The sequence below is a fragment of the Taudactylus pleione genome, unplaced genomic scaffold (assembly GCF_031769625.1).
Source record: "Taudactylus pleione unplaced genomic scaffold, aTauple2 ptg000848l, whole genome shotgun sequence".
Lineage (NCBI taxonomy): Eukaryota > Metazoa > Chordata > Amphibia > Anura > Myobatrachidae > Taudactylus > Taudactylus pleione.
Window position 1 is genome coordinate 962,929 of NW_028285250.1, and position 244,291 is coordinate 1,207,219.

Below are 244,291 nucleotides of genomic sequence, written 5' to 3' on the forward strand. Positions count from 1 at the left end.
AGTGGACAGATCAGGAACTGTAGGGCTGCCATATACTGTATCCCAGATTTACCATGACAGCCCAGGTTTATGCCACTGGAAATGTTCAGATAACAAATGTATATTTACTGGATACTAATGGAGTAATATCTGAAAATATAATGTATGGAATAGCTTTTATGACCTTTTCAGAGTATATATATATTGTTTGTTTTCGCAATACAAAAACTTTTTTTATTTTTTATTAACCTGTTTGGAAAATAAAATTGATTAAAAATCTCGGTTATACGGTCTGTTTTATTTATAAATAATGGTACAAAGCTTGTCAGCTGGAGTGAAAGTTGGGCTCAATACAAAATAAGGACTCTTATACAGGATATTAAAATATGATGAAACAAATGCTTCTCCTTATTACTTATAAGACCATCATTCCAAATACAGAACCTTTCTTAATGAATCATTGTTCCACAAGCATGGGCGGAGGAAAGAGAAGGAGGTGGACAAATATAAAGAGAGTGAAAGTGGAAGGAGATCAAGTACCAACCAATCAGCTCCACACTGTCATTTTTCAAACACAGCTTAGTACATAGACCCCAGAAGATGATACTTTTGTTTGCTGCTCTATATGTTGGCACAGCCCCTGATAGTTATGGCAGTATTTCTACATTCTTCCATGTGGAGACTTCAAACAGTAAATATAAGAGTATATAAAAAGGTATGAACTATTAATGCAACATTTTTGTTCAAGCCAATTAGTCAGCAATAACGTAATCTGTTAGTGAAGGAGGAGGAAAGATAGGAGAAGGGGAACATGTTCTGAAACTGGAGGGAGATAGGTTCAGGGGAAATTTGAGGAAAAATTACTTCACAGAAAGGGTAGTGGACAAGTGGAATAGCCTCCCATCAGAGGTGGTAGAGGCTAAGACAGTAGAGCAATTTACAGATACCTGATACACGTCAGAAACATTGGCATGTGCTAAAACTTGAGGAAGGTCTCCCAGCTGTCTTGGGCTCCAACATTACTCTTAGGGGTATATTTACTAAAGTGTGGGTTTTTAGAAGTGGAGATGTTGCTCATAGCAACCAATCAGATTCTACTTATTATTTATCTATCACATTGATTTTCAACTCGAGGTACACTACGCAAGATGTTTAAATTGCCAAGGCACACTATCCGGCGATGTGGCGTGCACAACCTATGACAAAAACATACACATTGGCTCCCACATAATAAAAACACACACACATTGGCCTCCACAGGCATAAAACACACATACATTGGTCTCCGCAGGAATAATACACACATACATTGGCCTACACAGACATAAAACACACACATTGACCTCCACAGGAATAAAACACACATACATTGTCCTCCACAAGAATAAAACACACACACATTGGGCACGATTCTATTCTATGCGATGTGAATAGCGCCGGGAATCAGCTCCTGGAGCTATTCAATACACTGCGCAGCTAACCCCGACTAAGGATTTCTTCTCGCATCCTTCCGTGGATGCGAGCAGAAATCCGACCAAAAGTCCCGGCGCTAGGCTGTTTTCTGTCCTTCACGCCTGGAAAACAGCATCGCGCCAGGAAGTAAGGTCGAGGAATGCCCGTTCTCGCGCCTAAAAACCCTGTTTAAGGCGCAAGTACGAGCCTTCCACGACCTAACATCGCGATAGATTGAATAGCTCCGGGAGCTATCTCCCGGCGCTATTTACATCGCGCTCAATTAAATCGAGCCCATTGTCCTCCACAGGAATAAAACACACACACGTTGGCCTCCACAGGAATAAAACACACAAACACGTTGGCCTCCACAGGAATAAAACACACACACGTTGGCCTCCACAGGAATAAAACACACACACGTTGGCCTCCACAGGAATAAAGCAAAAACACGTTGGCCTCCACAGTAATAAAACACACACACGTTGGCCTCCACAGGAATAAAGCACTACACTGGCCTCCACAGGAATAAAACACACATACATTGGCCTCCACAGGAATAAAACACACATACATTGGCCCCCACAGATATTAAACACACACACATTGGCCTCCACATGAATAAAACACATACATTGTCCTCCACAGGAATGAAACACGCATACATTTGCCTCCACATGAATAAAACACACTACATTAGCCCCAGTGAAATTAAACACATACATTGACCCCCACAGGAATAAAATGCACTACATTGGCCCCAAAGAAATAAAACACACATACATTGGCCCCCACAGGAATAAAACACACTACATTGGCCTCCACAGGAAAAAAAACACATACATTGGCCTCCACAGGAATAAAACACACATATATTGGCCCCCACATGAATAAAACACACTACATTAGCCCCAGTGAAATCAAACACATACATTGACCCCCACAGGAATAAAACACACACACACATTGGCCTCCACAGGAATAAAACACACACACATTGGTCTCCACAGGAATAAAACACACACACATTGGCCTCCACAGGAATAAAACACACATACATTGGCCTCCACAGGAATAAAATGACCATACATTGGCCCCCACAGGAATAAAATTCACATACATTGGCCCCCACAGAAAAAAAATAACATTGGCTGGCTCCCACAGAAACAAAAAAAAAACCAACACATTGCTCCCCACATGAAAAGCAATCACATTGGCTGGCCACACAGAAAAATATAATCACATTTCCCTCCATAAAAAAAACCCCAAAACATTGGATGGCCCCCCACAGAAAAATATAAACCATATTGCCCCCCACAAATATATTAACTGCCCTCACAGAAAAATATCAACCACATTGATCCCCGCCAAAAACAAAACTTTACACTGGCTCCCACATGCCTACCTGTCCCTCACACACAGTGCAGAGCTGTCAGCAGCGTGCGAGGGTGCGTGCATGCAGGCGGGAGGGAGAGCGGGCTGGCTGGCAGGGCTGTATGGCTGGCTGGAAATGAGGAGTGCGTGACCTGTGATGTCACGTTGCCGCATCTAGGCATGTCACGGCCCGGGTGCATCTGAGCCTGCCAGAGGAACTCAGTGGCAGTGCTGCCTGATCCACAGTTCTATAATGTGACTGGCATGACCGCCGCTTCTGACCGCGCTGCGGCACACTTCACAACCGCCCGCGGCACTGCGGTTGAAAAAAGCTGATCTTGCACCTTCTAGAAGATAATGGCTACAATCTGATTGGTTACTAAAAACCCACACTTTAGTAAATATACCCCTTAATTGGAGAAATATAAAAAACTAAAAATATAAAAGACCATTTGACACATAGCTACTTTATGAAGCGAGAAAACAAAGGTGAAAGGCTCAAATAAATGTGGGACACTGTATAGGGCCAAACATGACCGATTTACAGATAAACATGGAACAAAATGGGAAATTAAAGATTTCATAATCTGTTGTACTCAACGTGTCATCTAGTGAATAACGTGACCATGTGCCAAACTTCTCTTGGGCATGACCAAACGTCATCTGCAAAGCAGGATAATGGAACATGTATAATTTATTAAAAATGCACAAAAAGATGTAGACATAATGAAGTTTCTTCTTACCAATGTAGTGAAACACTTCCTGAGTCATCACAACGGGGAGAGTATTGGATTATCTGCATTTGGTATGGAAAAAGTACACATACAGTAGGCCTAAAAGAGAAACCAGATTGATCTTCCTTATGAACAGAGTGACACCCATTTGCCTTAAAGAAAATATTAATTATGATATGGTTCTTGACTCTGATAATATATATGTCTGCGCTTAGGATCACTAAAGCATAAAAAGCAGAATGGAGCAATAAGTTTACCAGATGTTTAATAATGAAATACACATAAAAAAGAACTGCAGTTCCTGAATATTAAATGAACAATCAGCAGGTGCAAATGTGCATCAATATTAGGGGTGAGCGGGTTCGGATTTCTGAAATCCGAGCCCCCCCGATCCGAGGCCGATCCGAGTCAGGCTCGACTTTTCCCGCCTGACTCGGATCTGAAGTCGAGGCAAAACGTCATCATCCCGCCTTCCGGGTCTCGCGGGTTTTGGATTCTATATAAGGTACCCGCGTCGGCGCCATTTTCTCACTCGGCTGTGGACAGTGAAGAGGGAGGGTGGGAGTTAGGGCTGGCTGGGCTGTGTAGTATAGTGCAGAGTAGTGTTGTGCTGTGCTGTGCTGTGCTGCGCTGTGCTGCGCTGTGCTGCTGTTGTCCATAGGGGCTGTGTCCACTACTTCAAAGTCCATAGGGGCTGGCTGGCTGTGTTGTGCTGTGCTGCTGTTGTCCATAGGGGCTGTGTCCACTACTTCAAAGTCCATAGGGGCTGGCTGGACTGTGTTGTGCAGTCAGTTGTCCATAGGGGCTGTGTCCACTCCAAAGTCCTGTGCAGTGTTCCAGTCCTAAAGGGGTGCTGTAGTGTTGTCCAGGGGGTGCTCTGTCCGTCAGGGGTGCTCCCCCCAAGTTCTAAAAAAATATATATTTTTTCTGTGTTTGTGAATTGTGTGCACTGGGGCTGCACGTGCATCAACAAAGGAGCAGCGCCAAGCGTGCGCCTGTGTCCCATTAGTAAAGGGCCGGCTGGCTTGTCCGTTAAAGGGTGCTGTAACCCCCAAAGTACACTCCAAACAAAAAAATATATATATTTTCTGTGTTTGTGAATTGTGTGCGCAAAAGCCGCACGTGCATCAACAAAGTAGTGCCAAGCGTGCGCCTGTGTCATAAGTAAAGGGCCGGCTGGCTTGACCATTAAAGGATGCTGTAACCCCCAAAGTACACTCCAAACTAGGGATGTGCAGGCTCGGTTTTACTCGGTTCTTATCGCCACTTTACCGCAAATTCGGATTGATTATATTGGCTATCCAAAACACATGATAGGCGATAGCCAATAAAAAAATCTGAGTAAATCCGAGTAAAACCGAACCCGCTCACCCCTACTCCAAACCAAATAAAAAAATATTTTCTGTGTTTGTGAATTGTGTGCGCAGTAGCCGCACGTGCATCAACATAGTAGTGCCAAGCGTGCGCCTGTGTCATAAGTAAAGGGCCGGCTGGCTTGACCATTAAAGGATGCTGTAACCCCCAAAGTACACTCCAAACTAGGGATGTGCAGGCTCGGTTTTACTCGGTTCTTATCGCCACTTTACCGCAAATTCGGATTGATTATATTGGCTATCCAAAACACATGATAGGCGATAGCCAATAAAAAAATCTGAGTAAATCCGAGTAAAACCGAACCCGCTCATCCCTACTCCAAACCAAATAAAAAAATATTTTCTGTGTTTGTGAATTGTGTGCGCAGTAGCCGCACGTGCATCAACATAGTAGTGCCAAGCGTGCGCCTGTGTCATAAGTAAAGGGCCGGCTGGCTTGACCGTTAAAGGGTGCTGTAACCCCCAAAGTACACTCCAAACCAAATAAAAAAATATTTTCTGTGTTTGTGAATTGTGTGCGCAGTAGCCGCACGTGCATCAACAAAGTAGTGCCAAGCATGAGCCTGTGTCATAAGTAAAGGGCCGGCTGGCTTGACCATTAAAGGATGCTGTAACCCCCAAAGTACACTCCCAAACGAAATAAAAAAATATTTTCTGTGTTTGAGAATTGTGTGCACTGTGGCTGCACGTGTATCAACAAAGGAGCAGCGCCAAGCGTGCGCCTGTGTCCCATAAGTAAAGAGTCGGCTGGCTCATTTCTTAAAGGGTGGTGTAACCCACAAAGTGCACTACTCTCCAGCAAAAATAAAAAAATATTTTCTGTGTTTGTGTGCGCCTTAGCCGCACGTATATATCAAATCGATATAACATAAATGGAGGACCAAACTTTCTCCGATAAAAATAAAATAGGGAAAGATCAAGAACCACTTCCTCCTAGTGCTGAAGCTGCTGCCACTAGTCATGACATAGACGGTGACATGCCATCAACGTCGTCTGCCAAGGCCGATGCCCAATGTCATAGTAGAGGCCACATACAATCCCAAATGACAAAGTTCAGGAAAATGACCTTAAAAAAAACATTTAAATCATCTGAAGAGAAATGTAAACTTGCCAATATGCCATTTATGACACGAAGTGGCAAGGAACGGCTAAGGTCTTTCCCTATGACTAGTGTGTGTCATACTAGTATGACTAGTATGTTCATGACTAGTGGTTCAGCTTCACATGACGATGGAAGCCCTCCTCCCACTAAAAAAATCAAACGAGTTAAGCTGGCAAAAGCACAGCAAAGAACTGTGCGTTCTAAGAAGACATCACAAATCCCCAAGGAAAGTCCAAGTGTGGTGGCGGTTGCGATGCCTGACCTTCCCAGCACTGGACGGGAAGAGGTGGCTCTTTCCACCATTTGCACGACCCTGCAAGTGCTGAAAGGAGCACCCACAATCCACTTGCTGATATGCAAATTGAAGATGTCACTGTTGAAGTACAACAGGATGAGGATACTGGTGTAGCTGGCGCTGAGGAGGAAGTTGGCGAGGAGGATTCTGATGGTGATGTGGTTTGTTTAAATCAGGCTCCGGGGGAGACAGTTGTTGTCCGTGGGATGAAAAAGCCCATCACGGTCATGCCTGGGCAGAAGACCAAACATTCCACCTCTTTGGTCTGGCAATATTTCTATCCAAATCCGGACAACAACTGTCTTGCCATATGTACCATATGTAAAGGTGAAATAAGTAGGGGTAGGGACATTAACCACCTAGGAACATCCTCCCTTATACGGCACCTGCAGCGCGTTCATAAAAAGTTACTGTCAAGTTCAGAAACTTTGGCTAAGACCGTAAGCAGTACAGGGACACCTAAATCCCTTTTTCCTGTTTTATCCAAGGAATCGGTGGATGATTAGGATCAGGACGACATCTTGCCTCCGTAGAGCCAGTTTGTGCAGGGACACATTAATTGCCAGCTTGTTTTGTGGGGGCCCAAACGAACCAATCATTTCAGCCACAGTCGTGTGGCAGACCCTGGCGCTGAAATGATTGGTTTGTTAAAGTGTGCATGTCCTATTTATACTACATAAGGGTGGGTGGGAGGGCCCAAGGACAATTCCATCTTGCACCTCTTTTTTTTCTTTGCAGTTTGTACTGTTTGGGGCCTAGTTTTTCAAACTGCCATCCTGTCTGCCACTGCAGTGTCACTCCTAGATGGGCCACGTGTTTGTGCCGCCCACTCGTGTCGCTTAGCATAGTCATCCAGCTACCTCGGTGCAATCTTTTGGCCATAAAAACAATATTGTGAGGTGTTCAGAATAGACTGGAAATGAAGGTTATTGAGGTTAATAATTGCATAGGAGCCGAAAAACCCACAAATTCTGTGATTTAAGCTGTTTTTATGCTTTTTTTAAAAAAAATACAGATCCAAAACACAAAACCCAGAACCCAAAACACGGAAGGGTGGTTTTGGCAAAACCAATCCAGATCCAAAACACGAAGAAAGATCCAGATCCAAAACCAAAACACAAAACACGAAAAGTGGCCGGTGCACACCCCTAGGGGTGAGCGGGTTCGGATTTCTGAAATCCGAACCCCCCCGAGCCCCCCCGATCCGAGTCTGATCCGAGTCAGGCTCGACTTTTCCCGCCTGACTCGGATCTGAAATCGAGGCAAAACGTCATCATCTGAGTCTCGCGGGTTTTGGATCCTATATAAGGTACCCGCGTCGGCGCCATTTTCTCACTCGGCTGTGGACAGTGAAGAGGGAGGGTGGGAGTTAGGGCTGTGTAGTGTAGTGTAGTGTAGTGCTGCTGTTGTCCACTACTTCAAAGTCCATAGGGGCTGGCTGTGTTGTGCTGTGCTGCTGTTGTTAATAGGGGCTGTGTCCACTACTTCAAAGTCCATAGGGGCTGGCTGGACTGTGTTGTGCAGTCAGTTCTCCATAGGGGCTGTGTCCACTCCAAAGTCCTGTGCAGTGTCCCAGTCCTAAAGGAGTGCTGTAGTGTTGTCCAGGGGGTGCTCTGTCCATCAGGGGTGCTCCCCCCAAGTACTAAAAAAATAATATATTTTCTGTGTTTGTGAATTGTGTGCGCAGTAGCCGCACGTGCATCAACAAAGTAGTGCCAAGCGTGCGCCTGTGTCATAAGTAAAGGGCCGGCTGGCTTGACCGTTAAAGGGTGCTGTAACCCCCGAAAGTACACTCCAGTCCAAACTTTAAAAAAATTATTTTCTGTGTTTGTGAATTGTGTGCGCAGTAGCCGCACGTGCATCAACAAAGTAGTGCCAAGCGTGCGCCTGTGTCATAAGTAAAGGGCCGGCTGGCTTGACCGTTAAGGGTGCAGTAACCCCCGAAAGTACACTCCAGTCCAAACCAAAAAAAAAATTATTTTCTGTGTTTGTGAATTGTGTGCGCAGTAGCCGCACGTGCATCAACAAAGTAGTGCCAAGCGTGCGCCTGTGTCATAAGTAAAGGGCCGGCTGGCTTGACCGTTAAAGGGTGCTGTAACCCCCGAAAGTACACTCCAGTCCAAACCAAAAAAAAAATTATTTTCTGTGTTTGTGAATTGTGTGCGCAGTAGCCGCACGTGCATCAACAAAGTAGTGCCAAGCGTGCACCTGTGTCATAAGTAAAGGGCCGGCTGGCTTGACCGTTAAGGGTGCTGTAACCCCCGAAAGTAGACTCCAGTCCAAACCAAAAAAAAAATTATTTTCTGTGTTTGTGAATTGTGTGCGCAGTAGCCGCACGTGCATCAACAAAGTAGTGCCAAGCGTGCGCCTGTGTCATAAGTAAAGGGTCGGCTGGCTTGACCGTTAAGGGTGCTGTAACCCCCGAAAGTACACTCCAGTCCAAACCAAAAAAAAAATTATTTTCTGTGTTTGTGAATTGTGTGCGCAGTAGCCGCACGTGCATCAACAAAGTAGTGCCAAGCGTGCGCCTGTGTCATAAGTAAAGGGCCGGCTGGCTTGACCGTTAAGGGTGCTGTAACCCCCGAAAGTACACTCCAGTCCAAACCAAAAAAAAAATTATTTTCTGTGTTTGTGAATTGTGTGCGCAGTAGCCGCACGTGCATCAACAAAGTAGTGCCAAGCGTGCACCTGTGTCATAAGTAAAGGGCCGGCTGGCTTGACCGTTAAGGGTGCTGTAACCCCCGAAAGTAGACTCCAGTCCAAACCAAAAAAAAAATTATTTTCTGTGTTTGTGAATTGTGTGCGCAGTAGCCGCACGTGCATCAACAAAGTAGTGCCAAGCGTGCGCCTGTGTCATAAGTAAAGGGTCGGCTGGCTTGACCGTTAAGGGTGCTGTAACCCCCGAAAGTACACTCCAGTCCAAACCAAAAAAAAAATTATTTTCTGTGTTTGTGAATTGTGTGCGCAGTAGCCGCACGTGCATCAACAAAGTAGTGCCAAGCGTGCGCCTGTGTCATAAGTAAAGGGCCGGCTGGCTTGACCGTTAAGGGTGCTGTAACCCCCGAAAGTACACTCCAGTCCAAACCAAAAAAAAAATTATTTTCTGTGTTTGTGAATTGTGTGCGCAGTAGCCGCACGTGCATCAACAAAGTAGTGCCAAGCGTGCGCCTGTGTCATAAGTAAAGGGCCGGCTGGCTTGACCATTAAAGGGTGCTGTAACCCCCAAAGTACACTCCAGTCCAAACCAAAAAAAAAATAATTTTCTGTGTTTGTGAATTGTGTGCGCAGTAGCCGCACGTGCATCAACAAAGTAGTGCCAAGCGTGCGCCTGTGTCATAAGTAAAGGGCCGGCTGGCTTGACCGTTAAAGGGTGCTGTAACCCCCAAAAGTACACTCCAGTCCAAACCAAAAAAAAATTATTTTCTGTGTTTGTGAATTGTGTGCGCAGTAGCCGCACGTGCATCAACAAAGTAGTGCCAAGCGTGCGCCTGTGTCATAAGTAAAGGGCCGGCTGGCTTGACCGTTAAAGGGTGCTGTAACCCCCAAAGTACACTCCAGTCCAAACCAAAAAAAAATTTATTTTCTGTGTTTGTGAATTGTGTGCGCAGTAGCCGCACGTGCATCAACAAAGTAGTGCCAAGCGTGCGCCTGTGTCATAAGTAAAGGGCCGGCTGGCTTGACCGTTAAAGGGTGCTGTAACCCCCGAAAGTACACTCCAGTCCAAACCAAAAAAAAAATTATTTTCTGTGTTTGTGAATTGTGTGCGCAGTAGCCGCACGTGCATCAACAAAGTAGTGCCAAGCGTGCGCCTGTGTCATAAGTAAAGGGCCGGCTGGCTTGACCGTTAAGGGTGCTGTAACCCCCGAAAGTACACTCCAGTCCAAACCAAAAAAAAAATTATTTTCTGTGTTTGTGAATTGTGTGCGCAGTAGCCGCACGTGCATCAACAAAGTAGTGCCAAGCGTGCGCCTGTGTCATAAGTAAAGGGCCGGCTGGCTTGACCGTTAAGGGTGCTGTAACCCCCGAAAGTACACTCCAGTCCAAACCAAAAAAAAAATTATTTTCTGTGTTTGTGAATTGTGTGCGCAGTAGCCGCACGTGCATCAACAAAGTAGTGCCAAGCGTGCGCCTGTATCATAAGTAAAGGACCAGCTGGCTTGACCATTAAGGGTGCTGTAACCCCCGAAAGTACACTCCAGTCCAAACCAAAAAAAAAAATATTTTCTGTGTTTGTGAATTGTGTGCGCAGTAGCCGCACGTGCATCAACAAAGTAGTGCCAAGCGTGCGCCTGTGTCATAAGTAAAGGGCCGGCTGGCTTGAACGTTAAGGGTGCTGTAACCCCCGAAAGTACACTCCAGTCCAAACCAAAAAAAAAATTATTTTCTGTGTTTGTGAATTGTGTGCGCAGTAGCCGCACGTGCATCAACAAAGTAGTGCCAAGCGTGCGCCTGTGTCATAAGTAAAGGGCCGGCTGGCTTGACCGTTAAAGGGTGCTGTAACCCCCGAAAGTACACTCCAGTCCAAACCAAAAAAAAAATTATTTTCTGTGTTTGTGAATTGTGTGCGCAGTAGCCGCACGTGCATCAACAAAGTAGTGCCAAGCGTGCGCCTGTGTCATAAGTAAAGGGCCGGCTGGCTTGACCGTTAAGGGTGCTGTAACCCCCGAAAGTACACTCCAGTCCAAACCAAAAAAAAAATTATTTTCTGTGTTTGTGAATTGTGTGCGCAGTAGCCGCACGTGCATCAACAAAGTAGTGCCAAGCGTGCGCCTGTGTCATAAGTAAAGGGCCGGCTGGCTTGACCGTTAAAGGGTGCTGTAACCCCCGAAAGTACACTCCAGTCCAAACCAAAAAAAAAATTATTTTCTGTGTTTGTGAATTGTGTGCGCAGTAGCCGCACGTGCATCAACAAAGTAGTGCCAAGAGTGCGCCTGTGTCATAAGTAAAGGGCCGGCTGGCTTGACCGTTAAAGGGTGCTGTAACCCCCAAAGTACACTCCAGTCCAAACCAAAAAAAAAATTATTTTCTGTGTTTAGCCGCACGTATATATCAAATCGATATAACATAAATGGAGGACCAAACTTTCTCCGATAAAAATAAAATAGAGAAAGATCAAGAACCACTTCCTCCTAGTGCTGAAGCTGCTGCCACTAGTCATGACATAGACGATAACATGCCATCAACGTCGTCTGCCAAGGCCGATGCCCAATGTCATAGTAGAGGGCACATACAATCCCAAATGGCAAAGTTCAGGAAAATGACCTTGAAAAAGACATTTAAATCAGCTGAAGAGAAACGTAAACTTGCCAATATGCCATTTACGACACGGAGTGGCAAGGAACGGCTAAGGTCGATCCCTAGTATGTTCATGACTAGTGGTTCAGCTTCACATGACGATGGAAGCCCTCCTCCCACTAAAAAAATCAAAAGAGTTAAGCTGGCAAAAGCACAGCGAAGAACTGTGCTTTCTAAGAAGATATCACAAATCCCCAAGGAGAGTCCAAGTGTGGTGGTGGTTGCGATGCCTGACCTTCCCAGCACTGGACGGGAAGAGGTGGCTCTTTCCACCATTTGCATGCCCCCTGCAAGTGCTGAAAGGAGCACCCACAGTCCACTTGCTGATATGCAAATTGAAGATGTCACTTTTGAAGTACAACAGGATGAGGATACTGGTGTAGCTGGCGCTGAGGAGGAAGTTGGCGAGGAGGATTCTGATGGTGATGTGGTTTGTTTAAATCAGGCTCCGGGGGAGACAGTTGTTGTCCGTGGGATGAAAAAGCCCATCACGGTCATGCCTGGGCAGAAGACCAAACATTCCACCTCTTTGGTCTGGCAATATTTCTATCCAAATCCGGACAACAACTGTCTAGCCATATGTACCATATGTAAAGGTGAAATAAGTAGGGGTAGGGACGTCAACCACCTAGGAACATCCTCCCTTATACGGCACCTGCAGCGCGTTCATAAAAAGTTACTGTCAAGTTCAGAAACTTTGGCTAAGACCGTAAGCAGTCCAGGGACACCTAAATCCCGTTGTCCTGTTGTATCCAAGCGCCTGCAAACCACACCGTCAACTCCCTCCTCGTCAATTTCCTCCTTAGTCAGGATCGGAAGTAGTCCTGCAGGCCATGTCACTGGCATGACTGACTCTCCTATCCGGGATTCCTCTGGAGGATCCTGCATTGCTACGCCTACTGCTGCCGCTGCTGCTGTTGCTGCTGCTGGGAGTCGTTCATCATCCCAGAGAGGAAGTAGGAACACCACTACTTTTACTAAACAATTGACCCTCCAACAGTCCTTAGCGAGGAGGATGAAGTACGACAGCAGTCATCCTGAAGCAAAACGTATAACTGAGGCCTTGACTGCTATGTTGGTGTTAGACGTGCGTCCGGTATCCGCCATTAGTGCAGTGGGATTTAGACAATTGATGGAGGTAGTGTGTCCCCGGTTCCAAATCCCGTCTAGATTCCACTTCACTAGGCAGGCGATACCGAGACTGTACAGAAACGTCAGAAAAAGTGTCCTCAGTGTCCTGAAAAATGCCGTTGTACACAATGTCCACTTAACCATGGACATGTGGACAAGTGGAACAGGGCAGACTAAGGACTATATGACTGTGACAGCCCACTGGGTAGATGTATCACCTTACGCAGCAACAGCAGCAGCGTCACCAGTAGCAGCATCTCAGAAACGCCAGCTCGTTACAAGGCAGGCTACGCTGTGTATCACCGGTTTCAGTAAGAGGCACACCGCTGACAACCTCTTAGAGAAACTGAGGGAAATCATCGCCCAGTGGCTTACCCCACTTAGACTCTCCTGGGGATTTGTGATATCTGACAACGCCACCAATATTGTGCGGGCATTACATCTGGGCAAATTCCAGCACGTCCCATGTTTTGCTCACACAATAAACTTGGTGGTGCAGAATTTTCTGAAAAGCGACAGGGGCGTGCAGGAGACGCTTTGGGTGGCCCGAAAAATTTCTGGCCACTTTCGCCATTCAGCGACTGCGTGCCGAAGACTGGAGCACCAGCAAACACTCTTGAACCTGCCCCGCCATCACCTGAAGCAAGAGGTTGTGACGCGGTGGAACTCAACCCTCTATATGCTTCAGAGGATGGAGGAGCAGCAAAAGGCCATACAAGCCTATACATCCACCTATGACATAGGCAAAGGAGGGGGTATGCACCTGACTCAAGCGCAGTGGAGAATGATTTCCGTGTTGTGCAAGGTTCTCCAGCCCTTCGAACTTGCCACACGTGAAGTCAGTTCAGACACAGCCAGCTTGAGTCAGGTCATTCCCCTCATCAGGCTTTTGCAGAAGCAGCTGGAGAAAGTGAAGGAGGAGCTAAGACGGAGCGATTCCGCTCGGCATGTGGGACTTGTGGATGAAGCCCTTCATTCGCTTTGCCAGGATTCCAGGGTGGTCAATCTGTTGAAATCAGACCACTACATTTTGGCCAACGTGCTTGATCCTAGGTTTAAAGCCTATGTGGTGTCTCTCTTTCCGGCCGACACAAGCCTGCAGAGGTGCAAAGACCTGCTGGTGAACACATTGTCAGCTGAAGCGGAACGTGACACGTCAACGGCTCCTTCTTCATTTTCTCCCGCAACTGGGGCTGCCAGGAAAAAACTTAGGTATCCTAAGCAACCCGCTGGCGGTGATGCAGGGCAGGCAGGACCAAGTTTGGACATCTGGTCCGGACTGAAGGACCTGGCAACAATTTCTGACATGTCTACTGTCACTGCATATGATACTGTCACCATTGACAGAATGGTGGAGGATTACATCGGTGACAGCATCCAAGTAGGCATGTCAGACAGTCCATACCTGTACTGGCAGGAAAAAGAGGCAATTTGGAGGCCCCTGTACAAGCTGGCTCTATTTTACCTGAGTTGCCCCCCCTCCAGTGTGTACTCCGAAAGAGTGTTTAGTGCAGCCGGGAACCTTGTCAGCGAAAGGCGTAGGAGGTTGCTTCCACAGAATGTGGAGAAGATGATGTTCATCAAAATGAATTATCAGCTCTTCCAGGGAGACCAGCCTCCAGAAGGTACAGAGGGACCTGTGGTGGTGGATTCAAGTGGGGACGAGTTAATACTTTGTGAGGATGAGGATGTACACGCTGAAGAGGGTGAGGAATCGGTGGATGAGGAGGATGAGGATGACATCTTGCCTCCGTAGAGCCAGTTTGTGCAGGGACACATTAATTGCCAGCTTGTTTTGTGGGGGCCCAAACGAACCAATCATTTCAGCCACAGTTGTGTGGCAGACCCTGGCGCTGAAATGATTGATTTGTTAAAGTGTGCATGTCCTGTTTATACAACATAAGGGTGGGTGGGAGGGCCCAAGGACAATTCCATCTTGCACTTCTTTTTTTTCTTTGCATTATGTACAGTTTGGGGCCTAGTTTTTCTAACTGCCATCCTGTCTGCCACTGCAGTGTCACTCCTAGATGGGTCACGTGTTTGTGCCGCCCACTCGTGTCGCTTAGCATAGTCATCCAGCTACCTCGGTGCAACCTTTTGGACATGAAAACACTATTGTGAGGTGTGAGGTGTTCAGAATAGACTGGAAATGAGTGGAAATTAAGGTTATTGAGGTTAATAATAGCATAGGAGCAGAGAAACCAACAAATTCTGTGATTTTAGCTGTTTTTATGCTTTTTTTAAAAAAAATACAGATCCAAAACACAAAACCCAGAACCCAAAACGCGGAAGGGTGGTTTTGGCAAAACCAATCCAGATCCAAAACACGAAGAAAGATCCAGATCCAAAACCAAAACACAAAACACGAAAAGTGGCCGGTGCACACCCCTAATATATATATATATATATATATATATATATATATATATATATATATGTGCTCTCAATAGTACCCCCTATGCAGTGCCCTTTATATAGTGCCCCCAGTAGTGGTCCCCCCCCTTGTAGTGCCCCTAGTAGTAGTCCCCCCTCTTGTAGTGCCCCCAGTAGTGATCCACCTCCCCCCCCGCCCGCAGTAGAGACATAATAAAAAATTTTTAAAAACCCACTTACCTGAAACCCGCTCCTGCTCCTAGTCCCGCCGCCGATATCAGCTCCTCCGTTCGCCGCTTTGCATTATGGGAGTGACGACACGTGATGACGTCACTCTCATTACCCACTGCTGGAGCCGGAAGATGCCCGGCTCTGGCTGTGGGAGCAGCAGCCGATGAGAGTCTGTCTGACTCTCATCAGCTGCTAAAGCAAACACACAGCTGCCGGAGAAGGCGGCTGTGTGTTTGTGCTGTCACTGTGTAGCGCTGACCGAACTCCGTCCGGTCAGCGCTACACACGCGGTGCAGCTGTGTGTCACAGAGACACAGTCTGCCCGCGGCCCACATGGTACGCAGTTGAAGCGCCCTTCACTATGTGGCACCTTACGCAGCTGCGTACCATGCATTACGGGAGAACCGGCCCTGACCGCAGTGAGTAGCGGTCTGCACTACACAGTTTACAAACACACAGCCGACGGCGGCGGCTGTGTGTTTGTTATAGCAGCCAATGAGAGTCAGACAGACTCTCATTGGCTGCTGCATCATCCACGGAGGGAACCGGCTGGAGCTCACTCATGAGCTCCACCTTTCGGCCCCCCTAGCAGCGGGTGATGGGAGAGACGTCATGATAACATCTCTCACATCCCATAGTGCAGAGCGAGAGTGGGCCTGGAGGAGTGGACAGTGGTGGTCATCGGCAGGAGCGTTTGTGTGTGTGTGTACGGGGGCACGGAGACTGGAACAGCATAGAGGGGTGCTACTGGGGGCACTTTATGGGGGAGGCACTGTAAGGAGATGGTGGCCACTGCTGGGGGCACTGTATAGGGGGAGGCGCTACTGGGGCACTGTATAGGGCGGGCCGCTACTGGGGGGCACTGTATGGAGAGTGTGGCTGCTACTGGAGGCCAGGGGCGCCAAGAAGTGGGGGAGCGGGCCCGGGCTTGCTGGAGGGCCCCGGGCCCGGCACCGCTCCCCCCCCTCTTACATCACAACAGCCCAACACACGCTACTGTGTGCTGGGCTGAACTGGGAGACTGCTCACGGCTGCTGAGAAGCAGCCACAACAGTCTTCAATGCCTTTGGGGAGAGCGATCAAGGTGATCGCGTCCCCCACTAGTTATGCGCCGGGCTGAGGGGGCTCACTGCGCCCCCATCGCCAGGGTGCAGCGCCGCTGCAAATCTTTTCTTGTTTTGTAGAAAATAGCTGTGTGTTACTAATCCAGATATATGAGACGCTGAACATCAGAAAGTCAGCTGACTTAATATATCAAATAAAGGGACACTGGGCCTTATTCAGACCAGGACGGTATCTGCAGTGCGTTTGCTATTGCCGATGGTTGGTAATCTGTGCGATCACAGATCCCTCGCTCGCCCAGCAAAACTAGCCCAGCAGAATGAGTGACAGGAGACGCCGTTTGTGGGTGTTGACAGGTGCAGTCCAATAAAAATGGGGGGTTGGAGATGTGAACGTAGGCGTGCCCGAGTGTTTCAACGCCATTTTAGAGGCGTGCATAACTAACAGGCAGCGTCATAGTACACGTCACCAGCCATTTTTTTCCTCTGTTTTCCTCGCAATGCTTTCGGTAAAAAAAAAAGCGATGCGTTCACATCCGATAGTGGTTGATGTACCAATGTTTCAGAAACTTCCAGGAGATGACGTGGGGCAGTGGGCGTCTCTGCATTCGCTAAGGGGAGTCTGCATACACAAAGTGAACGCTCGTACAGGTACGATGGGCGTGCTTATGCCTTGGCGAGCGATCGCTCCCCGCCGGGTCACTTTCAAATATTTGCATACGCATCATGCGAGCGTACGCTCCTAGAGACCGGGTCTGAATCAGGCCCACAAGCCAATATATATTACTAAGTGACAATAAAAGTAAAAATTAGATATGTAGATAATAAAGAGATAAAATATTTGAATTATAGCAGTGAAATAAGTATATGTGTAATATATATATACACACACATACCTGTGTGTGTGTGTATATATATATATATATATACACATGTAATAAATAAAATAAAAATGATAAAGATAGAGTAATAAGACTAGGGCCCTATTAGCACAAATTGATAAAAAAAAAGTGCAAAAGTGCAGAATAATACCCCTTTAACACCGGAGCTAAAACCCGGGTTATTGCAGGGTTAACCTGGGCAGCTCCCTGGTGTAAAAGGGGAGAGGGTTGGATCGCCGGGTCGAGTGACCCGGCAATCCAACCCAGGTAACTAGCAGGGTTTAACACGGGCCCAGCCCGTGAAACCCTGCTGTGGGAACAGCGCACTCCGGGTCACGATGACCTGGAGTGCGCTGCTAGCCAGCAGATTGGTCCAGCTTCAGTGGCGCTTGGAGATGATGTCATCTCCAGGCGTCCACTTTCACGCCGGGAAAGCCGGGTCTATGCAGACCCGACTCCGGTGTGAGCGGCGCCGACTCGGGAATATCCTGAGTCGGCGCCGGCTAAATTCCGGGTCTGATCCGTATAGGAACTCTGGCCCTCATTCAGAGCCGGACGCTCTGAGCAGAGCGCACGCTCTGAATGAGGGCCGTCCTCCATAATTATGGAGCGTCCTCCTGGACGCTCGTATAGCTGTGGGTCACCACCCACAGCCTATACGAGCGTGCAGGTTGATGGCCGCGATGGTCTTGACCATCGCGACCATCGCCACTGCTAGCCGGAGCCTGCGGTTGAGTTTCTCAACCGCAAGGCCCGGAGTGATTTTGGCTCTATCAGAGACAAAATCACTCCCACTGACATCACTAGTGATCAGTGGGCCGGCTTCTGATGGTAGGCGTTCCCTTGGGAACGCCCCCGTCTGGGAGGCACACCCCCGGCACGCCCACCAAAGGGGGCATGCTGTCAATCAACATCGACAGCACGCCCCCTTTGATCAGACCCAACGAGCGAAGGAAAGTCCTTCGCTCGTCGCGTCTGGCGCATGCGCACGACGGAGCTCCCGCCGTCGTTCGCATGCGCAGTGCATACCATCGACCCACTTGCGAGCGGACAGCCACTTGCGAGTGGGTCTGAATCAGGCCCTCTGTTCCAACTCCGGGTCAGACCCGGAATTTTGGTGGAAAAGGGGTATTACAATACTGAATAAAATTAAGTTAAAAATATATAATGCCTGATATAATTATATATAATATATAAAAAAATATTTATAATAGTTGAGATAGGTGTGAATTGATATATGCAGTGCAGAGATGGAAATATCAGTGGGTGATCGTCTGGTGCCAGTGTGGCATAATATACTGTAAAGGTGTTGAATAATAGGGAGATGCCAGTAAGGGTGTGAGAGTGTGAAAATACATGTGAAGAAGTGTGATATGATGTAGAGTGACAACGGAATGCCAGTGTACTGTAATATAAGTATGTATGTATATCTACACACAAGAGAAGTGTGTCTGCTAGCAAAACTAGTGTAGTACAATTCTGATTGTGAGAAATCAAAATGAAAGTGGTAAATGAACATGTGCAATATAGTGAATGAATATGATAAGTTATTATGTGCCAATAAATAAATAGTTAAGCTATAATCAGAATCATTATTAATAGTAAGTAGAAAATTGTAAAATTAGTGATAATCTACAATAAATGTAACAGTAACCAGAGTGCTAAGTAAAACATCTGTAGTTTTAGATTGATAAAAAAGAGAGATAGAGGTCATGCTTATAAATATTAGTGTAAAAGTATATATGAAGATAATATTAGAGCGTATATTGGGCCTGATTCAGACCCACTCGTGAGCGGCTGTCCGCTCGCAAGTGGGTCGATGGTGTGCACTGAGCATGCGCACGACGGAGGGAGCTCCGTCGTGCGCATGCGCGAGACGCGACGAGCGAAGGACTTTCCTTCGCTCGTTGTGTCTGATCAAAGGGGGCGTGCTGTCGATGTTGATTGACAGCACGCCCCCTTTGGTGGGCGTGCCCGGGGGAACGCCTGCCGTCAGAAGCCGGCCCACTGACATCACTAGTGATGTCAATGGGAGTGATTTTGGCTCTGATAGAGCCAAAATCACTCCGGGCCTTGCGGTTGAGAAACTCTTCCGCAGGCTCCGGCTCGCAGTGGCGATGGTCGCGATGGTCTTGACCATCAACCTGCACGCTCGTATAGGCTGTGGGTGGTGACCCACAGCTATACGAGCATCCAGGAGGACGCTCCATAATTATGGAGGTGGGCCCTGATTCAGAGCGAGCGCTCTGGTCAGAGCGTCCGGCTCTGAATCAGGGCCATTATGCATACCACAAAAAGTACCACCTAAAACAAAATACCTAGTCAATGACAATCAATACATGTAATACTACTAACCACATGGTGTAATGGCCAAGAGGTAGCAAAATTATATAATTTGCAAGTTAGCATATTCGCCAGCATGGAGAACACACCATGCTGATCTAATATAACGCATGTCAGGATAGAACAAGGAAAGGAAATAGAGAATGATATTATTCAGAAGACATAATCAGAGAAAAGCTGTATAGTTAATATATTAGTTGAGAACAAAAGGGTTCACAGTTTTTAGTCTGAAAGTCCACTGACTTTCCTTTTGAAGGAGCATTTTCATTAGGTCTCCTCCTCTGATGCCTAGTTTCACATGTTCCAGACCAAATGCTTTAAAGTACTGAGGTGAGCCTTCATGTTTTTCCAAAAAGTGTTTTGCCACTGATGTCAGTTTCTTCAACTTACCAACATCAGTAGAGGCATTTCTTATGTTGCCCACATGTTCTAAAGTGGTCATGCCCACATATCTTTTGTTACAGGGGCATTCCAGACAGTATACCATCCCAATGGCATTACAGTTGAAAAATTGTCTGATTTCTATGGTTTTGTTGAATCTATCCAATACTGAGTCCCTTTTAGTCATGTATTTACAAGCTTTGCAGCTCCCACATGAGAAAGTATCTCTGATTTTGGGGTTGAGATTGAAATGACTCCTGGTTAGGTTGTCTCAAAGATTATTGGATCTTTGCCAACTGAAGGCTGCTTTCTGATCCAATGAGTTCTTCAGATCTGAGTCCAATAATAGAATGTGCCAATGTTTATTCACTATTTCTTGCAATTGGCACCATTCTTGGCAGAAGTTCCCAACAAAACAGATCTTGTTCTTACTGGGATCACTCCTTTTGTCTGAGAAAATGAGAGTATCCCTCTCCATTGTTGATACTTGATATTGAGTATGCTTGGTAGATCGTCTGCTGTAAACTCTATTCCTGAGTCTGTGAGAGAGTTCCACACTCTTCTCTTTATAGGTTTAATTTTCGGAACAATTCCTTCGTAGTCTTAAAAATTCCCCTTTGGGAATATTTTTGACAGTTAGGGGGAAATGCGAGCTACTCTGGTGAAGGATGCTGTTGGTAGCTGTTTCTTTTCTGTATAGTTCGGTTACAATCATACCTCCTTTGCCAATGGAGATATTTAGGTCTAAGACATTGACCATTTATTTACTTACAGTATATTTTGTGTCAGTTTCAAATTTAGGACATTATGGTTGAGAGAATTAATGAATTGTTGTAATTCTATTTCCATCCATGCCGGACCATGAAGATGTCATCAATATATTGTTGCCATGTGGACTTCTATACTTATTGGTACCAGTGCTTAGGGTATCCCATTTCCCCCTTCCCTAAGCATTATTTTTTGCAAGGTCAATGTGCGCTCTACTCGGCCTGATCAGAGATGTACGCTACTGCAGCCGCGGCTGTGTCTGTGTACGCAGCTACTGTTGGAAAATATGCAAATGTCGCAGGCGCCGGGGAACGTAGAGACACCCACCTGCGGCTTTGTATAAAGACTCAGCATCGGTCACAGATCATTCGATTATCGCAGTTCTGGGTAAACCTATGGCTACTCAGAATGTCTGTTTTCTTGTGTATAGGATCACAGATGCAGGATTTGACACGACCCAAAAATGATTGCGACACGCCTGTGTTCTTTTTCGCCACTCCCCATTACTTTCCCCAAACACTCCCTGACTGTCAATCACACAGCGAGTAATAAGTCTCAGAGAGAGACTACGGTAATGTACCTTGATGCATACACAGTACGACATAGACGCATGCGCAGTTTATTGATAATCGCTCAACGGCATAAATATCGGCATAGTGTACAACTCTGAATCAGGCCTACTTATCTACGACTGACGTCACTTACCAGTGTAAATATCTGTAACATCGACCAGCCATGCAGCCCCTGCGGCAGGCCTGACACGCAAAGAGCTCTCATGCTGCGTATGAGATCTCAATGGCTAATTTATGCACTCCCATGTAACGGCGTTTAGACACGCCTGTGGTTTTCTAACCACCCCCTCTTTCCCTCCCCCAAACGCTAACTACCTGTCATCCACTTTGGGAATGGGTTCTCTGTCAGTGGAGAATCGCAAGACAATTGCAGTGCAACTTTGACACATGCGTAATAGCAGAAAATTGATTGTTCTGCGTAAATATCACCATTGCGTACATCTTTGAACCAGGCTCCTAGTCTCAACCTCACCACATCTTTTATTATACTTTGTGTGGCTCTATCCTACACTCTGCGCTCTGTGCTGTCTATGCAACGTCAACCACACTTCTCATTTGTACCTATATTTGTCTGCGTTATTAATTAAGTGCCAGAGATCTTCAGCTCACTTAAGCAGATCCCCATCAGTCCGTCTTCAAATTGCCTGAAGAAGTGGATATAGGGGCCTGATTCAGAGATATATACGCAAAGCCAATATTTTCACAGATTGAGCGATCGTTTGCAAATGCGCAAAAGCCACACTGCGCACATGCAGCGATTGCATTGCGGTTACTCTCATACAAAGGAACCACTTGCTAAGTGAATGACAGGTAGTCAGCATTAGGGGGGGTAACGGGGGTGAAACACGCCGGCGTGTCTGGCCATTTATAACACAGGGGCTGATTCAGCCATGCAATGCTGAATGCAGAAACCTGATTTTTGCCTGCAGAGGCATTTAAGGGGTGGTGCGGGGGTGGAGACAGCCAGCGTTCCCGGAAACTAGGGCTTGTTGCCCCGTTTTCCATCCGTGGCAAGGTTAGGATCTGCGTGCACGGACGCAGTTTCCTGGCCTCGCAAGCCGGACAGTCTGCTTAACCTGAGGCTTATTCAGCTGGCAGGTGCCGTCCACCATCGCGACTGATGGCCTCCCAGCTTACTGCTCGGCCGAGATACTGAGAGACAGGGGCAAGCATTGATGCCACACCCCGTGCAATGAGACCACGCCCCATGCAATGAGGCCTTGCCCCGTACAATGAGGTCACACCCCCTTTGCTCGAGCGCCTATAGCGCGAGCACAGAGATTAATGCCAGGGCTGGTCTGGAGCCCCAGTCCTTCCCTGTGTACAGTAATCTATGTTAAAAATAACTGTCCCCTAGCAGCCAAAAGCTAAAGACAAAAAAGCAATGGGAGTAATGGGGCTAGGAGACAGGAATAATCAATCAAAATATAAAATATTGATCATATACACAAAAGAGAAACACAGGAAGTAATAAAAAATATATATAAACAAATTTGTAATATATTAATATAGACAATACAATGTGAGCGATAGCCGCCCATACCAAAAGATAATGCTAAACAAATATAACACATGTAAATCAAATAACGATAAATAGGGTGGGCTAAATAACTCCCTTTGAACAAGAAAGTGCAATTTGCATAAATACACATATTTTCGTCAGAAGAGATTAACCAGTGTAACGAAACGCGTTAGAAAAACGTTAATTGTGGTGGCATAGACACTGCTTTACTTACCAAAAATGGACTCCCAGGAATGCCCATGACAATTGCACCAGCTCCAGCTGTCCACATCGGCACTTTGCCCCGAGGGCCGTAGCTAGGGTAGTGCAGCCGGTGCCATCGCACAGGGCACCACAGGTCAGGGGGCACTGTTTGGGCCTGTCAAATTTCTGTTTATTATCATTCTTGCTTGTAGCTTCCTCTTATTTCATCCCCAGCATCTCCTGGCCTCTCCTATATCTTCCCTGGCCCTTCCCCATGAAGCCATGGCCCTTTTTTGGGTGCATTATGGGCCTGATTCAGAGCCGGACGCAATTAGCGCTCGCTCGTCCAGAAAATAGGGGTGGCTATTCAAATCAACCGTTCGCTCTTTGCGGTCTGTTCACGCCTCTAGGTCTGAACGAGCAAACAAAACTTGCGGTCGTTTTTTTAAAAAATACGCCCCCTGGCCGCTCGCATCCTACGTCATGTCCGCTTTTTATTAGATTAATCGAGTACATCGACCAGTGTATGAGCTGCTCGCTATTCTTGGGGTTGGTTTTTGCTACCACAATTTTGTGAGCAGTTCTGGCTATAAAATAACCCAGTGACGTGGTCAATGACGCTGCTGTTTTAATTATGCACACCCATAAAACGCCCGTTTTGACCTTTAAGCACGCCTGCGTTCGGATCTCCACTCCCCGTTTTCAAGCACCTTCCCCCGTTACCACCCACATACGCCTACTCCTGTCACTCAAATTATCAGGCATTCGCTATTTTGCGAGCACATGAATTTCGACCGCACTGACTGGTTCGTGCATGCGTATAACGATCCGTACGCATGCGCAGTTGGGCAAACATCGCTCGGAACGAACGAGCGGCCGCTTACGAGCGGCTCTGAATCAGGCCCTATGTCCTTTTGAAAAATGAGGGGGGCGCCAATGCTCTTTCTGGCACAGGGCACCAAAAACTCTAGTTACGGCTCTGTTTGCCCCATCTTCTGCTCTTTTTCAGAGATGGATGGAATTGCTGAGCCACACACAAGCGGGTGTCCAATTCCGTCCATATAAAATGCTAATGTAGCAGGTGTCTGTCAGAAACAGACACTTCCTCGCTGCGCTTGCGATCCCAGCACTGTGATCACAGTCGCAGCCTGGGATCACCATTGCAACCATCGCGACCATCGGTCGTGATGGTTGCTCCTGCGCCCAGGCCGCGGAAGCTGAAACTTACCGCAGCCTGACTGGGACCTGGTCAATTGCAAACCAGGAAATCTGCATCCACCGATGCAGACCCTGGCCTCGTGCCTCCCACAAAACAGGGGCGACACACCCTCGTTTCCGAGAACGGTGGCCAGCCATGCCCCTGCTCCGCTCCCCCGAACCCAGCAGCATGTCAATCATGCTGTGGCTTGCGGGGGTCTACGAGCGAGATGGCAGGACCCGTTCTGTACAGACCCCAAAACATCGCTAACCATTGTGGGCACTGTGGAATAGGTGAACTGAGGTTTCTGTGGGACATAATGTGAACTGGGGGCACTGAAGTGTGTTTATCACATTTGTGGTGCTGGAAGTATTTACACATTACACTTTTTATTAACATTGCCAGCATAAAACCCCCAAAACCTTGATCAAGCTAACAGGGAACTTACCTTCCCAGGATTCTACCCTGACAGTTCTGACCAGACCATCATGCGGCATCCTGCCACGGACAACCACAGCTCATACCTGGTAATTGTATCAGCTCCAATGAATATTGTATGTTTAATAGAGGACTTAGTAGGGCCTGATTCAGCAAGGAACGTAGTTGCTAATACGCACACAATCGGACGATTGTTGCGTACTGCGTATGCATCGCAGTGCGCAAACTGGCAACTGCGATCAGGACTGCGATCGCAGAGGCTACGCAGACCCCTCACATTGATTAACAGGAAGCACCATTTGTGGGTGGTGACGGGGTGTGGTCGGGGAAACGCAGGCATGCCGTTCACACGCCGTTGCAGGGGCGTGCATAAATTAGCCACTGCGATGCCATACGCAGTCTGAGGTCTCATAGCGTGCATGGTTGTTAGTAATTCCTGAGTAAGGTCAGAGCTTATGCAAGTGTGCGTGAGACTGCGATGGTACTCGATTGTACCGATGGTTTCGTAGTCTTGCTAAACATTACTGATGTGTGGTAAGTAAAGTGGGCATCCTTGTGTAGTGCTGGGATGGCATAGTGATCGCAATGGATTAGCATACTATCGCAGTTGAACTGCGTGCGTAATCGCTATTGCATAGGCAGTTGCGTACGGTAGTGAATCAGGACCATATTTGGCTACAAAGACTTACGACATTTCAGCTGGTGTTAATTATTTATTGGAACATACAAGGCATTTACCATTATACCATCACATTTTTATTGCAAATGTTTTTTTAACTTCATTTCAGATTAAATTGTTTATTTATATTTTTCCACTTTCTTTCCTATTTTTTCAGCCATATATATGTCAGGTGTACTCATGGTGTTTGCATCCTTTTGTAAATAAAGAATATCAGTGACTATCCAGTCCACTCAGTTAGCATAATCTCTTTATTGACACGGCTAAATTAGGATATTTGCTAAAATTCTTCCATCTATCTTGTCTATAGTATAACGCATCCATTTGTGGTGGCTTGCTCCCATCTAGTGGCCACTTTATAGGCTCCATTTACTAACGAGTCAGTAGAATAGTGATAATTATCTTTATCTTTTTCCCTCTCTGTGGTAATTTTAATTTCACATTGGCTATTTAATAATCATCCTCCGGGTTGAAGAAGTCATGTCAGTGCTATTTTTCAGATGTATATAGCGCTCACGATATATATTTCTTTAAACTAGAGTCTGGCACATACGCAGTGACACCGTACATTTTTTTTTTTGTGGTGGGGCAGGTTGTGAGCTTCAGTGCTGAATTGCAGCTGCGATTGGATTGGCGTCCGCTGCTGAGGCCCTCAGTCTCCACCCTAATATGCCCTTGTAGCCATGTTGTACACAATTGCCTGCACCATCGCACACCTCAGTTAGTGCGTGCACAGTCAGGGTCTCCTAGACGTTTTGTGCATGCGCATTAGCAAAAAGCGTTCAATTGCGTAAACATTGGCACTGCGTCCGCCTCTGAATCAGGCCCATAGTGCACAGAGGGGGCCTTTCAAATATAATGTTGTACTCAGGGTTATTTTTGACATTACAAGCAAAAGGTTTTTTATACTATTATCTAGACTTTGCCTTATGTGTAAATAGACTGTATATAGGGAACTAGGGCCAATACCTAGGGGTACACTTCAGCCAGTAGCACTGATAAAGAGCTGCCTAGCGCGTCCTTTGGAGCATCCCATGGGAGTCGTGGCGGCACATTGCGCAGTGTTGCCCTGCTCCAATACTGGCCGAGGGATCCGCTGGCCCAGACTAATGCTGGCCATACACTGGTACGACCAGCATAAGATAAGATTCATCAAACGATTTCCCTTGAACTCCCCAACAGCTCCCTGGCAGTCCCGAAACGCACTTTGGACACAAGATGTACATACAATCTCACATTACGATCGATCGTGTGGCTACTGAAAAACTGATCATCATTCTTCAAAATGTCACTGAAATGACAGCGGTCGGACGCACGATGCATCGCATGGTGAAAAACACGACACGATCAGCATACAAATACGACGGGTCATATGGGCTGCACATCTGATCATACGATACGTTTTAGGAGCTGCGGAAGCGCGCATCGGATCGTAGATTTCTACACGATTCATCTTACGACGTGTTGGAAATCGGGCAATCGGCCCAAAATCGTGCTAGTGTATGCATCGTGCATACACTAAAATCGTGCATAAGGAAGCACCCAGCTTTCAGTTTCCTGATCCTCACCCCCTCTTTGTGGCTTCACAGGTGGTGGGGGGCACAGTATAGTGTGCAATAACGCCCTGCTGCAGCAATGGGGAATAGGTACATGCACCAGGTGTGAAGGATCATTCAGGCATCATGTCTGCCAATGAGACCGTTTCAGGTCAATAATTCCTAAAACCTGGGATTGTCGCTGCTAATTAAATGCTGTTGATTCATTTGCATCTCTAGCTCTTCCACAGCAATAGCTATAACATGTGATGCTAAACTATTTATTTATATATTGTGGGGTGAGTGTGAAAGCCCAAGGCCCCCAAGTGCAGGCTGTCCATTCATCATGGCTCAGGTGCCGGATAACCAGCTGCACAGATTTTTTTGGTTTGTAATAAACAGCCTGAAGGAAGATTTTCATACAGCATTAGAAAATCTTAATTTCAAAGGGGTCTTAATAAATAGACCTGTATGTGGCCGTCGTACAGTATCCAAACTTCCACAGAGCACGGGTGGAGATGTCGCCCTTATAAATAATATTCTAGTGATCATTTTATAGAAAGAACAAAATAAATGAAAGCTAACAGCTGATTGGTTGCTATAGGCTTCTTCACTTGTCCTCTTTGGAAGCTTTGTTACGTCTGATCTCCCCCTATGTTCCGCTTGTCACCAGCCTGGAAGACAGACTGGCAGCCCGGCGATTGCTCGCTATTTGCGGCTCGTCTACGTCAGGCACAGGTGCACACTATAGGGATGGCCATCGACCATCGATGATTCATAATCAATGGTTTATGGCAGATGTTGAATGTTTTTACCATCGAATGGGGAGAACCAGATGGTATCCCTAAGTGCCGAAACCCCCCCATTTTTTAAATAGGGATATAAGATAATGCACCTGATAAATGGCCATGGTCTCATGGGAAAGGGCCAGGAAAGAGATAGGGGAGGCCAGGAGATGCTGGGGATAAAAAAAGACAAACCTACAAGTGAGAATGATAATAAACAGGAAAACTGACTAACCCAAACAGCGCGCCCTGCCCTGTGGTGCCCTGTGCCATGGCACTGGTCACACTACCCTAGTTACGGCCCTGGTTTCCCTCCATCGTTGTAACAGCACAACCAAATATATATATTTTTTTCTATCCTTTAACTAGATGCTGGACATGGAGCATAGCTCCACCCCTGACCCACGCGAAGCCCCCGCCCCCGATTCTGATTGGCCCACAGGCCTGTCAGTTAAAGAATGGCGAATGCTTATCTACTGGTGAAACCATCGATGGTCATCTGTTGCATAGTTGGTTACCATCGATGGTCACTTGCTATTTTACCATCGATGGTAACCACACCGGTGGCTATTCCTAGCACACGTTACTAGCGCCGCTCAACAGAGCCGAGCCGATGAATATATGACAATCCAGTCTGACAGCATCCAATCAACCATGGGGTGGGGCGTGTCTATAATTAGTATCTGCTTGGCGGAGTTCCGTGTGCGCCCAGCAGCAGCCAGTGACTGTATACAATAGCACTAGGGAGGGAGGAGCAGCCGCGAGGATACCGGAAGTGCACAGCATGTTGCTGCTGCTGCTGCTTCCCGGACTCGGTGTCACCATAGCAGCAGCGGCGGCTCTGTAACTGGGCGCAGGGTGATGCTCTCTGCGAGCAGGGGCTGGAGCGGATTAGTGTCCCGGGCAGTGTATGGCTGGGTGACAGCAGGACGACCCCAGGTTGGCAGCAGCAGTATGGCAGACAGCATGGAGCAGCGTATGGTGTGGGTGGACCTGGAGGTGAGAGAGCAGCAGGGGACGGGGCACTGTAGCTGGGGGCCCGCTGGCTCGGTTACAGGATGCTGGTCTGGGGAATGTCACAGGCTGCTACACATTATACAGCTTTGGTTAACATAATAGATAGTGGAATAAGGGGATTTATCAAATGTATTGGTCCACTCAATTAGGGGCGCCTCAGGGGCGTAGCCAGAACTTTGTGGGTGCCTTGGCATTATTATGAAGAGCCTCCGCCTCCCCAATGCTTTTAGAGACCCCTCTCGCCATAGTGATCGTTCACTTTGTGCCCCATAAAATGCACCATACAGTAGTAGTGCCCTAGCTTGTTTTATGCACAGTAGTAGCAGGGCTGCCATCAGAAGATGTGGGGCCCAGTACAGCTGAAACAGGCAGGGTCCCCAGACAGCCCACCTGGTGGATCAGAGAGCGCTGGTGCCCAGAGTAAGCACACGCTATGACGACCCCCAACAGTACTGACATGCGCCTCATAGCAGGGCTATAGACAACCCTTTAAATGGAGAAAGTCAAAGTGATAAATGATTATGATTTTAGGTTTATGTGGTTATGAACACAGTCTTACCTCTGTTTGTCCATGCTACTTCCAGCCATGGGGAGGGACTAAAGACATATTTGGGAATGGGAGTGACGCCAGGGTCAGAGGAGCACACGGGGAGGGATAGAGCAGATGTAGTGTTCATTCTAGCACACTTCCCCTGTAACAAGCCGAGCAGTTCTTTTTTCATGTCTGGGGTATCGCTCTCTATTCTGGTGCTTCTAACACACTCTGGTCTGTAACTCAGTTTGTTGCATCAGCTGAGTGTACTAGAAGCACCAGAGCAGAGAGCAATACACCAGGCAGGAAAGAGGAAGTGCATAGGTTGTGACAAGGTGTAGGGTGCTAGAATGAACAGTGCAGAGGTATACTTGGGGTAGGTGGCAGAGGCACTATGTAGGAGCACCATGTCGGGTTGTGAGTAGCTATGTAGGAGCGCCATGTTAGGTAGTGGGGAGCTGAGTAGAAGCGTCATGTCAGCCAGGTAGTGAGTAGCTACTGTATATGTAGGCACCATGTCAGGTTGGTTTCACCAACCAATGTGTAGAAGTGACGTGTCAGGTAGTGGGGAGCTGTGCACCTTGTCAGGTACGGAGGAGCTGTGTAGAAGTGCCATGTCGGTTAGTGGGGAGCTGTGCACCATGTCAGGTAGTGGGGAGCTGTGTAGATGTGCCATATCGGGTAGTGGGGAGCTGGGTAGAAGTGCCATGTCGGGTAGTGGGGAGCTGTACACCATGTCAGGTACGGAGGAGCTGTGTAGAAGTGCCATGTCAGGTAGTGGGGAGCTGTGTAGAAGTACCATGTCGGGTAGTGGGGAGCTGTGCAGAAGTGCCATGTCGGGTAGTGGGGAGCTGTGTAGAAGTGAGATGTCAGCCAGGTCGTTGGCTGCTGTATAGAGGCACTATGTGGAATCGCCTCATTACAATAAGCGGTCTCCATTTACCACTGGGCACAGGAACTGAATCGGAAAATAGCCTTTAGGGGCTCCGCTAGTAAGGGTGATATCCTGTTTCCCGTTTATTACAGCATCTGTGACCAGCTGTCCAGTGACTGATGCTATTATATAGAGCCTTGCCACTTCAATGTACAGTGTAGTAGTATATAGAGTCCCCTCCCCGCCATGTTATAGTAATGAGCTCTGTATACAGGCTCAGTCAGTGTCAATGACCGGGAGCACCTGGTGCCTGATAGCTGCAGGTCTGTCCCTGGAGTCCCCCTCACCTTCCATGTCCCTGGCTAGAAAGAGCTGCAGACGTGGAAACATCCCCGCTCCTTTCTATCGTCTGTTCATTAATGGGCGAGAAGGGGGTGTGTGCTGGTAACGGGACACTGACACCGGAGACCCCAAGTTTCCCCCAGAGCAGGGGGAGGAGGAGAGTTGGGGGCGGGGAACAGGAGGAGTCCGTCTGAACGTTAGCCGAGATAATAGCCTATAGGTGGTAACAGAGAGGGTGGCTGGGGGCACACAACGCCCGTGCTCCCACCTAAGCCGGGTTATCCTTTTCTGCCCCGAGTGTATGATTCTGGCAGCAAATTGCTTCTTACAGACAGACATTGGGAACGTATAAACGTGTACGCCCATAGTGTTTGGAGATTTCCCAGTAAAAGAAATCTACATCACATTCTGTACAGTGGACCATGAATACCACTAGAAATCCCCTTTCACTACTTTGGTGTGCTCATCAGTAACCCATATGTACATAGTAAACACATATCCAATATTAAAGTAACTGGAGTACAATACATAACTACAAACTCTTTGGTAACTTTTTACAATTGTTATTTAAATTCACAAAAAAATACATTATGTATTCTCTAATAAATCACTGTGTATTGATGTATAAATGTGAAAAGGAGCACAGTGGAAACAGTAATCATTCTACTACTTTGAGGCCTTTCATCATATAAACGGGATGTAGTCGGCATCCGGCGTGCAGGATGCCGACGGTCGAAATACCGGCGCCGTAATCTCAACAGCATCGAGATCCCGACTCCAGAAATGCGACTGCCGGCATCCCGAAGGTAAGTATCGGGGGTGGGTTAGGTTTAGGGTTAGGCACTAGGGGGATGGTTATGGTTAGGTACTAAGGTGGGGAGGTTTAGGGTGAGGGGAGGGGGAGGGGGAGGTTAGATTTAGGTATCGGGGAGGATGGTTTAGGGTAGTTACCTTAAGGGAGTCGGGATTCTCACTGTTGGGATGCCGCTGTCTGTATTCTGACCGGCGGCATCCTGACCGCCGGGATCCATCTCCTTATCTTTATATAATCCAATGTCCAGAAGTGAAATATCGATTTGTACTTCAGTGCAAAGTGATCTCACTTGTAGGCCTATTCCAAGGCTGTTAGAGAGGGTATAACCACATCCCGTTATAGAACCCCCTACACCTGCTTAACTCTCCCTTTCTACTTCAGGGTCCATAGGGGGTCCACAGGGTTGACCTTGGGGTATAGCTGGATCTGGATCCATGGGCAGCACGCAGTTAAAGCTTTAGCTGCTCCCAGGATGCACTTGGGTCCGTCCTCCTCTATACCCCGCCCCCGAGCCACAGGCACCTCAGTTTGAGTTGGTGCCCGGCCGGAGTCAGATCACCTGCGCAGGGGGGCTGCAGGAGCAGCCCCCAAAAGCTTTTTATTTAAAAAAAAAAAAAAAAGAGCCTGTTAGATTTTTTAAACAGAGGCTCTCTAGTGTGGCAGCAACGGGCTGTCTATGCAGACGCCCACGCTGCCGCTCCCCTTCCCCGCTGGCGCCGTGATGCCAGTACTGCACTGGGGATCGCGGCGGGAGGCCAGAGTCCGTACTAGCCGGACTCTGGGTACCTCCCTGGACTGCTGCCGGAGTCGCCGGGGATAAGGTAAGCCGCGAGTCGCCGATTAGCGGCGGCTCGCGGGTATTGCCTGCAAATGCAGTCCTTTGCCCCGGTCCTAGGGGACAGACCAGGGGCTGCTAGCGGTGGTGGCGGGCTCCCCCTCTGAGGAGGAATACCCCGTGGGACCACTAGACCACCAGGGATATATTGGCAAGCGGGAAGCCGGCAAGCCCTGGGGTTAATAGGCTAGCCAGGGGAGGAAGCCTTCCCTGTCTTGCGGCTCCTCCCCTAAGCTCAGCGCGCCTTTCAGCACGTAGTCTGGCGTCGCTGAACTGCAGACTCTTCGGCCACTCCTCCTCTGAGGTCTCTGGTGGCTATTTTCTCTGTGGCAACGCAGATCTCAGGGAGCAAGCGGACCGGTCCCCCTTTGTACCTCTCCCCCGATTTAAGGACAGCGTACACAGCACTATAGCCCTCCCAGACACTGAATCTGGGCAGGTTGATTGTAGTGGAAAGGTGCAGTGAGTGTATCTTCTCTGCATGGTATGTGACTTTTGCTAGTGCTGCCTGTCTGTGCTTATTTTCCGCTTACTGTCAGCATATACCTATCCCTTTACTTCTCCTACAAGCCCTACAGGTGTGTGGGGGAGGGGCGTTTCTACAGACCTCACTTATATAAATCAGGTATTTGTGAAGTTCGTCACATACAGTTGTGTGCTACACAGTGCCATATTGTGGGCTGTTGTTCAGCACACCGGTGAGTGCGTTTACTTCTGCCCTGTTGCCAGATATATTTTTGTCTATATAATATATTCTGTCATGTCAGACGAGGAGGTTGAGCGCTTAGTGGCTCTGGTGTTTGCCTCCTGCTGACGCTGTTCTGCAGGAGTGGATAGGGAGGATTTGTCACAGGATGGCCTGTGTAGTCGGTGCCAGGTTGCTCCTGGCCCATCAAGACCTTCTCTGACGCAAGAACCACCGTGGGCGATGTTTTCTCAAGTGCTGTTGTCTATTGCGGACCGTCTGTCGTCCCGACTGCTCTCCCTACTAGGGCGTTACCCCAGCCGACCATCCCCCATTCCCCGGGTGTCCCGCAGTTATTGCGGAGTCCTCCTGGGTCTCAGTCTGTGGGGCCATATACGGGGTTGCCTATGTATATACAGGCTTCCCCTGTGCCGCAGCAGCCTGTGGTACCTTTTCAGGCCCCTATGGCGACTCCTCCACCCTTGGTGGATGTGCTCTCCAACTCCGTGCAAAATTTGGCGGCTGCATCCTCGGCTTTTCAGTCAATGTTGCAGACTGACATGCCTTCTAGGGTTGCAAAACGCCCACTCATGGTGCGGGTGGCTCAGGTATCGGACTCAGAGGGATCCTCAGATGATGGGGAGGTCCCTGATGACACTGACTCGGACTCCTCTGTCCAGGAAATGGATACCAAGTCGTCCATTAATGTGCGAGCACTGGTTAGGGCGGTGCGAGCCATTCTTCTTATAGAGGATGAGGCACCAGCTCCTAAGTCGAAGTATCCTTGTTTAAAAAAAACTAAGGTGGCTTCTGCGGTGTTACCCCTGTCAGATCAGTTGACGGATCATATGGCGGTAGCTTGGCAGGCGCCCAGTAAGAGATTCCTTCCTCAGAAGCGGTTGGCTTCTAATTATCCCTTCCCTGAGGCACATTGTAAAAAATGGGAAACTCCACCGGCGGTGGATTCCCATGTCACCCGTTTAACTCGGGGCGCTACCTTACCATTACCGTCTATATCCTCGCTGAAGGATCCCACGGACAGGAAAGTTGAGACTTGCTTAAAGTCTATTTACTCCCTCTCCGGGGCGGTGGCCCGACCGTCCATGGCCATCTCCTGGGTGGCCAAGGCCATTGAGGGGTGGGCCAATGCATTGGAAGATACCCTCCCGGACGACGCTCCGGATGTCCAGAGGGCGTTGTTGGGACAGATGAGGGACGCTGCTTCTTACATTGGGGAAGCCTCTTTAGATGCTAGTCTGCTGACTTCGTGGGTATCGGCTGCAGCGGTGTCTGCCCGCCGATCCTTATGGTTGCGGTCCTGGAGAGCGGACTCTGATTCAAAGAAAGGCCTGGAGGCCTTACCTTTCAATGGGGAATTACTTTTTGGTCCGGACTTGGACAAAATAGTGGATACCCTGGCTAAATCCAAGTCTGCTTTCCTCCCTTCGGTGGCACTGCCTGCTAAGGTACGGAGTTCGGCTTTGCGTTTCTTTCGGGTTCAGGGTAAGGCAAAAGGTCAGTCCTTCCCGAGACAGTCGGCGAGTAAGACTGCCTCTAAACCCAAGAAGCAAGCCTGGAGTGCTCGGCGCCCTTCTTCCAAGCAGGAAGATAAACCTGCGGCCTGATGGGACGGGTCTCCCTCTGGGGGACCTCAGAGTGGGAGGCCGACTTCTTCTATTTGCCCAGTGCTGGCACAATACCACCACGGATGCCTGGGTTCGAGAAGTTGTCTCCCAGGGGTACGCCCTGTCTTTTCGGCACAGACCACCCCACCAGTTTTTCTGCACGAGTCCTTCTCAGGACAAGACCAAGGCGTTACAGATTCAGGAGGCTATAGAGTCCTTGCTGAAAGCAGGGGTCATTGTTCCCGTTCCTCAATCACAACGAGGGACGGGGTATTATTCGTCTCCGTTTCTGGTGCAGAAACCCAATGGTTCTCATCGCCCTATCCTCAACTTGAAGTCTCTGAACAAATTCCTCAGAGTTCCCAAGTTCAGGATGGAAATGTTACGTTCCATCATTCTGGCGATGGAACCGCGGGATTACATGGTGTCCCTGGATATCCAGGACGCCTACCTCCATGTTCCGATAGCACCTTCGCACCAGCGGTATCTGAGGTTCGCTATCCTTCAACACCACTATCAGTTCCGGGCGCTACCCTTTGGTCTCTCCACGGCACCGAGGGTGTTCACAAAGATTATGGCGGTCATGGGCGCACATCTTCGGAACCAGAATGTACGGCTGCTGCCGTATCTGGACGACCTCCTGTTGCTGGCGAGCTCCCCGGAGGTACTGCTTCAACATCTCCACCTGACGATCGCTTGCCTGCAAGCACACGGGTGGTTGATAAATTGGAAAAAGTCCTCCCTGATTCCATCACAGCGGATGGTCCATTTGGGAGCCCTGCTGGATTCGCGTCAGCAAAGGATCTTCCTGACTCCAGAGAAGATCGCCTCCCTACAGCTGCGGATACACATTTGCCTGAGCAGTTGCCGCGTGTCGGTCCATTCGGCTATGAGAGTTCTGGGGTCCATGGTATCGTCATTTGACATGGTGGAATTTGCCCAGTTCCATTCCCGGCCCCTGCAGTGGCTGATTCTATCGGAATGGAACGGGTTACCTCACCGGATCCGCTCTCAGGTGCTGGTGTTGTCCCCGGAGGTTCGGCAATCTTTGGCTTGGTGGCTTCAGACAGCTCATCTGGTCGAGGGGCGCCCCTTTTGGATCCCGGACTGGGTCCTGCTCACGACTGATGCCAGTCTCCGGGGTTGGGGGGCAGTGACTGGCTCATTGTAACTTCAGGGTCGTTGGTCTGCGGAAGAAGCACTTCTCCCCATCAACATCCTGGAACTGCGGGCAGTATACAGGGCCCTGCAGTCGTCCGGTCCCGCTCTTCACGGGAGGGCGGTACAGGTGCAGTCCGACAACGCCACCACGGTGGCGTATATCAACCACCAAGGAGGAACTCGCAGTCGGGCAGCGATGTCGGAGGTGTCTCGCATCCTGACTTGGGCGGAGTGTCACATTCCAGCGATCTCGGCGGTCTTCATCCCCGGAGTCCTCAATTGGGAAGCGGACTTCCTCAGCCGTCATGACGTGCATCCCAGGGAATGGTCGCTTCACCCAGAGGCGTTTCAGCTACTCGTGGACAGGTGGGGACTGCCGGAGCTGGACTTGATGGCCTCCCGTCACAATCACAAGTTGCCCGTTTACGGGTCAAGGACGAGACGCAGGCGCAAGTCTGGTGGACGCGCTATCGGTAAAATGGGCGTTTCACCTGGCGTATCTGTTTCCTCCGATATCCCTGCTTCCTCGGGTTCTGCGGAAATTCAAGCAGGACGGCGGCATGCTCGTGCTGGTGGCTCCGGCGTGGCCCAGACGTCCTTGGTACTCCGATCTCAGGAGCCTCTCCATCGACGCTCCGTACCTTCTTTCTCAGCATCGGGACCTGTGGTCTCAAGGGCCCTGCCTTTACCCGGATCTGGGTCGGCCGTTTTTGACGGCGTGGCTCTTGAGACAGCCGTCTTGAGGTCTCGGGGCTTCTCCAGTTCGATTATTGGTAACATGCTCAGGACACGCAAGCCTGCTTCAGCACGGATTTATCACAGGGTGTGGCACACTTACTTTCAGTGGCGTGAGTCCAGACATTATGATCCTCAGGTGTTCCGAGTTTCTAGGATCTTAGAATTTCTTCAATCAGGATTGGACCTCGGCTTACGCCTTGCATCTCTGAAGGTTCATGTGTCCGCCTTGTCCGTGTGGTTTCAACGGCGGATTGCTATACTGCCGGATGTTCACACCTTTTTCCAGGGTGTTCTCAGGATCCAGCCTCCCTTCGTGCCTCCTGTGGCTCCTTGGGACTTGGCGGTGGTTCTACGGGTCCTTCAGGGTCCTCCGTTTGAGCCTCTTGAGTCGGTGGAACTCAAGTGGCTGACGTTTAAGACTGTTTTTCTCCTGGCAATTGCTTCGGCCAGGAGGGTGTCTGAATTGGGGGCACTTTCCTGTCGCCCTCCTTTCCTGATTTTTCACCAGGACAGAGCAGTGCTCCGCACTCGTCCTGAGTTTTTGCCCAAAGTGGTCTCGAAGTTCCACATTAATCAGGAACTTGTTGTGCCAGCTTTTCAGTCCCCTGATCTTTCAGCTGGTGAGACTTCCTTAGATGTGGTCCGGGCGCTTAGAATCTATGTGGACCGGACTGCTTCGGTTAGGAAGTCTGATTCCTTGTTTATCCTCTTCGGTTTTCACAAGAGGGGTTGGCCTGCCAACAAACAAACGTTAGCCCGTTGGCTTCGTTCCGTTATTTGTGAGGCTTATGCACAGGAGGGTTTACCTGTGCCAGCCTCTGTTAAGACTCATTCCACTCGTTCTGTGGGTCCCTCTTGGGCTGCTAGACGTGGCGCCTCCGCTGTTCAGCTGTGTAAGGCGGCCACTTGGTCTTCAATTCAAACGTTTTTGAGGTTCTATGCGTTTGACACCTTTGCCTCTCAGGATGCATCCTTTGGGCGCCGGGTGCTCCTTTCAGCACAGGAGCGTCCCCACCCTTAGTTGAACTGCTTTGGGACATCCCCATGGTCAACCCTGTGGACCCCCTATGGACCCTGAAGTAGAAAACAAGAGATATGGTAAGAACTTACCTTTTGTTATCTCTGTTTCTACGAAGTCCATAGGGTCCACAGGGCGCCGGCCCTGACGCACCTGGCTTCAAATGGGCTGTGTGGCTGGTCACCGGTTTTCCGTCTCCCATTTCTGTGAGTATGGTTTCTTGTGTGTTCCAGTCTTCCTTCTCTCTGTTTAGTCTCCTCCTCCGGCCTGGGCTGCTTACCAACTGAGGTGCCTGTGGCTCGGGGGCGGGGTATAGAGGAGGACGGACCCAAGTGCATCCTGGGAGCAGCTAAAGCTTTAACTGCGTGGTGCCCATGGATCCAGATCCAGCTATACCCCAAGGTCAACCCTGTGGACCCTATGGACTTCGTAGAAACAGAGATAACAAAGGTAAGTTCTTACCATATCTCTTGTTTTTTAGCAATTTGTAGTGCAGATGCGCGTAGTTCCCCGCTAAAGCTGGGTACATACCTTATGGTGCATACACACGGTCAGATGAATGATTGAACGTTTTCTGACTGCATTAAAATGAATGGAATCATCCAAACCTAACTGCAAACACATCAGATGTCAGATATCGTTATCTGACAAGCGGGAACGCTCATCGTTCATCTGACAGATATGTCGGATTTTCGTTCAGATATGAACGATTTTTAAAATCGTGATTGTACAGATCTGAAGGAAAATCTGACTGTGTGTACGCACCACAACAGATATATCTGCAGATGATGGTTATTCAGTGTGTAAGAACAACCATCATCTGTCTTCTGGCCGCGGGTGCTGCTGGCTGGGGGCGTGTTGCGCCCTCCCTCTTTGCCGCCTCTGCTGCAAGTGTATGGGCGGTCATCTGACCGGTATGTAGTCAGCAAGTCGGCGGTCGGCTTCCCGACTGTAAAATCCCGGCATGGGACTAATGATAGGCTTCGAAATCCTGATGCCTATCATTATCCACCTGGCATACCGAACGAAGGTAAGCGTGGCGTTGGGACCTCTTAGCCGCGGTAGGAAGGGGGGGGGGGAACTCCCGGGGGTACTTAGGGTTAGGCACCCCCCCTGGAGGGTCAGGCATGGGGAAGGGGGGGGGAGTTAGGCATCCCGCCTACCCCCCCCCCTGGGAGGGTTAGGTTTAAGCTGCGGGGAGGGGAGTGTCAGGTTTAGGCACCTCTGGGGGTAGGTTAGGAACTAGGGGGAGAAGTGAGGGTTAGGCACCCCTAAGGAAGGATTAGGAAGGGGGGAAAGGGGTAGGTATAGCCTACTTACCTCTGCTGTTGGGATCTTCACCCATCGGGCTGCAGGCGTCTGGATTTAAACTGCTGGCATCACCTCCGGCAGTCATACATACCGATTCCGTCTGACGCCCGTACACACAGCATGATGCTCCAATATATGGGCATCGGCTGAGTGACATCGTTCACAGACATATCGTCTGTACACACTGGCCGACGGCCAGATGATATATTGGCCGATCAATTGATTAGCCAATCTACCAGTGTGTACCCAGCAGTAGCGACATGACTGCACACATTGTTCTGTGCTTTTTTACGTCGTTCTGTGCTAATACATTTATGGGTTTTGAGAAACTCAAGGAAACCAATCAAAGAGGGACTTGACCCATAACTAAAATAAAAAAAAATAAGTTTGTGATTTGGTGAGATGAACCAAATATTGTTGTACTTCCCTGCTACGGGCTGTTTTCCAGGTCTGCCTGTATCCCTGATGGCTGTAGCGGCCTTATGCTGCTGTAATCTGTACTAGATGTCCATTCCTCTCCATCAGTACATCCAATGCTATTGTTGTACAGGTTAAGTCTCCCATATCCAAATATTCCGAAATACGGAATTAGTTTGGCATGACTAAGATAATGAGACCTTACATTTTTGATGGCTCAATGTACACAAACTTTGTTTAAGACACAAATTATTAAAAATATAGTATAAAATTACCTACAGGCTGTGTGTATAAGGTGTATATAACACATAAATGCATTCTGTCTGTATATTTGGGTCCCATTCCCAAGATATTTCATTATGATATGCAATTATTCCAAAATACGGAATATTCCGTTATCCAAAATACCCCTGGTCCCAAGCATTTTGGATATGGGAGACTCAACCTGTATTTTGAGATATCATTTAATATATTATATATCTAAATAAATATTAGCACTCGTACTGTAAACTATTAATCCTGTAAATAAAGCATTAAGTGCGTCGGCTTGCTGAGCCCTGTTCTCTGTAGTCTTGTGTAATTAGAATGCAGTGAGCATAAAATCACAAATTACAGCCCTAGAAGGTTCCCAGTGTCCTCTACACTAATGCAGGTTCCTGTGCAAACAGAAACAAGTAATGCGCGGCAGGCTATTGCTAATAGAGAAATGTTCTGGTTCATGTGCTGTTATTACAAGCAGTCACAGTTCTGCACAGGAAGACAGAATAAACATGTTTCTACATTTGCCTTTAGGAGAGGGCTGTATGGGTGGTCAGGTGATTGTCACATAGAGCAGAGGTAGGCAACGTGTGGCAGGTTTAGCACACCCAAAACTGGCGCACTCCAGCAAAACTGTGGCAGGGCATTTTTGGATATGTAGTTCCAAATCAGGGTACCCTGCTCCTAGGAGCTTACAATCTAGGGAACAATCAATAGGTCGACACCAGATGGCCGAGATGCAAATTGTTGACAGTTAAAAGGTCAACACATGGTTTTTCATGATTGTTTAGGTACTCGGAGGAGGGTTAGGCTGTGGAAGGGAGCAATTAGGGTAAAGGTGCGTATCCACTACACAAGGAAAATGAGGGATTGAACGATTACGACATCGTTATCGTTCAATCGTTCATTAATAGTGCAGTGAATATGCCAGCAACGACCAGTGATGCGCGCTCCCGCTGGTTGTTGTTGGCATCTGCCATCACCAGAACATACTGCCTAACCTGCCGATATCAACAGGATGTGCATGTTCGGGGATGAGGGAGGGTGCCTGCACTGATGTACATATCGTTCAGTGTGTCCACATTATCCACTGCACAGGATGATGAACGATTACAATGTTGTAATTGTACAGTCTTTCCACTCTCGTGTAGAGGATACGCACCTTTAGGCACTAGGGGGAGGGTTAAGAACCAGGGAGAGGGTAAGGATTAGGGTTAAAATTAAAAAAACTGTTGACCTTTTTGATTATATCGACCATTTGACACTGTGGACCTTAGGACCTGATTCAGAGACGGACGCTCTGAATCAGGGCGTTTTTTTTTTTTTTTTTGTGCGGCCTCCTGGCTGCTCACATAGCTCTGGGTGACCACCCACAGCTATTGCGAGCGGCCAGGATGATGGTCGTGATGGTCAAGACCATCACGACTATCAGGGCTTGCGACGAGACCCTTGTGGTAGGGTCTCGTGGCCGCAAGCCCCAGAGAGCTACCGGCTCTAATAGAGCCGGAAGCTCTCCCACTGACATCGCTGATGTCAGTGGGGCCGCCCACAAACGGCAGGCGTTGTTTGTGAAGCCAGCCCCCCCCCCCCCGCCACGCCTCCAAAACTATGCGAGCTGTTGATAAAAATCGACAGCCGCCCCCTTTTGGTGCGAGACCCGGAGCGACGGAGCACCTGTCGCTAGCCGAGTCACGCACATGCGCACGTCGGCTCCGGCGTGCGCATGCGCAGTGGCCAAACATTGACCCGCTCGCGAGTGCATAGCGCTTGCGAGCGGGTCTGAATCAGGCCCTTAGTCCATGTTGACCATTTAACAGTCAACCTTTTGACCCTTTGGCCCTGTCGGACTATTGCCTGTCCAGCATATGGTGTCGATCTTTTGACTGTCTATCTAAATAGTGTAGATCTTTCAATCCACACCCGAGTGCCACAGGTTGCCTACCCTTGATATAGAGAAAGAGGGACTAACATAGAACATGTGCAGCTACTCTCTCCTGCTGTGTCTGACCCATCCAAAACCTCAGCACTATATACAAGGGATCTATGAAAATGACTTCTCCAACCTAGACTAGAGTGCCTTCGTGCTTCCTCAGTATGAGAGTTCTCACAGTTGTGGGGGGGGAGGGCACTGTCTTTCTTTTTTTATTATTTTTTATAAAATATTTGAAAGAAAATAATAATAATTAGGAATGTTGTTTTTGCTTATCCCTTACCGTTCGGCCATGTTTGTGTGTGTTACAGATGACTGGGTTGAACATTAAGAAGGACGAAATCATTGAGATGGCTTGTTTAATTACAGACTCTGATCTCAACATCCTTGCTGAGGTAAGCGTGGGCAATAACTAGGAAATAAATTGTTATTTTCATATTTGAAGCAATATAGACATTTTCTTCAAAGTGTTTTCTCATTAGTAAAGAATGAGCCTTTCCACTGCTGCTTTGCTAAAACCGTTTTTGCTCCAGTTGTTGGGTAACACACAAGTTATTTTCAAGGACATTTCTGTCAGACCCCCAGTTTGCCAATCCGACACCAGAGAGAGAATAGGAAAAGAATTTGCACTCAATGGAAAATAGAAAGATTACATTTGTGAGGCCTACCGAATGTAACTCTACCGGAGATAACTGGGAGGCCGCCCTGAACTGATAGCATGGACTGTGATACATTAATGCTAAATATTAGATCATCTTCATTACAAGTATATAATGTTATGGCAGAGCACAGGCAGATCATACAGTATTTTCTGGTTATCATGCCAAATACAGTTTGGAAGCAGTGGCTGTGACTGCATTGTATAGCAGAAGGATCTTTACATAAGTGTAAATCTAAGAATGTAAAGGGCACATCCTATGGACACCATAAATCTGTGCATTTAATACACCATTAAAAGCAAATTTCGAATCGATTCAAAATATTTTTGGATTTCTCACCCTCCAAATCACTGGGTATTACAACTGGCTTCCGTTAAAGTGGACCCATCATCTTTGCAAAAGAACTACATATGCCCATATTCAATTTGAGGCGAAATGTCGGAATCGGCGATAATTTATCGCCAATGACTTTATTTTCGCCTATTTCAATTATCCCCGTATTCAATGCGAAAAGTCTTTGAAAAAAAACGGGGATAACTTTTCACTACTGACGTGGCCATTTATATTGGCCAAAAGTAGTTCAGTATGGCCAACTTTATGTATGATGGCTGACTGCTTTATTAATACACGTCTCCTGTTAGTTCTATTCTTTACCGAAGTGAAACAGGTAGCAGTAACATTTCGTGTGCTGGAGTGGGGGAGTGAACACTCCCCCCTCCGGTGATCCCTGCCAGACCCCACAGCGCATCAGCACTAGTGCTGTTGCGCTATCTGTCTCCTCCCGCCCGTCTCCAGTGGGCACGCGCGCGATCTCGCAAGCATCGCGGGAACGTCCGTGCACAGCCCGAAGCCCAGCAGCCAGGGACAGTGCTGTGATGGGGGGCAATGACAGCCGCAGCTGTCAAAATCTATAGCTGCAGCTGTCGGAATGGTCAGTGCCCCGGACCGTTCATACATTGCCCTGCACATCGGCAAGACAGCAGTGGCGATAATGAAAGGGATGCAGGATGCCCCTGTCATTTAACACCCCACATTAATACATGGGGGAGAAGCGGTATGAGCGAACATAACATACGTTTATACCACTAAACACCATAGCGCCCCTTCATACATCTCCCACTTTTGTTCTCAATCACGCATGCAGGTCTCGATTATACATTACAAACTAGAAAGTATTTCAAATATAAAAGCTATGATCAATGTCATTTTTTTTTCCTGCACTGTGATAAATCTGTTTATTTTTAATTGTATTAATTTCCTAAGCAGACTTCAATGGTAAACGGTTCAAATACATATTTTTTTTTTATTGGCAGGGCCCCAATTTGATTATTAAACAGCCGGATGAGTTACTGGATGGCATGTCTGAGTGGTGCAAAGAGCATCACGGAAAGGTGAGATTTATATACAGGATTTTTAGATCTTCTGCGTTTTGTGCAACAAAACTTCTTGTGGAAGAAAACTCTGCTGTTATTTTGTCACATGTCAGACACTTTCTATGTCCTCTGCAGCAAATGTCTGTATAAACCAGCCGGCTAGACAAAGAGATAATGAAATGTTGTTTCGTTTATATAATATATATGTATCACTATAGTTCCTGTACTATTCACGAGGTTTCCCTATACTGCCTTGTCCTTCATTCTAGACTTAATATGTGACTATGGGCTTACGTTCACGGTTCCATAGTTGTCTAGTGAAGAGTACAAGCTGCCTCATTGCTTGTGTCACATCTGTGTTTGGATATCCCCGTGTTAATATGAAATTGAAGGGTTTTTTTTTTTTCTGGGCAAATAATAGTTGTTGTAGTAATAACATAGCTGTAATCTAAATACAGTATAGTAATCCTGGCAATATGTAGGGAACTCCTGTCTCTCTGATAAAGCGGCAGGATCTGTTTCCTTATGGCCTAGTGTGAGTGACCCGATTATACAGTAGGGGCCGTATGGTGTCTAGATCACAGGAATGTAAACACAACGGAGATCGCCGCTGATGGTTTGATGGGAGCATGATGGAGCAGTGGTTAGTATCGCTGTCTCAGCGCTGGGGTCAAGGGTTTTGATTCTGTCTGCAGCTTGTATGTTCTCCCCTTGTTTTTGTGGGTGTCCTGTGGGTGCTCCAGTTTCCTCCCACAGTCCAGACAAAACTTACTGCTAGGTTCATTGGCTGCTGCTAAACTGGGTCCTAGACTGTGTGCGTATTTGTGTGGTATAGAATATAAACTATGTAAATAATAGCCATGAGGACCAGTTTGTAAATGTCTATATCGCTGCATAAGGCCAAAGATTTTACAGAAAGGTCTTTAGACCATGGTATAGCCTGACGGCAGTTGTGAGTGGGACTAAAGGTGCGTACACACTAGACGATTCGCTCTATCGTTCAGTGCCGGGCACCCTCCATTATTCCCGAACGGGCAACAACCTGACAATATCGCCATGAACGACAATGACCAATGAACTGCGGGAGTGCACATCGTTGGTCGTTGGTCGTTCATCGTTTTAGCGTACACACTGGCTGATATAGTGAACGATAACTATATCGTTCAGTCGTTTTTAAAATATTGGCAAGTGTGTGCGCACCTTAGCACAGATGAATAGGTTGTATACAGCTTCCCGACAGTCAAAATCATGATGCTCACTGTACCGCCTGCGGGGTCCTGATGGGTCAAAATGCAGACAACTTCAAACTGTAAGTATTTTGAGGAGGGTTAGGCAGCGGGAGGTGTGGGGGTTAGGGTAGCTAACGGTTAGGGTTAGGCTGCGGAAGGGGTGGGTTGAGGTCAGGGTTAGCCTTAGAATACTTACTGAAAATCGCCAGCATTTTCACTGTTGGGATTCCGCTGCCGAAATTCTGACCGTCAGGGATACCGTACCCAACCCCAGATGAATAACTTTGGACAAATATTAGGCCATTGTTGACATTTCGATGCACTACATGGTTGTTAATGTTATAAAACACAATGGGCCTCATTCATTACCGATTGTAACTGCAATTACGCACGCAACCGGCCGATTGTTGCGTTATGCGATCGCAGTGACTACGCAGACCCATCGCAGAGTGATTGGCAAGGAGCACCGTCTGGGGGTGGTGACGGGGAGGGGAGTGGCCGGGGAAGCGCAGGCGTACCAGTGCATTTGAACGTCGTTTGCAGGGGCGTGCATAAATTAGTCACTGTGATGCCATACCCAGCTTGGGCTTTCACTGCGTGCGATGAGGTTAGAAATTCCTGAGTAAGGTCAGAACTTGTGCAGGTGTGTGTGAGGCTGCGATTGTACTCTGTTACCAATGGTTTTGCAGTCTTGCTAAGTATTACTGATGTGTGTGTAAGGCAAAGAGGGAGCCCTTATGTTAGGCTGCGTATGGCATTGCGTTTGCAATCATTAGCATATTTTCACAGTGAGACTGCGTACGTAATCATTATTGCGATTGTAATAGCGATGCTTGCTGAATCAGGCCCTATGTCTGGTGTATCCCTACTTTAGTAGACATTGTAGTCCACAATAAATACATATTAGGCTTATGTGGGGTACACACTTGGCAATATATTGCTCTTTCTATCAACGAACATCATATCGTGAGTGCATCTGCGGTTGAGTACAACCGATATGTGTCTGACCGATGTTGTTCAGACATATCGGGTCGGCCCTGCAGCACAACTGATGTGTGGCTGACCCGCCGACCGCCGTACACCTGCTGCAGGAACTGCCGACACTGACATCTCAACAGGCCAGGCATTTAAATTTGAATGCCCGCCCGGTTGTGATGTCAGCCAAGACACATCGAGCAGCCGATTGGTAAGCTATATACACTTACCAATCAACCACTCTGACGGTGGATTGGTCTGCTGACCGATTCGTCATCAAAGTGTGTACCCAGCAATAGACCACAATAGCTAAGCATTCTGCTTATTAGCTGTTTGTTATAATATGTTACCAACTGCATAGGATTCGTTCTTATTTCTTCTTCAGGGTCCATAGGGATCCACAGGGACACCATGGGGATTTTCTAGCTCGGTGGTCCAGACTATTTTCAGAGCGCGTAAGCCGATCTCTGCCCTGATCTATCACAGTGTGTGGCAAACATACTTCCAGTGGAGTGCTACCAGAAGTTTTGACCCTCAAGTTTTTAGGTTCTCTAGAGCCCTGACCCTCCTTCAAGCAGGATTGGACCTTGGACTCTGCCTGGCCTCACTGAAAGTGCATGTCTCTGCTCTGTCCATTTGGTTCCAGCGCAGAATGGCTCCAATGCCGGATATTCACACCTTCCTTCAGGGTGCCCTCCCTTCGTCCCTCCAGTGGTGCCGTGGGATTTTCCAGTGGTTCTCCAGGCCCTTCAGGGTCCTCCGTTTGAACCCCTGGAATCTGTGGAACTGAAGTGGCTCACAGCGAAGATTCTCTTCTGGCTCTTGCGTCCGCTCATAGTGTTAGGGACTGCTAGAGACAGAGAAGCCGTGACGTGGCCTAGCAGCTTCCCATGTATTTGCAAATGCATGCAACTAATATCTCTGATTTCTATGACCATATAGTCTTCATATATTGTTGCAGGTACTATTCAGTGTGCTGAGGAACAATAGAGGGTTAAACCCACCTCCTTTTTCTACTTAGTATGACCCCTCCCTTTCATGCACCTGATTAGTGCTGCTAGATTGATTGAGCAGCTGCCATTTTTTGTTTGTTTGGTATGAGTGGCATGAAGGAGCCTGCATTAGTAGGGCATGCTGGTTCTAGTAGTGCTAGTTGGAGTTCCCAGGGGTGACTCCCAGGTAAGCTGGCTCTCAATGTGGATGCATTTATGTATGTGCCTTTATCAGGAGGCCTTACATTTGACAAAATTTATATGTGCCTTTATCATGAGGCCTTATAATTGGTATAATTTACATTTGGGGTGAGCGTTCAGGCGTAAGACCCCCGGGGCTGTTCTGGCTGGGCCCCCTCATGGCATCACCACTTAATACACATAGTTACTTTTTACATCACATATTATGTTTGTATTTTTTTCATGTAATAATTCACATATATTTTAACCCCTTTTTTAAAACACACATTAATTAGTCTTACACAGCTATACTTTACACTGCACTGTCACTCTTTTTCCATTTTTCGTGTGATGCCCTGGGGGGGTCCAGGGCTGGACGTTTTTCGGGGTGCACTGCGCCCCGGATGTGAACCCCTTAGTGTTAGGGACTGCTAGAGACAGAGAAGCCGTGACGTGGCCTAGCAGCTTCCCATGTATTTGCAAATGCATGCAACTAATATCTCTGATTTCTATGACCATATAGTCCTCATATATTGTTGCAGGTACTATTCAGTGTGCTGAGGAACAATAGGGGGTTAAACCCCCCTCCTTTTTCTACTTGTCCGCTCGTAGGGTGTCAGATTTAGGGGCGCTTTCCTGTCGCTCCCCATTTCTGGTCTTTCATCAGGACAGGGCTGTTCTTCGAACTCGTTCTGACTTCATTTCCAAGGTTTTCTCATTTCCATATTAATGAGGAAATCGTAGTCCCGGCCTTCCAATCACCAGACCTCTCGGCAGGTGATGCCTCCTTGGATGTGGTCTGTGCTCTCAGGATCTACGTGGACCGAACAAGTTTTCTTTGGAAAACAGATTCCCTATTTGGTTTTATGCCTTCGATACCTTTGCCTCTCAGTATGCTTCATTTGGACGGAGGATATTCCTCAGCTCAGGAGCGTCCCTATCCTTGAATACTGCTATGGGTCATTCCCATGGTATCCCTGTGGATCCCTATGGACTGTGAAGAAGAGAATGAGAGTTATGGTAAAACTCACCTTTATTAACTTTCTTCGAAGTCCATAGGGGGCCCGCCCTGGCGCCCCTGGCTTCTCTGGGTTGGGTTTCCTGGTCACCGGTTTCCCGTCTCTTTGATGTGAGAGTGTACCAGTCTTCCTTCTCTCCTGTCCTCCTCCTGCCTTGGGCTTGTTAAGAAACTGATTTGCCTCAGGGGCGGGGTTTAGGGGGGAGGGACCGTTGCATCCTGGCAGTTGAAAGCTTAACTGTTTGGTGTAGGTGGTGGATAAGGACCGGACACCAATCAGGGCAGAGGTCGGCTTACGCGCTCTGAGCATAGTCTGGACCACCGAGCTAGAAAATCCCCATGGTATCCCTGTGGATCCTATGGATTTCGAAGAAAGAGAGTTAACAAAGGTAAGTTTTACCATAACACTCATTTTTGTTTCCCCTTCATTGTACCAATGTCTGCTGTATCTACATATAGTTGTGTACATTGTTGTCCTTGCATCCAGTATGGCAACAAGAGCTAAAGCCCCATAGGGTATACTGTTATTCATTAAACTCCTATAAATATAAAGTGTCCATGATGTCTGTACTCTGTAACTTGTTGTTTTACAAATATCCTTGCCACGTCCTAAGTGAGTATCATTATGTGTATCTACATTATATTACCCAACAAATTGTAGTTTACCGAATTTGCCATTTTTCTCTCTCTGGTGATTTAGTACAAGCAAGCCAAATGTGCTCTTGTTTTTGTGATACTTTGGTCTATGTACTAAGCCCTGAAGAGAGAGAAAGTACCAACCAGTCAGCTCCTGTCATGTTACAGGCTTTGAGAACTGACAGGAGCTGATTGGTTGGTACTCTATCTCCGTCGCGTCTCTCTATCTCGCTCTCTATCTCGCTCTCTCTCTACACCCCCAACGGTAAAATGTACTTTTTTTTTTTTTTACCTCCCATTTGTATGTTATAACGGTTTGAGCTCTGTTTTAGTTGCATGGCCTAATATGTGTTTTAGATAGTAGTGATAAACCAGTATGTAGCCCTATGTTAAAGCATCATCTTCCCCTTTCTCCCTATGTTACTGTAGATAATTATAGTACATTCACTGATAAATGTGAGACTCCTTATATTGGATGACAGATCAGTTTCATCAGCTCCTATATTTGTTTTCTCATTGCAGTCCGGCCTTACCCAGGCTGTGCGGGACAGTAAAATCTCATTAGCACAAGCAGAGTATGAGTTTCTCTCTTTCATCAGACAACATACACCACCTGGCCTATGCCCCCTGGCTGGTGAGTATTCTGTGCCACGCTGCTGTTTTTTTGTTCAGATGTGTCCACATCCATCTATCCTTAAAGCTTTCCCCGTCCCAGGTGTGTCAGGGCCGTTTCTCGGGGCAGGTCACAGCCAGCATCCGCCATCCCATAAGCAATAAAAGTGGCTCTGGCGTCTCAGAACACCAACTGTTCTGCACGACCCTAGAGTTACTCAGAAGGCCGATTATCAAAGGATCTGCCACCCATGCTGCATCTTCATGTGCAGACACTTGGATTTGCGAAGCCCCCAGTGGGCGTCTCAATACATATCGAGGCAGCTGCGGCATTTGCGTATCTTAGCACAGATGCTGCATACAAATTTGCAGCTGCGACAGCATTACCACATATCTCTGTATCCGGCCTAAGACACAAAACTGAGGAAAGTATGTAATTTGTGTTGATAGGCAGCTGACCGGTGAGATACCAGTGACCCGCACTATTCATCATTGAGCTTTATCTGCCACTTTACACTGTACAAGAAAGCAAATCCTAAGTACCTAGTACACTACTTGCAGACGAAGGTGCAAAACTGAGGAAAGTGCGCAGAACGGGAATCACACCAGGCATCTGCTGTCATATGGCACAAGAAGGACAGGTGTATGAGCACACATCTGTAAGTGATAGATAGAGGAAACAATACACTTCTGTTCATTCACAAGCTCTTACCAGCAAATGATCAGCTGCAGGTCTCATTTATTTATTTATTACCAGTTATTTATATAGCGCACACATATTCCGCAGCGCTTTACAAAGAATATTCAGTCTCATGCAGGAGAACCGCAATTTGCAACATCCTGCTCCCTCCTAGTAGTCTCCAAGCCACCACTGCATCCCATGCATGAGAGACTGTCATGGTGCAGCCTTTTGTCCAACACTGTCTTAAGGGTCCCATACGTCTACAGGGCCAATCGGACCTGAACGGCGCCAGTCAGAAATGCCGCCCACCATCGATGACCGCTCATCTGTCGGGAGATCTGTTAAAAGTCCCCGATTTGTTAATTACGATCATGTATTGATCGTGATCAAGTTAGGAAGTCGATGGCCACTTAATCAACCGTGACAAGATTGACAGCAGAATGCCGGAGGCAGTATAATCACACAGTAAAGATGTTACTTATAGCATTTGTACCGTGCACGCTTTGTAATGTCAAACATGCGGTTTTCGATGCACCCTTACATTTATAATGCCCGCACTGTAAGCATGCTTTCAGTATCATTTCTACCATGTTGGCATACTGCCGTCAATGTGACCTTTGGTGCAGTTCGGCATGAGTGCAGCTTGAACACACAAAATTCTAGGGCTAGTCAATGCCTTTGTCATTTTCCGTACATACAAGCATTCATAAAGAACACCATCTGAGATGTTTCCACAGGTCATTGTGCCATGGGTGGATAATAATTGTACATACAAGCCCTGAATAAATCACAGGTGCCAGGTAGCCAATATGCTTTAAAAAAAAAAAAAAACTTCTGGAAATTATTTTAATTGATATTGATGTACAGTGTGATCTCCTCTCTGACTCCTTAATAGATTCTGCTGGGTCAAACCTTAAACCGTGCCTGTTGCAGAGAAACGCAAGTTTATAAGGGTATAACTACCCAACTACATGCTATTAAAAAGGTGACATACCTCCTTGTAAAAGCTGGCATCATGTGCCCATGTGAGTGGTTTCTTAGCAGAGTTATATGGGGGCCACTGGGGGGAGGTTAGGTTTAGGGTGCGGGGAGGGGTGTTAGGTTTAGGCACCCCTGGGGAGAGGTTAGGGTTAGGCACTAGGGGGAGAGATTTAGGGTTAGGCACCCCTAAGGGAGGGTTAGGGGGGGGAGAGGGGAGGGTTAGGTTACTTACCTGCTGCTGTGGGGAATTCCTCCGGGCAGCCGCTGTCGGGATGTGAATCGCCACCGGCGTTTCAATCCTGTTCCGTGTTTGATATATTAATATAAAATTAAGTCATTAGATTATTGCTATACGTTTCTAAGCACTAACTGATGTCTGCAGTCATTGGGGGGATATGGTCAAAATCCCGACAGTCGGGATGCTGGCGCTTAGAATGCCGGCTCCGGAATCCCGACACCGGCATCCCGACGGTAAGTAGCGGGGTTAGGGGGAGGGTTAGCGTTCGGATTAGGCACTAGATGAAAGGTTAGGTTCAGGCACCTGGGAGGGAGGGGGAGGGTTAGAATATTGACCGACAAGTGTCTGTTTTCTAACCCTGTCGAGATGTCTGTGTCGGGATTCTGACCGCTGGCATCTCGTACCCAACCCGTCATCGGTGTTTATTTGGTTCTGTGATTTTTTTTTTTTTTTTTTTAATAATGTATATAAATGTGGTTCTGTATTGTATTTGCTAAAAGTCAGTGCTGCGCCATATTCTCTTGTCTGACTCCTATAGTTTAATGTCTGGCTGGCTTGTTTTTGTATCAACTTTACGTAATAACCGTTAAACATTTAAGAATATAACGTATCCCATACGGTCAGTACAATACACATGACGTCTTTTTTTCTGCAGGGAACTCTGTGCACGTGGATAAAGTGTTTCTGAACAAATATATGCCTCAGTTTATGAGACACCTGCATTACAGGATCATTGATGTCAGCACGGTGAAAGAATTGTGCAGGTAATGTTTTTACGTAGCCTCTGTTTTTCTTACATTAATAGGAATGTACTTTTTATAATCCTATCTAAAGCAGATTTATTGGCTCATTCACGTAACTATTAGCCGCTGGCGGCTTTGCGGGATGTGTCTCTAGCTGCTTTCTGCCTATAGAGTTGTGACCAGAAATCACCGTTGCGCTTAGTGCTGCATGAAATTACTATGGAACAAAACTGTTACTCTGTACTTCTCATGGAGATTAAGAACTTAGAGCTGCTCTGCAGCAATGAGTAAGAGACTTGCCTGGACCACGAAGCACCGCCAACGGGCTACTGAAGACTGGAAGAAGGTCTTATTGGCGGATTAATCAAAATTTGAAATCTTTGGTTCGTCACACACAGTTTTCGTTCCATATTGAGTAGGCAAAAGGATGGGTTCCTCAATGTGTGGGGTTTATTTCCTATGTGGCAGCTTGTAATAGCCACTCCTTCAGGGCATGTTATAGCCCAAACATTTAAAAGACCAATGATTTTAATAGCAAAACCCCCCATATGTTGCTATTAAAAGCATTGCCCTTTTTTAAATTTAGGCCCATTGGTGACCTTTGTTCAAAATTAGAATCCAGTATGATTGGTAATCCCATTGGTAGTAATTATATAAGGTAGACCGTCTTCTATAGTAACTATTGCAATGTAGAGCCGTGTTCAGTCACGCTTCCCTTTCCACAAGAGTGAAGGAACAGTAGGGGACTTTAATTAAACATTCCTTCTCCCAGCTTCCCTGTTGGAGCTTGTCGGTCAGTATCCTAACCATGCCTCTCTCCCTACCCCTCCCTCCCCGGTGTCCTCCTTAGTGCCTAACCCTCCCCTAACCCCAGTACTTGCGGTCGGGATGCCAGTCCGGGATTCTGACAGGTGTCGGGATTCCCTCGCCGGCATTCTAAGCGCTGGCATCCCGATTGTCGGGATATTGATCGCATCCCCAATTTACATAGTAAAAATCACAGATGTAAAATGTTCATAGCACCTTGCTTATTTAACAAATGGACAGAATGTTGAAATGCAGAGACATCTGGCTGGTATATATCTAACCTCCAACACATGAATTTTTATATTTTATACATTTTAAATGATAAGAAAACAAATAGAAGAATATATATATAGTAATGATACAAATAATAGCACTGCATACTGTATATAGTAAAATATACAGGCATAAAAGGGGACTAAATTATCGCAGGTCTCCCATCCATTTGCCATCAGACCTCCTACTCTCTAATAGAGATTACAAATGAGGTCTGAGAGTTTAATCTTAAATATTTTCCTGGATACATTTTCACCACTGGACACAGATTTTCCACCCAAGACCATTAGTAACCTACAGATAAAATACATGTCTTCTCAAAATTACGTTCTTATTTCAGGCGCTGGTACCCAGTGGATTATGAGCGAGCACCGAAGAAAGCAGCCTCTCATAGGTATGTCATTTTCTTTCATTCTAAATATTCAAAAGGGATTTAGACCTGCTTAGAATTGTTTTTTTAAACCTATTCTTTGTGTTGAACCGGAATCCCGTCCGCTGGCATCCCGATGGTAAATATTAGGGTTAGGTTTTGGCTGCGGTGGGAAGGGGTTAGGGTTAGGCTGCGGGAAAGGTGGGTTAGGGGAAAGCTGCGGGAAAGGCGGGTTAGGGTTAGGCTGCAGGAAAGGTGGGTTAGGGGAAGGCTAGGGTAGGAATACTTTACCTGCATACTTACCCGAGATTCTGACTATCGGTATGTTGCTGTCAGTAATCTGGCCACCTGCATCCCGTATAGTGGAAGGACTTTCACATAAAAATAAATGTAATGAGCTGTAGAATGGATGCTCACACAAAGTATTAAAAAGTGAAAGTTAGATTTAGGATTGTTTAGTTTGTCCCATTACTTTTGGCCCCTTAAAAAGTGGGAGGCACATATAGAAACCGTTGTAATTCCTACACCGTTCACCTGATTTGGATGTAATTACCCTCAAATTAAATCTGAAAGTCTGCAGTTAAAGCACATCTTGTTTGTTTCATTTCAAAGCCATTGCGGTGGTGAATAGAGGCCAAAATATGAAAATTCTGTCAATGTCCCAATATTTATGCACCTGACTGTATGTAAGAATATAATGTGAGCAGAATCTTGTCTCTTTTTGCATGAGAACACTGGGTGTGGTTTCACGGTTTCCCCATCTAAGACACTGGTGACATATACACGGCCCTATTTAGTTGTGTTTTTAGTTTTGACCATCCTACTCATACAACCTTTATATTTGTTTCCTTATTCCATACTATTGAGACATTTCCCTGTTGGAAAGAAGACGCAAAGACCAGAAAACTTCCATATCACAGTTGGACAATATTGGCGCAGGAGAGCATTACCTTTATTTTTATATTGATACTTCAAGCAGAAGACCCGTTCCATTGTGTGTATGCAGATTAAACCGATAATGGGGGCAACAAATTATATGTGCCTGAATATTGTATGGTAGTGTTCACCAGTGTATCAGGAGCAACAACGCTGTATGTGTTTATTGAGAATTGTCCTCCAGCAAATATCACCTACTGTAGCCAATGCTGGTTCTGTGATCGGAAACAGACTTTAATGAGAGGGGCGAAGTCTATATTCAGTCAGCTAAGTATAGGCAAGGTGCACATTAGAATTGATCATACCTTGTTACTCATGGGGCATTAACAGCTTTACATCCCCAGCAAGTTACACTCCCATCTGCACAATACAGGAGGGTGTGCTTGCAGTGGGCGTAGGAACAACACTGGATGACTGGAAAAACATTGCTAGGTCTGAGTGATTCTGACCAGGTACCTAATGTACGGCTAAATCATGCACAATCTGAGAGTGCACAGATCTGCTTATGAACCTATTTTCTATAGCATCCATGAAAAATGTAAGATACATTATAACAATATTTGCAGAAATGCATTACCCCAAAAAAACAGAGAGAAAAGACTGAAATGTCCAAAGGGTGGTGCACTCAAAGTACATTATATTAAAACATAATTTTTGCTATTTTTTTGAATTATAATAAAAGTTAAGTTAAAAATATAAAAAGAGAGTGAAAAAGTGTGAAATACGTGTTTATAATAAAACTAATACAGCGTCCTTGCTGTACTCCCAAATATTATATTGTTTTATGAGGTTGACAACTAGACAGAAATAGATTTATTAATATTAATAATAGCAATAAATATTCATATATCCTGTATGGTTCTTAGTAACTAATGACAGAAATCTGTTATTCAATATACAAAAATTCGCCACTGATTAGATCATAAACTTGTCAATTATTTATAAATGATTCTCCCAAAGGGATTATTAATCCCTTTGGGAGAATAATTTATAAATCATTTATAAATAATTGACAAGTTTATGATCTAATCAGTGGCGAATGTTTGTATATTGAATAACAGATTTCTGTCATTAGTTAGTAAGAACCATACAGGATATATGAATATTTATTGCTATTATTATTAATATTAATAAATCTATTTCTGTCTAGTTGTCAACCTCATAAAACAATATAATATTTGGGAGTACAGAAAGGACGCTGTAATAGTTTTTATAAACACGTATTTCACACTTTTTCACTCTCATATATTTTTAACTTAATTTTCACTATTTGTTTATATTATTTGAATTATAATAAAAGTTATGTTTTAATATAATGTACTTTGAGTGCACCACCCTTTGGACATTTCAGTCTTTTCTCTGTTTTTTTGGATATTCCTATTAATATGTCCGTGGTAGCACCCCCCTCTCTTGGATCACAATAACAGATACTGTGGGGAACTTGAAGAATATATACAATACCCTATAATTCCTGTGCGACTAGGTTACACTCATTTCTCTTAAATGCATTACCCAAGACAAACAGTAGATGTCAGCAGTATAACAGAATATCGCAGAACATACTAAATGAGTCCACTACAAGCTCGATCACTTTACTTTGAGGAGCAAACAGCGGTATGCTATGGAATTGAATATGACTCTACATATTTGGCTGTATCTGTGCTCTAAACCAGTGGCCCTAGATAGTTTGCCTACAGAGACATATGAGCAAGGATTTGCATCTATCATCCCACAATTCTTGATGGCTGTGTTACTGTATATAGCAGCTATTTGCCCTACCTTCTACAAAATCAACATTTGTGAATACAGTGGGAAATTACAGGTTGATCCCTTGCGTGTCCCCCAGCAAGCCTCCCTCCTGCAGCCTAACCCTAACCGTCCCCTCCCGTAGCGTGTGCCTAACCCTGTTGCTCACATCAGGACTCTGGAGCTGGGATTCTGACTGCTGTCAGGATTCCGACCACGGGATTCTGTCTGCCGGCATTATCTGCAGCGGGATAAGTGACTACTTCCCGTGAGAGGATATTACGGCAGCAGTCCTTGGCCGTATGCGCCTATCCAATATAAATCTTGTTTGTATTCATTTTACCACTTGGTTATTATCATTTCTCTTTCAGGGCTCTAGATGACATCAACGAGAGCATCAAAGAACTGCAGTTTTACAGGGAGAACATTTTTAAGAATATGATGGATGAGAAGAAAAGAAATGTAGATGGGGGAAAAGATCAGCAAATCTGAACTTAATGTTACCCAGTCTGTACATTGTTCAGATGCCATCCTCCTGACGAGCCAGGGCAGTTGGTGATCATTTCTGTTGGTGGTCTTTACAGCGGTACGGGACACCTCCTGGCAGAATTGGCTGCTGTGTAAGCAGGGGTGGATTGCAAACAAGTTTTACACAGTTGGCGGAGTTTCTTATATTTTATTTGTTGTTGCCAATAAAATACTAATTTTAAGGTTACCATACAGGACTAGTCTCCATCTGTTTTCTGTTAATGGCTTTGAGTCTGTGTGTCTACATACACCTATCCTCAAATCGTGCCCTGTTTGGGTACAAAGCAGGTAACTTTGCCTTGGCAGGCCGTGCTGCACTGCAGGTGAGGCATATGTAATGTGCAGGGAGATTTACACTAGTCAGGGGAGTGTTCTAGCTCAAATCTAAACTGTGTAAATATAAAGCTGTCCAGCATTTATGGGCTACATGCAATAGCAGCCAGTATATGCATGCAAAAATAATAAATGTATTAGCACCCCTTACATTGCAGCCCTTGCGGACGGTCTGACACGTGTCTGTCTCAAATACAGCAGCCCTCCTGACACGTAGAGAGCTCTCATGCTGCGTATGAGATCGCTGTGGCTGATTTATGCACGCCCATGTAACTGTTTAAACGGTCAGACACACCTGCGTTTTTGTTTTTTTTTAACCACCCCCATGTAACTTCTCCCCCCCCAAACGCTGATTACTCTCACTTTGCAAATGGGTTTTCGGTGTGTGCGGAATCGCAAGACAATTGCAGCGCTTGTGCAGTGCGACTTTGATGCATGCGCAAAAGCAAAAAAAAGTGCTTGTAACGCGTAAAAATCGCCATTGCGTACATTGCTCCGTGTTCTATTGTGTTTTGAAACACTATTCCTAGTAAATCCGTGAGTTGTATTCCTGTCTATTGAAAGTACTTACAGGTTGGCTCGATGGTATAGTAACTTCTATTTGCATGTTCCTACTATAGGACCCATAGGGCTCCACAGGAGACCTTTGGGTATATGTTGATGACGTCAGTCGTCGAGCACCTCAATAGTTACATTTGTGATCCCAGGATGCAACGGGCTCCTCTCCTATACCCCGCCCCCAGGCTAAGGCACCTCAATTTCGTAGGTGCTCGGCACGGAGTCGGGTCACTTCAAGAGGGACTGCGTTGACAGCCCAGAAAATAGTTGTTTTGTACTGCAGAGTGGTCAGCATGGGCTGTCCAGCGGACACCCATGCTGCCACTCCGACACCACGCCGGCGCCGAGACGCTGGCACTGCGCTAGGGATCGCGGTGGGTGTCTGGGGGTTTCGGCTAGCAAAAGCCCCCAGACGCACAGGACTGTGGCAGGATGTCACAGGGGGACATTCAGGTAAGCAGCGGGCGTCCGCTGATAACACATTTCATTTACTTCCCAGGCCACACGCAGCCTCTTCCCTGGGAAGAGGCTGCGTGTGGCACCAGACCACCAGGGATTAGGGGGCCACAACATGCGGCCGTTGTGGCATCCCAGGGGTTAATAGCACACCAGGGGAGCGGGCCTTCCCTGTATGGCACAGCCAGCCCCTCCCCCGCTGCACTGCGCACCTCTCCACAGTGGTTTGGCGGTTGCAGGCAGCTCTCCTTCAGGCACGCCCCCTGTGAGTCCTCCGGCGGTCATTTTGGTGTGCATAAAATGCTAGTCTCACAGGGACCTGCGGAGCCTGGGTCCTCCTATATACCACTCATCCAAGCAGGTCGGTAGCGCTGTCTGACTGTAAAACTATTTCTCTGGCAGCCATTTTAGCTATCCCTGTACTGTCTCTGTCACTAGCCCTTGCGGTGACTGTGCTGCTGAGGGATCAAATTACTTCACAGTTCAGTGGTGAAGGCGGAGCCTAAGTTGAGCTGAGGAGTTTGACACATACATTCATTCTGGCATGATTCTGCTCAGGCTGATATCCCCCTTACACAGTCTTGCAACAGGTGCTTTGCTGGACAAAAGGAGGGAGAGATTGTGTACCAGAAATGCAGGATTACCTGCTGGGCCCAGCTCTTCTCAAGAGCCGCCATGGGCTTGTTTTGCGCAAGCACTAACTACCCTGACGGGTCTGCTTGCTGCACCTCCAGTGGCCCCACAATTGGGGTACGCTCCGCAGGTTGCTATGCCATCTACGTCACAGGATTCCCCGACAGTTGGTTGTGGCTCATAATATGCCCTTACAACCTACTCCCTGCCAGACTGAACCTGTTTGGGTTAATACTCTCTCTAATACGGTGCAAAACCTGACGGAGGTTTTACAGGGGGAGTCTTCCAGCGCCCTGCGCGTATTATCAAGATGATGTGTCGACTGATGATGGGGAAATTCAGGACTTATCTGATACAGAGCTCTCTCAAAAGGAGGCGGAGCCTAAGTCCAAAATTTATGTACACGGCCTCATTCGTGCAGTCCATGTGGCTATGGATATTGGGGATGAGGATACCCCAGCAACCAAATCCAAACATGCTTTCTTTAAGGAAGTGAAAAGTTCAGCAACCGCTTTTCCCCTGTCGGATCAGCTAGTTGAACATCTGGAAGAAGCCTGGAAACCTCCAGGCAGGAGGTTTCAACCGCAGAAACAGTTGGAAGCCCCTTATCCATTCGAGGAGAAGTATTTCTCTAAATGGAAAACTCCTCCTCAGGTGGATTCTCATATTACACGCCTTGTCAAAAGTGCGACACTTCCTATGCCGTCCATGTCATCATTAAAGGATGTTATGGACAGAAAAGTTGAAGGTGTGTCTAAACTCCATTTATTCCCCCTCGGGAAGGGGGGGGGGGACTCGCTAGGCCAGCTATGGCTATATGCTGGGTGGCCAGGGCCATGGAACGTTGGGCAAATGCCTTGGAAGCATCCTTGCCTGTAGAGGCTACCAGTGAACAAATTGAACTGGTAGGTTACCTCAGAGACTCGGCTACATGTGTGCAGTGTCGGCTAGACGCTCTCTTTGGTTGCAATCTTGGAGAGAGGATGCTGATTCCAAGAAAGGGTTAGAAGGTTTACCCTTTAATGGCCAGGTCTTATTTGGGCCAGATTTGGACAAAATCGTGGACACTTTGGCTGCTGCCAAGTCTTCATGTTTACCCTTTGGCCCCAATGCCATCAGGATCTGGAACTCAATCCTTTCCGACTTTCCATCCTCAGGGTAAGGCCAAGGTTCAGTCCTTTCCCAGACCGTCAGGAGCTAAGAAGGTCACAAAGCCCAAGAAGCAGGCTTGGAGTACCAGGCGTCCAGCTGCCAAGCCCGACACTAAACCCTCAGCCTGGCGGGGCGGGCCTCTCCTTGGGGGGGGCCCCAAGGTGGGAGGCTGACTTCTTCAGTTCGCCCAGTGTTGGTGGCATACCACAACAGACAGTTGGGTAAGGGAAGTGTTCTCTCAAGGGTACGCCCTTTCCTTCAAGTACAGACCTCCTCAATTCTTCCCTATGGGACTTCAGATGGATCAGGAAAAGGCATTGGAACTGCAGAAAGTTATACGTCATGATGTACACCCAGGGGAATGGTCACTTCACCAGGAAGTATTTCAGCTTCTGGTGAACAAGTGGGGAGTTCCCGAAGTAGATCTAATGGCATCTCGGCACAACCACAAGTTGCCAAGGTACGGCTCAAGAACAAGAGATCTCACGTCTCCTGGTAGACGCTCTGTCGGTCAAATGGACCTTCCAGTTTGCGTACCTGTTTCCTCCATTCTCCCTTCTGCCTCGGGTGATTCGGAAGTTCAAGTAAGAAGGAGGTATGCTACTGCTGGTAGCTCCAGCGTGGCCCAGACGTCACTGGGTACGCAGATCTTCTGAGTCTATCCATAGACACTCCGTTGCTGTTGCCTCAGCGTCCGGACCTGTTGTCCCAAGGTCCTTGCCTCTACCTGGACTTGAGTCGTCTGTCTTTGACGGCCTGGCTCTTGAGACTGCCCTCTTGAGTTCCAGGGGTTTTTCCAGCTCGGTGGTGAGCACCATGCTCAGAGCTCGCAAGCCTGCTTCTGCGAGAATTTATCACAGAGTGTGGCACACCTTCTTTGAATGGTGTCACCCCAGAGGTTATAATCCTCAAACATATGGATTATCCAGGATTTTGGCATTCCTTCAGGCGGGTTTAGATCATGGTCTTCGCCTTGCTTCTCTGAAGGTGCAGGTTTCTGCCCTGTCAGTACTGTTTCACCGTAGGATTGCTACTTTTCCGGATGTGTACACCTTTATGCAAGGTGCTTCGCATCCAACCTCCCTTTATCCCACCGGTGGCTCCTTGGGTTTTGACTGTGGTCCTTAGGGCTCTACAAGGACCTCCATTTGAACCACTGGGCTCAGTGGATTTAAAATGGATCACAATTAAAACTGTTTTTTCTAGCCATTGCTTCGGCCAGAAGGGTGTCAGATTTGGGGTACTCTTTCATGTCGCCCTCCCTTTCTGATTTTTCATAGGGACAGGGCGGTTCTTCGTACTCGCCCTGGTTTCCTACCTAAAGTGGTATCCAGCTTCCATATTAATGAGGAAATTGTAGTACCAGCTTTTAACTCCCCAGATCTTTCAGCTGGTGAGGCCTCTTTGGATGTGGTACGTGCTCTACAAACTTATGTGGACCGCACCAACTCATTTCGGAAGTTGGACTCGTTTGTCCTTTTTGGTTTCCGAAAGAAAGGATGGCCTGCCACTAAGCAGACTTTGGCAGGCTGGATTCGCCTGGCAATTTCAGAGCCTTACCTTCATGAGGGCCTTCCTGTACCGTCCTCTGTTAAGGCTCATTCTACTCGGTCTGTGGGTCCTTCGTGGGCAGCTCGTCGTGGCGCCTCTGCTGTTCAGCTGTACAAGGCAGCCACGTGATCTACTGTTCATACATTCTTAATGGTATGCATTTGATACCTTTGCCTCTCAGGATGTTTCCTTCGGGCGGCGGATTATCCTTTCTGCACAGGAGTGTCCCCACCCTTAAGAAGACTGCTTTGGGACATCCCCAAGGTCTCATGTGGAGCCCTATCGACCCTGTAGTACAAAATAAGAGATATGGTAAGACCTTACCTTTGTTATCTCTATATCTACGAAGTCCACCAGCTGTGCTGCAGATGAGCTGTGTTCTAGTCACCGGTTTTCCGTCTCCTTCTGTATGTGAAAGTGTGATACTTGAGTGTTCCAGAATTTCTTCCTTCTCCTCCTCTGGCCATTGGCTTGTTACGAAACTGAGGTGCCTTGGCCTGGGGTATAGGTGAGGAGCCCGGTGCATCCTGGGAGCACAAATGTAACTATTGAGTTGCTCGACGACTGACGTCATGAACCTATACCCAAAGGTCTCCTGTGGATCCCTATAGAAATAGAGATAAGGTAAGGTCTTACCACATCTCTTATTTTTTGCCGTCCTATATCTCTGCGGGATCGTGTCTTTGCACGTGGGTTTGCCTTTAGTGAATCTGAGTTGCAAATTTAGAGGAAACTTGCACGGGAATGCAAACTCGGCCAGTCACGATTCTTAGTAAATTCACCCCCTGGGGTAGATGAGGAGCCCAAGATCAGCGCCTGGGTAAGCAGAGGCACTTTGGTGGGGTGACCAACAGGGCGAGGCCTCTGCTCATTGGTGCACGTACGCTACACACATTAGCTGCCGAAATTACGTGACTTTTATCAATCCAGAGAACTGTAGTATAGATTTACAAATACAGCTTCATAGTAGTTTTGCCAAAGAAACGTCCTGTTTTATATCAGCATTTTAAAAACAACCATCTGGCATTCCTGAAATGCTTGTTATGGCTTGAAATACTCCAGCAGTGTATGGAGCAGGGGGGCAGGGACATATTGCATAATACACTGAGCTGCTCCAAGGTTATTCTGTTTAATGTACTGCAGATAATTGCACGGCAGTCAGTGCCGCCATCCAGGTAGTAGACCGCATGAACCTTAAATGCCCCTGATGTTAGTAAGCAAATAGACAGAAAAAAAAAAAGGGTCAGGAAAAGGAAATTTACACAATTAAATAAAACTGTCTGGTAAACATGTAGCACATGATGCAATGAACTGAATACCAGAAAAAAACATAGCATAGCCAAAGAAATACACTAAATTAAATTAAGTGATACAAGGTCCACAAGCTAGTTATATAAACAAATTATAATGAGTGTTAATGTTCCCATAGAAAATGGTCAATGCCCCTTCTCAGGACCGAGCGACCGCAAATGAGGTGGAGCAGTATATTTACTAAAATGGGGGTTTTTGGAAGTGGAGTTGTTGTCCATAGCAACCAATCAGGTTCTGCTTATCAGACACCGTCTAGAGAATAGCTAGAATCTGGTTGCTATGGGCAACATCTAAAAACCTGCACTCTAGTAAATATACCCCGGAGACTTTTTACTAAGCCTTTTTGTGGGACAGGCAAAGGTAGGCCAGGTATGGTATAGGCTTGTTCACATAAATGCAACTCAGACATGGATATAGATACAGATACCCCTTTTAGAAGGAGGGCAGGTGCATGATTTCATTGGCTCACTGAGTATTAGCCCCTCCAGCTGATAGTTCATTTGGTATTGTTGTGGACCTATTTTATTTCTGTTTATCCTCATTTCTCATTTATAATTTCTATATGCATTGCAGGAAACAAGATTCCTATAAAGCGACAAGTGTTAGGGGATGTTCGTTATGAACAATAATTTAAATGTTAAGTGTAACTGACAAAGTTTTGCCATAATGCTGAAAAGACACAGTCACGGAATTTGGTATGTGGTAATAATATTCGGTATGTGTTGGGTACTGTGATTGCAGCATTTGTCACCACACTGAAAACACATATCAAATAAGTAATTTTCCCAACTCTTTTAACCCAGCGTTTTCTTTTAGAAATGGGTCATTATTCGCTGCGCTGCCTCAGGTAAGATATTTCCTGCTGTCCATTGTAGCGGAACAGATTGTAGCTGAGAATTTAGATTGATTATTATATTTAGTTTTAATTTACTTTAATTGGAAAGAAAAAAGCAAGCTTACTACAAGCCAGTGCCATAGCAGGGCATTAATGTACCCTGCACCGGCCCCGTGCACCCCCCATCACCACCACCACCAGGTCATGTAAAGATGTCACAGGCGAGACCAGGAAACAGAGCTGGGGACACACTGGGAAGCTCTCCAAGCTACAGGATGCCATTCCAGGCACCCTGCAAGTCAAATACAGGTGCCACCAAGGCAGCGAAGATGCTTACCCTTTGCCTTGCGACCTGGGTTACCTGCTGTAGATAGATTTTGTTTGCAGCCTATGGAGATGTCAACAGAATCTGTCTACGTAAAAAATTTTTTAGACCGCAAAAAAGTATTTAGTATTTTTAGATATGAACTCAAATCAACTGTTATTTAATATTCTGACAAATCAGATGTTAATTTTTTGCACATTTTTAAAGTATTTATTCTTAACTAACTTCCTTAGCTTCTTACCACTTAGGTTCATTTATAAGAGAGTAGGACATAATTAAGTAACCCAATGCTCTTTCAATTTTAGGCATACCTTCCTACTCTCCCGGAAGTTGCATGGGACTTTCAATTTTGGGGGAGAGCCTCCCGGCTCCCGGTAAAGTGGACAAAACCACCACATCCTGCATGCTGAAGTGGGTGGGATGCGAGTGATGGGTTCCAGACTATGGACAGACCGTAATTAGACAATGTCTAGCTAGACACCAGATGTTAGACAGTTTAGAGTTAGACAAGGATAAAAGTTTGACACAGACAAAAGTCAGACACATTAAAGTTAGACATGTAAAAAGATCTACAGGGTCAAAAGTTCGACACAAAAATGGTCGACACTTTTTTTTTTGTAGGGTTATGGTAACGGTTAGGTGCTTACTTAGAGGGTTAGGCACATACCCAGACGGTTAGGGTTAGGCACCAAGGAGAGGGTTAGGGTAAAGATTAGGGAAAAAAAAAAAAAAAAAAGTCGACCATTTTTGTGTCGATCTTTTTCATGTCGAGCTTTTGACCCTGTCGATCTTTTGTACCTGTCGAACTTTTAACACGTCTAATTTTAATGTGTCTGATTTTTATTTGTGGCTAACTTTTTTCCCTGCCTAACTATTAACTGTCTTAACATCTGGTGTCTATCTAGACATTGTCTAACTAATTAATGTCTATCTCTTATACCACACCCGCGAGTGATGATGGCGAGTCTCGCTAGCAATCGTGTCATCGTGAACCAGTCCCTGCGTTGAAAGGACATTAATCATGGCACACCATCACAGGGGGCGTAGCTGTGATTAGTGTTGCTCCACCCCCTGTTCTGCCCACACAAATGCGGGAATACCGGCAAACCATCAAGGGGATGGGCTGCGATGATGCGTACTGCAGTGCTCCGCCTCCTTCCCACCCACCTGCCGCCTCCTCTCACGGGCTCAGACTTGGAAAAGTTGGCAAGTATGATTTTAGGTAGAGGCTTTTCAATTTAGAAGTATCCTGTGCAATAAATGCATTAAAGCTTGTATCACACCCTAACTGCTGGCATGTTTACACCTGGAAACCCAGCCGGTGCGGAATAAAATGGAAATTCGAGTGAGCACTGCTACATAAAATGATGTACTTTGCATTTTCTAGTTATAGGAGGCAATTATATAATCACATATCAGATGCCCTACTGTGGGGCCTGTGCAGTTAATATACCATTTTGTCAGCCCTTTATTCGGTCACAGACGGTATCTGTGCAGTGTTCGTGCTGCCTTTGCCTTCCATCCAGTATGCACTGTTTAGTAAATGTGTTTATGTTAGACTGCATTCCTTTATTAATATATCGTTCTCCTCTGTGCTTCAGTTGGCAGCTTTTTAAATTACATACAGTAGGTTAGAAGTGAACTATTTAAAAATGTATTGTTTACTCAAAATATATACGGTTGGAATATGTGTACAGATTGGTGGGGCAGAGATTGTATACACATCAGCCGATGCCCTCATACAGCAAACAACCCGGATTGCCATACTCACAATTATCCACATTGGTTATGGAGTGGAGCTTCAGCGGAGAGTGGTGTCATACAGCAGAATATTGGGTGAGTGCATGGCGGGTAGCAGTGCAGCTGGAACCAGACTTCTCCATGGTTTGTATAAGGCAATAATCGTAGTTCTTACTGAAGCTAGGAGGAAGATTTGTCTCCCACTGTGGCACTGGGCATGCGCTGTACTAGGTTTGGTGGCCATCTTGGTAAGGGATTGAAGCCTCTCAGGAGGATTCGATATGGAGTCTGTGCAGGAGCGCTCTCCATCTTAATCACCCTCCCCTCATTACAAGCTCCTCCATGTTACACAAACATTTACTGAAATATTCTCTAGGAACCTATAAAAAAAATATAGAGTTAGTCAAATTAGAAAACCTCAAAATATCAAGTGACTTTAGTCCACATCTCTTGGTAGACATATCAGTAAGATTCCTCTCACTGACAGCATGGATCACATCAACAGTCTCTGATGTTGGCTCTGACTGACAGAACCCAGTTTATTTATATTATTGGTGTCCCGCAGCCCAGTTCAGGGCCTGATTCAGAGATGTACGCTAATGCCACCGCAGCTGCAAATGTTTACGCAGCAACTGTGCAAAAATATGCAAATGTTGCAGTTACCTACTAGCGTTTTCGCAAATCCAAGAGACTGCGTACAAGATACAGTTTGGTCACAGATCAGACGATTTTCACACTTCTGAGTAACTATATGGTCACGCAGAATGGCCATGGGAACTGCGCTATATACAGTGCCTTGCAAAAGTATTCCCCAACCCCATTTGCATTTTTCATGTTTTGTTGCCTCACAACCTGGAATTAAAATGGATTGTGTGTAGGTGTGCATCATTTCATTCACAGAACATGCCTACAACTGTGAAGTTGTGTTTTCTTTATATTGTGAATCAAACAACATTTTGGACAACATAACAGAAAACTTCAGCGTGCATAACTATTCATCCCCCTAAAGTCAGTACTTTGTCGAGCTATGTTTTGCGGCATTTACAGCTGCAAGTCGCTTTGGATAAGTCTATGAGCTTGCCCCATCTTGCTCTTGGGATTTTTGCCCATTCCTCAAGGCAAAACTGCTCCAGCTCCTTCTTATTTTTATCACTAATACCCCTTTTACACCGGAGCTAAAACCCGGGTTTTTGAAGGGTTAACCCGGGCAGCTCCCTGGTGTAAAAGGGGAGAGAGTTGGATCGCCGGGTCGAGTGACCCGGCAATCCAACCCAGGTAACTAGCAGGGTTTAACACGGACGTAGCCCGTGAAACCCTGCTGTGAGAACAGCGCACTCCGGGTCACGATGACCTGGAGTGCGCTGCTAGCCGGCCGATTGGTCCGGCTTCAGTGGCGCTTGGAGATGACGTCATCTCCAAGCGACCACTTTCACTCCGTAAAAGCCGGGTCTATGCAGACCCGACTGCGGTGTGAGCGGCGCTGACTCGGGAATATCCCGACTCGGCGCCGGCAAAATTCCGGGTCTGATCCGGATAGGAACTTTGTTCCAACTCCGGGTCAGACCCGGAATTTAGGTGGAAAAGGGGTATCAGTAATGGCTTTTTTCTGGCCACTCTTCCATAAAGCCCAGCTCTGGAGTGTACGCCTTATTGTGGTCACATGCATAGATACACCAGTCTCTGCTGTGGAACTCTGCAGCTCCTTCGGGGTTACCTTTGGTCTCTGTGCTGCCTCTCTGATTAATGCCCTCCTTGCTCGGTCTGTGAGTTTTGGTGGGCAGCCCTTTCTTGGCAAGTTTGTTGTGGTACCATGTTCTTTCCTTTTGATGATGCATTTGATGGTGCTTCGGGGGATCATCAAAGATTTGGATATTTTTTTATAGCCCAACCTAGAATTGTACTTCTCAACAACTGCTCCTGACTTGTTTGGAGAGCTCCATGGTGTGATGCCTCTTGCTTATGCTGGGCATACACGGCAAGATAAAACGTCTGTCAGACCGACAGACATTTTATCTGGCCGGCTGCCAGCCGCAGATGTCCGCGGCATACATTGTGAGAGAAATCTCACAGTGTATAGCCCGACATCAGCGCTCCGCCCCCGGGGGAGGAGACATTTCCCTGTTCTTTCCGTAGGAAGGAACACAGGAAATGTCTGTCTGTCGGCCGCGCTGGGCATACACTGCCCGATGCGGCCGACAGTTACCGGGTAAATATCGCATCAGACGGGCTTGCTGGACAATCCAGCATGCCCGACCTCGGTCGCCCCCCCCCCCACGCTACAATTATTGCGGCGATCCGCCGATATCGAGCGGATCGTCCCGATAATTGCAGCGTGTATGGCCAGCATTAGTGGTGTTGCAGCCTCTGGGGCCTTTCGGAAAAGGTGTGATTATACTGACGGATCATGTGACACTTAGATTTCACACAGGTGGACTTCATTTCACTAATTATGTGACTTCTGAAAGTAATTGGTTGCACCAGACCTTTGAGGGGCTTCATAGCAAGGGGGTGATTACATATGCACATGCCAATTTTCAGAAATGTATTTATAAAGATTATTTTTTATATATATTTTTCTCATTTCACTTCACCAAATTAGACTATTATGTGCCGATCTATCCCATAAAATTAAAATAAAAAATAAATAAATAAATTACAGGTTGTAATGTAACAAAAAAGGTAAAAATCAAAGGGGGGTGAATACTTTTGCAAGGCACTGTAAGTAACTGGTAATACATATCAGCTGGATGACTGTAAAAGTAGTGTGCTCCATTTAAAGCCAAGAGAATAAATGTTTTTACACAGTCACATGAAGTACATTCATGCATAAACTCTGGCATTGGACCGGCCAGCATTCCACAAGTTCCCCTCCCAGGAACGTCCGTGCCCTCTTTAACAGCACCCAATAATTTAGACTTTTATCTTGTTTCAATTAAGTTATTGATTCATTTTGTTTAAGTTGCATAAACTCTGGCAAAGATCCCACCAGCATTCCGCAAGGTCTCATGTCAGCTGCAGACCCCGCCCCTACTAACAGTACTTTGGAGTCTGGGCATAACGAGCAGAAGCAGCTTAGCTAGTACACAGGCAGACAAGATACTCAGTGCTTCTCCCAGAGCGCAGAAGAAATATGTCTGATTTCACCGATGCAAAAGAATACGAGGAGCAGTTTGATCCAAGGCTTTATCTGGAAACCTATTTCCATTTGGGATCAGGCAGCCTGGCAGATAACTTCTTGAAGTTTACTCTTGAAAATCTGCATGAGACTCTCAAATCAGGTATGTACAGTCCCATAGGCAAATGCAGGGGGGTTCATCACTGCTGATTGGACTCTACTTTGCCGATGGAGTATTGTATGTGATATTATTAAATAGCACTCGGGGCAACATTTACTAAGCACAAAGGCAAAAAATTATCAGCTTGGCGCTAATTAGGACTAAAAAATATGTTTGTATAAAAGAAACCGCCTCATACACCTATGGGTCTGTGTGAATCCAAAAAAGTAGATTACCTATAGAAATTGCAAACAAAAGACTAGTGTTGGTGTTGTGCTAATAATAATAATGTCCTAGACCAGGGGTTCCCAAACTCCACCATTACAGTCCAGGTTTTAAGGATAATCCTGCTTGAGCACAGGTGGTTAAATCAAATTGACTGAGGTACTAATTAAGTCACCTGTACTCAGCCATGGATATCTCTGAAACCTGGACTGTTGGGGAGCCTTGAGGACCACGTTTGGGAACCTCTGGCATAGTGTACAATGCTGAATCGGGCCCTTGTTAATATATAAAACTTGTGCTTTTCCACTAATATACTGAATCTCAGCATGTAGAATAGATCGGTGCTGCCAATTGTAGTTTCACAATAGTCAAAAAGTGATTGCACTCATTATAGGGCCAATGTATCATTATAGCTTGAAAACAATCTCTATCCCCAAAGTCCAGAGGTTCCCAAACTCTGTCCTCAAGGCACTTTAGCAGTCCAGGTCTTTTAAAGGATATCTAGTTGAGCACAGATGCTTAAATCAAGGTGACTGAGGTACTAGTGAAGTCACATGTGACCAAGCATCGGTATCCTTAAAACATGGACCGTTGGGGTGCCTTGAGGACCGAGTTTGGGAACCTCTGCTAGTCAGTTACTTACGGGCTACATAAACAGGCAGCTATATTATAGCCTGACATAAGAAACAAAGATGATTACATTTATAAGTGTGAGTTAGAGGTAAATTTACTAAGCAGCGGCTTTTGCAAGCTACCGCTCCCTTTGAAACAGCAATATTTTGCATTTAATAACATTAATGTTTAAAATTCTGCACTTACATACTCCGAGAAGCAGTGTCTTACAAAAGCTGACGCTTAGTAAATGTTAAGACTAGTGTTGGTGTTGCGCTAATAATAATGTCCTAGACCAGTGGTTCTCAAACTCGGTCCTCAGGACCCCATACATTTGTTTTGCAGGTCACCCAGCAGGTGCACAGGTGTATTCATTACTCACTGACACATTTTAAAGATCCACAGGTAAAGCTAATTATTTCAATTGTGATTCTGTCAGGAGACCTGGAAAACATGCACTGTTTGGGGTCCCTGAGGACCGAGTTTGAGAACCTGTCCCCTAGACATTAGCAGTTACTGGACATGGCAGAAAATTGATTCAAGACACCAAATATATATGCTAAGAAATCGTTCTTTATAAAGTATATGTCAAGTACAACAATGTTACAATAAAACATATACTGCTATCTACAGAAGTCTATATAGACTAGTCTAATTAATATGCACAGGAAACCCCTTGATTTCTATTAAATGACTTCTTATAATAAAAAAAATAATAATTTTCTGCAATGTCCAGTAACTGCTAATGTCTAGGACAGAGGTTCCCAAACTCCGCCATTACAGTCCAGGTTTTCAGGATATCTATACCTGAGCACTGGTGACTTAATTGGTACCTCAGCCAATTTGATTTACCATCTAGACTCAAGCATGGTTATCCTTAAAACCTGGACTGTAATGGTGGAGTTTGGGGACCTCTGGTCTAGGACATTATTATTAGCACAACACCAACACTAGTCTTTTTGTTTGTGATTACTATATCTCTAAACCTGAGCTGATGGGGAGCCTTGTGGACAGCGTTTGGGAACCTCTGCGCTATGCTGATGTTTTTGCAAATGGAGCAATTTTTTGACAATGCACATGCATCTGAGTCACCCTGTACATGCACCAAGCTACATTACCGTAGTCGCACGCTGCAAGCATTTATTCATAGTGTGATTAACAAGCAGGGAGCGTTTGGCAGAGCCGGATTTAGACATCATGGGGCCCTAGGCAAGATACTGGTTTGGGGCCCCACTCCTACGAACAATCCATATCACTATATACATATTCCTTTCATACATAGTTGGCTTATAGTACATATTCATAACATGAGAAATATATATATATATATATATATATATATATATATTTATTGTGATCTAGTGACACCTAATGTAATAACATAATACAGTAGGTGTTTCTGGAGAAAGATCTATCTGTCTTGCTTCAGAAACACCTACTGTAATATAGGCACAGTTATTACAGTAGGTGTCACCAGATCACAAATATATATTGTCCCTCCTGCCAAACCCCGCAGTGTCCCTCCTGCCAAACCCCGCAGTGTCCCTCCTGCCAAACCCCGCAGTGTCCCTCCTGCCAAACCCCGCAGTATCCCTGCAGTATTGTCTGCACTCACAGGACTCTCTTCTTATATAAAGAAATACGCTCCCAAGAATTTAAACCAACATTTCAATTCTTTTTCTATCACTAACGAAAATTCTTATAAAGGGTTTATACTATGCGTGTGAGAGATTGTTTCTTTATATGACAGATCTGGAGACTATACATACATGATACATATGTGGAGGGTACCTAGGCACATTATCTAATCTTGCTAATTGCTTGTCGATTTGGGACTAGATAGGTAGATAGAAACAGGATAGATACATAAAAGAGAGATTGATTAAGATGGGATGGGGTCAATATCCCAGCAAAAGGGGATGTCAGCACTTAGAATACCGGCGCCGGAATCCCGACACCTTTCAGAACACAAGCGCCAGTATCCTGAAGGTAAGTAGCGTGGTTAGGCACTACGGAGGGAGGGTTAGGTTTAGGGAGGGTTAGGTTTAGGGAGGTTAGGTTTAGGGACTGGGGAGGGTTAGGATACCTACCGACAGGTGTCGGCATCCTAACCCTGTCGGGATCCCGTACCCAATCTATCTAGATATATAGTGTGTGTCTCTCTCTCTCTCTCTGTCTGTCTGTCTGTCTGTCTCTCTCTCTGTCTCTCTCTCTCATATATCATGACGTTGCTCGGTGCTCTGCTGAGAGATGGATTTGCAAAGGATCAGGACCTGATTCATACCCGTTCGCTGGATGCATATGCAATTTCGGCTAAGTGACAGCAAGGTAGGCGATCGCAAGGCATAAGCACGCCCACTATGTCTTGGCGTGCGATCACTCTGTGTAGACAGACGTTCCCCAGCCTGTCTTAAGACGCGCACTTGCAGAAAGTGTATGCAACCATCGGTACATCAGGTACCATCGGAAGCAAACGCAGCGTTTGTGGTTGACTATAACCTACCGCGAGCACTTCACTGTAAAAACCAGCCAGGTGACGTGTACTATGACGCTGCCTGATAATTATGCACACCTCTGAAACGGCGTTAAGACGCTCAGGCACGCCTGCGTTCACACCTCCACTCCCCCATTGTTAATGGGCAGCCCCACAAACGGCTTCTCCTGTCACTCACTCTGCTGGGCAGTCTATCCGCGACGAGTGTACGCTTCCTGATCTCTCACACTGGTTTGCGCACATGCACTGCGATGCATGCGCACATTGCGAAAATAGGCCAGCTACGAGCGTATGCATCCTAGTGAGCGGGTCTGAATCAGGTCCTCAGTACAAAGCCCAGCTCAGCGCCAGTATTGCCAACTGATGCCTGGCTTTGTAATTGTCAGGGATGGGCAAATCCCGCCCTGGCGTTTGGGGGAGGCAACGAGGAGTGTCGGCTAAAAACGTTGGCAAGATTCCACTGTTTCGGGGGCGTGTCACATCCTGCAACTGCATTCCCGTATGTTGGAAACATGTCTACAGCATCTCGAATACAGCGGCCATTCTGAGTGACCATAGACCCGCTCATGAAGTTGATTTTTTCCCTGTTCTGCATCCAATGCTGCGTATGTATACACAGTTGCATACAGCTGCGAGGGCTCCGGTGGGTGTCTCAGTACAAGTCCTGGCCACTGTGCATTAGCATATTGTCACACATCCACAGCTGCGCCAGGAATAGCGTACAACTCTGAATGAGGCCCACGTTCCAATAGTGGATGGGAACAGTAAAGCAAGTCAGATCCAGAACTCAACTGATGGTTTTTAAAGAGTTAAATTACTTTGGGCCACTGCTTTCACAGGGGGTATGTATATACACACACATTGTATTGCACTGCATAGCAAACAATGGGATGTAGGGGCCTATTTAGTAAGCATGTTTTTCCATTAAATGATGTACACCTGCAGTTTCTGCATACTTGTATGAGCTGTTGTGATGTGCTAACAGCCCAATATAGAATATTTTATAGAAAACTCCTGCAGAAGACTAATTAGGGCTGACGATTGCAGTCTAAAGTCCCATGGGCTGCACCCAGGATCTCCTCGGCACTGTATAGATGCCCTGCGCATGACAGCAGCGGTGTCAATGCCCCGGAACTTCTCGACCCCCCCCCCCCCCAAGTTCTCCCTTGTGGGACAGACCCCGAAAGGTGGGACAGTTGGTAGGTATGCTACCACTGTCCCTGCGTGTTAGGGATATTTTCATTCAAAATTATCCATCGCAATACATACTGCCGCGATCATATATATGGAAAAGTGCTTCAAGGCTATAGACAATTTGCTTCCAAACGCCGAAAAATGAACAAAAATGTCCATCTTAACTTTACGCCCTTGCAAAGTCATGTTGCACGGCAGGTGGGGTCAAGGACAGACTGTGAGCTCCACCCCCTCTTATATCAGGTTCCAGACTGTGCACTCCAATTATACACTGTTACCAGGGCTGGATTATAGGGGGGGGTGAACGTGGTGGTCATCCAGGGACCCCCACACTGCCGCACATATTGCCCCAACCTGGCCAGCTCCTGGGGAAGCCAGTCAGGGTAAAGTGCAACATTAGTGAAGGCCCCTCAGCGCCCCTCTCTCTCTTGGCTAGCTGCAGTGCAAGGTTTCGCATTGACCACGGACAGGCTCCTGCAACCTGGCCACACCTCCCGTCAAGGCCACACCACCGATCATCGCGTGGGCCCAGCAACGCACTAAATCAAACAGCTGCGGGCAGCATGTGGTCTGGGCCTAGGACATCAGCCACAGCAGGAGCAAGTTTGCGGGGGGAACTCATGAACAGAGCTCCCGGCTTTTCAAGGTAAGTAAGGGGCATACTAGTAGAGGGGGTGGGGAGGCTGTAAATTTTATTGGTTGGAGCCCCCACATCTCAGTTGCCCCAGGGCCCCCACAAACCTTAATCCGGCCCTGATTGTTACTCTACTGGAGTAGGGAGTGCCAGTTCTCACTGAGTTTTAGATACTGATTGGTGTATAGGGGTCCCCTATCATATGTAGAGGTCAGTGATGTGGTGTATATATAGACGGGTCACCAATATGTACTTTGTTATATTTACTGTATGTTACATTATTCTGCATTCCCAGGACTATAGTGCATTCACTACGCCTACGGTGCATAATCTTGTAGATTATAAAGCAGGAACTATTATTATTTACTATATATGTTTATAAAGGGGCCCAGACCATGCACTGTAGTAGCCACGTTGTCTGCATGCTATGTCCTCTAATGTTTAGCCAAGACCCTGTGGTGGCTGGCCACCCCCCCTATGTTGACTGGCCACCCCCCCTATGTTGACTGGCCACCCCCCCTATGTTGACTGGCCACCCCCCCTATGTTGACTGGCCACACCCCTTATGTTGGCTGGCCACACCCCTTATGTTGGCTGGCCACATCCCTTAAACTCCATCACTGTGTAGGATAGATTTAAAATGTGCAGACAGATTTAGATGTGATGTATGTGTCCATTCTGAAAGCTGAATTGCAGTGTAAAAATAAAGCTGCCCAGCTTTTGTGGGCTACATTCAAAAGAACTTAGTATTTACCCCATACTTGCTGATATTTTAATTTTATATCTCCTCTCTGCATACTTACCTACTCTCCCGGAATGGCTGGGAGGCTCCAGCACCCACTCACTCGCAACACCAGCCTCCTCGAATCCTTCCCCCCCCCCCCCCCCCGTGCCGCCTTAGATTCACAGAGCAAAAGTGGGTGGGCAGGGTGTTGACTTGATTCACTTTGGATTGCGTCATTGTAGCCTTGCCCCCGCTAAGCAATGCCTGTGACATCAGCAATGTATAGCAGGGGGGTGGGGTCATGATGATGTGATCATGCCACTATGCCCCCCGGCATGGCCCACCTTTTTGGCCACCACTCCCCCTCTGTGCCAACACGGCCACCCTCCAGCTACCCCCAGGAAGGTAGGAAGCAGCTGACCATTTAGGAGGCAAGGCACTTTATGTTATTAGGCCCTGCGGTCGCCTTTTTTTAGCCCCTCCCCTTCCCTATGGACTCACACTTCCTAGTAATTATCTCCCCATCCTGCCTACTTCACCAGCATGCAGGAGATCTGGCCACTTTTACCAGGTTTGGGGAGCAACCTGAAAAATTGGGAAATTCCTGGTGAGTAGGTAAATATGATTTACCCTGCATGAAAAATAAATAAATAAATAAAATACATGTATTTGTACCCCTTGTATTGCATCTGTAAATTAGTCCCACTATGTATGTAGTTAAGTTCTTTGAGCCAGAAATAGACTGGTAGTGTTAGCTCATCTACTCCATACATTATATTACATAGCAATGTTTTGTGTTTATAAAACCTATATTATATCCTTATAGAAAACACTGTCAGCCTCCTTCCTAGGTTAACTTGTAAACAACAATCTTCCTGTAAGAGACTATAACTAACCTTATATTCAAGTACTGCACTTACAGCGCTGTGGATGATGATCTCTCTCTTTTACTCCATGACCCAGAATTATCTCTGACAAAAAAAAGTTAATTATACAATAATGTAATAACCTACATATAAGCTCCCTATTTATCAAGGTTTTTATAACTAAAATTACTGTATGTAGAAACACAAATCCACCGGCAGCAGGGGAGGTGGGGGGGGGGGGGAGATGATGCGACTTGCGCACAATCCAGCCCTTACTGTCTTGTAATATCCCCGGCCATCCCTCCTATGCCTGGGGACAGCCAGAATGCTGGCAAACTGTAGCTATGGGGGTGTCGGCCGCACTGGGTGTCACCCTCGGAGGGGTGTTAGGCCACACCCCTTTTCCTCTGCTGCGCGAGGGGGATTACGTACCGGGTACGTACCGGGTTTCACAAGACCTCTGCCCACCCCTACTGCAAAATCATGTGATTCCATTCCAGGACAGCAGGCAAGTGTGATGGCATGTTTTACTACAGGGTCATGCAAGAGGTAAAGTACAGTCTATGGGCCTGATTCCAGGTGGACGCAAATGCCGTCACCGCTGTGATACTGTATGCAGCAGCTGTGTTAGAATATGCGCAGCGCCCGGGGTTTTGTATTGAGACGCCAACTTGCTTCGGCTCAATACAAATGGGGTTTGGACGCGCTAGTGATTACAGGTGGGGTGGAAAAAAAGGGGTATTGTAATAAACAAAACAGATATGTGCAGATGTTACAATGATCAATAGTTAATGAGACCGGCAATTGCTAAGTAAACAGAGGACTGAAAATAGACACATAAAGACAAAAGGATGTTTGTAGCTCTTTCTTAGAAAAAATGTGTGTGTGCTGGAGGAAAGTGAATCTGTTGTGGCAGTTCCGTGTCTTGCACGCTGAGAGTGGAGCAGCGGTTGAAAGCTTACCCTATCTTACCCTATTGACGGCGCAGACTGGAATCCGCTGACGACTTGTGGGAACGGGTAGTATCGGCTATAAGCTCTGTGCTGTTGCCGTCTTGCTTGAGTCTTCCCGGGCTGTGTTGTTTCGGGCTCTGTGGAGCCAGTCGAAGTCCGGGGTTCCTGCTGCCGCTTGCGCTCCTGTTGTCTCTCCGTGCTCTTACTGCCGCCTTTCCTAACACCAACGTGTTTCGTCATTCAATGACTTTTTCAAGGTGTCTGTCAAAAGGATTCCAGCCTTCTTAAATACCCATTGGAGTGTTCTCATTGGTCCTTTCTTAATTAGCGACTGGATTCTCTTATTGCTATGTGGCCTTGCTGTTTGTAATAAATATGTGAATAAACATGATAAATGCAACAATCTTTAATGATTAAAATATGTGGGGGTTAGAATGTTTTAAAAATTATTATATAAAAATATAATTATATAACATTTTTTATAAAAAAGGGGCTACATATATTCCTTCGTTAATGGTACTAATTCAGTACATCAATGTTACTTAGGTGATTGCCAGGTACTCAAATATGTTATTTCATTAAAATTGGATGTTAAAAAGTTGTATAAAATAATGTGTAAAATGTACTTGTTCAAAAAAGCGCCTAAATCAAAATCGATGTTCAGACTCTTAGGTTGGAGAGTGCCCATTTTATAAATCCATTCCGTTATAAAAAATATATATAAAAAATTGCTTCGGCTCAAGTCCGCTGCTTGCATACAGAGACGCAAACATCGGATGCTCATCGGTTGAACATCAAACTTCTGAGTAACTCTATGGTCGATGCGTGCTGTCTGCATTTGAGTCGTCGCCCCTTGCAAATATATCCTCTCTGCGTCTGCCATCCCTAGACCATCACAGGGCATGCGGAGTGCGACTCCCATCGCCCATTTGTGAAAACATTGGCTTTTCGTCCATCTCTGAATCAGCCCCTATGTCCAGGTTATTTGACAGTACAAATGAAAGGTGGTATCCACGCAAAATAACAATTTAACAATATACAAGCAGTGGGCCTGATTCAGTACTGATCACAATAGTGATTACACGGACTCGCTGCAAAGATATGCTAATGTCTGCCATCACTATGCCATACGCGTCCTAACATAAGGATGCCCACCTTACCCTACATACATCCGTAATCCTTAGCATGACTGCGAAAACATCGGTAACATCGAGTACAATCGCAGCCTCATGCTCAGTTGCAAAAGCTCTGACCTTATTCAGGGATTGCTAACCTCATCACACTCAGGGCCTGATTCAGAGCCGGACGCTCTGACCAGAGCGCTCGCTTTGAATCAGGGCCCTGCTACCTAAAAATGGAGCGGCCTCCTGGCCGCTCACATAGCTGTGGGTGACCACCCACAGCTTATGCGAGCGGCCAAAAAGATGGTCGCGATGGTCAAGACCATCGCAACCATCGGGCTTGCGACGAGACCCTGTGGTAGGGTCTCGCTGCCGCAAGCCCAGGAGTACTTTTGGCTCTATCAGAGCCAAAAGCACTCCCACTGACATCACTAGTGATGTCAGTGGGGCCGGCCCCAGACGGTAGGCGTTCCCATGGTAGCCACGCCCACCAAAGGGGGCGTGCTGTCACTCACCATTGACAGCACGCCCCCTTTGGTGCGAGACCCATAGTGACAGCTTGGCTGTCGCTATGCAGGTATCGCGCATGCGCACGATGGAGCTCCCTCCATCGTGCGCATGCGCATTAGGGCACCATCGACCCACTTGCGAGTGCTCAGCGCTCGCAAGCGGGTCTGAATTAGGCCCTCGGTGAGTATGCAGGCTGCGTATGGCATCGCAGTGGCATGCCTGCGTCTCGCTGACCACCCCCCCCTGTCACCACCCTCAAACGGCACTTCCTGTCAATCACTCTGCAATGGGTCTGCATAGTCACTGTGATGCATGCGCAGAATGAAACAATCGGCCATCTGCGTGCGTAATCTAAGTTGCGATCGCGGCTGAATCAGGCCCAGTATTTTTTTGTTACTGGACAAATACATTTATACACTGCATAGTACATTGATGCCATTAGAAACTATGATAAATGTAAATATTTTGCTTTATTTGCAGGTAATTTGTCATTTACTGTATTCCCACTAGTTGTTTGTTAATATACATCATAATAAAATCAGTTTTTGTATTAATTAGGTGCTGTTACAGGAACCACACTCATTGACATTGGCACAGCCCCATCTATTTACCAACTTCTCTCTGTCTGTGAACACTTTAATGAAATTACAATAACCTGGCATACGAAGCGAGAGCTAGAAGAGCTTCAGAAATGGCTGAATAATGAACCCGACGCATTTGACTGGTCTTCTATAGTGAAGCATGTCTGCCAAATAGAAGGAAACAGGTTTGTATCAAACAATATAGTTCTCTAATCTGGTTGTGGACAAGTAAACTGTGTGTATGTGTGTATATAAAATGCAAAAACGGCGGACGTTAAACAAACTAAATTGTAATCTAAAAAGAAATGTATATGAAAAAATGTATCTGGAGAAAAAAAGTTCAAAGTTTTGTTGGAGAAAAGCTCCATTTAAATAAAATTATTATCATTCGGTTCCTATTTCATACATCCCTACTTTCCTGATCATCTTGTTGGAGATCAGGGTAAAACCATATGGGATGGGTGGGTGGCACTATAGAACGCCTTATTGGATATCGAAATGCGTCTTCAAGCCCCTTGCCCACTTCACTGTACAATTGCAAAGTTGAGCCCCAAACCCACTATGTGATGCAGGGTTGCACAGTGGATGGTGGTGATTAATGATGTCAATCACATTACCATTCCCCCGTATCGTCCCACTTGGACCTCCCCTACAAAGATCTCTTGGATGGGAGGCATATGTTCTCTGCGTCTGTCCTTACTGTTCCTATATTTAGTTGCATGAATTGAGATAAAAGAGTCAGTAACTCTTGCAGGAAGGAAAGAAATACTCTTCGATAGTATAGAAGAGATGTATTATTGGTGTGAACAAATCCAGACAAAGAAACCATTCCACACATCCCTGACTTTCTGTATTAAAGCTTGAGCCTTACCCATGCTCAAAGTGCAATCATTAGCACTGTGTGCTTTATTGGAGACCAAATTGGCCTCAGAAGAGTTAATCATTTGCTTCTTCCAAGTTGTAAAAAAAAAAAAAAAAAAGATTTTCCTCTCTATTAGGTCCTTTTGTGATTCCATGGGACCTTCATTGTTCTACTTTATCCTTCCTTGTGCTACTTTATCCTTCCTTGTGCTACTTTATCCTTCCTTGTGCTACTTTATCCTTCCTTGTGTTTCTTTATCCTTCCTTGTGCTACTTTATCCTTCTTTGTGTTTCTCTATCCTTCCTTGTGCTACTTTTTTGCTCAATTTTGTATCCTAGTTCCAGAAATAATGTACTAGGGGCGTGAGACAGCAAGGATCGCGGCTGCAATCGTGCACGCAGTTCTGCTGCGAAAGTATGCTAATAATTGCAAATGCATGGCGCACGCACGGACAACATGCGGACGCCTACTTCCCCTCTCGCACATAGAGAATACCTTTCAGTCCAGCCAAAACATCAGTAACATCTAAGTACATCGGAGCCTCTCGCACCATTACGGCAGGTCTGACCCTACCACTAAATTGCTAACTTTCCTGCACGCAGTGAGAGCTCATGTTGCGTATGTCATCACAGTGGCTAATTTATGCACGCCCCTGCAACGGCGTTCAAGCGCTCTGGCACGCCTGCGTTTCTCCGACCACCCCCCATCACCACCCCAAAACTGTACACTGTCCCGATCGCAGTGAGGCATTTGCGCACTTCAATGCATGCGCAGAATGCAACAATCACCCATCTACCTACACTTTCGCAGTTGCGATCCTTGTTGAATCAGGCCCTAGGTACTTAATAATTTTTTTGGCCGCAAAGCAATTGGTATAAAGTCAATAACTAAGCATAACTATGTATGGTGAAGGTCACTCGTATCCGACCAGTCTTTTACCTGTTTAACCTGGATTGTGTACATTATCCTCAATTATGCATCTTAGTTCGCTTATTGGGCCTGATTCAGAGACGCACGCTAATTCAGTCGCAGCTGTGATTTCGTACGCATTGCAGCTGCAAAGATATGCCAATGGTTGCAAAGTTTACCCGAGCATAAGGAAGCCCACTGCCACCTTCTCATATGCAGAGAATAGTCTAGGCGCTAGATGGTACTATTTTTCACAAGTACATAATATTAGTTGCTGCTTCCCTGAAAAGAGGAGATGCCAATCCTCAATATAGACACAAAATTAAGAAAAAACAGGTAAATCAAAACATAACCTAGAGAAATATATAAATTTAATAAAATAAGTTCCACAACATATATACTCCCGGGAGTGGATGAGTTAAATAAAATTGAAATAAATATATACACCAATCACCATATCTAGGTAAAATAGATAATATAGTTGTTACAAAATTAGACCATTAAATGTATCTAAATTATCAACCAGATCTCTAAATCCGATACACAGTATATGATATATGTTGCATATCAAATGTACTAGTGGTAGACGAACAGCTCTCAAACAAATGTCAATCAATGTGTAGATGAATCCAGTAATGCTGGCTTAGGAATTGGAAGTCTATGCATGTATAAGCACAAAATATGGCATAATACAGAAACAAAGTGCCGTGGAGACTCTCGATGTATCCTCGTCAGTCTCTACACGATTCACTGTGTATCCAATGCTCATATACCATCCCAGTGCTCAAGCGGTGTCTGAGCGGGGTTATATCACAGAGCGGTGGCCCATCGTGGCTGGTGAACCGGGCGTCTATCGTCCACCTCTGCTGGAAATTGTTCAGGAACAAATGCCTCCAGGCGTCCTGTAGTGCGGCGCCAGCCGCAATGACTGGTAGTAGGTGAACAACTGGCCAGTGTAACTCACGATCCGGAGCCATTGCTGGAACAAGCGAGTGTCCGCTGAAGTATCAGATGGAACAGGTGACGTAGAGCAACCATCTTGCCCTTGCGGCAGGTCTGACCTGCCGCAGCCTTAGGAGCTCTTCTGGCATGCTGAGCTGTGTGTGCACTTGCAGTTTGCCCTTATGCTCCACGGGAGGTTTCTGTCCTCCCTGAGCTCGCCTTAGGACACCTGCGTTACGGTTTGAGAGGTGTACCTTTTATGCACGGCCATGTAAAGGCGTTCTTACAGACAGACACGCCTGCGTTTTACAGACATCCCCCGTCAGCATCCCCCAAACGCTGACAACCTGTTACTCACTCTGGGATGGGTTCCTCTGTGCGTCCGTAGTCGCAATGCAATCACTGCGCACGTGCAGCATAGCTTATATGTATGCGTGATGGCAAACAATCGCTTGATCTGCGTGCGTTATCGGCTTTGCATCCAGCTCTGAATCAGACCCATAGTCTACTAGGTACTTAGGATTAGTGTTTTGGTGCAGTCAAGTAGCAAAGTCTGTGGAATGCTAAACAGGCCTATTTGGTGCGATTTTAGGTTAGATGTATGCAAGGGTGCCGAGAGAGAGGGTGTGGGGGGGGGGGGTACTAATTACCCAGGCCTGGGATTGTTTTTTATTAACAACGGCCCAGCACATGCTGCTGTGTGCTGGGCTATAGTGGGAGACAGCCGCAGCAGTCTCCTATGCCTGTGGGGGGAGCGATCACACTGATCGCGCCCCCCCCTTGACTTTGCGCCAGGCTGTGGGGCTCACAGCACCCCCCTCCCCAGCGTGCCGCTGCAAAATTGATTTTTTTGTTTTGTTTTAGCCTACGGGGGCATGTCCACGCCTCCCACGATTAGGTCACGATCCCTTTACTCGGGCCCGGCATGGCTCTTGATGCCCTTGGATGTATGTGGACATATCTGTAGTAACAACCAAGAATAAAAAAAGACAAGGCTCTAGGACCATATGCTTTTTCCAATCCTTTTTAAAGATCTCCTGAAGTTCATCCTTTTTTGTTATTAAACACTGGGCCTGATTCAGAGTCGGAGGCATTGCTGATATTTATGCAGATTGAGCGATTGTTTGCCATCGCGCATGTGTTAAAGTCGCACTGTGCACTACGGAGGATTAATTTGCAAAGTGATTGACAGGTTGTCAGCTTTTGTGGGAGGTAACAGGGGTGTGGCTAAGCAAACGCAGTCATGTCTGACCATTTAAATGCCGTTTCATGGGCGTGCCTAAATTAGCCTTCACAGCATGAGAGCTCCCTGCTCTCAGGTGAGATGCTGTGTGTGGGACAGGGCAGACTTGACTCAGAAGCTGCTTAGCTGCCTGATTTGTGTCAATGTTCCCGATGTTAATGCTGGTGTACGTCATCGGAGGGATAAGAGAAGGCAGCAGTGGGCGTCCCTATGCTCGGGTAAGCTTTGGAAGACATTAGCATATTTTCATAATTGCGTTCCGAGAGCATTTTGCAGCTGTGAATCCGATAGCATCCATCCATCTATCTATCTCTGAATCAGGCCCCTTGTCTCTATAATTTGACTCTATCTTCTTAAAAAGATGCTTGAGGCCACAATTATCACAACACCGATACTTGACACAGTCTCATCACATGACTATAGATCTGAAGATTTCTATGAACACCATCGGCCTAAATGAATCTGGCTTTATCTCAGGAAGGCAAGTTCCAGCTAATACATGTATGTTTTAGTATAGTATCAAACATCAAGGTAAAATTTTATTTTAAATTCTCTATTCTAGCGCGAGTCTGAAAGAGAAGGAGGAGAAGCTGAAAGGAAAAATCAAGCAGTGTTTGAAGTGTGACGTCAGTAAGAGTAATCCGCTGGCTCCCCTTGAAGCTCCCACGGTAGACTGCCTTACTGCGACCGTTTGTCTAGAAGCCGCCTGCAAGAGCTATGACGCCTACGGTTTGGCTCTAAGGAATCTCGCCAATCTCCTTAAGCCAAAGGGGCACCTGCTTATGGGGGGAGACCTTGGAGCCAATTACTATGAAGTGGGAGCCAACAAAGTCTTCTCACTTCCCGTGAATGAGATGTTTCTGAAAAAAGTCTTCAGTGAAAATGGCTACACTATCAAAAGATTGGCGTCTTTTGGGAAGCCGGAAGACGCAGGGTCAGATGCCTCTGATTATGAGGGCTTTTATTTTGTTCATGCACAGAAAGTGTAAATAGAGCTTATACATGATTTCCCTGTCTTGTCAATTGCTCTATCCAACAAGGGCTGTATTAATAAAATAAAACTATATAGGTTGCTTTAGTGCTTATTGTATCAAGAATGTAAAAAGAAAAAGGTTTCATACTGACCATGTACTAATCACCTATTCAGATGTCAGCCTACAAATTGGCAGAAAGTATAACTCTTATAATATCTTGTTTATTAATAAGAAACCACCAATCTGTAACAACCATTTACCCTAATAAGGGTTTCATGAATTTTTGCCCAGTGTTAGTGACAGCGGCAGCTCTAATGTCCGCTACTGCTTCAGTGACCTTTTGGTTGGCTTGCAGGTTCCTGGCTGGTCATCATAGAGACATCAGTCAGCGTCAGGGATTGTCCTGCTTTCTCCGGTGCCATGACTCATATTGAGAGGGTTGGGTTTGCCTACAGCCTGTTGGCTAGAGTTAGGTTAAATGGAATCCGTATGTATTACCGCCGGCTACATGGTTCAAATCCCGACACTGGAAGCCCGGCAGGGGGAAGATCCCGACAGCGGATTTAGGTAAGTAATGCTAACCCTACCCCCCTCCAACCCTAACCCTCCCTTAGGGGTGAGTAACCCTAACCCCCCCCCCTGGTGCCTAACCCTAACCCCCTGTTAAGTGCCTAAATCTAACCCACCTCCGTCCCCGCAGCCTAAACCTAAGTCTCTGGGGGGGTGCCTAACCCTAACCTCCCCCAGGGGTGCCTAACCCTATCACCCCCTTTCCCTAGCCTAATCCTAACCCTCCCTGGGGGGGGTGCCTAACCCTAATACATTCGGTATGCCGGGCTCCCAGCATAGGTCTAATGACAGGCGTCTGGATTTCGACGCCTGCCATTAGTACCCTGCTGGGATTTGACAGTCGGGAAGCCGGCGGTCGGCATTTCGACCGTCGGCTTCCTGACTGCATCCCGATTAAATATCTACTCTGTAGTACCTCCAATGCAAGTGATAGTTTCTATTGCTGTAATCTGAACCTGCAGTATATGTATTGTGGATTTCTTGTGTCTGACCTGTATCCAGGATTAACCTAATCTCCTGACCTTGGCTTCTCTCAGGAGTATAGTTAGTACTGGTTGCAGACAATACATAATCCAGTCTTCCGCCAGTCTGTTTTATATTTTTGTCTGTTTATCTGCCTGCTCTAGCCACTTACCATCTCTGCCTGCCCTTCCTCTTGTATGCAGCCATTGGGCATCTTGTCCATCCTAGCCTAGACAATATCTTATTGTGATAAGACATGAGTACTGGTGAGCATGTTTTGCTTTATGGAAATTGCAGCTTGCTATAGGTAAAGACTTCTAAAGTGCTAATAGGGGTCTTATTAATAATCTACTGGTATTGCCCTTTATCAACGTACCTAAATTCCAGCAGCATATTTAATTTAATATTGCAGTGATGCTAACAAATATGTCATTGCTCACCTTCAAGCGAGGTCCAGTGATGATCCCCCTCCTCAGCTTTCTGGCTAGCGGCTTATCGCTGTCAGCAATGTGTTTCTGTGCCATATCGAGTGCTAAAGGGGTTATGTATCGTTGATAAATGGGGTCCTGAGTTTGAAATTAAGTTGATAAAATTGTACATATTGTTGAAACATAGGAGGGTATCTGATTTTTCTTTTTCTCCATATCCTATTATTTCGGACAAGAAAATAGGATATTTCAGATGAAAACACATAGGTCTGTGAGTTTATAACAGATCCTATCTGTTTTCGCCATTGTGGGGTTGAAAAAATTGCATTTTTGTGGATTATTTTTCGGGACACATCAGGTCCCGAAAAAACCCCACGATAAATGTCGGCATCGGGCAGCACTTCGAGGCTAGTTGGATAGTCTTGCTACAGTCCATTAGCAGTACCACTTTAGAGCTACTAATTTGATACCCCCCTAGTTTATTAATAAACTTCAAGTTTCACAAATCGAGATTCACCTGAGCCTGCATGACATGGAAAAGACTCAGTCAAATAAAACAACAAGTTTGACTAAAAATGATATAAATCCCAGTTAACTCACACCCTCGTGTTTTGGTTCTAATTCATTGTCGTGTTTTGGTTTTGCCAAAACCACCCTCACATGTTTTGGTTTGGGATCTGAAGTTTTTAAAAATGTGATAGAATCAGCTACAATCTTGTAATTTGGGCCTCTTTTTGTTCTTACGTTATTATTAACCTCAATGCCATTCATTTCCATTCAGTTTTGACCACCTCACAGCTCACAATATTGTTCACTAGTATTGGCCAAAGGGTGGCAGACTACACTAAGCAACAGAGCAGTGGCATAAACACACTACACTTAAAAGAATATAGCACATTTATGAAACATTGCAGAACAGCAGTGACAGACAGGATGGCAGTTTAATAAACTATACTGTTTTCTTTAATCAAGAACTAGATCAGACAGAGGCCCAAGGGCATAATAGGGAAATTGAGGTGAAGTATGTGGTGGAAGGCAGGTAAAGTATTGATTAATACAATTACATTTGAGACGTGGCCTTGTGAGAGCTGTTTTGCAGCAACTGCAAGGATAAAAGGCCGTAAAAGAATACAATGTTAATAGCTAAGGATTCCTGACAAAGTTGCAAGAGAAGCTGGCCATATTAAACACACACACCTCCCTCCTTCCTAATTGGGTACCACATTAATTAGGTGCATCAAAGAGTCTGAGTATATGGGGAACCAGCTCAGAAGCCCTATGGCAGTACAGGGAAGGTGGAGCATGTAGTGGAAGGCAGGTGTGAGGCACCATATAATTTTTGTTTAAAAATGCGCTGCAAATTAGTTATATGTTAGAGAAATAACCAATAAAAATGTTTGTCTATGCAAAAAATACCGTCACCAATGCCCCTCAAAAATACAGCCATAATGAAAAGAAAAGTGGTCCACAAAGGAATTGACCATGCGCCCTCCCACCCACTCTTATGTTGTATATTAAAAAGGACATGCACAGTTTTCCAAACCAAGCAGTTCAGCGACAGGGACTGACACTTTTGTGGCTGAAGTGCTTGGTTTGTTTGGGCCCCCTCAAACAAGCTACCAAAGGGCTTAATGTGGCTAACAGTGTTGTTAATTACATCTTCCCAGTGTAGAGATGACTATCATTCTCTTCATCCTCACCCTCATCGGTGTTTACATCATCATTACACAATATTAGCTCATTCCCACTGGAACCATCTGTTACAAAAGTATCCTGTACTTTGTAATTGGTGGCAAAGGTCTTCCTCAGAGATTTTGAAGTTCATTTTTATGAACATGAGTTTTCACACATTTTGAGGAAGTAGCCTTCTATGCTGATCGTTCACAAGGTTCCTGGCTGTGCTAAACACTCTTTGTACAAGGTGCTCCAAATTGCCTTTTTTTCCTCCCAGTATTTAAAAGAACAGTGTGACATGCTTATTTGTACATTGTCATTTATATAATCCTCCACCATTGTATTGATACTTAGTGTATCAGATTGAATCACAGTAGATGTGTCTATAATAGTGAGCAATTCTTTTAAGCCTGACCAGATGTCAAAATGGGTTTCAATTTGGTGTGCTCAGTTCACTCATCATCCACACCCCCAGAGGGTCTCTTGGAATACATCAGTTTTTTCCTGACAGCAGCATTTGCAGGAGAAACTGAAAGAGGAGATGTCGTGTCATGTGCCAATTGAGCCGACAACTTGCTGGTAAGGAGCTCTTTGCATCTCTTAAAATTTGTGTCAGTTGGAAAGAGAGACATTTTGAATTACTTAAACCTGGGATCAAGCATGGTTGACAAAATGTAGTGATCCATTTGCAAGATCTTGACACCCCTTTGGTCCTGGCAAAGCATATAAAGAAGTTGATCTACAAGTCCAACACAGTTAGTGGAATCATTTTGTTTCATACCGCCTTCAGTTTCTCTAGATGCTTTTCAAGTAGTTTTATTAAAGGAATCGCCTGACTCAAGCTGGCAGTGTCTGAACTCACTTCATTAGTTACTACTTCAAATGGTTTCAGTATCTTGTATTTAACCGAGTATTCTCCAGTGTGCTGGACTAAGGTACATTCCCTCTCCTCTCTCTAATGTATGTCATGACTTGTTGTGTAGGTTTGGATGGCTTGTTGCTGTTCCTCCATTTGCTGAAGCATATAAAGGGTGGAATTCCACCTGTTCACTACCTCTTGCTTTAGTTGGTGGCATGGCAATTTAACTATTCTTGCAGCCGCTGCAATCTTTTTCATGCGGTTTCTGAATGCCAAAAGTTTTCTGAACTTTTTCGGGCCACAGACAGTCCTTTTAATTTTTTTTTTTTTTTAAATTTTGAACCACCAAGTTTATTGTGTGGGCCAAACATGGAACATGTTCAAATTCACCCAGCTGTAATGCTCTCAGTATTTTTCATGCGTTATCGGAAATGACAAATCTGAGGAGAGTCCTAGCGGGGAAAGCCATTTTGCTATGACATATCTGAATTTTCTATCTGGTTGATAGTAGTATGCCTCTTGGTGAAGCGAGTGATGCAGAGACTAGCCTGCCGCTGCTGCTTAAGGTGCAATAACCACCCAGTGGGCTGTCATAGTCATGTAATCTTAAATTTGACCAGTGCTGCATGTTCACATATCGGTGGATAGTGGGCAGAGGCGTCTTAAGAGCGGAAGGGGCCCATGTGCATTCCCCATCCGGGGCCCCCTCCTCTCTCCCTGTCAGCCAGCCGTGTCACTGCAGCAGTAAACTCTGGGAACTAGTCTGTGCCCAGAGTCTACTGCGCATACGCAGGTCACCGGGAGAATGGCGTCACTGCCAGTTTCCTGGCTATTTCCCTAATGCGCAAGCGCACAATGCTGGATAAATGGCCGTGACGGCCATTTTTCATGCGTTTTGTCCAGCTTCACAGCCTGACGCAGGACTTCGGAGTGGTAAGTGTTAAAACATATGGGTGCAGGGTGTGCGGTGTGGGCCCCCCCAGGCCCACGAGCTCGGGTGCTCCCTACATCCTGCACCCATTATAAATACGCCCGGATAGTGGGGACAATGGCATTTTCTAGGCTAGTACTAGTTTTTTTTTTTTTTCCCTTCTGGTACAGAGGAGGAATTGCTGTTCTTGTATAATGGAATCTAAATGGAATTTGGTAGCGAGGACACAGGACCTCAATTAACTGTCTAAAACCACATGCATTGATGGCGGATATTGAATGCAGATCTAATGCTAGCATAGTCGTCCTGGCTTCAGTGATCCGCTGTGCAACTGGATGGTTGCTTTCATGCTTGCTTCCTCTTGCAAAGGATTGTTTCACAGTCAGTTGTTTAAAACTTGGCTGAAGATTCCCCCCCAGCAGCAGCAGTTCTAGCGTGCAAAGACTACCACCGAACATTGAGGAGAATGATGATGAAGCTATTGGTAGTGGAGATTGCATGTGCTGAGATCTAGGTGATGCTGGACTGCTAGTTATTTATTTACCAGATATTTCCAAAAACTTTGCAAGAACTTGCTGCAAATGACGTACCAGGGAGTAGATTCCCAGACGGTTATCGTCCCTATCTCTACTTACATTGGCTTCACCTATGGTACAGATGGCTTGACAATTGTTGTCAGGATTCGGATAAAAATAATTCCACGCAAAAGTGGTGGCTTTTTGATCTTTTACCCAGGCATGACAATGGCCTTCTTTTTATCATGGGCAAGAACTGCAGCCACTGGTGGCTGACTTTACTCTGACACAAACAACATCATTATTATCAACATCTTTGTCAGTATTAGATACACAAATATCTCCCTCACTCTTTTGCACTTGCACAGTAGCATCCTTAATTTCTATGTCACCATCTTTACTTGTGCTGCTCATCCCCACATTTGCAGAGGTGCATAAATGGTGGAAGGAGGCTTCTCTAAGAGTGTCAGAAATGTAAGAATCGCACAACACTTGTAGACAAATGTAGGGTATATTTACTAAAGTGAGGGTTTATAGAAGTGGAGGTGTTGCCCATAGTAACCAATCAGATTGTAGCTATTATCTTCTAGACAGTGCTAGATAAATGATAAGTAGAATCTGATTGGTTACTATGGGCAACACCTCCACTTCTATAAAACCCCACTTTAATAAATATACCCCTAAAGCTAGCTACATCCTGTCAAATTCTTTTTTATCAGGATGACAAACGGGGCGATTTTCAGCAAATTGTGCTACACATGCAATTTTTCCATAGACGCCTGCGATTTTTCACCACACCACACTGATTTTGCATATGGCCACCCACAAAGATGATGACAGGAGAACATAGGAAACATCAGCAAATTATTGAAAATACACACACGGTGCTTGATATTGGGAATTTGAGGCCGAGATTTTCGTTTTTGATTGACAGATCGGATAAATGAAGGAGTGTGTTTGTGGCTGTCTTCTTACCGTTTTATCGGTGAAACGCTGAAATGATCGTTCATACACACTATACAATAAAACAGGCCGATCACCTGATTATTCGCAAAACGGCCCAACAATTGTATAGTGTGTAGGTAGCTTTAAGCTGGCGATCCACTACACAATTTTCTGTCAGATATCTGTCCAATCTGACTGGTTGGAATGAAAACCTGGTAATGTACGGGAGCAAATGACAGTCGATCATATGGTTTTAAACACTGAAAAAAGGACAACCAATTTGTCTGAACAACCATTTCTGCCTATTTTCCAGTGTTTGTGAGCAAAAGGATGATTGTCATTTGCTCCCATACATTACCAGGTTTTCTTTCCAACCAGCCAGATGGGACAGATATCTGACAGATAATTGTATAGTGTAGACTCTGCTCAGGGATTTGTGAACACACAGGGTCTGATTCAGCAATGATCGCTATTCTGCTAGAACGCACGCACCGCAGTTGCTAATATTAGCGGTGAAATGCAAATATTTGCAATCGCATTGCGATCACAGCTTACCATAAGGTTGCCCACTTCCCCTTACACACAAACATCGAGTAACATCGGATCCATATGCACAGTTAAGACAGGTCAGACCTCACTCAGGAATTGCTAACTTCAGCACACGCTATGAGGCCTCATGCTGCATATGGCACTGCAGTGGATAATTGATGCACGCTCCTGCAATGGTGTTGCAACGCACTGGCATGCCTGCGTTCGCCCGACCAACCCCCCCATCAAGACCCACAAGCGGCACTTCCTGTCAATCAATGTGCTCTGGGTCTGTGTAATGCAGAGCGCATTCTCTTCTGCCTGTGGGGAGGAGCAATCATCCTGATTGCGCCACCCCCCGGATATGCACTGGGCTGAGGGGGCTCACAGTGCCCCCTCCCCAGCGCAAACTGCAATAGTATTTTTCTTTTTTTTTTCTTAAGGGGCGTGGCCACATCTCCCGTGATTAAATTATAAATCATGTCAATGTTCTACAATGTTCTATATTGTATGTTACTTTCATTCATGTTTTTTGTTCATACTGTTTCTGTTTTGTAGTTTGTAAGGCGCAGCGGACCGCTTGTGGCACCATATAAAAAAAAGGATAATAATAAATAATATCATTTCTTTGGGTAATCCCACCACCTGCAAACCCCCCTCCCCACATACTCTATACAATCGCCTATAGTTCCAGCAGTTCAGGAAATGATTATGCTTCATGTTATATGTAATAAAACATGTCACTTTGCTTTTCACTCCTAGAAAGTTTGTGCACAGCAAAAAGTTTAGATACATGCATAGTTTGTTAAAAGAAATCCATACCCAAAAAATTGTTTTTGCTTTCTTTTTATTAATTTAATACTTTAAATCGGGATTATGGCATTTTTGCATCATACTTTCTTTAGTCGTAAGCATCAACTTGCGGTGTTAAGAGGGATGTTTGCCAGAATAAAGAAACTGCACACATTAGCAATAAATATCAGGTGTAATATTGATATTTACACATTATGGCACAATATACAGGTCCGGTGCCTAGATATAATACTTTAACATTTTTCCCATTATTGAGAAAGTTAATTTGCAAAACCCCTCTGCAGTAAGGGTGTAATTCTAACACAAAGGCCTAAATCAAATGTAGCTTACAGTAGACCTGTCTCTATAAACATTTTATTCAATAGTACGCTCTTGCTAATTAATAAGTTCTTACTTGTTATACCGTAATCACCTATTCACCCATTCCTCCGCTGGCAGCATTTGGTAAAAGGTTTATTGTGTTGCCTGTAGAGTAGAATAATGCCTGTTGTGGCAGTTTACAAGACAATACATTATGTCATGTTTTAAATATATCAGTGTGTCAAGGTTATCAAGGTTAATGGCGGTGTAATAAGTCTGTTTTAAACAAAGCTATACACTATTCATTCATTGAAGGAAAATGGTGGTTTAAAAAAATTACTTTAAAGAGGATCTTGTACCATTCTCAAACATAGGTATAAAAGTAGGCAAAGATTATAAATAGAAATCATTATTAATATTATTATGCATCATCTAGCTCAAAGATAGGGAAATCCCAATATTCCCTACCAACCACACACTTGTAGCACATAGGACTTATAATACCACGGTAAACTGGATCTAGAGTAAAGGTGCATTACACACGGAGCGATTTAAATGAGCGATTTGAACGATAACGATATCGTTTAAATTGTTCATTTGTAGGACCCTACAAACTCACCAACGACCTGCGATGCGTGGGCACATATGCTCGATATCGATATCAACCACCGCCCGTGCATGCAGGTCAACTTGCTCGTTATCGAGCAAGTTACTATAGGGACCCGCAATCGTTGATCGCGGGTCGTTCTAGTCGTTGGTAGGTACATGGTGTGCTGGATGATCGATAGTCCAGCACACCCGGGAGATCGAACAACAATATCGTTGTCGATCGTCCCGTGTGTACGCACTATAACACACATTCTTCCATACCCTGTAAAGATTGCAAATATTACATGTAAAGAATGGAGATTATGGAGAACTGGAACTAAGGGTCTCTGACAGTTGATGCACAAGAAAAGATTTTGGGAAGAGAAAGTAGCTCCTGTCCATAATGGATGTGCCACATTATTATTATTAATTATTATTAGGTACTAGTGTTTTGTCCCTTTATTTCCTTCTTATTCCCTGCCTTACTGACATACCACCCAGGCTGGGCACTGTAACAGAGGCTCTTCATGCCAGTACTGCTACAGTAATGCTACAGAATAACATCCACATGACTGCATCATCGGTAACTATTGCTATCCTGTCATATAGTATCTGTAGCTGGCTGTGACCTCTTAGTCTGTGTTCCAAGTTGTAGGTAACAACTAGAGAGTGTAAAGGGGAATTTGAACATGATCTCTGTGGCTATTAAGGGTGCTACACAATTGGGGTGATGTGGTTGGAGTGCACTGTGGACAACGGATGGAGACTGGTTGGGCTAATTGTGGACAGTTGGAAGGGAGTATTAGTATATGGTGGATAACGTCAGGGCTGTATATAGCCGACAGTTGGGTAATGGCATACATAGTGGACATTTGTATAGACTGCCATTAGAGATGGTGATATACATTTTGCGACTGTGTACCGGAGCAATTACGCATTAAAAATATTGCCTGTCATGGGAATATATACTGGAGCTGTGGGTGTATATTGGCTGTATTCGCTCTGTGCATGCTCCGGAGCCAAGTGCAAGAAAGTACAGGTAATGCTGAGTTGTGCACATCTCAGACGGATATTAACTTGCAGCTAAATGGGACATAACTGGGTGGGAAGTAACTCTTTGCACCTAGGCTATGTTTAGTGAGGGTGTGTAGAGTGCGTTGACAGAATTGAGGGCTATGCATATGCAAAAGGATGCGTTGTTTGCACCAAGGATATGGCTGGCGTATAAGGCGCAGTATATATACACATGCAATGTAGGAGCAATTACGCATGACCTGCAATGTTATCTTTGTGTTCTGGATTTCTAGACTAATCGGAGCTACTTCTTTTACAAAATGTGAACATAATCACAATGCAACACATGATTACCAGTATGAAGGGCAGAAAGTCATTAATGCAAAAGAAAATTAATTGCCTTGCTCAGAAACTACTTTATACAAAAATGTTCCGTGTAATCTTCCAAAACAATGTAATCTCTCACCCAGTGCTTGTAGCAGTTATCGTCCTGTTCTCTCCTTTATGCTAAAATTGCTTTGGGACATTTATTAACAGCCCTTCAGTAAAAAAAAACATGAATTGATGTTCTTCATATAGGTGTTGCTGTGGGACCTCTTCCATAATTATTTTATGTGCCTCTTGTCATGGCTAAATGATGTCAGTTCATGCTTTTCCTGAGAGTTATAGTTACAAGCAATATGTTTGTGAAAGCAACTTTGGACTCTTTCTTGCCTTTTATTTCTAAGTTTTCATTAACCACCAAACACACACCTCATCGCTCAGTTCTATGTACATCTGAATTTGCCAATATATTCCATACTTTGCAGGTGAAAATAATATGGTATTTGGTACAGTAGTCTGTTTAACATGAACACACACATAAGAGATGCATAAAACATGTTTACACGCCATGAACTATTCCACAAAGTTATTCTACAATTCTGTACATCTTAGATAACTAAAAGGTTTACATGCACCACTTCATTAACAAATAGGAGATGGCTAAGGCAGAATAGGATTTAATTGTACATAACAGTAAAGGTGCGTACACACTTAACGATTTTTTGAACGATTTAACATAACGACGTCGTTATCGTTCAATTGTTTCAAAAATCTTTCAGTTTCTGAGTTATAACGATGAACGATAATCGATCATTCGTGTTCCCGTTTGTAGTTTATCGTCCATTTCTGACTGACCAATTAACGATCTTCATTAAGGGAAGGAACATTTTTCGTTCATCGTTGAAAAAATCGTTAAAAAAAAAAACCGTTCATTACACTTCAAAAAATCGTTCACTTTTTCAAAGGAAAAACTGAACGAAAATCGTTCACTAACAAAATCGTTACGTGTGTATGCAACTTAAGTAAGAATAAAAAGTAAAGTTATGTGAGGTCTTGAATGAAAAGTGTAAATATTTAGTTGGTCCTCAAATTGTACCAGAGCAACCAGAAACATCCGAGTTGGCCAAATTCCCCTTATTTTTGTTAAACGTGTTAAACATACAGTCAATTATGCTTGAAAGATCACACAAACTGCATTTAATTAAATATCTGAGCATACATTTACAGAATGTCTTTTTGTTCTCACTTTCATCTTGCGAAATGTTGTTCCCAAGGCTACAGATTCCCAAAGTCTTGGATTATTTCATTAAAAAAAAAAATAATAATATAAAAAAAAAATCTTGAGAAGCTTTTTTCTTATTGTTCAGTTTTATAAAAAAAGCACAATCACAGACATCTGATGTATAAGCATACAGAACAGCCAGACGTGATTTCCTGGTGAAGAACTTGATACTGAAACAAAATAAAGAAGTATCTGTAAATAGATGGTAGATTATTAAGTGAAGGTCATTGATTACGAATTATAACTAGGGATGTGCGCCGACCCCCGTGTTTTGGTTTTGGATCTGTATATCCTTCAAGGTTTTGGATCTGAATTTGGATTGGCAAACCACCCTCAAGTGTTTTGGTTTTGGATCTGGATTTTTAAAATTATAAATAGATAAAACTCGAATTCGGATTTAAAATCCGAATTCCGAACCACAAAAAGATCGGAACCGCAACCCCGATTTACCCAGATCTCCTCAGGAGATTAGAACTGTGACTCGGATTTATCCAGATTCACAAAATTCGGGTGGATTCGGATTTCTGGAGATCCGAAATGCACATCTCTAATAATACAAGACAAAAAAAAACAACAATGTGACAGAAAGTGCTGCAAATTGGTTACATTAATCACACATTTGGTTCAGATAATTCTAAGATGTTTAATAAGATTTAAAAAAAAAAATGGCCATAGATTCTCCAAAATAGACAATATATTGGGATATACTCCTAAAAACTACAAATACAGCTCACATACTGTACATACAGCGATGGCTCAATCTAGTTGGTAATATATTTGAACTGCTATTAGTTCTTATAACCACACCATCAATATAATAACTGCAAAATTGCTATATAACAGCTCCACACTTCTTATGCAATCTTATATCTCAGCCTTGATAAAGCTGTTTACACAGTGAAACGTGCATGTTAGCGTTTCAAGTGGGTCCGCCACATGGTCCCATGAAAATGTATATATCATGCTTGTACTAGTTTAGAAATGATGACACTATAAATATATGATGTGGTAATAATGCTACTTGAGTAGGGATGATGTTAACATTGCAGTAACATTTATTGGTAGCACAGCTTAAAGTGATTTCTGAGCTTCATATGAATCGATCAGTCAGAATAAAACTGATATTATACAGCAGTATTAGTGTGACGCTATTCTATACTGACAAACCAATGTGTATTATATTAAGTGAATACATTTTGGCACATGAGACAGCAAAAGATAATAAGTATTGTGATGTGATTGTCTGACCTTTAAAGGATTGAACCAGCAGTTATGTCTTGTATTAAAGGAGGACATTATTGCTGAAGTTTTCACAAGCCACTCAAGTAGATGTGATATCATTACCACCGATATTAATGAATTCCTTTATTAATTTAGCTTAATGACCAATGAGGAGCATTTATATGTAGGTTATTAGATATATTGAATATACATATTTCATATCATTTTGCTCCAGTTCAACATAGTACATTGCTTTCATAATACTGGGAAATTGAAATGGTGGACCCTGCTTTTTTATACACTATTTGTTCACATTTTTCTATCTTTATACACTAATCTATATGTATGCTTATCAATTCAATAAATTAATTTTTTACCTCTATTTTTCACTGTATCATTCCCAGTGAATGGAATTTTTAGTATAATAACTAATAAACGTCAAGTTTTAATGTATTGATTTTGTGCATGTGCGCCCATCTCTAACAACCCCCTAGCCTCTTTTGTTTAATATAGTCTAACTTTGAAATGTCTATCAGAGAGATTGGAAAGGAGGAATGTTTATTTAAATAATAGATATCCATCGCAATCTGTTGATACTGAAATTGAGACTTTAGAAGACATGCATGGTCTTTTTAACCGATTAGAAAATTTGTGCATTAATAATACTAAACATTGGTGGGATCAGATTCTGTTACAAAAATATTTGGACCAGGATCTTATCCCAAGAGGTTTGAAATCACCTACTTTTTATGATAATAAATAATTTGTAGAGGAATGGAATAATACCCTTGATACCTGTTCTAAAAAATTGATGAAACTGTTAATAAAATATAGAGAATCAAAGGTTAAAAGTATACAAGATGAAATTGAAAAAACCACAAGAACTACTTAAAGGATTCTCAGAAGATCCAGCATTTGTAGTAAGGGATGCTAAGGTTAATAAAAAGATTGAAGAATTTGAAAAATCAATCATAATAAGGAAAAATGGAAGATTAAATAGGGACAGGCAGGACTATAAAAAGGGAGAAGTATGTTTCTATAATAGAAGAAAAAGGACAGGATCCGTTACAGAATACGAGAATGAACCAAAAAATTCTTGGAGACCCCAAAGGAAACAAGGTCTAACCAACTATAGTAGAAATAACTATGGGAGAGACATTTATTTTGATGAGAGAAATCGTAAAAGACAACCCTTTAGCACAGTGAATAAACCATCAACACCCCTATCATTGAGAAACAGATTTGAGGTATTTAATGATCATGCTTCTTCAGGAAGGAGGTCAAATATAGATACAAGGAAAGAAAGAGGTGATGCTAGGCAGAGGAGAATAACTAGCGAAGAATCAACAGAATATGGTAAAGAGGAGCAACATTTTTTGGGGGAAGGACACAGGTGCCAAAGAAATCCGGGCCGGAAGTTCAACTGAGTCATTAATACCTCCTGGAAACAGTGTTTTCAAACTATAAATCCAGAAGGCCTCTCTTCTACATAATACATTGTACCTATCTCCACCCCTTTTCGTGATTTTAATCCGTTCTATTGCCTTAATCTTAATATTGGCTATGTTCCCCTTTTGGCAATCTGTCATATGTCTATAAAGGAATTTAGACCCTGATTCAGAGCCGGACGCTCTTTCAGAGACCTCGCTCTGAATCAGGGAGTTTTTTTTTAAATAGAGCCGGCCTCCTGGCCGCTCGCTAAGCTGTGGGTGATCATCGGGGCTTGCGATGAGACCCTTGTGGTAGGGTCTCGTTCCCGCAAGCCCCAGTTAGCTTCCTGCTCTAAATAGAGCAGGAAGCTCACCACTGACATCACTGGTGATGTCAGTGTTGCCTCCCACAAATGGCAGGCGTTCCTTCGGGAACGCCTCCGTTTGTGTAGCCACCCCCCCTGACGGCCTCCAAAACGGGGCGAGCTGTCAATCACAATTGACAGCCACCCCGTTTTGGTGCGAGACACGTAGCGACGGAGCGCCCGTCGCTGGCCGGGTTTCGCGCATGCGCATGCCGGAGGCAGCGCATGTGCAGGGGGTAAACATCGATCCGGTTGCGGGCGCATAGCGCTTGCGAGCGTGTCTGAATCAGCCCCTTAGTTCTAGAATTCATAAGAACGTTTTGTCTTGTGTTCCATAAATATTCCATTAAAAGTGTATGCTGACGAATTGGACTATTGGCAATATACCACTGGTGTAATACTATCAGCACACCAAATAGAAGGAGCGGACTGCCAACTGCCCTTTTTAAAAAGGGAAGTAATTTAAACATAAATTGCCAGTGAAAACACTGATGAAACAATCCTATGTGTGGCTCTCCGCTTAATAAGTGGATTACAAGGGAGAAGGAGTGTTAAAATCCTGAAAACATTTAGCATCTTAAAAGGCACTGTTTATATGTTTTTTATACTGAAGTAATAAATAAGTTATATTCATTCGAAGGAAAAACTATCCACAACAAATAGTCACCAGACTAACAGAGAAGTGACTGTGTGGTTCTCTTGAGTCAAATAAGGAAACATATTAATTGGCAATTTAAGCCTGTATGCTTGCTTTTCATTGTTTTTGCATAGGAAGTGTGGAGCTGTTATATAGCAATTTTGCAGTTATTATATTGATGGTGTGGTTATAAGAACTAATAGCAGTTCAAATATATTACCAACTAGATTGAGCCATCGCTGTATGTACAGTATGTGAGCTGTATTTGTAATTTTTTGGGGTATATCCCAATATATTGTCTATTTTGGAGAATCTATGGCCATTTTTATTTTTTAATCTTATTAAACATCTTAGAATTATCTGCACCAAATGTGTGATTAATTTAACCAATTTGCAGCACTTTCTGTCACATTGTTCTTTTTTAAACTTGTATTACTAAGAGGGGTGGCAATTTCCTCTAAACAGTTAACTGCAGCAATAATTGGATTAATTAAATACAGGTGTTTGTCAGACTAGGCGCCAGGTTGTTTTTTGGTTCTATATCTCTAATAATAACTTAACAAAATAATACATTTGTGTATTTCTTGAGATTTCTATGTGAACATTATACTAAATTACGAGGGTGGTTCACTAAGTAAGATAACAAGACCTCTCATGTGTGTAATGTTCTCTATTTCAATCTAATATCCCACCAGGCCAGAGCAGGTAAGACCACTGCTTCTCCTCATGGCCACTAGCCTGCGCCTCATATCAGTTATACCGTCCCAACATGAGTTGTTAGAGGGCGGGGCTGGCATAAACATGGGCAAACAGTGAGGTGCGTAGTGTGATCAGATTTCTCCGTCTAAAAGGCACGTCAGCAGCCGAAATTCATCGCCGACTTGACGAGGTGTATGGTGATAATGTCATGTCACTGAAACAGGTTTGGGTTTGGTGCGCTGCCTTTGATAACGGTAGTACAGACATTCAACATGAGCAGCGATCCGGCCGGCCAAGCACGTCCACCACAGATGACAATTTTTGCTGCACTGAAAGTCTGATTCAGGAGGACAGACGCATTCCAGTTAGTGATATTGCTGATGAACTGAACATCTCAGTACTGCGCACAAAATTGATTACAACATAAATTTACCCAATGAGAGATCTTATTACCTTATTTATTGCACCACTCTCCTATATACAGTCAGGTCCATAAATATTGGGCCATTGACAGAATTTTCAGATTTTGGCCTCTATTCACCACTACATTGGCTTTGAAATGAAACAAACAAGATGTGCTTTAACTGCAGACTTTCAGATTTAATTTGAGGGTAATTACATCCAAATTGGGTGAACAGTGTAGGAATTACAACGGTTTCTATATGTGCCTCCCACTTTTTAAGGGGCCAAAAGTAATGGGACTATCAACTCAAAAGCTATTTCATGGACAGGTGTGAGCTATTCCTTCATTATTTCATTATCAATTAAGCAGGTAAAAGGTCTGGAGTTGATTCTAGGTGTGACATTTGCATTTGGAATCAGTTGCTGTCAACCCACAATATGAGATCCAAAGAGCTGTCACTATCAGTGAAGCAAGCCATCATTAGGCTGAAAAATCAAAACAAACCCATCAGAGAGATAGCAAAAACATTAGGTGTGGCCAAATCAAGTGTTTGGAACATTCTTAAAAAGAAAGAACGCACCAGAGAGCTCAGCAACACCAAAAGACCAGGAAGACCACGGAAAACAACTGTGGTGGATGACAAAAGAATTATTTCCCTGGTGAAGAAAAACCCCTTCACAACAGTTGGCCAAATGAAGAACACTCTCCAGGAGGTAGATGAATATGTGTCAAAGTCAACAATCAAGAGAAGACTTCACAAGAGTGAATATAGAGGGTTCACCACAAGATGCAAACCATTGGTGAGCCACAAAAACAGGAAGACCAGATTAGAGTTTGCCAAACAACATCTAAAAAAGCCATTACAGTTCTGGAACAACATCCTATGGACAGATGAAACATAGATCAACTTGTGACTGCTGACAAAAGCAGCAGAATGAATTCTGAAGTGTTTTGGGCAATATATGCTCATATTCAGTCAAATGCTTCAGAACTCATTGGACGGCGCTTCACAGTGCAGATGGACAATGAACCGAAGCATACTGCAAAAGCAACCAAAGAGTTTTTTAAGGCTAAAAAGTGGAATGTTATGCAATGGCCAAGTCAATCCCCTGACCTGAATCCGATTGAGCATGCATTTCACTTGATGAAGAAAAAACTGAAGGGAAAATGCCCCAAGAACAAGCAGGAACTGAAAACATTTGCAGTAGAGGCCTGGTAGAGCATCACCAGGGATGAAACCCAGTGTCTGGTGATGTCTATGCATTCCAGACTTCAGGCTGTAATTGCCTTCAAAGGATTTGCAACAAAGTATTACAAAGTGAAAGTTAGATTTAGGATTGTTTAGTTTGTCCCATTACTTTTGGCCCCTTAAAAAGTGGGAGGCACATATAGAAACTGTTGTAATTCCTACACCGTTCACCTGATTTGGATGTAATTACCCTCAAATTAAATGTGAAAGTCTGCAGTTAAATCACATATTATTTGTTTCATTTCAAAGCCATTGTGGTGGTGAATAGAGACCAAAGTATGAAAATTCTGTCAATGTCCCAATATTTATGGACCTGACTGTATATATAGAAACAAAAAAAAACTTTTCTAAGGGTCTCAAATTTTTAGAACGGTTTCTTTGGTCACACAGAGTGGCAGTGGAAGATCTTATGGCTTCTAAATGGGAATGTGATTTTGGAAAGACATAAGATGACTGATCAGATTTATGGGAAAGGGTCTCAAAGTTCTCCATAAACATACACATGAAATAAAATGCATATTTGTTATTCTTTATATGGCATGTTGTCCCGGCAGAACATGATATTTCCCTGGCACCTCTGACCAATGTTGGAGGAATTGCTGTAGAGGTGGAGCTGCTCCAATATTCAATTCTTGTAGACAGCGTTTATAAGCTTGGTCCCCTCCATCTCTGGTGTTATTGTTAGACCAGACCCCAGACTCAGTTTGCCACTTCCTGATGCATTGCTCAGTTACATTCCCAGTGCTATGACTAATCTCCAGACTTTGCCTAATGATACTGAAATGTGTATGGCACATCTACTGAATGAAATACATCACCAGTATTTTGATGGACTCCTCCAACACTTTCCATAATGTCTGGATCATTGGGGCGATTCTGAGTTGGATGCTTCAGTGTCTGCATCTTTTGCTGGTCTTGCATCTGCGACTTTATGCAAATGGTGCTACAAAGCCCATCCCTGGTGTACGCTCATGTGTCCGAATGTGCAAGAGCTGAGACGCCCACTTGCACTGCCTATAGACTCTGCATTGTCGTCTGGTGCGTCTGAGCATGGCTTCCTATGTGAGCGGCGGTGCATCTTTCAATGCGACTGCTTTCAGTGACCCTCCCATAAGTGGTAAATCCGAAGCTGGCAATAGCAAACGGCCGTTTGGAAGTAACGCCTGCCATTTGAGGGCGGCCCTACTGACATCACGAGTGATGTCAGTAGTGATGTCAGTAGTCAGTAGTGATGCCACTGGTCTTGTGGTAGAACAGACCCTACCACAAGGGTCTCGTCACAAGCCTGATCATCACCTGGCCGCTCGCAAAAGCTGTGGGTGGTCACCCACAGCTTAGCAAGCTGCCAGGAGGCCAGATTTTTTCAAAAAAGCGGCCGCCCTGATTCAGAGCGAGCACTCGCTTTTTGCCAGCGGCTCTGAATCAGGGACATAGTGTACATATTGTTAGTTATTGTGGTTACTGTTTACACTGTTATATTGCGTGATGTGTAATAAAGATATCATTGTACGTTTGCTATTGCCAGCTTCGTGATCCATGAACCTACAAAGGGTGCCAGGGCAATGTGACACTATAAACATTCCACTATAAAAATTCGCCTTGTCAAGACAGACACAAATGGATTTTGTGGGGTCTTCTATATGGTGTTGGTTTATACATTTCCAGTGGGGTCTTACAGCAGACAATCTGTATTCTGCATGGGGATTTGTACATTAGCAAGTAACAAGAGTAAGCTAAACTTAAGCTTTTAAGGTGAAAAACAATATTCCTAGAAAATGATCATTTGGTTGTTTGTTGGGTTAATGTTTCTTGGAAAATAACTTATATTGCAGATAATAAACTGCAATTGCTCACAAGGCAAACAGGAAATTTAAAAGGTTGCGAAAGTTTGCGGAATGTCATTGTATAGACATACAGAGTTCTGTTTAGCAGAGAACCTTATTGATCTTAAAGTATATACTATAGATCCCACGGGTCACTGCCATTAAGAAACACTATCAGCCACAGTACAAAAATGAATATACTATAAGTTAGGTATTGGCAAAATAAACATGAACACTTTGGCCCCTATATAGAGGTGAATATAATTGGCAACAAAATTGTAGGCGTTAAAAAATATGCAACTTGCATAATATGTACAGTCTCAGGCATCATGTGATTCTACATACTACGCACATGTGTACTTTCAATAATTTATACAAATTGCGTAAGGTATGCAATTTGCTTTGGCTACCCCAAAAGCGTAATATACACAATAGTGTGTATCTTACACTATTGCTATAGCTCTGAATTTTAATGCAGTGGGGATTGCTCACGGTCTGGCTTAGATGATGGCAAAATTCCACCTTATTAATAGAAGTCATAAGGCACTTCTCAGCCGTTCGCTGTGTGCTCACAATACGAAGCAAGTAGTGTCATCCTATTGTTTTTTCTTGATAAGCTGAGGATCAGAAGATCCCCGTGTCCCTAGACTTAGGTGAGAAATACATTGGAGGAAGAGGGCTTTGTGGGGATTATCTATATAATAAAATCAATTGCTGATAAAAAATTCTGTCATCACATTGGAATGTAATGACAGTTGGTATGACCTGTGACTCCTCCCAACAGTGATGAACAGAAGACAGTGAGGGGTGGTGACAGAGAGAAACAGTAGGGGAGGGAGAAGGAGAGGTGGAGAGAAAGTGTTGGAGTTCACCTAGCATGCTATTACTGTACTCAGGCTACATTAGCTCACTTCTCCTCCTCATTCCACCTCTAAAAACATAGAGAAGAGCAATGTGGAGATACGTCTCAGTCTACATATACAATATATGGAAATACATTTTGCGGGGAAAAAGCTCTGCCAAGTACATGAGCTCCTAATTTTCTTTACAACTTACATTTTTTGCTATAACTTGTGAAACGGGGTCATGCACTCAAATGGCACATTAGGCGGCATGGCCTCGTAGGCACAAGGTCGCGACTAATTTGGACACAAGAGCCATGGGTTTCAGTGGGTATTTCTGGGAAGTAATGGGGGGCTGGTTAGGCAGTTGCAAGCTTATAGCCGGCGTGTCGCTGACATCGACTACATCTAAAGATGAAGCAGTGCTGACACAGTATGCCATGTGCAAGCTTCGATCGCTGCACTGATGATCTTCAGATGGCATTGGTTCCTGGAGCCCCACTCCTTCCTATGGGAAGGAGGTCTGAGGTTGTGAAGAGGGATCCTAGGGCAGTGTTGGCTAACCTTGACACTCCAGCTGTTGTGGAACTATATATCCCAGCATGCCCTGCCACAGTTATAGCATGCCCTATAAGCAAAACTGTAGCAGTGCATGCTGGGTTATGTAGTTCCATAACAGCTGGAGTGTCAAGGTTAGCCAACACTGTCCTAGGGGATTCCTTTTCCACATCCACAGTGAGTGACCTTTGGGTGTTCTCATGCATAACCTCAGGTCACGCATGCGCAGGAGGCAGCCGGCACAGCACGGGTAAGTATCAAAGCTACCTCTGTAGCAGTGTTACTGATCTCAGGGACTCCCTGCAGTGGAACAATACTGAATTGCTCCAGTAATTAAGTAACCACCAAACCAACTCACAGCGAGTTAGATACTTAATCATCGTGGACCACCCTGCCCCTGACGATGAATAGACCCCCATGTCTTACAAAACTCAATGAAAAAATAATGCCTTACCTCTGCAGCTCCGTCCGTCCTCCTGTAGGGTCCCAGTCACACAGCTACATAATGGTCCATCCAGTCTGCTTGTGCAGATTTGCTCACATCCCCCATTTTCCTCACACCACTCCAAACCTACGAGGCAATAAGAGGTGTAATCACAAACAAATGCCATGAAGCTCCTACATGATGTACATTTGAACTGAAGTCAGCAGCAATTGCTCCCGTATTGCGTACATGAAAAAAAATTCCAATATTCGCCCGTGTGCAGAGATATCATTGTAAGCGCGCACTTGTACCAGCCCTCTTATAAGGTTAGGCACTAGGGGGAGGGTTAGGGGTTAGGCACTAGGGGGAGGGTTAGAGGTTAGGCACTAGGGGGGATGGTTAGAGGTTAGGCACTAGGGGGGATGGTTAGACACTAGGGGGAGGGTTAGGGTTAGGCACTAGGGGGGAGGGTTAGGGGTTAGGCACTAGGGGGGAGGGTTAGGGTTTGGGGAGGGTTAGATTTAGGGGTAGGAGTTGGGTTAGGGTACTTCCCAGCCGTTGTTGGTATTTTATAATCGGCATCCCGATTTCGACTGCCGAGATTCTGAGCGCTGGCATCTCGTACCCAACCCATTTACTCATATGCTCAGCTCTGCATTGCTGCCAATTCCTTCAACACCCCCCCCCACTGAACCTTGCCTATGTGCAAACACCCCATTACCGCCTAGTGACACCCCTTCAGCTGGAAGAGGCGATGCGACTGCAGCAGCATCGCTCATACTCACTCGTGCTTGGCGTCAGAGCATGCGCAGTGCGAAAACAAACAAGATACATTTCCCAAACTGACTTGCATTGAACTCTGCCCTAAGCCACTCAATAAGCAGGTCCCATCCAGTTAGCATAGCCCTTCACCAGGGTGTTCTCTAATACCTAGCTCTATTTCTCAATAAACTGGCTTATTTCATACATTAGTCATCCTCCTCTCAGTATTACTGGAATAAATAAATGTTAGTATTGTTGCTTCATTGATGATTCCACCACACCTGATTTACTATTCCAGTCATCTGATGAGGTGTGGTGGAACCAAGAGCAATGACTTACTTAGTGGTGCAGTGTAGAGGGGAGAGCTGCCTTATAGTGTAATCGGTTACTGCTATCATTTCAGTCACTAGAAGCTGCATTTAATATTGTAACATCGGGTATCAGTAATACATTTGTGACCAGAGGGAATCATTATCTCATTAATGAGACCAACAATGATTTGTGCATGAAGAATAGAGCTTTCCTTTAGTAGCATACTGGAATAAATACACTGTTTTACTCATTTATGCTCATTACGGCCCGTATTCAATTTGAGGCGAAAAGTCCGGATCCGCGATACTTTTTCGCCGATGACATAATTTCGCCTGTTTTGGTTTTACTCCGTATTCAATATGAAAGACTTTCCGCCTAGGCGGAAAGTCAATGCAATGTAATAGGCGAAAAAGTTTCGCCTATGAATAGCAGGCGGAAAAAAATGCAGAATTGGGGTTTTGGGGTGCAACGTTGCGGGAACCCCCCTGCAGCCTCCAGACAGTCCCCCAAAGGTAAACTGTGTCAAAAACATTTTAAAAAAACACTTAAGAACACCCCAAAAAAACACTTATTTTGGGGGCGAAAAAAAAAATGTTGGGGGACAAAGTTAAAAACTAGCGAACTTGACTCTGTGAGGTCCCCAAGTATGCCCCAGGTGTATTTTTGATTGCAGGTGTTTGCCGCAGGTGAATTTTACACAATTTTTTCAACTTCACTTTAGCAACTTTTAAATATGCTGACCCCCATTTTCAAGTACCCCAAATTTGCTGGGATAACTTATTTTCTGGAAAAAATACTCCGAAATATTATTCTGCACCACGTATAGAAAAACGCTATTTAGCAGCTATTCAGCCCGTTTAAAAACACCAAATACCTTCAGCAAGCCAAATCGGGGGGTACCATAGGGAACCCCCATGTCAGTGCATCTTTTGGTGGGTGTCAGGCTGATTTCCCCAAATCTGACAGTACTATCCGCCTGTTCAAGTGTCGCCGGGTCCCGTTTTCGTGTATCTTCAAATTGAATACAGGATAAAGCGGGCACACGCGTGATACTTTTCCGCATACAAAACAGGCGAAAAGTCCGGGTCGCAAAAAAATATTGCGGCTCGGCTCAAATTGAATACGCTCTAAATGGGGAACACCAAACAAACTGAGAAACATACAAGTTATCATGATTTTGTTCTTGCAGTTAGTACAACACACATCCCCCAAGTGTGTCTCTTTTGGAGGGACAATCCCTCTTACTGTATGTACTACATTCCCTTGTCCCCGTTTGCTTCCCAAGAAGAATCCAGTTTATTATTGTGATCAAAACTGATTTCCAATGGACAAAGGAGACTTGGGGGTATGGTCACAATGATGCACTGCAGGTCTAGCTGGCTTCCCCAGGGAATGTTCTGATCACTTTAGCTGTGTCTTATGATCATTTGTAATAGGAAATCTGCAGAGGTGCATGGAACAGACCCCATAGCAATATGAAATTATAGCAGTAATGTGTCTTATTTTCAGTGTGAATATAATACAGAGGCCCCTGGAAGCAGCCCTGAAGAACCTGAATGTTCTATACAATGGCTCTGCAGCTGGTCCCCACTCCCCAGCATCCTTGCATGTTCCACAGACACTTATTTTACCAGCATTTGGCCAGTAAACAGATAGTTACAGTAAGACAGAAATGTGTTTGTCTTCACAGTAATATAGAGACAGTACTGGTCTGCACTAGCAGCAGAAAGTGGAATAGAAATGTATTAAACACTAACGTTTCCTCCTAATTGGACCAACAGAAATGATTTGCTCCTTGGAATCCTGCACATGGTCCCCGCCGCTCCTGGAGTTCTGCGGACAGTTCTGCCAAAGTGGGAAAATGATGGAAGACAATTAGCAACAGTATTTTTTTTATTTTGGAACAAAAAAATGAGTCCATTAGCATCATCATTCCTCCAGTCACACGCTATCCTTCCTTTCTGGGTTTCCATAATAATCACCAGCCTCCGATCTCTCTAACCAGGGGGTATATTTACTAAAAGTCGGCTTTGGTTGATGTTGGGTCGATTTTGTGTTTCAGCAAATGATTTTTGACATCTTTTTTTTTAAGTGAAACATAAAATCTAACAAAATTCGACCCAAACTGACTTTCAGTAAATATACCCCTAAATCACACATTTACTAAGCCATGAATTTTGACATTGTTTAAAAAAAATGATATAAAAAATCCTCTGTTAGTTAATGTATGATTTAGACCCTGAAATACAAGATCAACCAAAAATCGACAAAAAATTGACCAAAGTCGACCTTTAGCAAATATCCCGGCCAGGACTTTATTTTGTGTCACTCTTACCTGTTCTCCATTCATACCTGTCACATACCTAACAACCTGACCGCTTTTCACATTGTGAACTGATGCTGGGTACACACTGGCAGATATATTGGCCAATATATCTTGTGTGCGTCGGCCAGTGTGTACCCAGCGATATGTCTGTGAACTGTGGTCAGATTGTTACACAATGCTCATAATTCAATAACTTTCCAACCCTTATCATCCACTTTCCAGCCATATGATCATTTACTGTGTATATTTCCATATGTAATATACAGCTACTTAGCAATGTGGTGTCTTCTACAAACACCTTCATTATTATTTTCTTTGTTGACTTATGAAGGACCAACATATCCTGCAGAGCAGCACAAAGTACGTAGTATATAGAGAGCATCCTTCCATCACAATATTCTCATCTGCCCTGGGGACAGCTGAAATTAGGAAATCAGGGTCTCATTCAGAGCCGCTCGTAAGCGGCCGTTCGCTCGTACCGAGCGATGTTCGCACATCTGCGCATGCGTACGGTTTGTAATACGCATGCGCGAACCAGTCAGTGCGGCCGAAAATCGTTTGTTCGCTAAATAGTGAATGCCTGCTATTTTGAGTGACAGGAGGAGGCGTATGTGGGTGGTAACAGGGGAAGGTGCTTGAAAACGGGGAGTGGAGATCAGAAAGCAGGCGTGCTTAAAGGTCAAAACGGGCGTTTTAAGGGTGTGCATAATTAATACAGCAGCGTCATTGACCACGTCACTTGGTTATTTTATAGTCAGAACTGCTCGCAAAATAGCGGTAGGAAAAACCAACCACAAGCATAGCGAGCAGTTCATACGCTGTTCGATGTACTCGATTAATCTATTAAATAGCGGACATGACGTATGGTGCGAGCGGCCAAGGGGCGTTTTTTTTTTAAATGACAACAGCAAGTTTTGTTCGCTCGTTCAGGCGTGAACAGACCGCAAAGAGCAAACAGTTCATTTGAATAGCCACCCCTTTTTCCAGAACGAACGACCGCAAATAGTGTCCGGCTCTGAATCAGGGCCTCAGTTCTTTCAGATTGACCTGAAATTAAATGTGGGACAGCAGTCAGAATCTTCTCTTCCATTCAGTCAATTGGCCTGGATTAGGCTATATAAATCCATGGTTTTCAAGCTGAGGATTGAATTTATTTAGTACCTTGGGTACTAAAATTAGCGATATTAATAGCTGCTCCGGAGGCACTTTGTGACCATGCGCTGAATTCATTTCCCTTCTAAATGTCGTTGTGGTTCCAGCTGATGAGGTCACAATCTGCAGCCGCAAATTAAATGATATGTGCCACTGTTTTAAAGGCATCAGTTAGCGCCCATAGATTCATCACATGTTGCTGATTGTGTGTGCTGCATGAAACCTATTTACAGTGCATGGTGAACACACGTAAACTGCATTCAATAACCCACACGTGTATCCATGCATCAAGATAAACACATCAAATGTTATAGGAGTTAATGTACCCTTACACAGAAATACAGAGAGTACAAATAAAAAAATGGGGGAACGGGGAGAGTAATAAGAGGTGCGCATAGAGCTAATAAACATACTGGAAACTAATTCTATACACACAGAATGTGTATGTAGAGACCACTGTTTTAGATCCTTTTATCAGGACAAAGATGGCCGCTCATATCAGAATACTAACGTAGGTTAGGTGCTTGAAAAGTAGAGTGTAGTGTTCACACCTCTCAGTAAATGCAGATAACATCGGAGGCTTTGTTAATGTAATTTATAGACACTGCACATGAAGCATTTTGTCTTACGCAGATACAGTGGGCCTAATTTTCCATATTCCTGTAAATTAGAACAATTTCAATCATTGTGGGTCTGGGCGGAAATGTCCACGGTGGCCCAACATTAGATCACTATATTACCTCATATTTTTATTTTAACACTTCCATTTTTTTTCTCTTAAAACACTTATAATATAACAAACCAGTAAATTCCCTTTCCATCCCTTAAAACCTTTGTAAATATGCCTTCCCGCAAAGGCTTGTCTAAGCCTGTGACACGTGAGGCATGTGTGACTAGCCCGTGTTTAGTTATCAATGCACCCAACTTATATCCTACAAATAACATTTTGCACCCTGCAGACTCTTCAATCTAGGCCTGCAAATACTGTACATTCATTTACCAGAACAAAGGGCACATTTACACAAATATAGGCACATTACGTCACACAACAGCATTTACACAGCTTTGCACTTAGGTAATTGACACTTTCTGAGCATGTGAATCCTTTCTATCATTCCTGCAAGATAAGAGCTGCAGAGGACTTTACACACAAAGTAGCAAGCGCTTATCACTTCAATCAAGACTGGGTTCCGCCATCATCCTTTATACTCTGCCAGTCTCAGCAGCAGAAACACTAACACTCTCCGGGTTTAGTCAGAGCTCTCAGTCTTTGTTGATTCCACAAGAGATTTAAAGATGACCTACAGATATTTCGTTATTCCATTAGGTTCTAAAAGAAGGTATCAGCCTCTTCCAGGACCATTGTGCATTGATATTTCAAGGTGATCCAAACAGCCTATTGTTTAAAAGGAAAGAACATTCCTAGAGGGATGTGATACATAGAAGTGAAAGAAAAGGTCTGAGAATCACTGTAGCAGACAATGGTGCCAGCTAATTAGTAATATCAATTTCTATTTAGACACTGAGGGGTATATTTACTAAAGTGAGAGTTTTTAGAAGTGGAGATGTTGCCCATAGCAACCAATCAGATTCTACTTGACAATTAACTTTCTGGAAGATAATAGGTAGAATGTGATTGGTTGCTATGGGCAACATCTCCACTTCTAAAAACTCTCACTTTAGTAAAATATTCCCCTGAGAGTAAAACATTTAATGAACTACTAATAAACGAATTATAAACTTGTGTTTAGTAAGAAGTTACTTATATAGCGATATAGCGCCAGCATTACAAGGGGCCATATAACAGCGACAATGTAGCATTTTTTTTTATACAAAAACAAATAAACAAGAAATATTAATATAATTAAATTCCACTAAATGGGAACAGCAATAATGAGCTAGAATGAACGGCACTCTCACATGTCAAGGTCAGAGATATATTAGACGGTGAGCTGCCATTACAGTATGTACTTACAGGGCCTGATTTAGAGACGCACGCAATGCCGATGTTGGCGCAGTTGAGCGATTATTTGCTACTGCGCATGCACAAAAAACGCTGAAAACCGATACAGCGTATGCGTTACCCTGAGTGTACGCTGTGGCGTATGGGAGCGCTGGCATTAGAAATGGCGAGGCAAAACCATGGGTGTTCTTGCGTGGTGACTGGGAGGTGACCTGAAGTGAATGCCGTCTCATGTGATGGGAGTGTCATGGGCGTGTCAGCGACATCCTCAGCCGCACATGTTAAGAGGAATTTGAGAAGCAGACACTAGGCCTGCCATAGGCCGGTGCAAGGGTCGATGATGAATGCAATGGTGGAATGTTCAGAACCACCAGCGGAGTTGCACTGTCCATGGGCACTGACAGTGGACATACCATGGCTTGCACAGTTCTGCGCTCGCTAGTGCACAAGGGGAAGGCTGAAGCTAGCATTTGCATAATATTGCCACTGTGCAAAAAAGTCACAATCACGTGCAGCTCTGTATGAGGCCCATAGTCCTAATTATTAAACAGTTATTACTTTCAGCTGTGGGACTTTTTTCCCTGAGGGCAGAGGCCCTCAATTTGTGTGTGAAGGATTTCCCTAGGGAATTCATCCCCATGCTGAACAGGCTATGACACGAGGACTATGCGGTACCCACTATGACATAGGGATGGCCATCGGTGGTGTTACTATCAATGGTAACCATCGATTGTAAAATAGCAAGTAGCCATCGATGGCTACAAACTGTTCAATGGATGACCATCGATAGTATCACTAGCCAATGGTCATCCCTGTTTTTTGAATGACTGGCCCGTAGGCCAATCAGAACGTGAGGGCGGGGCTTCGCGGGTGCCAGGGGCAGAGCTATGCTCCAAGTTTGGCACCTTGAAAAAAAAACCAAAAAAACATTCGGTTATGCTTAGACATCGATGGGGGAGAACTATCTGGTTCCCCCCCATCGATGTCAAAAGCATTTGACATTGGCCATAAACCATTGATGATTCTGAATCATAGATGGTCAATAGCCATCCCTACTATGACATGGGGACTGCATACTGCAGGTTTCCAGGTTATAGTGTGTCCAGCCCATAGTGTGCTGCTGGTTTGTTGCACTTGAGAGGGGACATCACAATGTTTATGCCGCAATGATTTAATTATGTTCTTTTTCTAACACTGTAAAGGCATTGCACTGATCATCATCATCATAATTGGCTTGTATCTTTTCTCTAGGGATTGAGCAACCGGAAAGGATACATCTGCTGTCCACCTCTGATGTCACAATTAAGTGAACATGTCCTAGCTGTAATTGGACTTTGCTTACTCGCCCCCTTTCTCGTTCTTACCACTTTCCTAACTATAAGAGATAATGAGATGGGCCGTATCTTCATACAGGCTTATGCGAACGCATCTTCAGTGCACACCCGCGGCATGGAGATATACATTTTCTGCACAAAAGGGGCAGATGTATGAAGCTCTGGAAAGTGATAAATTGGAAAGTAATAAACTACCAACTAATCAGTTCCTGTCATATTTTAAACAGCCTGTGACATGATAGTTAGGGGTTGAGTGGCTGGTAGTTTATCACGTAGTACATCTCCCCCTACATGAGGCCCTGGGACTTCTTCTCTAAATCAGCATTTTGTTACTATTACATCTCTGGACAATCACAATGCTTAAAAAAAGAAAACATGAAAGAAGAATTTGTGGCTGTGGATACTTTAATAATACTGTGTATAGAAAAATAGCTATATTGCCTTTCCATAAGTTTTTATTACCAAGGTATTACAGGGGACCCCCTTCCTCTCCTCTGCCCGGAGCACCTCCCCCTCATTAGTCACGGCCCATGACCACCACGGGATATATTGTAATGAGTTATTCTGACTCATTATAGTATTGCAGATAATGCTGCCAGTTGCAGACCCCTTCAATTTGGTGGCTCCGCCCCTCTTTCTCTGACAGGACACATCACACAGAGGCGCCGAGAGGAGGTGGGCGAGTACTAATTATCCGGGCCAGGGCTTGCTGGAGGGGCCCGTGTCCAGGGCTGCACCCCCCCCTCCCTCTTACATCAAAGCAGCCCAGCACAAGCTTCTGTGTGCTGGGTTGCACTAGGAGACTGCTCGCGGCTGCTAAGCATAACCCACAGCAGTCTCCAATGCCTGTGGGAAGAGCGATCACACTGATTGTGCCCCCCATTGGCTATGCGCAAGCGCTCCCCTCCCCAGCATGCAGCGCCAAATGTTTTTTCCCCTAAGGGGGCATGGCCATGCCTCCCACGATAAGGCCACACTCCTTCTTCCCCCGGGCCTAGCGCGTCTCTCGGTGCCCTGCCCAGAGGCGTATCACTCCGCCTCTCCTTCTCTGACAGGACAAATCACACAGAGCTGTGTCACTCTGCACCGTTTTCTTTGACAGGACAAATCACACAGAGCTGTGTCACTCTGCCCCTCTTTCTCTGACAGGACAAATCACACAGAGCCGTATCTCTCTGTCTCTCCTTCTCTGACAGAACAAATCACACAAAGCTGTGTCACTGCACCCTTTTCTTTGACAGGATAAATCACACAGAGCTGTATCACTCCGCCCCTCTCCTCACTAACAGATCAGATCACACACACAGCACTGTATCACTCCGCCTACTGTCTCTGGGGGTGTAACAATAGTCACAAGAATATGTGCACAGTCCTCACAAGCAACTACTAACTGACTGGTCTGTGCAAGCACTAGCTATCAAACCCACAGCGAGTGAGTAAGTCAGCAAGGGCAGGGGCTTTTGCATAGTTTGTAAGCTTGAAAAAAAGACACAAAGGTTCTTCAAGGTCAATCCTTCTAGAAATTCAGGTTGCAGTTTAATATATATATACTAGGGATGTGCAGGCTCGGATAGGTTCGAGTTTGCACGTGGAGTTCGGATTTTTCCCTCCAAAAAAACGGAACTCACAACGAGGCAAAACGTCATCTTACATGGACGAACATCATCATTCCTGGACAAAAGACCAGGAATGATGATGTTCGTCCATGTAAGATGACGTTTTGCCTCGTTCTGAGTTCCGTTTTTTTGGAGGGAAAAATCCGAACTCCACGTGCAAACTCGAACCTATCCGAGCCTGCACATCCCTAATATATACACACACACACACACACACACACACACACACACACACATACATACAGTATATATATATATATATATATATATATATTGTGACACAGTTAGGTTAGGGGGTCCCTCTCCTGGGTAGAGGACTCCTTCCTTACACACACACAGCAGCAGGGAAGCAGCACACCAGTCTGGATGCAAGTACAAGCTGGTCGGCGCCAGTCTTTATTGTACAATGACAGAAATATAAAGAAAACATAAATGTAAATCCTAGCCCTGTCGGGGCACTAACTTCACAGGTAGTTCCCTCACTACCAGAACCTGGCAGGGCCTAATGCCCTTGCCAGCAACAAAGCACAGCACAGTACTCACAGATAGGTTTTCCAAGTGTCTCTGAGCAAACTCCCTGTCTGCTCTCCCAGGTGAGACAATCAGCCCTCAACACACTAGGCTTATATTGGCCACTCTCAGGTGGGAACCCAATCAAGCCTGTTACCAGGCTGCGAGAACCAAAACCTGGAGTGGCCGTGGGTGGAGCCCTCCCTCTCCTCTCACCCACAACCCCCAGGTCCCAAACCGGCTTTTCAAAAAGCCGAAACTCAAGCCTGCTACACTGCAGACTTTCTCCTGGGGGTTTAAAACACAAAAGACAGGAATCTGGGACAAATGTACCTGCCACAGACCACTTTACCAGTGATCCTATCACAATATATAGATAGATACAGTAATTATTGTAAAAGCTGTAATGTGGTAATATGTACATTCCACAGCTTTATCAATGTTAAAGTACCCTTCCCATGCTGAAACTTTCTCCCATTCACAACTGATGATCCCTAGTCCTCTGTATAGTCCTTCATTTGACAAATGTTTGTTTTCATCAGATATAATTAACCCTATTAAATTAGGCCAACTCTAACTTTCCTTTGTTTCCAAAGTAAACACATTATTCTTATTAATTTAACCCTTCTATTGCTCATATTGCTTATGTTTACCAACACTGAACTGTCTTCATCTCTCCTATGGCTTTGAAGTAATGTGCCCAAAATGGTGTCCATATTCAAGACGTGAGGTAACTAGTGACTTATATAATGGTAACATTATTTATCTCATGCTGTTTTATGCATTGTATGTCATCGCTGTCGATCTCTGGGCCTGATTCACTACCGATCGCAGCTGCGATTACACATACAATGGGCCGATTGTTATGTTCTGTGCATGCATCGCAGTGGGTGTGCACGAACTGTCCACTGCGATCGCAGACCCATCGCAGAGTGATTGACAGGAAGTGTCGTTTGTGGGAGGTGATGGGGGGGTGGTCGGCGAAACGCAGGTGTGTCAGTGCGTTCGAATGCCGTTAGAGGGGCATGCATAAATTATCCACTGCGATGCCACACGCAGCTTTAGGACTCGCAGCATGCGATGATGTTAGCAATTCCTGAGTAAGGTCAGACCTTGTGCAAGTGTGCGTGAGTCTGCAACGGTACTCGATGTTACCGATTGTTTCGCAGTCTTGCTAAACATTACGGATGTGTGTAAGGTAAGGTGTGCGTCCCTATGTAGTGCCGCTACGGCATAGCGATCACAATGGATTAGTATACTATTAGCGCAGTGAGACTACGTGCGTAATAGCTATTGCAATTGGAGTTACGATCCATAGTGAATCAGGCCCTTTGTGTGCTGCTACTCCTCCGCCAACTAGTCCTTTTACACCTCATCTTTCCCCACTGGTATCCTATTTAATGTATACGTAGCCAGGGGCATATTAAAGCCAATCGGGCCATGTGCAAAGAGTTCCCTCCTCTACCAGCACCTCACTCTCAGCTGAGCAACTTACCTTATGCACCAGGCGGTGAGTGGGTCCCTCCTCTTCCGGTGATATTCGGGAAGATAGAGCATGTGCACAGTGATTTCACAGCGCAGCGCCATCTCCCTAAAGATTTCACTGGGAAGATGGCCCCATGGAGGAGGTAAGTATAATATGGGTGCAGTGTGTGCAGTGCGGGGCCCCCCTGGGCCCACGTGCACTGGACAACCTGCACCCATTATAAATACACCTATGTACGTAGTATTGGTTATTACCATGGCTTAGATCTAGCTCATTTTGGGTCTGAATGAGAGGAGCATGATATTGCAGTCATGTCTGTGTCTTTTGTCTTTGTGCTAATGCCACAGCCAATGGGATTTGTAAAGAAATGCTCACAAGCTGAGGCGCTAATCCGCCGCTGTGCACATTAAGACGCACCTTCGGATGCACAACGGTCATACCATCGAACATTGTACCAGCCCTATGGTGGCGCAGAATCTCCGTCTGAACATGGTGGCCCTATGGTGGCGCAGAATTTCCGTCTGAGGCAGCAAAGCCATATTTTCTACGTATTGATCGCAGATGCAGAATGTGACATGCCCCCGAAACAGTCGCGACACACCTGCATATTTCACTGGCACTCACCTTTACCTCCCTGACTGTCAATCACACTGCAAGTAAAAAGTCCCTGCAAGCGACTACAGTAATGTACCCTGACACATGCACTGTACAACTTAGAAACATTGCACAGATGGCCAATAACCACTCAACTCCGTAAATATCGGCAACTCTGAATCAGGCCCAAAAATCTTTGGAGTACTAGTGGTAGAAGTCACACTTAACACTTACTACATAACAAAAACATTTTCACCGACAGTTGAGTTTGACTCCACAGATCAGATTAGGGTTGGACATCGACCTTCGATGGTTTAGCATCCATTGGTGGTCAGAGACCGTTCACCATTGATGGCCATCCACCGGTGGTATAATATAAATGGCTGAGTCCGATGGTAAAACACAAATGAGTTTTGAGCGTGCAGAGGCGCCGACTGCACATATGCAAAACACAGACCATCAATGGGTTCTGTCAGCCATTGATGGCGAAGTTGTCGATGATCACCACTAGATCACATGCAGACCTTTAATTTATATTGAGTCAGTAGTTTTAGAAGATTAATGAGCATGTAACATGATAGCTAACTATAAGGCCACTACTCTCTGCTCATTCTCCTTGACCTTTCTGCTGCTTTTGACACTGTGGACCACCCTCTCCTGCGGGCAATCCTTTACTCCCTTGGTCTACGTGACACTGCCCTCTCCTGGCTATCCTCCTACCTCTCTGATCAATCCTTCTCTGTCTAATCTCATTGCTTATCTTTACCCCACATCCTCTCACAGTAGGTGATCCCAAAGGTTCTGTTCTTGGACCTCTCATTTTCTCCCTCTATACGTCCTCTCTAGGTGAAATCATCAGCTCTTTTGACCTCCATTATCATCTCTATGCTGATGACACTCAGATCTACCTTTCCTCCCCTTATATCTTTCCCACTCTCCTCACTCGTATCTCTAACTGTCTTTCTGCTATATCTTCCTGGATGTCCCAGCAATTTCTTAAACTTAATATGTCTAAGACTGAGATGATCATCTTCCCACCCTCCCACATAACCTCACTTCCCACTATTTCTTTATCAATTGATGTCAAAACTATCTCCTCTAGTCCCAAAGTGCGCTCTCTTGGAGTTATCCTGGACTCCTCCCTCTCCTTCAAACCACATATCCAGAACCTCTCACAGTCCTGTCGTTTCCATCTTAAAAATATTTCCAGGGTCAGACCCTTTCTCACCCAGGATGCTACTAAGACCCTAATACACTCACTGGTCATCTCCAGATTGGACTACTGTAACCTTCTCCTAGCTGGCCTCCCCAACTCCCATCTCTCTCCTCTCCAGTCTGTCCTCAATGCTGCCGCTCGACTAATCTTTCTCTCCAAATGCTCTACATCTGCCTCCCCTCTCTTACAAGCCCTCCACTGGCTCCCCTTCCCCTTTAGAACCCAATTCAAGGTTCCCACACTCACTTACAAAGCCCTCACACACTCCTCTCCCATTTACATCTCTGACCTCATCTCCCTTCACTCTCTTGTCTGCCCTCTTCGTTCAACAAATACACGCCGCCTCTCATGCCAACTGACTTCCTCCCAGTCCCGCCTCCAAGACTTTACCCGTGCTACTCCCCACCTTTGGAACTCTCTCCCTCTCCCTATCAGACTCTCCACCTCTCTACAATCCTTCAAATGTGCTCTCAAGACCCACTACTTCATCAATGCTTTCCAGCTCTCATCCTAACTTGCTACTACATGCTCCCTCCTCCTTGTCCTCCCCATCTGTATCATGCCCGTCTGTCTGCCCCTCCCCTTGAGAATGTAAGCTCTTGCGAGCAGGGCCCTCTACCCTCTTGTGCTTCTCAATACTTTATTTTCATCTACTTCTTACTCACCACTAGGACACCTAACATTTGGTGCTTATGCTCTGTTGCTTACTTGGGTGTTATGGCCACCAATGTATCAATGTATATTATCCATGTCCTTGTGCTTCATTGTATTGTATTTTACTGTAAGTCACTTTTTCGGTTATGTACCTTGTAAGGCACTGCGGAACACTTGCGGCGCCATATAAATAAACAATAATAATAATAATAATAATAATAATAATAATAAAAAAGTACAGATGTATAACAGGTCCTAGAACTACAATTCTTCCGCATTATGCACAGTGGCACTGATTGAAGCTACTGGTGAAGCATGATTAGTAGATGTATGTAGTGATTTAGCAACTGTCATACAGTATATTGGGGCAGATGTATGAAGCTCAGGGAAGTGATAAAGTGCAGAGTGATAAACAAGCAACCAATCATCTCCCAACTGTTATTTTTCAAACACAGCCTGTAACATGACAGTTGGGAGCTGATTGGTTGCTCATTTATCACTCTGCACTTTATCACTTCCCAGAGCTTCATACATCTGCCCCATTGATTGAACCGTGCTCCTCTAACCACTAGACTTTGTCATTATTATACAATGGAGTAAGTGGGGATAGTTTGCGACAATCAGGCATATCCACAGGTGTCATTAGATTATGCCAAAACCCCCATCAATGTGATCCACCTGTGCAAAACATAGCAACAGCTCAAGAGGGTGTGGGTGCATCACAGATTGTCTGTTTGGTCGGTCTGACTCAGGTTCTCTGTTTAATCATGTTCCCTGTAGGATATTACAGCAGGAGAAGCCAAGCAAACACACAAAATAAACCGCCTTATTATAAAGAACACTCTTGCTAATTTGTTTCCTCTGACCCATTGGGTAAACCCTTTGGTTAAAATATTATATACCTATGAATTTAGAGATACCTAAAAAAAAATGGCTGATTCATACAAAGTAGTACAGGTAGAGTGCTTAAGCTGCTGAGGCCATGTAAAATCACCCCTTTTGAGATCCAAGGTCAAATGCACAACAAACTTACATTGGTACTCACAATTTTACATGAGTATTTTTCGGAGTCACACAAAGACACAGAACAGTGCAGATGAACTTCATCATAATCCCCAATGAATTTAAAAACTGTCACGTGAAAACGACAAGTGAGAGAGATCCCATTCTCTTCTATTCCAATAGTGTTGTCTTTGATGTTCGGGCACCTAGTTAGAAAAATGTTAAAAAATAAATATTAACTTACAGTATACAAAGAGTGCAATCCAACACACCTTTCAGAGAGTTTATAATATATGCAATGGAAATAATAATCATTTTTAAGTGAATTTTTAAACTGTTGATACTTGATAGTCAACTCAGTCTTATGAATTGCTGAACATAGAGACATCCAGAAAGGTGATGTCTTTGTAATCGTGGTTTCCTCAGACAAGAGTTTGAAATGCATTCATGATAAATACTCATGGTTAACCCACTGGAGCATTCCCACTAGAATGCTTAGAAACACAGGGCCTGATTCAGACCTGCTCACTAAGATGCATACTTTCTCTGCTGCCGATGGCATGCAGTGTGTATGCATTGTGTGCATGTGCATACCTTAGCGATAGTTCACAATGCATTAGCTCGCTGCTCATAGACAGCCCAGTGACAGGGGAAGTCGTTTGTAGGTGGTAACAGGGGCTGATCATTAAACACGGGGGAGTGGAGGTGCAAACGCAGGCGTGCCTGAGCATCTCAACAGCTTTTTAGAGGTGTGCACAATTAAAAGACAGCATCATAGTACACGTCACCTGGCTTGTTTTTACACTGATGTGCTCGCAGTGCTTGCGCAGGGTATAGTCAACCTCAAGCGATGCGATAGCATCTGATGTACCGATAGTTGCATACACTTCCTGGACATGACGTGCACAAGTGGGCGTCTTAAAACAGGCTGGTGGGTGTCTGCATACACTATGTGATCGCTCTCTAAGAAATACTAGGTGTGCTAATGCATTGCTGTGAGATAGCACTGCCTACGCAATTTGCATACACCTCGTGCGAGCGAGCGCATCTAGCAAGCGGCTCTGAATCAGGCCCACAGTTCAATAGCAGACTATGGGGGCCATACAGTCAGAAAGGATTGCTGTGAGGTGACGGTGTTCTGGTCATTTCTCTGGCATCCTCACTGCCACCAACATCGAACATATTCCATGTTGAGATTACAGCCGCACGTTGCATCCTCACATTACTAACAAATTGTCACTTATTTTTGGAGATTTGGCTTCCATCAATAGTTCCACAGAGACTCCAAAGAAAAGTTGGAATTTTATATAAAGAAGATTCACTAAAGGTTTTGGGGCTTTCCTGGAGTGCTTTCCTTTTGAAATGAATATCCAGCTTATTTCATAAAGAGACCAGATAAAATAAAATGTTGTAGCTGTAGGTTCATCCTTATTCAAAAAGATGGCAATACGACAGTCATCATTTCGCAAAGATTTAGAAGGAAGGGTCCATAACAGCAAATCAGCCTACAGTCCAATTACCCTGATAGGGCATTTGAAGCCTTATAAAAGGTGATGTTACCAGGGAAGCACCCAAGCATCCATGCACATCACTAGGAGTGACCACAGCCAGTAGAGATACAGATATGCAAGAGAACAGAAAGCATAGAGCAACCAGATTTACGTATGTAGGTGCCAAACTGGGCAGAATCCTGGCATCTAAGTCACTGAAGCTTTGAATATGTATACAGATATGTTTTTAACATGGTCTAATTAATGTATTTAACAACTCTTTTATTTTCTTTAAAAAGTTATGACATTGTCAGTGTATTGCGATTGGCACATTAAATGATACTTTATTAAAAAAAAAAAACCAATGATCAAGTCTTTCAAAAACCAAGAAACTTCTTAGCGGTTCCAAACTTCTGGCTACTTTCACTGTTCTATCACAGGTCTTGTACTCACCCGCCTTCTATGATGAAGTAACGAAGTTTGTCATTGCTGTCTCTTGACGGGGTTGCATAGCATTTATTTAAGGTTAGAATTAGGTGAGTAGAGTCGGCTCCCACCACAAAAACACCAACAAAGAGCACGTCCCGAGTGGTGAGCACTACTTCTCCTTGGCGGTACGGATGCTTATATGATGCGTTTTTATAGAGAGCCATCTTAGTGGTGAAACTTCCCTCTTGAGTGGGGACGGTCAGGTTGATAACACTGCAATTGATAAGTAAAACAGTTTTATGTTCCATGCCAGTTGAAATACCCGTAATATAATTTCAAAGTTGAAATACCATTTGTTGCAGACTGTACAAATGAAGTAATTAATGTTGTTTTGTTTCATTATAAGACCTGTCCTCATTTTAAATATATTTTTAGGTACATTATAGTTGCCTAAAATGGCATTTTCTAATATAAAGCTGCCTACCTGACTTTTCTCCTTGATGCCAATGTTGTCTGGTGGAAGCAGACATTGTTTTTAATGGCAACTAGGTGAGACTTTGTAGTTTTAGTAGAGATGAGCAGTTCGGTTTTGCTGAAAACCGAACACACCCAAACTCTGGGCTTCCTAGTCGAACCGAGTCCTGGCTCAGATCACTTTTGGGGTTCGGAGTAGAACCGGGTCCCGGCTCAGGTCTACCCATAAGTTCCGATCTTGGATCTGAAAACCGAATCTCTGGTTTTTGATTGCATGTAAACAAGTCCAAATTACATGATTTTAGCTGTTTTTATACACTTTAAAGAAATCTTAAACCACAACCAGAACCAAAACGGAACCAAAATATTTGAGGGTGGTTTTGCCAAAACCATCACATTTGAGGGGGTCCGCGCACATTTTTAGTTAGAGCTACCAGAAAGTAGCTGTACCTAGAAAAAAGTCAGGCAAATAAAACAATATGAGAAAATGACAGCTAATTGATTAGTGATGTGCCTACAAAAGACATATAGTAGATGGGTACATTACTGTAGCCAGCCCAATCAGGAGTGACATTCACTGCACACCAGGGGCGGATTGGGCCACCAGGAAAATTCCTGCTGGGCCGGTCCCATCCCCTCCTCTGCCCGGGCCGACTGACACAGACAATTTGCCTGTGCCGGAAGCGGGCAGCCGCACTTCAAAGTTATAATCACTCTGGTGCGGGGGCAGGGCTACGAGGGTGGAAGCCTTGGAATGTTACTGCTGCTGGGGCTTCGGGTAGTAGCAGCAGCATCACAGCAAGAGCAGCCGGGAGGAGCAGGAACACGACAGCAGGTGAGTAGCTTAGCCGGGTGGAGGGGCACCATGTTCCGTCACACTGCTGAACTAAGATACCATTATTATGTGTAACAGAAGCTAAGGATTTGTCAGAGAGAGGGCGGGGGCAGGGCAGCCGGCAGTATACAACCATGAGCTTCATAGTATAACAATACTATGAAGCATATGATTATGTACTGACAGCTGCCCTCTCTGACAAGCCCCTGGCTTCGGTTATTACACACAATGCAATCACACACTCTCCCCCTGTGCACAGAGCCAGTACAGAAGACTGCATGGGAGGGGGCGTGGTCACAAGTATTGGAGGCGGGGCAGGCTCTCAGTGGGAGCTGAACTGCTGTATTATATGAAGATCCAGACCCAGCAGAAGATGGCCACCACCAGGTAGATAGGCTTGTGTGGGGAGGGGGATGCAGAGTAATGGCACTACCAGGTTGTGTGTGTGTGTGTGTGTGTGTGGGGGGGGATGTGTATGCAGAAGATGGCCACCACCAGAGGAAAGAGTGTGTGTTTGTGTAGGAAATGGGGGTATGGGCACTACCAGGTGTGTATGTGTGTGTGCAGGGGGGGTATGGGCACTACCAGGTGTGTGTGCGTGTGTGTGTGTGCAGGGGGGGTATGGGCACTACCAGGTGTGTGTGTATGTGTAGGGGGGGGTATGAGCACTACCAGGTGTGTGTGTGTGTAGGGGGGGGTATGGGCACTACCAGGTGTGTGTGTGTGTGTGTGTGTGTGTGTGTGTGTGCGTGCGTGTGTGCAGGGGGGGTATGGGCACTACCAGGTGTGTGTGTGGGGATCCAGAAGATGGCCACCACCAGGGGAGAGAGAGAGTGTGTGTGTAGGGGGGGGGAGGTATGGCCACTACCCTGAATGTTTGGGTTGGGGGGGTGTATGCAGAAGATGACCACCCCCAGGGGAGAGAGATGAAGAGTGTGTGTGTAGGGGGGGGGGAGAATATGGGCATTACATGGTGTGTGTGTGTAGGGGGGTATGGACACTACCAGGTGTGTGTGTATGTGTGAAGAGGGAGGGTGAATGCAGAAGATGTCCACCACCAGAAGACATAGAGGGGAATTCAATTAGCAGCGAATACATTCGCCCACAGAACCTGCGAGGCACTTTACGGCAGCAGGATTTTGCTCAAAACTGTTCGCTACCCCATAGGGTAGCGAGCGGGCACTTTTGAGCAAATCGGGCATTCGGCTGACTCAGCGAAGTGTGTGTGTAAGGGGGGTTATGCAGAATATGGGCACAACCGTGAGGGGGTGTATGCAGAAGATGGCCACCACCAGGAGAGGGAGAGAGTGTGTGTGTAGGGGGAGATATGCAAAATGTGGGCACTACCAAGTTAGGGGTGGTGAATACAGAAGATGGCCACCATCTTGTAGGGGGGTTATGCATCTGTAGACATTAAAAGTGGTCGTCTCAGTCTTGCACATTCAGATGCACGGATGTACACCAGGGAAAGGCTCTGTAGCAGCATTAGCATTATGCTGCCTGCACAGCTGCAGCAAAAGACGCAAAGAAAGCCACTACTGTATCCAACTCAGAGTATCCCGCCACCTCCCTCTTGACAAACCCCGCCCCCTCAGCAGACCCCTCCTCAATTAGGGCTGCTTCCAGAAATTTACCGGGTTGGTTTTCCATCCCAGTCCGCCCCTGCTACACACCCATGTCCCAGTTGCTTTAAGAACACAGGATACAGACAGTCTGACCAATAAATCTGCCCCTGCTAAATAACAAGGGTTGTCCAAAAATGACCGAACCCTAAAGCTGTTATAATGGCAGCACTCATATGTGGCATGCAGCTCCATGCCCTGGAATATATGCAATAACAGAATAGATTAGCTTCAAATTACAAATATATGCCACTTTTCCTATGACCCTTATCCAATGCATTTATACAATGTACAGTATAAGCAAATGCATTTTCCCTTGACAGAAACCTATCCCAAGTGTTTATAGATCCTTACCTAAGCATGGGTCTTATAACAGAATCCAGAGAGATTTTGATGTCTAGCTCATAAGCGCAGGAGAACTCCACATTGATAGTCCGATCTCGTGTAATTATGTTACCTGTGTTGTTGGCGCTCTCTATCCAAACAGTGTTTTTGTACATGATGTGAGTGCCGTTAGACTATAAGGTGAAAAAGAGAAGAATTCAAAGTTAAAATCCGATTTAGTAGCACTGACTAGACCAGCAGATTAACCTGAAATCATACAGTTGTGTGGCCAAGTTTCAGACTTATGCACAAAACAGAGCCATGTTTTCTTTCCTATAAGTTATGCAGCTTTTTCCCTCTGGTTTTCTCCCACTGCAGAGTGCTCTGAGTGACAAGACGGCATATGTTTTTAGGGATGGACATCGGAAGCCCGCCTTCAAATGATCGCTGGGCTTCTTCCATCGCAGCTTGCCATGGTAACTAACTATCGCATCAAAAGAATTAGATGAAGAAAACATTACGATGGTATGCACATGTGGTGTTTGTGCATGATCAATAACGACCTGCGGCCATTCTCGATATTAAACAACTGAATTCAGCTGTATTTATAACATCCAATGGCCATCACTACCACACCATTAGATGGCGGCTTTCAATGGTAAAAACACAGCCATCATAACAAAAACATTGATGGTGTTAAACCATCGAAATTCAATGTCCATCACTACATATATTACGAAAGGGTTAATGCTTGATTAATAGATAAGGTAATTCTGCATACATAATAATATAGTAACAATTGTGTGTCTGCCTAGGCACCAAAATAGCAGAAATTGCAATGATCTGGAAGCATTGCCATACTATGTATATTGGCATGGGATGTTTTCAGCACAAAACCAGGATATAGCCGGTGCTTTGATTTGACATTTTTGCCTTTGTACCCCAGGAACAGGGGAATGTAGCAAACAAGACACGAATAGCCCATAAAAGTGCCTGAGTAGATGGACAACCTTATTGCAAGGTGTGATGTCAATCCACATGTACACAGAGAGCAAACACAGGGACACTGGTGCAAAATGAGGCTCGCTAGTCAGTGATCGCTTGCAGTGACCCCCTGTGCTACATAACTTACTATAGATCCATATTCACCATTGAGTTTTCTGTAATGCACTGAAATACAGGCAGTTATGGAACATTTGCACATATTTACTATGCACTTTCATGCTGTATATATACTTGCTATTGGATTTTTTTTTTTTTAAATCAAGATTCATGCATTTACAAAAACAGTTCAACTGGGATATAACATTAGCTGACATTATGGTTTCTAGAGTGACAAAAGTGTAATGAAGCATTTATATAATATAGCAGTCACTACTGGGTATTTCTATACCTGTACGATATTTCCACAGTTTCCTTTTGTATTGTTGATTTGAAAAGATATGAAATCTTCTCCCTCAATGCCGGGGCAGTGTCTGTCATTAATCCGGACTCCTTCTCTCTCAAATCCAAGCTGGAAGAGTTTGCATTTTGATATTGACACTTCCATTTGGGCAGCTTTGCAGGTCACCTCTGCATCAATGATGTCGTGGGTGTCTGCACAAACACAAAATAAAACATATAGTTTAATAAGAAACATAATAAGAGCTTAAAGGGTTTAAGCCAAGGACGCTCAGGGTAGCTCTACAGGCTTCAGGGTGCTTACCTGGAGCATCTCTTGGATGCTCCGGTTGGCTCTGCAGTAGCGCTAATGGCTGCAGGGTGCTGTACCAGGCACTCTGCAAGTAACATGCAGGTGCTGTGGGGCAGTGATAGTGCCGTCCCAGGGCCCTGCACTGTGCGATGGCATAGACCGCACACTCCTAGTTATGTCCCTGCTTACAATCTAGGAGGCGTATGGAATTAACGTCGCTATTGCTGGAGAAAGTATGAGGTACTATAAAGCAGAAGCACATCAGTCACCAATAATAAAGAAGCCACTGGTAATTCTGTGCAGGTTCAGATGGTGAGGTAAGGTTGGAATCAGGTAGAGACATGAAAGATGAACTAGCCTTTGTAGGACTCTTAAGACAATCTGCTGCCAGTAACTAATAACTGTCCTTCACTATTTACATGCCTACAACTGTGAAGTTGTGTTTTTCTTTTGTATTGTGAATCAAACAACATTTAGGACAACATAACAGAAAACTTCAGCGTGCATTCACCCCCTAAAGTCTGTACTTTGTCAAGCCACCTTTTGCAGCAATTACAGCTGTAAGTCGTTTTGGATAAGTCTCTATGAGCTTGCCACATCTTGCCACTGGGATTTTTGCCCATTCCTCAAGGCAAAACTGCTCCAGCTCCTTCATGTTGAATGGTTTCCGCTAGTGAACAGCAATCTTCAAGTCTGACCACAGATTCTCAATTGGATTGAGATCTGGGCTTTGACTAGGCCATTCCAACACATTTATATGTTTCCCCTTAAACCACTCGAGTGTTGCTTTAGCAGTATGCTTCGAGTCATTGTCCTGCTGGAAGGTGAACCTCCGTCCCTGTCTCAAATCACAGGCAGACTGAAACAGGTTTTGCTCAAGAATATCCCTGTATTTAGCACCATCCATCTTTCCCTCGACTTGAATCAGTTTCCCAGTCCCTGCTGCTGAAAAACATCCCCACAGCATGATGCTGCCACCACCATGTTTCACTGTGGGGATGGTGTTCTTGGAGTGATGCGATGTCTTGGGTTTGCGCCAGACATACTGTTTTCCTTGGTGGCCGAAAAGTTAAATTTTAGTCTCATCTGACCAGAGCACCTTCCTCCATACATTTGGGGAGTCCCCACATGCCTTTTGGAATACTCAAATCATGTCTTTTTATTTTTATCACTAAGTAATACCTTTTTTCTGGCCACTCTTCCATAAAGCCCAGCTCTATGGAGTGTACAGCTTATAGTGGTCACATGCACAGATACACCAGTCTCTGCTGTGGAACTCTGCAGCTCCTTCAGGGTTACCTTTGGTCTCTGTGCTGCCTCTCTGATTAATGCCCTCCTTGCCCGGTCTGTGAGTTTTGGTGGGCGGCCCTCTCTTGGCAAGTTTGTTGTGGCACCATGTTCTTTCCATTTGATGATGATGGATTTGATGGTGCTCCGAGGGATCATCAAAGATTTGCATATTTTTTTATAACTCAAACCAGAATTGCACTTCTCAACAACTTTGTCCCTGACTTGTTTGGAGAGCTCCTTGGTCTTCATGGTGTGATGCCTCTTGCTTAGTGGTGTTGCAGCCTCTGGGGCCTTTCAGAAAAGGTGTGATTATATACTGACAGATCATGTGACACTTAGATTTCACACAGGTGGACTTCATTTCACTAATTATGTGACTTCTGAAGGTATTTGGTTGCACCAGAACTTTTGAGGGGCTTCATAGCAAAGGGGGTGATTACATATGCACATGCCAATTTTCACAATTTTATTTATAAAGATTCTTTTTTATATATATTTTTCTCATTTCACTTCACCAAATTAGACTATTTTGTGCAGATCCATCACATAAAATTCAGATTAAAAAAAAAAAAAAAAAATTACAGGTTGTAATGTAACAAAAAAGGTAAAAAGCCAAGGGTGGGTGAATACATTTGCAAGGCACTGTATATAATAAACTAAACTAGAAGTTCCCAAACTCTGTACTACAGTCCTGGTATTAAGCATATCCATGCTTGAGCAAAGGCGACTTAGGGCCTGATTCATTACCGCTCGCAACTGCGATTACGCACGCAATCGGCTGTTTGTTGCATTCTGTGCATGCATCACAGTGCGTGTGCATGAAGACTTCACTGCGATCAGACTGTGATCACAGTGACTACGCAGACCCATCACAGAGTGATTGACAGGAAGTGACCGTTTGGGGTGGTGTCGGGAGGGGTGGCCGGCGAAACACAGGCGTGCCAGTGAGTTTGAACGCCGTTGCAGGGGCGTGCATAAATTAGCCACTGTGATGCCATACGCAGCTTTCACTGCGTGCGATGAGGTTAGCAATTCCTGAGTAAGATCAGACCTTGTGCAAGTGTGTGTGAGGCTGCGATGGTATTTGATGTTACCGATGGTTTTGCAGACTTGCAAAGTATTACAGATGTCTGTAAGGTAAAGTGAGCATCCTTATGTTTGGCTGTGACGGCATAGTGATTGCAATTATTAGCATATTTTCGCACTAAGGGCCTGGTTCAGCATAGCGCTTGCAAGCGGGTCGATGGTGGCCATTGCGTATGCACGGTGTGCGCACCACTCGTGCGCGAGCCCCAGAGTGAGTGAGAAATCACTCGCTTCGGGGCTCGCTACAAGATGGGGTGGCGTGTCGATGTTGATCGACAGATCGCCCTGTATTGTAGGCGGGGAGGGGGGGTAGCTGCACAAACGGAGGCGTTCCCGAAAAGAACGCCTGCCATTTGTGGGCGGCCCTACTGACATCACTAGTGATGTCAGTAGTGGACTTCCTGCTCTATTAGAGCAGGAAGTCCACTCGGGCTTGCGGGAGACGAGACCCTCAGCAGGGTCTCACCGCAAGCCCGATGGTCACAATAATCGCGACCATCGCCAGGTCGCACACACACGCTGTGGGTGGTCACCCACAGCTGTACGAGCGGCCTGGAGGCCAGTCAAAAATAAAATAGGGACGCCCTGATTCAGAGCAAATAGCATGCGCCTCTGAATCAGGGCCTAAGACTGCATGCATAATTGCAGCTGTGATTTCAATAGTGATCTGTAATGAATCAGGCTCTTAGCACCTCGATCAATTTGATTTAACTATTTGGGCTCAAGCATGGATATCCTTAAAACCTGGTCTGTAATGGAGGAGTTTGGAAACCTCTGTACTAGACAATAGAAAGACAAATCTGTGTTGATAGTAATTTGCAGAAATATCCAATCTGTCAAAATGTTGCAGTTACTAAGTTTATTTTAGATTAAAGTGAGGGTCACAGCTGCCTGATACATTGGTAAAGACCACAGACGCAAACCTTCATATTAACATACTAACTGCTTTCTATGTACTGTAAGAAATTGTTTGTGTTTTATACAAATATCATCAGTCCCTCCAATCAATGTAATTCTTCCACTCCGTACCAAATACTCTGTCCCCAAAGTACTCACTTATTTTACATTGCGGTTACATTGCAGTTAATAGGGCTGAATTCGTTAATTGAAGAGAATACTGTTAAAATACACTGGTTATTTAATTCTGCATATTAAACTGCAGTAAGAAAATAATAGGAGCAGAACATTTTATATTTGGTAGAAGTCGCCATGTTGTAGGGTCTGTTGTAAGTTTGTTGCAAAAATCAACTAAACTTTAAAGTTCCTGGTAACAGACAATTGTATCCCATGCAGCAACTTATTATATACAGTTCCCTGTCTTTTGTATGAAGAAATCCCCTGTCCTATTTTGGAATACCCAATTGTTTGGTACACACTGGTCATACCATTCCCATAGACTGGTGGATCCATGCAGCCACAAAGCTCTCCCCCGTTGTCCACTTCACAGCTCCTGTTGGGACAGTCTGCGCCTACACAAGGATCTTCAATCACTCCTGCTATAAAGGAATAATAACAGAGGATAACATTACCCTTCTATACAATGACACGAAGAAACATACACGTATATTTTTGATCTACATTTTAATATCAAATGTTTAAGCATACTGTCATTTTGAGAATATTAAATCATGACTGTCTGATTTAGCAATGCTCTTAAGATTACTGCACCAACTAGTAGACACAGGATGCAGTCAGGAAGCTGACAGTTGAAATGGGGGGGAACACCGGACCCTGGATAGGCGATAGTTGAAAATGCGTTTCTCTTTGGTCAGTCCCCTTTGTCCTGTCATTAGACCTACGCCGGGAGCACGGCGCCGGGCGCGGACAGCCATGGGGGGGAGGGTTAGGTTTTAGGGTTAGGCACCCCCCCGGGAGGGTTAGTTGCAGGCTAGGGGAAGGGGGGGGTTAGAGTTAGGCACCCCCGGGGGGAGGTTAGGGTTAGGCATCCCCCGGGAGACTTAGGTTTAGGCTGCGGGGAAGGGAGGGTTAGTCACTTAGAGGGGGGTTAGGGTTAGGCACTAGGGTGGGAGGTTAGGGTTAGGCACCCCTAAAGGAGGGTTAGGGTCAGGGGGGGGAGTAGGGTTAGTAAATACTTACCTTTGGAGCTGTTGGGATCTTCACTGCTGCCGGTCCAGCAGTATTTCATACCGATCCCGTAGACACTATGGGCTTGACTTAAGAGTCACATGCAGTGCTGATACGCAAAAACCACAAAAAACTTACGTAACAGAGTGTATGCACAAAAGCACAATTGCAATTGAGACGCACAACATTATAAATATCTTGGAAAAGTGCTGGGTATTCCTGGGAGGTGGCTATTAAGAGAATGATCATTATACCCAGATTAAAAAACGCAAGGATTAGACAGGGGGGTGGAGATATGCTGGCCATGCATCTGATGGGAGCCAGGATTACATGGTCCTGACTAGTCAGGTTATCATCACAATGCTCATACACACCATCTACCGTGCTGGCAATGGGTACAACACAAATCAGCAGAGGACTCATACTTACAGCAATTCTCCTTTTCAATCCACTCTGTGCTGAGAATCCCAAATGATCTGCAAGCTTCTCCATAGGCGGCTAAGGAGCCACACAGCTGGAACTTCTTATTGTTGTAGCAACCGTCCAGAAAACAAGACTCATAGAAGGGAACCGGGTCCAGGAGACCATAACAGGGCTGAAAGAAGCCCTTCATGTCCGTCAGCTTGAGGCAGTAACCATCGCTCTGAAGCTTCTGGATTTGGACATTGTCACAGGTTGAGGCATACTGAGAGTACTGCAGCTCATTGCAGCTGAAACATTAAATAGTATTGACACTTTTTAACAATCACTAATTAGAACAATATACACATTAGAATGAACAATCCCTGCCTGCTCATTGTATCCTCTTGTTCTGCTGCGACCACAACAAGTAGTCAGTTGGACAGCTTATTACAGAGCCTTTAGTGGGATGGGTTAGCTTGTTGGGCTTCAGTGGAAATGAGTACACATTTATATACGGGAGCTATATTTTCTGCTCCTGCTGACAGTTCTTAACTGGACTCAACTAGACTCTCACTCAATCAACCTAAACATTATAGCTCATCCCAGATCCCTTGTAGTCTCACCGGCTATATTGCTGGACTTCCTAACAGGCATTCTCATTGATATGGAGAAAAACAAAAATAAGTACATGATGGAGACTGGACAGACCATTCTCGATTATATATATATATATATATATATATATACACAGTATGTATTACAAGTCAAACCTACAAAGCCACCAACCCCGTCCCCTTCTACACATACAATGCCATCTTAGAGTTCTCTTCCCACCCTGTAGCTCCCATTAGACACCTTAGCACAAACCTTTTTTGCATTCCATTGGTTTTCCAGCTTTGTGCCAATACCACACTGCTGACTACAGGTTTCCCTCTCAGGGTAACATAATCATCAGTTAGATCTCCATTGAAGTTGCCACAAAGCCCACAGACTTTGTTCTGTAGTCGCTCACTGATGGTAATTTTAATGACGTTGAATCCATTGTAATGAATCTGAATGTCAGGGCTTGTGTCAATGACCAAGAATCCCTCCATGCTGTATATTTTAGTTGATAATCCAGTTACAAAAGGGACTGATACTTGTGTTCCGTTTACCTATAATAAATATAAACTTTGAATGAGGATTACTGAAAACCAACTTTGAGCAAGCTGGTAATAAAATGTTAGTATATGCATCATAACTGCTTAAAATTGCAATGTCCTTTCCTGACAAATGTGCACTATAACATGAATGCAGCAGCTGTCAGTGTTAGTCCAGCGAGGACTGTGAATATTCATGTATACTCTGGGCACTTTACGTATACCTTACCAAAGGAAAATGCAGGGGGGTTCCTAGTTGCCCGGAATCCCGCCACCACCACCTGACCTGGCCAGTGGCTCCAATCATGACCACAATAGCAGTAGTATATAATCTGATTTTACGAGAGCTGCAGCCACAACATGCAGTATAAGGGATGGGACAGAACTGCTGCACATTGCCAGTGCCAGCAACTTTTCCTACCAAGTCTGCTGTGCAGTGGCGTAACTAGGGTATTTGGAGCCCAGGGCAAATTTGAAAAGGGAGCCCCTCACGATATGTGCGCGCGGCGAAGGCGTGGTCACTTAAAAATGGGGCGTGTCAACATGACACACCCCTTTATTTTCACGCTAAACATTCCTATCCATATGCACCTTATCCCCAGTAGTGCCCCTTATACAGTACCCCCAGTATGCAGTTGTGGTCCCTCTTATGCAGGCCCATAGTAGTGCCCCTTATACAGTATCCCCAGTAGTGGTCCCCCTTATACAGCCCCCAATTAGTTCCCCTAATTCAGTGCCCCCAGTAGTGGTCCCCCCAAATGCAGTGCCCCATGTAGTGTTCCCACTTATGCAGTGCCCCCAGTAGCAGTCCCCACAATGCAGTGCGCCCAGTAGTGGTATCCCCTTATGCAGTGCCCTTTATATAGTGCCCCCAGTAGTAGTCCCCCCCATGCAGTGCCCTTTATATAGTGCCCCCAGCAGTAGTCCCCCCCATGCAGTTTTCCCAGTAGTGGTCCCCCTTATGCAGGCACCCAGTAGTGATCCCCCCCTATCTAGTGCCCCCTGTAGTGGTCCCCCCAGTGCAGTGCCCCTAGCAGTAAGCCCCTTATATAGTGCCTCCAGCAGTAGTCCCCCCCCATGCAGTGCCCCCAGTAGTGGTCCCCCTGATGCAGGCCCCCAGTAGTAATCCCCCCTATCCAGTGCCCCCTGTAGTGGTCCTTCCTATTATTGCCCTCAGTAGTGGACCCCCCCAGTGCAGTGCCCCTAGTAGTAGGCCCCTTTTATAATGCCCCCAGTAGTAGTTCCCCCCCCAAGTAGTAGTCCCCAGTAGAGGTTCCCCCTCCCGATTAAGTGCCCCCAGTAGTAGCCCCCCCAGTAGAGGTCCTCCCAGTAATGATGCCCCCAGTAGTAGCCCCCACCCCCAGTAGAGGTCCCCCCAGTAGTAGCCACCCCCCCCGTTGTGCTCTCAGTAGTGCAGACAGGTTTAAAAAATATATATATACAAATATACTTACCTGAATCCACACTGCTGCTTCGGACCGCGACACCGCTCCCGCCGCCCGCCAGTCCTCCCGGGCTGGCGCGCTCAGCATTATGGGAGAGATGTCATGATGTCTGTCCCATTACCCACTGCAGGAGCCAGACGGAAGCCCGGCTCTTGCAGTGGGTGCTGCAGCAATCAATGAGAGTCTATCTGACTCTCATTGGCTGCTGGTTAACACACGCATCACCGCCAGCGCTGTCGGCGATGCGTGTCTTGTGCACAGCCTGAGCCCGCCTCCTGGCGCTATTGGGCAAGTGCTCAGGGTGACTGAACGGGCTCAGCTGTGCAGCACAGGACCGGCGCTGGAAGCCTAGCACCGGTCCTGTGTAAATGTGTAGCGCTGACCGCACTCACTTGTTCATCGTTCACCTTAAAAAGATGAACGATTTTATAAACGATTTAACGATAACGATGTCGTTATAGTTAAATCATTCAGAAAATCGTTATGTGTGTACGCACCTTGAAAAATATTTGTTCAAGCAATTTGAGTGGGATTTGATTTGTTGAATGGGACGGTTGTAAGATCCCTCCTGTCTATCTATGAATAGATGTATCTGGATACCTGTCTAAAGGTTTTACCTTATTTGTCATAATCCTTTGCTTAATTATAAGCAAATTTTGGACGAAAAATATACGTGAATTTTATTTTCTCTCTCCTTATTGGAGTGTAACTAACAATATAATAGTTTGCAGTATTGAAAACATAACAAACAACTTGGATATGTATTTCTCACCTTTTGTTAAACATGTTGTACCGTAAGTCTTTTAAATAATGTTTTAACACAAATTCCCTGAACACTGACAACCACAGAATGAATTCTTGGCAGAGACAGCTGTATACAATAATGAGGATAAAGGAGATAGACTGCCTGACAGGGATTGATAGCATAGCTAAGCAGAGAACACATGTGCACAGTATATCTTTGATAAAGTCACGATTGTGACGGACTGTGTGTGTAGCTATATCAGCAAGGATTTGTACATAGGACTGACTATCCCACTGTGTTAGCTGGTAACATTCATCATAGTCACTGCTAACTCTGGAAATCTAACAGACTATAATTGAAACAACACTGCAAGAGAAGGAAGTTTTTCTCTGTGAGATCTTTGGGTTTAAGACATATACTGTATGTGTTGAAAGAGGAATGTGCTACTGTGCAGACTCCAGTCTTCCTGTTCTCCAGGGAGGCTTCATGTCTTGTTCCAAGATGGCCACCGAGATCACTACTGAACATGTGCAAGGGGCATCTTGTTTTTGCTGTGTAAGAGTGACTTGGAGGGAGACCGTAGTCTCCTATTTAGTTCCTAGAGAGATCTTGGTTAGCACCTGCTATAAAGCTGTTCCAGCATTCCTGCACCACTACCTGAAAGCAGCATACACTCACTGGCTGGTGAGCTGCAAAAAGCCCCGCTTCAATAAAAACCCAGCTTTATTACAAGTGTACATGTAACAGTGAGTACAGCTGTACCCGGTATCAAATATATATACTGTATATGGTTAAGATCCACGAATCTTAAACAGTGGGAAGTAACTCCACCCACTGTTTTTCCATCCACATCTGCAAATATCATCCCTAGTATCGACACGTGCACCAGCCACAGAGACCCGTCCAACCCGGACTTATCAGAGTTTTTAATCCCTTTTTTTATTATTAAAAATATTTGAAAATACTAAACTATGATATCTCCTGGTGTTGTTGGTGCTGGGGTTTATTGCAGACCTGCTGCTACTTTCTAGTCTTTGGAATAAGCTTGTCTTTATTCATTTTGAAGTACGCATAATACATAAAAATATAATACCGGATTTCTGTTTCATTTAAATGTATGAACTTTGGGCCTGATTCAGACCCACTCGCGAGCGGCTGTCCGCTCGCAAGTGGGTCGATGTTATGGACTGAGCATGCGCACGACGGAGGGAGCTCCGTCGTGCGCATGCGCCAGACGCGACGAGCGAAGGAAACTCCTTCGCTCGTTGTGTCCGATCAAAGGGGGCGTGCTGTCAATGTTGATTGACAGCACGCCCCCTTTGGTGGGCGTGCCGGGGGCGTGCCTCCCTGACGGGGGCGTTCCCACGGGAACGCCTCCCGTCAGAAGCCGGCCCACTGACATCACTAGTGATGTCAGTGGGAGTGATTTTGGCTCTGATAGAGCCAAAATCACTCCGGAGCTTGCGGTTGAAAACCTCAACCGCAGGCTCCGGCTCGCAAATTCGATGGTCGCGATGGTCTCGACCATCGCGACCATCACAATGCACGCTCGTATAGGCTGTGGGTGGTGACCCACAGCTATACGAGCGTCCAGGAGGACACTCCATGAAAATGGAGGCCGGCCCTCATTCAGAGCGTGCGCTCTGCTCAGAGCGTACGGCTCTGAATGAGGGCCTTTGTTTTATATAGAGGTGTGTCTGACACCACAATCTTACCACATCAGCCGGAGAGGAGCCTTAATGACTACAGCTAGGTACACACTACGTAATAATCGGGTTAATCAGACAATTTTTTGCTGCTCATTCAGAGTGTATACGCAGCAACTTAGCATTCCAAAAGCGGTCGGAGTGGATGATTGTATCTGAACTGCTGCACAACATTTCCCCAAAACGATGAGCTGATATCACAAACATATTCTAGTGTTTATGAGTTCTCGATCATCTGTCAAACATTTCTGCCCATAGTTTATTTAACTACATCACTTTTGTGACGATCTTAGGATAGATAATCAGAATGGAACAATAAATCACTAGTGTGTACACTCGAAATCTGATGTTCTCAAGACTGCTTGACATCTCGGAAAATCATAAACTTGGTCAGATTGTGAGTGAAAGGTGTGTAGCTAGCATAACTCTGTACTGTCCGGGAGCCTGCTGTTCCCACAATGATACTGTATGCTGTGACGTCATATTTGCCTCCATTCTTCGCCTCATAGAATAACACTGTCCCTTCTAACAGGCAGCTATGGCTTCACTTACACAATCCTATGACTGAACAGGTCACTGCTCCTCATGAGACCAGCAAACTCATCTCCAAAAATACTCAGTGCTGATGTCAGCAGCATTCTGGTGGTCTGATTTGAGTTATTTTATCACTGCCGTTAAAAAATTACATACACACAGGAACAGGGGATGAAGATAAATGAAAGACTTGATTGAGACCCGAGTCAAATGTTCAAACAAAGGAAAGTCAACAACTGCAAACTACGACATTGGCCAAACTGTGAGAAGAGCTACGAAAAGCAGAATCAGGTTTATTGCTTCAGACAGATTAATATTACACTGGGAGCAGAAGCAACTCAAAGTTGGAGAGAATGTACTCAGGAATCCTACCTTCCACCTACATGAATGTAATCCCTATGACCTTAACTGCATCAAACACTGACCTGGTTATTAGTCTGTGAAGGCGATGGGTCTGTTGTGGGTAGAGGATAACCAACTTCACTTGACACAGTGGTGCCTTATAAAAGTCTTCATACCCTGGTGCAATTCTTACAGTCTGCTGCCTAAAATTGAAAATGCATAACAGAAGTTTGTTTCACTGATCTACATAAGACATTCTACACTTTCAATGTGAAAGAGCAATTATACAAATAACTTAAAAGTATTTAATGATAAAGTTATCTGATATTTAGGAAAATTCCTTTTGAAAAAAATTACAGCAACGAGCCATTTTGGGGTAACATCCACCAATCTTAAATAACACAATGGTACAATGTTTGTCCATTCTTTTTGTTTGCTAATCAGAAGTGATTGACCGTGGACTCCAATCTTCATGTGTTGGTGCACATGTCAGGGTTTTGACTTTAAATAGACTACATTACAATAACTTATCACTCTGCTGTCACTTTTCCTTTGTGCTTATTGCTAGGGTCCTTTAGGATACTGTTTTCATTCATGATCTTGTCCATCATAAGTCTTATTGTCAAAGGCCTGTACGACTTCCCCAAAGCATCTACAGCGATCAACAACTATGTTTTATTAAGAGATGTGCCTGGACCCCATGTTTTGGCTGTGGATATGGATTCATCTTCATGTTTTGGTTTTGCAAAACCACCCTCAAGTGTTTTGGTTTTGGATTCGGATAAAAATCTACTAAAAATTTATAAAAATCGATAAAAACAGCTAAAATGTCCAAATCCAAAAGCCGAGTTCGGTTTTTGAATCCGAGTTCCCAAGCCGACAATAGATCCATACCGAGAATCAGTTTGAACCGGGTCAAAATTAATCTGAACCTTGACCCAGTTCTACTTGGAACCCCTAAATTCAGGTGCGTTCGAATTTTAGAAATCCGGATCCGCACATCTCTAGTTTTATTGTAGAAGTTGTCGCAGAATGTTGATGCATATGTTTTATGCTATATTGCCATTGAGGATTTCCATTGGGCCTTTTCTTTTATGCAGCATCCTGTATATGTTTCTTTGGACAAGCGATAAGGCGTGAAATCTGGCTGTTCTTCAGTGGTGGCTTCTCCTTGTAACTCTCTCAATTAGGAAAAGTTTATGAAGTAACCCAAAGTGTATCACAATCAGCATTTTCTCCATTCTCCAAGGTCACTGTAATTTATTTAACATAATCCAAGACATTTTCTCATCTTCACCCATGTAAACCTTCCAATCACTTTATCCTGAAGATCTTCGGCTATATTCTTATTTGACACTTTTTGTTCATTTCACACAACAGATACATGTTTGATCCAGTAATTTCAGTGTACTCATGGCTGCTAAGGGGCATAGCTAGGTCCAATGTAATTGATTAACTGCCATGTTATAATAATTATTGTTGCTGAGCTAATTAAGGTTGGCAATGGCAAGAAGAAAACGTGCATAAATTTGTTTTTATTCTTAATTGGCAATTTAAAAGTTGTATAATTGTTATATCACCTTGAAAGTGTAGAGAATGTAGTATAGATCAGCAAAACAAAATCCTGCTTTTATGCATTATTTATACCCTTTCTACCTTGATAGATACAGAGCTTTAATTCCAATTCCAATATTGGCCTTGGTAAATACTGTGACCACCTACTGTAACACTATAGGGATAACTGGTTTATGAAGCTAAAATTAAACAAATACAACGGTACATGAAAATATGTTTAGGCATAATAATTAGAGATGTGCGCCGACCCCCTTGTTTTGGTTTTGGATCTCGATTCAACTTCGTGTTTTAGTTTAAGTTTTGCAAATCCACCCTCAAGTGTTTTGGTTTTGGATAAAAATCGATAAAAAACAACCAAAATTATCAAATCGAAAACCCGAGTTCGGTTTTTAAATCCGAGTTCCGAACTGGCAACAGATCCGAACCGGGTCACAAAAAGGAATCCAAACCTTGACCCAGTTCTATTTGGAACCCCTAAATTCGGGTGTGTTCGGATTTCAGAAATCCAGACCCGCACATCTCTAATAATAATAATAGTGCTAAATAAAATTAAAAAATAATTTATTCCCCACAAGTGCCGGTAAATATTACAGGTATGTCCTCATCCACCTATCCTTTTTGCGCAATATGTCGCGAGACGCATGGCGCAGCTTAGAACTTAGATGCTCTGCCACTTAATTTAGCATCTTATTCGCATTGCAGCCACACACAAAGTCGCTTATAGTGTCCTAGGCCTTTAGGATCCCTATTTTTTTCGCAGAGGAATTGGTATAAAGTTTGTCACATTGGTGATGTGAAATAAGACACATACTTTGCGATAAAGTGTGTGGCAGGAGAAATGGTGATGCTTTGTTCCGTGATTCACCAAACAGGGCAATTTGGCGCGATTTGAGGATAGGTTTATATGGACACATCTGTAATGCCAGTATAAATATGCATACAAAGTGAGTTATGTGATCACTTTACCTTAACAGTGTTGCGATCGTTAATGAGGATTTGTTCTTCGTTGATGTAAAAGTAAACAGGCGATATAACAGTTAAGTTTGGGGACGACCACTTGTCAAAGTTGATAATTAGCTGGAAGGATATATCTGGCAGCTTTTGGCAAATTGTAGACAATACAAAGGCACAGTTTGCCGGAAAGCGGAGAAAAGCCCCATCAAAGGTCCTAAAGACGCCGCCTCCTGCGGCAATGCAGTAGGAGCTCTTCTTGCTGAAGCAGCCGCGTACCCCATTTCGTAGTGCGCACTCTTCGTCCGACTTACAGTGTCTTGGGTCACACTGGATGAGATTCCTGCCAAAGCAGCGGCAACGCCTGGTGCAATCACTGTTCCAGAACAATTGCTTGGGCTGCAGGCAAAAAGACCAGAAAATAAAGTGAAATACTCTTATTTAATGAAATTGTAGATACAAATAACCAAAAGCAAGATGGCTGCACGAGCTACGCTTCATTCCACAGTCTTACCTCGCCAGCGTGGAACCTAGCATTACTGATTACTGATCTGCAGCTGTTAGTGTTTCATTTACTCCACTTGCAAATCTGTGCTGCTGTTAATATTCTAATGTTATATAAGTTAAATAATCAACAAGAAACACTCATAAGTATAAGGTGTATAACCAGCACTGCTGCTAATAGTGGATATATCTCATTAGTTGACATACCAGGATGTGTGAGGCATGGTGTTGTGTGTCGTGTCATCCCAGCTACAGTGACACTATTGCCCATGCAATGCGTCATCAATCCCCAAGACCACGAATTACACTGTGGATGTTGACGGAATACGGGAGACTGGTCTACTATGTAAGGACTTGGGGAGCTCCCTGCAATTCGGGAGTCTCCCTGATATTCTGGGAGAGTAGACAAGTATGACTGGGGCGCAAAGGTAGAAGGCCACAGAATAACCTAATTGACCATGTGACTAACAGTCTCTGCTAAACCCTGTCCCAAAAGAACCAAACTCTGAGCCAGGAGAAATATTAACCATGGTATATATGTAATGTAAACCATACTGACCCACAGTGTTTAGGTAAACCATACTGACCCACAGGGCTTAGGTAAACCATACTGACCCACAGTACTTAGGTAAACCATACTGACCCACAGTACTTAGGTAAACCACACTGACCCATAGTGCTTCGGTAAACCATACTGACCCACAGTACTTAGTTAAACCATACTGACCCACAGTGCTTAGGTAAACCATACTGACCCACAGTACTTAGTTAAACCATATTGACCCACAGTATTTAGGTAAACCATACTGACCCACAGTACTTAGTTAAACCATACTGACCCACAGTACTTAGGTAAACCACACTGACCCATAGTGCTTCGGTAAACCATACTGACCCACAGTGGTTAGGTAAACCACACTGACCCATAGTGCTTCGGTAAACCATACTGACCCACAGTACTTAGTTAAACCATACTGACCCACAGTGCTTAGGTAAACCATACTGACCCACAGTATTTAGGTAAACCATACTGACCCACAGTACTTAGTTAAACCATACTGACCCACAGTACTTAGGTAAACCACACTGACCCATAGTGCTTCGGTAAACCATACTGACCCACAGTGGTTAGGTAAACCATACTGACCCACAGTGCTTAGGTAAACCATACTGACCCAGAGTACTTAGTTAAACCATACTGACCCACAGTACTTAGGTAAACCATACTGACCCACAGTACTTAGTTAAACCATACTGACCCACAGTACTTAGGTAAACCATACTAACCCACACTAGTTAGGTAAACCATACTGACCCACAGTGGTTAGGTAAACCATACTGACCCACAGTGCTTAGGTAAACCATACTGACCCAGAGTACTTAGTTAAACCATACTGACCCACAGTACTTAGGTAAACCATACTGACCCACAGTACTTAGTTAAACCATACTGACCCACAGTACTTAGGTAAACCATACTAACCCACACTAGTTAGGTAAACCATACTGACCCACAGTACTTAGGTAAACCATACTGACCCACAGTAAGGGCCAGCGCTACCACTAGGCAAGCTTAGGCAGCTACCTAGGGGCGCCGGCCACTAGAGGGCGCTTCTGAGTTTGCTTTACTACGGAGGGTGCAGGGGGTACGGTTGCTATGGGGCCCGATGGCTTAAGGGGCCTGCCTGCCCGGCGATCGCACCCCCTGCACCCTCCATTTGCCTGGCGCCCACTGAGATTGTGTTACCAGAGGGCTCCTGGCTCCTTCTCTCCCTCCCCAGCGGCAGCCGGAGCTCACTCAGGAGCTCCGGCTTCTGGGTCCCGCAGGGCACAATGGGAGTGACGTCATGATGTCACTCCCGTAGTTCCGAGGAACGGGCGCCGGGGACAGACGTCAGCAGGCACTGGAGCAGGGTTTAAGGTAGGGATGTGCAGGCTCGGTTCTACTCGGTTCCGTTCGTTTTTTTTTCCCGAATCTTATTGGGTTTCAGCTGTCACGAGTTTTGGATAGCCAATAAGATTCGGTAAAAAAAAACCGAACGGAACCGAGTAGAACCGAGCCTGCACATCCCTAGTTTAAGGTAAGTATTTTTTGTGTGTGTGTGTGTGTGCGTGCGCGGGGGGGGGGGCTTACTACAGGGGGCACTGCAGTGGCCTTACTACTGGGGGCATCATATGGGGGCACTATTGGGAGCATTGCTACTGGGGGCACTACAGGGGCCCTTACTACTGGAGGCACTTCAAAGGGCATTACTACTGAGGCACTGCAGGGAGCTTTATTACTGGGGGCACTGTGAGAGGATTACTATTGGGGACACTACAAGGGCATTACTACTGGGGGCACTGCAGGGAGCATTACTACTGGGGGCACTACAAGGGCATTACTACTGGGGGCACTGCAGGGAGCATTATTACTGGGGGCACTGCAGGGAGCATTACTATTGGTGGCACTACAAGAGCATTACTTCTGGGGGCACTACAAGGGCATTACAACTGGGGGCACTGCAGGAGGAATCATCCCTTTAATTCGGGTCATGTGAATAATATTAGGGTGCTGTGTATGTGTCTGTGAGCTGGGCGGAGGGTTTGGGGGAAAACGGGCGGCATTTTGAACCTTTCCCTAGGGTGCCCTGAAACCTTGCACCAGCCCTGCCCACAGCACTTAGGTAAACCATACTGACCCATGGTACTAAGAGCAACGTTAACTCTACATACAGCACTGAGCAGAAAGAACTGTGATGAGGGGTGGTGCTAGCAATAGGCTGGCGTAACCACTACAGCCACTGAAGGTAGATTCAGGCCCTACATATCCTTTTCCTACTATTGTGTGATTTAATATATTAACAGAATAAATACAGAACATTTCCCATGACTATTATATATTTGTATGGTCTCACAGTGATCACTGACTACAATCAGAGCTGCTCTCAGGCTGCCACAGACGTCTAATTCAAAACAAATGGCTTCTGTTCTTACCTCATAGTATTTTCCGTCAGCATAGCAGCCACAGTTGTGAGGCAGGATGCAGCTTTTTCCATTCAGCACATAGCCAGGGTCACACTGGCAGCCCTCCACACAGTAATGGTTACAGTCGCTCTTCAGTCGTATGGCAGCACAGCGAGGCTGACACACGCTAACACAGCTCTCATAGTGACTGTAAGGAGGACAGGTGACATCTGCAAGTTACACAGACAACAGGTTACACAATGTACAGTGTAAGACAAGACTGATTAAGGTGTTATGATACTACAGCACTGCCCCAAATTAATTACTACAATATGAGGATCATATAAAAAGTATTTTGCAAGACAAGATAAAAGTAAAGAAGTAACAGGTACAAATGGGAGAGTTGAAAGTGCTTTGATTTAACTTTGCAGTTTACCCCCATGACCAGGTTACTACACCACACAGGGGACCTGATTCAGACCCACCCGCAAGATGCCATCGCTCGCTGGCAAAAAGGGTGTATGTACGCCGACTGTGTGTTAGTGAGCTACGGCAAAGTGCGCTCGCAAGTGTCTGAAGATGCCCCCTTGCCACTCGCAACACACGTCATCTCAGGGAAATGTATGATTAATCAGGACCATCATGAGCCATCGGAGCCGCTCGCAGACCTTGGGGTTGCCTTTCCCCGCCGCAAGCAGAGCGATCAGTGCGGGCTGAAATACATACAGGTGACGTGTACAATGACGCTACTTTGCTTATTATGCACACTGTTTAAATGGCGTTTTGGTGGGCAGACACGCCTGCGTTCGCAACACCACTCCCCCGTTCACATGCAGCTTCCCCAGTTACCACCCACAAACGGCGCTATCTGTCACTCAATGCAGCGACCTGAGAGTGGCTTACGAGCAACCAAAAACAGATCGCAACAAATGGCTTGCGCAGGCGCACTGCGAATTATACGCATGCGCAGATGGGCAAAAATCGCTCACAGCAAGCGATCGCGCCTTAGCGAGCGGGTCTGAATCAGGTCCAGTATGCGATACACAACACCAAAAGGGGGGAATTTAATTCAGTGCAATAAGTCGCTGCAATATTTGGCTGTAAACATCACCGTCAGGGCCGTAACTAGGGTAGTGCAACCAGTGCCATGGCACAGGGCACCACAGGGCAGGGGGCGCTGTTTTGCCTGTCAATTTTCTGTTTATTATCATTCTCACTTGTAGCTTCCTCTTCTTTTATCCCCAGCATCTCCTGGCCTCCCCTATCTCTTCCCTGGCCCTTCCCCATGAGGTCATGGCCATTTTTGAGGTGCATTATGTCCCTATTTGAAAAACAGGGGGGCGCCAATGCTCTCTCTGGCACAGGGCACCAAAAAGTCTAGTTACGGCTCTGATCACCTTATATAGCTAGACATGGCTACTTTTTAGCAAAGTTTCTGCCTGATCCAGATGTATTTCCCAGCCATTGTGCTGAATATAATTGCTCCATAAAAGTCTCCTGGGGCAAGAGCCAGGGCATAAGTGCTAACGTGTGCTGCTTTATCATTTTATAAATGATCTATTTGCACTGCTGACATCATGCTTAACAAATGCAAATCAAGTAAGTAAATGATAAGAGAACTGCGCTTTTCAATGACAAAGTTAAATGCATTTTTTTTTATATAACATCAAAACAGCTGTATGTAATTGTAGATAGTCTACAATACATTCCATAATAAATCTAAACTCTGTGAAAAAAAAGGCAGCGGATTAGCATGGTAAGCAACCAAGTGAATAGATCAATAATATAACCCAACTAAGGCGCTGCCACAGGAGAATTGGGGGCGGCTATTAAGGGACTCAGGAGGGTGGTCAACCTCCTAGCTCCAGGCTTAAGTAAATATAAAAAGTATGAAATGAACAACTGTGATGAAAATTAGAACAAAATACTTAATGGCATACGGCTTTATAGAAAAAAAGGTACATTTAATAAACACTTAAAAAAAAAAAAGAACAGCATAGTACACAATAAGGAATTACATATGAAAAAAATAAAATATAAACCATAAAATTGATGGACATGATTGATCTATTAAATAGGCAATTGCAAAGGACCACTAGGACCCAGTAGTTGGACTGTGTATAGCAGTAGGGAAATCAGTTGCTAATAGAGTATGGGTATATTCAATTAGCACCGATGTTTTTTTTAGGCAGATAAAACGGCACTTACTGCATTTTTTTATACCTTTTGACAATTCAATTAAAGCCTGTTTTATCCACCCGAAAAAATACCTGTTTTCGGGCGAATACACATAGGATCTGTGATTGGTTTACGGACCTATGTGTTTTCACCGCCTGCTTCCTGATAACAGGGTCATTATCAGGGAATTTTTTCGGAATCTGCAGAGTTCCTGAAACAAGATAAAAATCCCTAATAAGGGCTGCCGCTGCCCTCCGGGGATAAATTAGCCGTGGTACATTACAGCCTCTTAATATTGAAGCAATATAATATACTGATTGTTGAAATTAATTTATATTACCATCCAGATATTGTCCAGTATTAGCAGATTGAACATTACTAGCTAGATAAGGTAGTACGTAAGTCTATACAGTCTGTTTAATAAAGAAACAAGAAAAAGTATCCTAGCGCTTAAATACAACACTGAACATATATCTATTACAAACATTGTCCCCGGATGGACTTAATGAAGCTCTTGAATTTATAGATTGATCATTTGGCTGGGCTGGCGGCTATCGTCCGCCATCCACACATACTGTCTGGTTGGTGGATGGCGCACAATGTCCGCCATCCCGGCCTTTAGTTTTTAGTTATAATTTACACACACTCTCACTCACTCTCTCTTTTTTACTTCCTTTTTGTTTTGTCCTGTTTGTCCGATCCATTTGGATTCTATAATGTGTTATTAAACAAATGTATAAATAAACTAACTATTTAACTACTATGTAACCAGTATTTGCTTCTACTCTTCTGGCAATCTTTGTTTTCCTGTTAATATATTATTGGAAGCTGAGAGAGACCTATATAGCATTAGACAATTTAGTGTACATCATTACACAAATTCTTTATAGTGTTGTCTAAGTCCTGTGTTTCTCTGGATTTCTGTGTATTATTATTTTTACTTTTATTCTCATTCATTTTTGTGCTATTATGTCATCAGCACAATTTAATATATACTTAATATATATTGAATATAACCAGTGTCTGCTGTTAGTAATTTATTTATGTGTATATTTTGAATATGTATGGTTGATTATCTTTTGTTTTTATTTTTGGTTTTATATTTTATATTTTATATTTTTTATTTTATTTTTGGTTTCATTTTGGTTATAGTTTTCCAATGGAATCAAGGTCACGTCCTTAGACTTTAGTTCTATTTATTAGTTTTTCCTTTCATATCTATACCCATGCATATATGCATGAATATATGGATATTTATGTAGATATAGAATTACACTTGGGTATCATAGTACTCTCTATGCATACACATTAAATATTTTTCTTTATTATTTTAGATTCCTAATTTGTTGGTATGTAGGTTTTTATCTATCCTCAATTTCCTATTTATCTTTATGTATAGATTATTAGTTCTTTTTACATCCATGCAAGCAATCAAATGAAACCAATATTGTGCTTTGTCTATATGTGTATTTATTTCATGTTGGTCATCAGGTGTTACTAAATGAAAAGCAGTAGAGAACACTGTGATTGGCTATCTATGGCTACCAATTTGAGAGTGATTGGACTCATTGTGGCTCCTATTTAAGATGGAGGATTTGATAAGGACATTTAGCTTGAAAAAGTCCCCGGAACGGGACGAAACGCGTTGCTGTCCTTATCTATTCAAAGTGCCTTGTCCTGCAACTTGTTTTTTGCCAAGTGCTGTCAGTGTCCGCAGTGCCTGATTCCGGTTTACAGTGTTTAATTCCGGCGCGAGGAGAATCCACAAGTCACGGCCGCGCTCACTCCTACCTGGATCTCCTCTCAGCGTTCATTTGGCCCTGACTCCGACAGGTATCCAGACTGTGTAGCCGGACGGAAACCCACCGCACCAGATCTCCGGGACAACGTGCCCCTGTACATTCCGACTTGGTCAGCTATACACTGTTCAGCCGGTGAGACATTATTCTTTCTCCCTGCAATTGATTGGGATCTCTGGAACTGGCTAGTATAATTCACTGTGTGCCCGACGGGGTTAACACTACTAGCACTCAAGCCATTTATTGCTATACAAGCTCCAGATTCTTCCATCATTGTGGATATTTCAATTGACACACTGTTTGCAGAAAAGTGTTACTTTATTTCAAACTATGGATTAATTAACCAAGTGTATCCAAACATCCTTCACATGCTAATTTGGAACTTTTCCATGCAGGAATCGTCTATTCTGATCCTTATCCAGTACTACTCTTATTGTTATGTGTATATGTGCTAGTTATATATTTTTTTATCGTTGATTTTTTGTCATTTATATGTTCATTCTGTAATATGTTTCTATTCCTATTTTTATTACTGTATATCCTTTGCATATTTTTGCCTAAATTAAATTTCCAATATATTTCTATTTATATTCATATTTTTATTAATTTCTTACCAGCGCGGTGTGTGTGTTTTTATATTTGCCCACTGTTTAATAAAGAAGCCTTGCATCTGATTCTAGCTAATGGAAGTTAAGTGGAGCTCTGCAACAAAATGGTCCAGATGACATGTGAGCCAACGATAAGGTGCAGACAATAGTGTTATTGACCTTATCTTTGGACCACATGCCGTCCTTTATGGTTTTGACCTTCCACTTGCACTTTGGTGGTGAAGCACACTTGCCAACTCTCCTGGTATGGCCGGGAGAGTCTCACATCTAGTGGTTGCCTCCCGACAGAGTTGGCCAGTCTCCTGCTGCTGCCCACTTCCCAACTGAAAGTTGGATGAGCCTTGATGAAAAGTCACAGCTCGAAACGCGTCGTTACTGCAAGCTACCTGCTACTTGCATCCAGAGGTGGAGCCTTTCAGAGTAGACACACATAGCAAAATATGATTTTGCTCTGTTTGCAAACCCACACTGAACGTCATCATCCATCCTACGGGGGCCTATATGATCCCACTTATTCTTGCTCCATTAGAGCTCAGTTTTATTTGCATCTTGTCACAAGGTTAATACCGTTGCTCCTTTTTGGGGCTTATTATGTTGTTTCTATATCTACAGTATATATGCACTTAATGTCAATATTTTGGGGGGCTTTTTTAACATACTGTAGGCTCATTGTGAGCTAATTATTTGTTGCTTCAATTCAAATGCATTGCACCTAATGTTTTTATTATCTTTGAACATGTGCTAATTGTGAGTAATTATTTTGTATACTAAATAACCAGCTTTACATTACAATTATCGCTCATTTGTCTTAATTAAGGATATATGTATTACCAATAACAAGATTACACTATATTATATACAGTATATTTTCCTCTCTATGTTGAAAAATTAATCCTGCTTATGAGTGAAATCATCTTTTAATTGAAGAATATTTATTCTATTCTGTTATTTTTCCAACCCCATACCCAATATTAGCACCTAGGACTCTACACCATCATTTTCTTTACATCCACTATGAAATAAAATATTTCAAATATTATAAAAGTTGCTTCTTTGTCTTGAAAAAGTTCCTTCTACAAATGTAATGAATAGCATGATTCGAGTGATGTCATACTTTAATAAGTGATGTCATAAAGTTGAGACTTACAGCAAGATGTGTAGTTTCTCCAACCGGTGACGGCAATTCCTTGAGTTTGGCATGTACTTGCATAGTTCTGTAGCCAGCTACAAGCCGTCTGCACAGCTCCTCCATCAATGCATGAGTCAAAGAGGCAGTTTTTGAAGAAAAATCTGGGATTGACCTTACTATGGCACTTGGAAAACACACTATTTCTGTTGGGAATGAAGCTGCAAAGCTGCTGTGCCTTCCAGAAACCATCCACTTTTGTACAGGTCGGACATCTGTCTCCGCAGCCAACTTGACAAAATGCATCTCTCTTCACCCAGCTATGGCCAAACTCATTGACATTCATACTTATAAAGCCACCAGAGGTCTGTAGGTCATCCTCCATATTTCCATTGTACCTCCCGCACAGGCCGTATGTGCTGTTTTGCAAGTAGCGTGGAATTGTCACAGACAGGAACGTCTTCCAGTCATATACAACCTTTAGGCCAAACTCCGTTTCAATGACAATGTGAAAACCAAAGGCAAAAATATTCACTTTCCCGTGACTCAACTTCAGAGGCAAGTACAGTCTTTCATTATTTACCTGACAAAAGAAGAAAATATGACATGTTGGATGGCATCACACAGGTTGTAACTTGTCATGACTTGTGTATAGGAAGAAAGATAAAGTATTTGCTAAGGTTCTAAAAAAAAATGTTTTGAGTGTAAAATTGAAAGTACCTATTCAGTTAGCCTATTGCCAAGACAGCTATTAATTAGTTCTACAAGGAATAATATGGTCAGAAGTGTCAGAATGTTCAGATGTGATTCTTTACAACCAGCTGGCTTGCATAAAAACAGCACAGGCTTAGGAATGTAGTCGCCATCCAGGCGCTCAGAATACAGGCGCTAGAATACCATCAGCAGTCAGAATCCTGATCGCGGGCATACCGACAGTAAGTATTAATGTTAGAGAGAAGGATAGGTTTAGGGTTAGGGTTAAGCACTAGGGGGAGGGTTAGGGTTAGGCTACTGGGGGGGAAAGGCAGGGGCGTATCTATAATAGTGTAGGGTGTGCGGGAAACACGGGAACCTGGGTCCAGGGGGGCCCCGCACCGCACACCATGCTCCCATTATATTACTTACCTCTCCAGAGTCCCATGTGGTGTGGGGTCCGGTGCTGTAAAACGATTGGAAAAAGGCCGTGGCGGCCATTTTCCCATCGTTTGCGCATGCGCAGTACAGGGAAAATGGCCACCATGGCCATTTTCCCAGTGACCTGTGCATACATTATAGACTCTGGGCACACTCTAGTGCCCAGAGTCTACAACTCCGGTGCTGGCCGCGCACAGCTCAGTGCGCTGCCGGCCGGAGAGGAGGGGGCCCGTGTCAGAGACTGCACACGGGCCCCCTCCTCTCTAGAAATGCCCCTGGGGAAAGGTTAGGGTTAGGCTGCGTGAAAGGTGGGTTAGGGTTAGCGGTTAGGATTAGGCTACTTACGTTCAGGTGTCGGGATTCTGACTGTCGGTATGCCGCTATCGGTATTCTGACTGCCGGGATCCCGTACCCAACCCCATGTTATACAGTGCTTTGTCTTTGCTTACAAAACTTGCATTATAAATAAGGTGACACATTATACTGTATATACTACTAATATATTGTTATCTACTTTTTTTGTGTGGAGAACATACCTGGTGGTAAGGGAAGATGATGTTATGATGGGAGTTTGTATGAAGATGGATCACTGAACTATGGGTCTGATTGAGAGATGGATGCAGTAGTACAGTAGCAGCGTCTTTGGACGCAGCTACTGAGCTAAAATATGCTAATGCTGTAAGAGGTGTTTTGTGCAAAAAGGCGCCCCATGCTGACTTCGGCAATCCGGTGCTGCGTCCGACGATGCCGTACGGGGTCACTTGCGAGAACCTCGGCCATCTGAATAACCATAAGGCTACTTTGGATGGCCGAGCTATTCACGTTTCCGGGGACAGCAAATCTGCATCTAAAGATGCAGACACTGTTCTCGGCACTCCCAGAAAATGGTGCCGTCACACCCCTGCTATTGGGAACGCAGCCCAGCTCTGGCCCGTCCCTGTACAGCCAGCGCATGTCAGTCATGCTGCAGCTGAGGAGCACTGTGACCGTAGTTGCAGAAAGAGACCGGCACATGCGCTGTGGCTGTACAGATCCTGTGCGGGCGCAGATCTCTGTCCACTGGAGACGTGCGGAAACATATCTGCATTAGTCCCAATGTACATACAAATGTACAGTCCTAAAGTCACATCCATATTACAGGAAACATTTCCTAATGACTAGGCATTTTCAGTTGTGTATTACTGGAGTTAATGAATGACTAGTTCATGAAAGTAAGGAGATACGTAAAAATATCTTTTCAATGCAGAAATACAGGGCCTGCAACAATTATTCACTATCTGCAATAGCAATAGTTTTGCTCAGATGCAACATTGAGGTATGCCAGGAAGATGCTATGGTTCTCACAAATATGATGTACTGTATGCGATTAGTTAAAGATAGGGCTGGAAAACCACCTGGCCAGTTCACTGAGGAGGGTGGGCAGCATCATTGGACTGGGCCATCTCTTTGGCTATAATCACGGAAGCAGAATGGGAAAAAAAACAAAACCCATCTCTGATGCATTTCGTTGTAGTAAGCCTACAACTTCATCAGATATGTATGTAACCTCTTGACTTGCCTTATATACCCTAAGGTAATTACCTTAATGAGTTCAGCTGCTTTTGCAAGAAATCTGATCCGCCTTATTTTATTCAAAACAATCCAATCGATTCTTAGGAAGCAATCCTATCTCCCAATCATATTATGCAATACAATATACAATAGAATCAGAGTAATCATCCAAACTTTTATCATTTGTTCAATGGACACACTGATTTTCCAAATCTAATATTAACATTTACCAGGTTGTCGGGTAGTGGCTTTGCTCACTAGAATTTGGGGAAAGTCTGGTAAGCATTGGGTCGCATTGTCCATCTACATTTCTTTGTGCAATTTAAGATGCCCATCCCTTTCTCTTGGATCTCAGCTCTGTAGATACAGAGGTATTTTTGAATTCTGGAGCCATGAGCAATTGTATATATTTATACTGTAAGATAGATGAAATGTCCCTTGGTTCTGCAAGTCAAGCCAATGTGGATGGACGACCTATAACACCAGTATCTGTAACTCAACTCAAAAAAGTACCATTCACTTCCTGAAGAACATACAGTAATAGCCATAGTTCTACACACATTACACAAAGGATGATTGGAGAGCTAAAAAGATACAGTAAGGGATAGTCAGCCACATTACATGTCTACCACCAGTTAAAGTGGTTGTAGACAAGTGCCCATAGAGAAGAGACAATTGTACCAGAAAAGCTGCCTGTGGATTACCAGCGTTTCTGCAGTGTCTTTGACAAAGCAGACTCTTCCACCTCACCGAAAATGTGACTGCTCGATTGAAATGCTGCCTTGCTCCATACCACCAAATGGCAGCAAATACTAATTGCCATTGTTTGAAATAAGGACCAAGACCACCTACATACAGAATAACTTGGAGCAACGGTGCAACACGAGCCCAAATCCCTGGCCATTGATGGGGCATTTTCATGCCAAAACAGGTCCTAGAAAAGAGGTTCCCAAATGCGGTCCTCAAGGCCCCCCAACAGTTCAGGTTTTAGAGATATCCATGGTTGAGCACAGGTGGCTTAATTTGTACCTCAGTCAATTTAATTTAACCACCTGTGCTTAACCATGGATATCTCTAAAACCTGACCTATTATGGAGCCTTGAGGACCGCGTTGGGGAACCTCTGTCCTAGGACCTTGTATGAATTAATGGTGGTTCAACAAAATCACAATCAAGAATTGGTACCCCTTAAACTGATATTGGACCTCTTTTAAATGCTGCAATGGCCACAGTCTTCACCAGATGGAAACTGTAAGATAGCTACAGTTTTTTTAACAACCCTTTTACACTGAGCCGCGACCCCGGTAGACTCGACAATAACCCGGGTTATTGCGACAGTGGAAAAAAGGTATTAATTAGCAGGAAAATGTTGCTGAGCATGTTAGTGATGAAAGGTCAAAGCTCTTAGTAGCCTACAATTCACTTACCAGGACAGTGTGCTTGTACGCGCGATAGATGACAATATTGTAATTGTAAACTTCTACCTCGACTTGCTTCACCCATAGTGCCAGGGAAGGGTCTCTGTCCTCATTCTTAGCAGTAACCGTAAATTTTGGGACAGTATCGGCTTTAGCATTAGTAACGGTGGTGCAAAGGATTAAGGAACAGCTGCTCTGGAAATCAAACGGTAGCCCGTCAAACGTAAGGTAATGCCCATATCCTGAGACAATACATGATGCATCTGTACGCGGCTGGCAATAGTATAGCCCGCTATCCTCCATACAGTATTCCTCGTCCTTACACGGTGTAGTCTCACAGTACACACTGTTGTCTGACCCATTACAGTAACAAAGGGATTTACAATCCAGGTCAATCCAGAAAGTCTCATTAGTTGTCACTTGGTGGCCCTCAAAGTTACAGCCACACTCGCTCTTTGGCACACACTGGCTGCCCTGCAAGGCAAATCCTTCATCACACTGGCATCCTTCTGTGCAGGTATCAGGGCAGACTCGGCCTGAGGAGAGCGTCTCACAGGTTTCTGAGCACGTGATGCATTCTTCAAAGTGGCTGTTTTCTGGGCACATGAGAGCTAAAAAGAGCGTGAACAGCGTCATTATTATTACATTTTCCTTTTTTGTGCTATAGCAAACATAAAAGAAATCTATTTTAGAAGAACTCCACAACAGATTATTTGTATTTGAGGCATTCTACGTCGTTCCATTCTCTCTTGATGGGGCAAATGCAATTTAGGCCTCAAAACCACCTGATGTAATACCCAGCAATTTGATGGGTTCCAATGCAAAATGCCATCCTCATGTGGTGTGTTTGGAAGGTTAAAATCTGCAATTTGTACCACAAACTGTCAGAAAATTACTGTGGCAGGAGAGATGTATCAAACTGTGCACAATGGGGCTTATTAAAAAAAAGAGCAATTTGCTCCTGTACAAACCATGGGCCTGATTCAGCAATGATCACAAGTGCGATTAAGCACGCAACTGACCGATTGGTGCATTCTGCGCAAGCATATGCATCGCAGTGTGTGAACCAGCCACTGCGATCGGAACTGTGATCGCAGAGACTACGCAGACCCGTTGCAGAGTGATTGACAGGAAGTGCCGTTTGGGGTGGTGACGGGGGTGGTCGGCAAAACACAGCGTGCTAGTGCATTTGAACGCAGTTACAGGGCGTGCATAAATTATCCACTGTGATGCCATACGCAGCCTGAGCTCTCACTGCGTACCGGAAGGTTAGCAATTTCTGACCTTATGGAAGTGTGCATGAGGCTGCGATGGTACGCGATGTTACTGATGGTTTTGCAGTCTTGCTAAGAATTACAAATGTGTGTATGGTAAGGTGGGTGTCCTTATGTGCTGTGGCGGCATATCGATCGCAGTGGATTAGCATATGATCGCAGTGAGACTGCGTGCGTAATTCGCTATTGCAGTTGCAGTTGTGATCCTTGCTGAATCAGGCCCCATGTTCCAAGTAAGGGATGATTTTTTTTTATTTTTGCATGGAGGCTGCTTTTGCATGTAGCAAACAAATACTGGGCAACTTGACTGCAAGTTAGAATTGAGCTAGGACACACCCCTCCTCTGTATCTCTCTGCACATTACAAATCTGCCCCACCTGCAGTGTAACATGGTTTTTCAAAGGTGCAAATTTGCTCCATTTTTTTATTTGCTCCTTACTCTGCATAAGCCCCAGTTTGGGCAATCTCATTTGTTGTGCATTTTTGTCTATGGAAAAAAATGGTACCGATACTCATCACCTAACTTCAGTTGACACAAGATTACATCCAATGATTTATATTTAGAACCCTGCAAAAATAGGGACAGCAAATAGCAGTAAGTTATGTTTGAAAATCGTAGTTTTCTAGAGTGTTTTAATTATGCAATGCAAAAAGCTATTTGCACTATGGAATTTACACCTGTTCTCAGGCAGCACAATCCTGTATTTTCAGTACCTGTAATATATACTTTACAAGAGCACCTTTAATAGAGTTATTACTTTACTGGAGGCTGGAGCTAATACTTTACTAGAGCTACTCAATCTATTCTTTACTAGAGTTACTCAGACAAGGTATTGAGCTGTGTTTGCAAACTTAATCCTGTAGTTTTACTACATGTAGTTATTAATAAAAACACATCCAAGAAATTTGTATGATCAATTGTTGAAAATAAAACTGATGTAAGATTTCAAAATTGATACATTCAGTAACTTAGATGAAGTGTCAGTTAAAAAACCCTGACACTAGAATCCGCTCCCTTAAGTTCAGCCACGGTAATAGCGCGGCAGTGTGCCCTGTGCCGCCCCACCCCCTGAGCTCATGATGTCATGCCTAGGTGGTGAAGCCACCAGCACCGGGAAGTAGGGCAATACCCGGAGTGTCCTGAGGGCACTCTGAGCAGCTGTACAGGCTGCAGGGTCCGTGCCCGGAGTTTCTAAAGTGCGCGATACTGGCTGCAAGGTGCTGTTCCTTCCAGGCACCTTGCTGGCCAGATGCAGTGGCCATGGGGCAGAGATGGTGCCCCCTGCAGGGGTCCTGTACCCTGTGCGATTACACCGCTCACACACCCTAGTTACGGTCCTGCTGAAGCTAGCCATACAGTGCAGGATAGTGCAGGAGACTGTCTAACAATTATATATTAGATGTTTTTCATGTGGTTGTCTCAGTGATTGAGAGATGTCTATTAAATCCATGCGGTCATGTGACCATCTCTTTACATCACATGACTATTGGGATTGTGGGGCGAATCATCTAAATGATTACTACAACCTTTGTTTCTGCTTGTAAATGGTGCTTTTATAAGTGTGTGTAAAGTGATAAAGGGAATCTGCCTCCTATGATATTAATGCAATTATTAAATTGTATAGTTTTTATATAGAAGGAATTGATTACTATCCAGGTGTGTTAATTAGTAGCCATATTGGCTGAGGTAAAAATATCCAACCCTGGAGTTTCACAAATCACCTTTGTCAAAGCTGTGGGGGACACAGCGAAATGCGTTAGCTGTATCTACACCCCTAAATCCTCTGACCTATTGGGATACACAGTGGTTTACCAGAGCCTGAATCAGGCCTCCAACTTTTGCCATCATCAAATATATAAGTGATCTAAGGATGTTTCAGCTATACCAGGCTACCAACTACAAGTGACCCCAAAGTACATACTGTATGCGTGACTTTCTTCCGCTAATTCAAAAAGACCCCATTCACTCCAGTTGGTAACTATGATTTTTCTGGATACCTTAAAACCTTAAAGGAATAATCTACTGCTTATTTGGAGGTTGTTATAGGAACAGGACTAATATCCTAAACTCTTATCCCATTTAGAACAATTATTGAGACATTGAGGGAAAAGGGGTGTATGAATTGTTGGGTTTTTAAATTTTTTTTTACCTTTTATATTATTTTTCTGATTCTATAATTTATAAAGTCATAAATTTATATTTTTAATTATTTATTAAACTTGCATGCCTAAACTCAATTCCTATCTGGTGTAAGTGAAAATTCATTCTCTCCTGAAAAAGCGCTGTTTCTAATATATAATTGTTGTTACACATTTCTTTGGGGATTGACTACATCCATTAATAAACAGCTGCTGGGAAAACGCAGCTCTGTCTATGAATATTTGTTATTCTCTTTTTCTTCTTTTAGCGCAGGAGACTAGCCAACAGGGGAGATGAATACCTTTCAGAGTGTAACAACAGCAAATCACTCGTTTACATTCCATGCGCTATTCTCTGAATTTGCAGGAGTCTCCAATACATCTAGTCGTACCAGAGCACGCTTCAATCTCCTGCTTGGCCTGTCTGAGATAAGCTAAAGCGGGTTTCAGTGCCCCATTCTCCAAAACATCACATACAGGTGAAGAGAGGAGTGTGACGCCTGTAAAGCATGCATGGACCCAGGCAGATATGATGAATGATGAGTGAAAAGAAGTAAAAATTTATATATATATATATTTTTATATATATATAATTTATCTCTAACTTTTTTTTTGTTTAGCCATTTATCTTTCCCGAACATGGCACAAATAACAGAGTAATTCATAATTTCATGTTTTATTTGAGTGCCCTTGGAAAAATATTTGGGTATTGCAAGGGCCTATCAAAAGTCTGCATTGAAAGATTTGATGATTAGAATATTCATTATATTATCATGTATTTATAATTTATACATTATCTTTAAGTTATTTGCTGCTTGCAAAGACATTCGTGGAATTTTAAGAGCTTTATCAAAATTCTTCAATAATATTTTTTTGGAATAGTGGGTATAATCTTTTATCATTAATAATATTATTCTTCCTACCACTCAGTAGAGGAGCATACAGTATTCTCTGGTTTGTACTGGTTTTCTGCTATCACATGCACATATCACAAGATAAAAAAGAAAACAATATAAACTTTCTCATCTTAAACTAAAATAATTTCTGAAGCTTAAATCACCGGTCGGGCACCACGGGAAAACATGATATAAAGCATAAACTTACGACAGAAATTCCTGCTCCTCCACTGGCCAACATCTACTGCAGCGTTCTGGCAGGCCACGGTGTAACGGCTGACTGAGTCACAAAGCTCCGTTTGGTTACCACCACTTTGGCACAAGCGAAACAGGCAAGTCCTGTAGTAGGCAGACACGTTAACCACAGCGTGGCAGTCCAGGAAAGAACTGTTACTGGGATCATTGATAATTCCGCACTTGGAACGACTTCTGTAATACTTGAGAAGCTCAGAGTCGTTGTTGCAGGCCTTCAGCAAGTCTCCACATTCTCCATTGCAAATTTCATCAAAAGTGGTCCAGCTCTCTAAGAATACAGCCACATTGTCCGTACATTTACCATTTGGGAAGCAGAACTCGTCGTCGCTATTTCCATTGAAGTAACCACATAGGCCTCCTGTGCAATTGTAGTAAAAGGTAGAAAGGGTGATGTAAAGTAGACCGTGGTCTGAATACTGTATTCTAACTAGTCCTTCAGACTCAATAACTGTCCCATTTCTGTTACGGTATATTTCCAGTTCTCCAGATGGTAAGTAGTATGGCAGCTCAACTTGAAATCCGTTAACCTAGAAAACGAAGCAAGTACTTACTGGCATGGGTCACAGCAATGGGCTCATTTCCAGGGTAAACATATTAAGATTGTATCATTGACTATAGAAGCCTAGCATGGGCATAATTACAGAGTTCCGGATACATCGGAAAATGTTGTATAGTTATACTATGGATTGTTGTACAGTATAAACAAAGCAGGATCGTACTTGTGTACTCATATGGAATCATTTTTTTTTTCATGCTTTGTTGGAATCTGATTGACACATATTTCTGATGCACGGTTTCATAGCTGCAAATATTTGAATATACTGTACATTCCAGGAACACTATCTAGTACTTAAACCATAAAGCAGTCTATGTAGCCTTAAGTGTATTACAGTCATGCTCAATGAATTGGCAACAATGCATGGTTACATTTCTTCCATGAAATCAGACTTCATCGCATATTAACAGGTGTGGATAAAAGCCGGAAACATACTGTAGTAAATGCATTGAAAAAAACCAGAAACCATTAGAAGTGTATTGAAAAAGCAGGAAACCATAGTAAATGTATTGACAAAGCCGAAAATCTTATTAAATGCATTGAAAAAGCCGGAAACCATGGAAAGTCTATTGAAAACATCTGGAAATCATATTGAGGGCCATATCCAATTAGCTGTGAATAGCTGTGGTTTGTCGTAAAGTTTACACTTGTGCAAACTTTTCACCAAAAATGCGTATCGTGTTATCCTATTAGCCGCGGCTTTTTGAACATGCAAATCTTGCGCAGCTAGAAGTGGAAAATAGTTTTCATCACCTCAGAGCAGGTGAAAAAATTTACAAAACCCCTATTTTGGACTAAAAATTTAGGGTTTGGTTCAGAACCCTTTGGGCCCCCACCTAATGACTAAGCAAAAATATTTTTTTTAATTAACTTAATTCCCCATAATAATGACATGTAATTGTGGGGGTCAAAATGTAAAAAGTGTTAGAAAATGGGTTTTAAGTAGTGTGGTAGGTATTTTGGGGACTGCATGGATGGGAAAAGTGTTTTTGGGATTGCAGATGTCGGCAGAAGGTGTATTTTTAACTTTTTTTTACCCTAAAATGACAAAAAAAAGTACTAGCACCCAGTTATATTTACCCCTAATTTAACTGCAGCATTTATTTTGACCCAAAAACTTGCTTTCCATAATTTTTCCACTGTTAAAGAAAAATGAATAAATAACAGCCATATGACACAATTTAAAAACTAAACTATTACCCAATGTTAGTTTATCTTTTTTGTGGGGTACAGGCACATTTCCCAATTTTCAGGCACACTTTTTGCCGTAGTTTTTTCTTAAGGCAAAAGCCGCATCGCATCTTTAGTAATACAATTGTCCGAAAACCCGCATATACAATAGCGCCGAAAAGTGACACATTCGAGCGAAGGGTGCAAAAAGTTTGCATATGTGAAAACGTAACCTAATATGATTTCCGGCTTTTCCAATACATTTACTATGATTTCCAGCTTTTCCAACACATTTACTATGATTTCTAGCTTTTTCAATACATTTACTATGATTTCCAGCTTTTCTGGCATTTCTAACACATTTACTATGATTTCCGGCTTTTCTAATACATTTACTATGGATTTCCGGCTTTTCTAATACATTTACTATGGATTTCCGGCTTTTCTGATACATTTACCATGATTTCCGGCTTTTCTAATACATTTACTATAGATTTCCGGCTTTTCTGATACATTTACTATGGATTTCCGGCTTTTTCAATACATTTACTATGTTTCCGACTTTTACCCTCTTCCCATATTAACAATCAAGTCTAAATAAAAAGATAGACATAATTGCATTGTTGATGCGGTGTAACTGGAATTGTACTGTGCAGTTTGTCAACACTGAAAACTAGGGATATATTTTGTTTGACAGCTGTGGTCTATGAAGTACAATGTTTAAAATGAATCCTCACTTTTCATAGCAACTCATGTTACAAACAGCAAAAAAGAAAACAAACTGTGTAGACTGCAGGCAATGACTCACCCTGTATAGACTGCAGGCAATGACTCACCCTGTATAGACTGCAAGCGCATAGACTGCAGGCAATGACTCACACCCTGTATAGACTGCAGGCAATGACTCACCCCCTGTATAGACTGCAGGCAATGACTCACACCCTGTATAGACTGCAGGCAATGACTCACACCCTGTATAGACTGCAGGCAATGACTCACACCCTGTATAGACTGCAGGCTATGACTCACACCTTGTATAGACTGCAGGCTATGACTCACCCCCTGTATAGACTGCAGGCTATGACTCACACCCTGTATAGACTGCAGGCAATGACTCACACCCTGTATAGACTGCAGGCAATGACTCACACCCTGTATAGACTGCAGGCTATGTCTCACACCTTGTATAGACTGCAGGCTATGACTCACCCCCTGTATAGACTGCAGGCTATGACTCACACCCTGTATAGACTGCAGGCAATGACTCACACCCTGTATAGACTGTAGGCCCATACATCTGTGAAGGATTGCTTCAACTTCCCCTTTTGGCGATGATGGGGGAAATCCAACATGTTGGAAATCATAAATTTGCCGAACCTGACCAAAAAATTATCCGGATTGGCAAATTGGGGATTTTTAACATGCTATTTTTCCCCAATCCGTCGACGGATCATTGATCAGGCAATTTGTACTGGCAGAACGGGGAATGGGGGTCAGTAGATGTATGGCCCATACAATTCCAATAGTGTATTACTAATTCTATATTATTTGATAAGTAATTTATTTGAAAACCTTTTTTATACACTTACAGTGTAGCTTTCTATTAATTGGATGGGCACCAGGGCCAGATAAGCAAAATCAGTATTTTATTAAAACCAAGCCCATACAAAATAACATGTCTACTGGAGTAACACTCACATGTAAGCAATTTAGTAAAATTGCAATCCAATATCTCAGATTTATTGCGCTTTAGAGACAGTTACATTAGCATTTGCATAACCTCATCGATGAGAAAAACAGTTCCTCTGTCATGATAGATTCAGAATAGTATGGTAAAAACCGACATGTGAGCATGTCAACACTGATGTAATGTCGACATTGTTGAAATGTCAGAAATGTGTTTCTATTATGTGTCTATCCCTAGTGCTAAGCCTAACCCTAATGGTAACTCTGACCCTAACACTAACCCTAATGCATATGTCAACATTTCATATGTCATCGTTGTGTCCATGTCGACATTTTTCAAGATGTTGACATGTGTGATGAATAAAAGAAGGTGGGATGGCGCTAGTATCACATGTAGGACATGAAGTAAATATAATTGCATAAAACATTTATTACAAATGTAAATATACAGAACTATATGACAAATGAAACAAAAATATCAACATATAAAAATATATAAAATGATTGAGCTTTTATACATCTACCGCAATATTCATTTATTATTAATTATATACGGATCCTTACATTTTGGTCTATCCTAACCAGGCTACTCTTTTTGGAGCTTCACATTTGTCAGTCATTTGGGAACAGATATTTCAATATCCTTTTCCTTATTGTCATTTTAATATCATTTTTGTAGACATGTGATACATGAGTTGCTATATTATACCAATTGGCAACACGATTATTCTGGTGCAGAGCTCAATCATTTTATATATTTTTATATGTTGATATTTTTGTTTTTTTGTTTCATTTATCATATAGTACTGTATATTTACATTTATAATAAATGTTTTATGCAATTATATTTACTTCATGTCCTACATGTGATACTAGCTCCATCTCACCTTCTTTTATTCTTTGCATTTTTGGGCACTTCTGTGCTCATTGGGAGCGGTGGCATACTCCCAGGTGGCGAGCAGCTGTGTCTATTTAATTTTACAGTAGTTGGTACACACTCCCTCTTGGCACTTGGTTATTTTTCCATATCTTGGTCCACATGTGTGATGTTGACATTTTGACCACTTCGACATAACTGTTGACATCCTGGTGTCAACATTGTGCAATTTGACCTAATGACTTCATACCCAGATCTTCTTTTTCCATAAAAGTGTTGTAAAACCAATAAGCTCTCTTTAAAATAACAGGATAAGATATAAACTCTTCACTGATTATGTTATGTAAATCAGTTATGAACCTTAGGGGGGAATTCAGTCATTTGTGATGACTGCAAGTTAGCGACATTAAGACTATTTCCCTGCCAACTTGAGGCCACAAAAATGGATTTGCCGATACTAGTGTGAGCGCCATCAGCGATAACGTAATTCTCTGTGATGTGCGCATCTGCGCACATTGGCGAGAATTGAACCGCCCATTTAGACTCTTACGGGTCTAAACGGCTCTACACTACGCGACGATGAACATCACTCAATGCTCGATTGCACACCGCAATCATATTACAGTAGACAATAACATTGCAAGTTTTCCTGTGCACCTCTATGGGGTGTGGGGAGAAACTTGCGATGCTGATGGTCGCGATTTGTCATTCTGCTGAACTCAATCCTTCACCATAGATTATTTTTTGGGGGGGGGGTTGTATTTGTTAATTGAAAGAGTCAAACAAATTGACAATACACAGAAAAAAAGTTAACAGGCTGTGATAGAAGACAACTTAAGTACCTCTCCATAGATTGTTCTACATATATGAATATTAGTTGATTTAACTACCGTTTAGTTCTGTTGCTACCGCAAAAAATTTATTTTATTCCAGTCCACTGTAAATTATTTGAAACAGAACAACAAGCACTTGGTTAAGGTTATCGGGGCCGATTCAGACCAGGACGCTAAGTCGCGTTCGCTTGCTATGGGCGATTGTTGTGCGTATGCGTCGCAGTGCGCGTGCGCAAGCCAGTCACTGCGTCCGAGAATTCTGCACCCGTAGTACACAGACTGGACACTACTTTGAGTGACAGTGGCATTTGTGGGTGGTAACAGAGAAAGGTGCTTGTGAACGGGGGAGTGGTGCTGCGAATGCAGGCGTGTCTGGGCGTCAAAACGGCATTTAATGGGCGTCCATAATTAGCATGGAAGCGTCATTGTACACGTCACTTGGTTGTATTTCAGCCTGCAGTGATCGCAGTGTTTGCGGCGGGGTAGGGTCTACCTCAAGCGCTGCGTGCAGCTCCGATGGCTCTTGATGGTTCTGATTAATCATAAACTTCCTGGATATGATGTGTGCTAAGAAAGAAAAGTGGGCGTCTTTAGACAGGCGTACACTGACACTGCCGTCGCTCTCTAAGACATAGAGGGTGTCCTTACACCAGAAAGTGTGATCGCGGAATTTGAATACCCGGCCCCTTTGGATACGAGCGATTGTGGCTTAGCGTCCGGGTCTGAATCGGCCCCATAGTTCCTTACCTTAATCTCAGATGTGCTGCCCCCACCAATTCGTATCTCTTGTTTGGCCACTTGGATTCTTAGAGGTCTCAACCAATTGGCACTCGAGTCTGGTTTCTTCTTGCTGATGTCAATCTCAATAAACTCTGCCTTGTCAGGGCAAGTCTTTAACAAGGTGTAAGAATACTCCATGGGATACGGGAAGCTTACTGAGTCAAATGTGTGTATCACTTGGTTCTGGCTGACCAGACACACACTTTCCCGTCTCGGGTAGCAACCTTGATATCCATTCTCCACCGAGCAGATCTCCCCATCACGGCAGCTGGTGTTGAGGCACGCCATATCTCCTCCATCTTCGCACCAACACTGTACAGTGCAGTCTGGAGATGTCCAAAAGGAATCACCGACCACATAGTATTTACCATCCATCTGGCATCCACACTTGTTTATGGGAACACATAAATCTGCACTGAGCACATGCCCATTATCACACTCACATCCTTCTGTACAGGGGCTATTGCAGAATTGCGGCGCTGTGAGGTCAGAACAGGTAGCTGGACAGCTGCTTGTGCAAACTGAGTAATGACTGAATTCAGTACATTGTATAGCAGAGGCTGAAGAGGGAACATAGAGAAATAAAGAGAATTAACTTCAAACAAGTGGTTTCTAAAACATATATTTGGAGTAAGCATTCAAATTCGCCAAAACAACATATTATCATTGAGCTTTAGTTTAGAAGATGCAACACAGTATGGCTGCCTGTGGAGTAATCCTCTGGCTGAGAGACAGTATTATGCATCCCTAAGAATGCCTCCCCAGACCGTCCCCAAATTTAGTTTAACTCCATATTAACTTCTCTGCTTCTCAATTCAATTAATACAATTAGCTTAATCTGGCCTTTTCTTTTCTCCACTCACACATCTCTCTGACCCAAAGTCAACGCTGCTGTGTGTCTGGATCATAGAGTCCACCATGAACCTCGGCAACCAGGCTGGACAATATTCCACTCAGCAGTTGACCCGTGCCCCTACAGGGCCTCTCCAGCAAGCTTGGACCCTGGTAATTGGTTCTCGCCCTGCCCACCCCTCAGCATCTCTGCTGATGGTTGTAAAGCAGGCATAGCATATTCCCTGGCTACTCCGATTGCATATTAAACACAATTGGAGCAACTGGGCAGCATTTGCGACATGCTTCTAAGCCACCAGCCATGTCCCTGCAGCATGCAGCTACCCACTTACTGTGTGTGAAGGGCTTCTGGCTTCTGTCACACATAGAAGATGGCTGTTAGCAATGAATTAGTGGATGGCAGTGGCCACTGCTTTCAGAGTGGAGGGAGGTCTCCACACACTGACTGATTGATGAATGGAAAGATCCATCCAACAAGCAGAACGCAGGAAGCTATCAGCTACCTTCAGCAAAAATGTTATTGAAAATGAAGACTGTCTAATGAATCCAGATTTAGTTTTTATTCTGTAGTTCCATAATTTTTAATGAGCTCATAAAGATTGAATAGTTTTGTCTACACATACTGTAGCATTCAATGATCAAATCAGTTCATCTGTCACATAAGAGTGCTTCAATAATAAAACACTTTCCTACATAACGTGACAGAACAGTGGAGGTAGGCTGAGTGTGGGAGATGTGAGGCAGGACAGTAGAGGTAGGCTGAGTGTGGGAGATGTGAGGCAGGACAGTAGAGGTAGGCTGAGTGTGGGAGATGTGAGGCAGAACAGTGGAGGTAGGCTGAGTGTGGGAGATGTGAGGCAGGACAGTAGAGGTAGGCTGAGTGTGGGAGATGTGAGGCAGGACAGTGGAGGTAGGCTGAGTGTGGGAGATGTGAGGCAGGACAGTGGAGGTAGGCTGTGTGTGGGAGATGTGAGGCAGGACAGTAGAGATAGGCTGTGTGTGGGAGATGTAAGGCAGGACAGTAGAGGTAGTCTGTGTGTGGAACATGTGAGGCAGGACAGTAGAGGTAGGCTGAGTGTGGGAGATGTAAGGCAGGAGAGTAGAGGTAGGCTGAGTGTGGGAGATGTGAGGCAGGACAGTAGAGGTAGTCTGTGTGTGGAACATGTGAGGCAGGACAGTAGAGGTAGTCTGTGTATGGGAGATGTGAGGCAGGACAGTAGAGGTAGGCTGAGTGTGGAAGATGTGGGCAGAACAGTAGAGGTAGGCTGAATGTGGGATATGTGAGGCAGGACAGTAGAGGTAGTCTGTGTGTGGAAGATGTGAGGCAGCACAGTAAAGGCAGGCTGAGTGTGGGGGATGTGAGACAGAACATGTAGGCAGGATAGTAGATGTAAGCAAACTGTGAGAGATGTGACGCAGGACAGAAGAAGCAAGTTGTGTGTGGGCGATGAGAGGCAGGACAGTAGAGGTAGGCTGAGTGTGGAAAATGTGAGACAGGACAGCAGTGGTAGTCTGCACATGGGAGATATGAGATAGGACAGTAAAGGTAGGCTGTGTGTAAGGGATGTGAGGCAATACATTAGAAGTACGCTGTATGTAGGAGATATGCGACAGGGCAGTAGAGGTAGGCTGAGTGTGGGAGATGTGAGGCAGCACAGTAGAGGACCAAACTCTATCCCACTTCTTACATCAACTTGTCATGGGTAAGGAGATGCAAGGCAGGAGTCTGTATTCAAGTCCAATATTGTATAAAACCACATCATAGCATAGCACAGCACAATGAGGCATCAAGGAACAGGACTGTAGGATTATATACAAAATTCTAGCATATATAGGATCTTCAATGCGGAGGTGTGGGTTATAACAAGATCCCTAAAGCCTGGCCAAGTATTGACTGGGCATCAGGTCTTAAATAGGTCCAAACTCCAAATTTCAAATGAGAAGGAGGAGGAACTATCTTCAGAATGACAGGTGATTAACCCCTTCCTCACATGTGGCAGTATGACAACCCTATCCCAGCTATATTGTGACATTATGGCCTCATTTTTGGGTGCATGGCCTAGCACAGGAGTTTAAACTGTTGCTTCTTCAGAGGGGAGGAGTTGAACAGATCAGGGTGTTTTTGTAGAATGCCAGCTAGGCGCTGGATTGAGCATTATACTTCACTCGCATATAAACACAAGATTTCAGGATTTCAATATGAGATATCAGCTTCAAGGAGAGGAGTCTTGTTAGCATTCATGGAGACAGTCCCACTTTACCTGGTTGTCAAAGAGACTTGTACATGTCCACTATGGGAGCAGATATTACTGAATGGGGTGAACTGTGGGCCATCAAGATGTTCTTAATAAATTAAAGCAGGAACTCTCAAAGAGTAAACACACCTCCCTTTGGAAAAAGGTGCAGTCTGAGGGCATATCTATTTAATTCATCATTGTGCTCACATCTCCTAGTGCCACTCACCCACAACACCACCTCCTCCCGCCTGGGCTTTTTCTTCCAGCATCTACAGGGTAGACCTGGTAAAAAGTCAACAAGTATGAGAAGGGGGGTAAAAGGCTGATAATAAGAAGGTGTCAGTGGGAATTCTTCTTTCTATAAGATAGTATTAGCGCTATCAGTATCAGAGTGTTGGACTCTAATGCATAGGTGGTTCTCATTAAGGACCCCAGCAGGGAGATTTGGACTTCCTGCCCCTTTAATTGGATGACAGTGTGATAGGCTGGAGATGATAAAACCCTTAAGAGAATTCAGCATGCCGGAATCTGGCACACTCTAGTCCATGCATATGCCACAGGGACTATACAGAGGAGAATCAGGGACAAGCCAGGGGTCATACGTGAAAGATCACAGATTAGCCTCAGGGATAAATGCGAAGAGGTGTCGGGAGCAAACCAAGGATTATACACTGGAGAAGTCTATGATTAGCAACAGGCGTTATGCAGGAGAGGAGTAAATATATATATATATATATATATATATATATTATTTTTTTTTTAAATACCCAGGAAGATAGTACACTATCAAAACACTAGTAGGCTGGAGCAAGGTAGTGAGTGTATTACTCTTACATTCTGCAGCAGCCAGAGTGAGGAATAAATAGGAAATCCAATTCAAATTGTCACCTCCCTGACATCAGCCGTCACATGACCACAATCACAAGTTCACCAGAGAGCCACAGCATACAGGACCGTGCCAGGATCAGAGTCATAGTATCATGACACTGGACTTTCTAATGAACTCTTGTGCAAATCAACCCTGATTGTGCACTGACATCCTGGAGGTGCAGAGTCTAACAAGGCCCCTAAGGTTCCTCAACCACTACAAGGTGGTTTGGAATTCATGGCAGACTAGAACAGGATAAAACTGATGAGTGAAGCAAAAACACTTGAAAACTTGAGAGAGCAGCTGAAGGTCTACTCCTAAAAGGGGCACTGTAGAACAGAGTTAGGGTTAATGCACAGAGGATGCTGCAGGATTGCTGGAGCAGAACGAGGGTTAAAGGTCTAGCTGGAGGTGCAGTGTGAGACACTGTGCAATAGAGATGCTACAGGACTCTCGGAGCAGAGAGGGTTAAAAGCACAGGTGGTGGTGCTGCAGGATTTCTGGAGCAGAGCGAGGGTTAAAGGTCTAGCTGGAGGTGCAGTGTGAGAGACTGTGAGCTGGAGATGCTACAGGACTGCTGGAGCAGTGCAAGGGTTAATGTGAGGCTACGCACAAAAGATGCTGCAGCTGAGACACTGGGAAATCTGCATTGAGATCCCAGGAGGAAACAAAAAACAACCGAAACTGTGGAGAGCCAGGAACCGAATACTGCGCCAGAGATTCAGAGAGTCTTCCAGGAGATTTTCAGAAGGAGACGCAGGACCATTCCCACAAATAGGTAAAGTGTCTCCATGCTGACAGTTATAAAAAGAGGAATTCAATGCATTCACAATTTGTAACTTTATAATCCAGCATCATTATCCTTGGGCAACCTATATAGTAACAGATATCATATTTACAGGGATCCTGAAATCACTCAGTATTAAACAGAAATAGGAGAAAATAAGGTCTGACAAAATACTTCACAAAATAAACTAAAAATAATAAAATAGGATCCCCCGGGGTATAAAGTATAACCACTTGGTTGTCAGAGTTCACAGACAATGTTATACACACTATGGGGGGAAATCAATTAGGTGCATGGAATAGCTTTGGGTTTCACGTCCATAGCTATCCAGTTAATTGTCCTGCTGTAAACCATGGGATAACGTGCTCTAACTCATAGATTACGCGCAAAGTGCTGGAATCCATGGGTTTCCCCATACATTAATATGCAGAGTCTGAGGCTGAGAGGAAAAATCCACTCTCAGGGCTCAGCATGCGGGGTTACCGCAGCTAACTGCAACGGGCAGTGTGTTCAGTTAGTTGCGGGGTAAACCCTGCACCTAATTGAATTCCCCCCTATGGGCCGAATTTACTAAGCAGTGAATTTGGTGTCATTTAGAAACCACTGGAAAACCATAGTCAGTTGATGATGGTTTCTATGTCTAATTGACAGCATTTACTAAGCAGCGGTTTTGGTGTCTAAAATGAATTTGTCGGTTTTTAGATGACAATCCGCCATGGCGTGTTCTATTTGGCAGTGGTTTCAGTTAAACCCACTGCAGATTAGAAGCTATTACAACTTTATATTCATTTAATGGTGTTTTTATAGAAACAACATTCAATTGACATAACAGAAACAGATCACTGTGGAATAGAAGTTATTCATATATATTTACTAATGCTACTCTATTTATTATAGCAAGCACCATTCAACTGATATCATAGAAACAGATCACAGTGAATAAGAAGCTATTCACATTCATTTAATGGTGCTTTTACAGAAATAACATTCAGATGACATCATAGAGACAGACAGCCGGCTACCTTCACTTTGTGGGATTGTGAGGAGTTTAAAAGGAGAACGAGAAAGTTGTAGTAAAGTATAAGGAGAAAGATATAGGGGGGCTCAATCCTATTAGATGCGATAGGTATGAGTCTGGCCAATCTTCTCCTGGACTCGAAGATTTTTATACGCAGTCCTATGGTTCTGAGAGCAAAAATCTCCCAGTCTGGAGGTTCCGCGCTGCTGTTAATAGGATTGAGCCCATAAATTGATTGCTAACTGTGGTGAGTTGTCTTGCTTCTTGTTCTGTATTTGTCTATTTGAGGTGTGTTTCCATATAGCTTTTTTATAGACCAAAACTATAATTAAATAATGATATTATCATTAAATATATATATATTTAAAAACAATTCAACAAAATAAAAGTTTCTGGTCCTGGAACGTTGGCCACATATTTTGTATTTATAAATTTAAGATGTCTAGGGAGTCCGAAAGTACCCCGATAATTAACATTTCATCTCGACGCGAGCTCCAGAGCAATTCATCATTACTCCTGCACGGAGACAGCTCATCCGAAAATCAGCTGTCTCCCCGAATGCATCCATTGCTTCCTTTCAGAGCAGTGATACAAGTACGCATGCGTGTCCTGCAGGTCACAGATGTGCACAAGAGCCCCGACAACCGGCAGAAGGAGCCGGACAGGGGAGGAGGGATCCAAAAGGATCCCTCTTCGCGACCCGGGACTCTTTCCCATAGGGAAGGAGCGGACAGCGGGAGCACTATATTTCCGGAGCTTGATGAATTCTGGGCCTGATTCAGACCCGGTCGCAAGCGCTGAGCGCTCGCAACTGGGTCGATGGTGGCCCAGAGCACATGCGCACGATGGAGCCGGCTCCGTCGTACACATGCGCGAGACCCGGATAGCGATGGGTAATCCGTCGCTCCAGGTCTCGTACCAAAGGGGGCGTGCTGTCGATGTTGAGTGACAGTACGCCCCCTTTGGTGGGTCGGCCAGGGGGGTGGCTGCCCAGACGGAGGCGTTCCCATGAGAACGCCTACCATCTGGGGGGCGGCCCCACTGACATCAAAAGTGATGTCAGTGGAGAGATTCCAGCTCTGTTAGAGCCAAAATCTCTCTGGGGCTTGCGGCAACGAGACCCTACCACAAGGGTCTCGTCGCAAGCCCGATGGTCGCAATGGTCTTGACCATCGCGATCATCTTCCTGGACACTCGCTATAGCTGTGGGTGGTCACCCACAGCTTTGCGAGCAGCCAGGAGGCCGTTCTATTTAAAAAAAAAAGACCGGTCCTTATTCAGAGCGAGCGCTCTGTCAGAGCTACCGGCTCTGAATCAGGGCCTCTGTCCCCATACTAGTGCATGGGAACAGCGAGCCATTCTGCAAGTGGAAGGTAAGTAGGAGATATCGGTGATACTAGTGTATGGGGACAGCGGGCCATTCCGCCAGAGTAAGGTAAGTAAGAGATATCTGTGATACTAGTGTATGGGTACAGCGAGCCATTCCGCAAGTGGAAGGTAAGTAGGTGATATCTGTGATACTAGTGTATGGGGACAGCGAGCCATTCCGCAAGAGGAACGTAAGTAGGTGATATCTGTGAAACTAGTGTATGGGGACAGCGAGCCATTCCGCAAGAGGAAGGTATGATACTAGTGTATGGGGACAGCGAGCCATTCCGCAAGAGGAAGGTAAGTAGGTGATATCTGTGATACTAGTGTATGGGGACAGCGAGCCATTCCGCAAGACGAAGGTAAGCAGGAGATATCTGTGATACTAGTGTATGGGGACAGCGGGCCATTCCGCCAGAGGAAGGTAAGTAGGAGATATCTGTGATACTAGTGTATGGGAACAGCGGGCCATTCCGCAAGAGGAAGGTAAGCAGGAGGTATCTATGATACTAGTGTATGGGGACAGCGAGCCATTCCGCAAGACGAAGGTAAGCAGGAGATATCTGTGATACTAGTGTATGGGGACAGCGGGCCATTCCGCCAGAGGAAGGTAAGTAGGAGATATCTGTGATTCTAGTGTATGGGAACAGCGGGCCATTCCGCAAGAGGAAGGTAAGCAGGAGGTATCTGTGATACTAGTGTATGGGGACAGCGGGCCATTCCGCAAGTGGAAGATAAGTAGGTGATATCTGTGATACTAGTGTATGGGGACAGCGGGCCATTCCGGGAGAGGAAGGTAAGCAGGAGATATCTGTAATACTAGTAAATGGGGACAGCGGGCCATTCCGCAAGAGGAAGGTAGGTAAGAGATATCTGTGATACTAGTGTATGGGGACAGCGGGCCATTCCGCAAGAGGAAGGTAAGTAGGAGATATCTGTGATACTAGTGTATGGGGACAGCGGCCATTCCGCAAGTGGAAGGTAAGTAGGTGATATCTGTGATACTAGTGTATGAGGACAGTGGGCCATTCCGGGAGAGGAAGGTAAGCAGGAGATATCTGTAATACTAGTGTATGGGGACAGCGGGCCATTCCGCAAGAGGAAGGTAGGTAAGAGATATCTGTGATACTAGTGTATGGGGACAGCGGGCCATTCCGCAAGAGGAAGGTAAGTAAGAGATATCTGTGATACTAGTGTATGGGGACAGCGGCCATTCCGCAAGAGGAAGGTAAGCAGGAGATATCTGTGATACTAGTGTATGGGGACAGCGGGCCATTCCGCAAGTGGAAGGTAAGTAGGTGATATCTGTGATACTAGTGTATGGGGACAGCGGGCCATTCCGGGAGAGGAAGGTAAGCAGGAGGTATCTGTGATATCTCCTGCTTTACCCTATTAATGAATGACCTGATAACTTAATTTTTACAATTGAGGGTGAAAATGTTCATTTTCACCTGCTTTTGTAAAAATTAAGTGATGATGAAAAGACCCCTAGGTGATTAAATTAGTAACACAATGGGCTGAGATAATTCTTACTTGTGACCATGAGTTATAATAAGATTCTTAGGTGCTCAAGCGTGACTGCCTCATTACCTAGAAAATTATTCATGCCCACTTAATGGTTCTTGGAACAACTGCCTGAAAATCAGTATTTCATTATTTTATTAGGACGGGGTACTAATATTTCATTATATATTGGGATGGGGCACTAATATTTATTTATGTTTGGACAGGGCAAGAGTGTAAACCTGGTACCCATCAGCCAGAAGTAACAGGCAGGGCCCTACGCTATTCAGCATTTGGCTGGTTCTTGTAGTCTCTTCCTTGGAGGACCGGTCCCCATGCTGGTTAAGCTCAGCTTTTAGTAATGGGTAAAGCTGTATATTTCATATCCAGTTTCACCACAGGGTTTGGAGAGAATCACATGTGGTTCAGAGGTTTGCAAACTGCCACACATACTGCAAACCGTAGAATTTACTGTCTTATGCGTGGCAGTTTTCAAACCGCATATGACACAGCACTTTAGTACATTACCTCTGGTGTTAAAACCTAGGCTTTTTGGTTGCATGATTTTATTTGATCATGTGGATACTGACTAGTGAATATTTCATGGTTACGTATAAGGGAATCCAGCCAGGAAAGGTGCTGACATTTCAAACCATCTGGAAGGCAATGAATGTACCCATTGTGGCTGACAGATGCAAAAGGAAGCTGTGTTGTGGCTGTTTAAGCAGGTAACCTGTTTAATTCTTTCAGCTGCACTGTCCTAGTTAAAAATAGGATTTGACCTTCAAGAACAAGTATCTCTCCCCCTCCAAATACGAGATCGGTATGAATGACCGTGGGGCCTATGTCCGGCGGCTCAAATCCTGATGCCGGAAGACTGGCAGCAGTGAAGATCCCGACAGGTAGGTAAAGTAACTATACTTAACCCTCTCCCCCCTGCCTAATCCTAACCTCCCCCCTTAGTGCCTAACCCCCCCGTAAGTGCCTAAACCTAACCCCCCCAGTCCCCGCAGCCTAAACCTAACCCTCCTGAGGGGGTGCCTAACCCTAAACACCCCCCCCGGGCTGCCTAACCCTAACCCCCCTTCCCCTAGCATAACCCTAACCCTCCCGGGGGGGTGCCTAACACTAAGTCCCCCCCGGGAGCCTCTAACTTATCCCTCCCCCACGGCGGCTGTCTGCGCCCGGTATGCCAGGCGCAGGGCTCCCGGCGTAGGGATCATGATAGGCATCGAGATTTCGACACTTATCATTAGTCCCCTGTCGGGATTGCACAGTCGGGAAGTCGGCGGTCGCCATTTCGACCGTCGGCTTCCTGACTGCATACCCCCAATACACCTCGCTCCAAATATATATATATATATATATATATATATATATATATATATATATATACTGGTGGCCAAAATTGCAGACACATTTTGAAATTTGAATGTTTTTCAGCTTTGAATGCTTATAAAAACTGTTTCACTTCACGCAGTGCAATTATTCATGTATCAAATGAAAGGAAATTTAATGCTGAATTCAACACAATAAAAAGGAGGTCAAATATTTGCATTACAACAAGGGAAGTTATGCTACTTTCAGTCAGACAAAGAAGCACAGATGCGTGAGATTCAAGAAGCGGATTGTAGTAACAGCTACTACCAGACAATCGGAATCGTTGTTTTGAGGACCAATCAGCTGTCGTTTATGAGCAGGTGCGAGGTCATGTTCAAAGGTGGGAAAGGTCAGTTTGGCGGTTTCATTTTGCAGAATAAAGTTGGTTACTGAAGTGCAATTATGGTTGGATGTTTGTGTGTATTGTTTAGTGCTATTGACGGTGTAAAAAATAAATACAGCAATGTCATCCAGGCAAAGTGGTGACTGGTCACCCAGGAAGAGATCTAGGATTGTGGTGTTACATGAAAATGGTCTTTCATATGCAGCAATTGCGAGAGAAGTTGGTGAGAATGTGACAATATCAGGAGTATGAAAGTTTTGTTTACGATATCAGGAAACACAATCGATACAAAACAAAGAAGGAAAAGGCCGGAAAAAGTGCACAACAGCTGTTGATGATAGGAGAATAAAACAAATTTGAGTCAGGGACAGATAGATGTTATCTGCGGCCATTAGCAGTGAACTGAGTGCAACTGGTGTTTTTGTCAGTGCAAGAACAGTATGGAGAAGACTAACGGAGGTTGGCCTAAAAGGTAGGATTCCCCGAAAAAAGCCATTATTGAATAAAAAACAGTGGCAGAAATGAATACAGTGGGCAAAAGAACACATTGCATGGACAGAAGGTCAGTGGAAACAAGTGATATGGAGTGACGAAACTAAGATATCGATATTTGGTAGTGATGGGAGAAAATATGTGAGACATCCAATCGGGCAAGAGGTGCATCCAGATTGCTTTCAAGCGACAACAAAGAATCCTACAAGTGTTATGATCTTGGCATGTATGACAGCAGATGCTGTAGGCCGCCCAGGGCCGGATTTCCCGCTAGGCATCTTAGGCGCACGCCTAGGGCCCGGCGGGACCCAAGGGGCCCATGGACGGGTCCCATTGCCCGAAGAAATTACATAATCACAGCGCTCCCAGAGGAGCACTGCGCGAGTACCACGTGACGTCCATCACGCGGTCCCGCCTCCACTCCCAGAGAGCCTCCGGGCAGACTGTATCACTGTGATACAGCTGCCTGCGCAGGCACGCCGCTGCGCTCAGGAGGGTTCCCGCCGACGTAGCTGTGAGACCTGTCCCCCGCTGCCAGTATTCTGCTGCCGCTGTTGGAGCCACCAGGACCAGGTAAATCTAAGTGGGGGCTGTGATGGAGGGAGCTATGAGGAGAGGCGGCTGTGATGGAGGGGGCTATGAGGAGGGGCTGTGATGGAGGGGGCTATGAGGAGGGGCTGTGATGGAGGGGGCTATGAGGAGGGGCTGTGATGGGGGGTGCTATGAGGAGGGGCTGTGATGGAGGGGGCTATGAGGGGCTGTGATGGAGGGGGCTATGAGGAGGGGCTGTGATGGAGGGTGCTATGAGGAGAGGCTGTGATGGAAGGGGCTATGAGGAGGGGCTGTGATGGAGGGGGCTATGAGGAGGAGCTGTGATGGAGGGTGCTATGAGGAGAGGCTGTGATGGAGGGTGCTATGAGAAGAGGCTGTGATGGAGGGGGCTATGAGGAGAGGCTGTGATGGAGGGGGCTATGAGGAGAGGCTGTGATGGAGGGGGCTATGAGGAGAGGCTGTGATGGAGGGGGCTATGAGAAGAGGCTGTGATGGAGGGGCTGTGATGGAGGGGGCTATGAGGAGGGACTGTGATGGAGGGGGCTATGAGGAGGGGCTGTGATGGAGGGGCTGTGAAGAGGGGATATGAGGAGCTGTGTTGGAGGGGGCTGTGATGAGGGGGAGTGAGAGGAGCTGTGATGGAGGGGACTGTGATGAGGGGGACTGAGATGTGATGGAAGGCTGTGATGAGGGGGATATGGGGCTATGATAAGGGGAGTGAGGGGGGCTGTGATGACTGGGACTGTGGTGGGGGGTGCTTTGAGGGGCTGTGATAAGGGTGCTGGGCTGTGAGGGGCTCCATGGGGTGGGGGGGGGGAAATGAGTGAGCTAGGATGAAGGTCCGCTGTGAAGAGGGGATATGAGGAGCTGTGATGGAGGTGACTGTAATGAGGGGGATTGAGAGCGGCTGTGATGGAGAGAATATGAGGGTAGTTTGAGGGAGTGGGGCCCCAAACTAGCATCCTGCCTAGGGCCCCATGAGGTCTAAATCCGGCCCCATGAGGTCTAAATCCGGCTCTGAGGCCGCCGTTATGTCATAGAAGGCACACTGAACAGCAGAAAGTACATTGACACCATCCTACAACCAAAACTTCTACCTTCTATCAGGGATCTTTTCCCAGATAATCCCCCATTTTTTTCCCATCAGGATTCAGCTCCCTGCCACACTGCACGGATATGCAAACAGTGGTTCACGGAGAATGACATACAGGTGCTGGGATGGCCAGGAAACAGCCAGGACCTGAACCCCATAGAACATTTGTGGTTTTGTTTGAAAAAACTGGTACATATGAGGCGTCCATCCAATAAAAGACAATTAATTGAGGCTATAATTGTCTCATGGCACCCCATAATAAAGAAGGAACAGCTCCAAACATTGGTTGGCTCAATGCCACGTCGCTGTGCTGCTGTCTTGAAAAATAAAGGATACCCAACAAAATACTGATAGGACAGTAACATCACAAGTACACAGTTATTTTCAACCTAAGTATTGTTTTCACTGCATAACTTCTCTTGTAATGCAAATATTTGACCTTTGTTTATTGTGTTGAATTCAGCATTAAATTTCCTTTCATTTGATATATGAATCATTGCACTGCGTGAAGTGTAACAGTTTTTATAAGCATTCGAAATTGAAAAGCATTCAAATTGCAAAAAGTGACTGCTATTTTGGCCACTACTGTGTGTATATATATATATATATATATATATATACATATATATATATATATATATATATAAACTATTTCTGTGATGACCAAATGATAATATCAATCTCACATCATACATAATATCATATAGCATTTCCCATAAACTATACTGACCAGAAATGAGTACACTTTAAATACAGGCCTTCATGGCTCCCTCTTCTGTAGATACTGTACTTTAAGTCAGCAAAAACATTGCAATATGCTTTCAATTCTGCACATATTCAAATACAACTGTCTCTAAATCTGCAAGCACTGTGCTAATTTCATGTAGACACCATTAGGGGCAGATTTTGATAATGATAATGATTTTGATAATGCCATAGCAGGGGGTACACTCAGCATGGGGTCCCCACTGCCATCACATTAACCACCCCTAAACTAGTCAGCCCAGTGCTGGAATTCCTCAGAAAGTGGGGATTCCCCAAAAAATTGAATTGGGTCCCCCCACCCGAGCAACAACCAGCACTGAGCTGAAAGCACTGGCTGCACGTCCCTGGCAATTTAATTAGATGCAATGGGGGCGAGTTGCCATTGTAACAGCATAGAAATGCCTCCAACGGCTTCACAACACTTCCCCCTCTCTGCCATGAGTATTAATAAAGCATAATAAGTAATTAATTTCTAATTAAATCAACCCAATAGTATTCAAATTGTATTGCTATATTCCTCACCAAATTGTGTCCCTTTTCTACTTTTACATAATTATGGGGCTGAATGACCCCATGCATTTGGATGCGGCTGGTGAACGACATATTGTCCGGTGGTTCGCCAGATTGTGTAGTGTGTTTGGACTGCACGATATGTCGGCCATCACATCGTAGGTCGGCTGGGTACACAGGTCGTCTAATGTGTACCCAGCTTAAGTGCGTCACATAGCCGCACTTACTGTACTCCTGGCCAAGAGTAATTTGCTTCTAATTGAATCGACCCCTAAATTGTATTTCAATTTTCCTCACAAAATGATGTAACTTTCCTACTTTTACATAATTAGGGAGACTTTGGGCAGATAGTGGGTTTATATGACCACATGGCACTGGACACAACCACACAGCACTGGCCACACCCACATGGCACTGGCCACACCCACACATCAGTGGTCACACCTCCTCCACTTCTCACAATAGTCCCTTGATCATTTTCAGCCCCGGGACCATGTGGAGATCAAGAGATACAATGTTAAAGGAACATTACATCAGTATTAATGATGCATATAAATTGAAGCCAAGTGTACTTACCACAGCCAGTCTGAGTTCTCCAATCACCCACAGTGATCCCCAATGCCTGGCATACAAGTGCATAAGCCTGGATAGCTTGGCACAGGCTAGTACCATTGTCCTTGGTGCTACAAAGATCATAAACACAGCTGTGTACAAAGGCAGTGGGATCCACCACAGTGCCACACTCCCATAGAGCACTCCCTGTAAGGTTTATAAACCCACAATATTCCGAGGTAAAATAAAGTGATTCCATAGCTGCATCACACAAACTGCAGTTATCTACACAGCCAGAGGAGCATTTCCAGTCTGGGTGATACACTCTCCAGCTCTCTCCTAAATCTATCACAGATACAGCCAGTCTTCCATCGGAGCGGAGGGTGTCATCCTCCGGGTTCTTATTGTAGTTCCCACACAGTCCACAGGTGGAGTTAATGTAAGTACCAGGCACTGATATAGACGCATAGTGTTCGCCATCATACATCACTAGTAAGCCAAAGTCACTTTCCACAGCTGTCGATAATCCACTTTGGTAAATTTTAATGGCTCCATGTTCCAGAATTACCGGAAGTGAAAATATCAAATTGTTTACCTGTAATCAGAAAAAATATGATTGATTTTTAGTTTTAATCAAAAGATGTTTAAAGTCTCCCTATAGGGTTTTGCAATTCCTCAAGAATAATGGAATTATATACCACACGCTTTATACTGTATTAGGTGTGGGTCATTTATACTGTACTAATGTAAATGCTAATGAACTCCATGAAGTGAGCGACCTAATTTACGTTTATTTGCATTGCTGAACGCGTTATTTTTTTAAATATGCTGACTCAGAGCGGAAGCAAACAATTTGGCTGCCTTGGAAATAAACTTGGCTTCCGTCTGAGTTCAGCCCTTATCCATCCACCTATGTGGCAATATCCGTCATCACTATCAACGTGCAATTGCACCAGCCCTATCTTTGGCGCAAGAGATTTGTTTGAAGGCAGATGGATCTTTGCATACGCTCCCCTCTCAATAACCCCCAATTCTGCCTAAAAGAGCACAACACCCCCCACTCTACTTAGCCTACTTAAGGACACCCAATTGACGCCGAGGTTACACTCATCCAAGCGAAGATGCAGTTCAGATGCCTATGACTGAAGCACGGATGGTGTAATGGTTAGCATTACTGCCTCACGGCACTGAGGTCTAGGGTTCAATTCCCACCACGGCTGTAACTGTGTGGAGTTTGTATATTTTCCCTGTGCTGGCGTACTCCGGTCTCCTCCCACAATCCAAAAATATACAGGCAGGTCAATTGGCTCTTGACAAGAAAATCAAAAAGTTGTCCCTAGTGAGTGTGTGTGTGTACATGCTGTAGGGAATATATATTATAAGCTCCACTGGTGCAGGGACTGATGTGAATGGTCAAATATTCTCTTTAAAGCACTGCAGAATATGTGTGCACTATATACTCGTAAATAACTGGTTATGAATAAAATGCGTATTCTCAGCTACAGAGCATGAGCAATGCACAAAATAGAAGGATAAGAAATAATAATTTGTTTGAAAAGTTTGAGGCTCTGGCCCTGGTCTCCTCTTGGTCACATGTTTAAGATTGCCCAATCTTTACCTTATTATAACTCATTGAAATCTACTTTGCAGAACTGACCTTTTAATTTGACCAAAATTGGTCACAATTTACCCTGAGCACATTCATTTGATTGCTTTAGTAAGGGTGGCTGGCTTTGCATTAGACCATGAGCACAGCTAGAGAACACAAGGGGTTCACAACCACCCACCTCACCCAGCAGGAAATCAGAGGTGGTGGGCACCTATGAATGCTCAATGGATAAACAATTCTGCATGGCTGTAAATTACTCAGGGCATAATCATTTAAATAGAAAACTATTGTTTAATTACTGAAATATCCAATTAAAGCAAAGTAATAAAGACTAAAATGTATTGCAGGGCAAAGGTAAATTTAATCTTTTTTCTTTTCTTCTTTTTCTTTTTTTGGTCGTTGAGTGCTGTCTAAATCCTATCGTTTATGGGAAACATTCCGTCGTCTGATTAAATCGGATTTATATTATGAATGTGACTATCGATGCAAGCAAAGTTGATCGTTTTTCCACAATGTTACCGTATGTTATATCAGATTATTTACTGCAGCTTAATTTGTCTGCCTAGATTTTGGCATGATTTTCTAAGGAGAACAGACTGTATTATAGACACGGCCGTCTCTAGATTATTTACCGCTCTCTATCGTATCTTTTAGATAATTGACTTAGGGTGTTAAATGTCTTAGAGCTTTAAACATTTTTTTTAAAAGCCCTCTTTGTCTCTTTTTGTATAATGATTTGGTTAGAATTCAACCCACTTTTCTGTTTCTCTTCTTTTCTTGTTACCCCTAATGATTCCTTAAGTTACAGAATGTAACAAAATCCGTTTGGAAGAAATAGCTGGACCTGTTCCATAGATACTAACAGGATCCAGACAGCCAAATTATTCCAGTTCTTATAGTAAATTGACAAGGATGTGTATCAAAAACCCTTTATGTGACTTAATGAGCATATTAGAACAGAAAACCTTGGGAAGTGCCATCTCATCCTATTGACCTGACGTCTCTAGAATGAAAGATTTACATTTTACTAGTGGAAATATGATTGCCTCAAGGTTCTACACCCTATAATTCTATTATAGCTAATGAGGAAAAGTGTGGATTAAACTTCATTATTTTATTTAAATTGTCAAATCCACTTTTATCCAAACTTTATTCAGATGCTTGGTACATCAGTTGTCACCTGCAATTTATCAATTTAAGTTCTATTATTTCCTAATATCCTTTTTTTCCCTTCCATTGCAGATCATCATTAGTACATAGAAGCTCTGATTAACTAAACCGTAAATGTAAAAAAATTGTAACAAGTTTCCTTTTTTTTTTTGTTAGAACCCACAGGCTTGGAAATATATGTGGAGGAACCTCACCGAGGGGGCCCAATGTAATAGGTCCCGATTTGGCAAAAATGCTGATTATTTGGCAATTATGCTGTGTGATATGGGGCCTGATTCAACAGAGGACGAAATTGCAAACCCGCACACAAGCAGCTTTGCAATTCCGTCCTTGCTATTATGGTAATGCAGCAGGAGGCATCATCTGCGCGATCCTCAGCCGGCTGAGTGACCATTAGGTCACACAAGCCGGCCGTCGCAGATGAGGGAACGAGACCAGGAAATCTCGGTCAGCTGACAGAGATCCTGGCCTCTTCCCTCCCCCCAATAGCGGTGACACGCCTCCGTTTTGGGAAATAGAGGTTGCACATGCACAGTAGGGGTCCTACACCTGCGCAGATTCCTAACCATCGGGAATCTGCGTTCAGCAGTGCACCGCTGAATCAGGCCCTTAGAGCACCAGTTTTTATTAAAGGCATAACCCGGGTGGTTTTGCCATTAAAAAATTGCCAGGTGAAATCACGCAGCAAAGTAGCTGAAAACTCTGCACTCTTGCCATATCGGGACATATTACATTTGGCCCAGAAAGTCAGCCACAGTCACCAATCTTACAATGGTGTGGTATACTTCTTACCTTAGGGTGAGCCTCAGGAAGCCGGCTAGCTTAGCACAAATATCAGTAAGGTAAAGGGAAGGATTCTGTGCTTCAAAAATTTTTATAATAACAATTGTAATCAGACAGATAATTTTGCTACCGCTAATGCCTTTCTAATGGTGGTCAATTATTTATTTTAAAAGTAATTATAACTGTATTTCCCAAAAGGGAAGTTGGGAGGAGGGCAGGATGCACCTGAAACCTGACCTTTCTGGGCACGGGCATGCCAGAAAGGCATAACCACATTGAAAGATGGCCACACCATATGCACATAGTATGCACGACAAAATGGTCATGCCCCCACACTTGGCCAACCACTCCTCGTACCGACCCAGTTGCTATCACTGTGACCCTTGCTCTAAAATGTCACCAGTAAATGCACTGTATGCCTCTATCTGAGTGGCTCATTTGAAAAATTGTAGGCATTTATGCAGAACTGCTTATACATTGTGTTATCTCTAAGTAAAACCAACACTGTTTTTGCTGATTGTTTAATACCTCTTTTATTGTTTATTAACTATACCTTGCAATTATACTCAATTATGTTGGGGTATGCAATGGCATCCAGTTCCCCCTAGAAACTAGCATCAAATGCACTCAGATATAAAGGATTACTTCTTACCTTTACTTTCCCAGAGTTTCCCTTGGCTATGACAATATTATGGGAATAGACCTCAACAGAGATGTCCTTCAGCCATGACACTGCTGACCCTCCACGGTTCTCATTCTTGGCTTCGATGCTAAAGAATGGAAGATGACTTCCTGGGAGACAATTCCGTGCTAGCAGGTAAGAGCAGGAACCTTGAAAGTGGAAGAGAAGTCCATCAAATGTGTGGTAATGTGGGTCTCCAAAGACCACACAAGTGCTACTTTCAACTGGCAGGCACTGGAAATATTTCTCCTTTGGTTCGCATACTTCGTATGGGCCACAGACAGTCTCTTGGCATGATATTTCATTATTGAAATCAAGGCAACGACATCTAGCGGAGCAGTTGGAATTTTCCCAAAACTGCTGCCCTTGGCGCAAAAAGTGACCTGATTTAAAAAAAAAAAAAAATTAATAAATACAGATGGTTCTATAGTCATGTGCTTCAAATCTACTCAGTCTACAAGAAATAGCATTACTTGCAACAATAACACTGTTACAATATAATTGATAATGAAAATGTCTAATGCTGTTCAACTGGTATTAAAAACTGGTAATTGTCCTGCCTCTAGGCTTAGTTAACCCTTTCAGCTAAATAGGGTTTGGAAGAAATATTCAATGATAAGAATGATAATAGCTGCAGATGTCAGCAATAAAATTGGCCATAAAAGCAATAATTTGGATAAGAAATGTGATCATTTTACTCCAAAATGGCCACAAATTGTTGCATTGACCCAAAATGATGGGCAACGATGATCAACATCTGATCAGGATAAATCACTTGACAGCTGGGAATGGCATTAAAAGTGGCTGGTCATTGGCAGTGATGTGAATGCCCATTTGTGGGATCTGTAATTGGACCACAATAAAACATTTCAGTTTTAACCATAATAATAGACACAAAATATATAAATACTATCCCCCAACTACGGCTGTATTTATACATAAAAACATTTCTTCTATATAGGGGAATGGTTACATATGTAATCTGAATGGTATTTGAAGCACTTATGTGTTTATGTGTTATACTTGTATGTTAGGTTTTTATTACCACTTGGTTTTACGAAAGAACCTAATTATTTTGTACATTACTGTCTTGCTTTATTATAAGATTACAGCCCCCTAAGAAACTGTATACCTTTAAGACTGCAGCCATTAGCTGGATCAATCTCCTTCCCATCTATCTTGAATAACCAGCGTCCTGGCATGTTCACATTTGTGGTTTCTTCAATATTGACAATGTCAGGTGAACGTGATCCAGGGACACTGAAGAAAGTGGTAAGATTTCCACCAATAAATCCAGCCTGAAAATAGAGAGAAGAACAACAAACATTTTTTTCCCCCTAAGGTTCAGTTAAGGTTCAGTTTATGTTCTTGTTTATGTAATCCGAATAGTTAATGCATGTGGTACAGATAGGCGGTACTAGACATGCAGCATGATACATTTTGGCACATACTCTCACAGGTAGATAAATACAGTGACAAAAATATGACTCATTTACAAACTTTGTATACAGGTGCACGACTTTCAGTAAACCATGGCAACCAATCGGACACTTGTCTTAACTTTCAATCTTGCAATAGACAGATTAAAACCAATTGCTGATTGGTTGCATTGGTTAAGTGTAAACATTACACCTAATGAGCATGTGTACCCTAATGAGGTTTATAATTCCGTTTTCTGTCCTCCATTTTTGAGACTTCTTTCATTCTCTGACTAGTAAAAGCACTGTATAAAATGTGCATGCAGATTGATGTAAGAGTGATCTATTTGCAGGTATTGTAAGCAACAAAAGCTCTACCATGTTCACCAGTGATGCATTTGGCCACTTCGGGGATATTAGGCCCCACCCCCCTCAGGCAAACTTTCGCAAATTGCAGGACTGTGAGAAGGGGGAGGGGCTAAATGATGGATTTTTTTTGCAATTTAGCCCCGCTCCCTCCATCCGGAGCCGCAATTTCCTCCAATTATCTCCCCATCCTGCCCACTTCACTAGGAAGTGGAATGCAGGAGATTGGGACTGTAGGTAATTATGCCCACATATCGACAAAGGGGTCTTCTAAGCTTGCAATGTAATTCTTCTGGTCAGTTCAGTATTACTTGTGTACTTTTTTATTTGTTTTTTACAGTGCAAAGATATACTTTAATACACCATATATCCTGTTATTAAAACTTCTATTAGTTAACATTAAAGATGAAAGGTTTCGTTTTGCTGAAAACCGAACACACCCGAACTTCGGAGTATGGAGCCGAACCGATTTTCTGCTGGGGTCTTCCTGTAAGCTCAGAACTCGGATCTAAAAATCGAATCTTGGGTTTTGGATTGCATGTAAACAGGTCCAAATAAAATGATTTTAGCTGTTTTTGTCAATTTTAAGGAACTCCAAAACCGAAATCGAACCAAAACACTTGAGGGTGGTTTTGCCAAAAACAAAATCAAAACACGGGGGTCCGCATACATCTCTATTTAACACAGTTTTGTTTGCTGGGTTTTCTCTTGACAGATATCCATTGTGGCTCTATAAGGAGTGAGTCCTCGTTGTCTGTGAAAGGTTTTTAACTGTAGCCCATGGGTGCATACGTGGACTGAAGAGCAGGAAAGCAATTGAGAACTTTATATGTGAGGGTGACCGGGGCTACTTAAGAGAGAGTAGGGTCTCCGGTAACATGGCGTTGGAGCCATGTTCCTGGTGATTTTTCTCCTGCGTATGCACAAATCTCTGGGAAAGTAACAGCAGCTCCATTTTCCCAGTGATTTGTCCACCACTAACACAGAGCTTTGGAAAGGAAAGTATAATACATGGGTTCAGGGTGTGCAGTGTGAGCCTCCATCGACCCAGGGATTCATGTGCACTGCACCCATAATAGAAACACCACTGGAGGGTGTGGAGTTTAAACTGGATTCTGTAATGGAAGGGGAGCCAGTGAAGCAGTTTGCAGATGGGGAGGCTGATGTAACTTGGTGAGAGAGAGGTAAATTAGATGGCCGGTGACATTAAGGAAAGATTGCAGCGGTGAGAGATGGAAAAGAGGAAGATTGCAGTAGTCTAAGCGGGAAATGAAAAGTGCATGAGTTTTGGTGGCATGGTGAGGAAGTGTCCAATTCTACAGATATTGCGAAGGTGGAAGCAGCAAGACTGTGAGATAGACAGGAGTCCACAACGATACCCAGTGGACTTCAGTGATAAAGGAGATGGTGGTGCTGTCAACAGATAGAGAGAGGCGGGTAGGTCCTTGATGGTGGGGGAACACAATTAGTTCCATTTTATGCATATTGAGTTGGAGAAAGAGAGGACAAAGTGAGAGAGGTCAATTTGGGTGTCATCAACGTATTTGTGGTACTGGAACAAAAAGGAGATGATGAATTTTCCAAAGTAGGAGGTGAGACGAGAGAAGAAAAGGGGGATTGATTGTTGCTGCAGTCACATAAAAAAGGTAACATCAATAAAATACAATCAACATATGTTTCTGAAAAAAATAATGCATGTAAACAAAACTTTCTTCAAATGTTTTAGCAAAAATATTTCCATATGGCATGACCAAATTAAACCCCATAGCTGTCCCATTAACCAATTCACAATAAATGTCCTGCAAAATAATTAAAGTCAGCTCAGTGTCTTCACAAGAAGATCATGGATGAATTTGATGAGTCACTGATGAGATAAGCACCAACAGCCCAAAAGACCCCTGTACTGAGTGACATAGGTGCAAAACAATCAACTTTATCTAAAAATTGCAAAATGCTAACTTAGTAAATCTCTACAAATGATGTTAACAATGTTTCCAAAAACATCACTAAAGACGAAGGAACAGAATTGACTCTACGTACAGTACTTTAAAAAAACAAAAAACAAAACTTGTTTACATTACTTTTATACAGTACAAAGAACCTGTGTAAATTAATTACCTTTTAGTAAAAAATAAAGTAGCTTAACTTTCATCAATGACCCCATGTGAGAAGAATAGAGAGAAAATCTCACTTATTTGCCTCTACATGCTGAAAACAGGTTTGTGGCCAATGGACCATAGTAGGGGCAGTTTAAGAGAGGATAGTGGCCGTGTGCAGGCTTCGTTTGGGTCCCCTCCTATCTGGCAGCGCAGTAGTCTCTGGCTTGGTGCCAGAAACTACTGCGCATACGCAGCTCGCTGGGAAAATGTCACCTGCACCTTATTGCTGGGGACATCTCTACTGTGCATGGGAAAATCATTGGGAAAATTACCTCAGTGCCGAGCCGTCAGCAGATGCAGGACTCTGGACACTGTGGAGAGGTAAGTATAACTTTATATTGGTGCAGGGTGAGCAGTGTGGCTCGCCCTGGCCCCATGGGTGGGTGTGCAACACATACCCTGCACCCATTATTTTACAGGTTGAGTCTCCCATATCCAAATAGTCTGAAATACGGAATATTCCGATATAGAGAATATTTTTAGCTTGACTGAGAAAGTGAAACCTTTGCTTTCTGATGGTTCAATGTACACAAACTTTGTTTAAAGCACAAAATTATATACAGTATAAAATAACCTTCAGGCTGTGTGTATAAGGTGTATATGAAACATAAATGAATTTCATTTATGTACACAAACCTTTTTGATGCACAAAATTATAAAAAATATTGTATAAAATTACCTGCAGGCTGTGTGTATAAGGTGTATATAAAACATAAATGCACTCTGTGTTTAGATTTGGGTCCCATTCCCAAGATATTTCATTATGGTATGCAAAAATTCCAAACTACGGAATATTCCGATATCCAAAATACCCCTGGTTCCAAGCATTTTGGATATGGGAGACTCATCCTGTATATGCCATTGGATCATGGGTTAAAATATCATTAAAATTCTAACAAACACCAGATATAACAACCTCTGATATTTATAAGTTTTCTGTATCTACAATAATAGACTTTTAGTAATGTCAAAGAAAAAGTCTTCAGATGAAATAGCCTTCAACTTGTAAACTCACCGGAAAATCACCAGACAAAACTTGCAGAATAAAAGCGGTTACTTTGGGTAGCGAGATTGCTCAAATTGCATGCATTTTATGCTGTCTGCCTGGGCACAACATAACAAAAAGCCACATAAAAAATATGTACTACTTTCTCACTATTTATTACTCAAATTTAATATATTGATGGGCCATAATTATTTATTTTATTATTTTGGTTTTATTGAGGCAATAATGACAAAATAAGACAGCTTTCAATTATGATGGCAAAAAATTTTTTTATGTTAATTGAGGCTATATTAATAAATTAATGATAGAAATGTATCCATGCTTGTATTTGCAGTGCCACAAGTTTGTAATATAATTGGTGCTTCTATCATGAATTAATTAATATGGCCCCAATTAACATAAATATATTGTCTGCATAATTTTAAATGTTATTATTTTAAACATTTATTTCCCCCAAAATAAACCTTTAACTAATGATACAATCATCAATGTTTTTTGTTATTCATTTGTGACAAAGTAATACATATGTTTAATGTGGCTCTTTATTATGTTCTATCTGGACAGATACCTTGGAATAAGTGTATACTGGGTACAATATTTATTCAGATTGCCACTGTTTGAGCCATAAATATCTATGACAAATTTAGACCTCTTTCAAGCATCTATGTCTTAAAATATTTAATGATTTCAGATTAATGAGGAGAGAACTTCACCAGAGAGAACTACATTAAAAAGTCATATACTTAGAATATATTTTATGGAGTACAATTTAGATACAATTAATTTGATTATAAAATAAATAAAATAAAGTTTATTAATGTCATTGAAAAGCACAATATTGTATTTAAGTGTTTATGATTTATATACTGTATACTTTTGTTTGTGTTTGTATGTTTTTAATACTTTTTTTTATTTCTAACTAGTAGAATTGATAGCTCAAATCTGGACTTTCGATTACATTTTCATGTATGAGCTGACAAGCCAGCTCATATACAGTATTAATTACTTTTACTATATACTGTATACTCAACCAGCCAGTGAAATTTTTCTGCTGAATGTGGGTAATCATTAGTTATTGTCCAAAAGGCAATTGTAAGAAATTACAGTTATTTATGTGATGGGACAAACATCCATAAATAAACCACTTTATTTGTGAAATAGACCCTTTTGGTCTAGTTAGACAATTATTAAAATAAAAGTCTACAAAGGAATTCAGTGTTAGGAGGGAAATGATTATGGTACTAAAGAGAAATTGTTGCTTCATAAATTTCGATTAAAGTTTTTTTTAGCTTCAGATGACTTTTATATTTATATATTCTTTGGTATTCTAACCCTCTTCACAATTCAGGTTAGTTTGCAGCTTAATGTGTAGAACAATCAGTTTCAAAGGGAATAATGTTTATTTTGCACTTATGCTGTAAGTCTACCTACATTTTTTGTTATTTGAGAATTTTTTCAAAAGTTATTTCAGAGGGCTTCATTTTTGTTAGCATACTGTTTTTAATTATGTATATTTTTATTTTATAGATGTAACATGGAAAAACTTTAAAAGTTAGAAAACAAACACTTTTCAAGTTTTCATGAATTATTTTCAAACTTACTGTACAGTAGTATATGCAGTTAGTAAGCTCCTACAAAATGACAGCAAATGTTTATATATACACACATACCTGTATTTGTTTTTTTGAGATTCAAGAGCATTATAGAGCCAAGAGCAATGCTATGATTTTTTTATTTTATGACTTAACAATAATAACAAAATATAATAATAATAGCAGTTGTTGTTGGTGTTGTACAACAATAGTGGTTACCTGCATTTTTGCCTGCAAGCAATTCAGTCAGATCTGAATGAGAATATAGGACATAAAGGAAAAAGACAATTTGGGAGTTTAGGAAGCAAAATGGTAGAGAAGCATATCCCATGTCAGAATGTGTAAAGTTACGTATATGAGGACTCTGGTTTATGTCCCATACCCTAGATGGGATACTGCTATGAACTAAAACAATTGTGTACTTCCTATGAGCTAAAATATGATCCACATGTCTAAGAAAAGTGTCACCAAATCCAAAAATTCGGAATTATAAGCAAATTTAAAGTATTAGCATAGACAGTTCACGGTCTAACTTAAAAATAATTATATGTAAATTTTATATAAAAAAATATTGTTCATCAATATTTAAAAAAAATACATTGTATATCCTTTCCTTAATGAGTCCACAATTTTGTGCAGTGTAAATGATTCCAATATTATTCCATGTAGGCAAATGTATAATACAATATTAGATTCTTCTTTAACAAAAAAATATATATGCTAAAATCAATGAAGTTCCATTGAAAAATACACCCAAATGTGTTATTTTACAGTTACACTCAGATGGGTGAAAGGAATTAATAGCATAGAAACTCCTCTAGAAGAACTGGGTAAGCGGTTTAAAACAGCTTACTCAATCCCTTCTTATAAATAATTTTTCCTTCTAATTTAAATTTGAAAGTAACCACAGTGCAGAAACAGAATCTGTACAGCTGAAAGTCCTGGATCATCTTGAAAAAGACTTACAGTTACAGCCAATGGCGGCTCCAGAGGTGGGCTGCAGCGCAGTCCAAGATTCAAATAGGGGAACCACACCAACTGCCACCCCAAATGCTGCCAAACATCACCGGCCGGGGCTCTCTGGCAGTTGGTATGGCTCCCCTATTTGAATTTTGGACTGTGCTGCAGACCCACCTTTGGAGCCACCACTGGTTACAGCTGAAGTGCATGGGTGGCTGAATCTTGATCAGCTGCAGAGACCCAAACAAAAAAGGGAGGACAGCTAGACAAAGAAGACTGTGAAATTAAATTGAGGACTCTTTCAAGATATATTGTGGGTTTTCTAGGAATATTGATGGACAATTTTTTTTAATTACTTGTATTATAATGGTTTTTGAGTTGTCATGTGAAGCACTTATGCCAACAAAATCCATGATGGGAAATGTATATTTGTTGATCATAGAATTGGCCATAACATAGAATTCCAAACTCTGGCATCTAGAGCAGGATATTACTTTGTATTAAAAAGGGACAGGGGAGCAATTTATTACGTGGCACATTTTGGCCACTGGATTTAAAGGAGAAATAATATTAAATACTAAGCCAGGTGTGTTGAAAGTGAAACCACCAAACATATGGCGCCTTTGAAACATTCCATATAGTTAATTTACCCCATAGACTCAAAAGACAGAATATAAAATACTGATGAAGCCAATGTGCAGTACAATTTTGGGTAACAGTTTAGAAAATGGGCGTCCTGGACTTGGAGAGAACACAGAGAATAGCAAATAAATCCACTAAGGGTTTCAAATATCTCAGAGTACATACCCACTAATGTTTAGATGCATTTTTTAAATATAGTGGAAAAAAATGTCAAACTCATCTTGTATATACTTTTATAGTCTTTGCAATGACGGATATGGAACAATTAAATTTGGAAAGAATTCTACCATAAAACAACTGAATGCAACGTAAATACAAACACCAAAGATTTCTAAGGTGAGACCCAGTTACATGCATTTTACGAATGTTAAAAGAAGCATATAACACTCATTTTAGAAACACCAGTGTGTACGTACCATTATGTGGAAAGACTGACAAAGCTAGATTTATTTACAGAAGAAAAGACATTTCTTTGGAGATATGATCACTGTACAGTATATAAACATATTCAGAGTCTGGATAGAGGTCTCTGGCAACCGATGCAGTATCAGGTCTCTGCAGAGAACACTAGGTCACCCCTTGTGGGCAGGAGAGAATAGATTTAATCTTCAGTGGCGAAGAGGGTTCTTTATAGTGAAAACAGTGAATCTTTGGAATCCACAAAAACTCATATTGGCAGACAAATTAGACAGATTAAAGAAAGGATAAGACAGAACAAAGAATACAGGGTTACTGCCATTAGATGATTGCATATTGTAGAGAGTATATCCCGGTAGAAGTACGAGTGCTGATATGGAGTCAGGAATTAAGTATTAACCCTATCCCTACCACTCTCCCCCCCTAACCCTCCCTTAGTGGTGCCTAACCATAACCTCCCCCCTAATGCCTAAGCCTAACCTCCCCCCTAGTACCTAACCCTAACCTCCCCCCTAGTGCCTAAGCCTAACCTCCCCCCTAGTACCTAAGCCTAACCTCCCCCTAGTGCCTAAGCCTAACCTCCCCCCTAGTACCTAAGCCTAACCTCCCCCCAGAGGTGCCTAAACCTAACGCCCCCTCCCCGCACCCTAAACCTAACCCTCCCTGGGGTGTGCCTAGCCATAACCTCCCCTCCCCTAGACACTAACCCCCCCTCTTCCCCTAACCTATCCCTCCCGGCATGGTGCCACATCCTAACCCTCCCGACGTGGTGCCTAACCCTAAGACCCCTGGGAGTCCCTAAACCTAACTCTTCCCCCCATGGCTAACAGCTCCCAATGCCTGACTTACCTAAGTTTGGTATGCCAGGTGTCGGGATGTCGGGGCTAATGATAGCCATTGGTATTTAGACGTCTATCTTTAGTCCCATGCCGGGCTTTCACTGTCGGGAAGCCGGCAGGCAGTATTTTGACCGCTGGCTTCCTGACTACATCCCATTCTCAGACCTACATAAAACACACAGTAGATGTTTGCAGTATCAGATCTCTGTGCTGGGACAATGCTTGACATGCCAGTAGCTAGAGCATACAGTATTGCTAGACTCGGGTGTGGGACTCACAGTTACTCACCTGGCTGGGGAAACCTGCGGAGGACAGCCTGCCCAGTACAGTCACTGACACTGGTGGTGTCCTGCCTCCCAGCAGTTACATCCAGGTCTGTCTCTCAGCGCATATGTCAGGCAGAGACCTGGCAGTGAGGGCGGGTCACGGGGGGGCTGTTAATAGCTGGGGATGCAGCTGGTAAGACCCGCGGCCACCACTGGTGCCATATAGAATTAAAATAACTCTTTGAGAGACATCCTTCATTGTTTTGTTAAGCGGCCTCAGTGGCGCCCTCCAGGTGCTGGCGCCCTAGGCAGCTGGCTAATGATAGCATCGGCCCAATACTTACTGCTTCACAGTCTCCAGAGTGCTGCAGTGGTAGGGCAGCAAAAATCACAGGGAAAATGGTGGCCATTTTTCCTGTGACTTGTGCATGCACAGTAGAGGTGTCCCCATTTTCCCAGAGACCCGCGAATGTGCAGTAGATTCTAGTATTCAGACAGAATCCAACTGCACTGCCAGAGAGATGGGGGCTTACATGGAGGCTTTACACGGGCCACCTCCTCTCTTAAAACGCCCTTACCTTGTGCCCAGGGGGCCAGGATAGTGATCAAACGGTGTGTGTAGAGTAGAAGCAGCCAAAGCACAGCAAATGCATAGAGAAGCAAAATGTACCCCAAGATAGCCACCTAACATTTGCAAAAGGGATAACTTATAGGTATTTGATCCCTGCTGCAAGTCTCAAGCTAAAGATGAAGTGCACCATGGGCTGTGTCAGACTCGCTGAATGGCTAAGACACGCCCAATTATGTAAATACAGTTTAACTGAAATGGCTGTGGATTAATAGTAGAATTACAATGTACTGAACAAAGTCATGATTCCTACTGTTGCTATGTTTAATAGTGTAAACTTAAAAATATATATATATATATATATTTGTGTCTTGTTTCGATTTGTTTTTAATAGGCCCTATGCAACTTGGATACTTATTATCTAAACTTTCCCTTCTTTTACTGTAATTGGGGCCTGATTCAGATCCACATGCTAATGACATCGCAGTTGCGATTTTCCACAGAACGCAATAGTGAAAACATGCTAATGACCCACTTGCCGTCCAAGGCTAAGAGGCACCCACTGAAAGCATCTCGTATCTGCCACTCATGCGTTCTACGCTTTAACTAGTATTAGAAAACAAAAGTTACCATACATAGCAGCTGATTTAAAAGTCGGACGCATCTCTTTTCACGGACACACATAGCGAGATTTAGCAAACAGTACATGCGCAGAAGTGAGTTTACACATATTTGCATATCTATGGAAAATTCTGAGCCAGGCGGATCTTTGCCGGAACTCGCTTTAAACTGGGCGTTTTGGGCTGGGAACTGTGCAGCGACCATGCGATGGCACATAACTGTTCTGTCTAGTGGGATGTGTACTGGGCATGTCCTGGGAATGTCATAGGTGTACAGTTGAAATTCCGTGCTGCTCTGTGCTTATGGAGAAGGGAGGCCTGTTTCAGACAGATCTCTTGTACCAAGCATGGGGCTGATGCAAGTGCCAATACCAATACGAATGGCTGCAGCTGTGGACAAAATAAAAGTGGGAGGAGCGGCTTCCCGTCTGACGCCGCACGGATCCTCGCATTAGCCCTACGGAAATTCACATAAGCATAAGGTAGTAAATCAGGCTTCTGCGGCATCAAATCCAATGGGATGCCGGCACTCGGGATCCCAGCAGTCAGAATCCCGACGCCGGCATTCCGACAGGGCTAGTTCCTGACACCCGTCAGTCGGTATCCTACTCTTTCCCCTCTCCCTACCCCTAAACCTCCCGCCCCGGTGCCTAAACCTAATCCTCCCCCCTTAGTGGCTAACTCTCTCCCTTATGCCCAACACTAACCCCTAACTCTCCCAGAAACCCTGCTACTTACCTTTGGGATGCCGGTGCCGATATTCTGACAGGTGTTGGGATTCCGACGCCAGTATTCTAAGCACCGGCATCCACTTGCTGGGATACTGACTATATCCCATTTGTACATTCATTAAAAATACACATGCCAATTTTCTGAGCAAGTTACAAATATTGTATGCAGCAAAGTAGCAGATCTATAAATAACAAGTTCCACCACTCAACAGATCAGAGCATTGCTCAGTCAGAATCCAACCTTGTTTGCCCAGAGTGGTATGATCCAGACAAACCCATTCAGGAGTTCTTGTCTGCATTTAAGAATTGAGTCCTACTGCACCCTATAGCCAGCTGTCCAGAGGCCAAAACGCTCTAAAAGAGTCGGGACAACAAAACTGAGGAACAGAAAGGAGTTGCCAGTACGACTTGGGTATATCAATTTCTGTAGGAGTTTTATTGTCTGGCTCTTCGTTATTATTACCACTTGCCATTAAATATTGGTAATCTTAAAATAGGTGTACACTTATACGACTGATTGGTAAGCTATACCCACTTACTAATTGGGTGCTCAATATGTCTGGGCTGACATCTCAACTGGGCAAGCATTTAAGTTTGCCCACCCAGTTGTGATGTCAGTGTCGGTGGCCCCTCAGCCAGTGTATGGTGGGTCAGCAGGTTGCCCATACACATGCATTGACTGTGCTACAGGGATGACCTGATGCACCTGCTGATGAACTTGTGATATATCGTTCGTCGACAAGTGTGTACCCAGCATAATTTTAGTGACTGTTCCCAAATCCCAAGCAAAGATGGCAAAGGAGGTCACAGAGGGTTTCATTTAATTTGTCCTGTAGGCCACAACTTTCAACATCCCTGATCGATGCTGGCCAATGAGACCACACCTTTATCTACACAAGCCTCACCCTGCAGTCACCTGTATAGTCCCACAGTCGGTCTAAGTCATTACCCATATTATTAGGTAAATGCCCCTTTTTTCTACAGCAAAGAATAAACTACAGTAGAAGTTTGCTGTTATTAGTGGCAGATTATAGAGTGTATTGTTTCCTTATGACTGATGATAGTGACCAAATACCTATCCTTACTTTTCAATGTGCTAACATGTAGTTGAACAGACCTGACCCAGGTCGGATGTCCCAGGTCCACGACCCTGCTCGGTACCAGGGTTATTCCCGGGCCCCATCCGGGTCACCTATAGAGTGAAGGTTGTGAACGGTGCAACCCGTGTTTTTAGAGCTGGGTTGCACTGAAACACTTGATTGGCTGTTTAGGTCGCTTGCAGATTACCTCATCTGCAGGTGCCAGAGTACATGACGGTGGGGCAGACGCTGATTCTGACACCATGGCTCACTGGAGTGAAGATGAGATGCCCTTCACTTTACAGTTTTCATGAGCTCATTACTGTGAGCCAAAAAAAAGCGTCCCCCTTTCAATGACTCACACTGAATGCCAGGGCAGACACTGTGAACACTGTGAACGGGGTCGACCCAGGAACGTCTCAAGTCCAAGGTGTAGTGTGAAAGGGGGTCCCTAACTCAACATGATGAAGCTGTGTTCAAAAACTTGGGTCGGAGCCATGTCAGAGCCCCGGCTCTTGTCTGAAAGTGGCATTATTCAAACAAAAAGCAACTATTGTGCCATCCATATGGTGACTGCCACTGGTGTGAGGGCACTGTACGCTGCTGTTAGCTTGGTCAATCATTATCATTTTCTTGTGGATCATAATCTATTATAGGGTATTACTTAATAGCACTTTTGGGCCTCACAGCTTTCCAGAAGACGTGATTGCTCAGTTTGATAACAATATCTTCACAAACAGTGCAGCCCTGGAAGATTCATATTGAATATAGGACTAGGAGAGGTACCCCTGACTGATCAGCTGACCTGGTGACCTTAGCACTAGAGGTTAGGGAGAAACCTCTGTACTGACAGCATAATACAAGGAAACATTCCATGCATGCAGAGCTGAATGGAGGCAGACTGAGCAGTAACATGAGAAGGTATTGCAGAGAATATAGTAGATTCATTCATGACCGTGCAAATACTTCAAGCGAGGCAAATGTGTAGAACAGATTCATGAGGTTATTTAAATATTACAGAAACAGACAAACTATGAGATTACATAATGATGCTGCAAAAGGTTTGCTATTTCTATTATTACTGTTATTATTTCATTCATCTTTTGTATATTTGCAAAACTATTTTCAGAATAATAAAATCTAGACGTTTAGGCATCATGCCAGAAGAATTAGTTTTCTTTCTGTTTTTCATGACAAAATTTAAATACACATCATAGGTACAACTGACCTTGCTAAAAGTCATATTTGGGAAAAGTCATATTTTTCTTCATCCTTACCTGTGCCATGACACCGCCTAAGCCAGTAAGAGGGTCCCCACCACTCGCTGTCCCCGTGGTCCATGTGATCTCCGCATAATTGAACATGGCAAAGCTTGATGTCCCGTCTGAAATCAGCAGAGCTTGAAATGTATTCACCTAACAATATAATTAAAGTATGATGAAAAGCCCCTCTATCTTCCCCTACCATCTTTTCAAGACTGGCGGTGACATTGAGACACAAAATCCACAGAACAATAAGCATATATGATTATTTTACAGTCAAGAAAAAGCCATTGGGATGCCGGGCTGGCACTCTTTTGTGATGAGTCTTTGCTAGCAGCTAAAATAAAGCTGCATTTAGCATAATGGGATAAAAAAATTCTCATTGTTATAGGTTAATTAATTAATCATTTTGTTATTAAATTAATCTATTTTTCATAATAACTTAGCTCTTTGAAGTGGGAGCAACAGTCATGTAGTACACATTTCAGATTTAAGGTTGGTTAGAACACTAAATCTATGCTAACATATGTTAGCATAGAAACAATGACATTCTGCAGTCCAAAGTTGGTAAATTTCATACATAATAATAATAATAATAATAATAATAATAATAATAATAATAATAATAATAATAATAACTGCATTCCTGGCAAAATCACTTTAAATAAATAGTTTTTTAAGAGTTTAAAAAGCATTATCTGTAAGAGAGAATGTCAACGTGATTTGTGGTATTACAGGAGTGGTGCTGCTCCCTCCGTAGAAGGTGACTTCATCCCATGTAACCAGGAAGACCCAGGTGGCCGTGAAGGAGGAGAGATTTCTGAAGTGCTTCCTGATTTCCTTAGTGGCACTTTTCAGGATGTCACTATCTGTGGTTTCCCGGTAGTAGATTTCCCCTCTTATTCCATTGTGAACATCTGCCCAAAAAGGAGCAATGAATGCGCGACCATCAGATAGTGGGAAAGCTTCCGGAGTGAACTGGCTGACAAGAACATTGAAGGAGATCACTCCATTGTTGTTAACCTAGGAAAAAGCAAAGGAAAGTCGTTGAGCAAGCCACATTCACAGAAGAGTCCGATAACGCTATTGCCAATTGCAGATCCTGCTATGCGTAAAGTAGAAATTGTTCTTTTGTGGGTGGTCTACTAAGACCTCTGTGTTCTTCTTTAAGAATAATCCTTGTGCCTCGGATGAGTGATGGTACCCAGAAAATATATAATTGTAAATATTGTGTACATTTTGTGAATCGAATTTGATGTTTATACGCACTTGAGGAAACAGTCCTCAGACCATGAAACGCATCGCTAGGTAGACTGGAATATTTTTGGTATCCATTCACTCCTATCCACTTTATTACCATTAATCTTCCTTTTCCTCTTTTTAAATTTGATTTTATCATTTTCTTTGTAATCAGATGTTCCCTATGGTGCTTATTCATGGAAGATTAACATTTTATTCAGACCACCACACTATTAGTCCTGGTCTACTTCTGTTCAGGAAAGGGATGTTTTTTATTTAGTTTACACAATGACAAGCAAGAACCCATTTCAGCTGTAAAAAACACCTCTTTTTTGGGGGTATTTTTTTTCTTTTGAGTTACCCTGCAGTTTGTGTAATTACTGGGTAGTGTATCTGGTGCCTCGTATTTTGTTTTATTAAAAAATAATATAAGATGGCGACTTCCATTGGATCACTTTCGAAAATTGCAGTTTGCAGTGATTTTCTGGTGATATTGCTTTGGAACATCTGGTGACTTTAAAAAAATCACTCCATAAATTTGCACAAATCAACGCTTGATACATTACCCCCATACGTGTGTATTCCTACTACCTAGCATGTATTGCTGTATAGGAACTGGGAAATATTTATTTATTTAGTTTGACATAATTACTTTGTGTTTTCATGCTGTAAACATCACTTTGTAATATATTAAAGAGAATACCACTTAAGGAAAGCGTTATGATTGCTCCTAGATCCATTACTAGAAAATATCTTCAGCGAACACTAAATTATTGCCAAAAGACCGGAGGAAAAGAAACTTGGTGATGCTCAACTGAAACACAACATTCTCGGCCACTTGACCATGTGCACATAATTATATGCGTACATTGGCCCTGATTCAGAGCCGGACGCTCTGACCAGAGCGCTCGCTGTGAATCAGGGCCCACCTCCATTAATATGGAGCGTCCTCCTGGACACTTGTATAGCTGTGGGTCACCACCCACAGCATATACGAGCGTGCAAAATGATGGTCGCGATGGTCTTGACCATCGCGACTATCGGAACTGCGAGTAAAAGCCTGCGGTTGGGTTTCTCAACCGCAAGGCCAGGAGTGATTTTGGCTCTATCAGAGCCAAAATCACTCCCACTGACATCACTAGTGATGTCAGTGGGGCCGGCTTCAGACGGTAGGCGTTCCCTTGGGAATGCCTCCGTCTGGCAGGCACGCCCCCGGCACGCCCACCAAAGGGGGCGTGCTGTCAGTCACCATCGACAGCACGCCCCCTTTGATGAGACACTCCGAGCGAAGGAAAGTCCTTCGCTCGTCGGGTCTCGCGTATGCGCACGACGGAGCTCCCTCCATCGTGCGCATGCGCAGTGGGGAACATCGACCCACTTGCGAGCGTACTGCCGCTCGCGAGTGGGTCTGAATGACCCCCTTTGTCATCTGTGTCCTCCAATGAACAATGAATGTTTTATCTGCTTATAATTTTCCACATGTGGTGAGAAAACGATGGCCGATTACTGGATAGATTTCCTTGAGAGTGGAAGTACGGGCCCTGCTGCTAGCATATAGTACTCTTCCCACAGTGTTTGTTATGTCACATTAAGTGACACAAGGCATTGCTAATCTCCAAATGGTCAACACCAATGCTTAGTTTTGTCTAAACTTGACATACATCTAATTAGTATGTAACTTTAACCACTTAACTGGTGTGGTCTCATGGGATGTTACCGCAGCCAGCTGGGCCATGCCGTCCTGTTGAGTCCCCCAACTTTTAAAAAGGCAATGATGTAGCATTCTGTTACCGCTGACATCACTGCCGGAATCATACCCCAGAATGCCGTGCGAGCAGCAACCTGGAATGCATGTGCCGAGGGCCAAAGTGCTAGGAGAAGAACTTATCTCTCCCCCCCTCCTGAGCAGCATTTGGCTGATCTCAGTAAGTGCAGAATCAACTGCGGCAGAGGTGAGTGACCATCAGTACCCCCTACACACTCTCAGCTGCGCTCTTCATGCTGGGGCTCATGGGGATGGCGGTAAGTCCCATGGGGGGAGGGGTGTGTGACTCTATTTGTACTGGTTGTGGGGCCCAATTAAAAAAAATTGGGGGATGAAGGGATTTTAAATTAGTTAGAAACTGGCACCGGTCACTGGGAGGAGGAATAAAAGTAAGCGCATTTTGTATGTGCCACATTAAAATGATTAGCTGGTTTAATAATAAGGTATTTCCCTATAAAGAACTATGGCCCTCATTCAGAGGCAGTCGCAAGAAGCGATCGCTCTCTCTGAATGAGGGCGGCCGCTTCTTCTTTTTAGTGCAGCCTCAGGGTCGCTAGCTAAGCTGTGGGTTACCACCCACAGCTTAGCAATTGACCAGGTTGATGGTCGCGATGGTCAAGACCATTAGGGCTTGCGACGATACCCTAAGGTTGGGTCTCGGCAACCGCAAGCCCCAGTTGCTGATGTCAGTGTGGCTGCCCACAAAATGGCAGGCGTTCGCTTGGGAACCCTCCGCCCCGCCTACAAAACGGGCCGAGCTGTTGATCAACTTCGACAGCCGGCCCTTTTGTAGTGAGATCCGGAGCGAGAGAATTTCTCTCTCACTCCGGGGCTTGCACACGCGCAGTGCGACCGCTGAGTGTGCGCAGGGCCTTAACATTGACCCGGTTGCAATCGCTCAGCGCTTGCGACTGGGTCTGAATGAGGTCCTATGTATTTCAGTGTCCTCTCACTTTCACTATACAGTCTCATTTGTCAACATACAGCCAATATGCCTCAACATTGCCTACAAAAAGCCATATCATCTCATATACCCCATAATGCTCCATATACGCGTAGCTCAGGCTACTCCACCCCAACTCCTTACTACCTGACCCCACTCTTCACACATAGTTAATTCAGTAAATGTTATCCCTTCTGCTGAACTGGTTGGAAGTCAGTGGGAAGTACCTTCTTCTCTGCACTGAGGAATCAGTCACAGTGCTGTCAGTGTATAACCCACATGTGCTATGTTAACTGGTGACCTGAGTTCACTGTATGATAATGTCATGTTACTACTATGCCAAGCCATACATCACATGGGGGGGGGGGGGGGGAGTTTGCAAACAGCCTGCAAGTGTGACTTCCTCCATTGCCGTTCCTGATCATCAAAGAACATCTGTGAATGTATGTTTAAGAACATTTACATTCTCAGTGGCATTGGTCAATGCTTTATCAGTTAGAGCAGGGGTGGGGAACCTCAGGCCCGGGGGCCATACAAGGCCCCCGGAGTCATTTGGTCTGACCCTCTGAGCTTTTTTCTGCTAGCCTCATCCTAGAATGGCACCCTGCAGCCAGAATCTATGCAGCATTGCAGCCTGGAGCGTCCTTAGGATGCTTCAGACGGTCACATCGCTGCCCTTACAGCTCCCCGGAGCATCCTGAAGATGCTCTGGGCATTGCTGTAATCACCTGCGATTGTGGCCCCACCCCCATGTGATGTCACACAGAGGGGGCGCGGCCTGCACCAGGCCCGCAAATAATGTTCTTTATATGAAAATGGCCCTCGGCAGAAAAAAGGTTCCCCACCCCTGAGTTAGAGGTTGTACTGTGAGTGCCTGTATTAGAGTTTTCTGTGCTCAAGATCTCATAAGTATCCCCTATTCATTTTTCCCTGGTTACAGTATAGAAAACAGATAATATATATAGATAGATAGATAGATAGATAGATAGATAGATAGATAGATAGATAGATAGATCTCTGCCCTTTTTTCTTAATATGAATTATACCGGTGTAAATTAAATTAACCACAAGACATGTATAAAAATAGCTTGTTCAGATCCAACCTATTTAAAGGGCCAATAAAACACAAAGAGACCAGTACGGCAGATTGTCCCAAATAAACCATGTCATAGTTAAATATGGCAGAGTCCAATAAACCATCCAACCAAGAAGACTACTGACAATAATACATGGAATTTTACCATTATTGGTCATGACTATCAATGCATTTGGAAGATGACCACTATATGCCTGTCCTTGCAGTTGTCCTAGTTTGCCACCAACCAGCACCAAAGAGACACCCACTTTAGTGACACATTTTAACAATGATCCTGTTGCTCAGTGCTGGGCAGGAGAAAGCCCAGCATGCAATAGGCTACAATAGCCTTACTAGCATAGTTCCAGATGAAGGCTCCTGCTCAATAAATGTATTTAAATAAACTTTCCTGTTTTCTGTTTGCACAAGTGCCCAGGAAGGTGGGATCATTCTGTATAGAAAATAGCAAACATTGCAAAAAAACGATTGTGCAGGGTTGCACTAAACAACAGATTATCACTGTTACCCTTCATGGTAGAGCTTATTAAAATAAACTTTTAAATGCACAATATCCAGATGACTCATCTTGTTGCAATTATTGCTTACTGCAAGCACAACTTTCAACATTTCAGGCAGCCACAAAGGGACACTTAAAATATGTTACAGCAGAAGATGATATAAAAATGTGTTTTTCTATACATTTATATATAAATATAGATATTTGCATACAAATTCAACTATTGCAAAAAACGTAAAGCACAATAATATTACACAGATAGATATTATTATATGAGAGAAGCAGAGACTTTTCTGAACCAAAGGAAAATGTATCCAAGAAAATATATAAATCAGATCCAAGAGAGGGGCAATTTAGAAGAAAAAGTAGGTAGGGGTATTTGGGTTCAAAAGACGGACCGTTTCCTGTGATAAAATGCTCAACTCATTGTCAAGCTTGATAAAATTCCAATATTTTTTACATGTTCATTTTAATAATCAAGTTATAAAGCATAAGAAACAAGTGGATACAATATGAAATTACAATTTGTAACAATCATTAGCACATGCGTAAATATTCCCATAGCTGGATAGATAGGTTTAATAGGATTGATATTTGTAACATTCTTATCTACATCACTGCAAGTTATTGTCCTACATTATCAGCTATTGTAGACACAGACAAGATCCCTGTAGTGGCATTTTCTAGGCGTATATGGATACAAATCTAATCAATTTCCTAGGACAGTGGTTCCCAAACTGGGTGCCCTGGCACCCTGGGGTGCCTCAGGGCACTTGCAGGGGTGCCGCAGTTTAGTGGTCCAGTACCAAATAAAATTATATTTAGTCAGTGTGATAGGCAAAACCAGTGCTAATTACTGCCAATCCAAAATTGTGTGGACAGAAAGAAATACAGCCCTGTCAACCACCACATAACTGATCCTAAGGGTGACATAACAGCACAATTTACTTTATGTCATTGTTGCTGAATTTCTCAAAAATAAACTTTTGGCCCAGGGGTGCCGTGAAAAAAATGCTGATACTCTAGGGCACCGTGATTTCGAAAAAGTTTGGGAACCACTGTTCTAGGACATACTCTTAAAATGACCAAATTTTGACCAACTCGCTGTTTTTGACCTCACACTCAGTACGCAGATCTGGATGAAAATTTCTTTCTTGTTAAAATATGAATACAATAGTAGTGATTGTAAAATGACTGATCGTAAACTGCACACATTGATCCAAATGTTTCAGAGACTGTTACCGATAGAAAACTGTACTATATGGCTTCACAAATGACTTTACAGACAATTTGTTTATTTTTTATTATTTCAAAAATGTATAATAAAATTGGACACCAGTCAGCTCTTTACTGGCCAGTACTATGTGTTATTTAGGATTTGTATGTATTTTTGAGAATATTACTAGGTGACTTTACTGGGAATAGTAATAGGCTTCTAGTAGAAAGCATCAGCGAGATTTGGACACTATATTTAAAGCAGCAATTTTTTAAAAGGCGAAACCAACCTGGTACTTTAAATATAGCGGCTAAATTGCAGAAATCTGGCAGCTGCCTGCAGCTTGCAGACTATTACATATACCCCTTTTTGTTGGATCAACGTGCCCTTGGCCAAAAAAATTAAGACAATGCAATATCTCAAATTTCTAGAGAAATTACTATCCTAACATCACTAGATTAGTAATTACTTACATAGAGTGCCCTATATGGGACACCAAAGAATATAAAAGGAAGGGACAATTTAATTTCTGAGGAACTCCCATCATCCACTTTTGGAGTTTTAGTGTCGTTCTGCCAGAATGGGAACAATATTGACTTTGACTGAGCTGTGAAGAAATGAGAAACAATTTAGCAAATACATGTACAGTGGGAATATACTGTATTAGAGATACAGTACATAGGCTCATTTAGAGTTGGCAGCATTCATGATAAAAGAGCACTTAGACATACTTACCTAGTCTCCCGGGAACATCTGGGAGACTCCAGAACGTCAGTTGGCTTTCCCTGACACCCAGAAAAAAATAAGCAAGTCTATCAGAGGGCCAGGGGCGGCTCCAGGGGGAGCTGTGCCCGATGCAAGACGGTAATACGTCATTTAGGCCACGCCCCCTAAATTACGTTATTTGGGGGTGTGCCCGTTAATGTCAGGCTGAGGGCGCGCCCAGCATTACATCAGTAGCTGGGCTGCCCCCAGCTCTCTTTCTGCACTGAATGAATGCTGCGCGCATGCACACGGCAACCAATCCTCTTCTCCGGGGCCGGCAGCTGTGTGGCGGTGGAATGGCAGGGCAGTGCCCAAAAACGGGACTGCCCCGCTGAAATCGGGAATTGCTGGGAGGGGTTTGGCCTCTATGGGGTGGCGCCCCTGTTCGACCGCACTGGTCGAACATGCCTCGAGCCGGCCCTGCATAGGGCCAGGGCCGGATCTACCCATACGCATGGTACACAGCTGAGTAGGGTGCCACATAGTGGAGAGCGCCTCAGCTGTGACCATGCGGGCTGTGGGCAGACTGTGTCTCTGTGACACAGCTGCACCGCATGTGTAGCGCTGACCGGAAGGAGTTCAGTCAGCACTACACAGTGACAAACACACAGCCGCCGGCACCGGCAGCTGTGTGTTTGTTTTAATTAGCAGCCAATGAGAGTCTCTCCCATAATGCAGAGCGGCCCGGCCCAGGATGATGGACTGAGGAGCCGATGGCGGCGGCGGGAGCAGGAGACGGAGCGGGGATTCAGGTGTTCATTTTTATAACATGTGTGTCTACTCAGGGGGGAGGGTCAAAGGGGGGACTACTACTAGGGGCATTACAAGGGGGTGGCTACTACTGGGGGCACTGCATAGGGGGGAGGAACCTCCACTGGGGGCACAACAAGGGGGGCACTACTACTAGGGGCACAACAAGGGGATGGCTACTACTGGGGGCACTGCATAGGGGGGGAACCTCTACTGGAGGACTACTACAAGGGGGGACCACTACAAGGGGGGGACTACCACTGGGGACACTGCATAGGGGGACCACTACTGGGGGCACTATATAAAGGGCAATACTGGGGGTACTGCATGGGGGGGGGACTACAACTGGGGCCACTGTTTAAAGGGCACTGCATAAGGGATACCACTATTGGGGGCAATGCATGGGGGGAACTACTACTGGGGGCACTATATAAGGGGCACTGCATAGGGGGTACCACTACTGGGGGCACTACATAGGGGGACTACTACTGGCGGCACTATATAAGGGGATTACTACTGGGGGCACAAGGGGCACTGCACAGGGGGGACCACTACTGTGGACACTGTAAAAGGGGCACTGCATAGGGGGGCGCCAAAAAATATACTCGCTTACCAAAAAATTTGGGTTAGGGCCGGCCCTGCATAGGACCCCCACATCCGCCCAGTGCTGTCCTCTTCCCGAATGAAGTGGGCGGTCCAGGCAACTTGATGATGCAATTCACACTGAATCACATCATCAAGGCCCCACCCCCGCTTTACAATGCCCCCCCGCACCACCCATCTTGCTGCACCACGCTCCAGGACCTTCCACCTGACTGCCTTCTCCTGGAGGGGACAGCCAGGATGTCAGCAACTATTAGTTACATTTTTATTTTGGTCTGCACATATCTTATTATAAGTGCAGTACGTAATAAACACACTTTGTGTTGGTATCACAATATGCTTTATACATATACTCATGTGACAGTATCCTGAAGACAACTGTTACAATGTGGCTGATTGAGGTTATACCCTCTGTGGTTTGTAACCACTACTAATCAGTACAGAGCAGCTTTCAGCCCCATGCTGAGCAAGTTAGGTCTGGATCAGGGGCGCATCTATACTTTGGCCAGGATGGCACTTGCCAGGGGGCGCCACCTGGCAGTGCCACCATAGCAATAGATGCGCTCTGCAGTGCTGTGGACAGATAGGTTATGGTGTGCTGGGCACCCGCTGGAAAGGATAGGTAGGTAGAGTGCGGGTGACCACAGCCACACTGAGCACAGAATGCTGACCTGGCCGCTGCTGCAAGTTTTGTTTGCCGGGTGCCCGCTGCGGTGTATATCAGCGACACACCCGGCTGTCCTCACTTGCTGCTGTGAGGGTTGTGTATATAGATCCCCTTCAGTAGGTACATCTACGGAAGGGGATCTGTCCACAACCCTGCTGTGAGCTCTGCTCTGCCTCCCTCGGCTCCCGCATGGTGCAGTGACTCATCTCCCAGTGCAAGGGATCGAGGAGCTGTTCGGCGCGGCACAGCACTATGAGGTTACAGGTCAGTCTCTTCTTGTTAGTGTTGGCAGGGTAGGGGGTGGTGGTGTGTGTGTGTTATTAACAGGTCAGTGACAGTCTCTTGTTAGTGTTGGTTGGATGGGGGGGTGTTTGTTTGTGTTAACAGTTCAGTCTCTTGTGTGTGTGTTTGTAAGTATGTTGTGTGTATGTTATGTGTGTGTGCATGTATGCTGTGTGTGGTTGTAAGCATGTCATGTCTGTATGTTATGTGTGTATGTATGCTGTGTGTGGTTGTAAGCATGTCATGTGTGTATGTTATGTGTGTATGTATGCTGTGTGTGTTTGTAAGCATGTCATGTGTGTATGTTATGTGTGTATGTATGCTTGGAAGTATGTCATGTGTGTATGTATGCTGTGTGTGTGTTTGCAAGCATGTTATGCGTGTATGTTATGTGTGTATGTATGCTGTTTGTGTTTGTAAGCATGTTGTCTGTATGTCTATATATAATATATATATATATATAATTATTGAACCCCCCCCCACTGTGTGGTAGGGGAAAATGCAAGAGAGAGGGGGGGGGCGCTGTCTCTTAGCTTGCCAGGGGCTCTCAGACCCCTAGATACGCCCCTGGTCTGGATGACATTATAACAGGGAGACGCCCCATGCTGTTGGCTTCTATGTTATAGAGTCATCAGCCCATGTTATAGCATAGTGCTGGCACTGGTTTTTACCTAGTGATCCTTTGTTGTTCCTTTACATGCAAATAGCACCAACAGCCCAGGCTATGAGGCGAGAGCGCTCTTTGGGAGAAGGGGAAGCATGTTATTGTATTTATTATTACTATTATTTGTCTTTTTTGTTTTTACAGCAAAGGTTTATAATCAGCAGCAACATAGAGACGTATTCAATTTGAGCCGAGCCGCGATACTTTTTCGCGGCCCAGACTTTCCGCCTACTTCGCCTGTTTTGTATGCGGAAAAGTATTGCGGCCGTGCACGCTTTACCCCGTATTCAATTTGAAAGTACGCGAAAACGGGACCCGGCAAAACTTGAACAGGCGGAAAGTACTGTCAGATTTGGAGAAATGAGCCTGACACCCCCCAAATGATGCTCTGACATGGGGGTTCCCTATTGTACCTCCCGATTTGGCTTGCTGAAGGTATTTGGTGTTTTTAAACAGGCTCAATAGCTGCTAAATAGTGTTTTTCTATACATGGTGCAGAATAGTATTCAGGAGGATTTTTTCCAGAAAATAACTTATCCCAGCAAATTTGGGGTACTTGAAAATGGGGGTCAGAATATTTAAAAGTTGCTAAAGTGAAGCTGAAATAATCATGAAAAATCCACTTGCCGCAAGCCCCTGCAATAAAAAAACACCTGGGGCATACTTGGGGACCCCCCCAGAGTCTAGTTCGCTATTTTTTAACTTTGTACACCAACTTTTTTTTTTCGCCCCCTTTTTCAAAGTGATTTTTTTGGGTGTCCTTAAGCGTTTTTTCATTTTTTTTGACACAGATTACCTTTGGGAGACTGTCTGAAGACTGCAGGGGGGTTCCCGCAGCGTTGCACCCCAAAACCCCAATTCTGCACTTTTGTCCGCCTGCTATTAATAGGCAAAACTTTTTCACCTAGTACATTGCATTGACTTTCCGCCTAGGTGAAAAGTCTTTCAAATTGAATACGGGGTGAAACCAGAACAGGCAAAAATTACATCATCAGCGAAAAAGTATCGCGGATCCGGAGTTTTCACCTCAAATTGAATACGGGCCTTAGACCTTTACTCCCACCATAGAGACAACAGGCGCAGCATGGACATAAAGATCTGCATTTTCCATGTGCATTCGAAGATCCAAAAATCATATTTTGCTCTTAAAAATGGGTCTTGCGGCCTTCTCTAAATGACCCCTATATACCTTATCCTGTAGCTTTGCTTATAATGATACTAGAGTACACTGAGGAGTTACATGAGCTGCAGAAATTTGACATATCTTCTAATAATCTTATCATTTCTGTATTGAATATTATCTTTGAATTGATTTATAGATAACGGCATAGTTTAAAGGATAATTCCACTGAAAACTGCAAAAAAATTATTTTGCTTAATTAAAATCATTAAGCTGGAAATAGACTTGTGGCCACAATCAGCAGTTGTCAATACTCACACATTACTGTTACTGCTATTTGTCTGACACACTGGGCGGAATTCAATTCTCTCCAGCCCCTATTGCGCCCGACGGAGCTATTCTATTCTTGCTCCTGTTGGGCGCGATCAGCTGCCAAGCGCTACATTTCAGCTCGCAGCCCCTGGGGGATGAGAGCTGAAATGTGCGAAAAGTGACATGTTTGGGCGCCCAAACATCACTTTTCGCGATCACGCCCAGCACTTTGGTCGGGTTTAGCTGCTTTACGCGGCTAAACCTGACCTCTATGGGCGCGATCAGCGTGAAATTCTGGCACAATTGAATAGCGGCCCACGATCACCTGTCACTTTAGACGGGAGATGCGGGCCGTGAAATCAATTGAATTCCGCCCAATGTCTGTACATATAAAGCTGAAGAGTGATAAAAATGATGTCATTATATTGGAATGTAATGACAGTTGGGTAAGCTCTGAGCCCTCTCACCAGTGTCAGAGATAACATGTCGGCATGTCGGGTTCCACATACCTTTGTCCCCATTCTGCTTGTCAATACTCTGCACAGGGGCCCATTTATCAATGAGTTTTATCATACGCAACAAGATTTAAAGCTCATTGCGTATGATAAATGGTGCTCCAGCCAATCAGCTCCCAACTGCCATTTTTCAAACAGATGACAGTTGGGAGCTGATTGGCTGGAGAACTATTATCATATGCAACAAGTTTTATCACTCATTGCATATGGTAAAACTCATTGATAAATGAGTCCCTGAATGTCGAGATACTGTACTCGACCCACCCATCTTGCACTGCAATCTCACAAGTGGTCACACAAAGGGGCTGACACAGAGTTGAATGTACGCCAGTTTGCATAACATATCTCGCGTTCATTCAATATGCACATGGTTCAGAAAATGAGCATGCACAACTGGGATAATCCAATGTTTTCTGATACATAGAGAGGAGAGGCATCACATAGGCAAAATGCTGTAAGAGCGAGTACATACGCCCAGGGCCGGATTGAGGGCCACATGGGCCTGGAGCTGAAAATGACCAAGGGCCTATTATGAGAAGAGAGGAGGTGTGACCAGTGCCATGTGGGCATGTACCCACTATACTCTCAGACCCAATGTCTCCCTAAACATGTAAAAGAAGTAAAATACTTAATTTTGTTAGGTAAATAGAAATACAATTTTTTCATACTTATGATTTATGGCCGACTGTGTGGAGAGCAGATGGCCAGTCAACATCATGTTGTCATGACGATGGGCCTATTTTTATGTGAAGGCCTGGAGCTCCATCCACCCCATTGTTAATCTGGCCCTGCATATGCCTATTAGGAGACGTATCTTGTGTGCCTAGCATATGACACTGATGGGGATGACTTGTAGTAAGCCAGCTGCATGTACTGACATGGACATGCATACACATCTGGAGATGCATACAGCTCCGCATATGTGCGAAAATCTGCTATGTTCCTCTGCTCTTAGCGTTTGAAAAATGGACACCTGGGACGCGATGCAGCAATGGGAGAAATGTAGTCAAACCCCGAAAATGCGGGTTTGACCAAGTTTTCTCATATGCACCGAGCCTCAGAATGCGATGCACTCTGTGGCTTGGATGTGGTGGGTAATACCATCATCAGCTGGGGTTACCCTATAGATGACTATGGGCTTCTATCAGGAGAGTGCTGTGAGAGGGATCCAATCGGATCCCTTCCAGCACCCCCCGCGGCACGTGTGTCATTTTGCGTATGCGCAGTATTACACCAGAGGAACTTCTGGGTCTTAGACCTGGAAGTCCCTCATTCACAAAGGACATGTCTTACAAAGAGAGCGGTCCTTTGGGCTTTCCTTCATGCATACCGCCGTTTGTAACGGGTTGGGTATGAAATCCCGACTGTCGGGATGCCGCTAGTCAGAATACCGACAGCGGCATCCCGATATCCAGAATACCGACACCCATAGGAGCGAACGGTAAGTATTTTCCTTACTTCGACCCTAACCCCTACCCTAACCCTCCCTTCCCGATGCCTAACACTAACCTCCCCCCCATAGTGCCCATGCCTAACCTCCCCACACCCTAAACCTAACACCCCCCTGTTGCCTAAACCTAACCCCCCCTCTAGTGCCTAAACCTTACCTCCACACCCTACTCCTAACACTCCCTCCCCGGTGCCTAACTCTAACCCTCCCCCTAGTGCCTAACCCTAACCCCGCTACCTAACCCTAAGTTCCACATAACACCCCGATACTTACCCTCGGGATGCCGACGGTTGGGATAATGGTGCCGGGATCCCACCCTGTCAGGATTTTGGCGCCGGTATTTAGACCTTCGGCATCCCGCACGCCGGGATGCCGACTACATCACGTTGGTAACGCCGGCAAGCATGCGAAGAGCGGCGGGATGCACAGCATCCTGAATGCGATGCCTCATGCATCCCACCCTAAGAATTTTTAAAATACTTAAAATTGGAATGAAAGCTGTATGTAAGTATAATATCAAAAATAAAGTTTTAAAAATATTACTGAAGAGTAAATGGAATTGATGTAAAATAAAAAATAAACCATTTTATGAGGATCATCTTAGTAGCTATGTAGTAATAGAGTTATAATTGGAGCAAAGGGACAGAAAGTACCATTTATGAAGATATTATGCAGAGAAATGTATAGACACGTTATTACTACATTTACGTATAATGAATGTTATATTTAAGCTGCATACCCACCTTGTAGCAAGCAGAATGCAGACCACAATCCCAGCAGAGATAAATAATTCATTCTGGAACAATAAACACCAGTTACTGAAAGGTTTTCACACTACTCATCAGGCTACAGTAACATAGAATATGGTTTATTTTAATGAATGTTTTCCATTGCCCTTAGTGTTGATGGGGTCACTGCAGATGTGATCAATGTCGGTACAAAGAATGGCACAACAAGCCTCCCAACATGGGGAATGAAATAGCAGGCGTATAATGTTTCCTACTCTGCCTGTTATAGCTTGAATTTGTCTGAATCACCAAATGAACATGGGGGACCAAGGACAAGGGCTTTGTTGAGTTTGACATTTGGAGACCTTTGGGAATGGTAAAGTTATAGCACTGTGCTCAAATTGTCACAGTACTCACAGAAGCAAATGCAGGAGAAACTACGAGTTCTATTTAATTGGATTACTAATTACGGTACCTGACAGATTTATATTAATAATAGATTATTTGAAAACCCAAAGCATTTGTTAGAGTAGACTCTTAAACATAATGTTAATATGTGACAGCTATAAATGCCTCATACTGAGAATGGGTCTTCTTTGGAGAGGTGCCCTCAGTAGCCGGGGCTGTAATTACCATATAGGGGAATGAGGCAGATGACTAAGGCAGCACTGTTCAGGGGCAACAACCGGCTTTTATTTTTGTTAAATTGCTTTTTTTTTCATTACATTTCTAGTAAAATTATTAAGAATAGAACTTTAGATAGGGAACTAAGGGGGAGATGTATCAAACCTTCGAAAGAGTGCAGAAGTGGACTAGCGGGATCAATTGCCCATATCCACCAATCAGATTATGCCTTTCATTTTATAGAGTGTACCTGATAAATGTTAGCTCAAAGCCGATTGGTTGCTAAGGAGCAACTTCTCCACTTGTCTACTTGTCCACTCTATAGAAGGTTTGATATATCTCACCCTATAAAATATGAGCACACAATTACAGTATACTCAGCCAGAGGATCACTACATGGATGAATCTTTAAGCACGCCTGTCAGTATGCCTCTGCTCCAGATACGATATTGGGAAAACATGCCAGAGCCGTAACTAGACTTTTTGGTGCCCTGTGCCAGAAAGAGCATTGGCGCCCCCCTCATTTTTCAAAGGGACATAATGCACCCAAAAAAGGGCCATGGCTTTATGGGGAAGGGCCAGGGAAGATATAGGAGAGGTCAGGAGATGCTGGGGATGAAATAAGAGGAATCTACAAGCAAGAATGATAATAAACAGAAATTTGTCAGGCCCAAACAGCGCCCCCTGACCTGTGGTGCCCTGTGCGATGGCACCGGCCGCACTACCCTAGCTACGGCCCTGAAACATGCCCTGTTTTATTGGTTATTTTCTGCAGGGTTGAGATCTGTCTTAGCGGTTTGATTTGAAATGATGTCTAAATGAAAGCCAATATATTATACTGGCCCAAGCTGTATACAGTATACAGATGCAACACAGCTGAATACTTGTCATCATGCTGTCTTTAGCTATGCCACACGCTCATATGCTAGTGTACATCAGAAGGGGCCAGAAGAAGCTAGTGTAGTGTGATCGGGGCATTTTCTCCAGCACAGATTGTGGGTTGGGAACAAAGCAGATAAGAGCAAGTATCCAAACTTAAATCTACATTGTTATGTACAAAAAGGCTGTCCAGCATGTGTAGGGTACATGAAAAAGCAGCCAGTATTTACCCTGCATGCAACATAGTCAATAAATTTTGCACCCCTTGCACATTCTTACCTACTCCCATGAAAGGTCTGGGAGACCCCTGCAAAAGTGGATGGATCTACCACATCCCACCCATTTCCTAGTGAAGTGGGCAGATGGGGAGATAATACCAGGAATCGTGGGTCCGTATGGAGGGGCGGGGCCAAAATGATGCAAATTGTGTCATCTATGCCCCGCCTCCTCTTAGTTATGATGCAATGGGGGCAGAGTTTAATGACAGAAGGCACCCAACCCCACAGGTGCTTGCTCTCTTTTGCTTTGCTTCCAACTTGGAATTAGGCGCTGTTTGTTTAACTGTAAAGAAATTTAACCCATTTATAGCTTTTTATTAAAAAGCAAACTTGCTAGATTATTATAATTTTTTTTTAAATATCATGTTCCTGAAATAAATAAATACAATATTTTAAATCAAAGTAGTCTTCTTGTGCGCTGGACATTTCAGCTGACACGTATAAAGAGAGAAGTCTGCCTGTACCATCTCTTTTACCTCGCTGTCACTTAATGGTCACTGGGACAATAGGACCTGGCAGGCAGCCACTTCTACTGTTAGTTTTTCACTTCTTGCAACTAGAGATGAGCGAAAGTGCAGCAAAATGTAACAGGAATGGCGTTTAGCCGTGGAATGGGCTTCTTCACTAAGGTGTAAAGGTGTCGTCTTCCAGTACTGTTCCTGCTTTGCCACTCAGAGAAACGCCATACCCCTCTGCATTCAAGACATTTGTATTTGGCAGAATTTGTAGTCTATTCTTCATTAGAACAGGGACAACAGCGGTTGACTCATTCTGCTATATGGTATAACTATGTTAGGACAATAGTAGTAAAAAATAGTTTCCTGCGCTTGTTATTAAGCAACTCAGTATAAAAAGTGTAGTATAGCAAAATAACGAGCACTAAAATATAGCATAATAAACTTTCAGAAAATCACAGGTATGTTAAAGCGGGGTGAGCAATGGGATTGTTACAAATAGAGCCCGTGGCTGAAAGGATACAACTCTTCCACTCACCAACGCATTTCACGTCACTAAGGGCACTTTTTCAAGGAAAATTGCCTTTAGTAGCGTGAAATGCGTTGGTGAGTGGAAGAGTGCTTTTTTTTAAAGGAAAAGTGCCCTTAGTGGTGTGAAATGCGTTGGTGAGTGGAATTGTGCTTTTTTTTAAAGGAAAAGCGCCCTTAGTGGGGTGAAACGCGTTGGTTGGTGGAATTGTGCTTTTTTTAAAGGAAAAGCACTCTTAGTGGCGTGAAACGCGTTAAGCAGTGGAAGAGGCATCACCGCTAAGTCTGTGCAGCACCTGGGCAACTGGCGTCTAACATCATCCATCAGTGCCACGGCCATGTGGGAAGAATCCTCCAGCAAGAGCTTCGCCAGCCAGTCGGAAGGAAGGAAGATCGAAATGGAAGTAGGGATGATTAGGGCAAGTGGTATCCTTTCAGCCACGGACTCTATTTGCATCAATCCCTGCTCACCCCTGCTTCCATACTAAGTTTAAAAAGACTATAAGCATTGAATTTTATAATTGGTATAAGTTCCTACATACCTGTGATTTTATGAATATTTATTATGCTATATTTTAGCGCTTGTTCTTTTGCTATACTATAACTGGGTTAGGACTGGGAACACATAAGGCCTAATTCCATAATCAAAAGCTGCAGAATTTCCCGGCCAAACGCGAAATTAGGCAATTTTTTGTCAAAATAGTTTAAACATTTTTGCCTATCTCCAATTGCTACAATGTTGCTGTTACAATGTTAACTTAGAGCCTGATTCAGCAAGGCACGCTATTCTGCTTATACGCACGCAAGTGCTCTGCTAATATCAGCGGTGCTATATAAATGTTTGCATTCGCATTGCGGACGCAGCCTAACATTAGGACGCCCACTTCCCCTTACTCACATCCGTACACTTGCCAAACATAGCGAAACAATCGGTAACATGGAGTAACATCGGACCCAGACGCAGAGTTAAGGAAACCCAGAGCTCACTCAGGTATTGCTAACTTTTGCGCACGCTATGAGTACTCAGGAGGTGTCTGGTAGCGCAGTGGATAATTTATGCACGCCCATGCAACAGCATTGAAATGCACTGGCACGCCTGCGTTCGCACGGCCACCCACCGTCACCACCCACAAATGGCACTTCCTGTCAATCACTCTGTCGCTTGTCTGTGTAGCCTATGCGTACTCAGTTCTGACCGCATGGTTTGTCTGGCTCGCGCACGAGCACTGCGATGCATACGCATGCGTAGTGCGAATTAATGGACCGATTGCGTGCATATATGGAACTGTGGGGTCTATTTACTAAGCAGTGTTAGGAGACAGTGTGAAAAGTGATAAGGTGCCAGCCAATCAGCTCCTTACTGTCATTTTTCAAACAGAGCCTGTGAGATGGCAGTAAGGAGCTGATTGGCTGGCACCTTACCACTTTTCACTCTGTCTCCTAACACTGCTTAGTAAATAGACCCCTGTGTCCCTTGCTGAATCAGGCCCTTAGTGGAGCAGAAAAGCTGATGCATTTAAATTGCTTGCATCACCTACACACAGTGGAGGGCTGAACCTCCATTAAGACTGCAGATGCTTATAAATTAATCTTTCATACAGAGGTGGACCTAAAACAACAAATACATTTGCACAATATGAGTATATATATATATATATAAACATCCAAGAACCGGCACTCAACTTGTTTGGGTGCCTTCCTCCAGGGCAACAAAATTGCCATGTAATATCCAGAAAAAATGAACAGGCAGCACTCCAAGGCTAGTAAATTAACTAGCCTTGGGGTGCCGCCTGTTCATTTTTTATATATATATATATATATATATATATATATATATACACACACATGTTCCAACTACAAAATTCTAATTACTACTTAACAGCAAGGCAGAAAAACCCCTAATTCTGAAATTAAACTGTACTTTTTTTTAATGAATTACCTAGATTTTCTGCACACCACCTGCCGATCCCACGGCATTGGGCAGTCACCTCAGCTAGTATACGCCACCACTGGGACTTTTCAAGTTTAATAAGCACTGCAAAACAATAAGCTAATATATTGCAAATAAATAGGACATTACATTTAATATTGTACATAAAATAGTGAACGTAGAGCATAATGAACATAGAGCTCTGCAAAACTCTGGGGTCCAGTATGGTACACAGCTATGAATTCACATATTCATTTCTCATATAATATCCCCGGACACATATAAGAACTACACATATAGCAAAGAGACAAATAGTTTTCCCCTGGCACCCAAAGCTTTATCTCATTCTCCTTGTTCAGTCTGAAAGCTTATGTAGTTATTGCATGTCAAATAAGTCAGTGTAAAAATAATTGTATATTTAATTTTGCTATATTTGCCGTCCAAACAAAATTCTCCCAAACTGTGAGTTGATATTTTGGTGAAAAAGACAAATGTCAAAGTAACGTATATAGAGAAATGCTACTAATAATGTAAAACACATGATTAGGAATGCTTACAGATGTTGGAACATGTGCATTAGTACATACATATGTTAATAACTGTATAGTAAAAGGGTAAATGCCAAATGGCAATCATTGATAAAAATTGTTTAAATTCTCAGCGCCCACCATCCTATGCAGACAGCACAGGACAGCTTGCGAGCACATACAGTATCGGCTCATATACTGTATAAAATAGCCATCTTTCCTGTTCCAATGAAACAGGATTTCCTGAAGCAGTCGCCAGCTGTCATAGAAACACAAGAAGCATGGTATGCCTGGACTTGTTGTTCCACAATATTGTACAAATCTCTTTGAAAGGTATATAAGCACCTATAAAAACTATATTATTTATAATTATGCTATAATGCAAAAATATTGCTGAAATGTATTTTGGGTTCAAGAAATCTCCTTAATTACATGTCAATGAAATCTCTTAATGTAATCTTTTGTTACTTATGGAAGAAAAATTAATAGAACTATCACCAGATTGCAAAGCCACAGCTGCCAAGCATCATTAATATGATCTCACTGCATTGATTTTACTATACTGTACATGTCATGAAACCAAGTTGACAACCTAGATACATCAAAGTGAAAAGATTTACAGCATAAAATATGCACAAATCTACAAGTGCTCTGCAAAGATCAACCTCATATAACCTCATCTCATAACTCAAATGTAAGCTCTAAATCCAAATCTTCACTAAGGCTCTTCTATATCACAATCATGAATGTATAGCTGTAATCTCTATAAGACCCCCGCATTATACTGGTAAGAATATGGGTATGGACATAAAACTTTAACGACATTACATGAAACACAATCTAGCCTATAATAATTGAATATTGAATAACAATACATGGCTGCTCATTATTAAACACCCATAAGCTGCACATGAGTATAACATACATACTTCATTCATTCAATCAGTGGAATATATCTGACTGTCCCCTTAGCAAACAGCATCTGAAAGCAAAACAAGAAATTGCCTTTACTTTCCAAGTCAACAACTTGCAGAATATACTGTAATGAATAGATAGTAAATTCATTCTATATGATGCAAATATATAAATATATTCAAATTTTAATATTTGCATTATTATCTATGAGAAGTGTTTTCAGCATAAATACATATCAGTATGGCTGTATATGGATGTAAATACAGAACAACTTCTCAGCTGATAGTAGGCTAGCATTGGTTTCAGGTAAAGTGCGTACCTGGCCAGGTGCAATTGTTGAACTGTGCCGGTATTAAAGCTCTGGTCTCCGTTCCCCCAGTTTGTTGTTCCTGGATATAAATGTCAATCCTATAGCCCTTGCTCCGGGATGGTATGTAGACAGTGTCTGATAATATAGGACAATATACAGAGAGAGACGAGCAATAGTCCAGTCTATTGCTATTGATTACGTTGATTTAACAATCGTTTTGGGTTGTTGGGTTTTTTTTTTTTGGGCTGTGAAATTAGAGTGGGGTTCTTTCGCTGAAATCTTACCTGCTTTAAAAAAAAGTCAGACGAAAATGTCAACTACTTGGACTAGTTTAATCTTCCTGACCAGAAATACTTTCATCTAAAGAACACAAGAGAAAAACCCCCTTTCACCTTTCCAAAAAAAAACCAACTTAGCTATTAAATGACAGAATTAGCATCTGTCTAAAACACTATACAAAGGGCCAGAGTTTGCATTTAAATGAGCAAGTCAGCTTTGCATAGAGGACTTTTTGTTCATGAACAATCTAGCAAATTGATTTTATCTGCTTTTTCCTCTTCCTTAATAAAAAAAGAAGAGTATAGAACTCTGAAATAGACTTAGCTTAGTTTATATTCTGAAATGCCCCCTTCATTATTTTCTCGTCTTCCGCAGAATGGGATGAATAAATCGGTATCACCCTGTAAGGAAAGCTTACTGTCAGTAGCCACACCCATTATAGCTCTGCACAATGGCAGTCATTGCAACAGATGTACAGGAAATACATTTGACGATATTATAAAACACATAATATAATCAATAATTAATAATGTTCTGGAATTGCAATATCAAAGTGACATTACATCCTTTGTTAAGTATGTACAGTAAGTGTTAAGTAACTGACAAGTCACAGTGGAGAATATAGGTTAGACCAGTCCTTTTTTGCTATGAAATTTACTATTGAAAAACCCAGAAAAAGGTTTTGTTACTCACCTAAAGTTACAAGTGTATTCAGGACTTATACTATCTTCACTACTTTGGGCAAATCTTCAGACACTTATTTTATTAATGTATGAAATGAACTGACTTATTTCTACTTCATTCTGGAACTAGTTGAAAGAATATATATGATACCAATGTAAGCTGCCGTCCCTGCGTACCGTTCGGTACCATTAGAAAAATTATACAATTATTGGGAATGGGATTGAAATCCCGACAGCGTCTGGCCCGAAGGGAGTAAATCCCGACAGCGTCTGGCCCGAAGGGAGTAAATCCCGATAGTGTCTGGCCCAAAGGGAGTAAATCCCGACAGCGGCAGGTAAGTAACCTAACCATCCCCTCTCCCCCCTCTAACCCTCCCTTAGGGGTGCCTAACCCTAACCTCCCTCTAGTGCCTAAGCCTAACCTACCCCCATGGGTGCCTAAACCTAACACCCCTCCCCGCACCCTAAACCTAACCCTCCCGGGGGGGTGTTCCTAACCACCCCTTCCCCTAGCCTAACCCTAACCCTCCCCAGGGGGGGGGGTGCCTAACCCTAAGTCCCCCCAGGGTGCCCTAAATCTATCTCTCCCCCCCCCGCGGCTAAGAGGACGGGCACCCCGGCCTTGCCTCGTTCGGGCTCGAGTCATCGAGAGAGAGAGAGAGAGAGAGAGAGAGAGAGAGAGAATAAGGCTTACTGGTGATGCATCTAAACTGACTAAACATTATTATTACCTGTTATTTATATAGTGCACACATATTCCACAGCGCTTTACAGAGAATATATGGCCATTCACATCAGTCCCTGCCCCAGTGTGGCTTACAGTCTATGGGCATGATTCAGAGCCGCTCGTAAAACAGCGAGGGGCTGCTAATTTGAGTGACAGAATGAGGCGTTTGTGGGTAGTAACGGGAAGGTGCTTGAAAACGGGGGAGTGGAGATCCGAATGCAGGCGTGCCAAACGGTCAAAACGGGCATTTTAAGGGTGTGCATAATTAACAAAGCAGCGTCATCGACCACGTCACTTGGTTGTCTTTTAGCCTGAACTGCTCGCAGTGATAGCGGGAAGTAAATCCTACCACAAGCACTGCGAGCAGTTCAGATGCCTTTCGATGTTCCTGATTAATCAAATAAATAGTGGAGATGACGTATGATGCGAACGGCCAGGGGGCGTCTTTACAAAATAGCGAGCGCATTTTTCGGACGCTCGCTCAGACATAGAGGCGTCAACAGACCGCAAAGAGCGAGCGCTCAATTTAAATATCCGGCCCCTTTTTCAGAACGAGCGTCCGCAAATAGCGTCCGGGTCTGAATCAGACCCTAAGTTCCCTATCACATGTGTAACACCCCTAAACTGGGTATACGTAAGAATGGGTTTCTAGGTTCTTTCTTGGGTACAGAGAGGTAAAGAGGTAAGTAGACTGACTTTGGACAAGTATATTAGGTATTTTATTACAATAAAGAGATCATATCATGTCAATTGGCACTTTTACAATGAAAATTACAGGTTCAATTTCTATTACAATTCACAAGAATAACACAACAAATTATATTTTATTGTTCAGGAACACAGCCTCCTTGCTGTCAACTAATATTCTTCTCCTCCTGCTGATGTCAAAAGATTAATGCATGCGATTCACTTTAAGCAACATTTTAACTAAATACTTATAATCAATACCCCCAGTGTATTTATCATACAGTAATGATAAAGAAATAACAGTCTCTATTTAACTAATTTATATGCTAACTACTTTCCCAAGACTTTTTGGCCAGACTCCCTAATAGTTCATGAGCTCATATATACTTAAAGTCCTGTTGGTGTACACTACGTTGCCCGGGTTATTGGATGCTAGCACCGACTTTAAACTGTCACTAATGGAGATCTCTCCACTCTGAGTAGGTTAAATTGCTCAAGCTGAATTTATTCCTGTTGCAAATGTCCCTCTTTATTAATCCTGGCTAACAGTCTCTGTAACTAGACTAATGCATCAACAATTTGGCAACCATCCAGGTCGTTGTATTACTGTTATGGTGCGTACACAACACACTAGATGATATGCTCCCTGAGCGATATCGTCTAGGTGCCCCCGGCAGGGTGTGCTCAATGTCGTTCATGACATTGAGCACACCCGCTGAACGATATCATTAACGATATCGTTCAGCGCTGAGCTCTCTTCCCTCATTCCTCAACATGCAGCAACCTGACGACATCGTCAGGTTGGCCTGCATGTTAACCCTGATGAACGATGATGACGAACGACCCGCGGGAACGCTCGCCGTCGTTATCGTTCATCGTTTTTGTGATAAAAATGCACGATAAAGTGGACAACTGAATGATAACGATATCGTTATCATTCAGTCGTCCACTTTAATCTCCCAATGTGTAGCCACCATTACTGATGTTGCGACTTGTTGCTTTTTACCCAGCCACATGCACGGCTGTCTGTTGGTCTGTTCTCTTTATTACAAGTGTGGACACCGCTGAGGCTTTCCTTGGAGTCTAAACGGGTTTTATATGGCTCAATCTGTATGAGTCCTGCCCTTTTCTTTACACTGACTTCCCTGCTTATCCAACTTATCAGTATAAGGCCGATGCTTTGGGGGACATTGTGACAACAGATTACTTGGTGCTGTTAATAGTCGCTTGTTAGGGGTCTCTCTTTGCTACTGATAGGGAAGATCTCTGCTGTGCACTGCTCTGATGGGGCTATTGTGGCTGCCTAACAGCGGGCCATTGCTAATGGTAATCTGCGGGGGTGGTGGTGTGTAATAAGTCTCTTACCACCGTGACCTCCTGGTTCCCTGCAGTGCCCGACACAGCCTCCAGAGGACCCAGGGTAGACTCGCCTCCGTCTATATGCCGATCCCACTGACTCCGCCTCAGCCGCGCCTTCTCCCTGACAGGCTTCCACTTCCTGCCGTCAGTTCCCCTCTGACGCCGCAATGTCTCTGGACCACAGCCACGACTTTCCTTGTCTCTGGATCGCCGCTCCTGTCCTCCGGTTATATCAGGTAAACAGCGCACCGGAGCTCTCTTCAGCTACCGCTACCTCAGGGACCTGCCGACCGTTCCTCTCCAGTCCCCACAGCGCAACAAGGGGGGGAACAGTTTGCGGCCGTTGCTCCTGGAACCAACTGCCAGTCGACACACATCCTGGACTTTTCCCTGCTCTCTCCCTAGAGGCCACGCTAACGCTCCACCTGTCCTAACGCGCTGACTTGTCAACCCATCACCGGGGCGACTAACGGGGGTACCTCTCCCCTGTCTCAGACTCCTTGGTAGAGTCCTGTGCTCATGCTTCCCCTAATACTGCAGGGCCTTTCTGTATGGATGGCACCATCCTTTTCCTTCTATAGGGGCAGCACAGGCACACATGTACCCAATGACTACCTTATCTGAGAACAATCTTCTTTAAAAAAATACATTTATTTACATTTTTGGGGAACATTCATCACTTCACTTTACTTGGCACAGACTGTTTAACAATTATGACCCCCTAATTTCGGGCTATCACACATGCTCACACACAGACACACTAGGGTTCATTTTTGTCAGGAGACAATTAACCTACCAGTATATTTTGGATTATGGGAGGAAGCAGGACTACCTGGAGGAAACCCACGCAAGCACAGAGAGAATATACAAACTCTATACAGTTAGAGCTGTGATGGAAACAAAACCACAACCTCAGTGCTGTACGGCAGCAATGCTAACCATTACATCATCCCTGCTGCCCAAACATGAGACTTGTTACATCATTACAGTAGTGTCTGATATAGTGACCTACTGAATGAACAAACGTAAACAGTTTCAGTAGACTGAATACAGAGGTTAGACCACTTTTGCATAAAAAGAACATACACGTAGGGCCTGATTCTGAGTCGCAAGTTAGAACGCAGCCACACCTATTGCGTCTTAGCAAACCGTGCATACATCATGGGCTCCAGTCTGAATCTTTGCAGATTTGAGAGCGATTCAGAGTCATATCCATCTCAGGCATTTCCCTCCATCCATAAGCTCTTCTGCGTGGCGACAGTACCACTACCACGTAATGCAACCATTCCGTGGGTGTATTGTGGACGTGAAGCCAGAGTTGCATCCTATTCTATAGGCAGGCTTGCCTACCCTCCCGATTTGGCCGGGAGCCTCCCGATTTTCGGGTGCCGCTCCCGGCCCCCCGGAAAAGCAGGCAAGCCTCCCGGAAGCCTCCGACCCTCCCGTCCTCCCCCCTGAAAAGATTAGAAACCCCCGCAGCGGGGGAGCCGGTGACGCGATTCGCGATGAATCGCGGCCCTGTCCCCTGCTTCACACTGCCGAAAATAAAGGCATTGTGAAGAGGGGCGGGGCAACAATGACGCGATCGTGCGGCTCCGCCCCCGGCTCCACCCCCAATGTACCACCAACTGGCTGGCCCGCCCCCAGCTCTGCCCCCAATGACCGCCCCGCCCCCCCGCTGTTAGCCGACAATCAGCTCCCTCCCGGAAGGCTGGAGCTGATTGTCGGCAAGTATGTCTATAGGGCGAATGCAAAGTGGATGCCAAATTCAGACAGACATCATGCACCTAGTCTGGGGCAGGTGTAACTGCTGATTATAACGATGATAACTGCATTCAGAGGAGTGGGGCAGTGCGATCACATACATGCGTACAATATGGGCGCATCGTCGGATTAGCGTTCTGTTCGCATCTGGAGTTGCGTTTGCACCATGTGTGACACAGAATCAGGTCCATATTCCCTAATCACATTGTGCTTCATTAGACATTTTCTAACAAATGTAAAGCACTGTTCAGATTTGAAAAGTCCAAAGCAAAAGCTCTCTGTAGTGCCTACCCACCGCCGCATCAGGACGGCAGTGCGCCCTGTGCTGCGCTGCCGCCCCTCTGGCGAACCCCTGCCCCCTCCTCCCCCTAAGCGCATACCTTTTTCCGCCAGGGGGTGGGCGGAGGGTGGGGATCTGCATCAGCGTTGCTCTGCGCGCGCCGCGCAGCACTGCAGGTGTGCAAAAACTGCAAGTAGTGTAATACAGACAAGTGTTGACTTTTTAGGGAGTTGAAAACTTTTGCAAGCCACTGTGTTTGTGTGTGGGTGTAGCTTAGAAATACATTTTTTTATTAAACGGAATTATACTACATGCACCATCTTTTCCATTTTATACATGGCTATTTACTTGGTATCCAGTAGCAAAGAAAGGCCATCATGATATACAAGTGTGCATTTATATTCTGGTAATTGCAATTACTGTATGACGAGATACCTACTGCGGGGTGGGTGATTGGAAATCTTTTGGACATAACCTATGCATGTTTCCTTCATGCAAACTGAGGATTGCATTTAATATAATTGGTTCGAAATATTACACTATATTGTGCATCTTTCTGTTTTATTCCATGGGCTCTATTTACTACAATTCGCATATTGAATGCGGATTGTAGTGTGATATTACCGAGTGAATTCGCATTGCGAATTCAGGCTATATCACAGGGATTTACTATAAATTCCTTGCAGGGACAGAGCTTGTGATAAAGCTCTGTCCCTGCGGATCCCATCCGCACTCTAGTCACGGTATTTTCGGAAAAAATAACGCGACTAAGAGCCCGCGCATGCGCCGACCCACCGTCGCTGCTACCCCCCACCGACGCTAAGCCCCGCCCCACGATCGCGGACCCCGTGACCCCCCCTCCCTTCATTACACTTACCTGCATCCTCCTGGCCTCCGGTGATCTTCTCCGGGCTTCCTGATCAGGTGATCTCCCATACTGCACTGGGACCCGATCACCTGATGACCGGGCAGCAGGGCACTATGGGAGACCAGCTGACCAGAGAGGAGACATCACCGGAGGCCCGATCACCGGTCCCTGGATTCAGGTAAGTAAAAAAAAATGTTTAAATTTTTTTTTTCTTTTTTTTACAGCAATCAGCTTGCGGTCTGTTTAGACCACACAGCTGATTACTGGTACCGGCTCCTGCCTCTGCTCTCCCCGTTAGAGCAGAGTGGGAGCCCGGTAACTGGGGGAGACCCTGGATAACGCCACCTCCAGGTGGCGTTATTATCACAGGGCTTCCCCCGGTATTTTTTTACAATTTCTTTTTAGTAACTATGGTCGGATCACATTTCCCATTACAATTATGGGAAATGCGATCTGATTTCTAAAAATAAGTGATACTAGAATTTTACTAATTCTACTCCAATTGCCCTGTAATAACTACAGGTGAAACTAAAATAATGTGAAAAGGGTGTGAAAACACCCTTTTTCACTTTATTTTAGTAAAAATAATGTTAATAAATAGAGCCTCATATGTGCCATTATGGAGGAACTAAACTAAGGAGAGAGACATTGTGAACTTATCCTCAAAGTCTTCCCATTGGACTCGCCCAGATAAGGACTATTCCCAATTCCTGTATATGTCTATTTATGTGTTTTGATGATACCCTATAGTATAGTTGTTTTGAGGCTGCCAATGTGCAAATTACCCCTACTATATTTGATGGTTTATCACCTGTCAACTCTTTACTAATTGCTGCCTAATATGTGTCATCTGAGGGAAAACCATAGAACCACTTTAGATTCCTTATGTAACACTACATCTGATTCTACGGTAATAAAAGATGAAAGTCATGAGAAATATAATTAAGACCTAGGACTAGAACAGAGCCTACTAAAAGAGAACTGAATATGGTGGGATGTTGCTACCTTAGAACAATATATTAACCACCAGATCACCCCCAGGGGATTAAAGATGAATAAATCTGCCTATTTTTCTACTTCTTCAGAAGAGTTCAAAAAAGGAGTGGAAACTCGTCCTTCCATTTAATGAGTCTTAGGAGTAAATTTACTAAAGTGAGAGTTTTTAGAAGTGAGTTTTAAAAGTGATGTTGCCCATAGCAACCAATCAGATTGTAGCTATTATCTTCTAGAAGGTGCTAGTTAAATGTTAAGTAGAATCTGATTTTAGCTGAAAGGGGCTAAAATCATATAAAAAATTATTATTTAGCCAACTAATAAAGGGGATGAGATTGTATTTATGGATAGATGGAGTTATCTGAAAGAGATAACAGGAGATCCTTGTTATCTTGTTGGAGAACCTTGTTATCCTTGTTGAGAAATATGTTAGAAAAAATACCTTAACTGAAAAAGAATCTGGCTTTATTATTAACAAAAACTCAACTGTCACAGTAATATATATCCTGCCTAAAGTGGATAAAGATTTGAATAACCCCTCATGTAGACCAATTGTCTCCAGTGTTAATTCAGTGAATGCAAATTTATTTCAGTTTGTAGTATACTTCCTTCAACCACTTTCCAAATCCAACCTTAAGGACACAGAAGTGTTACATTTGTTAGAAAACAAGATATTATTATTTTATTATTATTATCCTTTATATGGCGCCACGAAGGTTCTGCAGCGCCTTACACAGAACATAAATGAGCACACAAGAAAAACAGTTAATAGTAATACAAAACAATGCAGGACAAGGACATGGTTTATAAACATTGCTGCATAACACAAGCAGCAGGACATGAGCAACCAGGTGTTAGGTGCCGTTGTGGGGAGTTAGGAGTAAATGATACTATAAGTAGGGGGAGGAGAAGCACGTGAGGGACGAGGGCCCTGCTCATGAGAGCTTACATGCTAAAGGGGAAGAGCAGACAGACAGGGGTGACACAGAGGGGTAGATAGTGAGGAATGAGCATGGAGCAGTGGGTTAGGATATGTGCTGCGGAATCATGTGTATAAGATGACCTGATGTTGTGTAAAAATTAAGTCCTTCATTCATCTATCTCTATGACAGAAAATAGATTTTGTTTATGTGTTATTTACATGAAAGATTTACAAAATAAAGTTGTAGCACTTTAATTATTGTGTGTTACATTTTAGCGTCTACATATATCTTGACAGAAAATGCAGCTATTATGGGACTGTCCCACCATCCTAATACAGTAGTGACTACTTTAGTCCCAGCTGCTGGGTGCTATGCCATGCTCCTGTGAGTGGGTGCATCTCACATGCTAGACCCACTCACAAATGGGTGCAGATTAGGACTGGTTTCTAGTGACTAGTGGCGTAACTAGGGGGGTGGGTCGAGCAGGGCACATGCACTGAGCGCCTTATCCTGAAGTTGCTGTTATACAAGAAATGTCCCACTGTGAGTCACAGGCTGGCCTCACCTCTCTGCTTCTGTTCACATCTCCTCCCCTCCAGTCCACTTCATGCTTTGCAGTCAAACATCTTACCAATGAGCCAGCTACTGTTACAAGGGAAACCTGTGAATTCTAACAATATCAAGCTACTTTACATTCTCCTTCATTTAAAATATAATCATAGCTAGGAATCGAACCTGTCACTTCATGCTTTGCAGTCAGACAGCTTACCAATTGAGCTACCTTCTATTACAGTGAAAGCCTGTGAATTCTAACTATATTAAGCTACTACACATTCTTATTAATCTAAAATACAGTCATAGTTGGGAATCAAACTTAGCACCTTATGCTTTGCAGTCAGTAAATTTACCAATTGAGCCACCTTCTACCTCAGTGAAAACTTGTGAATTCTAACTATATCAAACTACTATACATTCTTATTAATCTAAATTACAGTAGGTAGCAGGTGGCAACGCCTATTTTTTTTGGGGGGGAGGGCATTTTTCATCTTGCCCTGGGTGCCAAATACCTTAGTTACACCTCTGCTAGTGACTACAGATGTCACTTCTCTTTACACTATTATTGATCATAGGCAGGGTTTAGAAGCAATATCATCCGTTTTAGTGAGATTAAGATATGAAGGAGTTTTTAAAGAAAGCTATTGAATTAATCTTCTGCAATGATTATTTTCATTTTATAGAGGCCTTTTATTTTCAAAAGAGGCACTAGATTCGCCACTAATTATGCTAATATTTTTATGGTATATGGTGAACTCTGACATATTTGGCATAATAATCCCTATGGGGCGGACCTAATATCGATGACATGATGATGTCATGTATATTTGGAAAGGAGGTGTACTTCTAAATTAATTGTATTTATTTTAATTTAAAACTTTTTAAGTAATAATGATTTTATTATTAAATTAACATTTAATTAAAGTGCAACTTACATTCATTTTCTAGATTTGGATATTTATATTAAAGAGGGAAGAATACAAATGAAAATTATATTAAGCTCACAGACTCTAGCACTTATGGTTGTCACCATAGAATTTATTGGATTCCATTCTCAAAGGGCAAATAAAATGATTGAGATGGAATTGCGCTGAAAATTATATTTTTAAACAACAAACTGAAAGCATGAAGTATTTTTTTGAATGGAATGGTTTTACTAAGACAAAGTTTGAGAAGGCTTTTATTGATACTATTAAAATTGATAGGAGAACACTGTTAATTCCAAAAGATAAAAAGGAAGAAAAAATGAAGTATTAGATTTTGCTTTTATATCTGATTTTAATTCTCAACACAAGTTTGTTGAAAAAGTGTTTAAAAAACATTGGCATATTTTAAAGAAAAGAACCCATTTTGAACTCTATAATATCTGAAAAAACTGTTTTTATTTATCCCAAATCCTCAAGTTTAAAAAACTCTGCTAGTAAAAAGTGCCACCTCACCCCCTTAAAAAATTAGCACTGTTGTATCAAAGGGATTGCAGAGATGTGGATCCTGCCTTATGTGCAAAAACACTACAGGAGAAATAGATAAAATTGTTGAACTCACTATTAATGTATTTCAATATAATATTAATTAGGTCATAACAAGTAATTAAAAATGTATTGCATATGATTGAATGTGCATGTAATAAATGTTAATGGAAATTATATTAGCAGAACATCTGAGAAACATTAGAAAAAGATTACTGAAAAAAAGATTGAGTCATGCTTTATCTAACCATTTTAAATGAGAACATGACTGTAATCCTATGTTCTTAAAAAAATTCAGTGCAATAAGTCAAGCAAGGGACTTGGAGAATTAAAGATGTTGCACGTGACCTGTATAAACAAGAGATTTTATTTATTTATAATATGAAAAGCCTAATTCCAGGGAACTTGAATATAGATTTTGAGATAATTGCTTTTAGAATTATTTTATTCTTGTAGGTTTATTTGCTTATAATATATGGATTGTGTTAATTTATGTTTATCAGGTGTATAATGGGTGTTTGTATATTCTCCCCATACTTGCCTGGGTTTCCTCCGGGTACTCTGGTCTCCTCCCACAATCAAAAAATATACTGGTAGGTTTTTTGGCTCCCAATAAAAAATGAACCCTAGTGTGTGTTGGTGCATTTACATTTGTTAGGGAGTTTAGATTGTAAGCTCAACCGGGGCAAGGACTGATGTGAATGGCCAAATATTCTCTGTAAAGCGCTGCAGAATATGTGTGTGCTATATAAATAACTAATAATAATAATAATAATTTTAGTATTTTTAGAGCATTCAATTTCAAAATCATACTTGGTGCTACTTAATACAGCAAAAGCAAAGTTCACAATCTTTGATTGTGTGTATAAAAAACTTTCCCACACCAAAGATGGCCGATTCCACAGTTCCAGTTTCCAGGGATTCAGCCCAACACTTTCATGGGACAGAAAACACTTCCAGGGTACATCATCCTGCTTTGTTCCCCTGATCCATCAGGTTGGGAATGTGACTTCTGGTATCAGAGGTTGAACAGGAACGTCACTTCCTATCTACGGCAGTAATAGAAGCAGCAACGTTTCAGTGCCTATATATTCGTGGCACTTTCGTCAGGCAAAGAAATACAACAAAATCTTACCTTAAATAAACGCAGGTACACCCAGTGCTGGCACACTTCCGGAGTCGGGACACAACACCCGGTCCGGCGGCGCATACAAAGTGACGTCGTCACCTGGTGAGTCACTACTGTGCTCCCATCACCAAGGTAGCCTGTAAACAATCTATAGAAAAAAACATACACAGAATAAGCACATAATTAAACTCATATCTAACAATATTAATCAGAATAAGTATCTAGATTACACTAGAGGCTGGCAATGATCTAGTTCAATAGTATATAAAAAATCTTGAACATATATAAACATTATGTCAGCTGAAAAATTCCATACCAATCTACAGACATATCTTATAAATAGCGCTATGGCTGACTCGAGCTGATATAATACCTATATCTTACATGAAATGCTGGAGACCCAGGTGATCATTAAGACCCTTGGGTACAAGAGTCCCTAATAAAAAAATCCATTTAGTCTCACAACGCAGCAATTTAGCTGCACGATTGCCACCACGGATAGACACAGGTATGTGGTCGATCATACGGTATCTTAAGGATGCTAATGTATGTGCTGCTTGGCAGAAATGATGGGCAACAGGTTGCTCACTGGTACCTGCACCAATAGCGGTACGAATCGATGACCTGTGGGCTGTCATACGCTCTTTAAAGGTATGTTCGGTCTTACCTATGTAGGACAACCCACAGGGACAGATAATTTGATAGACGACTTATTTCGAATTACATGTAAGCCGATGCCTGATGTAATACGTTTTACCCGTGTGTGGGTGTTGAAACATATTACCAGGAATCAAGAATTGGCACGTAGTGCAGGAGCATTTAAAGCACCCCAATTTTGTATGTAAAAAATGACCAGTAGAATTCTTTATACTAGTTATATCGGTTTTAACCAACATATCTCGTAGGTTTTTACCCCGCTTGTAGCAGGGCATAAGTTTAGTATCTGACAATGGTAGGTCAGTATCTGATTGTATCAGTGGCCATAATTTTTTAGCAACCCGATTGATGCCATCACTAACTGTGCTATATTCCATGACCCAAGGCAAATTCTCCATGTTAGACACTACAGCATTATTAGCCAATAACTTACCCCTATCAATCTCAAGTACTTTTTGTTTAGCCTCCTCTAATAATTTAACAGGATATCCACGTGCTCTAAATTTATTAATCATTATATCCATTTCTTGCTCGGCAATGTACGGATCAGATGTGATCCTTTTGATGCGCAGCAATTGTGAGTATGGTAGCCCACGTTTAAGTGGTGGCAGGTGGAAACTATGCATATAGAGGAGATTGTTTCTGTCCGTAGGTTTAGAGTAAAGCCTAGTAGACACAATGCCATCATTTAGCGAGATCTGCACATCCAAAAAGTTTAAAAAACTATCAATAATGACATAACTCAATTTTACAGGATGTTCTTTTGCATTGTGTGTCTCAATGACAGAAACAAACTCCTTGCTACCCTGCCAAAAAATTAACAAGTCATCAATATAGCGACAAAAAAAACACTATATGCTCGGAAATTATACCATCATCAAAGAAAATACTTTCAACCTGGAGCATGTACATGTTGGCGTACGATGGGGCCACACAGGACCCCATCGCACAACCAACACTTTGGAGGAAGAACGTACCATCATAAAAGAAATTTTTTTTTGTCAAGATCATTTCAAGCAATGCCATACAGAAATCAACATCCGGACAACAGAACAGCGGGTGCCCTGCAACAAAATCTTTAGTTGCAGCAATACTTGCACTATGTGGTATAACAGTGTACAAGTTATTCACATCAACACTGCATAGCCATATCTGGTTATCAAATTTCTGTAGGGCACTAAGTTTTTTAAGTAGCATAGTGGTATCTAAAAGATATCTCAGATGTTGTTGTATACAAGGTTGAAACAGTAAATCTAATAACAATGCAGCTGGTTGTAGTAATGAGTTTCTAGCTGCAATAATGGATCGGCCGGGTGGTTTTACCAATGACTTATGTACTTTCGCTGTAGTATAAAGTAACGGTATGACTGGGTATGCTGGAATCAATGTATCAAATAATTTTTTGTGAATAATATGATTATCAAGTGCAGATGTTAAAAGTATCACCAAATCATCTGGTGGGATCCTTAGATAATCTAGTGTAGGTGACAGTATCACCCAGTTGTCATAGAATTTCCTCTTTGTATTGATGTAAGTCCTGCACAACCAGGGCTCCCCCCTTATCAGCAGGTCTGAAAATTAGCTCATTATTAGCCGACAGATTCTTCAATGCCATCCATTCAGCTTTGTTAAGATTCTGCCTAACTTTAGGTGATTTCACAACATGTTTGTTGGTCTCTTGTGCAATTAATCTCATAAAAGTCTTGATTGATGCACAATGTGACTGTGGATCAAAAGAAGATTTTGGTAAGATCTTGCTGAATTCCATAGGTATTTGAGGTGGATTTTTATAGAAAAATTCCTTCCTTTTCAGCTGTCTGTTAAGCTGGTATTGTTCAATTTGCCTTTGGAGTGGGTTCATGTGGTTAGTAGGCACAAATGACAAGCGCTTTGTTAGTACCTTAGTCTCAGTGGGAGAAAGATCATATGAAGATAGATTGATAACTAAGTTTTCGTGGTCGCGGAGGCCTTCCGCCACGTCCCCTGCCTTTTCCACTGCTGGCCACGTCTGGTGAATTTACGATATCTCCTCCTAGTGGTCCCTTCGCTCTCTAAAGGGCGCTCACCCATATTTCTCATGCGGGGAGGTTCAGAGTCACTGGCCATCGATGTATATTCAGAGGATTCTTTATCCACAGGTTGTCTATTTCTTCTCTGAAAAAACGGTATTTTATAATCACTCCTCTTAGTATTGTCAGTCCAACGATAAACGTTATGATTGTCATAATCCAAGTCCACCTTGGTTTTTTAATCGGTTTTAAATTTGATGAAGTCACGCTTGTACATCTGTAGTTGATTGTTCAATTTATCATACCAGTTCACTGAGGGATAATTTTCCAACATTGGTTTGTGCACTACTTCAAATGCTGCTATTTTTTCTTTAAGGCCATTCATCTCTTTGGTGATTTGTTCAATAATCAACAAAATTAAATCCATTGAGCATTTATTGAGTATCGCGACCCATTTTTTGCAAAATGTAGGGTCATTCCTCCCTATGGTTGGGCTATTTCTGACATGCAGCTCACGTGGGATTTTTTTGGCACGATGGTATTCACTCAAAGTAATGCAATGATAATAGTAATCAATTTCTTAGGCCTAAAATTCAACAATTTATGATAAACATCATCAAAGGAAGTAGCTTCTATTTGTTCAGCTAATACTTCTTTGTAAAGTATGCCTTCAGCATCAGTCTCTGAGTAACTATGTAAATCAGCCACAGGATAAATTGTATGATGAAATCCACTGGCCTCACTAGTGTCCTACACATTGGCCATAATTGATCACCTCAGATAAATATTGTTATACTCACATGTCAAAGAGAATGTTAAATTCAAAAACAATTGCCTGGTGTGCAAAATAGAAAAAAGTGCAGCAAGTGCTTGTGCAAAGGACGCAACACATGTGCAACTGCAAACACGTATATGCAAAATGTAGCATATAAAATCAGTATATACTGAACATATTGGGAGAAAGTGCAATGTCCACTATATATATATATATATATATATATATATATATATATATATATATATATATATATATACTGTATATACTGAATCTGAATGATGTTTATTAGCAGCAGCTAATAGTGATGAGCAGACTCTTGTCTAGAGTATATTGACACTACCCTCTATATGGATAGAATCTAAGGCGGCAAAGGTGTTTGCCAGAGCTTGCTGCAAGGTGGGATGGACTTGGCTGCTTTGCTGGCCAGGTCGTCTGATGCTATAGAAGGTTATTGACGATGAGGATAAACAGCAATATGGTAATTGCAATAAGTAACCGTGTAAACAAGCACAAATCTCTGACTAAACAAACAGAATCTAAACTACATAAAACTTATACTATTTAGTCTAAACTGTTGGAAATATGAGTGTACAGCAGTGGATGTCTTATCACTGCGAACAGCCCAGTTGCTTAACCAGTGGAATGGTTTATTGAAGGATAAATGAGGTGCAGCTGTACTCAATGTGATACACACTGATTTGGATGGAGTGGAACTTGAGCAGAGCAGGGTGTCACACAGTTTACCAGCCGCTGAGTGTATGTAGCTTGCGGGTATCGGTGCACAATGCTGGAACAGCAGTAAATGCAGGTAATAGTACATGTCTCACCAGAGCTAAGTGGAATACATCCGTCTTCCATTGTGGCACTCTAACACAGTGATAAGATGCTGCCGCTCAAGCATAGTACTAACCTTGGTGGCCATCTTGGAACAGGGAATGAAGCCTTCCTGGAAGAACAAAAGGGAGTCTGCACAGTAGCGTACTCTAATATCAACACGCCCCTTGCTACAAGCTTCTCCATGTTACACAGACATTTAATTTGACATTCTCTGTAGGAACCTGAAAGGGTAACGAGGCTAAACACATAAATAAGTCAACTTTTATGTCACTTTGGTCTAGCCTGCTTAGTAGACACATCATTAAGAGTACCCTCACAGACAGTATGGACCATAGTCTCTTGAGTCGCAAACTCAGGCTGTCACGATTCTTTCACACTTGTGACTATTAGGTCTTGCAAAGTGTCTTTGCCTATCTTGGACTTCCACTCACACCAATCAGATCTTGGGTATGGCTTCTTGATATCCTGAGACTCACTGAATCCAATATTTGCAAATTCTTCATCATACCTCTTAGGTGGTTTGCTGATATTTGATCTTGCAGAATACCTTTTCTGTGCTTCAATTTCCATGCTGGTAGCATCTGGTTCAGATACATCTCAGCTGCTGGCATGTCCAGTGACACATACTTGTCCAGCTTTTCTACAACTTGTGCTGTTTCCTTGAATATAACATCTCTGGACTTGACATGCCTTTTGGTACTTGGATTCCATAATCTGTAGCCTTTGCTTTTATGGCAATAGCCAGCATAATGAACTTTACTGATTTTGAATAAAACTTGCATCTTCTTTCTTTTAGTGTATGTACAAAAGCTGTACTTCCAAAAGTACTGAGATGTTACACTTGGTTTTCTCTTTGACCATGCATCAATAAGTGTTATGTCCTTTAGGGCAACTGTAGGAGAACAGTTTTTAAGATAAACTACTGTGGCCACGGCATCCATCCAAAACTGTTTGTCTAGGCCTACAACCTTTAGCATACATCTTGTTTTCTCCACTAGTGTACAGTTTGCTCGTTCACTTATACAGTTTTTCTCATGAGTGTAGGCAATGGTTAATTGATGCTCTATTTCATATTTTCTCAGGAATAATTCAAGATCAATCATATATGTATTACACAAAACAAAAGAATAAAGAACAAATGCAGTAAGGTGTAAATAGACCCCTATGTGTCAGTACTGGCAGTCTTGAATACCACTGGCCTGCGCCCAACACTTAGCAGGCCACTGATTGCTGGCCTTCCCAATTAGAATCCTTAACAGAACCCAACTGGGCTTTTGCCTCAGGCTAGAGATGACGTTACACCTCTCTCAGGTGTTACCACTATCCTCCAGCACCGATTACGCAAGCAGGGAATCACCCATCAGCCAGCCACTATAAGAACCTGCTCAATGCACTTCTCCAGTGCATAAGTATCAAGTGTGTTCTACATTGCTGCTCCCACTCCGAGCTATACTCTTCAGTATAGTTTTCTTCCACTGTCTTTAAACTCCGGTTAGTTTCCTCGACCGCACCACATCCATACCCGCATTTCTATCTGTGATGTTTCAGGCATGAGTCCTCATACCAGCTAACTACTCTCTTGCTTTCACAGTGTGAACCAACTACATTGGGCTGCAACCTGAGCCCTCACTGAGTAAAGTCCTGGTGAAGTCCGGTGAGGGTCTTAGACTCCGCACAAGGGTATTTGGTTGTACAAATTCCAATGAGCTCCAGGGTTATTGCAATATACTCTGGGTATCTCATTGCACGCTATGCACTGTACCCACAGTGCCAACACATCCAAGCCTCTTATAGCACGCAACAAGCTGTTCCCAGAGTGACAACACATATGAGTATCTAGTTACACGTTACGTGCTGTCCAAACAATGCCAACACCTCAGTATACCCTATTACATGCTATGCACTGTTCAAACAGTGCCAACACTTTATATGTGTTCCCCCGTAGAAGAAAAATCCCATGGCTACACAGTAAGCCTGTGAGCAGTACCTTCTTACCCCTCTGTTATAATCCAGTCTTGATTTATTACTATTTTGTTCCCAATTGTAAAATGCAAGTGTAACTATATATTGGCGTTATATAAATATTAATAAATAATTGCAACAATTTAATTCCTGGAGTGATTTTTTTATTTATTTAATCTTACATAGACACAAGTCCTTCCCCTGGAGAATGGTTCCTTCAGATTGTTTACAAATGTGTCAGCCAGATGTCATCATGATGGCATTTCAGATCAACAGCAAAGTGGACTGTTTTTGCTTGAAATCCTGGGATCTATAGACATTTCTGGTGGATGCCATGTCAATCCTTTGAGAATTTCAGACAGTTTTCTTTCCCTTTGAATGCCATGCTTACGTGGGTGCTCATAGAGGTGCTCGGGTCATTCTAGTGGTGCCAGACGGGCTGAGACCATGGTACTCATACACCCAAAAGATGTGCATAGGTCACTTGTGGCGACTTCCTCTATGACAATCCTTCTTCATCAGGGTACTGTTTTATTGGCTTTAACAGTGTGGCTATTGGAGCTATGGTTCTAAAAGCTAAGAGTCTATAAGACAGAATGACTAAGACCATATTTAAAATTAGGAAACCAGTTTCTGCTAGAAGCTGACAATTTGGAAGACATATTTCTTGGTGCAAATTTCCATTCATCTACATTAAGGTTAGTTTGTGTAATGTCTTTTTGGGTTGGGTATGGGATCCCGGCGGTCGGAATATCGGCAGTCAGAATGTCAACAGCGGCATCCCAACAGTCAGAATCCCTACATCTACAGTAATCCCTACGTCTACAGTACCCCTACCCTAACCCTCCCCCTAACCCACCTTTCCCGCAGCCTAACTCTCCCTCTGCAGTCTAACCCTAACCCTCACCCTAGTGCCTAAACCTAGCCTCTAACCCTAATAGTTACTGTCGGGATGCCGGCGGTCGGGATTCTGGGCCCCGGCATCCTGTTGCCGGGATGGTGACTACATCCCGTCTGTTTTACTAAATGGTCTAAATGAATTTTGGAGACTCAATTATTTCAATAGAACTGGAAGTGAAGTACAGATCTTGGCCATATTGTATGTGTTTATCTTCAAGGAAAATGAGTACCTCAGTCAGTTTGATTTAACCACCTGTGCTCAACCATGGATATTTCTAAAAACTGAACTGTTGGGGAGCATTGAGGACTGTGTTTGGGAACCTCTTTGTCATGCCTGAGGGTTGGAGTTGTTCGGAACAGGCGTGGGAGGCTGATATGGAGACTTGGGAGGCATGGATGAAGTTGGGAGGCTTGAGCCTAGACTTCCTCATGTATGATATGAGGAGTTAAGGAAACTGTAGAGGATGAAGGCGAGGACAGGAATGCAATGTTTTTATTTAACAGCGAGTAGGAATGAGAACTGGAGATGACGATACTGTATAAATGAGCAGAATTGGGTTGGGACCGATGATGCTGGATTGTTGAGTAGACCAGAATGACCAGTAATGCTGAACTGAAGAGCTGGATCAGTTTGAGACCGATAGTGATGATCTGGAGTTCTGAGTCGATTGGAGATCGATGAGATGTATTGAAGTTCTGAACAGTTTTGAGACCGATGAAGATGAGTTGAGATGATGAGCTGAGATCCTGGAGTTGTTTGAGACTGATGATGATGAATTGGATTTCTGAATCGGTTTGGGACCGATGGTGATATTATATTGGAGATATCAAATGAGTCTGATTGGAGGTATTGAATGAGACTGATGTTTGAAGGTATTGAATGATACCATTGATTTCAGATATTGGATGGGACCGATGATTGGAGGTATTGAATGAGACCAATGATTGGAGGTATTGGATAGGACCGATGATAGGAGGAATCGGCTGGAACTGATGGAGGCAGCTAAGAACAAGTCTCACTGGTAAAACCAGACTGGAGTGCAAGATGGTATTGGTGACTTATATACCAGACTTGGAACTGGATAAAACAGACTAGGACCATTCAGATACTGAGTTCCTGGGAGCCCAGCACAGAGCTGTAACTTCAGCAAGAAGAAATATGGTACTGGCAAGAGGAGCCAGTCAGGAAATTGAATTTATAGGGGAGGATCACCAGGGATTGGATGCTGCGATCAGCTGGTCTGGGAGAAGCACTCTGATGTGTTCTGGAGGGAAATCAGGCATACAGCTTGCATCTCATTATGCTGGAGAGACATGCTGTGAGCAATGGACTGCAGAGAGCCATCTCCATGCTCAGTGACAGGACACTGAGCAGACGGGGCAGGAGCAGCGCAGGTAGACCTCAGCACCAGCCAGGAGCGATGTGCAGCACAAGCGGACCTCAGCACTAGCCTGGACAGGCAGCAGAGAGGTAAGAAAGAAGTTTTAAGTGTATGGAGCATGACACTCTGCCTTCGAACATTCTCCATTTAAGCCTTTTGAGACTGTACAATTAAAAACTACTCACTTAAAAGACGGTATTTCTATTGGCAATAGCTTTTGCTAATAGAGTTTCAGAATTGAGAGCATTCTCATAGGTATCTCTATATGATTTTCTTCAGGACAGGGCTGTCCTGCATATTAAAGCCCTTCTCCAACCTAATATGGTGTCTAGATTCCAATGAAAACAGAATGTCATTGCCTCATGAAGGAGGTGTTCCTCATCAGGAAACTAGATCCTTTGTTTGTTAAAACATGAATAGACCCTGAGGTGTTACCTGGTGTGGGATCAATGACCTGTTCTCCATTACCCTCAGGAGAGCGTCTGGCCGGCAACTGAACAAACTATTGACAGGTACTTGTGTGGCATATACTGTATATAGTGCATTAGTTCTGGAAAACTGCTTCCAAGAACATTAAGGCTGTATGGGCTGTGCAATACGGAGCCTCAGTGAACCAGCAATGTCTGGTTGCTATCTGGTTCACTATTCATACATTCCCAAAATTCTACCATTTCAATAATTTTGCATTCAAAGGGGTAAATTTATGAAGCTCCGTGTTTGCACATATTAGCATGTATGGGAGTATTTTGTCATTATTACAAACATGGGAATTTACAAAAACGGGGGTATTCTCCGTCTTTACAGAAGTGAACAGGGGAGTTTTGGGACTTTAAGTGCGGAAGTAAACAATAATAGAAATGAATACACCATCGACTAAACAGGCCTGTACTTTCCATAGATACTTGCGAAACACAGGCAATTACTATCATTCGTGTTTTCGAAATCACCGATAAATGTGTGAAACACGGTGTTGAAATGGAATTTTCAAATGTACCACCTTTTGGCTAGCGATTTGGATGTGGATTTGCTTTTGGAACAGCCTTTTTCACATGTGTTTCTATTTTAAAGGATTCTGAAAACAATTATGATGCCTATATAAGGGTACAAAACTGCAGCATACATTTCTCTGACTCCAAAAATGCAGAATATGTATATTCTGGTTTCATGCAGGGTGCTGTGGGATTCCTGAGACTCTACCAACAGGCTGAAAGGACTCAGGACCAAGCAACTGGACAAGATTATACAGGTTCTGGGGAGGCTGTGCAGGCCTCGATTTATTAGAGGGAGTTTGAACCTTAAACGCATTGGTCGATGGCAAGGTCATACAGATGTTCTGGGTCAATCGTAACAACTTACTCCATCTGTATGACCTAGTCAAATTTCATCTAGACCCTGAAACAGCATGCTCACGCTCTGTCTCAGGCCTGCATAAACTCATGGCTGTGTTGCACTTTCTGGCTGCTGGGAATTTTCAGTCTGTCACAGGTAGAGTTATTGGGAACTCACAGTCCACCTTCCCTTGGTATCTCACCCAGGTGATGGCTGAGTTCCAGCCTCTAATTGCCAACTCTATCTGCTTCTTTAGCCAGGAGTCAGAGTGGCATGCTGTCAAGGTAGCTTTTTATCGTATAGCAGGCATGCCAAATGGTCTGGGTGTGATTGACTGCACACACATTGGGCTAAGACCACCTAGGGAGTGTGCTCATGTTTTTCTAAATAGGCACCATGCACACTCCACTAATGTGCAGGTGGTTTCTGTTGCAAACCTGAAAGCAATGAGTGTTGTAGTCGGTTACCCTGGCTCATGTCATGATTTATTTATCCTCAGTCAGTCAGCCCTTCATGAACAATTTGAGGCTGGACAAATGCCAGAGGGTTGGCTACTGGGTAATGAACTCATTGGCCCTTTAAGGCCAACACACATGTCTCTGTGTAAATGTTTCTACATTTAGTTTATCTTTGTTTAGGAGATTCCGGGTATGGCTGTTTCTCCTGGCTACTGACTCCGTTGTTGCTTCCAGTTTCCTCTGCTGAGCACAGGTATAATGATGCACATAAGGCCACTAGAACGGTGATAGAAAGATTTTTTGGGTTACTAAAATCTCAGTTTCGCTGTTTGGAGAGCTCGGGTGGCATTTTGTTGTACAGTCCATCTAAAATTTCTGACATTGTGCTCAGCTGCTGTATTTTACATAATCTATGTTTGCAGCAAGGTGCAGGCCATGATCATATATTAGACAGTCAGCAGACTAAGGATTCTGTTGTATCAGGTGACAATATGACATCAGAGAGTGGGAGGCAGGTAAGGCAGCTCATTCAACACCATTTTACCAGTAAGTGTTTGTTTTCATACAATATTAACAATACTTACATGGGTTTTTTTGGTAATATATATCTGACATGTGGTTAGTATAACAAAAAACTTGCAACTTTACTACATTTTTTTTGTAGTTTTTTTAATTTTTATTTTAAAAATGTGAAAAACAAAACACCCAAAAATCACAGTGTAATTTATCCTACTGTCACATTTTTCCCAGTAGTCCTTAAACATGTTTAGTGTACATGCCTTTTTTTTCCCTATGTTATGGACTTAGAACTAAAAAATAACGCATAAAATTGTGTTTTTTTTTGTTGAGCTCTGCATATTAATTTGTACAAGATACATGAGTGTTTGTGGAGAACAGAGTGATGAGAAACCACATTATTGACAGAAATTAGCCACAACATACATATTATTAACCTGAAATAAATCAATACAATTATGTGTTTCAAAAGTGTTTTCACTTTTATTTAATTTTTTTGTATTTTTCCAAAAATGTGTACACTCTACACAGACAAATGTCTAGGTGTATAATGACAAGAGAAAGTGCTAGCGCTTCGAGATAAAACTGTGATCTAATGAACGTCTAGATGTTTATATTATTAATTATTAATTGTCTTGCACTGGGACATATGTGAAATAGGCTGAATGATAAATGTAAGTCCTGGTGTGATCCACCTATTATACTGTAGGGTGGGCGTTCTAATAATAAAGCCTAATGTCCTTGAAATATATATAGGAGCCTGGGTTCGCAATAACTTTAGGCAGGGTGTTCTTATACAGCCAGTTGTCAGTACTTCTAACGAAAGTCACTGATGATGTACTTCAAGCAAAATGATTCCCTTTATCCACTGGTATATTTCAGTCTAACCGACTCACCTCCTCAGACGTCACCCATATGAGAGAAAGAGAGAGAACCAGAGCATCAGGTGCAGGCATGCAATGGTGCTGTATAATACAAGGTGTATTGTGCAGACTTACCCGGATCCTGTCGTGGGTCCGCAGGTACACCTGCAATCCTTGCTCCACGATCCAGTGTGTGTGGGTATAGGGTGGGTGTTGGTCCGGCTAGACCATATATACACTATAAGCGTGGATGTATGGGAGTAAAAACTGTTTATTGCCTGTCCACACACCGAGGTGCTTCAAGTGGTACAGGTATAATAAAATGGCAATTATAACGTACAAAACATATAGTAGTGCCAGTATGGAAGTTCAGGGGTTAAAAGTCTGTAGATAGTAGGTCCCCAACGCGTTTCGTCCCCTGCAGGGACTTTTTCAAGACCTACCCTTTATCATTCAGCCTATTTCATATATGTCCCAGTGCAAGACAATTAATAATAATATAAACATCTAGACGTTCATTAGATCACAGTTTTATCTCGAAGCGCTAGCACTTTCTCTTGTCATTATTTATCTATATGAGGTTGGGATACCTCCTTTGTGTATAGCAGCTAGAGGTAGAACTATAATCCTATAGCGCGGACCACTATAGAGCGCAAATTGCTAGGTGTAACCTAGATTATTGTTCAATAATTGAAAAATGAATAACACAATAGGAAACAAACACAATGTTCAATAATGTTTGACAAATTATAACCTTTTTATCACAACACAGCCTCCCTGTAGATGTCGGCAGAAATATGCTGAGGCATGATTGTAACAATAATTACTGGTGTTTAGTCAAAAACATAGAAAAAACACCATTTTGTGTACTAATAACCTATTTTTAGGACAATAGTACACATGTTGTGGAATGTACATGGCAGAATAAATGACTTTATTATTTTTGGCGAGACCCTACCAGAGGATTGTCCTCTTTGTGGAGTATCAGCAGAGTTTCTATTGCGCAAAGAGACCATTGGTGTAGTATGTGAGGAGGTAGCCCCTGAAGAGCTGGCCCCATGAGCTGTTAAACTATTATTAGTCTGCCGACATTGTTTATGCTATTACAGTATTTAAGTCCTTGGATGCACTATTATGTGATTCCATCATTTTAATTACTGATTGCTGATGTGTTAAATCAGCCTCCAGCATGTATAGGTAAGACTGAGGAAATTTATGGTTGTCCTCCATTAAGCACACAAATGAATCACGGAATCTATTGTTGTCAGCGGGCATTTCTTCTAGTATGTTACCTACTCTGGTCAACTCAGTGGTTAAGTGGCTGACATTTTTGGACACACGATGGGTATATCTTGTCTATGTGCTTATTTCCTTTACTTGTTTTTGGAGATTTTCTACCTGTTTGTTTTGGTATTGGCCCCAGGTGTCCCAAAACCTTTTCTCAGCAATGCCACGTGATGTTTTTGGGGATGGTGGTGGTGTGTGGCGTGCTTGGGGTGTTGGCGGGAATACTTGCCGAGTTTCACGCAGCATTGGCGGTGCAGCAGGCACACTAACAGATGTTAGGTGTAAGGTAAATGTGTCTTCTTCCACATTAGGTTGGAACATTTCTGGCTGCTCATCATCCTGACCGCTGTACTCCTGTGAGACTGGGGATGAAACATATGTAAGTGTTTTTTTTTTTTTTTAATTATATCTAATTTTAACTTTTAAAAAATTTCAACAATGAAAATGTCCATGATAAATACTGTGCTGTTATATTCCACACTCCAAAAATATTGAGGATGTTTTAAATTTTTTCAAAAAATTGTGACGTAATATTATGTTGTGTAAAACATTTTAAACTATTTATAATGTACGGAGTAGTACATTACTCTCCCAAAAATACCTCATCTGACAACTAACAAATGAAACACATTGCACTTTTTTTTTTATTTTTTACACCATTTGGTTTGATACTGCACAACACAGTAATTGACTGTGGTGGTTTCACATTGTGGTTTGTAGGTAATTACAATGTTTGAGGTCCATGGTTAAACATACACACTGCCTGCATGCATAGCTTATAAAAAATATTTCCTGAGGTAATGTACTAATTTTCTAGGCACCGAAAAAACAAAGTGCTTCACTTTAATATGTCACCATATATCCATGCAAGTTATTTATATATTTTTTACATTTTTTGATGTTTCGTCTGCTTCTGCATTAATACAACCTATACTTGTATTTTGGGATTTGCAAAACATGTAGCTGCAAAACCATTTATCATTTTAGAGCCATTAAGAGCCCAATTTCAAATGCAATGTTTTTTTGGAGGTGTGTGTTACAATGTGTAATTGTGTCGTACAATGTTTTACAGACTCACCAATAAGCTGTGGCGAATGCATCTGCATGTCTTCTGTGGTCTCCAGGATCGTGCTGAGTGGTGTACTGGCAATCACAGAAATATGGCAAGCTGGCGTAATTGGTGCTGAAGATGGTCCTACAAAGACTCATGTATATATTTAGCAATACAGACCTTTCCTGTATGAGTTTTTGAGTAGACATTGTAAGATTTTGTACCTGCAACCTCATCATCCTCCACGACAAGTTTTGAGACTGTGTGCCTTGGTGCTATAGTTTTTTTGTTTGTTTGTGAACTTTATCTACACAATCATAAGCTATCTCTACACAAAGGGCCTGATTAAGAGCGATGTGGGTGACCACCCACAGCTATAGCAAGCGGCCATGATGATGGTCGCGATGGTCAAGACCATCGCGACCATTGGGCTTGCAACGAGACCCTTGTGGTAGGGTCTCACTCATCGCAAGCCCCAGAGAGCTTTAGGCACTAACAGAGCCGGAAGCTCTCCACTGACATCACTAGTGATGTCAGAGGGGCCGCCCCCAAACGGCAGGCGTTCTCATGGGAATGCCTCCGTTTGGGCAGCCACTCCCCCGGCCCGCCCACCAAAGGGGGCTAGCTGTCACTCAACATCGACAACTCGCCCCCTTTGGTGCGAGAGCCGGAGCGACGGATTGCCCGTCGCTAGCCGGGTCTCGCGCATGCGCACGACGGAGCCGGCTCCGTCGTGCGCATGTGCTGTGGGCCACCATCGACCCGGTTGCGAGCGCTCAGCGCTTGCGACCGGGTCTGAATCAGGCCCAAAGTTACACAAATCTCCCCATGGGGGAACAAGAACCAAACCGTAAAATTCCACACCAATTGACAATCATTTTCAGCATAAAATGCTGTAGTAGTAGTTTTTGCTCTCCATATGTACTGTAGGTTACTGTGATTTCAATTAATGTTATTCAGCATATCTAGTGGTTACAGTGTGCGTAACTACTTAGTTTTAATTCAATTGTAAAAAAAGGGTAAATCAAATGACATAGGGCTTGATTCAGACCCGGACGCTAAGTTGCACTCGCTCGCTCTGAGCGATGGTCGCCCGTCTGCGCATGAAGGCCCCCATACATCAGAGATTGATTGCAGCAATCATGCAATTCTGCAATCGATTGAAAAAGGGAAAGATTTTTATACACAATCGATTGCAAATTGCACGATTGCTGCAATCAATCTCTGATGTATGGGGGCCTTAGGTCGCAGTGCCCGTGCGCAAACTAGTACGAGCGATCAGATATTAGTCGCTCGCCCTGAAAAGACTGCCCAGTGGAATGAGTGACAGCGCCGTTTGTGGGTGGTAACAGGGGAAGGTGCTTGTGAACGGAGGAGTGGTGCTGCGAACGCAGGCGTGTCTGACCGTCAGAACGGAGTTTAATGGGTGTGCATAATTAGCAAAGTAGCGTCATTGTACACGTCACTTGGTTGTTTTTTACCCTGAACTGCTCGCAGTGCTTGCGGGAGGGTAAGGTCTACCTCAAGCGCTGCGAACAGCTCCGATGGCTCTCGATGTTACCGATTAATCCTTCAAATACTGGAGATGACGTGTGTTGCGAGTGGCAAGGGGGCGTCTTTATACACTAGCGAGCGCTTATTGCCGGGGCACGCTAAGAGGGCGTCCTTGCGAGACGCAGTGCGAGCGCTTCATTTAAATATCCCGCCCCTTTTTGCCAGCGAGCGGCCGCAATTTGCAAGCGGGTCTGAATCAGGCCCATAATCTTTTTTTTTTTTTTTTTTTTTTTTTAAACTCACACATTGGAGTTACATGCTGAAGGGAACTAAATTGCTTAAGCCCAAGCTATGCACCTTATACTTGTAGGTAAAAACTGAGTATTAAAATAAATGTAAATATAACAGTATACAGGGGTTTTACAGCAGCATGTATTCTTGGATTGTAACCATGACTAGCCCATAACACTTTATAGATAAATGTTAGTTTACAACAAATAAAGTTGATCACTGAAGTGTATACTTTTGTTATTTAACAAACACACATGTGTGCGTGTATCTACAAC

The 244,291-nt window shown here is 43.9% G+C and overlaps 3 protein-coding genes across 3 annotated transcripts; 2 read left to right on the forward strand and 1 right to left on the reverse strand.

Annotated features, from left to right (window-relative positions):
• The first annotated feature begins 28,394 nt into the window (after positions 1-28,394).
• REXO2 (RNA exonuclease 2) lies at positions 28,395-56,407 on the forward strand. Its single transcript, XM_088458730.1, has 7 exons — positions 28,395-28,684; positions 41,554-41,637; positions 43,215-43,292; positions 48,827-48,938; positions 51,473-51,581; positions 52,981-53,034; positions 56,064-56,407. The coding sequence occupies exons 1-7, from the start codon at positions 28,547-28,549 to the stop codon at positions 56,182-56,184; spliced, it is 696 nt and encodes a 231-aa protein (XP_088314856.1). The 5' UTR covers positions 28,395-28,546; the 3' UTR covers positions 56,185-56,407.
• Positions 56,408-68,012: 11,605 nt separating this feature from the next.
• LOC148474369 (nicotinamide N-methyltransferase-like) lies at positions 68,013-83,330 on the forward strand. The gene is made up of 3 exons (XM_088458708.1): positions 68,013-68,392; positions 78,281-78,488; positions 82,822-83,330. Exons 1-3 carry the CDS (start codon positions 68,245-68,247, stop codon positions 83,246-83,248), a joined length of 783 nt encoding a protein of 260 aa, XP_088314834.1. The 5' UTR covers positions 68,013-68,244; the 3' UTR covers positions 83,249-83,330.
• Positions 83,331-92,090: 8,760 nt separating this feature from the next.
• On the reverse strand, positions 92,091-233,586 carry TECTA (tectorin alpha). The gene is made up of 24 exons (XM_088458722.1): positions 232,960-233,586; positions 229,293-229,665; positions 202,658-202,791; positions 196,165-196,452; positions 195,445-195,582; positions 182,637-182,802; positions 181,475-181,887; positions 177,285-177,855; positions 162,908-163,500; positions 156,992-157,565; positions 152,484-153,085; positions 148,394-148,955; positions 142,692-142,891; positions 139,227-139,610; positions 131,642-131,928; positions 130,802-131,082; positions 129,673-129,783; positions 125,612-125,814; positions 124,249-124,412; positions 120,988-121,236; positions 119,088-119,250; positions 106,949-107,036; positions 104,148-104,264; positions 92,091-94,636 (listed from the first exon to the last, which is right to left on the reverse strand). The coding sequence occupies exons 1-24, from the start codon at positions 233,584-233,586 to the stop codon at positions 94,554-94,556; spliced, it is 7,371 nt and encodes a 2,456-aa protein (XP_088314848.1). The 3' UTR covers positions 92,091-94,553.
• Between the last annotated feature and the right edge of the window lie 10,705 nt (positions 233,587-244,291).

Bases quoted from the DNA above. Each gene is read 5' to 3' on its own strand.
- REXO2 (XM_088458730.1), top strand. From the start codon at position 28,547: ATGCTCTCTGCGAGCAGGGGCTGGAGCGGATTAGTGTCCCGGGCAGTG. The intron at 41,638-43,214 runs GTAAGCGTGGGC...TTTTATTGGCAG, and splicing joins ATCTCAACATCCTTGCTGAG to GGCCCCAATTTGATTATTAA. The intron at 51,582-52,980 runs GTAATGTTTTTA...TTCTTATTTCAG, and splicing joins ACGGTGAAAGAATTGTGCAG to GCGCTGGTACCCAGTGGATT.
- LOC148474369 (XM_088458708.1), top strand. From the start codon at position 68,245: ATGTCTGATTTCACCGATGCAAAAGAATACGAGGAGCAGTTTGATCCA. The intron at 68,393-78,280 runs GTATGTACAGTC...TGTATTAATTAG, and splicing joins GCATGAGACTCTCAAATCAG to GTGCTGTTACAGGAACCACA. The intron at 78,489-82,821 runs GTTTGTATCAAA...TCTCTATTCTAG, and splicing joins TGCCAAATAGAAGGAAACAG to CGCGAGTCTGAAAGAGAAGG.
- TECTA (XM_088458722.1), bottom strand. From the start codon at position 233,586: ATGATTGATCTTGAATTATTCCTGAGAAAATATGAAATAGAGCATCAA. The intron at 148,956-152,483 runs GTAAGTGAATTG...TTCTTTTGTCAG, and splicing joins CGTACAAGCACACTGTCCTG to GTAAATAATGAAAGACTGTA. The intron at 119,251-120,987 runs GTGAGTACAAGA...TTTTCTAACTAG, and splicing joins TACTTCATCATAGAAGGCGG to GTGCCCGAACATCAAAGACA.